The 288358-nt window shown below is 43.8% G+C and overlaps 3 protein-coding genes across 17 annotated transcripts; 1 reads left to right on the top strand and 2 right to left on the bottom strand.

Moving 5' to 3' along the window:
• Positions 1-22095: 22095 nt before the first annotated feature.
• On the top strand, positions 22096-24631 carry ID2 (inhibitor of DNA binding 2). The gene is made up of 3 exons (XM_007098215.2): positions 22096-22563; positions 22910-22973; positions 23805-24631. The coding sequence occupies exons 1-2, from the start codon at positions 22216-22218 to the stop codon at positions 22964-22966; spliced, it is 405 nt and encodes a 134-aa protein (XP_007098277.1). The 5' UTR covers positions 22096-22215; the 3' UTR covers positions 22967-22973; positions 23805-24631.
• Positions 24632-52939: 28308 nt separating this feature from the next.
• KIDINS220 (kinase D interacting substrate 220) lies at positions 52940-148203 on the bottom strand. Of its 7 annotated transcripts, none has more exons than XM_042982549.1 (30): positions 148117-148203; positions 141186-141329; positions 134193-134291; positions 133141-133239; positions 128149-128247; positions 127132-127233; positions 124541-124639; positions 122637-122834; positions 120295-120393; positions 118595-118693; positions 117206-117304; positions 113790-113967; positions 109996-110160; positions 108562-108741; positions 107568-107733; positions 105472-105623; positions 105002-105291; positions 103653-103793; positions 102743-102986; positions 102489-102577; positions 100900-101044; positions 96577-96739; positions 77529-77707; positions 75991-76217; positions 73494-73607; positions 66956-66988; positions 62197-62328; positions 59833-59931; positions 58594-58830; positions 52940-55961 (listed from the first exon to the last, which is right to left on the bottom strand). In XM_042982549.1, the coding sequence occupies exons 2-30, from the start codon at positions 141291-141293 to the stop codon at positions 54699-54701; spliced, it is 5298 nt and encodes a 1765-aa protein (XP_042838483.1). In that variant the 5' UTR covers positions 141294-141329; positions 148117-148203; the 3' UTR covers positions 52940-54698. The 7 variants fall into 7 exon arrangements, with proteins under 7 accessions (XP_042838483.1, XP_042838484.1, XP_042838485.1 ...); XM_042982550.1 differs by having other exon boundaries at positions 127132-127230; XM_042982551.1 differs by lacking the exon at positions 66956-66988.
• A 13323-nt stretch (positions 148204-161526) lies between these two features.
• MBOAT2 (membrane bound O-acyltransferase domain containing 2) lies at positions 161527-286941 on the bottom strand. Of its 9 annotated transcripts, none has more exons than XM_042982540.1 (13): positions 286622-286941; positions 236827-236972; positions 231506-231583; positions 202264-202359; positions 190119-190174; positions 188515-188569; positions 182514-182697; positions 177735-177927; positions 177262-177365; positions 173567-173631; positions 171791-171923; positions 169476-169627; positions 161527-167498 (listed from the first exon to the last, which is right to left on the bottom strand). In XM_042982540.1, exons 1-13 carry the CDS (start codon positions 286835-286837, stop codon positions 167273-167275), a joined length of 1704 nt encoding a protein of 567 aa, XP_042838474.1. In that variant the 5' UTR covers positions 286838-286941; the 3' UTR covers positions 161527-167272. The 9 variants fall into 9 exon arrangements, with proteins under 9 accessions (XP_042838474.1, XP_042838476.1, XP_042838482.1 ...); XM_042982542.1 differs by lacking the exon at positions 286622-286941 and adding an exon at positions 285829-285983; XM_042982548.1 differs by lacking the exon at positions 286622-286941 and adding an exon at positions 258236-258253.
• Between the last annotated feature and the right edge of the window lie 1417 nt (positions 286942-288358).

Genomic DNA, 288358 nt, shown 5'->3' with positions numbered 1-288358 from the left:
TCTGTGCAGAACAAGTGATGGGCAAGCTGACACCTTTCATAATCCTTGATAATGTTTCTCCATCACTCCTGACCTTTCCCCCAATTAAATAACCTCAATTCTTCACCTTCAAAAGGATCATTAACTTAGCAACAGGAGAGAAGTGTCTGGAACACGGAGAAGGCGAGCAGGGAGCCGGCTTGGTCCTGACTTCGAGAAAGATCCAGGAGGATTTGTGAGCAGTGTTGTTTTATAGGGGAAGGGAGGAGCCAAACACGAAGATTTGGTGCCAATGTCATTTTAGTGCAAGTGTCAGTGGCACCCTCCCTCCGGGGCAAGTTCCCAACTTCCTGATCAGTCATGGACTAGCTCTGAAAATGTTGCTTTTCATTAGGAGAGAAATCGGAAATTTCAGGGCATCCACGGAGTGCTCCCTGGGAATAAACTTCTAAAGGAGGGACATTAAAACGAACAAAAAAGGAAATGTGTTTTCTCCCTCCCTTTGGAAATGGTAGTGATAACATTCAAAATTTAAAGAGATTTCCAGGGGTGGCTCAGTCGGGGAAGCGTCCAACTTCGGCTCAGGTCATGATCTCACGGTTCATGGGTTCAAGCCCCGCATCGGGCTCACTGCTGACAGCTCAGAGCCTGGAGCCTGCTGTGGATTCTGTGTCTCCCTCTCTCTCTCTCTCTCTCTGCCCCTCCCCTGCTCAAACTCTCTCTCTCTCAAAAATAAGTAAGCATTTAAAAACATTTTTTTTTACAGAGGTTTCCAAAAGCGTTGGGAAGTTTGGCCAATAAGACAGGACGAGACTGCACTGGCTGCAGCAGCCAGGTCACCCAGCAGCTCACCGAGGCAGCTTCCCTGCCTGACTCCCCCGTTGCCTTGTCTGGGGAAATGAGTTAAGTCAAGAGCCATAATGGCAGGCTAACTTCCACGCCCTGCAGTGTCATAAAGTCAATTGATTAAAGCAACAAAGTACCAGCCGACGTCTACACTTCTGTCTCCCTGCTTTCCGGGCACCACAAATCCAGAGAGGCCACAAAAAGTCTCCCCACTCGGGCCCTCCTACAGCCCAAAGGTACCACGGGGCCAGCAGGCCTGGTGGCTGGGCTCTGGACGTCTCAAGGCTCAGGTGGAGTATTCCAGAGGTAAAAGACTTGTGTCAATTAGTCGATCAACATGTGACATCACTCTTCATTCTAGAGAAAGAAGTATATGCATCTGGGTCTTTTTGCTTCTTATGATGGATACCTGTGAACTGGGGATGTGTCTTATATTCATTATCATTTTCCTTCTGCTGAGAATAAAATAAATCATTCGTCCATTCAGTGAATGTTAATTGAGGACATTCACGTGCCTGGCTGGTGCTAGGTGTTGGGGGAACAACAGTGAACAAGAAACAGAGGGTCTGGAAGGAGCTAACTGGGGAAGCAGACGTACCAACACCTGCGTGTCACATGCTCATCCAGAAGGCTCTTCGTGCCTTGCAGGGACTCTACGCAGGGCAGGGTGGGACCTTGATGCGGAAATGGCCTCTTCTAAGTGAAGGCTTAGGCCACAAAAGATTTTGCAGATCTGAGTCTTAAATGAGAGATCTTCCCGCTAGGCCGGAAAGTGGCCGAGAGCAGGGCTGCGGGTATCTGGAACGGCCGATGGGCTCCGGCAGGCAGTGGGTTGCTGTGCTGAAGGCTGGGTTTTCTGTCCCCTGTGGGCACCGCTCAGCAGGGATCTACTCAACTCCAGTGGCAGCTGGAGAAGGGGGATGGGTTCTTTAATCAGGAGAATGTGTGTAAGCGGCCCTTCCCCTCTGACAAAACCGCCTGTGTGCCCCCGAACAGGTCGCTTCATCCCAGGTGAACACACCATCCCCGGGGATCCCTTCTGACTCTGCGATTCCTTACTGTCCCTACTCCCCGACCCTGGAAGACACTCGAGTGGAAGGATCTCCTTTCCTGGAGATATGTAGGAAGAGACAAGTTAACCAGTTCAGCAGCTAATCTCGAAGCTTCTAGTCTGTGATGGTCACAGCGGGGGACAGGGGATGAACAAGAAACGCATCTAACTCTCTGCGGGCCAGCCTGGTGGATGAGGCCCCCTGACCGCTGGAGGAATAGGAACAAAAGAGTCTGCTGCCCCTGCCTGGGGGCGCCCAGGGAGGCCTTTTAGAAGAGGGGGTTTGAGAACCAGTTTCCAAGGCCTCTGGCGGCGAACGGGTAGGAAAGAGGCATGCTGGGACCTGTGAACATAGGTGCAGGGGGAGGGGGCGGGAGGGCCCAGAACCAAGTGACAGCAGAGTGGGGGCTTCCAGAGGAAGTCCTGCCTCTTCCTGTCAGCCATGAGGAGCTGTTGAGAGGCTTGGAGCAGGACAACCGCAGGATCCCAGTTTTGCTAGAAAATTGCTCTGGCCTCACTTGTGTGGGAGAGACTGACTGGGAGGAAACCAGAAGGTCCCCAGGACTCAAACTGAGAACGCACCGCGTCCTCACATAGCTGACTCCCACCCTCCATGCCAGGCTGTCCTTTATGCCTAATTCCACTTACCGTTTAACCCAGGGCCTTGGAAGTCACTCTTTCTGGTGCCCGTAGATCATGGTGAGACCGCCAACGTTCTAGAACAATTGTGTGTTGTGTTTTTGCTTATGAAATCCTTCATACCTACCCTCAACCAGTTCATAGATGGGTGACCACACTGTATACTTGCCCGGGACAGCGGGCGGCCTGCACACCTGCTTAGGTTAGCAGGCTGCTAATGGTACCCCCTGTAGCTCTCACTAATGTCCCGCTTTAGAGACTCTATTACGTATGTGGTCATCCTAGTCCCGACACCATCACCGGGAGATCCGGAGCTTGGGTTTGTTGGGGGGACAAGGGAGTGCGTGTGTTAGGCCTGTTTGTCCCCACTGTGGTCTTGTTTGTGAGCTTTGGGGAGAAGAGAAAGCCCAGGCCCCACTCAGCTCCTGCTTTCTCGGCACGGCACGTGCTAGTGAGCGTAGACATTGCAAATGTCCCCTTTGCCTACGCACTGGGCAAAGATTGAAGAAAAAAGGGAGCTATGTACCTGAACTTCTCAGAAAGCCTCCAACAATTAGGGTGGACCTGCCTGGAGGAACACCCCAGCCCCTGGCAGAGATGCAGAAAAAGGGGCAGGTGGGGGCGGTGAAGCCCCCGCTCCCGGCTCTGCTCTGTGAGGGTCTCTGCCAGAGGCCAGGGCTCCAGACCCTGCTCCTGCCCTCCGCCAGACATACGCTGAGGCTGCTGAGGGGCTCCAGACCTCTGCTGCTCAGCTGTAACTTGAAAAACGGCACAGAGGGACCTTTCAGGGATCTTTTTTGCCAAGACCATTTTGCGAGTCCGTGAACATAACAATTAAATGTCCAGGCCTGATAAGACAACAACCACCACCTCAAGAACTGGGGCCTTGGACTTTTCACCTGGTGCTTCTAGCTGCTTTCCTTCCCCCAGCCAGATCCTTGTTAACACCGTCTCCTAATCCAACCCGGGGTGCCTGGCTGGAAGTCCCAGTGGGCCTGGCCCCCGTGGGCCCTCAGCTGGAAACACCGGTGGGGGCTCTGCTCCCTTTCTTCCAAGGTCTGGTCCAGCCTGGTCCCCAGCGGGTTTGTTGATACTTGGTTTTCAGCTATGGGTGACAAACTCTATTTCCTGCGCGTGGGCCTGCGGGACGCGGATGTCACCAGCCGGCGGCTTGCACACGCCCATGTTCAAATCTGAGCACGCCGGGGAGGCTGGCAAAGGAGCAGCAATGTCTCTTCGTCACCGTTCTCTGCTCCAGCCCAGTGGTCCTCACTCTTGGCGAGCGTCAGAATCCCCTGGAGGGCTGGTCGGAACCGACCTCTGGGCCCGCTCCCCAGAACCGCCCCGTTTGAACACCTCCAGAATTGATTCAGCAGGCCTGCGGTGAGGCCCGAGAATTTGCAATCCTGCCAAGTCCCCAGTGATGCCGCGGTCATGGCCACACGGAGAGCGGCTGCCCCACTGCATGGAGACAACGGGTAGCTCTGGCCTCTGGACGCTGCCCCGTCTGCCCCCCGCAGGCGCTCTGCTAAGGAAGGGGGCTCCCGGAACACTCCCAGCCCAGCCCTCTCTGTGCGGGCGAGGCTTTTAGGTGGAAGGTCCACCTTGGGGGCCGGGAAAGATTTTAGAGCAAGTGGTATCTGAGGCTGAAGGACAAGAAAGCTCAGGCCATGAAAGGGGGCGATGAAGGGAATCCCTTGTAAGCAAACCCCCGCCCAGCGCCCATGAGAATGTGGTGTCCTGGGGGCAGCACACACAGTGTCGGTAGGAGCAGGTAGTAACAGCTGGGCTGGAAAGCGGATCAGGGCAGAACCGGCGGGGCCTTCGGGCCAGCCAGAGTCTGTACACGGTTCAGAAGGCTGGGGGTGCTGGGAGGGATCAGAGGGGCCGGGCTGACAGCTGGACTGAGGCCAGGACAGCAGTGACTTCCCAGAGGGAGCACTCCTCAGAGAGGTCGGCCCCGGGGATCCAGGGTTGAGACAGGGCGGGTGGTCCATAATTGGGGGGCGGGGGGGGGACGTGCTATAACAACATACCATACACTGGGTGGCTTAAAAGACAAACATTCATTCCTCGCAGTTCTGGAGGCTGGACGTCCAAGATCAAGGCACCGGCAGCTTCAGTGTCTGGTGAGAGCCCTCTGGCTGGTCTGCAGCACAAGGGGTGGGCGGAGTGAGCTCTCTGGACTCACTTCTTATCAGGACACTAATCTCATCCTGGGGCAACAGCCTCAGGACCGCATCTAACCCTAATCACCTCCCAAAGACCCACCTCAAATACTATCCACCGGCAGATTAGGGAGGGTTTCAACATCGGAATCTGGGAGGACACAAACATTGAGTCTTTCGCAGGAGAGGAGGGAGAAAACTCAGAGCTGGCACTTAACTTCATTTCCAAAGGAAAACACTGTTACTTGAGAAAACTCATGACATCTACGAGAAGTCCTGCGCTGTCTTTCCCCATCCATCGATGATGCTGTTTCTGGTAAGTCACAGATCACCTCTGAATACGATTTTCTCTCCAGAGGCAAAAATTCACAGGAGGTGCTGTAAGTTAAAAATTAAACAACAAAACGAAACTCAGACCGTGTGAGTGTCCTACCTTTTTAAAAAGCGATCGATGACTGGTTTTTCTCTTGATCTCTACAAGATCAAATAACATTTGGTATCACTCCCTGATGGTCAAAATCCACTCTTCAACCTTTCTTTTCACTTGGGATTCCTTGCTCAGCCACACATCTCCCAATACACACTTGGCCCTCATCATGTCCCTTTCCCTCTCATGTGGGGACAACTACAGCCACTGATCTCTTATTTTAAAATGAGAATCGCTGGGGCACCTGGGGGGCTCAGTCCGTTAAGCGTCCGACTTTGGCTCAGGTCATGATCTCACAGTTCATGGGTTCGAGCCCCGCATCGGGCTCTGCGCTGACAGCTCGGAGCCTGGAGCCCGCTTTGGATTCTGGGTCTCCCTCTCTCTCTGCCCCTCCCCCATTCATGCTCTGTCTCCCTCTCTCAAAAATAAATAAACGTTAAAAAAATTTGTTTTAAATGAGAATCCCCGAACAGACTTGGACGCAGAGAATGTTCACGACAGCCACCTCTTCATGCCCATCTTCAAGGATTCGTCCGCGAGCATCGTGCCGTGCACATTGTAGGTAGCGGGGACAGGGCGCGAACGACGAATGAGACCCTTCTCTCCCAGCACTTTTTAGAGAACATTCCCAGGGTGTGGGTGCTGTACGGAAAACCGAAACAGGTTGGCAGGAGAGAGAACGAGAGTGTGAAGGCCACCTTCCCCGTCTGCCTCAGTGTAGCCCCGGGCCCGACCCCGAATCTCCCATGCCACCCCTGAGCTCAGGTCAGGCGCCCCCCCCAACCCCCCCCCACCCCACGGGCAGACCTGTTGCTCTCCTTCCTTACTCCCACACCCTGCAAACATCCAGCATGCAGGCAAGACTTTAAAACAAAAAAACCAAAAAAACCCTTCCCCAGTCTTCAAGCTCCACTTTATGACCTAAAAAGCAAAATCTTTCTGAAGCACAACAAGCCACTTCAGCTGAAAAAAAAAAAAAAACCCTGCAAACTTTAAAAGGCGAGGAATCCAGCGTAGTTCTGTGTCACGTGAGCCCAAATACCGAGAAACCATCCCGGGACGAGGAGGCCGGCCCAAACCAGCTGCTTCAAAGGGGCTGTTCTTTAACCGAAGGCTTAACACGGATGACCCCAGAAACGCCGAGGGGAAACAGGCAGCGAGCTCCCACCGGCTTCCCGAGAAGGAATGCCAGCAGGGCCCTGGTCACAGGGTCCGCAGCATTAAAATCCCATTTGTAGAGACGGCCCCATGTCAGGGGCCGCGATGTCCTTTTTAGCCCTACTTTCCAGGCCGCTTGAAAAGATAAAGGAAAGAAGCGAAAGGTTTGCTACAGCTTAAAAATCTGGAATAACCTGTACCTTTCCTCTCATGTCAGCCCCTCTCTGGGGACACGGTGACACAGTGGCCCCCTGTCACTGCTTCTCGGCTCTCCGGGTGACCTCTGAGCCGCGGCTCCCCGCTCGGGCCTCAGGGAAACGGGGCTTCTGTGCTGCACCCTCTGAATCCTTGAGCTACTGCTCCGGTCCGTGTGTGTGGGAAGACCTGGGCCTTGTTTTTTTTTTTCCCCTGGTGTGTTTGCTTTACTGTGATTTTGCTGAACAGGGTGGCTGCTTACCCTGTATTGGCCGTGCTGTAAACTAGCCTGGCTCCCGTAAAAAGTCGGGTCCGCGGAGTCACGCCGAGCGCTCCCCCCCTCAGAAATCCATCAGTGCCACGGCCCGCCTTCCCGGAGCCGTGGAGGCACGGTCAGCAGGGCCGTGAGAGTCAGGCCAAGATCCCACAAACAGCTCTTACAGAGCAGCAAATACTGTCTCTACTCGGCACTCTGTTCGCAGAGAGTATCGGTGAGAAGCACTGAAGACACTGGTGGGTAGAAATGAGAGGAAAGAAAAACGAAAAGCAGAACGTCGTCACCATCCAAACACAAAGATCACTAAGATTTCGACTTTTAAAAATTTGCCGTTTGATCTCTCGAGGGCTGTGTGGTTTACATTCAAAAGTGAAAGAACCACTTCGTTTTGATTAGAAATAATCGTGTTTTTCACCGGGACGTGGGTGACCGTGGGAGATGATTTCCTATCGTGCCCTCCGTGTCCCCAGACATCAGAACCTTCCCTCCATGATCAAATGGCCGCTGCTAATCACCAACTGGTTCGAACGGTCGCCTGGGGGATCATACAGGATGCATACAAGGATCATACAAGATGCAGGTCCTGGAGTCACATCTCCACCTCCGCTAAGAAGCAGGGGTCTGGGGAGTGTTTCTTCAGGTAAGACCCTGGGGTTGCCTAGGAATCTTGTGAAAAAACTTAAAGGCCTGGCCTTATTCCTCATCCCACTCCCAGATTCTTATAGAAGAGCTAGGGATGGGAGAGTCTACAAATACCGTGTTTTCCAGAAGCTTCTAGATCATTCTAGTCAAGTTTTGGCTGGCAGTGCTTTCAAGAACAAAATGGCAAGGTCCCATCACTGCCTGCACTCAATTCCTGAGCAGACTTGGAAATGTTGCCTGGGGGCTCTGTTACTCTCCTGTACTTGAGGATAATTTTTCTCACTATTTGACCGAAAGAAGCAGAGAGAGCGTATCTGTCACCCCCAGCTTTGCTCCCTGATCCCAACACTCAGTGGCTCTGTGACCTCACAGTTGGTATTTATCCTCTCTGAGTCCCAGCTTCTTACATTAAAATGGAGTCCCTAAAGCTGGAGCTGCTTACGTTAGGATGTAGTTAGAACTAGGCCAACACCTTGGTTTTGTTCCCTGATGGTTCCTAAGTTCCTAAAGGAGTATCTGGAGCGTAGTAGGTGTTCAGAAAACATGTATCGTAGGGGCAGATGGACAGACGGATGCCTTTGAGCTCTGTTTCCTCTGTGCTACCATTCACACTGGCTGCAGTTTCTGAGCTTGGAAAACCTGTCCTCTTTTCCAGCCTGAGGTCAGATCGGATGGCTCACATCCTTCTTTAAAACCAACCTGGTTGTTTTATTACTGACGTGTTTTCATCAGATCTGTTTGCGTGTTCATTAACTCATGTAAACGTTAATAAAGGAATTATGAAAACACCTTCCTACATGTTTCCTCTTGCTTTCTTTCAAGTATAAATTAAATAAACACACAATATGCCGCCGACGGAACAATTCTCTCTACAGGGCTTCCAAATGACGGTTCTTCTCCCTGACAAGACACCCAAATACCTGACTTGCACGTTTCCCTTTCTACCCCCAAGTCTGCTCTGCCTTCTGCATAACTCAAGGGACCTCCGGTAAGACAAAGCCATCAAAGCCCCTCCCTGAGACATGGCTGCGGGCCATATCCGTTCCCACTCTGGGGCAGCCTGGGAACACAGTCAGGTGCGTAAAAGTGTTTGTGAATCCTAAGGGGATGTTCCGAAGTGGACATTTCCTCCTTTGCTGCACCTTCTCTCAAACATCCACCTCTTCATAAATACTCAGTGATGCCCAACACAGTGGTGGCGTTTGGATTCTCTTCATCTGACCCAAGTCCGAAATGCTGGTCTCTCCAATTCCTGCATCTGCCACCCCCCTGCGCGCCCTCCCCCCACCCCCCCTTGAAGGGAACAGCTCTGCGGCAGCCTGTGTGCCCACCGCAGGAAAGGCACCGGCTCTCTAAAGGTCATTGCGAAAGAGGCAGGCTGGTAGGCTCCAAACCAGTTTATTTTCTTCCTGATCACACGAGCAGACCAGGTCTCCCAGCCTCCCCGGAGTTAGGCGTGGCCAGCGTGGCCGTGCAACTGAGTTCCAACCCCCAGGTTCTCAGCCAGGGCGATTTTGTCCCCCCCACCCCCACCCCCGGGGCCTCTGAGCAATGGTTGTCACAACCGGAGGAGGGAGCAGAGGCCAGGGAACGTCCCGCTCAGGACAGACCCTCATCAGCTGGAAAGCCTGAGAAACCCTCTCTAACCAACAGAATGTGAGTGCACGTGTTGTGAGCCAGCTCCGGGCCTGAACCAGAAAAACCACCCAAGGGGTTCTGCACGGGCTTCTCCACGCCCCCTCCCGTCCTCGGGCAGGAACCCAGACACCCTGGAAGCACAGGGCCAACGTGGTGGACCCGCGTGCATGGAAAGAGCCTGTGTCCCCGAGTCCTCACTTGGAGCAGAGTGGCCTGCCGGCCGCTAACACCCACCCTGGCCTGGGAGTGAGAAACGAACTTCCTGCGCGTGGAAGCGATTCCACATCTCAGGGCTCGTTTGTTGTAGCCGCTGGCATTGCCTGAACTCACTCAATCACTGACACGTTTCCACGGATTCTTCCATACGGTCTCCAACGGTGTGGTGCTGTGCTCCAGTCAGCCCTAGATCAGTGGATGTTCCCTGGGGCATTTCTGGAGGAGCAAGTCTCTTCACGTGGGAGAGGGGCCTCGGGGGGTGCATTTCCCCGGAAAGGAATTACTTTTTTAATTTTTTTAAACATTTATTTATTTTTGAGAGAGAGAGAAAGACAGAGCGTGAGCAGGGGAGGGGGAGAGAGAGAGACAAACACAGACACAGAATCCGAAGCAGGGTCCAGGCTACGAGCTGTCAGCACAGAGCCCAACGCAGGGCTTGAACCCATGAACCGTGAGATCACGACCTGAGCCAAAGTCAGACGCTTAACTGACTGAGCCACCCAGGCATCCCTGGAAATCACTTTATAATTGACACCACGAGCTAGCATGTGCAGAGAGGTGGGGTGCCTGTGGACCCATGCGAGTCTATGAGGGACTCCTGAAGTTGGGACTGCTAAATAAGATCTCTAGGGCACCTGGGTGACTCACTGGGTTAAGCATCTGACTCTGGATTTTGGCTCAGGTCACGATCTCATGGTTCACGAGAGCCCACGTCGGACTCCACATTAACAGCAAGGATCCTGCTTGCGATCCTCTCTCCTTCCCTCTCTCTGCCTCTCCCCCTCTCGCCCTCTCGTTCTCCCTCTCTCTCTCTCTCTCAAATAAATAAGTAAACATTAAAAAATAATAATAAATAAATAAGCCCTCTAACGGTCACACACCACGTTTTGCAAGCGTAGTTAAAAATGTTTTTTCTCGGTCAGTTAGCTTGACGGCTCAAAACTTCATAAAAAATAAATGCAAATCCCTATTTTTTTTTTTTAACAAATTCCTTAGCTCTGTCATGAGGTGTGGTTGCTGCTGTCATAGTGATCATTCATGAAATACAAGGATGTATACCAAAAAAGTACCATCATTTATGTGAAATTTCAATTTAAATGGACGCCCCGTACTTTCCCTCGCAACCTTGTTCACCGAGCACTTACGTTCTTTCAGGTATTGAGTGGGGCATGCGCTGAATGTCCAAAATATCATTTGGAGGGAGGTGGCGTTCAGTCACGTTTTCAAACAGGGAAATGGATCAGGAGGGCCAGGCGCTTTGCCACCACATGCAGTGGCCACAGAGGCGGGGGCTTCCTGCTCAGAACACTGCTGCACGGGGCGAGCTCAGGGACCTTCTGCCTTCAGTATCGTTCCTTCAGTCCCCACAGACAGCATGACCTTCTTCCCCCACCCCCCCAAGGGCAAACACCAGAGCAGAGAATCCCATAAGAGAGCCTGAAGACACTGTGACGATGGCAGTTAGGAATGTTTTATTTCAGGGGCGCCTGGGCGGCTCAGTTGGTTAAGCGTCCGACTCTAGGTCGTGATCTCACGGTTCGTGGGTTCAAGCCCCGCGTCGGGCTCTGTGCTGACAGCTCGGAGCCTGGAGCTGCTTCGGATTCTGTGTCTCCCTCGCTCTCTGCCCCTCCCCTGCTCACGCTCTGTCTCTGTCTCTCTCAAAAATAAACATTTAATTTTTTTTTTTAAAAGAACATTTTATTTCAAAATGTCATGTTTCAAACTATCATAAAACATCCATGGTAAATGTTTTCTTTTTTAAAGCAAGCCTTTCTCCCAGAGGTAATTACATGGACTTGACACCTTTTCAGAAAGCCTCAGGAAGGAACTCAGCACAAAGATTAGACACTTAAGTTAGACGGGTGTGGGTCGAGATACTAGACCCCCATCTCCTGGCTGTGTGGACGCACAGGTCACGTGACAGTGTCCTGGTGTATAAGCAGGGAAAGCCAGGGGGCCCCACCTCTGAGGGTCTTACGTGGGTTCAGCAAGATCGGGCCATACAAGCACTTAGCCCACAGAGAAGAGCGCCCCAGGACGCAGACCAGGACGTGCGGTCGAGGCCCTCGGTGGGAGTCCCAACCCGGCAATTCCCAGGCCCTGCGCTGTCAGCCAGGCCCCCCCCACCCCACCCCCACCCCGGCATCCGCGGGGGTGAACTGGCACCAACAGCCCTGTTAGCAGCGGGGGCACCACCCGCGACACCCAGGCTTGCTCCCCGTTCGAGGCCCCTCACCTGCTCTTCCTCCGCAGGCCCTCCCTGGGCCGCCCTGGGGCGACCGCGATGGGAAAAGCGCCCTGAGCTTCAACCCTGACTCCCAGGTGAGCCCTGGGCCACGCGGCTATGGGCTCCCGTCTGCACTCGGTCACTTTGTCCGCAAAATGGGAATGAGGCCACCTGCCCTAGTGGTCAGTGTGAGAGCCAGAGGGCAACATTGACAAGTCGGCTGTGTGATCCAGGTGCAAGGTGCTGCTCAGAAAAGACGCCGTTTTAGAGGTGGCCGCATGAGCATTTGTGCTGGCTGGCTCTTTCCACGGCCTTGGCTGCCACGTCGGCTCCCTGAGTCTCAGGCTTTGCTGGGCAGGGACCACCCAGACTCCTGTGAAAACGCGGGTTCTAATTCATAGGTCTGGGCTGCAGCCTGAGACTCTGCATGTTGGTTTTTTGGTTTTTTTTTTTTTTTTTTAATGTTTATTTATTTTTGAGAGAGAAAGAGAGAGTGTGTGCGCATGGGTAGAGAGAGCAGGGGAGACACAGAATCCGAAGCAGGCTGCAGGCTCCAGGCTCTGAGCTGTCAGCACAGAGCCCCACGCGGGGCTCGAACCCACAAACCGTGAGGTCATGACCTGAGCTGAAATCCAGCACATAACTGACTGAGCCGCCCAGGCGCCCCCAGACTGCATCTCTCAGTATGCCCATGCCGGGGCTCCCAGAGCACATTTGGAGGGGTACAGTTCAGAGCTGAAATGCTCCTGTCCAGTCTGCTGTCGGATTTAAACCCCAGCACACTGGTGGAGGAGCCCCGGCCTCCCAGGAGCTCACCTGAGGGCACACTGCAGGCAGCTGTACAGACACTCGGGGAGCATAAAGAAATTAGCCACCCCCTCAGGGCCAAGGGCTCAGGCTCAGGGAGGGGTGAGTGATAGGAGCCCTCAGAGCCCTCAGCTCCCCCTCAGCCTCCCTGTGGGTGCTCCCCTAACACACACACACACACACACACACACACACACACACACACAGCAGCAGCAGCAGCAGCCGCCGCTGGAAGAATCTAAACATCGTACTCTGAGCGAGCATCTTACTCTTCTGCATCTCCACAGTGGCTCCTCCCTGGGAATATGGGCTCCTGACTTCAAAGCAGGACTTAATGAATCGTAATTGCATCGACCCACTCCTGACTCCTTTCTCAGGATCAAAAATGGCCACACTGGGATAGCGTCACAGGGGAGGACGGAAGCCTTTGGGCAGCCGCCAACAGCGACTGCCTGCGGGGCTCCCAGCCCCCTTCTTGGTACAGGCTTTGGAGTCTTGGTGCCAGTGGTGTCTTCGGAAGGGTAAACAGTGTCCCAGGGGTCCCTGGAGGTTAAATCAACAAGGCAGTGGGACAAAGAGGCTGGTCCTAACTGGGAAGCATGATCCCTCCACACTCAGCGTCTTCATGTGGTGTGAAGAAAAAAATGTCAAAATCTTGAAATCTTGGTGATGAGGAGTGATACTTCTGAGACTCTTCTATAACACGGTTTCTGGAATGTCTGGAGGCGCCAGATTCTTACGCCCTCAGTAGGGATGCTGTGGGTCACTTCCAGCCACCCTCCCCGCCCGCTCAGCTCTCCCCCCCTCTCCGGGGCCCTAGAGTCAGGCCACTTATCCTACTCAGTCTGGGACCAAAATACATAGTTAGCACATGTGATTATAAAGTCTATACCTGAGGGGGGAGTTGGGAGGGATTCTGATCGGTTAAAAAAAAAGACTCACACTACATTCCTGAGTGTATACGGGGCACTGCATTTCAGGGCACCCGGGTGGCTCTGTCAGTTAGGCGTCCGACTTCAGCTCAGGTCATGATCTTGGGAGTTTGTAGGTTCGAGCCCCACGTCAGGCTATGTGCTGACAGCTCGGATTCTATGTGTCTCTCTCTCTGCCCCTCCCCTGTTTGTGCTCTGTCTCTCTCTCTTTCTCTCTCAAAAATAAACAAACATTAAAAAAACAAAGACACCATGCATTTCTTTTAAAATTAAGATACTTTTGGGGCGCCTGGGTGACTCAGTCGGTTGGGCGTCCGACTTCGGCTCAGGTCATGATCTCACGGTCTGTGGGTTCAAGCCCCGCGTCAGGCTCTGTGCTGACAGCTCAAAGACTGGAGCCTGTTTCCGATCCTGTGTCTCCCTCTCTCTCTGCCCCTCCCCCACTCTCACTTTGTCTCACTCTGTCTCTCAAAAATAAATAAATATATAAAAAAAATTTTTTTAATAAAATAAAATAAAATTAAGATACTTTTTTTGGGTGTGGGGATATTTTATTTTATGCACTATACATAATTTGTTGTTATAAAACTTTCAGGGCAGGGGGAATGCCCAGTTATAAGCAATTACAATTATAATGCATATGCAAAATTATATTTAGAAACTCTGATCCCCGCCCCCACCCCCACCCTGACTGGCCCAATTTCTCTTTTGGTAGCGATTTAGTTATCAATGTATTAAACCACTCCAAAATTTAGTGGCTTCAGGTGACAACTTCTTCTCTCATAATCTCCTTGGGCTCCAGTGAGCAGTCTCACTCGGGGTTTCCAGCATGGATGCAGTTAGTTAATGGTTGGGGTAGGGTCATCTCAAGGCCTTTCTGAGCCATCCAAAAAGTCTTTCAATGAGCAATTATGAACATGATCCCAAAAAGTGGGGGGGTGGGGGAGAGAAAAAGAAAATCTCAGCAAAGAAATACAAGACGTAGGGGCGCCTGGGTGGCTCAGTCGGTTGATTGATTCTTGTTGTGACTCAAATGGTGATCTTGCTGTCATGGGATCCGGCCCCACAATGGGCTCCACGTTGAGCACAGCCTGCTTGGGATTCTCTCTCTCCCTCTTTCTCTGCCCTTCCCCTGCTCACACACATGCACATTCTCCTTCTCTCTCTCAAACTAAATAAACTGGAAAAAAAAAAATAAAGAAATAGAAGATATAAAGAAGAACCAAATGGACACTCTAGAGCTGAAAAATACAACAGCCAAAGCAAAAACTCACTGAATGAGCAATAGACAGAACAGAAGAAAGAATCAATACATTTGAAAATAAAACAGTAGAAACCACCCGATCAGAACAACAGAGAGAAAGTAGACAAAAAAAAAAAAAAAATTAAAAAACAAAACAAAACAAAAAAACGGTACAGTCTTATAGACCCCGGATGGACTATAACAGAAGACCTAACATTTATGTCATCAGGATCTCAGGAAACTGGGGCTGAAAAAAATATCTGAAGAAATAATGGCTAAAATGTTTCCAAATTTGGCAGAAGATTTAAACTTACAGATTCAAGAAACTGAGAGAACCCCAAACTGGAAAACCACAAAGAAATCCAAGCCAAGATACATCATAAGCACACTTCTGGAAACTAAGGACAAAGGAAACAGAGACAAATACCGCCTTATTTACAGAAGAAAAAGCAAGTTGAACAACAGCGGATTTCTCATCAGAAACCCTCACAGCCAGAAAGAAGGAGCACTTGGCAAATGCTGAAAAACAAGAACTATCCACCCAGAAGTTTAGATACAACCAAAATATCCTCTAGGAACCAAAGGGCAAGCAAGACCTCTCAGATGCAGGAAGTCTAAGAGCACTTGTCACCAACAGACTTACCCTGAAAAAAATGTCTACAGGACACTCTTGAAACAGAAAAGAACTGATGAGAGAAAGAATATTGGAACATCAAGAAGGAAGAAAGCACAAAGTAAACAAGTAAAAACGTGGGTAAATGTGACAGACTTTCTTGTCCTCTGGAGTTTTCTGAAACTCGACATCCTCAAGATGTCCAAGATGGCTCACTCTTGCCTAGTAGGCAAACTTCACTAACCATGGGGTTGACTTGAGAGGCTGTTGTTTACCAGAAGCTTCTCAGAATGCACTACATACAGTAAGGTTTGAAAAGTCCTCATGACAATGGAACACTACGTGGCAATGAGAAAGAATGAAATCTGGCCTTTTGTAGCACCGTGGATGGAACTGGAGAATGTTACGCTAAGTGAAATAAGTCCTACAGAGAAAGATAGATACCATAGGTTTTCGCTCTTATGTGGATCCTGAGAAACTTAACAGAAGACCAAGGGGGAGGGGAAGGAAAAAAAAAAAAGGTTAGAGAGGGAGGGAGGCAAAACATAAGAGACTCTTAAAAACTGAGAACTGAGGGTTGATGGGGGGTGGGAGGGAGGGGAAAGTGGGTGATGGGTATTGAGGAGGGCACCTGTTGGCATGAGCACTGGGTGTTGAATCTGACAATAAATTTCATATTAAAAAAAAAAAGAAAAAAAAAGGAAAAGTCCTCATCAGTTGTTAATAAAGGGTCGAGCTCGGTCTCTCAGAGTAAATTTCTCAGAAAGGCCTGAGAACAAAGTGTTTTTTACAAATTCCTAGCTGTGGGCACCCGATCGTCCAGGACTGCGACAACATTCAAGGTAAAAAAAGTAATCAATATCCCACCTGGGGTCAAGGTCACACACCTCTGCCTTGTCACAGGGTGATGTCCTGGGAGTGTGGGCCCACATCGGCCATTCATCTGTGCCTCGGTTTCTTCCTCTGTAAAACGGACACCTGCCTTTCCTAACTCACAGGCTGGAGATAAAGAGCAAAATAGGTGAGCTGGGCTAGTAAAGGATTAGCTATTTTTCCCCAATGTGAATGTTTAACCTCCCCTCAAAGAGGGCCATTGTGTGGTCCTTTTTTTCTCTGAAATGGAATGTCTCTGTGTTCCTCAGCCTCGGAGAAAAGCAGGCATGCTTACATAAAATGTAGGACTTAATTCACCCTCCTTCCAGGGTCCGCAGAACGGCCAACCCCAGCCCTGAAACGGCCGAGGCCCCTGGCGCCTGGGTCGGTGGTGCTGGGAAGACGGGTGGACCCCCAAGAGCTGACGAGGAGGGCCCAGGGGTCGCTCCTCGGAGTCTGCAGGTCCCCGCCCCCCTCGGGTCCCCAGCACTCACCTCCCAGAGGATGTAGCCCTATCCTGTGGCCTCCCCGCAGCCAGTGGCAGTGTTGGGGGGCTTGGAAACCCTTTGCTAGAGGTCAGTCCAACCAAAAAGGAGGAGGTCTGTAAATGGACCTGCGGGGTGGGGTGTCGGAAGCAGAATCTGGGAGTGAAAGCCACAGGGACTTGGGTGGGCAGGGAAGAGAAGGGCGAGCTAGTTTACAAACACAAGTCTCTCCACCAGCAACCCGAGAGGGCAGTGACCAGAACCACCCGAGCTGGCGCCTTCTGGAGGCCACCAGGGCCTCAGGGGATGGACAGCACGGGCCTCCCGGGTCGCGAAGGGCCTGCGCCTGGCCCCCGCCCCGGCCCCCGGCGGCGGCGGCGGCGGCGGCGGCGGCGGCGGCGGCGGCGGGCCGGGACCTCCGGGCGCAGCGGGGAGGCGGCGGGAGGGGGACGCGCACGTGGTGCGGGGCGGACGGGTTCCTCCCCACTGAAGTCATGGACTTGGCGCGCAGACGTGGCTTCGGCCAACAAGGGGGTGGGGTGGGGGTAGGGAGCGCACAATGTGTTTCTTGTTAGGGACCCGCAAGCCGGGGCTCGGGTGTTGCCTTTGGTGCCGTATTATAATATTAAGTTGTTGCTCGGTTCCGGACAAGCCCGCCCTTGTCGCTGGCTGGAGAGGGCCGCGGCGGGTTCCCACGGACGCCGCTGCGCTCGGGCGCGCGGAGGAGGCGCGGCGGCCGGGGATCCCCGCGGTGACCCGGCCTCCCCGCGGGGGCCGGGCCCCGCGACGCGCGCCTCGGGGTGGCGCAGACTCGGCGACGCCAGCCCCGCGCCCGCCGGCTCGCGGGCAGCCCGGGATTGTTTTCTAAGACCTTATCTCTTGCTCGAGTTAATTTTCTTTTTTAATTTGGTGACCGGAACAAAAAGCCACAGGACAGTCCTTTGTGAAGGCCGAACGCAGCCACACATCGGGGTACTTCACAGCATTTGTAACTAAATAGGTAGCTAAATAGGTCCCTCCGCCAAATTGCCCAAACTCTGCTTTTTTTTTTTTTTTTTTTTAACGGAGCTGAAAGGTGATCTCCCTACCAGGAGATCAGACGGTGGAAAGCAATTGGATTTAGCACGGCGTTTTTCCTGGTGCTCTCGGGCTCTCTGGGCCGACAGGACCGCGCGCCGGATCCTAGAAGGAATTATTAGGGCCGGAATCGCGGCGGGCGGGGGTGACTGTTAAAGCCATCGTGGTAGCCGAAGCGCTTTGTTAATGCAATTCATTAGCCGTGAGCGACAAGGAGGAGAAGAGGCTAGGCGAGTCTTCAAAAATACCCAAAGAGAGAAAAATAAACATCCTCTTGTTTGCTTTTTGTGGCTTTACTCCTTTTCCTCCCCTCCCGTGGCCCCCCTCATGTAAGGCTGTCTTAAACCCAAATTCGGTTATCTGGTTTCAGGGTAAGGGCTCCCTCTTGCCAAGGTATTAAATAAACAAGTAAAGCAAAAACTTGAATCCTTATGTAATCCAAATGCTGTTTCCTCGAAAACCACAACAAACTCTGCTACACCAGATAACACGCTGGGAACGGTCGTGCCCCCACCCCAGCCCGTTTCAGGGCCAGCAGAGGACATCCTTGCCCAGGAGCTCCTCTCCAGGACAGACGATAAATAATTGCTACTAACACTGAACTGCAGATGAGCCCCCTTGAGGGATCCGGATGCCGTAAACTGTCCCGGAATGTTGGCATCTGGCTCTTAAAATGGAACTTTCCCTAGAGATAAAGCCGGGACCGAGCGGGCGTCTGCGTCCGCGGGCTGGCTTGGAAGTTTCTGGCCTCTAGACGCTCCCAGTTGAAAACGCAGCTTTGGAAAGAGGCTCAGTCGGCCCCGCTTTGTAGTGGTAATGAGGGCGCGGACGCGGGTCCGCTGGCGCGCGCGGCTCGGAGCCGCGGACCCCGGGGCGGAGGGTTGGGGGGTGCTGTTCTGGAAAAATCTGACGGCTCCTAGCGCAGCCTCCAAGGGCTCCGAGGAGGAAAGCAGGGGCGGCGGGGGGCGGGGAGACAGCGGGGGCGGGGAGGGGGTCATTCCAAGGTATTTTTAGGAGTCCAGCATCAAAGTCATCCCCGCGAAGATCCAAAGGAATAAATAAATCTCGCCGTCCGCTGAGACCGTCACCTTCTCCCCATCCGCTCCTCCCTCGCGCCAGCCCCACCCCGAACGCCTCGGTTGCAAAAACAAATAAAATGAAGCAAAACCTCTTGCTTTGGCAACCTCTAAGCCACGCTCTGCCTCTTTCGGCAAAAGGAAGATTTCTTTCTTCTCCCTCTCCCGGCTTTTTTTTTTTTTTTTTTTTTTTTCCTTCTTCTTCTCCCCCGACTCCCACCCCCGCCCCCGCCCCTTCCTGTTCTCCTCGGTCCCCTCGCCTTCCCCCAAATCGCTCGAAACTTAAGACGTGCGGCGGCTGCAGGTGCGCGCGGGCCGGGCGGCCCGGCCGGGGCGAGCCTGGGACGGCCGGGCCTCGCAGGCATTGATCAGCTGGGCGCGCGCGCTGAGTGACGGCGCGGTTGCCATGGCAGCCGCCTGAGCGGCGCCGCGAGGACAAGGCTGCAGGGCGGCGTGAATGGGCGGCGTCACGCGCCTGGCGCCAGAGAGTCTGCTCCGGGGCTCCGGCTCCGGCCCCGCCGCGGCCTGGCCCGCGCGCCGCCGCCGCCGCCGCCGCCGCCGCCAATTCATCACCTGTCAGGGATCACTCGGGGGGTCACGGGCGGAATGGACACAGCTGTGAGAACAAAACCGGGGGGAAGAAAGGCGAGCGCTCCCAATTGCGCCAGATGTGCAGGGAGGGCCCTGCCCCCCCCCTCCGCCCCCCGCAGGCTCCTCCCGCCCCCCGTTGCATCACGCGGGGATTGCAAAGGCGGCCCGGAGGCCCGGCGCGCCCGGCCCGGAGCTGCTTCCGATTACGGCGAGGGGCCGGACGCGCTGGGAGCCGCCGGCCGGGCCGGGATGGAGACGGAGTGAGTTGAGCGCTGGAGCCCGGTCAGGGGAGCCTCCAGGGTGGGCGTGTGGCTTTAAACGGGGGGGGGGGGGGGGGGGGCGTCCCAGCGCGTGAGCCGAGGGGACGGTGTCTCCACCCCCACCGGAAGCCCTTCGCACCTTCCCGCCACCCACGGATCGAGCAAGTCCAGGGCCCTTTCTGCAGCTGGGACCATTTGAACTTCAGAGGCCTCCCGTGCAAACCCGCAGAGACGCCAATTGACAGATTTTTTTCAGTGCCTTGTCACCCACCCCGAAAACGCTCCCACACCCCTTCTTCCCCACGGAAACATCATTTTAAAGGTAACTTCGCATTGGGCTTGCTGAGACCGACGTACGAGGAACTCGGGCCTCTTTTTTTTTTTTTTTTTTTTTAATCATTAACTTCTTCAGCCTCGTCATCCCCTTAAAATGGTCTTTCAGTGGACGTGGAACCGGGTGGCGTGCCGAATTCAACACGATCGGGCCGACTGGACGCTGACATGGCAGCGGAAGAAAGAAAGCACAAAACTTTCACCGTATTCAGCAGTTTTGCTACATCAGGGTAGAGAAATGATCGCGGGAGAAGACCCTGCCTTCATCCACTCGGCGAGTGCGGAAAGTAACACCGCGCAACGCTCGTTACGAACCAGCCCGGAGCCTGGCTGTTGGGATAATGAGGCTGGCACGGATGTTACCATACGGTGTCCTTGGAAAAAGCTAGGAATGCGTCAGTATCGCAGAGCCGCAATGTCCAAGAATCACAAGTAATAATTTGAGAATCCCAAAGATGTTTGTTTACATTGGCTATTATTGTAAAATAGTCAAAGTATAACATCATGAACCAAAATAGTGTCAAAACAAAATCTGTTCCACTGTGGCACGTATGTGACAGAAACACAGGCACACAAAGTACATCAAAAGGCTCGCACCGTGGGGGGGCTCGGCATTAAATCACTTCCAGACTGAATATGGGAGGAGAGGTGGTCAAGCGAACGCTGTCCGGAGCACAGTCGTAGGCAGCTCTCGGGGCCAGGCCCTCAGCAGATTTCTCGGCGGGTTCGGGAAAGCGTCCCCCTCCATGCCCCGAAACAAAGTGACTTGGTTTTCTGAAAGCGACATCCACCTCAGCACCCACCACCAGACCGCCTGGCCGAAGGGATACCCTGGGGCAGGCACATGGCTCGGGCGGGCGTCCAAGAGACAGGCTGGCCCACCAGCCGAGAAATTAATGATTAACTGAAGGGGAAAACGCAGGTTCCCCACGACTAAGCTTTGCTTCTCTTCTGATCTGCCCCCTTCCTTTTTCTTAAACGCAAAGAAGGTGAAGATTGAGGGGAAAAGTAAACAGGGTACTTACAAATATTACCTTTTTCTCGGGTTCTCTACAGCCTTGTATTCTTAGGGAAATGGGATTTTCAAAACACAGCCGATTTACTGTAGTCCTCAGTTAAATCAGAACTATGTGTGAATTAACCGGAAGGTATTTAAATAAGCTGCAAACTTTAGACTGCAGGAAGAACTTCCTAAAGATTTACAGAGGGAAAAAAAAGGAAAAAAAAAAAAAAACCCAAAAACCTGAAGCTGCATCCAGTACTAGGGCTGAAAGGATTTCAAACCTCACACATAACAATTTTTTTAAGTGGGAAGACTTCGGTCAACGGCTAGAGCCACCTCCCTTTCGCAAAACTTAAAAAATACTATCAGTGCTGGAATGTGGCACGAGAAATCAGGATTTGTGCATAATTAATCACGTTACTTTGCCACCCACACTGCAAGGCACAGACCGGCAGCCTCTCAAGGGCAGTGTATGTAAATACAGCTTCGCTATGCAAATGTTCCTAATGATTTCCGATTAATGGGATCATTATAATAGCCCTGCCTGTTCTAGAAAAGGAACCCCGAAAGTGTCCAGCCTCTCAGAGCTCCATAGCGATCGGCACGGTTTCCAAGAAGTACTCATTTTACTGAGTTGACAATAGTGCCTCCCGTGTTGCTCCCAGTTGCACGATCCCACACTAAACCTGTCGTGGAGGGGGCGCGTGGGTGCTTTTTGTTTTGCTTTGCTTTGCTTTGTTTTGTTTTGACATAGCTTAGCCTCATCTGGAGACCGAACTCTACGCACGTCTCTCGTCAATGGCAAACTTATTTGCGTTTTCACTTTCTTCAGCAATGCTTTCTATCCGATGACATTCCGCGGGTCGCAGTGAACGGTGACTTTCCCTCTGCTGTGCAGAGCCTGCCGGTGTCGCCGTGGTTTTAGGGCTGCTGAAACCTCCAGGGTGTGGAAGGCTCCGTCAAGGGACACCCTAGAGCGAGGGTACTGCCTCACCCCTGGAATTAGAATAAAGATGCACATTTGGACTCCTGGGGTCCCCCCTTCCCCTCCTCCCCCTGGCCTCCTCCGGCCTCCCCTCCTCCGCGGCCCTCTGCTCCCCTCCTGCCCCGCGCTTACTGTACTCTATTTACCACCCCAGCTGGGCTCGCGCCCGCCCCGCCCCGCCCACACCGCGGGGATTGGCTGCGAACGCGGAAGGACCGAGCGCTCGCCCCGCGCCCGCGCCCGCCAATGGGGGCGCCCGCGCGGCCTGATGGACGCGCCGGCTTCCACCAATGGGAACGCAAGGAACCCGGATCGTGTGCCCCCGGCGAGTGCCGATAAAAGCCGCCCCGCCAGGCTCCCGGCTTCATTCTGAGCCGAGCCCGGTGCCCAGCGCAGGAAGCTCCGCAGGCGGCGGCGGCCTGAGCTCCTGGGCAGCCCGCTCCCTCCCGGTCTCTCCTTCCCCGCGCGGTCAGCATGAAAGCCTTCAGTCCGGTGAGGTCCGTTAGGAAAAACAGCCTTTCGGACCACAGCCTGGGCATCTCCCGGAGCAAAACCCCGGTGGACGACCCGATGAGCCTGCTGTACAACATGAACGACTGCTACTCCAAGCTCAAGGAGCTGGTGCCCAGCATCCCGCAGAACAAGAAGGTGAGCAAGATGGAAATCCTGCAGCACGTCATCGACTACATCTTGGACCTGCAGATCGCCCTGGACTCGCACCCCACTATTGTCAGCCTGCACCACCAGCGACCTGGACAGAGCCAGGCGTCCAGGACGCCGCTGACCACCCTCAACACGGACATCAGCATCCTGTCCTTGCAGGTAAGACCTGCTCCCGGTGCCCCCGCCCGCTGCCGCGCACCCCAGTCATCGCCTGGGCTGCGGCTCGCAGACCCATTGTCGAGACGGCCGCAGTCCGTGACTTACCGATGAGCTAATTAACTAAAAAAAAAAAAAAAAAAAAAAAAAGCAAATCTGCTATAGATCGAGCGGTGCGTGAAATTGCTGATAAGTTCTGACACGTTAATGCATCTGTCTTTGATTCGGATTGTAGCATAAAACGTGCTTAATGAAACTTGCTGTTCTATGGATTACTTTAAAAAAAAAAAAAAAAGCCCTTTCTCCTTCAGATTGTCTAACATCGCCGTTTATCCCCTTTCTCTCGCAGGCGTCTGAATTCCCGTCTGAGTTAATGTCAAATGACAGCAAAGCGCTCTGTGGCTGAATAAACGGTGAGTGTTAGCTTGTGCCTCCCGTCCGGACACCGCCTCTTGGAGAGAGAGAGAGAGAGAGAGAGAGAGAGAGAGAGAGAGAGAGAGAGAGAGAGAGAGAGTTTTCATTTGTGTATCTGCAAAATTGGGGATTTTGTAAATGAATGTGTACTTCAGTCGTCTTGCACGTAGCACACTGCCTGTGCCTACGAGCTATGAAGGGGCTCCTAGCTCTCATTACTCCAGATCACAGAACATTTTCCTTTTAAACGCAAAACACAAAACAAAATACCAGTAACTTAAGTGTGAAGGCGGCTGGGGAAAATGCGTGTTGGCCTCTGCCACACACGGAACGCCTGGCTCTCCCGTGCTGGTGCTCTGGTACTATGAGGTACTACCCTGCACGTAATTAATCTTATCACCACAAATTCCGTAGAGATCCTCCTTCCCTAAAACTTCGGCCCTCCTGAGACTCGGCCAGCCCAGCACTGCCTGCCTGCGCCTCAGACCCTGTGATGTGGGATCCTGACTTCCCTATCTGCTAACTAAAGGGCTGTTTTCAATCAAATAATCGTTACAAGAAGCAGACTGGCGCCCGCGAGCACCGCTGTTGGAGATCCAACTAGGAGACTGCGTTGGGAAGTTTCTCCCCGGAGTCTCTGCTGTTTTACTGTTTAATTTTCGCCGTGGAGGCCGAGTGTGTGTGTTGCATCTGGACGCCAGGGTTTGCCCAATCTTTGAGTGTTTGGTGGTTAAATGTTCAAACTGCGGCTTCCTCGTGGCGCCAGTCTGCCCGCCTCTGCCCTTAGGTTCCGTTCTCCTAAAACACGCCTCTCCCCCAATCTTTTGCAGGTGGTCATGACTTTTCTTTTCTTTGCACAACAACAACAAGTCCACAGGATCTTTTAACGCGCTGAACTTATTTTTCAACCATTTCACGAGGAGAACAACAAGTTGAATGGACCTTTTTAAAAAATGGAAGGAAAACTAAGAATGATCATCTTCCCCAGGGTGTTCTCTGACCTGGACTGTGATATTAGTTATTTATGAAAAAGACTTTTAAATGCCCTTTCTGCAGTTGGAAGGTTTTCTTTATATACTATTCCCACCATGGGGAGCGAAAACGTTTAAAATCACAAGGAATTTCCCAATTTAAGCAGACTTTGCCTTTTTTCAAAGGTGGAGCGTGAATACCAGAAGGATCCAGTATTCAGTTACTTAAATGAAGTCTTTTGGTCAGAAATTACCTTTTTGACGCAAGCCTACTGAATGCTGTGTATATATTTATATATAAATATATATATATATTGAGTGAAACCTTGTGAACTCTTTAATTAGAGTTTTCTTGTATAGTGGCAGAGATGTATATTTCTGCATACAAAGTGTAATGATGTACTTATTCATGCTAAACTTTTTATAAAAGTTTAGTTGTAAACTTAACCCTTTTATACAAAATAAATCGTGTGTTTATTGAATGGTGATTGCCTGCTTTATTTCAGAGGACCAGTGCTTCGATTTTTATTATGCTATGTTATAACTGAACCCAAATAAATACAAGTTCAAATTTATGTAGACTGTATAAGATGATAATAAACATGTCTGAAGTCAATACCTGAATTCTGAATGGTTTTTAAGATCTCCCTCTCTGTCTCCACTCGATTTCACCATCACTGCCACCACCCCCAAGCCTTGGGACTTGTATGCAGAAGAAACTCCTTATCAGATGTGTGGTCCAGTGCGAGCACTTTGGGGGCAAAGCGCTAATGTGCTTTAAGACAGCTGACCGGGCTGGGGAAACAGAAGTCTTAGTCCTGCAAGGAACTAGTAGTTCTGTGCCTTGGGGCTGAGTTTCAAACCAAGGAGCTGCTGTGGCAGTGACTCCTAGGAGTTAGAGCATTCACACTAAATGAGTCTGGAAGGACTGCTTGGCTGAGTAGGTGTTCAGACACTTTTGGAGTATCTGAAACTGCTTGTAGTTCAGGACATGACTTAAAAGAGTTAGGGGAAGGGCGAAAAGACCCCTGGGTGCTAACTGCTTGCTCCCAGCGACTGTTTGCCTGCAGGAATTCAAGCCGCAGCGTGGCCCCGGGCGCTCCCGGCCTCCCCAAGCTTCCCCTGTACCTTCTCCACCTGGAGCTCGCCCAGGCTCCTGGAGACTGGGCCTGGGCGGAGCCCACTTTCCAAGACAGGTGGCCGTTAAATCGCCCTTCACCCTTGACTGCACCCCTGGACCGCCCTGCGAAGGAAAAGAGGGAGGGAGGGGAGAAAGGCCTTCTAAGTCACAGAAAAAGTACCAGCGCGCTGTTTCCATGTAGCCCTCACCTGGCAGCTCTTGGCTCCTGCTTTAAAACAGGTAGCTGACGCGGACAGATACTTAAAATTCGTACGTATGCAAGAATTCCCAAACTGGAAGGAAGACACTTCCTTAGGTGTGTGAGGGTGGGGTGGGAGGTTCTGGAAGGCCGGCCCGAGGTGGACGGGGAGCGGAGAAGGAAGGTGGGGAGGACGGGCGGGTGGGGATGGGTGTCTCACCTGGGGCCACTTTCTCAGGCCCAGCCCAGCAGGTGTTTGGGTGGCGCCACCTTGTCTGCGCTGGCGGCGGTGGCGTTTCCGGCCCTGACCTGGAATCCGTCACGGAGAGCGCGGGGCCAGGTGCGGAGGGGCGGCCTCGGGCTCTCGGCCCAACTTCGCCCTCGCCCGGCTCCCGCGTCCTCTGCGGCGGTCGCGCCCGACCCCGCTTCCTCCCGGGGGCGGGGGGGGGGGGGGGCGGCGCCGGGGACCCGGGCGGGGCAGCCTCCGACGCCACCCGCGCCCCGCCCGGCGTCCGCGCCGCAGGTGAGCACGTGCTTTGACCGGGGCCGTCGTTGTTGTTGATAATCGTACCCAGGGGGACGCCGGCTCTGCCCGCCACACCTGGGCGGGGCGGGGCGTGCCGGCGCAGGCCGCCCTTCGGACCTGCCACCTGATGTCCGGCCACCTGTCGCCGGCCCGCCCAGCGCCCCGCGCGACGAGCCGCTCCGCTCCGGGCAGGGGCGGGAAGCACGAGGACGGGTCGCTGCCCCCCCCCCGCTCCCGCCCCCACCCCATCCTGTCCTCCGGGGACGACAGGGTGGGGGCGCGGACGCCGGCTCCCGGTCGCCCCCAGCCTCTCGTGGTCCGCTCGGACCGGCGAGAGGATCAGACCCGGACGGCAGGTCCCGTGCAAGGGCTCGCCGGCTTTCCAGAGGAAGCCGTGCGGCCGGGGTGGGGCTCTCGAGCACCTGCGCGGTCCCTGGAAGCCGGGGACCGTTTGCAACGTTTGGACGACGACCCAGAGTAGCAGCACCGTCCAGGAAAAGCGGCACCTTTCGGAGGAGGCTTTCGGCGGCGGAGCTCCGGCCACTCGTCCGGGTCCGGCCGGTGGAGGTCGGGCGCCACCTGCTGGCCGGCGCCAGGAAGGCGGCTCGCGAGCTGGGTTTTCGGGGCGCTGGGAGGCCGAGGGGCGATAGCTGGAGCTTCAGGGGGGGAAACGGCACGGAGAAACTGCCTTTTGAAAACGGGTTATCAGGAAAGAGAGCCTCTCTAGCATGTGTACAGTCGTTTCCACTGTGTTTTCTTCTTATTTCGTCTTCTTACCTACTTCGTAACTTAGGATCCCCTTTTGCAGATTAGTATCCGCTGCCACTAGGTGCTGTCTTGGATGTTAATAAAAGTATCAGACTTGACCCCCCCGGGAGCAGAGAGACTACAACTGGATTGTGGAGAAAAGTGAGTTGTGAAGTCGAATGAAAGCCAGCGTGTTTTCGCTTCTTTTCCTTAAATCTTTCAATGTGTTTTTATTTTTTCTGAATAACCTCAACCACGACCTCCAATATTGCGTTAAAGGACTAGGAGGTGAGAGGGAGCGTCCTTGTTTTATTCCAGATCTTAATGAAAACAAGTCAGACTTTCTCCATGATGCATGACCCGGCTCTAGGATTTTGTGATGTTATGTAGTCTTGATCAATTTTAGGAAGAACCCTTTAATTGTTAGCTGTTTTTTGTTTTGTTTTGGGGGGATTTTGATTCACAATTCGGGAATGAATTTGGTAAAATATATGTATTCTATTTATTGATACTGTTTTCCTTTAGAGTCTTAACACTGATTTTTCTGATGTGAATCGGCCTTGCATTTATTCTGTAATAAATCCTACTTGAACATGACGTATGATTACTTCTTACACACACTGTCGGATTCTGTTAGCCAGTATTTTACTTGGAATGTTCTAGAATACAATGGAGCCTGTGGTTTCTTTTCTTGTGCTGTCCTTATCTGGTTTTGGAATCGAGGTCACACTAACCTCAAACGATAAATGTGTGGGTCAGTTTACATTTTAGTTCTCAAAGCCACGGATAAATCTTCGAAGTTAGGCAAACATGTGGTCTCTCCATTCTACAGAAGCTGTCCTCAGAGACACCAAGGGAGTGACCAAGGGCATGTGGCAGTCAGTGGACAGACTCGGTCCAGTGTTTTACTCAAATGGGGAAGACTTCTGAGGACAACGATGTAGACGTTACCAGGGAATAGTAACCTATAGTCACTAAACACCTGTTTCCTGGAGCTTTTTTGTTGTTGTTCAAGGATAATTATTTATGGGGTTTCCACGCTGTGGGTGCACAGCTCCAGGGCAATCCAAATCCGTGTCAGCCTGACTCACCACACGCCCTTCTGATTCCTAATGCCTTCTGCTACCGGAAGGGAGTCTCCAGGCTCTGTCTTTCCCGGGTGATGGTTCTGCGAAGGTCCCAAACGTCTATTTCCTCATAAAGGTGATCTGAGACCGAGGCAAGATTTGTCCAGAAGCCCAACAGGTATTTGGTTTAGTGCTGACCATGGGAGTAGTCACTTGGAGGAGAACCGCCCCTCACTGCCCCCCGACGGCAAGAACCGGGGGAAGTCTGCAGAGACGTGTGGACAGAGAGCTGAACACTGGCGCGTTTGGCTTGTTTCCAATCATTTGCTATTAAAAATCAGGCCACGTCCGGTGGCAGTTCCTGAGTGGGGGTACCAAGCCCGGCACGGGGGCACTGACCCAACAGGAATCGGAGGCGAGGTTTCACTCCCACGGGAAGCAGGACATTGGCAGGGAAACCACTCTTGAAGGCCTGCCATGTCAGTGTGTAGACTAAATTACTCATCCTGGACGATCTTGGGGAAGCCTGTCAGCCTGAGGTCAGGAGGGGAAAGAAACATCTCCCTTGAAAATTTAGAGCCAGGGGTCTGCCCTCGCAGGGAGTGGAGATTTAAATCCATGGGACCCAGACAGTCTGCAAAATTCTAATGCTGATAAATTAACGTAAAAATGGTTCCTGGCTGGTGATGCCCCTGGGGTGTTTGGCAGGAGTAAGGGCAAAAGTTCTCCAGAGAGAGAAGCCCTCAAGACTAACCACCCAAAATCCTACTGTTTAATGGCTTGCTGAAAGTAAGTTTACAATTAAAAACTTTAGATGCTACTGAAAACCAATTTTCAGTGAAAGAAAGATTCAGTAGATACAATGAAGAGAAAGATTAGAAACCAAAGAATTATATAGGCTCAAAGGTGAGGATAACTAAAATGATTCGAGAAAAAGAAATAGAAGAACGAATTAAAAACATAAGAAAATCGCAAGGTACAGTTAACCGAAATTGAAAACTCAGTGGAAGGTTAAAACCCAGATTAAAAACTACTGGAGCTTTTCTACATGCTAACAATGAACAATCTGAAAAGGAAATTAAGAAAACAATTCCATTTACAATAGCATCAAAATGAATAAAATGCCTAGGAATTAATTTAGCCAAGGATGCGGAAGACTTGCACAATGAAAACTATAAAACACGGCAAAAAGAAATTAAAGAAGACGTGTATAAGCGAAAAGGCATCCCACGCTCAATGAAATGGAGGCTTGAATATTGTTAACATTTCAATACCACCCAAACTACAGATTCAGGGCAATCCCCGTGAAGACTTCAGTGATATCTTTTACAGAAATAGAAAAATCCATCCCACAATTTAGATGGAATCTTAAGGGACCCTGAACAGCAAAAGCTTTCTTGAGAAAGAAGAACAAAGTTGGAGAACTTACAGTTCCTGGTTTCAAAACTTATTACAAAGCTACAGCAGTCAAAACAGTGTGGTACTGGTAGAGGGACAAACGTATTGACCAATGGAACAGACTAGAGAACCCAGAAATAAACCCTCACATACATGGTCAAAGGATTTTCGACAAGGATGCCAAGACCCCACCATAGAGAAGGGCTGGTCTTTTCAACAAACTGGACATCCACATGCAAAAGAGCAAAGCTGGACCCTTCTCTAACACCATAGACAAAAGCTAACTCAAAATGCATCCAAGACCTCCACGTAATGGCTAAAACTATAAAAGTCTTAGAAGAAAACATATGGCATAAGCCTCACAACTTTGGAATTGGCAATGATTTTTTGGGTAGGACACCAAAGGCACAGGCAACAAAAATAAAAGTAGGCAAATTGGACTTTGTGAAAATTTACAACCGTGCCTCACTGGACGCCATCAAGAGAGTGAAAAGGCAACCTACAGAATGGGAGAAAATCTCTGCAAATCATACGTTGGATAAGGGATTAATAGCCAGCATATACGGAGGACTCCTAAAACTCAACAACATAAAGAGAAACAATGCAAAAATAGGCAAAAGAGTTGAAAAGCATATCTCCAAAGAAGATCTAGTATGGCCAGTAAAACACGAGAAGATGCCCCACATCCCTAATCATCAGGGAAATGCAAATCAGAACCATAATGACATCTCATACCCATTAGGATGGCTACTATCACCAAGAGAAAAAAAAAGCTGAAAATAGCAAGTGCTGGGAGGATGTGGAGAAGCTGGAACTCTTGTACACCGTTCGTGAGAATGTAAAATAATACAGCCACTGTGGAAAACAGTAAGCATGGCGTCGCCTCAAGAAAATTGAAAAATAGATTTCCCATATGTTCCGGCGGCTCCACTTCTGGGTATGTACCCAAAAGAATTGAGGCAGGGTCTCGAGGAGACTTTTTGTGTCCGTTTTCATGGCTGCATTATTCACGGTAGTTAAAACACGGAAGCAACCCACGTGTCCGTCAGCAGACTGAGTGGATAAGCCGCATGTGGTGTCTACATACAGTGAAACACTAGCCTCAAGAAGAAAGGAAATTCCAACATCTGCTCTAAGATGAACCTTGAGGATATTATGCTAAGTGAAATAAGCCAGTCGCAGAAAGACAAATGCTATGTGATTCCATTTATATGCGGTACTTAGAGTGTCAAAATCACAGAGACAGAAAGTAGAGGGGTGACTGCCAGGGGCTGGGGGAGGGGAGAAGGAAGGAGGAGCTTTGCAGGATGAGAGGGTTCTGGAGACAGATGGCCGTGATGGTTACACAACAGTGCGAATGTACTTAATACCTCTGGACGACACGCTGAAAAACAATTACGATGGCAACTTTTACGTTATGTGTGTTTTTACCACACACACAAAAATGTGTAAGCTACTAGAGAGAGAATTCATGAACTCAGAGATGGAGCTGAGGAAATAACCCAGAGCACAGCACTGAGAGATAGAGATCTCAAAGAGATGAAATCAAGGACGGGATGGAAAAGTCCAACACATAAGGCAGTCTCTACCGAAGGTCACGGCAATGGAAGGGTGTGCATCACAGCCAGCAGGCAACTCGAACTTGAACATTAGACATGTCTAAGCATCACACAAGCCTTTAGTCAAGCCAATGGGCCACACACACATATGTCCTAAATCTGAAAAACAAGAAGTCCTTCAACACAAGGGAAAGAGTTCACAGGTGATACAGTGGCCTTTACACATACAAATAGATGGTCCGTTCCATTCGTAGGGAGATAACAGCAAGTGCAAAGACACCGCATGAGATACCAGTTCTCACCCAGCAGATGGACGAAAGTGCAAAAATGAGCATGCACTCTGTTAAGACCGGGGGTGAGGGGAACGGTCTTGTCCATCGTTCACGATAAAATGTGCAGGGGAACTGGACACCAGCCCGCGAGATTCTGCGTGCATGGACAGTTTCACCCAGCTGTCCCACCCAAGGGATCTATCCCGAAGTTACACTTGCAGAATAGGAACTAGTTTGTGCCTCAAGTTAACACATGTGGCATTATTATTTTTTTTAATTTTTTTAATACTTATTTGTTTTTGAGAGAGAGAGCGTGAGCAGGGGAGGGGCAGAGAGAGAGAGAGAGGGGGAGACACAGAATCCGAAGCAGGCTCCAGGCTCGGAGCCGTCAGCACAGAGCCCGACTTGGGGCTCGACCCCACAAACCGTGAGGTCATGACCTGAGCCGAAGTCCGCCGCTTAACCGACCGAGCCACCCAGGGGCCCCTGGCATTTTTTTTTTTAATAGTAAATGATTGGAAACAAACGCCCACCAGTAGGGGGCTGGCTGGCAATTCTACAGCACATTCATGAGCAGCGTCGTGACGGGGAGAGCTGTGTGCTTTCCAGGGTATAACGCCCAGTGGAGAGAGCATCACACAGAGCCATGTGCGGAACGGGCTGTTGTGGCAGAAGAAAAGCATACTATACACGTAGAGATTCGTGTTTGTTTACATTTGTAGAGAAACAGAAGATAAACCAAAAACCAATTGAAATGGCTATTGATGGAGGAGGGGGGAGAAATGTGATGTTTCTAAATGTATCTTGTCGTATAGTTTTGATTGTAATGTAAATGTTTTTAATCAAAGAAAAGAGCAATATACACAACTTTAAAAGTAGAACAGGTGTACCTAGTCATATCTCAGGTTGGTGGTATATCCATATCAAGAAAAGAATTATCCCAGCTGACTTTAGGACACAGAAGTTTTACTCGACATGCCCAGTGGAGATGTTCTAAGGACAGAAAGAGCTGCAAAGAGGGGGCTCCCGGGTGGCTCAGTCGGTTGAGAGTCCAACTCTTGATTTCGGCTCAGATCATGATCCCAGGGCCGTGGGATCGAGCCCCATGTGGGACTCCACACTGGGAGTGGACCCTGCTTGGGATTCCCTCTCTCCCTCTGCCCCTCTCCTCTGCTCGAACTCTCTCTCTCTCTCTCAAGTAAATATTTTTTTTAAAAAGAGCTGCAAAGAAACCATAAAGTTCACTTAGTTGTCATATTGTTAGTAATAATCTTGATATTGTTATCTTTAAACTGGTAAATATATAAGATAAGCAAAGAAGTAATTATACTTAATCTCTTTCAGTGTCAGAGAGATTAGACACAAATAAAAGTTAAAGAAGTAAAAGCCCAGAACTCTTATATTTGAACTGGCAATATCAGTTGAAACTCACTTCTCTTAAAAAATATTTTTCTAGCATTCCACTGAAAATGCCTAGAAGCAATGGTAACTTGGCAGTAATAAGCACCCCCTTAAAATCAGTTTGTGTTCTCCGATACCATTAACCACAAGAAGTAAGCAACATTCCTTGGAGAAAGGACTGATGCCCAGTCCGGGACAGGAAGTAAAAATGATAAAGATAGACAAAAATAAAGAGATGACAAAAGTAGAATAAAACTCTTTGGGTCCCAATGGAAGATTCTAGGGCACCAACTCATTTTAAAAATTGATAATTAAAGGGAAATTAAAAAGCGTTCACCCTGCCTTCCCAGTACGAATCGTATGTCAGAAAACTGTAAAAGACAAAATTAGCAAACCATTTTGCAGCCCCCAAGTCCCAGGGAACGCAAGGACCGTGACGTGTCACATAGTTGCTGATTCAGGCAACGGTCATCAATGGTGAGCGGAATCATTAGGTGAAAGATTGATGGGGGATTTGATAATGAAATGATCCGGCTGTTTGTAAGGAAATGATTGCTTGAACCCCTGGGTCAGTCACTAAAAATCCAGACGAGGGACCAGGAGATGCTTCCTGGCGTGCAGTCAGAGGGACACAGCATCACTCGCGAAACATTTGTAGGAAAACATTTATTTCTAATAACCCAATCTGAAGTAATACAAAGCCTTCAGATCTAACCTTCTTGTCTATGGAAACGGGGGTGGGGGGGGCGGGGAGCAAGTGAAATTATATCACAAGGAAGCGGGCAGAAGCCCAGAATGGGGACTTCCTCAGGACGACGGACCCGGCTTTGTCTACACGGCAATGATATTAAAGCAGAGCTCGTGGGGAGGACGGGGGAAGAGCTGTCCTCAAGGAAGACGACATAGGAAATGGAACAGCCGAGTGCAATGAGTGAATCTCGTTCAGCTTCCTCGACTCTCAACAGGCAACAGTTTCAGACAATCGGAGAAATGCGAATGAACGCGGGGCATCGGATGATGTTAACGGATTGGTTGGGTCGGTGTGAAATAGAATGACCCTGTCCTTTAAGATGCGTCCTGACGTATTTACACGTGAGGTGTCTCGTATTTGCTTTCAAATAGTCCAGGCAAAGGAAAGGGGAGTGAGGCACACGACACAGGCACGGCCAAATGCCGCTGGCGTCCCCGCTGAGCGATGGGCACAGGACTGTCCTCTGTGTTTGGAAATGCTCTGGAAATGTCTGGAAATGTCCTCTGTGTTTGGAGCCGCGGGTCAGAGAGACTCCGTGCTATGCTTACTCTGGCACAGGGCCCTTCCCTTCTCCAAAGTCTCTGCCCTCCTGCCACGTGGCCCGACTTCCGTGTTCCCTCCCTCGAGATCTACCTTGGCCTGTAGCGCAAATGAACTCTCCTCCGTCACCTGGCTCAGCTGCCGTTCAGAGACACCGCTCTGCGTGCAGGACACCTGTCATGAGTGTCACCGACAGGCGGCAAAGAAAAAGTCCACGAGGCCCAGAAATGCCCCGGGGACCTGTCTCTCCTCCCCACAGTCATGAGCAGAGGAGAACAGTATGTGTATTTCCGCATGTGTGATTACGCCTTCCTTGTAGAATATGGTCCTGGTTTTAAGTAAGTTTCCACCTAGAAACAATGCTGTAAGGTGTGTTTTAAACATACAGTCTTCTAAATAAGTTCCATCGGTTCCGGAAGAAAGTTCTTAAAAACTCACGCATTCCTTCAAACTTTTATGTCTCGGAAAGTCCTCCGGAAGCTCTATCAAGAAAGGAAAAGGGAAAGGCCCTTCTTAAGGTTCTAATTTTACCGGAATTTGCCAAAGCCTACCAGGGGAAGAGAATATTCCAAAAACGCTTAACTGAAACTCTGAGCCCCTAAAGTGAAATATTTGAAGGAGCAAAAAACCTCAAATTTAAAGGTAATCCATACTGGTTGAGTCAATCCAATTTAAAAATGTCTTGACTGGGAAAGCAATTTCTGAACAAGCGTGTGAGGCCCCGGTTTTGCAGCTGACGGTGACTTCTGAGAATCATCCCGAAGTACGTATGAGCCCTGGAGGGCTGCCCCCGAGAATTCCATCTGATGAGGAAGCAACCCCAAACCACACAGGGACAGGGCTACGCAGCAGGACACGTCGTGCTCATTTTCATCCAGGGCTCTACGGTCTGTGAGGACCACACCGCGTCTTGCCAACACAGGAGACGCTTCTTTCCGGGGAACGATCTCCGATGTGCCAAAGGGGTTACGTTCACTAACTCAGTTATTGCGCATTTATCGAGTGCCGCCTGTGTGCCAGACATCGTTCTAAGTGCCGCGGACCCAGCAGACCAGACAGACGGGGACCCCTGGCCCGAGTTCCAGCAGTGAGACACGGACCATATACAGGTAAATTCCGTCATATGAGAGGGAGGTAAGTGCTAGGAAGAGAAATCAAGCAAGGAAAGGCTGCAAGGTGAGCCAGGGTTGAAGTTACTGTCCCTGGGCTCCGAGCCCGCCCCACCAGGCTCAGCTTTGGGGGTTCCGTTGCTCTGCGGCGCGGCGGCCTCTGGGTGGCCAGTAGGGGTGGGAAAAGGCACCTGCAGGCGGGAAGGGGACGAGAGAGGGCACCCGCAGGTGTGGGCGGCGGGACTCGCGGAAGCCACGCCCAGCACTCAGCCTTCCCGCAGCACCTGGAGGCCCTTTGCAGCTTTTCAACACCTGGAGAGCTGGCCGACCCCCCCCCCACCCCTGCCCTCCCCGCACTGATTCCAGCCCCAGCGAGCAGCACCTGGTCCTCAGGGGATCTGGGGGCCAGGCCCAGGGCACCCTCCTCCAGCTCAGAGGCCCCCGCACCAGTGAGGGTCACCCCCTTCTTAGAGCTTCTGAGGGTTAATTCCAGCCGCCTGCTTTGTGTCCTCGGCCCAAGCCTGGAGATGCTTCCTGCGGTGACCACCTCGGTGATGCCTGACTGTTCTTTGCTTTTGCTTTTTTCGGTTACTGAGTTAGTACTTTATACCTAGTTAACAGTTTTATTCTTTCCGCTAAAGTTCGGGACTGGACCCTGACGGGTGCACTGGGCTCTGGCACCCCATGGCCTCTCCTGTACGACTCGAAATCCACACCGCTCAGAGGAGAGACACCGCGGGCTCTCACCAAGTCTTGGATTTAAAATAGAATTTTAGGGGCGCCTGGGTGGTTCAGTCGGTTAAGCATCCAACTTCGGCTGTGAGGTCATGATCGCACAGTTCCTGGATCCAACCCCACGTTGGGCTCTATGCTAACAGCTCAGAGCCTGGAGTCTGCTTCAGATTCTGTGTCTTCCTCTCTCGATCTGCCCCCACCCCCACCCCCACTCACACTGTCTCTCTCTCTCTCTCTCTCAAAAATAAACATTAAAAAAAATTTTCTTAAAGAAGTGATAAAATAGAACTTCAGTTATGTGTTAGTCCTACACTGCTGTATAACAAAGTACCCCCAAACTTAGTAGCTTAAGACAACAAATGTGTAGGACCTTGCACGGTTTCTGAGGGTGAGGAATCAGGAATGGCTCACTTGGGTGGCTCTGACTCAAAGTTTCTCACCTCAAGGCTTGCCCACGTTGGGGAATCAGCTTCGGACTCGCTCACGTGGTTGCTGCTGGCCTCTGTTCCTCACCAGCTGTTGGCCGAAGGTCTTAAGTTCCTTGACACATGGGCTTCTCCAGAGGGGTGCTCACAGCATGTCGGCCAGCTTCCCCCAGAGTGAGACGGAGAGAGAGTGTCCAGGGCAAAAGCTCAGAAGTGACATAGCACCACGGTGGGTCATTCAGACCAACCCTGGTACAATGGGAGGGACCACGAGGGCGTGGGGTGTGGGGTGTGGGCACCGGGAGTGGGCGATTGCTGAGGCCATCTTGGAAGTTGGCGACACAAGCTCTTTCCATTAGACACTTGGGGCTTTGGGGTGGGGCGGGATCGGAGCCAGCCTGGGTGTCCCGAGTCCGGTGCAAATCAAGAGACTTCAAAACCTGAGCAGAAGCTATAATCCTCCGTAGGTCCTACAAGTGGGAAATGGCTAACTCCTTACCGCAGGCACCATTTTAGAAGCTCTTTGGAAACATTTGGTGGAAATGGCAGGGATAATTTTGGCTGTGTGACTCCTCCAGGCATATCTTGCTTTGTCACTAAAACTCTCAATTTAGGAATTATGCTGGCATTTTCTCCAGCTGCTGAGATGTCTAGATGTCAATGGTTTATATGTGTCTTTCTTAGTTATAGCCAATATATTTCAAACTTATTAACCAGACCGCAATTAACTTGGCTTCTTAACCAAAGGAAAAAAAAAGCATATTAAGTAACCACACATCATAGAACATCATCCCTCGTTAGATCGTTTCCCTTTTCCCAACTATTACTCCCAGCTGATTGAACACCCAGTCCGAAATAGAACCTTGGGCCAACGAGGTAAATAATATCTCCACTTCCACAATGGCAGAGAGAATTTTGGCATATCTGAAAGATTAGGTAAATAGATCTAAAACCATACTGCTAAATCGCTTTGGACTTGAAATGATGATTCTAACAACTCACGGAATGGCGAGGTGTCATCGCCGAGGATAAAATTGAGAAGCGCTTCCCCCACCCGGCTATACTACGGACGCAGCTTGTCTAGGAGGAAATATTTTAATTACCGGAAACACACACAATGGATAGCGTTCTCCAGTCCCATCATAGAAAGTGACACCCTTCAAGTAGTTAAGCAGAGAAAGAGATCAAAGTTCTGGAAGTGTTGAAAGCGGCTCTTGGGCCATTTCCACCCATTTATACATAGGAAGGTGGTAGTTCTGATGTGGCCTCTACACAGATAAAGATAGGCGACTTGAATCCTAAATGTTATGTTGATATGCAATCTGAAAATAGTATATATATTGAAGATTTTTTATACACTTCCACATTTTCAGTGTAAGGCCTTTACATTCTTAGTTATAGGCAAGGGCCCAAGTTTTCTGAGATTCCATAGCCAAATCATCAGTGAAATAGAAGGAAGGAAAAAAAAACACACACACACACACACACACAAACCTCTTGCTGGAAGCCATATGCAAGAGAAAGATGGTGACAGTGTCTGAAAAGAAAGCCATTTCTATTTTTTACATCTTTTTTTCACTATAGTGAGGGTGTAAATTTTAACTGACATGTTCCAACCAAGTGAAAATCATTCCGGGGGGACAAATGGACGCGATCCCACACGGAAAGTACGCTGAAGGCTTCAATGTTGAAGGAGAATATCTACTTGACTTCAAATAGTTTCACCCAAGACAGGTTCCGGCCCCACGCTACCCTCACGGGAGCCTCGAGGAACACAGAGCTGAGGTCGAGGCCATGGAAGAGCGGCAGGAGGCGGGGTTCACCCGGTGCCTCCACTCCCCGGGAGGTACAGGCGGGTCCCTGCACTAAGTGGCCATCAGCGTCACCAGAAGCAAAGCGACGGATCCGTTGAGCTCCAGCACGCGATCTAGAATCCTCCCGCCCTGGAGGAAGATCAGTTCCCTAAAATCAGGCTACGGTGCACCCAGCGCAGTTGTTCTTCCGTCCGTCTTCCGCCATGATGGTGTCGTAGGACAGTATTTGTCTTCCTGGTCCCCATAGTGATCTGTGTGGCACTCTGTTCTGCGAATGGCTGCAAAAATATTCTGGTCCCACGTGCTCTTCTAGAATCTTGCCACTCCAGCGACAAGGGGTGGGGTCCGTCTTCTGCCCTTGAACCTGGGCTGGAGTTTGTGAACGCAAAAGAAGAGAAGCTCTGTGAATTGCAAGGCTCATTCACGGCTCGTTCACAGAAGGTCATACAACTCCGGCCTGGTTCTCTGTCTCTGTCTCTGTCTCTGTCTCTGTCTCTCTCTCCCATCCTCTCTCAGTCTCAGGACATTCACCCTTGGAATGTACCTGCCATTTTGTGAAGAAGCCCAAGCAGCGGAGGGAGACCAGGCGTAGGTATTGCCATCCTGGTAGTGACTGCCATCCCAGCTGACGTGACATCTGTCACCCACCAGACATGTGAGAAACCCTGTGAGATGCCTCCAGACCCCGCCACCATCTGACCACAACTGCATCCAAGACCCTGAGTAAGGACACCTGACTGAGCCCAGCAACCCCGCAACAGTAAGAAGAATGTCATATATATATATATATATATATATATATATATATATATATGATATAACATATAAATACTGTTTGTGGCATTCAGTTTGGGGTGATTTCCTACTTAGCAATTGGTAACCTGCACATGGGCTGACAAGGTAAGACATCATGCTGTTTAAGAATTATAAGAAGCTTCGGGGCACCTGGGTGGTTCAGTCAGGCATCCAACTCTTGATTTCAGCTGTCATGATCTCGTGGTTCGTGGGTTCGAGCCCCACGTCGGGCTGTGCACTGACGGTGCAGAGCCTGCTTAGAATTCTCTTTCCCTCTCTCTCTGCCTCTCCCCTGCTCTCTCTCTCTCTCTCAAAAAATAAACTGAAAAAAAATTTTTTAAAGAAAATAAGCTTCAAATAATCTCCTTCAAGGACTTTGAAAAATCATATATCTGCCCACATTTTTTTAAGTTGGCATCTAAAATTTTTGTTGTGTGTTCAAATGGCTGTAAAATAAAATTTCACACAAAATTATTTCATTATTCTCTTAAGTACATCCATCCACTGGAATATCAACACGGTTTGACAGCCATGATCACACGTGTTTAAATACAAGACGAGCTCTTCTTCAGGAGTCAAAATTCTCGCGTTGTTTCTTTTTCTCCTTGGACTAGTGTCTCTATTCCACTTCCCCCCAAAGTTTTATCCTAATATACGTTTGCATTTGAAAATCATTTCTCACCCTATTATGCCTTCCTGCAAAAAAAATGTATGTATGCACTTACATATTGCAATTCTAAGTGTTTTTGTTTCCAGTTATTACAAAAACATTCCTCAATGCTTTAAAAATCTTTATAAACATTTAAGATAATATTTTACAGAAAATATATCTCTAAACACGATGGATAAAACCAGTTTTCAGTTAGTTTAAGTCTGCACAGATGAATATTACTATTGTATAGAACAAGACAGAGTTCAACATGAATTTTAATCCCTGTTTGTATTTGTATAGATTTAAGTGCCAAGAAACCTCACTCACATAAATAAGTAGATAGAATTGGAAGCGGTTTTGATAGAGCAATGTCACTGATTCTTTCAACCTCTTCCAAGTTCAATGCTAGAAATTGCATAGCAATTCACTCTCAAACTTTATTTTTAGTATTCTATACCATGACAACCCGGTTACATCTAGCTTCCATTTTATTGGTAGCAAAGAATTGGAAATCACTTAGCTTGAACATTTCCCAGGAAAATATTCTGGAGATTGAAAGAAGGAGGGGAGGGCTTTCAATGGTGACGGGAAGACGGTCAGCCAGCCTTCTGCTTTGCATCCACTTTCAACCTCCACCTCTAGGGGGCGACCCTGGGCTTTGAGGACTTGGGAGCACCTTTTACCCTCCCCTTCCATGCCCCCCCCCCCCGCCGCCCCCCACACACACACCAGCTCTCTTCTCTGGGATACAGCTTGTCTCTCTGCTTTCGAGACTTCAGTATGTGTTGAATTCACTCACTGCGTCACCCCCGCCCCCCCTTTCTGGGCTCCTGTCCTTGCAGGCTGACATGTCAGGATACAGAGGAGGAAAAGCTGCCTGTGATCATTCTGTTCTTATCTGGTATCGAAGGACTAGACTCACCCAAACACATGTCTTATGCTCTAAAGACGAGCCTTGGGTGGAAATCATTTCCACGGGAACAGCATAATTTTTTGAATAGGCTCAGTGACAGATTTGCTTTATTGAAATTTCCAAAAGTCATTTGCAGAAAAGGCCTCAATTAAGCAAGGCTCTTTATGGGATGTTCTGTAGAGTACTGTCCTGCGCCCTCCTTGAGGGAAAAAGAGTTTGGGGCAGGATATAGTTGGAAGAGATTGCACACCATTCCCTCTCCAGAAGTTTCCAAATATACGTTGCAAGTTTTAATAAATTATGGAACAAAGGAACCTATTTGATTGGATTTTCGAAACGCATCGGACCACAAATCCAGTTTTTTGTGTGATACTTGCTAATACCCTCACATAACCAGCCTTCCACAAACATCCAGGGAAAGGCTAAAGTCAGAGAAATTTGGTGACAGACTTTGGTAAGAAACTGTCCAGCTGGGTCCTGTGTGTAGCGAAGCCAACAGATCGTGTTGAACTCTCCGCTTTGTGAAGCATCCCGCCGACCCTCAGTGTGTGTGTGTGTGTGTGTGTGTGTGTGTGTGTGTCGGGATGGATGGACTGTTGACCTCCGGTTTGAACCATCCCACGGATGGCAGAGAGACAAAGCAACGTGCTCTTTCTTTGCGATTTGACATGTGTACTTCGGGGGGATATCGGGAATGTTGTAATTTTCCAGTGCAAACTTTGACATTTTGTTTCTGGGTCATGGAGAAAACACCATCTCTCATCACCAATTACTGTTTTCCTCAAATCCATGCTATTTTTGTCCCGTTTCCTTTGAAAGACCAGAACAAATGCTAAGCCCTTGCTTTCTCCTGTCATTCAAATGCATGGCACAGATTTTTTTAAAAGTCTTACCTTGTGTTCAAGTTGTCCTTCAGAACATGTGACTTGCTCTCAGAAGTTAACTCCTCTCCCAGCACGTGTCCCCCGGGCTAGAATCATAGCCCTTACCTCTGTCGTGACCATGTCACGGACTGACTGTTCACTTGGGTGGTCATTGACATCATCTATACCTGGTTTAATTTTCAGGGTCACACTCTCGCTTTTGATGTCATTTATGCCCAATCAGATCTCTTTTTATGTATTTACACTTTACATGAAAAATTGACTTCACATGTTCGTTGATTTTCTTCACTCCAACTAATAGCCCCTTCTTTTTAGGCCAATGCATTGTAATGAATTCCTCTATGTGTTAAGCCCACTAGGACAAGATTAGTTTAGACAATGTTGAGATTAATGCTGCTGCAAGTCAAAACAAGTCCCCACGCGCTGGAATACACGCCGAGTCTGATTTTTTAATCTACAAAGTAACGGTGTTAGACTTAAATCTTTTCAGCTCTTTGGAGAGCTTTATGCTTCTGTATGTGGCTAAGCTCAGCACTCATCTGAGTCATCTATCATTCATTAAATTTATCAAAAATTTTTGAGATTCAATCATTTTTCCATTTATTGCAGCTCCTTCAGTAATAAACTCTGTTAACTTGCTAAACGCCAAGTTGCGAGTTTGACGCTTGTCCCAGCGCCTGGCCTATGGTCGTGGCCGCATGCACGATGGCACAAATGAACATGCCCTTGGGTTGTGAAAAGTGTCTAAGCTTCAGGGGAAACCCCAGACAATTGCACTTCAGTAGAAGATATTGTGTCGAGAAGGTAGGGCATTTTGGCATGTGAGGAAGAAAAGAGGAGGCACCTGAACATGGGATGAAGAGAGAGAGAGGACAAACCCACAAAAATAAGGACCGTCTGTGAATTTAGTTTCGTGAAGATCTTTGCGATACTCAGGAAAACCCAGGAAAGTGGCCAACTCTTAGCTTACAGACTGATTTGCACAGGAGTAGCACGGGGCCATATTTTGAAGGGCCTTGAGCGTTCATGGAAGCTCACCGGAACTGGATATTTGGCATGGCGGGAGAGGCATCGCCACTGTTGGGCAGGAAACGATGAACTCTGTGTTTTCGGAGGCTCCATTGGTACTTGTGTGCAGACTGTAATGACGAAGGTAAGGTGTGGGAAGCAGGGGATGGTGGGGGCTAGAGTCAAGGTGAAGGGACCCTAAAGGGACAGTCTGGAGAGCCACTACAGAGAACAGCTAAGAGCTTGGTGACGGATGGGGTGAGGGAGTGGGAGAGACAGGAGGCAAAGATAACTCAATTTCTGAGCCCGAGTAAGGGGATAATTATGGCACCAATGACAAGGAGGAAAACACTGCAGGGAGAGTTGGTTTGGGGGCCAGTTCCGAGTTCTGTGTTAGCCCGCCTGCACGGGAGGGGACCGGCCACATGTGGGTGCACTGTTCCTCTGATGCTGGGGGACGTGGAGGTCTGGCATTGCGGGGCTTGTGGGGCACACACACGTTCTCCCGGTCACACCTATCACAAGGACAACGACTTGGCTCACAGCTATTTTCCCCTTGCATTATTCCAAGAGGAAAGGTCCCAGTGTTGGTCTGTTTCCAAACAGCAGGTTCTTGTGCTGTCACTCACTGTCATTTGCTCTCAGCTCCTGATATCCTTGTTAAGATTTCCTGATCGTCACTAGTCTAGACATAGACTTACCCCGGGGAGGTTTAGAGATATAATAAACCCAGAAGAGTCTTTTCTGTTTGCAGTAATTTCTGATCACAAAAATACATGTGTTTTTTTTAATAACCCAAACACAGAAATTTGCACATAAAAAGCCCAGACTCTTGCATGTGTATAGCAGGAGACGTGTAAAACGCATTTGCACAAACATCGCAATAAAAACTGGAAACAATCCAATATCCAATAAGATAATTAGGTAAGTTATAAGTATTTATGTAATAGAATACTGTTCTTTAACAACAATTAGTGAATTATAACTATGGACAGCAGTAGGGATAAACCCCACAGTGTTCAATGAAGAAAGCAAGTCAAGGGTAAATACCAATGATGATTTTATTAATAGGAGATCAAAATAGTCATACATAAGCAAGTCACATACATAAATACTATGCGTGATTTTATGTCTTCAAAAAAAATTTTTTTAACATTTATTTATTTTGGAGAGACAGAGCACAAGTAGGGGAGGGGCAGAGAGAGAGGGAGACGCAGAAGCCAAAGCAGGCTCTGGGCTGTCAGCACAGAGCCCGACACGGGGCTCGAACCCACAGACTGAGAGATCAAGACCTGAGCTGAAGTCGGACACGTAACCGACTGAGCCACCCACGCGCCCCTGCATGATTTTAGTTCTATGAGATCAAAAGCAGGTAATATTGTCCCACGAGACATATGTAAGTGGTAAAGCAAGGAGAGGATACTTCAAGCAAAGGAATAGTACTTTTGGGGTACTTCCAGAAGAGACACACAAAAAACTTCAAAGATATTGGCAGTTTCTATTTCTTAGAAATTGTGGTTACATTGATATTTGCTTCATTTATGATGAGAAATATATATATGTGATCTTTGACCCAGGTTCCTGACAGAGATTGTAAGTCCCCCGGAATTTCCCCGGGGGAGAGGAGCATCTTGTGCTAATGAGGTGACTTTCCGTAGGCTCCCGGATGGCTTCCGAATGGGGCTGGTCACCAGGAAGACCAAGCCATGATTGGAAGCAGGGAACTTTCAGCCCCATCCCCCAGCCTCCTGGGAGGCACGAGGGGTTGGAGATCTACTTCTGGAAGATACACTGGCTGCTTTGAAGCTGGAATAGTGCCTACAGGTCCCGGAGGAAAGATCACCTTGTTTCCAGCAATGAGGGGCCAGCTGCAGGAGGGATCCTGATGGGTGAGCGGGTCCAGACTGAGCCATTTTCCTGACTTAATGGTAAAGCCAAGTCTGGCTGCAGCCCACACCCCTGGGACCACGCTTCTTCCCTCCGGGGGTGGCAGGTAGACCCATTAGCCCGGACAGAAAGGCTGACCTTCCGTTGCAGGTGCAGAGGCGTGGTGCTTGGCTCCCCTAGCAGCAGAGATAGCACCAGCATTTCCAGCACACAGGAAGTCGGTAGGACCTGAGTAGCAGGAAGCTGGGAGCTTCTACTCGTGGTGAACACTGGTTAGCACTTAAGAGGGCTAACGACAAAAAGTGGGCTCCGTTAGCCAGAAGACGATCCAGAGGAAGATTTTACGAACGGAACGCGTCCCCTCGAGACCCATATGATGGGATCTGTGCCCTCATAAAAGTCACGAGAGGTCGTTTCCTCCCGACTGTCTACCATAAGAGGATACCAAGCGCCGTCAGCATCTGCAGGCCGGAAGAGGGTTCTACCAGAACCTGACCGGGCTGGCACCGTGATCTTGGACTTCAGCCTCAGAAGGGACATACAAATTTCTGTTGTTTGTAAGCCACCCAGTCTTTGGAGCTTGGGGATAGCAGCTGAGCTAAGACAGAGATAAACGAAGCTGAAAGTGAATGCAAGCAAACCATTCTGCGCAGAACAGAAATGCTTGTAATGATACGACCGCTGTATAATTTCCCCATCAGTAAACGCAAGGGGGCTGGACTAAACGACCATAGCGTTTGCACCCTGTGTGCCGAATGTCTGCAACTTGCCTGCACGCACATCCTTGGACAGGCGGAGGGATGGCCGGGGTACATGCATCGGCTTTGGTGTCAGACCAGAGCTCCAATTTCTGCTCTCACGTGTCACAAGACGCCGCGCAAGGTTTTTAACTTCTCTCAGCTTTAGTTCCCGTTTGTAACATAGGGAAAATATCCGTCCCTCGATATTGCAAAGATCAGAGAACTAATGTTTGCAAGTGACCAACACATAATAAGCTCTGGGGAGGTGGCACCAGTTAACAAAGGGAAGAAGTCCTCTTTCCTCCACCATTTATACTTTTGGTAGATGAAGCAACTAAGGCGGACAAGTAAATGGCCATCTGATAACTAAGTAGCAGAGGCAGGCCCGTAATTCAAGTCTTGCGACTCAGCTCTGTTTCTTCACCTGTGATGGATTGTCCAACCAACCCACCAGTTCAGCAATGGGCATGATCAAACCAGCTATCCTGCAAGGCAGAATTTTAATACAAGCACACGTGTGTGCTCGGATGTGTGTGGCTGCTCTCACACACGCACAGAACAATTTTAAATAGTGCACGCTGGTTGTTCATGCTAAATGGACAGCGTTCAGCTCAGGAGATCCCGTCAGTGAGGGCGGTGTGGCCAGATGGGGGGATGCGTGCCGAGTCACGCGAGGGTCGCAAGGTCCGGGGTGGCCTGCAGATCTGGAGCACGTGACTGCCTAGCACCCAGGCTGCCGTGGTTCCAGGAACGGTAGGGCGGAAGGACACAGAGCTTCTGTGGAAAACCTGGGGTTAGTTCAGCTGAGCGTGAAGACTCAGACACGTTTACTCCTCTCCACTACCATTTTCTACGACGAGGGAGTATGGACAACGGAAACATCACAGACCCACGCGGGGCACAGTGATGGGCACTGGGGGAAGAGAAGCAGGCAGTGTGGTGTGTGACGGGAAAATCACCAGATGTGTCAGAAAAGCAGGGTTGGTGTTTTCTGTTTACTTGCCGGGTGACCCTGGGGGTGGGTCTCAAACCCCCAAATCTTCAGTTTTCTCAAAAACAAAGATAGGGGCGCCTGGGTGGCTCAGTCGGCTAAGCGGCCGACTTCGGCTCAGGTCATGATCTCGCGGTCCGTGAGTTCGAGCCCCGCGTCGGGCTCTGTGCTGACAGCTCAGAGCCTGGAGCCTGCTTCCGATTCTGTGTCTCCCTCTCTCTGACCCTCCCCCGTTCATGCTCTGTCTCTCTCTGTCTCAAAAATAAATAAACGTTAAAAAAAATAATTTAAAAAAACAAAGATAATAATAATGCCAGTGTATTAAGGAAGGAACTGTTATAAAAATATAATGCACATAAGTTTATGTAAAAGTGATAACTTCCTGCATTTTGGTCTCCATGTTTGTAAACTAGGGATAATAATAGTATCTAGTCCATCAGCAGGTTAGAACTTAAGGAGATGGCCCACGGGAAGTACTTTTAACAGTATCTGGCTCAAGGAAGTGCTCAAATTATTAGGCAGTTATCCACAACTGGATTGTCACCTGACCACCACCTCAAACCACTGCCCGCCCAACATTACTGGCGTGTCTATTGGTTTCTTGCCTCGTCTCATGACTCATTGATATCATGAAGCACAAAGAGCCCAGCATTGCCTATTTTCCTTTCTTCTCTTCTTAGGAGGCGGTGACCAGGGGCGCCTGGGTGGCTCAGCAGGTTAAGCATCCGACTTCAGTGGAGGTCATGATCTTATGGTTTATGAATCTGAGCCCTGGGTCAGCCCTGGGTCAGCCCTGGGATTCTCTCTCTCCATCTCTCCACCCCTCCCCGCGTGTACCCTCTTTCTCAAAAATAATTAATTAAAAAAAAAAAAGGAGGCAGTGACCAGAATCATTAAAAAACTCTACTGCAGTAATAATGATTTTAAGTAGATATATATTACTTATCTATTAACATTTATTAAGCATTAATTCTGTTCAATAATAGGATATAAAGAAAAATACATATTGCAGTATTTAGGATATAATCTGATACAGAATACTGACAGTAGACATATAGAAGAGCAAGTATAAGAAAGCCAAATAACAGTAAGACTGCAAAGAAAATGAATTATTTTCAACATTATGTGCAAACTTTAATGTAGTGGTCTAATCCGTCAATAATACTGGAATAAAAGATGTTTTTAAAGTCAATAAATTTTTAACCAAAACTCCGACATTGTTCCAAAATCATTAGTAGGAACAAAGGTGTCTGATGTTAAAAATTTTTTTCTCTATAAATGTAATTTACAGGACTATAGACTATTTTTAGATCTCTTTCTAAAACAAAACAGAGAGACCCCCAAACCCTATTTTAAAAACAAATAGACAATGATGATGGTGCAGCAAATAAAGCTAAAATTAAGATCTCTCTTGAAAAATGTAAGAATTGACCCATCCCGAACCAGCTAAAGAACAATAAAATAAACGTAGCATGAAGCATGGGCATTCTAGAACCACCTTGCCGGGGCTTGGAACCTGACCCCATCACTTCACTGCTATGTGACCGTCGTCTCTCTGTCACTCAGTTTCTCATTTGCAAATTGAGGATAATAGTAATTACTTTATGAAGTCGTTGTGAGGATGAAATCAGTTCATACGTATAAGGCTCTTAGAACATTGTCAGGCGCATAATGTGTGTTCAATAACTGGAAGTTATTTTATTATAATAAATGCATAACAATACTTTAAGTATCCAAAATGAATACAGGATGAGTAATGACTGATAACACAAATATTCAACATAAAATGGTGACTTTCGGACATCGGTGACATACAAATCATCACCGGCTCATTGCTATTGCTTAAAGTGCAGTTCAACGTGACCGTGCCATACATTAAAATAATATCATGTCTGATCAACCAAACAAGACCTCATCCACTGGAGGAGGTGTCGTTACCTTAGGAAATGTTAAGGAGCGATGCTGCCATTGATGCTGTTGGTTGTGAAGATGTTTCGGAAAGGTCACACCGTGAAAAAAAAGTGCATCTTAGAATCGATGAAATACTGATGGGAAAAAACTGGAAAGTGGTCAAGAGAGTTAGACTACAGAAGAGTTTAAGAACAAAATTATGGGCCTAAAGTCTAATTTTCCACTGACTTCTAAGGGTGGGAGCTCTATTTCCCCAATTAGGAGTGGTCGCTAACAGGGGTCTAGCTTCTTGCAACTACCAGGCCCCACCCCGGGGATGGGGGCGGGAGCCTCCCAGCACCACATCCTTCCACGTCTCAAGTACAAGGAAAAGCAGCCAGGGGGTGCTGTTGGCTCTGTGCCAGGAGGAAGAAAGTTCAAAGAACACAGCAACAGAAAGTTGGGCAGATTCTGGATGATCCGAGAGTCTTTGGATAGAAAAGAATTCTAGGGAAGGTGAAACATCATTCCTTTCCCATTTGTAACCTTGCTTAATTCTCCCTGCAATTTCCTCCATGTTAGAAATCTGTTAAATTTCTTGGATGCACAGAAAGAACTGGCTAACTGAAAACCAACCTCCCCTAAAATCCTTCTAGGTGAGGTGTTATAATTTTAACAGACTTCTCTACCAGAAGGAAAACCACATACAAAGTAAAATTTAAAAGAGATGTCAACAAAAAGAACTAACTGCTGTTAACGTTGAAAACAAGATGAGTCACAGTATTTAATCTGCCACAGATAATCCACATCAAGTACCGAAGTAGAAAAGACTCCTACGTGCTCACCAAAATGTTGGCTCTTTGTGCAGAGCAGAAACAGTTCACCTAACTCCCAGCCTCCCTTGTGGCTGAGCGCTACCACAGGACTTAGGAAGGCCAATGGAAGTGCATCTACATCACCTCCTGGCCTGGATGGAGCTCACTGCTGGTGTGCGGTCCTCCTCCCTCTCTGCTCTCGTGTGTCCAAGGAACGTGGGAGATGGACAGGGGACTCTGAAGCCTTGGAACCTGGTGACGCCACAGATGAAGGGGCGTGAGTCTCCGAGGCTCTATGCCAACTTAGATGACAGGGAACTGTCACAGGAGTAAGAAGAAATAAACCTCAACAGTATTGAGTCAATGAGATTTGGGGCTTGTTTTTGCGGTTAGCCTATTTCCTGAAGAAATCTTCAAACACATGATGGCCGGCTCGTGTATAAAGTATTCAGGATAGAATCCCAGAATAACATGCCCATTGTTGGTCACACTTAGGCCCACCCGAGACAGAGACACGGCAGAGAGCGATGACGGGTGGCCAGGGAACATAGTAAAGAATCCTCCCGAAAGAAAGGCTGGAAGACCAAGCTGTAGTGGGTAAGATGGCTCTCAGAGGAAGGTCCTCGTTATAATGATGTGGTCCCACGGGGTTCAGAGAAAACATGTGCGTGCTAAGTTACACCTGAAAACATTTCCAACGTCCTAAAGCAAAATGTAGAATGAAGCATTTTAATCTGACTCCACAATTATGTTAATTTATACGATGGGCATCTCCACCAAGGGCTAAACAAAGGGATTGAGAGGATTAAAAACACATCCACATGGAACCTGCAGCCTAGCACCGTAAAGGGGTGGCGCTTATCAAGATGGGCTGTGGAGATCCTTCCCTGGGAGTCTTTAACAGAGCCTGGTGAAAATGTCCTGGCAGACTCCCAGAGTCACAAACAGAAAAGCTTAGGGGCCAGACGGGTAGCGGGCGGCATAAAGTGAGGGGAGAGTGGGTGGGGGCTGCAAGGACCGCAGCACAAGCCACGGCATAAAAGCATCCCAATTCAGTTTTTTAATTATTTTTTTATGTTTATTTATTTGGGGGGGGGGAGGAGCGGAGAGAGGGAGACAGAGGATCCGAAGCAGGCTCTGTGCTGACAGCACAGAGCCCGACGCGGGGCTCAAACTCACGAACCGTAAGATCATGACCTGAGCCGAAAGTCGGACACTTAACCAACTAAGCCACCCAGGTGCCCCCCAATTCAGTATTTTTAAGACACAGTGTAGGATGGACGTGTGGGCACTCTCCCAGTTTACGGTAGACTTTATTCACTCACTTCACAAGTGCTGACTGAATGTCCGCTGGCTGTCTGAAATCCAAGGCTTGGTCTAAAAGGTAATGAGGGTCTTTCCCGATCTGCTGCCCTAAGGAACGCTTTATGGTAAAATAGGATGAATATAGAACAATGTAAACACAACAGCAACGACAACAAAGATGACTTAAGACCAAAAAAAAAGAGTGAAAAGAACTCAGGTAAAAAGTAGAGGAAGAAAAACACAAAGAACTCAAAAAGAAAATAATTTTTTAAGAAACACAAAGAGTTTAATACGCATTAACCGTAACAACATGCTGCGTGTGAATTCTCAGAAACATAGCTAAAAAGGTACTAGTGTCAGAGCTATAATTTTGAAAATAACAATCTAACTTTTACTAGCTACTTGACCAAGAGGATGCTACGAGACATGAAATGTTAGGTTATGTTGAATCCATTCGCATGCTTTTTGCTATACGTTTGGGCTTTTATCTAAAATTGCATAAATGGAACACTTCATTGAAACGAATTCAAATTTTACAACTGCTAGCCACAAAGAAAACTGGTGGAGGTGAGCCAGTCTCTCTTCTCCAGCGAGCGGGTAGCAGGATTACTGAGTGGTAATCGGTAGTGTCTTCGTTACCCCTTACGTTTGGCGAGGAGCCGACTGTGAGAAGCTACCCGAATTGCCACGAGATAGGGTCTACGGGCAGGACACTTAAGATCTAGAGCCCCTGTTGCCTTGAAAGAAAACAAGGTAAATCAGTACAAATTCCATGTTAGGATTAGAAAATGATAGCGGGTAATCAAGGCGATCTTACCTACTTCAAACAGGTTCTGGATTTGAATATGGAGCACACAGTGCCATATTCTTTTTTAGAAGTAAATTTTCATTTATTCCAGTTTCAATTATTCAGTCGAAGTATTATTTCATGTTTTGTTAAATCTCGGCAAAACTGAGAAAGGACTCCTGATGTCGGTCGCTAGCGTAAAGGGCACTACAAAAACTAGATTTAGCCTCCGAAAATGCAGGACGTAAGTGTGTTCTTGGTAAACAAATGACCGCTGATCATACTCCACAGGCACATTAAGAACAGTTTGTGTGCTTTAAAGCAATCGCACTGCCTTTAGCGTACAATATTATGTAATTCATGTTTTTTCCAACTTTTGTCTTCACTCCAGTGAGATCAAATCATTGACATTTTTACTGACTTCTGATACAAGTCTGGAAATGATCTCCTCCTTTTCCATGCATCCTTTTATTCTTATAAATTCTTTGTTTTCTTAATGCCTCACTGTAACTGGAAATTCAGGATGGAGCTAATCATATCAGCCACCCAAGTTCCATTCAGGAAGTCCTCTCCACCCAAGTGAGACCAGGGCCGTGTTAATGAGATCTTTCAGCCACCACGTGAACCTGGGCACAGCACACTCATGATGGTGTAAACCAAGGCTGTGCTTTACTAGGAGTTTTGCTTTAAAAAGCTTTGGCCTCGTAGGGGACAGCGGATGCTTTCCAGCGATGGCTTTAAATGTGTCTTACTTAACTCAGTTTCTTAAAGCAGGAAGAATATAAATTCTCTAACTGGTGACAATTGTTTGCAACTGCTGGCTTAAAACCAGTTGAATTTGAAAACTAATTTTTTACATACCTTAGTTTAAATTGGATCCTCTGAAGATGTATCTATCTCAAGGGCAGCGTTTTCTTCCTAGACATGAAAGGGTTTAAAATCATGTAAGATTTTAGCTTCTCTTTCTAGTTAATCGGTCTCAACCAAGGATTCTCAACCTTTCTGAAGTGATGAACCATTAAAAGGTCATCCAGTGTGGGCTCACTGTTACATATAAATTTCTACTTTTCAATTAATTTGCACTATGATGGCCTATGCTTGAAATTATGGGGTAGGGAAACGTAGGGGGCACCACAACCTGGAAATTAAAAATGCAATCATTTCAAATAGCCCACCCCAGGTTAGCCAGCCCTCAGCCCTACCCCAGGCAAGAAAGTTTCCCCGTTTCTCCCCTCCTGCCAGATGTCAGCAGACGTGTAGAAGGGCAGGTGGGAAGTAAAGGAGCGGAGATGTTCAGTCCCAAGTGTTTGCCAAAGAAGTTGATTTTATCGCACCTTCCCTCTCACCCGCTTTTCCCTCAGTGTCACTCGTCCATAAAGTAAAGGGAAACAGTGCTCTCCAGTTCTCTCTTTTCTGGGTAGGTCTGTTGATTACCTCAAGAGTGAGCCAGGAATTCAGAGATTTTAAAATTGTAAGATACTTCTAAATAGGCTGAGAATTCCTGGTGTAACCAAAAACTATGAAGTCTTAAAACCTTTTAAATTTAGTATTTTAGCCAGAAAAATAATTTCATTCAAACAATATTTCCTAATGGTTAGTATTTGTAAGAAAAAAAAATCATGATTACAAATATATTTTACTGCAGCACTGCGACATGCAAATGATCTAAAAGAGTTCTCAAGTTGAGAATTTTAGCAAATAAATTTCTAAAATTATTTGGCTAGTCCACTAAAAGTATTGACTGCTGTCTAAAACTCACATAAGTAAAAGAGAACACAAAAACAGATTTTCCTGTCAATTTTGGAAATGCTGGTTCAGTTCCAAACGCTTCAATCTCCCAGAATCTGGGAGCTGACCCTTAAACACTCAGCACTGCAAGAAGTATATTGAGGGAAAGCAATAGTTTGCTTCCATTTCCAGTCTCCTGTGGAAGGGCTATGCCCCTGCATACCACTCCATACGTCCAAGGTGAATGGTCTGCCTTCACGTTCTGCTACGTGAACAGAACTATCTGTGGCTTAAAGTGAAGGTAGAGTGGTTTATAAAATATGGTAAAACTCTAAATGATGCAGAATCGAAGGGACGAGCAAGATCACAACACCAATTTTCTTATCATTTTCCACCCAGCTTAAAGCAGAGCTTCACATTTGTGAGAATCAGACTGAGCTGTATCTTATAAATAGATACACACACACACACACACACACACACACACACACACACACACACAGACACACACACAGAGACACAGATTCAAAGGAATGATGGTATGACTCAATAACCCATCTGGTTTGTCAATTTCTGTTAGGAATATGAAAAAGAAAACTTTTCCATAATGTTCACAGAACAATGAAATTGACATCTTCCCAGGATCTGGACAACCTAGTTCTTCCAGCTACAGAAACGGACAGTACAGAGTTGTGCTACTGGGCAGCAATGCTTCAGTAAAGCACCGTTCAGGCACAGGGACCTAGGAGCCCCGCTCTCTCCAGAAGACTCGTGGGGAGCTCAGAAGGTGTCTGCCACATGTGCGACTGCTCCATGAACCTGAACGCCTTTCACAAACTTCGCACACATACGACAAAACAGACACACAAATTACTCTTTCATTTGTAATCAAAATGTGAATCATCACTGTAGTGAATAAAAATTCATGAGTCAGAATAACATGCAATTTTTTTTATTGTTTTCTAAATCTAGTGGTACACTTAACACTCTAGTAGTAACTTCACAAACAGCGTAAAGAACGTACTACAGTGATCTTAGGCTGCATTTACTCACCGGAAAAAGAACAAAATGTTGCCTCTGAAATAATTACGAATTATACAATATTGCAAACCAATAAGCACTATTAATACTAAAATGTTAACATTTCAATATGTAATGTCAATAACATCCTGCCTTTTTAAAACTGGTTAAAAACATTTGTTAAAGTCATGCGAAATAAACACCTTAAGAAAATGTTAGGTTATACTTCAACATCAAGGCCATAAAACCCCAAAACAGCAACTATTTAGTGCAGTGACTGGTCAACTAAGTAATTTATTCAGTATATTAATAAAAATCTATTCAGTGAAAACCATCACAAATGCAACACTAAATCTGGGCAATTGCACACCTACGATCTATGATCTTATCTGTGACTGCGGATATACTGCCAAAATTAATTCTACATAAATAAGCTATGTTAAAACAACAACAAAAATACTCAATGCATGATGACAAGGTCCATTTCTTGTACGATACTTAAAGGTGATCATTCTCTTAACCCCGCTAACAATAAATGGAAAATCTCACCAGTTTTATCTGCTTTTTACCCTTGCTTTGTTACGTTTTTAAACTTTTTAAAGAAGTGTATCCTTTCTTCTGGTCCTCCCCCTGCTCCCCGGGATTAGCATGCTAGTTTAGGAATAGATGAAGTAGATACTTAGTCTACACTCTGCCTGGAGAGAAGGCAATAATTTAGTTTTACCTAATTAAATATTTCCTTGTCATCTGTCAAGTGACACTGACCTTTCTGACATAAGTATTTCCTCATTCTCTCGTTCCATGAATATTTATTAGTGCCTCTATATTACCCATGCCTCCCTGATTCTCCAGAGAAAGAATTCATGTTTCTCCCTCTCACCGCCAGGCTACGAAAAATTGGGCACACAACTGAAGAGTCACAGAAAAGACCAGCATGAGTCCTCAAGCAGGTGGATGGTGCTTGTAGCCAGGTCTGGGATTTGGAGGAGAGGGTCCAGGTCCTAGGGAGGTTCCTGGCCCCTCCCCGCAGGCCACTCTCCTAGGAGCTCATAAAGGTCTCGTCACTGGGGCTCCATTTTGAGCACTGTTCATCATCTTCTTATTAATTTTTAAAGCCCTTGTTAAACCATTTATCTATCATATAGAACACCGGTTCTCAATTTACAGAGCATTTACCTTTAGTCTCTGGGCTACTCCATAACCTATAAATTCTTGTCTCTTACCCTCTAAGAGCAAAATTTGCTTCTGGTTCATCTAACGTCATGTCTTCCTTTGAATGTGTGATAAGGGGATGCTGTAGAAAAGGAGTCTCTGGCTTTCATTTTCTTTGGCAAACCACACCCTTTGTGTCTAATAAAACATTTCCGACCTATCTCTATACTTAGATCTTGTCACAAGAAATTTTATGGGGCTGTGTGCCAATGAAGGGTTCAATATCAATGGTGGGCTTTTAAGCTTCTAATCACAAAGACAGTGGAGGGTGAGTGATGAACCACCCTTCCTTACACTTTCCTCTGGGGTACAGTGTATGTTTCTTTTACCAAAGACCCTCCCATGCGTTAATTATTTGTGAGTGAAACGTACAAAGATGACATACACGGATGGACTCACTATAAAAACGGGTCAACTTTGTCACAGGGGTACAGGAATACTACTCTGCTTTCACTTGTTTTGCTTAAAGAATGCTTTCTCTTTCCTCTCCAAAGCCTGTGGTATCAGAGGAGGCCACTGCGTGGAGCTCTGAAGAATCCTTGGAGAGTCTTGTGTAACTTGAACGCTGGCTTCGCTTATGCGTCACGCTTTTTAGGTTTTCATTCTGAATAGCAGTCGGGTTGGAACTAGAACCAGGCCTCAGAATGACTTGGGAAGTCTCCCTCATTCCTTCCATTTCATCAAAACTCTGATTAGATCTGTTAGCTGGTGCACTGTTGTTGTTCAGAGTGACAGTACTGGGTGTTCGGTTCAGATTGTAGGGTTTCTGACATGCTGGCCAGTTTTCTTCAGGGCTGCTGGCTATCAAGCTACATTCGGAAGGGCTTTTCTTGTCTTCGGAACAAATGGACATCCGAGCTATGATTGGATCTTGCAGGCCACTCAAGCTGTGCGGTATTCCCCGTTTTCCACTGTGGCTGTCATCTTCAAGCTCGATGAGATTCGCCTTTTCAAGCTGGGAATCATCAGCCCCTTCGTTGTGAAGAGAGTGATTGGGAGAACTTTCACTGGATCTGACTCCTGAATCGGACGAGTCCTTCTTGTCAAGGAGAGCATCTGACAGATATTCTTTCGCTTTAATGAAGGTTCTAATCGGCTCTGCAGTGTGTTCTGGAGACTTTGATACTCTCTCTACCTTCCCTTCAACTTTTTTATCTTTATCATCTTTGAGCAATGGAGTATTATCTGATTCTTCTGTCCCAGATTCATCTTCATCACTTGGAAGTTTCTGGTAGCGCAGTCCACCTCCCTTAAGCTTCAGATCTGTCTGGAAGAGACTTGACCTTTCTGAGGACTTCTTGCCTGGGAGAAGCTTACTGCCAGACTGGTCAGATTTCTCATCTTCTTCAGTGATAGGATCCAGGGGTGAGGCATCATTGGTGGAAACCCCTGATGAAGAATAATCTATAACATCTCCCCTCTTCATTAAAAATGACTTCCTTCCATCATCTTGCTTTGGTTCACTATCCTTCCCTTTTTCTGGTTCTAGATTAGAATGAATGGAGCCCCCTGATGAGCTCTGACCCAGATAATATGTGCTATGTGGAGAAGATCTGCCACTAATTGTTGTAGAACCTGTACCCCCTTCTAACTGAGACATCTGAGCAATATATTCTCTATAGGCATCTCTATACTCGGCCTGCACCTTATCAGTAAGCTTTGAAATTTCAATACTGGAATCCTGGGAATTGAGACTCGAAAGACTTGGGGTTCTGCGAGTTTGTGACTGTGAAGACAGAAAAAAATAAATTTAAGAATTCAAGTAAGCAAAAAAAAAATAAATAAATAAAAAGGCATAAATATCAACTTAGGAAATATATATGTACACGCAGAATTTTTAGTGTCCTCAAAATACCAAATTCCTTTAAAAGAATTGTACATAACACAGTTTAATAAAAGCTGGGAACTTATGGATAATTTTACTGTTATTAGAAAGCTTTATATAATTTTAATAAAATTAGTTTATTATTAATCTTCTAAAGTATAATTAAAGGTTATATTAGCAAATAATCTTAGCATTTGTTTTTAGAACATCAAACTTTTAACTTTTATTTAAGGCAAAAATCACCTTCATTGATATAACATAAAAATTCCTCTTAGGAAAGACAAAGAAGATTAGGGTTAACATATATCTCAAGAACAAAATACTCAAGTCTTCAATGTATCTTAAAAAGAAACTTTCTCTGATGGGCACCGAGTGTTGTATGAAAGTGTTGAGTCACTGTATTGTACACCTGTAACTAATATTACACTGAATGCTAGCTAACTGGAATTAAAAAAAATTTTTAATAGGAAAAAAAGAATTATTTGCTAAATATCCTTGAAATGAAAAAAAAAGAACCTTTACCTAATTTGTATGACATAAAGTTACTGCCAAATTTCAATTAAGAAAATGTACTGTAAATACCAAACAATAACAATAATAATTTAAAAGGATTAAAGCATAGAGTGCAATAGAAAAGACAAATACAGGATCCAAATGAACAGAAATGGAAGCCATGAGGCCAACAGTCAGATCCTAGTAAACAGAGAAATGAGGTATTTTTAAAAGTTTGATTTCCAATGTGAAGTTTTAGGATTAGAATTGCTTTAGATCTCCGAAAAGCTAATAAATGAGGACTAAAGACTACAGATTAGGAAAAAGAGGAGGGAAATTGAAGAAAAAGAATCAAGGAAGTCTTAGAAGGGACAAGAGCAAAGGCTGGAGCCATGAAGCAGAAATAAGGAGAGGAGTCTTCCACAGGGAGAAAATGACCCATCTCCTTGAGAAGGGCCCCTGCCAGTGGATTGAGACCATAAGGAGAGCACCCTTCTCCGCTCTCACGTGCACTGTGTCCACAAGGCTTCAGGAATCCATGAGGTCTACACAATTCCCAAAAGAACGTCCTATGACGATGCCAGCTGTCTCTCACTCTCAGTCCCACAACAGTGTCCAGCGGGCCTTGCAGAGGCTCCATGACACGTGAGGCCACAAGAGATTTAATGCAGAAGCAGATATGGGGGTCTGGTTGCCTTCTGCTGAGCCAGGCATTAAAGAGATTTGCAAAACAATCCCATTTTCACTAAAGTTTGCTTTGTTTGGGAAATATTGTCATTTCTCATGAAAATGTTATTTATGTTAACATGTAATGTGTTTATTTTTAAATAAATTCATAAATATTTCTAAAGTTTCTCCGTTTTTATTTCTAAGATGGTAAATACTGACAGATACAAGTCACATAAACAAAAGCTATTCGGGGTCTCGGGTGATTTTGAAAAGCGCAAAGCGACTCTGAGATTATGGCAAAGTTTGAGAGCCGCTGCATTAATGGGAAGGCCATGGGTTTCCAGGTCACGGTAGGAAATGCCAAGTATGGAAAAGCAGAGAATGAGGATTTCTTAAGGAATGCTAAAAGGAATTCCAGGGAAAAGAAAGGAAGCACTGTTGGCAGAAACACAGGGACAAAAGGGTCAAGTGTGAACACATCTTCTCATAAAAGAAGGGAATTTTTATCTCAGTCAGTACCCGATTATAAGATGGTTTTCCAACATAAAGAAAAAGGTTCCTGGTATATACTAAAAGGTAACAGCAGCAGCAGCAGCAGCAACAACAACAACAACAAAATGTGTTTACTACCAAACTAAACCAAACCCTCTTAAAAATGGCAGACCTACCAGGTACCGCTTTTCCTAAATACCCCTCACTCCCTCTCAGAACGGTTTCTTGTGGTGGCTGTTTACTGCTTTTCCTCCCTGGCCTGTCCTCTCTTCTGCATCCTGCTCTGTTTTCCTCTGGTTTCTTTTTCTTATCTTCTCCTCACTCCATCTCAAGTGTCTCTCACCGTCCTCTTTATTCCTGATTCTCACCTGGCCTCTCTCTGCTAAGAACACCAGAAAGTGGAACGCACCCCTTGCTCACCTCAGATGATAAAAGAAAATGAGGATCCCTACACACTGGGCATATGTACTGAAAACCAAATTATGCTGTTCAAAGGGGTAATATGTGGCAACTTTCCAATAAAGATGTATCTTAGCCCCTGACTACTGACTTTCACAGGAAAATAGCAAGTGAAGCCTGAACTCTATCGACCAGCCCAACCAAAGTAGCCCGCTTCCCATTCACTCTCTATGCTGTTACTCTAGTGCACTGTTTTAACAGTTCTTACCCATTTCCAAAATGATCTCATTTTTTCTTTATTTTACTGACTGTCCCCTTCAGAAAAGTACAGTTTCTTGAAAATAGGGAGCCCTCGGTCTTGTTCACTGAGGTACTCATTAAGTATTTTCCGAATGACTACATCAACGCACCAAGATATTCTCAGTGAATTAAATACCGCCCTCCTTCTTCAGTAATGTGAAAAATGACATTTAATAAATACCTGCCAACTTAGATTACTGTGACGTGGGGCACCTTCGTCTAGGCCAAGGGTATTCAGTTCCTCAAAGCTGAAGTTCAGTGTGTAGGGGGTCTGACTGGAGAGCTCAGTATGAGGCAGTTCGTTGTGGGAGGAGCGCCGAGCAGACTCGCCGTGGGGAACCGGGCCGCTGCTGTTCTCACTAAGTAAATGCGAGTCTTCGGGGACCGCTTGGTTTTCTGCACTTCTCATTTCTAGTACCTTAACGGAAGGAAAAAGAACATCAATATCCACACTGACAAATCGCAGTTTAGAAGCTTTAAAAATTATTTAAAAAAATAAAACACTATAAAGTTACTATAATGAAAATGAAAAAGCAGACTTCTTGTGAGTTTCTAATGGATTTGAACTATATCTGCTTATCTTTCACTTCAATTACACTAAAAGAAGTAGTGACAAAATCATCATGTGTACATCATACGCTAATCTGGCCACTGTGTTATTATTACTTTAGTGTAAAATTTAACTTGACTCTGATGTTATTATTACTTTAGTTCAAAATTCAGTTTATATTTTGTTAACATTTAACCAAACAGAATGCAACTGTAGTGTGTCAAAGAGAACCAGAGCCAGAGAGTAGCTGATATGGTGAAAGCAGATTCTAATCAGCAACTATTGCAACTGGGGAAAAGAGAGCTCAAGACAGCACTGAGCCCAACCCAGAAAGCAGTGTGGACAAGCGAGGAGTGGGGTGGGGGTCGGTGGGTGGAAAATCTCTAAGAGGAAACATCAAGGTCAAGGGAATTCTGGCCAAACTAACTTGACAGGATTCTCTGAAAGGCAGGCCAGGGTGATCAGATATCATCTAGGGGGTGATGGGGAACGAGGGGTTTGATCGGGTACCAAAGGCTATCAGATAGCGCGGGTGGGAGTCCTTTCTAAACTGACTTCACGTGATCCTTGCTAAAACTGGGCGCTGCAGGGCCTGGCAAGGACAGACACCGAGGCTGAGGCCTAGAGGCACAGAGAGCCCGGCTAGAGGCAGGTCAAAGAAAAAAGGCTTCGTCAGTGAAAGCGTGGAGAATTGGCAGGTTGCCTCTTCCCCAAATTTCCAAGTGAAATGTCCAAAAGACAAAGGTTACCACACACTGCTGTGGATATTCTGCCTACGAGAATACAGAAAAACAGCAGTTTAGGCCAGTGCTGATCAGCGCTTGCCTTATACACTATTGTAAGTAATTCCATAAATATAAGGTATCTTACCGTGCTTCTAAAAAGATGCCAGTCCCCAAAATTCATATTCATCTCTTTCTTCAGCTCATCAATGTTACACTGAGCTAACACACGGCCATTTATGTTTGCCTGAATGAAAACAAATGCAAGTAGAAAAACAAAGAAAATATGAGATATTCTGAAACAGTAGCGATTAAAAAGTACCTTTCCATCAGCACTAAAAAAAGTCATTACAGACTAGAAAACACTGACCTAAAAAAGGTTACTAGCCTATGTGATAATACAATACACAAGCTGACTTTGATCAATATCTACCACTCCGTATTTTTTCCAAGTGTCTTAGCATGCAAGTAATACAAATCACTCTTCAGGGACCAACCCAAGATCTAACCCTCCCAACTATTTCCCAAACTACCTACACCCTGTCATGAGCAATAAACACAACTGTTAGTTCGTCTCTTCTTATCTTGTAACATATGAACACGAACCGAAGCTTCTGGGAGGGGCAGCGTCATCTGTCCTTGTTAGTGTGTCAGTCACAGACTAAGTTCCAAGTGAGGTAAGTTCTGACAAACTTGTTTATCAGCTATGTTAGGTAACTTCAGCCATGAAGAATGTCCACCCACTAATTTCCCAATTTATTGAATTCACGAAAAATGACTGTATCACATTGGGTCTCTGTAATTCTAGTTTCCCCCAAAGAACGGATGAGATTTTCTTTATTAATAATAGGTACCTTGGCTGATTTTACAAAATACAAAGCCTGGTTTTATTAACTGTGGTAAAATTACGGCGTACTTGCGTTTAAAACCGATAGAATGAGGGCGCCTGGGTGACGCAGTCACTTGAGCGTCTGACTCCTGATCTCAGCTCAGGTCGTGATCTCACGGTTCGTGGGATTGAGCCCAGCATGGGGCTCTGGGCTGACGGTGCAGAGCCTGCTTGGGATCCTCTCTCCCTCTCTCTGCCCCTCCTCTGCTCACTCAAGTTAATTGTGAAGACAAGTGCACAGAGCAAGCCCACGACAGAGGTCCTGCTGCAGAAATGCAAAGCGGTTCGCAGCACTTAACAAACCAGGGCCAAGATGGGCCTCAGAAGCCAGGGCTGTCAGTAAAGAGCTGAGTGGGAAGAAAATGCTGTCAAGATGGAAACAAAATTGCCCACGATTCAAGTTGGAGGCCTCATCCTTTCCTGATACTCTACCCAAGTGGCCCAGAGGAGAGAGTCAGGTTTGTACCTTGGAAAGGCAATGCTTGATGCTTTTGCAAACAGGGATCAGCACTAACTAGATCTGTAAGGAAACTGACATTATCTGAAACCTTTCCGACTAAAGGTAAGTTAAGATTAGTAAAATGGTATCTCATTTTACATGCTCATCGTTCTTTACAAAAACTTTTTTAGATGCCATTCTTTAAAGTAGAGGCTTGTAACTAATGTTCTACTCTACTGTAGTAAAAGAAAAAGCATAACTTAGTGCAAATATCCACTCTAACAGGGACGCGGGCTTGTATAATGTGGGAAGCCGCCTCCCCCGAATCCCAGACGTCACTGTCTACCTTTGCGGTGGCCGGGAGAGTAGGAAGAACAGGACATAGGAGGAATAAACTTCCTCATGCATGTGAGCCTCGCACACCAAACCTATGAGGGTTCATCAAATGGGACATACTCCTAAGTCCTATTAACACATAAAAGGGAGAACTTGGGGAAAATGAAGCAAGTGTGGTTTACTCTGATAATTATTAAGTCACAAATAATACAAAGAAAATATAACAGAAAAAGCCTTTAAATGTTCTGTGTTGCATATTGGAGACATGAGTTACTGTTTATCTAAATGTGAAGTTCCTCAGAGCTTTGTATTTCTCATCAAGGCATTTTTACTTATATTCGATCGTTTAAAAAATAACATTGTGGGGCGCCTGGGTGGCTCAGCTGGTTAAGCATCTGACTTCAAATCAGGTCATGATCTCACAGTTTGTGCATTCGAACCCCACATCAGGCTCTGTGCTGACAGCTCGGAGCCTGGAGCCTGCTTCGGAGTCTGTGTCTCCCTCTCTCTGCCCCTCCCCTGCTTGTGCGCTGTCGCTGTCTCTCTCTCTCTCTCTCTCTCTCTCTCTCTCTCTCTCTCTCTCTCTCTCTCTCTTAAAAATAAACATTAAAAAAAATTAAAACAATAACACTGTAATACAGCTACTGTCTTCTATCCACCTATAAACTAAGGAACAGTAGGGCAATTTTAGGATACAAAAGAGCGAGAATCACGTTTCCATTTGGAGCTTTCCCACTGCAACAGAAAATCCATCCTTGAGCTGCTGGAACTGAAGCGTTCATTGTCCACAGAGCCCGTCCCCACACCCTCCGTCCTGCTTCGAGTCGGCAGGCCGGTGTGCACATCACCTTTTTGATCGTTGCACAATACTGAGGCAGCATACTCTGGTCCAGCCCCTCTATTTGCTTCAGTTTCTCACATACCGCATCCACATTCATCGAATTCAGTGATACCACTGCTCCTGAGGCTGGGCCTGACCCCTAGATAAGCCATGGAAAAATACACGTGTGAATAGCATTTCATGCCAGATGCATGTAGCACATGACAGAGAAACTCTCACGAAGTTACACTATGAAGTACTCCGATTAATAACAAATTTCCAAACGAAGGTTAAAAACAACAAATGTGTGTAGTATGGGAAAATGCCATTAGGGAACAGATTTAGCTACTGTTCTTCTTTAATGAGCGGCCTGTATTCTAGCAAATACAGCCTGATCAAAACGACTTTTCTATGAAGATAGAGCATTCCATGAATGAAGCCTAAGCCAACTTCTCAAATGTTTATAGCCTGACCGCAGAAAAGTAGGGTACAGCCCTTAATCACAGGAAGGACAGGGGGTTAAAAAAAAGGAAAGAAAAAAAAAGGAGCAAAGAGGGAAAATTCAGATGACTGTATTATAAAAATACAAAAGGTAAATCTATGAAATAATTTTTTAAATGCCTATACTGAACAGCTTTAAATGTCTCTACATACTAGCTTGATAGTCTATGAGAGCTGAAGTTTTCACACCTTGATCAGATTTTATATCCAAGGAATTTAAAACTTCCCTTTAAGAATCTATACAATAAGCACGTAAATATAAAACAGAAATATTCCTTCTAAACCCAGGTAAAAGTAAATACAATCCATTAAAATGTGGTTTCATTTAAAAGAAAAATCACAATAATAAATAATTCTAGTACTTACTTAGAAGAAAAACAACTTCTGAATGTGGGGACGTACTAAAGAGGTGTTTGCCCTATGGTCAATTATATATGGATCTCCTCAATGATAGGTGTGGACATTGAGGTCTAAACAGGTTAAGTTTTGACTTCAAAGTCACAGAACAAATAGCTAGTTAGTAGCAGATTTGTACCAGAACCCTAACTTATCAGGTCTTACAACTTCCTATTTCCCTTGTTGCAACGGACTATTTTTGAAGAATTTAAAGAAACTAGGGGGCACCTGGGTGGCTCAGTCGGTTTAGCGTCCGACTTCAGCTCAGGTCATGATCTCTCAGTTTGAGAGTCCAAGCCCCGAGTCGGGCTCTGTACTGACAGCTCAGAGCCTGGAGCCTGCTTCGCATTCTGTGTCTCCTCCTGTCTCTGACCCTCCTATGCTCATGCTCTGTCCCTCTCTCTCTCTGTCTCTTGACAGTAAATAAACATTTAAAAAATTTTAAAAAAGAAAAAAATTTAAAGAAACTATAACCACAATAAAGAAAAGACAAACCAACTAGTATAGCAGATAAAGACAACGTTCAAATGATCTGCCCTGTATACCACTCAATCTAATTTAATAATATCCTATCCTCAAGGATGTGTAAACATATGTTCTACTGCCTCTTTTACCATTATCAGGACAAAAATACATGATAACACAGCCAAAACTGCCTATTAACCGGTTGCTAAACGTTATTTGTAATGTGAGAGCACATACACACAAACAGCATATACACAGCACATATCTTTATTACATATAAACATAGCTAGGGAATGAGACCGTATTGAACAGGGAGTTGGAGTATTAATTTTATGACAGTTAGGGAATCTCTGCAAGTTAACAAGTATGAGACGGACCCATAAAAGTTTGGAAGTTAATGACTTGGAATATACTGCACCAAACATGTTTACTCAGAGTTTGTTTTTAATTAAATGTAAATTTGAAACATGCATATATTATACGGTCCGAGGTACAACTGCTTCAAAAAATACTAACAGTAAAACACTAGTATTTCCATAATTTGGTTTTCCTATCTCTATACATAGTTCTATTTTCTGCCTGGATGAGTATAGCCAATATTCAACATGCTAATTATCCAGTATCTACTATAGAAATTTAAAGTGCTTTTTATGAATTCTTAATAACCATATTTGTTTTATCTTCCTTTCCTTTTAAACAGCTTTATCGAGATATAATTCACATACCCTACCATTCTCCCTTTAAAAGTGGATGATTCAGTGGTTTTTAGTATACTTGCATAGTTGTAAAACCATTACCACAATCCATTTTGCGACATTTTCATATCCCTAAAAAGAAATCCCTGTACCCGTTAGTAGTCATTCTCCACCCTTCAACATCCATTCCCAACCCCTGTCAACTACTAATCTTTCTGTCTCTAGACCTGCCTATCCGGGACTTTTTATATAAATGGAGCCACACAACATGTGACCCTTTGTGTCTGGCTTCCTTCAGTTAGGATCATGTTTTCAAGGTTCATCCGTGTCACGGCGTGCGTAGGCACTTCTTTGTTTTTACTGGTGAATGATATTCATCTTTTAAATGGTCTTCATTGCTGCCTTCCAAACATTTTTATTCCTCAACCTGTCTCTTGTCTCTGGATGCATTTATGCTTTACATATTCTTGGTTCAAAAGTCACAGTTTGATCAACAAAATAATTATCATAATGGATTATAACTTATTCTGTATAGAATGAGTCCATACTGCTATAAAAGAACTGAATAAGTGAAATAATTAAGTGAAAATAAGTAACTGAATAGATAATTGAGGAATAAAAAGACAGCTTTTCCTAATAGAATTGAATCAATAATTGTAGAAGAAAGAAACAGAAAGTTACCATTAAGAAACCAGCACAACAAGAGTGGTTGTATCTAAGATGCATCCACGTGTACTAAACTTAACGGGCAAAAGTATAAGTAGAAACGGATATTTGCGGAGTATCAAAGTATCTCTCCCAAGATATTTATTCGTTAAAAAGGGGAAAATACAACTTTACAGTGTTGAGACCTGGCAGAGGCCACCTTACCCAAGCGATTAAGGTTAGCATTAGCAGCAGTAAGACTCCGGCCCAGCACAGACCCTCTAACAGGATGCGCTGAGAAGGGCGTGGCACCACCCCTGTGGGTCTCTTACCAGAGACATATAACCTCCAGCTGACAAACCCAAATAGGGGGACAGTCTGTAAAATACCTGACCGGTATTCTTCAGAAGCGATAATCAAGGTCATGAAAGACAAGGAAGGACCAAGGAACTGTCACAGATCAGAGAACTCTAAGGAGAAATATAAACAAACACAACTAGATTGGCTCTTGGGCCAGAACAACGACATTAGTGGAAAACCGGTGAAATTCAAAGTCTGTAGGTAGTTAACAGTATCGTACCGATTTTAACTTTTGCTCTTAAACAGTATGCTACAGTCATGAAAGATGTTAACACGGAGGGAATACTATTTTTATACCTTTTCTTTAAGTCTAAAATTATTTTAAAGTAAAGAGGTTTTTTTAATCCCCCCAAAACTCTATTTCTGACTATGCTAAAAAGGAAAAGTATCATAGACATGGAACAAATTAACTCTGTCAGCTCGGGGGGAAACGTAAACTTTTAGAGTATCTTATTTCCACAGAGAATCTGGGAGCTCAGCGATAGAGCAATGCTGATAGATACCACTGTTGTCCTTCGAAAAAACAAAGTCCCACATAATTTTACTTTTATGCACCTTTAAAACGTTTGCATTTTATCAATTATTTTAAAACATAATTTCTGTATCACTGGGGATGATGCAGAAAATATATACTCTCTGAATGACTTTTAGAAGCTTTATAAGAAAAGATAAACACACACATGATCATAAGATCCCAAAGCCAGAGTCTGACTCCTGGTTATATGTAGGTAGGACTTTTTCAAGATGAGGAGTAAATTATCAATAAATTAAAATATGTTACATTGGAGAAATGGTAATTACCTGCCAGGTCTTTTCTAAAATAATCACATATAGGGGCGTGTGGGTGCTCAGTCAGTTGAGGATCCAACCCTTAATTTCCGCTCAGGTCGTGATCTCACAGGTTTGTGAGATCGAGCCCCATGTGGGGCTCCACGCTAACCGTGCAGAGCGTGCTTGAGATTCTCTCTTTCCCTCTCTCTCTGACCCTCCCCGCCGCACAGGTACAGGCATATGTACTCTCTCTCCAAATAGATAAACATACATTTAAAATAATCACATATAATACAATTATTTTGAAACCAAATGAGTCTTAGTAATCAAAATAATGATTTTTGGATGGAAACCTCATAAAAGGACAAAGAGTACCAAAGTGATAAGGAAAAAGAGTACTTAATAATTCAACAGGTAAATTAATAGAAAACTAATTATATTACTTTGACAAAATACAGAATGGTAATATTCTAAAGTTCATCATGCATTCTTATTTGAAATATATCAGCTATCACTCTAGAACAGATCATTTCAACATATATCACAATTTATTTTTAAAAATTTTCTAATGCAGATATTTGAATACAAAAGATGTTAGTTTGTTTAAACTGTTAAATATAAACTTCAAAATGCACACAAGTCAGAATTTCTTTAGGGAAAAGTAAAGCTAACAAAACAGACTGAAATTGCCTTGATGCAACTATATTATCTTATATTGTAAGTAGATTAAAACTACACTCTGAAACACTATCGTTTTGGTAAATTTATTAAATAAGCTTAGAAGTGATTAGCCAGAATGAGTGCCATGCCAAGGCTAAAAGCGGCTATTAAAATAAACTCGGGCACTGAAATAAGCACAGATGTATCAACAGCCCAGCGTGAGGGTGCCAATGGTTGCTTCTAATAGTCTAATAAGAAAAGTGAGTAAGAAGATTTCACTGAAAGTTTCTGTACCTGTCTTTGTTTGTTAAACCCAGAGTCACACGGCTTTAAGGAAGGAATAAAACAGAATGAAGGACACGAGCTTAAGTAAAACATCAAATAGGCACATGTAATAAACACAGGCAGCACGCTTGTCACCCCTCAGACACCTCTGCAGCAGCACCAGGCAAGGAACACACATGCGCAGTTGCACACACACGCACACACGCACACACACAGGTTAGTGTGATGTCATTCACATGCTCTTGGTAACATTAAAACTGTACTCTCAGAACATATAGTCTTTCTATTAAAAGAATAAATCATGGGCCATACATTCAACAGGAGAACCAGGTAAATAAAATTTGCTGTGAAAAGTCAATATTCCTACCACCTACCAGTATAAAATTAATATTTAGATATTCTAATTAAAAACTGCAACTGAAGAGAACCACTTTACTAATAAGATTTAAGCCCTTGGAATTCACGTGAGCACCTCATAAAATGAAATATTATCTAGCCACACTATGCTTAATGTTCAGAAATCTACTTTTCAGATTTGGGGTTTGTTTCACTGGGCATCTGGCACATGATCGATGCACTAAAATACCATTTGAAAAGAAAGCCTTAAGAGCCTTATGGCTCAAGAAATCCTAAACGTAAGGCAGAAAGTATCTGCATACTGTGATTAACAGAACGATTTCAGCGATGTGGATTTTTTAAAACTTCCATTGAGAGCCGATGCCACTGTTACTGATTGTTCTTCTATACCCACTAGGGTGGTGGTAAAAATTGTTAAATAGCGAAAATAATCTACAGATGACTGACAATACTGATTCAAAGTTAACTTACAACATTGTTTTAATAAAGGGCAGGGCCCTGCTAGCCTGATGTCAATGTTGTCCTTTTAACACATTCAGTATCTGCAACACCTAATGGGAATCTTTTCTTCTAATTTACATATCCACCTTATAAACAGGATTTTCAGAAAGTTACTATATATGTTAATTATATATAAATGTATTATATATTTATTATATAACATATGTGTGTGTGTATATGTTATATATTATATAACATGTGTGTGTGTATACACACACACACACACACACATATATATATATACATGGAGACTTGAAAAAAGGAATGCTAATGAAATTACAGCTCAGTATAAGATACCCAAAACACAAAAGAAAGCTGTTGTTGACCTAGCTGGAAAATATAACTCACTCTTCAGATTGCATGAGAAATAATGAGGTCAAAGTTGACAGATAAGGCTTAACACTACATTTTAAGGGCAGCCTTTTAAAAAAAGTACCAAAAACTGCAATGAACACGATTTCATGTTTTAACTTCTAACCGTACACCAGAGTTTCAAGGATATCATTACTGCAGCATATTTCTGTGGAAATACCTCCACCAATTTTGCAGCAGTTTATTAATCACTTAGGGAAAGAAAGTTTTCTAGGGTTGAAGTCTGGCACAAAGACTTTCGAGCCTGAGGTGAATGCAATTTCTCACTATATTATTAAAGGAAAAATAAGTGAATACTTTTCCACACTGGAACAGAATAAAAATGCACTTCTAAATCACTTTACAAAGCAGGAATGACCCCGACAGAAGCCACTGAGAGGTGACAGGTGCCTGCACTCTACATAAAACCTAAAACATGCCCGCTCCTTACCCACGGCGTCTTTAGCTTTCTTGTCCAAGTCTGCTCCTGAACAATGAGAGACAGCTTGATTTGGACATATACTTGTTTGAAAACAGGTTTAAGTTCTAAGCCAGTGGTGGAAATAAAAATTATCTACTGTCAAGCCCCATCTTTTTTTACTTTTTACTGAGTTACTCCAACTGGATCCAGTTTAATGAAAACCAAGACCTTCATTTTTAATGCCTGTATTAATTCCACCATTTTCATCAACCTCTAACGGCACGCTGGAAATAAGAGTACTGTTCTCGACACTGCCTTTGCAGTTCTGAAGCTCTTCACAATTATACTTTGTACTATTTATCTTCATGCCTTTTCAATGTGGTAGAAAAGTGATCTAAATAAAGCTGTCTAAAGGTATCGAGTAAACCCTGTGGCAGAGAAGGCTGAGAAGGAATGACCTCAGAGTCCTGATAGTTCCTGCAGCAGCCTTCAAACCTAGAAGCTCGATGCGGGTAGGAGTTCCATCAGTTTTCTTCACTGCTGCATCCCACTAGAATAGTGCCTGGGAGATGCTCAAGTTTGTGCAGCCAGTGAGTGATCACACAGGCATTGGTAGTAGTCCGTGCTAAATAATTCAAGGAAGGATTAAAGGGTAAAGAGAGGCTGTACCATTCCTTCTTTCGAAGGACTGCTTTTCAGTGAAATACAGCTTCCACCACGAGCAGCATGCCTTAAATAAAAAGACTGAATACTCCTCTGAGCAACCTGAAATACCGCAACAAAATGCCCCGAGGAGGCCTGGCATGAGATAAGCCCTCCCCTGTTGGGTCCTTCCCTTCATGGTCCCAGGATGCTCGGATGCCACTACTTCCTAGCGGGAATCGGACTGAGAGAAAGTAAAGGCACCGAGTAAATTCCCTAGAAGGCTGTCAAAATCTAAAAGTATTCAGAGCGCTCAACCCAGAAATCCTTCTAAATTCTAAGAAAACAAACTGATGGACACCTTTCGGGCCACAGAAGCATCAACAGGTAAAAGACTGAGTTAATCTACACTGAATGGTGTATTTGCACACTGCTCCCACTATTGAGACACACGCAGGTCATTTAACTTAACATGGAACAGTTTTACTTTCTGAGTCTTTAAAGCTCCATGAAATTTGCCTTTGGTGTAGTAATAATAATCACTAAGTACTTAAAGTATGCTAAGGCTGAGTAATCCTTAAGTCAGACCTATGGGGTAGGCCTGCATTTCCCAGATGAGGAAGTTGGGTATCCAAGATGTTAAGCAGTTTGGCCAAGGCAAAGAGCTAACCACCAGGGTCTATTTGACTTAAGATCAAATACCTGGCTAAGTCCTGCTTAGTATTAACAGGAGCAAAGAAGGCAGCATGTCTGAGGACTGGGTTGTGACACAGGCCACATGGGTCCTCGTCATACATCTATCTGGCGCTCCCCTCCAGTAAACCTCAGGGAAATCTCCCAGACCCAGTCTGGAACGTTCTTCTGTACCACGAAGCCAAACGAGGCCACAGGTACCAGAGTTCCTGAGGATCCTCAAGAGGCAGGGTAAGTCCAAGGTGGGGACCAGAGTTCTGCTTTTACTGGTTTTAGGAACCAGAGTCCTGATTAATATTTCATTTCTGAAAAGAACTTCTCTGCCTTAAAAGCTCCTTTCTAGCTGTGATATTCTGGGGAACATATATCTTGGGTCCAATGTTAATTTTTGCCCAGTTTTATAAGATTTGGCATATATTTTTCTAGTATAAAATTATTTTTTAAAGTTAGCATAGAGTCTTGTATTTTACATCTTCACTTTTGTGAAACACTTGGACATACCAATAACCTGCCTGGTAAGTCCTTGGCTGTCCTTCGCAAGCAAGCTATAATCATTACAGTGTTCCTTTCATGTGAGAAAACCCAATTGTTTTCATAAGGCTCTGCTTTATAAAGGTTTATCAAAATTCCTTACGGTAAAAAAAGATGGGACCGCTTATACTGAAAATCCCAGTTGGTTAACTCTTTACAGTCTTGCTTCATTGGTGGTATTCTATATTCATTTTTACTCATCATTCTGTGTCCGTCATGACAAGACAATTTGTCCCAAGATGTTTGTGTAGCTCCTGACTCATCTTTAAGCGCCTCTTGTCATCACCTCCTGCATACAGGGGGACAGCTGAATGAGCAGACGGGCTCAATCCACAGGCCTGTTATCTCAGAAATCTAACATTTTCTACTACAGGACTGGAAAGCCATATGAGCCATGAAGAGCTAGCTATTTTTTACATTAACTACTGCTATGTTGATTCAGCTCTAAAGATCCCAGACAAGGTTCCCATGTACAGATACTTCTCCACATTTCCACCACTGCTTTTGATTTGGCTTTGAACTACGTGTCTACTTTTACTAGTCTTCTACCAAACAAATTTTACATGCTATTGTCATTGTTAATTTCTTAAAAGCAAAAAAAGCGTGATAAGCATTTATTATTCACTAGGCCAATCACAAAACTACCTTTTAATGTTAAAAGAACAGCAAATAGTATGGTTATTTTACTAAACAAAGGCACTAATGTAGGCAGAGCACCTTTCTGCTTTGTTATTGGGTTTCTAAACACATCGCAAGAATTGCATTATTTCCCCTTCCCCAAAAACTCATTTCCAATTTGCTTGATGCTCCTTCACTGGTCCCTGAAAGAAACTACAGATATCTTTTAATTATAAATCTTTGTCCCCACGCTCAAGCATGGGAATAGCGACTATTTCAGCATGTCTGTGTCGTTAAGACCATCAAATTCTTCACAGTATCTGATTTTCATCAAAAGTTTGCTAAGGAATTTTAGCTTAGAGAATTGCATTACATGCATGAAGGTATGTATGAAAGGCTCTCTGACTAAACTAAAAGTCATTCTTGCATACAGTGGCAATGATCCACGGATAAAAGATTCCCCCAACACCCAAATAGAATTATAGTGGTTTATTGTGTCTATTATTCCTGGATAATTGGAGTCACTCAAACACTTCAGCTGCAACATTAATGACTTAAAAAGAATCATCAGCTCCTCAGTGAAAACACCAAGATGGTTCTTCCTCTTAGAGAAACTCCAAGAAACTCAAAGTTTCTCAAAAGAAAAACTCAGAGAAAATTAAAGTTAAAGAACTATTGCCTACCCAAATGCATGTTTTAAGTTAAAAATTGTGGGTGAGCTCAGGATGTAGTATTTCCCCACATTAATTCTAACTGTCATGCCGCATTTTAGCAGAGCTCTAGATTAAACTGATCATGTTTACGCGGGCATAACATTCTGTAAATTAATCAGTAGACATTAAAATACAGAGTGGGTTCCTAAATTCCACACTGAGTAAATGAAGATTTTCAGGCTCACCACATTAAACAAATCTCTTATTAAATACAAAGTCTTGAATGAATGATAAATATATGAAATGATTTCCTACACAGTTTTTTAAAAGAAACTCACTTTAAGGCGTTAGCCAAAAAAAGGTTTAAAAAATTCCAGTTATATAATGAACCACCTGCTTATCTAAAAATTTTATTTTAATAAATATACAGATAAAGAAAAATGGTACATTCACGCTAAGGTTTCACAAACTGTGGACACCTAGATTAAGAATGAGGCACTACAGATCGTTTTGGTCTACACCATCTAGCTGATAATGTGCTTTTGTGCCCTCAAGGGGGATCTGGGAAACTTTGAAGTTGAACTACGTAGTTCAACATGGATCAGAAGTGTTCCATGCGTGCAGTACCAACTGCAGGCCAAAGAACACCACCAGTCAAAGGTGAAAACAGCTCAATACCAAGGAACAAATACCACCAACTGACCGCTCCTGGTGGCTGCTGTAAAAAACAAAGCCCATCCCGGTGTCATTGAAAAAGGGGAAAAAGAGTTGAGTAAATAGAGGGTAAAGTTAAGCATTAGCTTTTAAATGAATCCGTGAGCTTCATTATTAGTATTCAGCTACTCTACAGGAGCAGCCATCACAGCACAGAGGCAGAGTTAGGGAACTGCTGTCACCACAACTAAGACAGTCGTTCCTGCTGCAGAAGCGATGACAGGCCCGTGTTCCCAGCACAAGGCTACGCCGTTACCCTCAAGGAGTCTGTGGGTGAAGGAAGCCCCTCAGCAGCATCCTCCTTGATAACCTCCTAACAACACAAAACAAGAGTGTGGGTGAAAGGTGAGGGGGGCCGAGCCGTAGGGTGATGAATGAACATGGCACTAACACGACCACAGACAACACGGAAACCTGCGCGTGATTGGAGCGTCCCTCGGCGACACTTAAATTTTAAATAAACAGTTGAAGTTCTACGGCTTTTATCTTCTCACTTATAAAAATACGTTCACGGGAAATCTCTTTTTTTTTTTTCCATTGTTAAACTGACCATTAGGAACACCTGGTAATTTACAATGTATTTTGTTCTGGATTGGATTCAATCACACATTTGAATAATTCCCTATCCTATTTAATTTCTGCCATTAGATTAAAATGCTCCTCCAATAGATCCTTGAACTTTTATACCACGGGGCTAGCATATATACGTGTACATGTGCATATATATACAGATACCATGCATGTATGTTTTCTTAAAAAGATATTAGAAATGAGCAGATGTAAAGGTTTAGTTTTTAAAGTTTTGGTAACAAACACTGCATTATAAGCCAGAAACTCTGGTTGTAAACAACTCAACATTTATTCCCTGAGGCTGCTAGTCATTTTCCTTCCATAGACATTTACCAGAAATAAAAACAAAACACATTTTATGTTAGTAATAGCTTATGTGTCTTAACGCTATTTATTAAGTTGCATTCTTTTGCTACAGAAAGGAAATAACCAAACTACTAGTGCTGTCTATGTGTCTTATTAGATTAATACTTTAGTTACCCTTTTTTATACTTACTAGGCCATTGCTTTGATCTCTGGGCAAATTCGTTTTTACTGATGGACGTGAGATGAGGTGTTGGGAGCCGCCAGGGTAATACCTTGGCGTGTAAAGGTAGGGGGCAAAGAATGGCTATGGAAAAAACACGTAACAAAAGAAGGGGATAAACAATTACAGAAATCAAAGTGTGATGAGATTTATCAAATGAAACTAACCAACAAAACACAACTCCAAATTTTGAATAATGCAAGTGACAAAACAAAAGAAAAAGTACCTTACTCACAGTCTGTCAGATATTAAACCCAAAGTTAAGACCAGTATTTAAAATTTCATATTGTTGATTTAATATAAGGTTTGTAAGCAACTGAAGTTTTGCACCTTACAATCTGACACAAGAGTCTCTTTTTAACATTTTTACGGGCTTACCATATGTCAGTTTCTAAGTGATTTACAAATATTAACTCACAATCTCTTTAAAAAAGCAGAATGGACTTTTAATAGAATACTGTTCTTTACAAAAAAAGATGAGCTTTAAGTAAGACCAAAAAAAAGTCTCAACGTATACAAGAACACCTAGCATGGATTCCAAGAATATTACTCCTAGAGCTTACTTTATATCCTACAGTTTAGAGTTTATCTCTTAAATGAGGTGTATTTATTAATGGGGAATCCATTGTTTAGTGAGATTTGTAACTACTGCCTTTATTTGTAGCCAACTTCACATAAACAGGAGACAGCAAATTATATGGGCTAAACATAAAGATTAAAACTCATTAAGCTTCATTACACTGAAATAACATCCTCCCCTACCTTTTAACTGCTGCCATTTAAGAAAATTGTTCTCTTTTAACTTTTAGACTGGAAACCTCAGATAACTAGAACAAATAACAACTAGATTTAAAAACATGAGAAAATTTTAAGTGTTTTTAAAATGATAAAATGCTATTAAAGCATCACATCAGCCTAGATGGTACGGTAAATTAAAATAAATAAATTTCTTGGTTTCAAAACCTCAACTGTCATCGACCGATCAATGAGCCATTTTGTGTGAAACTACAGCAGATTTTAAGACTGCTAAATAAAAAACCTGCATTTCAACACTGCTACCCCACAGTTAACTTTTATAAGTATGGACTACATTATAAAATGCTACTGATCTACCTTTTTCTCCCTGTCTGAATGAAAGAGTAGAATAACATTATTCACAGGACCTCTGTGAATAGTGCCCCTAATTACAGTTGAGCTTGAACAACACAGGGGTTAGGAGTGCTGACCCCTCCGAGGAGTCAAAAGTCTATGCATAACTTTTGACTTCCCCAAAACTTAACTACTAATAGCCTACTGGTGACCAGAACAATCAAGTAACACATATTTTGCATGTTGTATGCATTATATACTGTTTTCTTATAATAAAGGAAGCTAGAGAAAAAAGTCATAAGGAAGAGAAGATACATTTACAGTACTGTGCTGTATTTATCAAAAAACAAAACAAAACAAAACACCAAAAACCCTCTTGGTGTAAGTGGATTCACACAGCTCAAACCCGTGTTGTTCAAGGGTCAACTGTACTTAGATGGCCAACATTTTTCAAAAACTGAAATTTTAATTTAAATTCTGGAACTCCTTCTTTGCCACATTGGTTCTAAACTTCACTGTCTTCCTAGCTCACGTGAAATTTATTTAGGCATGCAGTTGTTGGCTCCTAGTATTCCTATGAATACTAGCCTCTATGTTTTTCTCAAATTAAACTAAAGAGGGAGACAACAAAAATAAGAAACTGTAAGGGACCTTAGAGTATGGTTCCAGAAAGTACACAAGGAGGGTTCAATACTCCATTTTCCAGTAGGAACTATTAGTATTTAAGATCATTAAGGTGGGTGTAGCTTGGGCTACTAACCTTGACAGGGTCTGTACACCACTGATACCCGTGCTTTCATCTTTTCAAGTAGAAAATTATCATATTTATACTAAGTAAACAATTATACATGACTGCCAAAACTTGAAATATAACTTTAGAAATGGGCCACCGGGCTGTTATTTGGCAATAACATCTGAATCCTACAAGCAGCATCTGCCATCATTATCTCATGCTTAAAAGCTGTAACACACATTAAATATGGGTTTACTAAACTACTGTGGAAATTCAAGTTCACCATTGTTTTTAAATGCCAATGTAATTACACAAAACATAACAAATGCAACATTTCTTTATGAACAAATAGAGAAACAGCTCCCTTCGTAGCACAGGACAGTCACTGATGACCCTGTGGAGTTCACTTTCTTATAAAAACAAAAAGCATCTCTAACATTCAGACTCCATTGAGATCTAGAACCCGTCCAAGTGAAAAATTCTTTCGATTTTTAAAAAATCATGTCCTTTAAATTCCACCTTAACATTTTTCCTATTTTAAAGCTGAGGTGCCATTTCAAAACAATAATAGAATCCACAGCAGAAAACTTCTGATATTTCCCCCAAACAAGTTCTTAAAATTGAGGATTCCCAGCACTCTCTTACCCTGTTGTAGAATGGATGTTGGGGTCCCGTCATCCCACTGTAATAGCTGCTGTGAGGCTGTGGAGACACGACCCCACCTGCAAACGGTCCGTTGAAGGACGTAGAAGAAGAACAGACAGACGGAGGCTGACTGTAGCCTGACGGTGGCCTTGGAGGAGCTTCGTGTAAAGGCAGCGGGGGGTATGCAAGTCCGCCGATATTAATCTGGTCCCTCGCAGCACGAACATCTGAAAGATTAAATGATACCCCAGAAGGCAAAAGAAAACGGGACTTTAGTGATTAGTCCAACTATCACCTCCTTCTTCGGTTACCAGAGACATGCTTTTTTCACTTGCCAAGAATTCCAACTGGCTTAAAGGAGACAGGAAATCTTGGCTGGGAAAACCTTGTCCATAGTCATTCCAGAGAGGAAAAACCCAACTAGTTTGCATTAAAGCTTTTGTCACCATTTGAAAAGTCACCATCTGGATCCTTCTCTTCAGTTACCAGAGCAATAATTTTTTCTTTGACTTTTTAAGGTACTTGTGCTATTCTAACAATTGTTTATGATCCATTAAGTGTTACTATTAATAATTCACACCTGTCTGATATTAATGAATACAATGATCGCTAAGCTGTGGGCTTGCAAAGCATAGGACTCATCCATCTCTGAACAACCACAACCAATTCCATGGCCACACAACACACCTTGACATCAGCCTTATAACTAGTACCTAAAAAGAGAATGTACAAGTAGTCTCAGGCTCTCTCTTCACAACTCCCGGAAAACGCAAAGGCGGGTCAGCAGTGCCACACCAAAGATAATGTGTCTCGATAAAGATTTTGTGTGTGTGCATGTGCATGTAGCGGTGCCTCAACGACAAGTGAAATGATTCCAAAACTTCAACGTCACTATCCTCAATTTCCAGTCCACAAATTTAAGTTAAAATTTAGATAACCATATTTTGCCCCCTCGGATAAACACTCCTATATTAAGCCTGGTCACAGAAAAATTACAGTGGGCTGACATCTTAATTTTTTTTTTTTTTTACATTTATTTATTTTTAGAGACAGAGAGAAACAGAGCACAAGTGGGGGAGGGGCAGAGAGAGAAGAAGACACGGAATCCGAAGCAGGCTCCAGGCTCTGAGCCGTCAGCACAGAGCCTGACGCAGGGCTCGAACTCACCAACCGTGAGATCGTGCCCTGAGTCGAAGTTGGATGCCTAACCGACTGAGCCACCCAGGCACCCCATAATGGGCTGACATCTTAAAATGGTGACTATATCTCAAAATCTGACTCTAAAGCAGTTAAGTCAGGTGTGTGGGTTCTCATGAAAACTATTCGAATAAAGTGAATTCAATAAATAACATTACTTAACATTTTCTAAGGAACGTCAAGATTCTTAATCCTCAATTGCACAAATTCTCCTGTGTAGTGCTTGGTTCAGCATTTCCTGGTATCTCATGGAGCAAGAGAAACCTACATCGCTAAGTTAGAAATGGGAAACATTTTGAGGACTTCAGATAAGAAAAATTAAACTTACTACCAATGCCCACCTGCAATAATTTCCCGTAGTTTGGGGTCTAGGTTTACAGTGCATGGCAAAAAGGTTTTTACGTCTCGAGCCACAAGAACCGGGGTCCTTGAAGACAAGAACACTTCAAAGTTTCTTATATCTCCATCTATTTCAAGCAGTGGCTCAACATCTTTAGTTGTTGGAATATTCTTTGATATCCTTCAACAAGAAACAAATGGAAAAGGTCATTAATGTCACTATTAGAAAGGACAATTCTACATGTAACTTAAAATCTATTCATAAAAATAAATAACACATTACACATCATAAAAAAATTTTAAGGACAAAAAAATCTGCAGTTACAAAATGACTAAGATAACAAGCGTGAGGTCAGAATTAGAACGCCTTTGGCCACAGGCAGGACTCGGGCTAGGGAACAGGAAAGAAAGCAGGTTTTTCAGGCTCTTCACATGTGGATGAGGACCTTTTGGTGAAGGTTAAAGGAGTTACCATTTTACACACAGCAGAGCAAGCCTCAGACAAATGAGCCAGCCTGCCCAAAGCCACGCAACTGGGCAAGAGAAGTTGACCAGCTCTCGACCCCACATTTATTATGGAATCCCACCGTCCTTAGCTTGCAAAGAAAAGAAGTAAATGATAATTTTTAAAGAAATTACATACACATACACTAGAAAAAAGTTAGTACAGGTTTTTCCTGTTTCAAAAAAGGTTTTATTTTCTATTTCTTTACTGCTCAGACCCAATCCTGGGCTAGTAGCCAAATATTAAAAGCCATCCGAGGGAAAGCCCAGGGAACAAAATTAGCAAACAAGAAAAGACAGGGTGCTGGGGAGGACACAAGGACAAGGATTTTGTGTTAATGAGCCTCAGGGAGTCCCTTGCACGGACTCACGCACACCTGCACAAAACAGAAGAACCCTCTGATGGGATTACTTTTTAATAAATTAAAATGGCATTCAAACTGATCAGCGATATATTTTAAATGAAATGAAAAACCTAGGAGAATGGTTACAAAGACTCATTTGCAGAAGTGGCCAAGATCTCAGAGTTTAAACAGTTAAAAAGGTAGTTCATCTGTTTCAGGAGTGGAACATAAAATACTAAGAAGGGAAGCTAGAAAGATTTAGATAAAAACACACAGCTGACAAGTCACATGAAACAAATTAACTGAATTTTAATGCCAGCTCTGCTTAAACTTGAATGTGAACAGTGTTCTCAATATGATGAACAATACTGCTGTTCACAAGCCAACAGTCTACTGCTGGTTTCCAGATTGAAGTCTCGATTCTAACCTTTTGAGCTCAATACATTAAACTCTTCCACTGAAAGAGATATTTATGTAAATGATAATCTTTTGGCAATGGGCCACTAAAATCATATGTGTCTTTATTTTTCAGATATTTTTCCAAAGGTTAGTATTTAAAGAATTTAAGTAACTTCACTTTTCAATTAAGAGTGAATTTGAATTTCCAGTATTATGAATCATGGGAATTAAAGTTGCCAGCAGTTAAATGGCCCACAGAAAGCATTACAAAGCCTCAGGCATCAATGAGCTCCTAGTAAGTTTAAATGCAATTTCTTTCTATGCTACCAATCTAGCAATACTTGTTAATGCCAACGGCAATGTAAGTTAAAGGCATTTTGATTACAAATGACAGTGGTTTATAGAAAGTCCGTATTAATTCCCTGGCAGAAATTACATAAGCCATTCAAATCACTTGCATTCAAAATGAGGTCTTAAATTACATGGGGGAAAAATTTCTATTTTAAATCAAAATATAAACAGGTTCTAAAAGCATAATTTATGAAGAAGGCATGATTTGTCACACTTTATCTAAAAGTAGCTGCCTGATAATGTCATTATTTAATCCTAGAAGGTTAAAAAGAAGACAAAATTCCTTCAAAAACTTAGAGAACACTCTTAACTGCCTCACAATTTTATTACCTTAAGACAAATTCAACCCCTACTGGGCTCAAATACATTCGATCAGTGAATGCCCATTTATTAAATAACGCTCTATGCACAGAGCACTTTTGAGATTCCGGGATGGAGATGGAACACAGACAGAAAACAGCTCCTCAGCACCGCCGCCAATGGGTGTGAAACAAAAGACGGAAGTGAAGTCCACATGTGTGGAAAGACCACTGAAAACCCAGAACGCCTCAGGAGCTAACTACGCTCTCTTGTTCGGTCTTGACCCCGCGAATTCCTACTCCCCCTTTGTCTCGACCCAACTCCCCGCCTCTTCAAGCAAGTCTTTCCCAAGAGCAGACCCTCGTAGCACATTTACTTTCCTGCACACCACATATCCCAACCGGAATTTGATAATCATTAGTGGAATTATTTTGTTGATGTCTATTCCCCCTCTAGACCGTAAGTTCCTTTAAAGCTTGGAAGAGGTTCAGTTTTGTTCACTATTGTATCTCCAGGGCCTAGAGCAGAATACTGTCACATCACTTTTGCTTAATAAATATTTGTAGAACGAATACAAAGAAAAAATGCATTGTTCCCAAAGAGCTCTATTCTTCTGTAATAATTTTCACTGTAATTACACTTTCTGATATTGAAAAGAGATTTACGCTTGGAAAAGAGTAGGTTGATCCACTTAAGAGTTCATTTTCATACGTGGTGTGAAATGTGGGTCCAACTTCATTCTTTGGCACGTAGAGATCTAGTCGTCCCAGCACCATTTGTGGAAGAAACCATTCTTTCCCCCATGAAATGGGCTTGGCACCCTCGTCAAAGCTCAAGCAGCCCACAGATGTATCAGTTTATTTCTGAATGTTCAATTCTGTTTCATTGGTCTATCTCCCCATTCCTAGGCCAGTGCCTCATTGTTTTGATCACCGTAGGTCTGTAGTAAGTTTTGAAATTGAGAAGTGTGAGTCCTCCAACTTTCTTCTTTTTCAAGAAGAATCTTTTCAAGATTGTCTTGGCTATTTGGGATGCTTTGCAATTTCATGTGAATCTGAGAATCAGGTTTCCATTTCTGCAAAACAAGGCTATTTTGGTAGGGATTGTATTAAATCTGTAGATCACTTTGGGTAGTTCTGACATCTTAATAGTCAGTCTTCCCATTGATGAACATGAGATATATTTCCATTTAGATTTTTTTAGATCTTCTTTAATTTAGCAATTCATAGTTTTCATTGTACACGCCTTTAACCTTGTTGGCTAAATTTATTCCTGGGGGTGGGGGGCAGGGGCGCCTGGGTGGCTCAGTTGGTTAAGTGTCCAACTCTGGCTCAGGTCATGATCTGGCGGTTCGTGAGCTCAAGCCCCGCGACGGGCTCTGTGCTGACAGCTCAGAGCCTGGAGCCTGCTTCAGATTCCGTGTCTCCCTCTCTCTCTGCCCCTCCCCTGCTCATGCTCTCTCTCTGTCTCTCAAAAATAAATAAACATTAAAAATATTTTTCTTAATTATTTCTGGGTATTTTATTCTTTTAGATGCAATGGTAAATTTAATTGCTTTCTTCTTCTTCTTCTTCTGCTTCTGCTTCTTTTTCAGTAGGCTCCCCACCCAGTGTGGTGTCCAACACAGGGCTTGAACTCACAGACCCTGAGACCAAGACCTGAGCTGAGATCAAGAGTTGGATGCTTAACCAAGTGAGCCCCCAGGCACCCCTAGAATTGCTTTGTTAATTTCCTTTCAGATAGTTCACTGCCGAGGTACAGAAACACAAATGATATTGTGTTGATCTGTAGCCTGCAACTTTGTTGAACTTATTAGCTCTAGCAGCTTTCTTGTGGATTCCTTGAGATTTTCTATATACAGGATCACATCATTTGCGATTGCAGATAGTGTTATTTCTTCCTTTCCAATTTGGATCCTTTTCCTCCTGCTTTTTGTCCAATTGCACTCACTAGATCTTCCAGTATAATAGTGAACAGTGGTAGTGAAAGTGGGTGTCTGAGTGAGCTACAGGCTGCTATACCAAAATATCATAGACTGGGTGATTTAAAAAACATTTATTTCTTACAGTTCTTGGAGTATGGAAGTCTGAGATCATGGTGCCAGCACAGTCAGGTTCTGATGAGAACCCTCTCCCTGGTTTGCAGCTAACTGTCTCTTCTTGTAAGGACACTAATCCCAGGACTCTACCCTCATGACCTCATCTGAACCTATTTACCTCCCAGAGCCCCCACCTCCAATATGATCACATTGAGGAACAGGGTTTCAACATATGAACTTGGGAGAGACACATGCAGCCCACAGCAGCAGGGGTCCTTATCACGTTCTGTCTTAGTGGGGAAACTTGCAGTGTTTCGCCATGGAGAATGAGGTTAGCAGTGGGTTTTTTTACAAACGCCTTTTCATGTTGAGTAAGCTCCTTTGTATTCCCAGTTTTCTATGTGTTTCTATTGTGAAAGGATGCTGGATTTTGTCAAATGCCTTTTCTGCACCTACTGAATATTCTCTTGCAATTCTTTTTATTCTTGTATGATTGGTGGTAATACCGTCACTTTCTGATTTTAGTTATTTGTGTGTTCTTTTTTCCTTTGCCAGTGTAGTAGAAGGTTTGTCAATTCTGTCGATCTTTTTCAAAGAAACAACTTTTGGTTTGGTCAATTCTATAGTTATTCTAATCTTTTGTTTATCTCGGCTCTAATCTTTATTTTTTCATTCCTTCTGCTAGCTTTGAAACCTTAAAAATGTGTTCTTTTTTTCCTAGGTAATCAAGGTATAAAGTTAAGCCATGAAGGTCTTTCTTCCTCCTTAACATCGGCATTTACGGCTATACATTTCCCTCTGAGGTACTGCCTTTGCCGCATCGCTTAAACGTCAATCACTCCTACGATTCTTACAAAAGTACCATGATAACAATTCCAGGAGTCACCTTTCATATCATATTGGAAAGGCCACTAGCCTAGGGCGTCTATAGCTAAAGTAACAAAAGTAACAAAGTAACAGGAACTACAACTGCCCACAAGCACAAGGCTGTGTCGAGCCCAGCACACGCAGTGGAGCAAAGGGAAAAGGGGCGCCTGCATGCAGTGGTCAGAGCCCATTCTCAAAACAACAGCGCGGTGTCCAATGTTCTCATTAGCACCTACTTTTCAAAGCTTACAAAAGTAATGCTGCATTTTCAAGGCTTCCTATTCAGTAACCGCACTAGAAAACAACAAAGCACTTGTGTATGTGGCGCGGTGAATACATAATCATGCCAAGCCTTCAGGTTTGTTAGTTTCTGGTTTCAAGCATTTAATGTGTTTGACTTATGTGTTTAAGGACGATCCAATTAGGATTATATAATGCTAACCGTGAAAGTACTTGTCTAAATTTCCAAATAAATCACTGGGAGAGCTAAACAATGTTACTCTTTTGCTTAGCAGAACAGCTTCCTCTACATTTTAAAAAGATTATGTCCCACCGAAGGCGTATATACTTTCAAGACAGTGTGTATTTCCTATCTGGTCAGAATATTAAGGCCCAAGATTACTTTTTTACACTGGAAGAAACATGTAGTAATGTAATTTAAAAAAAATTTTAGGGGCGCCTGAGTGGCTCAGTCGGCTGAGCATCCGACTTCGGCTCAGGTTGTGATCTCATGGTTCATGAGTTCGAGTCCCGCGTCGGGCTCCGTGCTGACAGCTCAGGGCCTGGATGGAGCCCGCTTCGGATTCTGTGTCTCCCTCTGTCTGCCCCTCCGCCGCTTGCACTCTGTCTCTCGCATTGTCTCAAAAATAAATAAACATTAAAAAAAAAATTTTTTAAGTGCTCAATATGCGAACTCAGTAGACTATCATTAAGACCGCAATTTGCATAACTGCAGCTGGACTTCAGCTAGGACTCACATGGACAGCACAAGACATGACCTTGGTGGCAGAGATGCCACCACACCCAGGACCTCATGTGACACAGCTCTCCCTTATCCAAGTTACTTCTTTACAAGTCGGTGCTGCTGGCCACGTCTTGTTCATATGTTGCGGCCATCCTTGCTTCTTTCTTTGAGCTTGAATAGCAAATGTAGTCAGAAACTGAAAAATGAACTAGGACTAGAAATAAAGGAAAATTTTATGACCATAAAAATATCCTTGGGATAAGGGCACACTTATGAGCACTGAGAGGTGTGGAATCACTAACTTGTACACCTGCGGCTAATGTAACACTATACATTAATTATAGTGGAATTTAAAAAATCTCCTTATCCCTTTTTTTTTTAAAGCATTGAATTATTTTGACACAGAAGCATTTACACTCGAAAAGAAACGCAGCTTAATACTCTCCAGCGAGGATTCCATTCGATCCAGTGATGAACAGCAGTGCGTTCAACAGCCAAGGAAATAGCGTAACCAACGTCTGGGGTAAAAGTCTCCCTTTGAAGCTATTGTATAAACTTACTACCTATTTACGTGTTAGATGCTTTCCATTACAGGCTGTCATTTCTGGGAATACAGACCTACACTGCACCCCGGCTGGGCTCTGAAAGGACAGAACAGGGTACTTACTGTGGCAGCTTTCCTTAAATCCAGACTTCACCAGCTCAGGTTAAGTCAGAATAAGGCTATAATGTTTGACAAGTAAAAGTAACGAGAAGAACTATTTAAAAGGTGTAACAAAATTAACTTAAGCGACCCCTGGGTGGCTCAGTCGGTTGAGCGTCTGACTTCGGCTCAGGTCATGACCTCCTGGTTCGTGAATTCGAGCCCCGTGTCGGGCTCTGTGCTGACGGCTCAGAGCCTAGAGCCTGCTTTGGATTCTGTGTCTCCCTCTGTGTCTGCCCCTCCTCCGCTCATGCTCTGTTGCTCTCTGTCTCTCTCTCTTACACTAAGATAAATATTAAAAAAAAATTTTTTTTAATTTACTTGAAAGGCTGGGTCACTGGGTAACTGTGTGATTTGGGCCAAGTCCTGTAACCTCTCTCAATTCCAGTTTCCTTATTTCGAGGGCTGAAGTGGCTCTCTTCCATCTTGTGGACGGCCCTGTGGATGCCTCCCACACCCACCACGTGGGAGATGTTCTCTCTCTCAAAGTAATGAAGGAAAGCCCTGGCCTATGCCGTCCCTTCCACATCCGAGCTCCCTTGGTTTTGGTGTAAAAATGACACCGGAAGCATAACTTAACTTGGCTTTAAGGTTGCAAGTTTGGTAACGACAGGGATGAGAAAGGATCGACAAACAGGAAGCGTAAAATACAAAAGCTCGAAGAGGTATCTGCGCGGGCTCATGGACATTACAGATAAGGCACCGCCTTCATTTCTGTGTGTTGTGTAAGATGCTGTGAAGAACACACATGTAAATGACGTGTGTTCTTACATGTAATCTGACAGCAAAAATATATTCGGAGGTTATAAGGAATTGAGAAGAAAACGTTTTAAAGTACTAGTATTTGTACACGAACATCTACAGCCTGCCATTCTCTGAGCCAGGTGTTTTATCTAGTTTACCTAATTTCCATCTCCCAAACATTCCGTGAGGTACCATTTCAACTTTTAACATGAGGAAACCGAGGCTCAGAGATGTGAAGCAACTGGCCTGACGTCACCTCCGATGTAAGTGGCAGAGCTGGTGCCCATCCGGCCTGATTCAAAAGCCTGTGCCCCGCTCCCTGCACTGGCTCAAACTGGGGGCCACAGACAGGGTTCAGAGTTCTTAAGTAATGATTTACATATTTTTAACTCCTTAAAATATAATAAGATAGAACACTGTTACATATTAAATTTTAATGCATTGAAGAAGACCGACATATAAGCCTCAGGTCATCCTGATTTTTTGTTTTAATTTTTTGCAGACTTTGAAATAAGGTTTCTCCTCCATTTTCAGGTGCAGATATAAATTCCTTTTTTTTTTTAATTTTTTTTATTTTTTAATTAATCCAGTCCAGCACCTTCCTCTTCATGAAGTTAGGCAAGCAAGTGCACTACTCCACCTGATGTGCCCAAGTCAGAGCGTAATAAACAGTTCAGAAATCAGTGCTAGTTTATGACATGACTCAGGTGACAGGACCTTGTCAGAGAAGCAGCACCCAGCACTTCAACCAATTAGAAGAAATGCGAGCAGCTGTCACATAAGCCTGGTGACCGACCGATGAAGCCAAATTAATTGAAAACATCCTGCCACTGCAAAGCACGTTTAAAAATTGGTAACATTCGGGGCGCCTGGGTGGCTCAGTCGGTTAAGCAGCCCACTTCGGCTCAGGTCGTGATCTTGGGGTCCATGAGTTCGAGCCCCGCGTCAGGCTCTGTGCTCACAGCTCAGAGCCTGGAGCCTGTTTCGGATTCTGAGTCTCCCTCTCTCTGACCCTCCCCCGTTCATGCTCTGTCTCTCTGTCTCAAAAATAAATAAACGCTAAAAAAAAAATTTTTAAAAATAAAATAAAAATTGGTAACATTTGAATCTACTTAGGATTCAGAATTTTCTTGATATTATATTACCAAAACTAAGTACAGAAACAAAGAGAGGTTTATGCCAAGGTAAGCATGCAGGGATCATCCACATGTTTCAATTAAAAAAAAATTTTTTTAATGTTTACTTATTTTGACAGAGAGAGAGAGAGACAGAGCATGAGCAGGGGAGGGGCAGAGAGAGAGGGAGACACAGAATCTGAAGCAGGCTCCAGGCTCTGACCTGTCAGCACAGAGCCTGACGTGGGGCCCGAACTCACAGACCGCGAGATCATGACCTAAGCCAAAGTCGGACGCTCAACCGACTGAGCCACCCAGGCGCCCCTACATGTTTCAATTTTAGTATGTTCTTCAGAACAGCTCATTTTTCTAACTGAATTTATTAGGAAATATTCTAATTTGAGTCAATTAATTTATATTCATTCTGCTTTATTTACTGGGGTTGTGCATAAGATTTAATTTGCAAAAAGGTTTCCACCGGGGGGGAGGGGGGAAGCCTGAGAAACCATGTACTACAGCCCAATGCCTACCCAGTTGCTGCCACGCAAGTGATCAGATAATACCAATTCAGATGATAAAACAATAGTTTCAAGCTAGGGTAATAACAGAAGACTTCGGTAAAGAGGTTAACAGAGGCAAAATAATTGCAACTGACTCAATATGAAAATACTACCTATCATAAAAATGTAAAGCCCATTGTTCCATATCAAGAGTTTGTACTAAGATGTATTAAAAAAATATTCTGATAAAAGTAAATGAGATCCGATTTTCATGGCTGCTTGAGGAACACTACTAATATTGGGAGGTGCTACCAAACAGTAAGAGATGTTCCTATTATTGTTTCCTTTTGGAATTCTTAAAGATTCTTCCATTAACCATCTAGAGGAAGCAAATGTTTTGAAATAAAACTCTGAAAAGGAGGTATACAGAATGAAGGTTCTGAAATCAAAGCTTGTCTATGAATATGCCTCAGATTAAAACAAAACCTTTAGGGGCGCCTGGGTGGCTCAGTCGGTTAAGCGGCCGACTTCGGCTCAGGTCACGATCTCGCCGTCCGTGAGTTCGAGCCCCACGTTGGGCTCTGTGCTGACAGCTCAGAGCCTGGAGCCTGTTTCAGATTCTGTGTCTCCCTCTCTCTGACCCTCCCCTGTTCATACTCTGTCTCTTCCTGTCTCAAAAATAAATAAAACGTTAAAAAAAATTAAAAAAAAAAAACCTTTATTAGATAAGCTATCTTAAAGATTTAATGTTTAATAAGAATAGAACCCAAGTTCTACAATGTTTAGAATTTAACACTTTTAATCTAATACAAATCTTTAGTATTTGTATTAGATTTATTTTATTTTATTTTATTTATTTATATCTTTCAAATACTCCCCTTTTTTCATACCCACCCTTTTCCCAAAAGCTCATGTAAAAGAATTTGAGGAGGAAAAGGTAGTACTAAACTTAATAAAGACTATGCCATAAAATCAGATAACCACTCATTTGCCTATGATCAAGAGTCTCGGTACTTACGAACGTCCTGTGAAGCCACTTTTAAAAAACAGGCATGGAAATTAAACTTTAAAGTGTCAGATATTCATATTTAAACTTAAGTGCTTTCCTTGTTTTCCTGCTCTGGAAAGGGAAGAGCAAAATGAAGTAGGGCTTGTTTCTTGGCTGAACATGCTAATAATGTCTCTAGTGAAATACTCCCACCTTGTGGACTTCCCGGATATTGCTACCAGGAGCTGCTGGCGGCAGAGCTCTACAGCGGCCACTCCCTTTACCTGTTTCGGTTACCCAGCGCTTTTGTTGTTTATTCTCCTATTTCAGAGTCTTAAAAATATTTTGACTCGAAATTCTGAAATCATAAATGTCTGTTGAAAAAAATAACTTCATATAGATGATAGACAGACAAATAGTCTGGTGGCAAATGTGAATCCTTCAGTAATCAGACTTGGGTTTTTTTAAATGTAAATGTGCATAATACTCGTACCGTATTATAAAATAAACTGTAAACCTGCATAGGTAATATTTTTGTTTTACATATCAAAACATATACTTTAGAGAAGTTGAGTTTTTTATTTCAGATTTCAAACAACCTTAGTTAATATACTTTTTTCATGTTGGAGTTAGAAACGCACAACTTTGGAACATTTAAAATTCTTTCTTTGTTCTTTTTATTTTTATTTTATTTCCATAAAATTGCTTAACATGGCATCATGAGTTTAAATGAGAAAATATTTTTAAAATCAATTTTATCCTATTTAAAGCAAATGAAAAGCTACCTAAAAAAATTACAGCCACCTAATGCATATAAAAATGATATAAAGGCTTAAAAAAACAGATGTACCAGCTGTTTAAGTGTCAAATATCACAATTGATTTTTTTAAGCATTCCCTACAGAACCTATTGCAGTTACTAGACACAATTAGAACTGAATAAAGCATTTATTTGGGGTTTTACATAAGTTGGTAAGAGTCCGCATTTTTTTAATACAGCAGAAATTCAATCCTCTGGAAAATTTCCTATCTGCCCGTTGATACATAATAATATTCCCATTGATATATAATAAATAATTCTAAATACTCATTTGAAAATGAATAAAATATATCTGGAAATAAAAATAAAATTAGTATAGTTCTGTATTTGTAATTATCTCAGATCTGCTGCCTTGCTATGTAGTTACAGATCATCTCCTGGCTTCCAGAAATAGGTCTGGGGAAGCTCCAGCGGTAGTAGCTGTGTGATCCCAAGTAACTCCCACTCTTCGCCTCCCAGAGTTAGCATTAAATTAAAAAATCCATGCCAACTGCTTAATCCAACGTGTGGCATATACTGAAGACTCAAGTAATACTAAGCAGTACTTTTATTAGCATATGCCCAATACATAAAAGACTCTAGAAATATTTGTCAATGAATGAACCTGATCAAAATGTTTAGCATAACAAAAATGGGAGTCCAGCTAACTCCTAAGGCCTTTTTAACAATACTGACAACAGCCTGTTGGTAGGAGCTGAAGTGGGAGGGGCCTGTCTAAAGGTGGGCCAATATGAAGTAATTCCAAACCATGGCATTCATAAAAGGATTATAAATGCAAGAAACCTTAGAAATGTGGTGAACTCACAGTTACAAGGAAATGACTATGAAATACATTGTTTTGATTCTGTTGTATCACCCAACAAAAGGTGGAAACTACTAGGTGCTGACTGAAATATGTAATTACCATTCAATTGCTATGTACTGAGAACTTACTATGTGCCTAACCCAGGGAACTACTAGTATAATAACAAAGGAAACATTTTACCCACATTTAGAACCAAAGATCAGGTGTCTTTATGAATAGTATTCTCTTCAAGATAAAATGTGGCTTCTCATTTACCACCTTCCCCTAATCCATACTTTGCTCGATCCAAATGTCATCATCATATTTCTTTATTCTCTCAGAAATAATCACTACTGCCTACTCCATACCAAGAACGTCTAAAGCGAGGAATTCAGCAAGGTTTAAGGAAGTTACAGTCGTGGAGTTAACAGTCTAGTTCAGGAAACAAATATTAAGGAGAAATGCAAATATTTATAGAAAGGTAACCATGTTAAGTGCTATGAAGGAACATACCAGTATATATGGAACACATCTAGTAAAATCTTGGGGAATGGGGTATGCCGGTCACAAAAGGATTCTTGAGGCTGTGGCATTTAAGAGGTGACCAGAAGAATAAGGTGGGGGAGGAAGGATGGGCCACAGAGAAGTGCAGGTGGAAAGGTAAAAAGCAAGAGGGATAAAGCATGAGAATGGGCTGGAGAGCCAGGCTAGGCCTGTTCAGAACTCCAGATAAACTTGATGCTTGTACATTGAATTTTGACCAATTATTTTTCTTTATCCGTAGAGCCCAAGTTGACACGCAATGACCATCATTTCCATCTTATAGTACTCATAAGTCAAATTAATATTACTGTACAAGCAACTCATTAGTTGCCCTCTACACCACTGACCTATCAGCCAATGCTACAGAAACCACCTTTCATTCACTCTCAACCAGGGGCTTAAATGTGGGGGTTGGGGGACAAACCATGCAGCTGGCAAGTCCAAGGGAAAGAAGGTAATTTAAAAAATGATCCAAAAAGTAGGCTTCTAAATCCAACATTTTACTAGAAAATAAAGAATAAAATCATCGTAAGAAACAAGAAATTATTACAACAGGAAAGACATACAGGGAAATTAGTCATAAATTAATGGAGATGTTTAGAAATAACCAGTTTTCTTCACTACACTGCAACAGACTGTCTACACATGTTGTTCATTTCTTAGCTTTCTCATTTTCATGGCGCGCTGTTAAGTGCCATTCTCTATCATTCATTTCATCTTTACTGTGGGATCCCCACCTACTCTGCACAACTTTTCATTTACCCTAGTGTTCCCACCAAGATCCACTCCCATCCCCTTCGCAACACAGGATTCTCAAAATACGCTCCCTTAGGTCAATAGGATTCCCTAACTTATGCCAGGTTACACTGATACAGCCAAATAATAGGCACCTTAGAGCATACAGGGTACGGATACAATTTTTTCAAACCCCTGCAATGAATCTCCATTTTACTTAGGGTAAAAGCCAAAACCTTTACAACGATCTTCCATGTTCCACACCTTCCTGACCTCACCTCCCACCCCGTCGCTTTACTGAATCCTCTCTAGCCACACCAAATCCCTTGTCCTTGCTGTTACGGAAACATTCCAGGTACTCTCTGGTCTTACAACCTTTGTCCACACTGTTCCTTCTGCCCAGAAATGCTTTCCCCAGATATCTAGTTGGCTAATTCTCCTGCTTCCTTCAAGTCTTTGCTCAGCTTTCCCTTCTCAACAAGAACTACCCTGAATAAAGTATTTACGTGATACATATTCAGGGAAAGTGTGTTTTGAGAAAAAAGATGGAAACAAAAATTATACACAAGACAGTAATTTAATAAATGTTGAATGGTGACAACATCAACACATGGAGAGAAGTCACATCATATCAAAAAGATAGAATTTCATTAAGATTCTACACTATATACAAAAAGCACCAAAAGTGCCATGCATGAAACAGTGTTTGGCATAAATATTCCTAGTATCTCAAAATCAAAATTAGGAGAAATATCACCAGCACAAAGGATATACTTTGTACTACAAAGGAGATGAGACAACTTCTTCACAAATCTAAACTATCATCCAGTTTTTCATGCTATTGAAATTCACGACTTAAATCCACATGCGACGGAAATAGACGGGTGCATAATCTGGGTCACATGATGGAGGAGGGACAACAAATAATATAAAAGAAAGAGGAAGGAGGTCAGGGAGAGCTAAGGGAGGCAGGAGATAACCAGAAATGAGCAAGTTAAACTTAGGAAAATTTTGGCTGAGTATCAGGTATGAACATCCTAAGATATGAGATTTTATTATGAAAAATGCCAAGTACAGAAATACCACTACCTGAATAATTTAAAGATGCTGAATTGAGCATAAAGGTATAAGTTAGATGCGTACAGTGCCTATTCAGCAAATAGCTATTCCAAGGAATGGAACATGGCTACCATTCTAAGGCTCTCTCAAAACTTGTTTTAAATAATTAAGAGTATGGCATTATCCTTATCACAAAACTATTCTGACCATATCATCCTGAGTAAAAGATTGCGTGAGTAGTGTCAAAACAAAAATTTAAAACATTATCTTCATGAAAACTACTTAAATTGATCTTTTAAAAACTTCTATCATTGCTTAAAATGCTTACTGAAAAACACCAGAAATAAAGTTTTATACGAACATATTTCAATGGTTGTCTAAAACGTTGTAATAAAAAGTAGACAGAAAATCTTTATCTATAGTTTTTATTTTACTCCCTTTCTTCTTCCTAAATGTATGTTAACAAAAAAAACCCTCAAATGATCTAGACAAAAGCTTTTAGCTCAACACATAATTGCAAGAAAATTACAATAATTGTACCAATTAAAATAATCTTGAATGAACAGTATGTCATCTTAATGTTCCAATGGTTTATAGAGGGATCTACTTAATTAGCTGAAATTGCTTTCTAGTGTTAGTATCAAATGTCATTTGTTAAAAGTTGAACAATTTAGAAAATAATTTAACAAAGCAATTTTACCAAACACCAAGAACCAACATTTTCTTTTTCAGCTGAATAAAGCAAGCAGATGTGTCATCAAATTGCTATAAAAATAAATGAGGCTTTTTATGGATTAAAAAATAAATTTTACTACTAGCGTTAAAAATACTATTTTCTGATTGTTTTTATCAAATCAGATTTCTTTAATAAAATAAATGAATATCAATTATATACTGCTGCTTTTGTCTGCTGTAAATAAAACTTTTTATTATTCAAATGACAAGCAATGGAATCAAAGAACTCAACTATGGGTAACTAGAAATAGTCAGCTAAATTATTCTAACATATTCCAATATATGATCTTTCAATATGTTAATCAAATTGTCTTCCTATAGTTTTTCATTCCAAATCATCTTAAAGTCAATTATTAAGTCAACTCCTTAATGAAGTCTCGAAGATTCTTACTACATTGTCTTTTTCTCTTTTCCTTAGACTAGCTACAAAATATTCTTTGTGTTTGTAGGCATATAAAACACACTTTTTTCTAAAAAAAAAAAAAAAAAAAAATCTAAAAATCCCCCTGAATCCAACCCATTAATGGATGCCAGGCCCACCTAGTGCTGAAGTCTAAAATAATGGATTAATTTAATAGCAAAACAAACTTCTAATTATCTCATTACATCTCCAATATAGAATTGGAGATATATATTTACTTGAACAAAATATTCCCCCTACAAAAACTCACTCCGAGTTATTTTTATTATATGATGAAAAATACTCCATCAAAAACATTTCTTTGTGGGAATGCAAGCTGGTGCGGCCACTCTGGAAAACAGTATGGAGGTTCTTCAAAAAACTAAAAATAGAACTACCCTACGACCCAGCAACTGCACTACTAGGCATTCATCCACGGGATACAGGTGTGCTGTTTCGAAGGGACACATGCACCCCCGTGTTTATAGCAGCACTATCAACAATAGCCAAAGGATGGAAAGAGCCCAAATGTCCACTGATGGATGAATGGATAAAGAAGATATGGTATATATATGCAATGGAGTATTACTCGGCAATCAAAAAGAATAAAACCTTGCCATTTGCAACTACGTGGATGGACCTGGAGGGTATTATGCTAAGCGAAATGAGTCAGAGAAAGACAAAAATCCTATGACTTCACTCATATGAGGACTTTAAGAGACAAAACAGATGAACATAAGGGAAGGGAAACAAAAATAATATAAAAACAGGGAGGGGGACAAAACAGAAGAGACTCATAAATATGGAGAACAAACTGAGGGTAACGGGAGGGGTTGTGGGAGGGGGGATGGGATAAACGGGTAAGGGGCACTTATCCCTCTTTTCTTATACAAACAGTATCATGTTGTACACTCTTACACACTTTGCTATTTTCACTTACTATATCCTAGAAATTCCTCCATGTAAATCACAGAGTTTTTCTTCATTCTTTCCTACGGTTACAAAATACCCTATCATGGTGCTTCAACCAATGTTCTTATGTAAATGTTTATTTATTTATTTTTGAGAGAAAGAGGGGGTAAAAAAAACACAAGTGGGGGAAGGGCAGAGAGAGAGAGGGAGACACAGAATCCAAAGCAGTCTCGAGGCTCTGGCTGTCAGCACAGAGCCCGACATGGGGCTCGAACTCACAAAGCGTGAGATCATGACCTGAGCTGAAGTCGGACGCTTAACCGACTGAGCCACCGAGGGGCCCCCCCAATGTTCTTATATAAATGCACACTTAAGTTGCACAACTTCTTGTTTGTGGGGGTGTACATTCAGAGTAAATGACTGCTGGATTGAAAGTAAACATACGGGTACTTGTTCACAACTGTACCTCCAGCATCCAGAAGCAGGACCCACAAATAATAAACACTTAATATATTTTTGTTGGATTGAACCGAAAGATAAATTTCTGAGGGCTTTAAAGACCTTTTATTCATTTGCACAACCCTCGTGCTTCCGTCTCCCGGGGACCCAGACTTTAACCACTCCCTACCTCCGTCACAGGACACGCAGAGGACCCAGTGGCTGGGGGCTTCAAGCCCGCAGCCCTTCAAATGTGAAAACTTGATCAGTGTTTCTGTAATCCTGAGATACAGTGTACTTCGAAGCAATATACTCAACTAAAGGAAGACAAAGAGACTGACTTGAGTCCTCTTCTGTACCCAAGCCAAAAACTGACATGAACTATATTTACTCTTTTACTGGGGGTGGGGTGCTGAAAAATCTAACAGCTGTTTTTACGAAGGTAAAGGAAACTTGTAGAAAAAAAATAACGTATTACAGCAATGCCTGCTTAATAGATCCGTTGTCACTGCAGTAAATGAGACGATCTGTATCAACCATCTTATGTGTTAAATAGAATATTCGTATCTTGTGAAATTCTAGAGAGAAATGGAGAACACAGAAATGTAACAACTTGAGACACTTCATCCTCATCGTAAGATGCCAGTGCCTTACATACTCCAGACAACTCTACAGCTGAAGAAAACACAGCTGACCCTACCGTGCTGTGCGGGGCAGTACCCTTCGCACGTGGCTCTGGAGCCAGGGACCCGGCTCTACCACTCAGTGGCTGTGAGACATTCGCTACGTGACTTGCCTTCTCTGGGCTTCAATTTTCTCATGTGTAAAACACGAACAATAACACTACTCCACAGACTGCAAGAATAAAAGGTGTCAAAACGCAAAGTGTTTAGAACAGTGGCGGGCACAGAAGCGATCTGTGGACTCTGAGACACCTGGACTGAAATACCTCTGCTACTCACGAGCTAAGCGACTTTGGGACGTTAAACTTTCCGAACCACAATCTTCCCTGTTGAGGACGTGGAGCCGCCCGGCCACCTGAGCTTCACAGAGCTTCGCGAGCACTGAGGCTCCTGGCGGAGAAGCCGGCACTTGAGGAAGGAAGGCTGGAGACACAGACACCAAAAGGAGAAAATGCTCACGATGAGCAGTCTCTCCTCCTTCCATGAGGGCCCTGTGACACGAGCAGCTCTCCTGCGGCCACAAGTTCAAACTTCCCGAAACCAAATACATGCTCCAGGAACAATACCAATTCAGACAGGCTCTAAGAACCCTGTTTCTAGTCCCTGAATGAAGGCTTATTCTTTCCTCAGACATATTTTTATTGACACACAAATAATCACCATTGCTCAAGGATAAGACGAAGTCCCAAAGGACTACCTGTCCATGCTAACTGGCGCTTTGGGTGAAAAATACACCATGTGACAAATAAACCCCATTACATCGGGATGAGTTGTTAGTAAGAAGTTAGAGTTTCCAAAGTTAAATTGTAATTGTTTAACAATAACTGTGCTCATCTAGCAAACGCTCATTACACATTACACGACACCTGTTACGATGCAAAACTTACGAAATAAAACAACGTTTTACTGCACAACCAAGGGAAAAGCCAATCTTGTGTCTCACGGGAAGAAGAGACTCTCTCAGATACCAGAGAGCAGATACGATTCCATGCCACTTCTCCACAGCCGGCAGTGATTATGTGTCACTGCCACCTACTGGAACACCTACTTGATATAGCACACGGTTTACACAACTACTTGAATTTAGTGTAAATTAAACAGCAAAAGCAGGAAGACCTCAAATCTGTACACTAACACTACAGCCATCCTCCGTAAGCCTAAAGCTAGTTATTTACCTCAGAAAACATGACATAAAATATCTACATGAACAATGGGGATGAACAACAAAGGAAAACTGCATGCTGACGATACTTCAAGAAAAATTTTTTGTAATCTTCAAAGTTTTAATATATGAACTATACACTAAACGCTTTGTTAGTGTTTCAATTATATTTAAAATAATCGTTTCAGTTATACCAAGATTTGTGAAATTGTATAGTTTCTTTCTACCACCTTTTTTCTAACAGATAGCTTACTCGAGCAGCTCTTGGAAACTCTGAAGGTATGTTCTGGTGAACAAAAAGGATTACAACTTCATTTGCGAATCTGACAAGAAACTGTCAACTCTTATAACTTTACATGCCTGACATTTCACTGAGCCTAAACTTCACGTCTTTCAAGAAAAAATTAATCAATTTCTTATCAGAAGTAAAAACTTCAGAAGTACTTCAAATGACTGACTATAAAGGAACAATAAATTGCTTTATTGTTTAACTCAAAGAATGTTTTCCAACCCGTATTCACAGTTTCAAAAACTCTCCAGACCCAAAACTGAAAATACCTGCACTAATGATTTGAAAATGGAACCTCCTTAATATTCAATGAAGACTCTTAGAATAAAAAATAAAATGGAAACAAATAATAACATTTCACAGTTTGCATTTCATATGTATAAATACATAAAACTAATAGGACTATTAATTCAACTTTTTTTACTGTGTAAGTTACACTGCAAAGGGAAGAATATACTCAACTACCTAAGTTATAAATTTTACATGAGATATATACCTGTGCTAATACAACTCCAAAATTATAATGCAATTAATGAGAATGGTTAGTTGAATCCAGAAGTACACATTTCATGTATATTATTTTGTATTCATTTTGCTTTATTTGCATTAACATTTTTCTGAAAAGTCAAGTTAATCTAAGATAAAGTGAAACATAAAGAGGTCGGACAACGTACCTTTCATAGATGGTTTTCAGTGTCATTTGATCTGGAATCCCTTCAGTCTCTTCCAAATATAATATGAGCCATGAAGTTCGGTATGGCCACTGCTCAGTAAGATTGATCCAGCTAGCAAGCCTGTCCCAGTTGAAACTAATCTGATTGGCTCTCAGTAATCGCCCTTTAAAAAGTATGAAAACAGTTTTTTAAATTCATAGATGTGTAATATTATACTAAGCAAAACATTTAGCATATTCACAAATAATTTGAATCTTTAAACATTGCAATTTAATTTACACCACAAATTTCAACCTAGTATTTATATGGCTTCTGTAATCCAAAGAGCTGTACTGGAAAACTCCTAGGGATTAAACACAATTCTGTTTAATCCTAAAGTAATTTTTGCTGTGTCATTTGCCACCAGTGCTATATACTGCTTTGACCACATACCTGTAGGCAAAACCTTTCAGAACTATGTGTCAGTCTCAACAATCAGACAACAGAACATCAATGAACCCATGATGGACCTCATCCTCTAAAGAACCGTCTAAGTTGGTAGGTATATGATATAGTGTATTAAAAGGTGATCGGTTCTATGGGGTAAATTAATAAAGCAAGGAGTGTCAAAGAAAGAAGTGTAATTTTATCTAAGACAAAAAAGGAAGGTCTCGTTGAAAAGCTGACATTTAAGCAAAGAGTTAAGACAAGACGAGAAAGCCCGTGATGCATCTCTCCAAAGAAAGATCATTACAGGCAGAAGCAGAAGCCCTTAGGCAGGAGCATGCCTGACATTTTCAGGGAACGGCAAAGAGGTCTGTTAGGGATGGAACAGGAGAGTAGAAGATAAGGTCAGAGGTCGGAAAAGAGGTGGAGAGAGAGAGATCAAGAGGGCCTTGTAAGAAACTGTAAGGACTTAAGATTTTTATTTTCAACAAAATGGAAACATAATAGAGTTCTTAGCAGAGAAACAAGATGATTGGTTTCTATTTCAAAAGGTCACTGTGGCCGCCACATGGAGAACAGACCACAGAGGAAAAAGTAGCAGCAGGGAGATGAGTTAGGCCACTGCTACAATTAATACAGATGAGACATAATGATGCGTTGGATAAGGGTAGTATGTTACAAATGGTGAGAAGTGGTCAGATTCTGGATTTAGTATGAAAATAGAGCTAAAGAACATACTACAGATTGGAGGTGGCATCTAGAAAAAGCATATCAAGGGGTTTTTTTGCCCAAGGAACTGGAAAAAGAGTTGGATTAACTGAGATGGGAGTCTATGGGCAGATTAAGTTTGGGGCAGATGATCAAAAGTTCAATTTTGGACATATTAAGTATCAGACGAATATAAGACACCACTAGATATCAAGTAGGCAACTGGAAAGCAACAAGGATGAAGATATACGTTTGAGAATCATATGTACATGGTATATAAACCTTTGGGACTCCATGAGATCACCAAAGGAACTGGTTTAGATTGAAAAGCAAAGAAGCAATGACTGCACCAGGGGTATTCCAAAGCTAAATGGTAAGGGAAGATGAGGTTTTTATGGCACTTATTGTTACGTGACTTTTTATATCTTTCTGTCTTCGCCAATACGTCAAGAACTTTACCTTGTTTGCTGCTTACCTCCATAATACCCAGGCCAGTATCTGGCATATCTAGACACTCACCGTATATTTGTTAAATAAGTACATAAATATTATCGATAATACACTAGAACATTTCCACTGTAGAACATAATCAATAAGGTTTGAGACCTCACTTAAAGGGATTTAATTACCAAAATTCTTGTACATATACTAGACACAATCTCACTTGCAATTTAGTTCAGAGCATGTACCCCAACCTTCTTAGCATAAAAGCAAATTCCAGTGTAATGATCGTAACAGAGTGAACACTAGCCAATATTACCAAGTACTATTCAATGTCATGCCAAGAAAGAAATACATACTTACAAACTAAATTATAAGTATTTACATTTACATGTAAGCATTAACATGGTGAAGAGCAGAATTCTTTGCAAAGAATTCAGTCACAGGGCAATAATCTTCAATTTTATTTTCAATATTTAAATATTTTCAATAATTAAATAAAAAATCTTCAATATTTTTTATTTAAAATATCACTTGGGGGCACCTGGGTGGCTCATCAGTTAGGCGTCTGACTCTTGATTTTGGCTTAGGTCATGATCTCACAGCTCGTGGGACGGAGCTCCACATCAGGCTCTGTACTGACAGCATGGAACCTGCTTGGGATTCTCTCTCCCTCTCTCTCTCTGCCCCTCTCCCACTTGCATGTGTACATGCACATTCTCTCTCTCTCTCTCTCTCAAAATAAATAAACATTTAAAATAAAATGGCATTTGAAAACTAAAACAATAGACACATGTAAAATCTGAATTTCAACATTTTAAATTATAATTAAGACATCCCATGTTCATGGATTGGAAGACTTAATTTTGTTAAAATAGCAACATTACCCAAAGTCATCTACAGATTCAATGCAATCGCTGTCAAAACTCCAATGACTTTTTTTTTGCAGAAATAGAAAAATCCATCCTAAAATTCATATGGAATCTCAAGAGACACTGTAGAACCAAAACAATCCTTAAAATAAGAAATATGAAACTGGAGGACTCACACTTCCTTATTTCAAATCTTACTACAAAGCTACAGTAATGAAAACAATGTGGACTGGCATAAAGACAGGCATACAGACCAGTAGAATTGAATAGAATAGCCCAGAAATAAATCCTCATATGTATGGTCAAGTGATTTTTGACAAGGGTGCCAAGACCATTAGGTGGGGAAAGGACAGTCTTTTCAATAAATGGTGCTATGAAAACATGCAAAAGAATGAAGTTGAACCCTCTACCTAACACCATATATAAAAATTAACTCAAAAGGGATCAATGTCACTTAAAACAATAAAACACTTAGAAGAAAACATAGGTCAAAAACTTCTCAACACTGGATTTGGCAGTGATTTCTTGAATATGACACCAAAGGCATGCAAACAAAAAGCAGACAAACTGATCTTCATGAAAATTTTTAAATTTTGTACGTGAAAGGATGCTATCCACAGAGGAAAAATACAACCCACAGAATGGAAGAAAATAATTAAAAAACACATATCTGATAAGGGATCAATAGATCAATATCTACAATATACAGAGAACTCCTAAAACTCAACAATAAAAAACCCAAACAACCCAATTCAAAATGGACAAAGGGCTTGAATAAACATTTCTCTGAAGAAGATATAGGAATGGCCAACAAGCATATGCAAAAATGTTCAACATTGTTAATTAGGGAAATGCAAATCCAAACTACAATGAGATACTACTTCTCATGTATTAGGATGGCTACTATCAAAAAAAAAAAAAAATAGAAAGAAACAAGTGCTAGCAAGGATGTAGAAAAATTGGAACCTTTGTGCACTGTTGGTGGAAATGTAAAATGGCAAAGCCATGGAAAACAGAACGAAGGTTCCTCAAAAAATTAAACTTAGAAATACCATGTGACCCAGCGATTCTACTTCTGGGTATATATCCAAAAGAACTGAAGGCAGGGTCTCAAAAAATATTAAGATATATTCATGTTCATAAGAGCATTATTCACAATAGCTAAAACATGGAAACATGGAAGCAACCTACATGTCCATCAACAGGTGAATGGATACGCCAAAATGTGGTACGGACATACAATGGAATATTATTCAGTCTTAAAAAGGACTCTACGTGCTACATGTGACAACATGGTGAATCTTAAAGGCGTTGTATTAAGTGAAATAAGCCAATCACAAAAAGACAAATACTGTATGATTTGTCTGAATGAAATGAAAACAATTACGAAGATGGATGGAGGTGATGGCTGCCCAAAAACATGAGTGTATGTACCACCACCAAAGTGTACCCACAAAAATGGTCAGGACAGTAAATTGTTATATGTATTATAGTTAACACAATAAAGAAGAAAATAGCATTGAAAATAAAACAGAAGAGCAGCATACAAAATCTGAATGTCAACATTTAAATTATAAGTTGATTATGCTCAGTCATACAAATCAGCATAAAATTACCTTCGTACAAAGAGAAAAATTAAACCTGAGGTGAAATAAAAAATTTTTTAAATCAAGTTTTAAAAAAACAGTGCACAACTGATGATTGATTTTCACTGTCAACGTTAACATAGGTTTCATTAGGTACACTCAATGCAAACCAAAGTGCTATACAACGGTGTGGACGTATGAACACGGCACACCCTTCTGTCTCTGAAACTGCATTGCTCTGCTGATGTGTTAAAGTGTATCACCCACCATAAGACAGTAAGAAAAGTTACCTGTCACAGAAACAATATTAAGCAATCTTCTCATAGTCTGAGGACTTATATCACTGAACCAGTCCTCAGTAACCAGCAGTTTCGTAAGATCGAAGGACATCTGCCGAGTGATGGTCCTCTGCATCTGCCTTCTTCGGTAAGTATCCTGAAGGAGTATATCACGAGCAGAATGAACCGACACTTCTCTGAGAACTTAAGGCCTTTTGAGAAGTTAGTATATGTTTAGGATGACGACAGAAATAATCCAAAGGGGAAGCTTGTACAGTAATAATAGGCATTATTATTATTAGTCTGAGGCCGAATCTTCACAGAACAGTTATAAAGTAATAGCAGCAGCAAGTGCATCAAATGCTGTGTGTTAGCTTCAGATGTATTTTGATTTATGGTTGTACGGTTACAGAAAATCAAATGCCTTGAAGATTGCAATAAGCAGAATTATGTGAAGAGGATTCAATCAAACTCTTACAGAAGTTCCATCTTATTCAGAGTTCCTGTAGGAACCCGGAAATAATAAAGCAGACAACCTTCTGTCTAGTTTTAAGGATTCAGCATTTTCATGGCGAGGTAATGTTTAAATGTGTGACAACTACCTTCACATCTGCGTAAGAATTAAAGGCACCAAGGTGGGCAGAGTGGGGTAGAGAATCCCTTCGAATCCGAGGAGGAACGGGCACAACAGAAGCGAGCCCTCCTCTGAGGTCAGGAAACGAGGCAATGGTGGATGCGAGCACACGGAGCCCGGATGGCCAGACTCCCAGGAGACAAATTCAAAATGCTGAACTATACCCTCCTCTTAATTTGGTGCCATCCGTTGTCATTCGTGCTAATTTTGTATTCATACTTGTGTAGGGTAGAGACATGAAATCAAAACATCAAAATACCACTGAAGACACATTTTTTCTATAAAATGTCCCAAACTGTGGATTTGGATTTTTCTCTTCAGAAAAAGAAAACGGTGCCGGTGCCAGCCCAACTCAGCCGTCCTTCAGCGGCACTATCGCTGTAAGTTACTGCAAGCGGACATCTTCCTGTGATACTCCCTCGATCTGTACAAAAGAGGGTTCTAGAAATGGGGCAGGACAGGGAAAACAAGAGCGTTCGAGGAGAAACCCAAGGTGGCCGGGCAGGACACAAAATCACTACGTGGGTGGAAAGAAAGGGTCACACGTCACAGACGCTTGGGAAGGAGGAAGGCCAAGAGGAGGAGCACGGGGCGCTTCCTCCCGGACAGCGACGGTGGCAACAAGCACCCGGGACGGACACAGCCTGACGTGGAACGAAACCCTGGAGGAGGTCATCTGGGGAGCTTTCCAATCTCACTGAGAGATCCCGATTCCGCGGGCCGGAGGTCCGGAAGGGCAGCTGGGGACAGGTTAGGAGAGGACAGGGGCTGCTGCACACTGCACAGCTGTGATGGGCTCCAGGGTCAGGCATTTCCTCAAAAACACCTGAAGCCGAAAGGAAACTCAATAATCAAATGTATCTGCTGAGCTGAATGCACCGTCTACAGAAGATAATTGAAGCAGCATCACCCTAGTTCCATTTGAACGGCAGTACAAACATTTGGCTCAAAACAAATGGCATCTTACCCGTCTATTGAGGGCTGTCTTGCTACCAAGTTTAGTCATCTCTCCAAGGCTGTTTTGTGAAACTCTTCTGTCAGCATCTTCCTGTATCCCTTAAAGAATTTGTCGAGAGAGCATCATTTGTACCAAAATTCTGTCGTACGCGATATTCAAAGAGAAGTGAAATACTAACAATACTTTTCAAGGTAAAAGGCGAGTCACCACAAAAACCACGTAACTACTTCAAACCCGAAGTACCTGAGGAACTTGATCTTTACCTGCAGTATCTGGGCACGGAATGTCCCCATTTGTTGTTGAGGTTACAAGAAATTTTCTTGCATTGCTCAGTCCACGACTATTAAGGAAAACGGGTAAATGAACTATATTGCGCATATAGTCGTGTCCATTTATGTTTGAGTCACGAAGCACGCTATTCAGGTTCTGGTTAATTGCTTTTATAATAATATGTGGATCACTTGCAAAAATGGCAATGAATGGGCCTTTTGAAAACAGAACTCGGACCTGTGGTAGAAGACATGTGTATTTATGACATAAATTTCATACTATCCAAAGTAACAAAAAGTCTCTTCCACATCTATCCTTTGGTGACTATATTTTTAAATACTAATTTTTATTAAAATATTATTCCATATGAAAACAAATTTCACTGAAGTCTTAATGTGATTTTTTCCCATCTGACAATTTCTCACCATCTGACCGTGAGAAAACCTTCAAAGAAAATAATTAACCCTGTCCTATTTTAAAATATTTATGGTCTACATAAAAGGAAAGATCAACATACAAGAGAAACAGTTGTGAAAACACAGGAGGTGCTGGCCACACTGGGCTCTTTCCACAGTCATGCACCTCACAGAGCCACCGATGTGCCCTACTTGAACACAAACTACAAGTTCTGCGGGCTCCCTACTGTTGTCTCTGAGTCTAACCACAACTGGAGTCACACCATGGACTCTACAGCTACTCTCTTCATCGTCTCACACAGCCATTAGGCCAACATTGTTTCAATCTGTTTGTGACGAAACACTGACTGGCTATGCTTCTACACTAAAAAAAAAGGCTGTTTCTACAAAAGAAAAAGTACTACTCCAATTCCATTTGAGAAATTCACGAAGTCATTCAGCTGCTACGTATGTGACAATCAGGAGTCTCAAGATGACCACGACATACAGTATCTAGCATCTGGAGCACTTTGTCCTGCTCACAGGCATCTAGTCCGTCGATGATGACCACCAGCCTCGTCTGGTTCTGAGTGAAGCTGTCGATGGTCTTCGCCATCCTGGCCATCAATTCCACTTCACACTTAAGGACCTGCAGGAAAGAAAGGATAGAAGCACTGAAGGCATGAGAAATTGAAGCACATTTCTTAAAGACACTGAGAGAAACTCAGGTGACAGGAAGAAAAGAAATCCGAGGTCCTCGCTGCCCGTTGTGGCTCCGCTGAAACTGCAGCGAGTGCCTCACCATTCATCAAGTGCCTACGTAAATTAGAGCATTTCACTCTTACGAGGGACATGGTCACATCCACTTTCAAAGGACAAACTGGGTCGAGCGACTTACTTGCCGAGATCACATGCTCTGAAAGTCAGAAGGCTAGGAACTGAATGCAAATTCAAAGGATTCACACTACACTTGGCTCCTGATAGCAAGCGACCTTCATGACAGGAAGGGGCTACAGATATTGTACAAAGTCCCTTTTGGTTCTAAAAGTATGGTCCTATTTTACTTAATTTTTTTATTAAAAGAATTTTTTTTTAATCAGGGAACCTGGGTGGCTCAGTCGGTTGAGCGTCCGACTTCGGCTCAGGCCACGATCTCACAGTTTGTGGGTTCGAGCCCCGCGTGGGGCTCTGTGCCGACAGCTCGGAGCCCGGAGCCTGTTTCAGATTCTGTGTCTCCCTCTCTCTCTGCCCCTCCCCGACTGGTGCATGCACACATTCTCCCTCAAAAATAAATAAATAAATACATACATACGTGAATTTTTTTTTTAATTTCTTTTTAAGAGAGAGAATTCGTGCAAGCACATGAGCCAGGGAGGGGCAGAGAGAGGCAGGGGACAGAGGATCCCAAGCACGCTCTGCGCTGACAGCACAGAGCCCAGTGTGGGGCTTGAACTCATGAACCATGAGATCGTGACCTAAGCTGAAGTCAGACACTGAACTGACTGAGCCACCCAGGCGCCCCTTTATTTTCTATGTTTTAGTGGTGCCTGCTTCCTCTACCGGGCTCTGGGGAGCCCGTATCATCAGGCAGGACACTTGTCACTATTAGGCAGGTGACCTGTAGAGCAATCTCCTAACTCCTAGGAGTATCTTATAAAAGTCTATTTTATAAAAATCTGTATTGTTTTCATTTTTCCCACTTTAAATGTACACTTCCAAAGGGCAAATCAGGAATAACACTAAAAACAAGGGCACCACCGTGACCCTTAGAGAGCCCACTCCCTAAAGCCCCACCATCATGGTTAGGGGAGCACACTCGCACTACAATTACCTTCTGATGACCCATGAGTGCTTTACCTTCATGAATCCTTCGCTTTTCAGCTTGTGCAGTTTGGAGGCGGCATTATGGAGGCGTTTCCTTTGAGAATTCAGGAGAGAGTCCAGCACCTGCCACCACGTGCGACAGTTCAGCACGAGGGCCAACCCCACTATCGACGCAATAGATATGAGGACGGCATTCACTGTCAGATGTTTTGGGTCAACTCTGAAGATAGCCAGGAGAGTAATTCCAGCAATAATGCAGCCAAAGATAAAAAGGAAGATGACAAAAGATGGGAGGCAACACGTTTTTTTCCATTTCTTTTTGCCTGTAAGACAACAGACGGTTTTAACAATTATTTACACACCGAGTGTCTAGAAAGTCCTAACCATTGCAGTCATGGCACAGGGATTTCTGATGTCCCTTCATGTTTTCACGGAAATGCCCTGAACGCTCATCCCATCCTCAACCCCGACACACACACAAAGACGCAGGAGGGACGTCCTACCCTGTGTATCTTCAGTCTTGAATACTCGAAAGAGCCTGGTTGCCAAAAAGCCAAACTCTCTCTCACAAGCATCCGACAGAGTCGCGATCATTTCAGCCATCGATGTTTCTCCGCCTACACTGGACAGCCTGTTGTAATCTGTAAACAAAAACCTTGGGGGAAAAGGGGAATAAACTGTTACTCAGGTATCTAAAGAAACAAATAATTTCCACATACATCATCTCTCTATCACTTACCCTACATTTTCTTAATGTCCCTTTTAAAATACTGTGTTTAAAATTCTGAGGAGGGGGGCGCCTGGGTGGCTCAGTCGGTTAAGCGTCCGACTTCGGCTCAGGTCATGACCTCCTGGTTCATGAGTTCGAGCCCCACGTCCGGCTCTGTGCTGACAGCTCGGAGCCTGGAGCCTGTTTCGGATTCTGTGTCTCCCTCTCTCTCTCTGCCCCTCCCCCGTTCTCACTCTGTCTCTCTCTCTCTCTCTCTCTCTCTCTCTATTCTCTCTCAAAAATAAATAAAAAATAAACATTACAAAAAAATTTTTTAATAAAATAAAGTTCTGAGGAGGAAAAAGGACTTGTAATTAGGGATCGACCACTTCTAACATCTTACATACTTGTCCCAGGAAAAGGCAATAACCAAAGCTAAACGTAGCAGAGTTATAGGACGTTAATTCTCACTGAAAGCAGCAGGGTAGCAAGAGGCGACAGAGTTCCGACAAAGCATCAGACGTCTGTCTCAACAGGTCTCGGGCACGCTGACTGAAAAGGACGCAGCCAAAAGAGCTGCCCAAACAAAGTGTGCTAAGTGCCAACAGAGAGATCAGAAAGTGGAGAGAATCCTACAGTTGTTAAGAATTAAATGCCATTTCGAAACTCAAGTTTTAGAATGTTTTATTTACAGCTTAAACGTTTACCAGGGATTTAAAAATAAGTTGTAAAATATGCTTTTCACAGTTGTTCTTTGAAATAACTGAGTTGTCTGCCTCCTGACCCTCTGGGTGGATATGATTTCTGTATCTGTTCCTTTCTCCCCTGCCATCCCTAATTAAATGTCCATCTCAACACAGTAGATACGCAGTACTTTCAAATACAATCTAAGACCCCACTGTACCATACTGTGCGACCTTGTGCGACCTTGTGCGACCTTGTTTTATGCTATTTTAATTGTTCAGACTTTAAAAAAAAAATACCATCTCATTAATTTAAAATATATTTTCTGTAAAAATGTTTCCCCCAATTATTTCATTCTACTCTGTATGTTTTCTTAACTTTTTAATTTTACCTTTTCATCTATAAATCCTTCTCCTAACACCTGATCATATATGCTAATTACACATAAGTTTTTGTCTTTATTTTTGTCTCTTATATTCATAGCTTTAATGTTTCATCTGGGTTGGCCTAATTATTTTCCTCTTAGATTACACATTTTATCTTAAAATAATTTTAAAATTCTTAATCATTTCATATACATTTAAATATTCTGCCAATTCCTATTGGATTCCTTTGGCTTTCAATTCTGTACTTTGTTTTTCACTTGACGTTCCCCTGGAGCCTTCCACTTTTCCTTTATTCTTGACATACGTGTTTTCCACCATTTCTGAACTGTTTTCTCATGCATTTCCTATTTGATAGTAATAACTTCAGACAAGCAAGTCAATATATTTCCACAGGCGAGAAAAGAGCTGCTCAGAGAGCATGCTGGGTTGCCAAGGTTACGTGCTAAAGCAAGGGGATGCCAGGACCCATCCTAGGTCCTGCACTCTCTTCAAAGTGTCCCCAAAGGATGGAAAAGGGGTCATAAACGATGGGGGGGGGGGTAGGGGAAAGGTTTATGCTCTGATAAAATTTGCGAAATCAAAGTTAACCAGCTTTTTTTAGGATAAAAGGTCTCCGATCCTTTTATGTACAAGAGGAAGGTACAACATGAAGTGTCCCTCAAACCCACTCAACCAGGACGTGTTGTTTTGTTTCTCACATAAAAAATTCACGAAACCAATGTTTTTTGGAACGTACACCGAGAAATGAGGCATTTTTGCTCAAAAACTTCATTTTTGCTTCATCTTATCCAAAGCTGCCTTCATCACGGGACCAACTCACCTGACAGGCAAGGCTCTGGTGGTTTGCTCCGGCAGCTCAGGCGGGTTCACAAACATCAACTTGAGGAGCAGCTGCAAGTAGCCGATGTGTCTCGCCAGTCTGGTGCTGAGGACCCAGGCCCAATTCCAACTCTCTCCTTCCCTCCGGCCACCAAAGTAAATGACAACTAAAGAGTAAACGATTAAAAAATTAGTTGACAGCCGTTACCCAAGCAGCCTCTTTTCTCAAACTGTCAAATATCAAGCAACGGGAGGTAGGCGTACACGACTGTCCCCGGTGCCAGGCTATCTCCTAGCCTCCTCGAAGGAGTCCTCGACCGAACAACCGACATAGAGAAGGTACGTGGAAAACGGAAAAGTAAACTAACTCAAATATGACATACGAAACACAATCAGAAAGATAATGCCTTAAACAGAAACATATCACTCAGTTCAGACTCAAATGTACGTACGTGACTTGGGGTTTATCATTTTTTTACACCACCAGCTCCTCTGACAGGGAATCTGTTCCCTCTTTTACAACTGATGATATCCCCCAAGAACAGGACTACGTTCTATTTACTTTGTTTTCAGATAAAATAAAGATCATAGTCATGATCAAAATGCCCGAGAGCATGCCAGTGACGGCTATGAAGACTTACTCTCAAAAAAGACTTAAATACAGTAATTCATTAACGTATTAAAAAGCGAGTATAACAAATTACAGTTCTGCTTCAATACTGACAAGCACCCCACCAGCATTTACAGCCACTCCAGCCAGGTGGTGGACAATGTTCCTCTAGGCCAACTTCTAAAATAGCAAAAAGATCCCTTTTCTCACTTAATTATGAAAATCACTTAGGGGAGGGATATGGATAATATTTAAGAACTACAGATAATATTTTATATTTTATAAATATAGATATATTTAAGAGATATAGATACTCTTTTAAATAAAACAATGAGTCTTGACATTGTCTCTATTTTTGGAAAAAAAACAAAAAGCAAAAACTTACTAAAAAATATATATAAGAGAGCCAAGAAGCTCAATGATATTGCTATTCCAAGATTCAGGTCAACTGTAAAAGCAAACAGTAAACCAAGCCCTCCACAGAGCAGCAAAGTCAGAAATACTATAAGCCAGGAAAACTGAAAAAGAGGTTCAATCTGTTGTCCGGCAAAAGTCTTCATTTCATCTGAAAGAGAAATAAGAAAGCCTCAGTCCTGTTTTGTTTAAGAAACGCAACTTTTTTTTCCTCCAGGTTTTTATTTAAATCCAGTTAGTCAACATGCAGTGTGATATTAGCTTCAGGTGTAGTTTTTTTCTTTCCCTCCAAGTTTTTTAAGAAATACAATTTCAAACTGAACTTGAAATGTTCACGTTTTCAGTATAGACATATATCGGGCACTTACTAAACCCCTATATAGAGTGCTGCTACTTAACCATTTTAGCCAAAGTTCTCCTCAGATAAGCCTCCAAGCCTCCTTCCCTAGGGGCACACCCACCCTGGTCTCACCTGCTCTCCTGCTGCACACTGAGGGTGCACACATCCTTTCATATATTCCCATTTGTCAAGATTCTGTTGATATTTATTTTTTGTGGTTTGTATTACATAAGCAACAAGGTATTGTTTCCACGCCCAAAACTGAAAAACATTACTTTGCTATGTGTCTTCAAACTACACATCATGACCCTTCCTCTCTCCTCCTCACCCCTTCTCCCTCCAATCACATTTAAGAATCACTGCTCTTCAAGGTGTGTGCGGAGCCCAAATGAGCCCTAAACAAGTCACTCCTTCCACAAAACCTGGTAAAAAATTTATAGGCAATACTGAAACCTACCCTTGAGGAATGAGTAAGATTTTGCCAATCAAAAGGCTGGGGTGGGGGCGGTTGTCTATGAAGCTCCTAACAGAGGGAACAACCCAGGAAAAGTGTCTAGGCTGTTCTTGCAAGAGCAACAGCCCTTGTGACTGTGCCCACAGCACGGGGACCCACGAGAGGCAGTGCTGGTGGGTGTGCCATGCTAACCGACAAGTTTAAGAGGGGCACTGAATAGGACGGTTATAAATATCACATGCAGGGACGCCTGCCTGGCTGGCTCAGTGGGGGAAACAGGCAACTCTTGATCTCGGGGTCGTGAGTTCAAGCCCCAAGTGGGGCATGGAGCTTACTTAATAATAATAAAAATAAAAATAATAATAAATAGCATATGCAGAAAATCCGCTACCAAGGGGTCTTAAGCGTATCATAACACAACCGGATTTTGTTTTAGGAAGAGAAATCAAATGATCGTGTGCAGGATCAACTGGAGGGCAATAAAACGTTCAGTGTAGTAAACTGTGCGACACACATACCCATACATAAAAATCTATTTTGTCTTTACTTCAGAAAAAACACCAAAGGAAACCTCACTATACATACAGACTTTGTACAAACATGCCCTTTACCTTCTAGTTTCTTGAGTAAGAAGGATTTGCCACTTCCCCACTGTGCATACAGCCCCACACAGATGGGCGGCTGCATGGTAGGCTCACTGAGAATGTCTGCCAGGGCACTGCTATACAAGTCGTAACCGAGCATGTCACCGTCGGTCTCAGTAGGAGACAAGTGTCCTGTAATTATAAACACACCATTTCCTTACATTAAAAACAGACACTACCACTAGAAAGGAACATCAAGTCTCATTTATCGATTATTGATTTCATTAGGAAAAAAGCCTTATTAAATGGTTAGGCCTGCGTAAAAATAGGTTCAAAGGTATTAAATCTTAAATACCATATTTCATTGAACTTAAGATACCTACCTGCTTACTGTAAGATGCATCATCTGAGGGTTGATGGGGGGTGGGAGGGAGGAGAGGGTGGGTGATGGGTATTGAGGAGGGTGCCTTTTGGGATGAGCACTGGGTGTTGTATGGAAACCAATTTGACAATAAATTTCATATATTGAAAAAAAAGATGCATCATTATCATGTACAACTAAGAAAGAAAAACGTGTTGCCAAATTATGACACAATGCTCTCTCATCCATCAATTGTAAGACACATTTCAATTTCAGAGATGTTAAAATGGGGAACAATGTACATTTTAGAATCAATAAAATGATTAAAACACAAACTAGCACATAGGAAGAAATTTAATATGTGCAATACCTATAGAAAGAAGCTATTAAAAGTCACTGAAGAATACAGTAATCCGAGAAAGAGAGACATCGTATGGCTCCAGGCAGAAAGGTTCGATGACTTCAAGACAGCAATTCTCACCAAATTAATTTATCACTTTGAGACAATTCCAGTCAAAATCCCACAGAAATTTTTGAAAAATTGAAAAGTCAGAACACGTAAGTACAGCTAAGAAAAAATATTAAAAGACTACCAGAGAAAGAGTAGTTGTTTCTGGAGAATAAAAAATACACGACAAAGCTATAACAATTAGAGCACTGTAGAGCTAAGTGGCATTTCAAACCAGTGGACAAGGGAGGAATTAGCAAGTGATGCTGGGAGAGGCGAACCATCTATTTTTTATTTATTTTTACTTTTTTATATAATTTATTGTCAAATTGGCTTCCATACAACACCCAGCGCTCATCCTAACAAGTGCCCTCCTCCACGCCCATCACCCACTTTCCCCTCTCCCCCACCCCCCACCCACCCTCAGTTTGTTCTCAGTATTTAAGAGTCTCTTATGGTTTGCCTCCCTCCCTCTCTGTTTGTAACTTTTTCCCCCTTCCTTCCCCCATGGTCTTAAGTTTCTCAAGTTCCACATGAGTGAAAACATATGGGATCTGTCTTTCTCTGCCTGACTTATTTCACTCAGCATAATACCCTCTAGTTCCATCCACGTTGCTGCAAAAGGCAGGATTTCATTCTTTCTCGTTGCCAAGTAGTATTCCATTGTATACATAAACCACATCTTCTGTATCCATTCGTCAGTTGATGGACATTTAGGCTCTTTCCATAATTTGGCTATTGTTGAAAGTGCTGCTATAAACATTGGGGTACAAGTGCCCCTCTGCATCAGCACTCCTGTATCCCTTGGGTAAATTCCTAGCAGTGCTATTGCTGGGTCGTAGGGTAGATCTATTTTTAATTTTTTGAAGAACCTCCACACTGTTTTCCAGAGCGGCTGCGCCAGTTTGCATTCAAACCAACAGTGCATGAGCCATCTATTTTTTAAAAAATAAAATGAAAACTCTATACATCCCATACCTCATAAAAGTAAGTTTTTAAAATATTAAAATATTAAATGCAAAAGGTAAAACCATAAAAATGCTAGAAGAAAACATAGGGTAAAAATGTTCGGTGCATGGAAAAGGCCTTTCTCAATATAATACTAAGGCCAGAACTGCAGGAAAAGACTGACAAATACACTACAAAACTGCGTAACTGTTAGATGAGGAATAAAAACCCCATCACTATAAACGAGGAAGAAGCTGGGAGAGGGGTGCAACATAGAGGATGGACCCAGGGTCAATATCTATATCATACAAAGACACTTAAAACCAATTTTTAGAAACTATCAAAAACTCAAGAGGAAAGTAGGCAAAGGATACAAAGAGGAAAATGGCAAAACTACGAATGGCCTATGAACATAAGAAAAGATCTCAATCTCACTAATAATTTTATAATGCAAATTACAGGAGATTTTTTTTTCTCTTATTGATCTGATTAGCAGAGATTAAGGAGGCTGGAGATATCTAGCATTCGCAAGCTTATGGGGAACTGCACGACATGGCCTGAGGCAGAAGAAGTTGTTAGAACCATATGAAAAGTCTACCAACACTGTGAGCCTCCGCTGACTTGCCAATTCTACTTCTGGGCATTTATTCTAAGAAAATAATCCTAAAAATAAAAGTTAATAGATATGTGTACAAAGATGTTTACTGTAGCTTTTAATATATATACATTAGCTTTTAAATATAGTTAATTATTTAAAACTTTTATAATATGGTATGACCCAATTATTACTTTTTAAGGCTGTATATGTAGCATAAAACATTTTTAGAAATGTACAGAAAATCCTGTTAAGTTATTCAAACAGTTATGAATTAAGAGATAGGGGACAAAGGGAAATTTATACTTTCTACTATATTTGTATCTTTATTCTGGAAATTTAATGTGTGTGCATTATTAGAATTAGAAAACAATATTTTAGGGGCGCCTGGGTGGCTTAGTCAGTTAAGCGTCTGACTTCACTCATGTCATGATCTCATGGTCCGTGGGCTCAAGCCCCGCGTTGGGCTCTGTGCTGACAGCTCAGACCCTGGAGCCTGCTTCAGATTCTCTGTCTCTCTCTCTGCCCCTCACCGTTTGTGTTCTGTCTCTCTCTCTCTCTCTCTCTCTCTCTCTCAAAATAAAAATATTTTTTTTTAAAGTATTTTAAAATAAAAGAACTCAATAATACAATAGAATCATACGTAAAAATAGTATCTAAGTAAGAAGCTCAACTACAAGGTGGTGGGATTCTACTATCTCCCGCTTGTTTCTCTTAATTCTAGTAGAAAATTGTTCCATATTTCAAAACACCACATATGAATGATTATATGTGCATGTACATTCTTTTCAATCAAAAACTATTTTAGTACAATATTCAAAGCATTATGCTAGATGTTACAGAGGACATAAAGATAAGAAGAGATAGTTCCTATCCTGAAGAACTTGGAATCTGAAGGGAGAAAATTCTAATAAAAAAAAGGCCAGGTATAATAAGTATTAAAAAAAGGAAACATAAAAATGCTTAAGTATTCAAACTAGGAAAAACTTTGCCTGGTGAGGCAGATCAGTTAAAACGTCACTGAGAAGGGGACAAATGACAGGAGCCTTGGAGAAAGAAGACTGACAGGTAAGGGACGTTCCTGGGAATGGAGAGGACAGACCTGTGGCAGGCAGAACACGAGCAAACACGGGGAAGTCTAAGCGGTCAGGCTGCACGGAAAACAGGGCATGTTTTGGTAAAAACACGAAGTGCGCCTAGGGGAACAGGGAGATTTTTAGAAAAGCAGGCTAGACTTTCAATGGTCTTAAACGTTGACTGCTGACTCTGGATGTACTCGATGTAGACACTGCAGGACAATGCAGAAGGGCTTTAGGCAGGAAGGAGTATTTTTCCACAGCAAAATAACAGCTTCCTCAACTTTCACAATCTCCAGTGAAGTGGTAAATGCCAAACTGCTATGGGCCCCTTAACTTTCATGTAACATTCATTTTTTCAAAGCTCAGTCAGGAACAAAACCCAATACTTACTGGCTCCGAATATCTGAGTTAAAATACTTTTTTGATGGCTACAGTCAATGTTGTAGGGAGTCTCGCCTGCTTTGTTGGGCCTATAAAGTAACCTTCCGTCTTTGGGATTTCTTAAAAGAAGCTCTGCCAGTTTGCGACTCCTCCCACGGATAGCAATATGCAAAGGCGTGTCTCCTTTCTGTAAAATAGGCAGGAAGCTTGAACTTTCATGTATTTTACATGTAACACATACAGAGTAACAATTTTCATGTTTTGTAAAATAATGAAACATTTGAACTTCTCCTGTTTTTCAGACAGAGTGAATAAATCTGAATTTTTATCTCCCTTCTCTGTACTTTCTTTCTCTAGCTCCCTACCTAGCTCTTCTTGGCTATTCTTTCTCCCACAGTCCTGGAGAACGAAGTCATTCTTCTCCCCCCCCCCCCCAACCCACTGAGAGAGAAGCAACAGGCTCTCTTCGCCGATCCGCTGCCATCGGAACATCCGAACATCTATTTGTCCACAACGTCCATCACTTTCCTCAACTAGTTTCTACCCTATCGCACAACTTTCTCCTGCATTTGTCTAGAAAGCTTCACGGCCTATACTGATACCCCATCTAACACGAGTGATCTCACCTGCTCCCATGCCCTTTGCCAACCAGCCTCCGTCATGTTAAGCCCTCAACTCTGTCCTGCAGTTCTCTCCCTTGGAGCCCTGCCACACTCTGTGCGCCCTTCTCCGGCCAGTGCAACCTCTCCTGCTCTCCTCCCTACATCCGCCCATCAACCTACCTTCTTCCCGTAGTAGAATCTCTAATCACATGAGTATTCACATCCAACACTCATGAAAACGTGTAAAAACAAACAAAACAAAACAAAAACCTTAGGTCTGTGATGTGTTCTCCCACTTTTTACTTCACAAACACCATCTCTTAAAGACGTTGATCCAGTTAACAAATGACATTCTCAGTTCTCGTCAACCCTGATCTCTCTAGAAACACCAAATGAAAATGACCTGCAGTATTCTTCCTATAGCTTCTATGGCACCACCTTGTCTTGATTTTGACTTTCATCTTCTGCTTTTGGTCTCCTTCTTCCATTTCTAGATTCTCTTTCTACATCCTAAACACATGGCACAATAACTATGTTCTGAACTCACTCCATGTAAGTAAGGCACCAGCTGGGCACCTGGGGGGTTGGAAGACAAAACAGTCCCTGACCTTAAACAGCTGACAACGTAACAGGAAAAATCAGATAAATATCCAAACTATAAAACTAAGTAGGATGTGACACGCTCCGTAAGTAAAGTTTTGACCTCAGCTTTGATCTTTCTTCCCATTGATGACCTTAGTCACACCCATGCAATTCTTATCTCTTGGTAACTAACTGCCAAATTCTGACCACTAGTCTTGATTTCTTGCCCAAATTCTAGTCCCATACTTCCCAATGCCTACTGGTCATGGCCTCCTGAATGTCTTATCAGCCCTCAAACCAAACACATCTGCATCAGATTTCATCATTTTATTTCCCCACCTGAACCCCATTTCTTATCCCCGAATCTGTGAGAAGGTAGAAATATCATTTGTGTCACTTCTGCCAGACACAAGGTTTCTGAAAATTCAGGGAAGACAGGGAAGATATTAACACCCGCAGCCAATGTGCAGAAGAAACACTGAGCTCTCTGATAGGCTAGGTGGAAATAGCATTAGTCTTCATTCTTAGTGTATCTTTATGAAATCCTCTACGAAGAGCCAGGATCAAGACTTTTACAGGTTTGTATTCCAAATTCTAGCACAACACCACCTTACCCATCCTCAGTAAGTGTGTGCTGAATGAGTGAACAACCGCCCCAAGTATCACGTGTGCCTGTCACAAGTGTGTGCTGACTCGAGGCAGGGCACACACACAGGGATGTCGAGACCGAGAACTTCAGGAAATCTATTAATGAGTATGCAACGAATATTTATAAATGGCATGTTACAGAATTAATGAGGCCATGTGGAATCTTAAAGGGCACTTAATCCAGTGGGTTCCTTATTGTAAATTAGGGAATCAGAGCCAGAAACAAGTAACAGCAGAATGAGAAAAACAGCCAATACAGGAAGTTTTCTATAAACCTAAATATATTCAGTTTCAAAATCTCTTCTTTGACTTTCTGTCATTCCTAATTTTCAATATTAAAGTTTCCTTCCTTTTATATGACATTATATAAATGTGGTAATGATGGGTGAGAAGATTTTTTGTTATGTTTTTCCTTAAACAGTGGTGTTTTCTTGATAAAATACTAACACATATTGATTCTGTGGGGTTTTTTTTGTTTAATTGTCTCATAAATAATAGGAAGATAAACTTCAGTCTATTATGGATTAGGAGAGCCCAAATCATATCATACATTTAGATGGAAAAAATTTATAATATCTCTTACTTTGTACAGAAATCAATTCACTCGTTTTATGGGAGGAAATCAGTTGAAAGCAGAAAAGAACTCCATTTAAAATGAAAACAAACTCAAACTGGGGATTAATTCTATATAAAGTATTAAGCAATTTCAAGTTAAATTTACTACGGGGGCACCTGGGGGGCTCAGTCGGTGAAGCATCCGACTTCAGCTCAGGTCATGAACTTGCGGTTCATGAGTTCAAGCTCCGCATCGGGCGCGGCACTGACAGCTCAGAGCCTGGAGCCTGCTTTGGATCCTCTGTCTCCCTCTTTCTCTGTTCCTTCCCTACTCGCACTCTGTCTCTCCCTCTCTCTCTCTCTCTCTCTCTCTCAAAAATAAGTAAAGATTAAAAAGAAACAAACTATGGGGGCGCCTGGATGGCTTAGTCAGTTAAGTGTCTGACTCTTGATTTCGGCTCAGGTCATGATCTCACGGTTTGTGGAATTGAGCCCCGCATCGGGCTCTGTGCTGACAGTGTGGAGCCTGCTTGGCATTCTCTCTCTCCCTCTCTCTCTGCCTCTCACTCTCTCAAAATAAATAAATAAACTTTAAAAAACCATGAACATTTCTCTAAAAGAATTATGGTGAGGACGCAGCAGCACCTGTTACCTCCTGTTAGTGGACACAAATGCCAGCCTGCTCTGAGCCTATTTTCTCCAGCCCCTTAAATTCTTTCCTCCTGTTTATCTGCAAGCAGGCTCTACATCGGATGACGTCCTCCTCGGATGGTGGTCGACGCGGCTCACCAGCACCGGCACGAGCAACGGAAGGAAAACCTGAAGCGGCCTCTTTAACAGCACATTAGGTCTGCCCACTCCGCAGCACGCTATCAGAACAGCCAAGAAGAGATCACGGCACCAAAACCCCAAAGAGATGTCCCTAGCAAGTAACCTCTCCCTCCGCAAAATGAAACCAGCCCCCCTCTAAGTCCAGCAACTATTTAGGTCAGGCTAGCAACAGCCTTCCAAAGAGCGTTCTCTGCGCACATGTCTTACCTTATCCACGGCCGATACTTTAGCTCCTTTATCTAGCAACAGCTCCACTACCTCGATATTTCTCATCTTGGTGGCCTTTATAAGCGGTGTTTCACCATCCTGCAGGCACAGATAAGAAGTTTTGCCAGATTAACAGCGTTACTCCTACGTGTTTAAAGTCATGTAAATGCACATGTAAGAATTCAACTGTCTGACTGTGGTACCAGACCATATCGCCAATGCCCTCAAAAAAACGTAGCCATAGAAACTAGTAAGAAAACTGCCTTTCACCACCAATCATTTGTATCGAAATCATCTTGTGTCACTCAGCCGAGAATGGGAATATGGCCCAGCGACTCGTCAGCCATTTCTGGCGACAATGCCCCGCCCCTCGCTGATGTGGCCGTACCCCAGGCTCCACCACTGACATCCGGGCAGCACCGCCAGAGACTACGTCCCGTTCTCACCATCTTCCCAACTGACCCACAGCTCAGCCAGTGTCCAGGCCTGCCAGTGTCTAGATTTTCCAGAAATCTTTACCAGCGTCACTTCAGATCTCTATGCACCTAAGGACCCGTGTGTAACAGGGATAACAATTTGATACAAACAGCATGCATCTGGAAAACCTCAAAAAAGTTCATGATTTTTTTCAAAATCAAGTTAAGGGAAATAAGAAGAGACCATACACAGCTCAGCGTTGAATTAGGAAAGACAGAAGCTTGGTCAGAACCCACATAGGTCACAGTGGTTGTCATATAGGTCCAAAAAAATAAATAAATAAAAAAAGATTATCTAGGAGCCACCCATAAATCAAAAGGTAACCCAGGAAACTTTCTGTCCTAGGGCACTGATGTTACCATCATCAGGACAGAAAGAGGCTGGTCCCAATCCGCAGCAGATAAAATAGAAGTGTAAGGGTAGTAACTCCAAAGTGTGTTTATTCACTAGGAAGGCCTGCCACCTCAATCCAGAATTCCAGATATATTTCCCCATGGAAAACTATTACACATAAAACCAAATACAGTCACTAAAGTCTTATCAAGTTTTATATTGTTCACATGATTTAAGTAAAATAGACCAAAGCAACTGGTTTGGGGAACCAAGAACCACCCACCTTGGTCTTTTAAAATGAAATATGATCTGCATTCCAAACAAGAGCATAAAAGGATTGAGGAAATGACCTGTCTGCAATTTGTGAATAGCTGATATTGTATTTTCTGAAAGTGTTTAATTAAAAAGTAACGAATTACACACTGTATTTTCCTGTGAATACACAACTTCCGAAAGGATACAAAATTACTGCCTAATTTGATATAGACTATTGCCAGTAAAATCAGCATAATTCTAACATCAAACACCAATGACTGAAAAAAATCAGCAGCACGGACATTCTGCACTGGGTCTTAATACCTTTGTGCATATTTCAGTGTCAGGATTGCACTGTAAGATATCTCTCACCATCGTCGCATTTCCTTTCTCTACAGCCCAGTATAAAGCAGTTTTGTTGTCCTGCAAAATAGAAAAAAATCATCACTTCATATAAGATACAATATTGGGAAACTGCTACTTGTAAACATAAAACATCATTTTTAACATTTCTGCCAGAAAGCACGAATAGATCTTACCAACAAACAGGAAAGAATATCAACCCTTATCTGTTCAGCAGCTAAGAAGCAGTCTTTCACTTGCTCATTTTCTTGAATTTTCTCATCCTATTATTCCACTGTCCTTGCCTGAAATACCAGTCTTCCTTTTCTCTGCCTATCTAAATCCAACCCATCTTTCAAATCTGACTCAAATTCTACCTGCTCTCAAAAGCCTTAATGCCCTCTTTCCCCAACTCAAGACTCTTACACTTGAACCTTTCATTAAGCAATCAATCATGTACCATCTTCTATCAAAAGGCATCACTTTATATGTTTATGCAAAACACAAAAACATAAACAAAACAAAGTAAAACCTCCCTAAAATACGGTGTTTCTTACAGCCAAGGATTCCATGTTAAGTCCCTCACAGCATTTGGCATAATATTTATTAGTTTGATTTAAAAATGGAGGGGCGCTTGGGTGGCTCAGTTAAGGGTCTGACTTCGGCTCAGGTCATGATCTCACAGTTTGTGGGTTCAAGCCCCACATTGGGCTCTGTGCTGACAGCTCAGAGCCTGGAGCCTGCCTCGGATTCTGTGTTTCCCTCTCTCTCTCTGCCTCTCCCCCACTCCTGCTCTGTCTCTCAAAAATAAATGTTAAAAAAAATTTTTAATGGATTTGGGGGCACCCAGGTGGCTCAGTTGGTTAAGCGTCAGACTCTTGATTTCAGCTCAGATCATGATCTCACGGTTCGAGAGATCAAGCTCCAAGTCAGGCTCTGTGTTGACAGTGTGGAGCCTGCTTAGGATCCTCTCTCTCTCTCTCTCTCTCTCTCTCCCTCCCTCCCTCCCTCCCTCCCTCCCTCTCAAAATAAGTAAATAAATAAACATGTTTTTAATGGATTTGGATACAAGGAAAAACTGAGCAGAAGTGTAGACTATCCAACAACAAAGTGGGTTAAGTACAGATTTTTTTAACCTAAATCTCTTAAAATATTGGACAAATTCACAACTTTAGGGGAGCTTTTACCTAGCATTAGTAATTTGTAATTTGTAGCTCTGTGAGCTATGGCTTAAGCAAAGTCCACAGGCACTATCAAGTGGTTCTAGGAAAGGCAAACAGAACAGGAAGGAGAAGACGAAACAGCAAGAAGAACATATGGAGGGAAAAGGCAGAACAGAGGGAAAGTACTAAACAGAATAAATAAATTACATGCATTCAAAGTACCAGCAACTGTCTCGTAAAGTACTAATTTCAGGATTGAATATATTTACACATTAATAAAAGAGGCGTGTTTGAAAAATATGAGCTTCTAACATGCTCTAATGTCATCTAATATGACGTTAATGGAGAAATTCTGTAAGAATGGCAGTGAAACTTAATATAGGCATCCATTAAATATCGTAGGGTCTAGATGTTTATCCTCATAGAAAAATTAGAAGAATGACATTAGGATCAGTCGACACGTACAACTGATTATGCTCAGAGGTAGCAGCAAACACACACACACACACACACACACACCTGTCCTCTAATGTCTATATCAGCATATTTCTGGAGAAGTGCTCGAACGATTTCTACATGACCACCTCTGACAGCACCAATCAACACGGTATCTCCACTCTGAAAAGACAAAAAAAAAAGGCAAACTGACAAGAACAAATAAACACTGCTTTGAAGTTAAGGTTCATCGTATACTAACAGATATTGCTCTGAAAATTTCTTGGATAAAAGAGTAACTCAAGAGAAACATTTTAGTTAACTAATATTAACACCTAACATTAAGGGCCCTGAGAGCAAGAGAAGGTTATACCTCAAAATGAGGACTCTGAAATTCCAGGACAAAAGTTGAGAAAGACAAGTCACCCAGAACGATAAGCCATTCTCTTTGAAGAAGACCTCCCGTTCTAAGTGTAAATTAAATAAAATGACACCATAGCTGTCAACGAACCGAATGAACATTTAGAAATGACATAATACAAAATTGTTGGAGTAATTCTATGTGGCAAAAGTCATGGGTTGTAAAAAAGGGATTTGTAGGGCGAGGGCCATCAGTGGGTCTATAACCGACCACATTTAATTAAGGGAGAGGCCGGTTCCCAGACCAGTATCTACATTCTAGGCAATCTGGCATTACAGGCTAACAGTGCCTAAGACTGACTCATTCCCCATGATGAGGCTTAGATGAAGTTCATTACCTCATAAAGACATCTCTTTGCCCTGAAATTCTATTCACCAAGCAATGATCAGTATTAATCATATCCTTCTACTACTTCAAATGTAAAATGGCTATTTTGGCAATGGGCAGGATTTTTTTTTTTTTTTACTCTAAATTACGTATCAGTTGCAGGGATTTGAGTTGGGTGAGTCTATGGGCTGTGGCTCATCTCAATCCTTAGTGGGCCTCGATGGGCGATAAATCAAGATGCAGGTCCTTGAGGATTACCGACCTTGGCGCCCTGTGTAGTAGTATCTTTACAACATTAAAAGCAGAAACAAACCCAAGGCAAACCAACTTTAGTTGAGAATTCCAGACTAGTAAATTAATAAAACGTTGTAAATATTTCATTGCTTACTGTGTGCCATGTACTGTTCTAGGTACTGGGAAACAAGACAAACAAGGTCCCAGCTCTAGAAGAACTGGCAGGCTAGAGGAGACAAACAGACAACAGACAATACACACAAACAAACAAACAATCAGACAAATGCCATGCAAATAAATTAAAATAACAGTGATATGATAGAAAGTGACTGGACAGCTACTTTGGATTGGGTCACTGGAGAAGATCTTTCTGAGGAACTCATAGTTAAGCTGAGGTCGGAATGACAAGGAGGAGGCAGCTACACAGTGATCATGATGATCAGCATTCCCAACAGAGCATAGCTGGTGCAGAGGTCCCAGAGCAACAACAAGATCGCGTGTTCAAGAAAGGGAAGAACGTTAATATGCCTGCAACCTATTAAAACAGGGTTAAAGTGTTGCGAAACGAGGGCAGAGAGTCAGGCAAGGACAATGTCTTACGGTGTTCACAAACCAAAGAAGTAACATTTATCCTAAGTGCAAGAGAAGCCGTGGATGGCTTTAAATAAAGGAGTACACATGAGACTTGTTGCTTTAGAGGTCACTGAGCACAGCACGGAGAATACATTAGACACAAAAGAGAACCCGGTTAAGGTGCTGTTGCTGTAACAAGGGAAGACGGTGGCTGAGACTCGGGAGGTACTAGGGGAAATGAAAGGAAGCTGACACGTACAGGATGCGCTCTGGAGGTAGAACCAAGGGGACTCGCAGAAGAATCAGATGTGGCAGGTGAGGAAGAGAAGCCAAGGCTACTGTGGAGAACTTGGGGCTTTAACAACAGGGTGAGTGGGGACACCATTTCCTGAGCTGGAGGCAGGAGGAAAAGCAGGCTTGGGATGAACCAAACAAGCCATCTGCTTTGCCGTAAGTCTTAAAAGCCCAGCAGACATTCAAGCAGAGTTCAAGCAGAGTTGGATATACAAGTGTAGAGTTCTGAGAAGAGGGTAGAGCAAGAGTACAATTTTGAAAATTCTAAGTGTAAAGGTGGTACCCGAACACTTGGGGACGTGAGTAACGCCAGCCACGAACAACACGACAGTAATGTACATCAAGGACAGTTACCGTGCATGTGATATTTTCAGTAACGATATTATTTGACAAAGATCAAAAAGAACACCTTCCACAAAGATTGAATAGTTGTTAACTTCTCAGTTCTAAAGGCAGAAATAAAATTTATCTTAAAACAAATGCATGACATACATGAAGAATCCTGAAAGGTGTGACAAGCGAAGGTAATCTTCCATCACGTTACCACTGGACGACCAATCTGAAATAGGTAACCTACCCGATCAGGTATGTTCACGTATGTTCCAGCATCGAGCAGATCCTGTACAATCTCCGTATGACCCTCCTTTGATGCAATCATCAAAGCTGTATTTCCATCCTTATCTGTTAAATTTACATTTGGGTTTCTTTTCAAAATTTCCTTCACTGACTGAGTGTAGCCTCCTTTTACTGCCACGATCAGTGCAGTCATTGAATTCTACAACAAAATAAAAACAAGCCCAAGAAATCAGTACATTCTAGAAAACATAACTTATGCAATAATCATAAAACTGGTATTTTCAAAAAGATAGTCTATCATTAACAGTTATTTCTGATAATAAAATGCCAATATAAATAACCAATCACATACCAAAATTGGTCAGGAAGCATATTTTCTGTTTTTGAAGATACATTAATTCTCTTGAGTCAAGAGGACTGTTATGACATTCAATTCTTCAAATGATAATCTGACATTGGATTTGCTGACAATGAACAGACCCTCTCACTATATAATGAGATGAGATGGGATGATTCAAAATTAAGCACATTCTAAATTAAATAATCCAAAATAAGGTTAATTGGGCTTCAAACAAAGAATTGTTTATAATAAAACCTATACGAAAAACTGAAGTGAAATTCATTGAAAACAATGAACTGATAGCTACAGGATATTTCAATAAAGTGTAATACATTCTCCTTTCACAGTGACCTAGAAACCACATTTTTCAAAAATGGTCTTATTGTTAGTGGTTCTTTTAAAAGCTGCACGTATAGTTTATAACAATAAATCACCTGATAGAAGAAACTGACCCGTTACCAAAAGTATTAAAATTGTTTCTTGAGACATTGATCTATATTGAGACGTCATGTAATCTCCTTATAGAAATATTTCAGTTATTAGACCAGCCCCTAAAACTAAGTCATAGTTCTTTCACATATTAAAATAGAATAGCCTTTTAAAATTCTTTAAGTCAAAAATCATAGAAATAGCCACTCTTCCACTTGATAAACTGTGCAGAAAAAAGGAGAGTGAAAGGTATGAATTTCATGTAAGAATCCCACTCTTTCCTGACACAGCACTAAAAAGATCAGCAAGTAGTAGCTTCTGCCAATCTGGAAGATAGGAGCAACCGGCTGATATCACGTCAAGAAGTCAAGTGTGATACAGAGTTCACTTTTGTTACACTGCAGCCAGAGATTTGGTGATATGTCTCCTCAGAGTACTCCATGATCCATCTCACATAATACTTCATTTTGCAGATAATAGTCTGTATTGATCATTTCTTACGCATAAATATAATTTCCTTTAACTATAGTCTCAAAATTTCAAGGGAAAAGAAATTTGTCAGGCCTCTCCAGTATCTCCAGCACATTTGGCACAGGGCTGCACGCACAGCAGGTGCTCAATAGGGAATTAATCCCTGCTAGTCGGAATAATGTACTGAACCAGCTTTTAGGCGTTCCAGGTTTTGACCACCAATTTCTGACATTTTTAAATCTACTGGAGAAGAAAAACAAGCCACAGCTCAAAACTATCCAAAAACTTACAATATTATTTTAGATTTTTAAGGAAAAGGTGTTTTAACAGAACATAACTTTTTTCCACAATTAATAGTATTTCAAACTATTTGACTTAAAGAGTATTTCAATATGAATTCAATCAAGAGTAAGATTACTGAAAGATGTTCTTTAGAGTTTTGGCCTCCCAAAATTTACATGCATTAGCAATGGTTCCTTAAGGGCATATATTTATAACATATCATATCTACAATACATTTGTCAGGATAATAGAAAAAAATGCTTGTTTGTCTACATATTATTTAAGAACTGTAGGGAAAATTTTCTAGGCATATACTTAGAAAAAATATTCTCTCCCTTCAAACTAAAAACACACACGAGGGACTAAACAGAAAAGATACTTACAGCTCCTTCTTGATCAACATCAGCTCCCATGGCCAATAAATGTTTTACACATTCTAAATGACCCTTCCGTGCAGCCCAAACCAGAGGAGTAGTTCCATACTAAAATAATAATAATAATAATAAATTTAAAATTATTATCAGATCTGTAGTAAAAGAGACAAATTCTCAACATGAATTTTGATACAAATCATACTTTGAATAATCTTAAATTACTGTTTATAGAAATTATAATTTTAATCCTAGATAAATCTTATTTTTCCCACTTTCTCTCTCCTGAAGAGATGATTAACCACTGTATGAAATTTCTTTTACCCAACTTTAACTTTCATAATTAGTGACAATTTTTCCACCATAATGTCATACAGCCTCTAATTTTCAACAAGCTTTCAGTGCTTCCTGTATCTTGTGAAATACAATTTAAAGTTCAACAGTATGACTACAGGCAAAAATAGTAACAACCAAATGACAAACAATTCTAAGTACTTCTGAGGCCCAGAGAAGTTTTGGCTTAAAGTCACAAAGCTACTAAGAGGTACAGTAAGATGCAGGACCCAAACAAGCTTGGCTTCAGTCCGTGCTCTAAGCCACCAATCCCAAATCAGCCTCTGAACTTGATAAAATAAATTCTAGCCTAGAAACTGCACTTATTAAAAGCACCTTCTGCTGGAATGTGATTCAAAAGACATCAGAGAATATATATTATGCATAAAAACAATGCTATATCTTTGGGGAGGCTGCCAATCAAGAGACACATGAATATCCACAGTGATCTTTAACTACATGAGACCAGAGATTAAAATAAACATGTAATAAATGCCTGTTTTCTATAACAGCTCTGTCCAAAACTTTCTGTGCTGATGGAAATGCTCTATAATTCTGCACTGGCCAATACAGTAGCCACTAGTCTCATATGGCTATTGAGCACTTGAAATGTAGCAAATATGACTGAGGAACTTTGTTTTTATATTTTCTGTGTTTAGTACATATATAGGGCACTGCACACAGTAGGTACTAAACATTTTCTCAAAATGTTAGACTGACAGACTAGGTAGCATAATACCTGATTTTGGAGGGGCTTTGAATGCCAGGTCCCATAAAGCATTTTCAATAGGTCAGAAGGAGAAATTAAAGCTTTCACCATCACATTAAAGTGTCAATCAGAAAACATCAATAGGGGCGCCTGGGTGGCTCAATCGGTTGAGTGTCCAACTTCGGCTCAGGTCATGATCTCGCAGTTTGTGGGTTTGAGCCCCATGTCAGGCTCTGTGCCAGCAGCTCAGAGCCTGGAACCTACTTCCGATTCTGTCTCCCTCTCTCTCTCTGCCCACCCCCCCCTCCTCATGTTCTGTCTCTCAAAAATAAACAAGCACACAAGCGGGGTAAGGGGCAGAGAGAGGAGAGGCACAGAATCCAAAGCAGACTCCAGGCTCTGAGCTGTCAGTACAGGGCCCAACACAGGGCTCGAACCCACAAACCATGAGATCATGCCCCAAGCCAAAGTTGGATGCTTAACCGAATGAGCCACCCAGGCACACCCCAAATACAAGATTTTTAAGTGCCATATTATAAGTATTTGCCATAGTCTCTTTACGGTCCTTGTTAAGCTATAATTTTAGATAATACTTTTTAAAAAATGAGCACAACCTGCATAAAGTGTATAAAATACATCAATCTTAAATTGTACTACTTGATGATTTTTTTTTACATACGTGTGCACCCAAACAAGTACCATCCAGATTAAGAAAAGGGCAATTTCTGACATTCCCCTCAGGTTAAGCAATACTATCTGACTTAAATTTATGCTCAAAATGTATTCCAATTATCAAAAATGTCTGATTAATACTATTTTCCTGTATTTCACTGAACTGTTATTAATTTGAAAAGAATACGGTTAGCCACAATGTATCAAGTTCTAATTAAATAAATACTTGTTAAATGTTTGTGATGACTATTAAGGATTTAAAAAATGAACAGAACAAAATTCTGGGAAGCTTTCTGAAGTGCATGGCAAATGAGCAGATGTGAAGGATGAACAGAAAGTAAAGCACAAGAGGAGAGGGCTCCCCACGCTCAAAGGGCACATGCAAAGGCATGGAAGGACCAAGAACACATGAACTGAGGCACCCACATCCTTTGGCCACGTGCAGGAAAGGCAGCTATAGGGCTCAGAGGGCAGAGAGAGGACAAGGCCTATCTTCCCACATCACACCAGGGATCGGTGTCTTCAGCATTTTAAGCATGACGAGAGAGAAAACTAAACCCGACTTTTAGAAAAACCACTCTGGCAACAACACGGAAGCAGACAGAACTGAAGTCACAACAGAAAATTTCAAATAATGGAAACAGGGAATCGTCCCTATGTATTTTCCAGAGAATGATGAATGTGATGTAAAAAAATCAACGGAGGGACACTCAAGGTGGTAGTCACAAGGGATCTGCCTGTGACATACCTAACTATATAAAACACATTCATAAACACAATGAGAAGATTCATCAGCGCAACCTCATGCGATCATATAAAGAAACCTATACTCAGACATGCTGCGTGGACATAACGCGGACTGGAACCTGGAAAGGTCTTGCTGACCTACCTTATCCGAGCAGTTGACTTTAGCGCCATTTTGCAGTAAAAGATGCACTATATCCGCATGGCCTCTCCCTGCTGCCCAAATAATGGGGTAAACACTGTACTGCTGGGAGACAGGTAGGTGGGGATGTAAGTAGACAGAAAAAAAGATGAGGAGGGAGCGGGCAGGGGAGGGGGGGAAAGAAAAATCTTTTAGGTGGATATTTACAACACACATTTGCTAAGAAAAGTAAATAACAAAGGGAGTGATACAAAGTAATAATTTAAAAAAATCAAGTTACAGATCATTCTCTACTTAAAAAACAGTCATAAAACATAATCATCAAATAAAATGCGCTCAACCTTAAATACATACATATTATGAACATATTTATTTTTACAGATTAATACATTTAATGTGATTTCTAGCCAACAGGCAAGACTAGTAAGAGAAATGTGAAACTATTCTTATATAATCCTTCCATTAACTTGAATAAGTTTCTCTTTTTTTCAGCTTTATTCAGGTATAATTGACAAAATCACAAGATAGTTAAAGTGTACATGATGTGACATACATGTATAGTACAAAATATAGACAATTTCTCAATCTGCAGTCTGAGACCCAGTCTCAAGTAGAGTAGTGATGCATGTATTACCATTTAAAGAAATGTATAGAAAAATGGTATGGAGATAGACGCACACACACACACATACACACACATATATAAACACCCCTTTCCTTTAAATAAGTTTAGATTAAGAATGCATACCCACAGAAAACAGGTAAGATGACTTAAGGATTTTGAAATCCTAAATTAACATTTAAGCTCTAAGAGTTGCCTTTTTGTTGATAAGAACTGAGAGACAAGCTTAGCTTGAGAAAAAAATTCTCACTGTGCTTTGCAATCACATCCTGCATTATTATCTTTAGTAAGATCTAGATCATTTCCATCGAATATGAAGTCTAAAACGTAATCGGTCTTAAGTGTTCCCTAAGAGAACTTCCCACTTTTGTCACAGTGACGTTTTTGCTAATGCTCACCAAACCAGTGACGCTCGGATTGGCGCCATGAGAAAGCAGCAAGTCGACCACTTCGGTGCGGCCTTTGTAACACGCCCACATGAGAGCGGTCCATCCTCCCTAAGGGAAAAAAAGGGGGGAAGCGGGTGGAAAGAAAACGTTCGTGATCACTTCCAGGCACAAAAACGGCATTAATGAAGTGCCTCCTTTGAATATTTTTCCCTAAAACCATTGTTTTACGAAGGCACTACTATGTAGTTTGAAATTCCCAAGCTCCCCAGAGAAATATACAATAGTATCAGAAATAAGTCAAATCTCTTAATTCCAGAAATTATTACTCCAATTTTTGACTCTATCATGGAAACTGAAATAGAGAATATTCATGTTGAATTCTTTCAAATTTCCAAGTTTTGTTTTGGCTCCTTAAAAATTTTTCTTCAGAACACTTTATATGTCCCTATATATTCTCCTTGTAGGAGCCTAGAGTTTTTCTAGAGAGGAATTCCAGCAATCATATTTGGCTCCTGCATTTAAACACATACTAGAGGGGCACCTGGGTGGCTCAGTCAGTTGAGTGTCTGACTCTTGATTTCAGCTCAGGTCATGATCTCATGGTTCATGAAATCGAGCCCCACATCAGACTCTATGCTGACAGTGTGGAGCCTGCTTGGAATTCTCTCTCTCCCTCTCTCTCTGCTCCTCCTCTGCTCGTGTGCACGCAAACACTCACTCTCTCGCTCGCTCTCTCAGAATAAATAAAAACTTAACAATAAACACAACCTATAAATCCCAGATCATTACGGCACCTCTTCCTAAAAAAGACAGGACGCTAAGGTAATGATCTGTAGATCATGATATCCAGGGGCGAAGTCATCAAGTATGAATTACCAGCATGATAACTTTCTATTTCCTAAACTACAGGAGCAATTTTCTTTTCTACTGTTTTTTTATTTTAAGCAATTTTCTCTTCAGCTAGAACACAATTCAGTAAAAGAGACCAATGTAATCAAATTATACTAAGAAATGAACGTTTTGTCTTTGAACCGGCATTTAAAGCCACATTTGGTTTTGAGAATATAAATCACTTAATCCTTCTCTGATTCTCTTTCATCATCACTAAAAAGGAGATTAAAAAAAATACTTGCCCTAATCTAGAAAAGGCACAATTGTAGAAAGGGAAAACAGATCAGCAGTGGCCAGGGGCTGAGGAGGGGGTGGAGGGGAATTATAAAGGGGCAGCATGGGGGTACTGTTAGCGGTGAAACGGCTCTGTTTAAAATGTGGCGGCAGACGTACACATGATGCACTTGTCCAGACCCGCAGAACTGTACAGCACAAGAGGGAATTGTACTGTGTGCAAATTTTTCAAAAATCAACCAGAACGTGGAGAGAAAAAATAGAATACAGACTGGGCCAAATGAATAATCACATAACTACTTAGAAGCTAACCGTAGGTAACTTTGGAAAGCAATGTTTTGACTGAATACTGTAATGTTAAAGACAGAAAGAACTGGGGCGCCTGGGTGGCTCGGTCGGTTGGGCGTCCGACTTCGGCTCAGGTCATGATCTCACGGTCCGTGGGTTCGAGCCCCGCGTCAGGCTCTGTGCTGACCGCTCAGAGCCTGGAGCCTGTTTCAGATTCTGTGTCTCCCTCTCTCTCTGCCCCTCCCCTGTTCATGCTCTGTCTCTCTCTGTCTCAAAAATAAATAAACGTTAAAAAAAAAAAAAAAGACAGAAAGAACTATGCACAGACACTGTACTAAGTAGGTAAACCTCTTTCTCTCAGAGTATCAATTAGAAATTCTGTAGCTACTTTAATTTGTATCCTAGAGTTGAACAAATAAGTGAATACATTGTGCAGATAATAGGGCCAGATTTCTCATTATCAGAGAAGGGTTACAAATTAAGGAAAGGGAAAAGTCTATAATGAATTTGGTTGGCAGTATTAACCTGGTCTCTTTAAAAAAAAGATACATCCCCCCCACACCCAAATACATATAGAAATAGATGCATGTATATGCAAGAATTAGCATAAAGACATCTATCTTCTATGTCTATCCATTGAGAAGGACTATAAGCAGTGACACCCCAGCAATAACAAGCATACCTAACACCAAGATATTGGTTTCTCAATACCATTTTCCAATAAAAGAAAACAGGCTTCCATGGAAAACTGATTGATTCCAGGGCTAATAATCAGGAGAATAAGCCAGGAAAAATACAAGATGAACCTGAGCCTGAAGCATCTTGTGATGCCGGAAAATAAGGACAGCACATGTTAAAAGGGTATAGAAGCTTCCATGGCCAAAGTTGGAACAACCTGAGCAGAAAAACAGGTACAGAACCGAATTATAAACCGAAGAACAAAATAAATATTCATCAGGGGCGCCTGGGTTGCTCAGTCGGTTAGGCGCGTCCAGCTCTTGATTTCAGCTCAGCTCACGATCTCAGTCTGTGGGTTCGAGCCCCCTTGGGATTCTCTCTCTCGTCTCCTCCCCAGCTTGCGCTCTCTCTCTTTCAAAATAAATAAACACTTAAAAATAAATAAATAAATAAATATTCATCAGACCATATATATCCACAGATATGCAACTACATACAGATACGTGGGGGGTGGGGGGGCGGGGTGTGCAGGGGAGAGAAATGACTCTTCCTTACGGAAGAATTCCAATTGATCAATGTACAGAGAATGAGGGGAGTAGGAAAATCACCATTATAACACCACATTAATAACTGCTGCATGCAAGATATACTGATAGATGTTAAAACAAATGAGTGAAAGTTTAATCAAAAGCAGTATCTTCTCCAACATATTTAGCAATTACAAAGGGGAAAATAGTAACCTTACAATGAAGAAATCTGGCAGACACTACCTTAACCAAGAGACCAAGGTCAACCTCACCAGTGACAAACTCTGCTAGCATGTACCTAGATGCGCAGAGAAGGGAATATCGTCTCTATGGTATCCTTCCCCAGCAAAGTATAATCTCAACCTAATCATGAGAACCATCAGACAAATCTAAATTGAGAGAGATTCTAAAGATGCCAGAGGAGTGATCTTCCAAAGTGTCAAGGTCATAAAAGACAAGGAAAGGCTGACAATTTAGCTCAAATTATAGAGCTGAATATTTTAGTCAAGTTTCACATATACCAATATTTCAATCTTTAAAATGCCTTCCCAGAACTGTTTGAATATCAGGCTCTCATTTTAATTTGTATAATGTCACCCTACGCAAGCATCTAGGAGATTAACATTTAATCCTGAGAGACCGATACCCAAATTTGCAAATGAAAAGATCAGAACCGAATACCTACAGCAGTAGCTGTAGCTCAAGGCCCACAAAGGTCCTCTCAAGGAAAAACCCTCACTAGATTCCCAGACGTTACACCCCGGAGTTCTTCCTGAACCCCAGCAGCGCCTGGCGGTCGCCCTCCTCTCCTTACACAAGTCCCAAGGACTCTGCCTTCCCTCATGGCTCAGCTACTGCCACCCACCCGATCCTGCGAGGTTTCGGTCCCTCGATACTAACTACTCAGGGAGACACGGTCCTCAGTTTTCCCAACTTTTGGCATTTGAAAGCCAAACGCAAAGACCCTTTAGATCTGTTAAAACAAGTTGTGGTGATTACTTAGGGGAAATAAAAAATATGGAGAACTAAAAAAGCTTAAGATAATTTTGTGCAATCTTGCTAAGTTTGACACATTCAATAACACGTACTCTATAGTTCCTCACTCCCTGCTAATAAACAGGGGAGCAGCGATAGAGGAGAAAGCCTTTGGAGTAAGGCAGACCTGGGTTCAAACCTCGGCCTGACTGCTTTGGGCACGGGGCACTTCTTCCAGTTTCAATTTCCTGAACTACATCCATTGAGAACAAAAGGAATTCCCAGCCCATGGGATTGTTCTGAGAAGTCAACTCACCACAGAGAAGCTAACGCGTATAAAGGGACCAGGCACAGAATGGGAACCTAATATTAATCCATGTGATAAACAGGTTTGGTGCCTTTAACAAGATATTGAGAACTAGGAAACTCCATGAGTTTCCCTTCTACTTTATATGTCAGTAAGATGAGAAGACCACACTTTATTCCCGCCTGCCATACCCATTCTCTGCCTGGGTTACTGACATCATGGAATTCTCTCCCTAAACTTTTAGAGCAATATACTTCAACTCCTTTTCAGAAATAAGCAGGATAAAAATGGTTCTGTATCTTTATATAAAAATAAGTATCCCACCCACTTCATTAAGCGTGAGAATACAGCTAAGCTTACGGAAATAAACACACCACGTAGATTATCATAGTAAGCGTGAGACAGCAGAATGCTGCGGTTTCTTGAAAGCTCAGACCACCTGCACTTCACATTATCAGCAAAGTAATGTACGTTTTAGACACCACGGCAGATCAATTCCTTCCTCTCTTCCACTACTAAAGCTAACTTTGGAAAAGACTTAACATTTTGCAGGATAAATAGGCTAGAAACGATCTCTTTCTTCATCTTTATGCTTTAAGCAGATGCCACGATCCAGCAAGAGCTCAGACAATAAAGAATCACATCTTGTTGAACTTGTAATGTGTACAGATGGCATGGCCGAACACAATTATATTTTTAAAATAAATTTATAAATATTATTCTGGAAATTATCACTTTGAACTGAAAATATTTATAAGACTATACTGTCCCTCTTGAAGTTCCTCTTTAAAGGAAACAATTCTTTCACATTTGTTTCAAAACATTGTCACGTTGAAAGTCAATGAGTTGTTTTCAATAATATTTCAGAATTTTAAACTCTGAAATAAACCAAGAATAACAATAACTAAGAATACTCTAAAAGAGGTTCATTGTATCACCTGGGCTTTAACACATTCCTGAGAGTCATTTCAGTGCCCAGCCCCAGACCCTAAGAACGGTATTATAATAGCACCTCCTGCATGAGAAGCCAAGGTCCCAGACATATCTACTACTGTTAACAAGGCTCCGGCTAATGAAACGTACCACAGCCCTCATACGTACCATGTCGCGGTGCTCCAAGTTGACCCCACATTTCAGCAGTTCCTCCACAACGTGCACGTGCCCTTCCTTTGATGCCGAGATCAGTGCTGTCCAGTTATCCTGGAACGCACAGTCACAAACGTTACCATTTCAAAACCAAAAAACAAAAATCCAAAGTGAGGAAAAATAAGTTCGACTTTACATACCAAATGATCATACCAAACTGACATGATTTGACCCCACTGTGAACTAGTCTAAAATAACACCGCAGCATAAGCTCTGTCAAGAAGTTATCCGTCTGCCCGCGTGACCGCAGTGTGTCAAGCGCTCTCACAGCTGCTTGGTCTTGTCACTGGCCTTCTAACCACACTCTGAGGTTTCGTGGAAAAAGGAAAGATGACTATCAAAACTTCACAGCTAATCCTTGTGGCTAGCAACCATTGCTATAAATTGAAATTAAAGAGCTTGTCATCAGATTTAAGAGCACATTCACAGGCTATTAAACTAACGCAACCCCATATGATGGATTTAGAAACTATGTGATAAAGAACTACTGTCCTTTCTTTCTTTTTTTTTTTTTTTTTTCAACGTTTTTTATTTATTTTGGGACAGAGAGAGACAGAGCATGAACGGGGGAGGGTCAGAGAGAGAGGGAGACACAGAATCGGAAACAGGCTCCAGGCTCCGAGCCATCAGCCCAGAGCCTGACGCGGGGCTCGAACTCACGGACCGCGAGATCGTGACCTGGCTGAAGTCGGAGGCTTAACCGACTGCACCACCCAGGCGCCCCTCCTTTCTTTTTAAATAAAGGCTACAAGTGCCCAGGTGTATGTGCTCCCTATTCAGCCAGTGCCAGCTGGGTATAAAAAACAGGAAGTGCTGAGACCTTTCACTGAAAATAAAAATTCCTCTCCCGTATCACCCCTTTAAAAAGCAGACTTGGTAGAGGAGGCAAAGTTAAGACAGATCTGAAAGCACAACTGTAACCTACTAATTTTGAATCCCTTCTCAAAAACAAAGAGCAAAGTTATGGAGAAGACAAGAACAACAAAGTAGATTATTTTAATATATACCAAATCTTCCAGATTGCAATTAGCTCCATTCTTAATTAATTCTTTCACTATTTCCAGGTTGCCTTGTTCAGCAGCTATCATCAGTGGAGTCTGGCCACACTAGAGAATATAAAAGACACAGAGAGCTTTTCAAGATGCTGTACTGTAACTGAAATGCCACAGTTAAGTACACCCTGCTTATCACAATGGATGTCAAACATTGTTTACAGAATTTCTTAAGTTTACAAACACCTTTGAAATCTTAAGTTTTCAGTTGACTAATAATATAAAAGTCAAAGAGAAAACAAAACGGTTTTTTTTACTACAGCATTAGTAGTCTACTTGGATGCTAAATTTCATTCAAAATAAATAAACATGAGGGGAACCTGGGTGGCTCAGTCGGTTAAGCGTCTGACCTTGGCTCAGATCATGATCCCATGGTTCGTGAGTTCGAGCCCCACAGTGGGCTCCGCACTGACAGTGGAGCCTGCTTGGGATTCTTTCTCTCTCTGTCTCTGTCTCTCTGTCGCTTTCTCTCTTCCTCTCTCTCTCTCTCTGCCCCTCCTCACTTGTGCTTTCTCTCTCAAAATAAATAAACTTAAAAAACAAATAAGTCAACATGAATAATACTAGGCTCTGAAAAGTAATCACCACAATGTATATAAAAATCTTAGCATTCGGGGCACATGAGTGGCTCAATTAGTCAAGCATCCAACTCTGGCCTGGGTCATGATCTCACCATTCCCGAGTTCGAGCCCTGTGTCGGGCTCTGTGCTGACAGCTCAGCACCTGGACCCTATTTCAGATTCTGTGTCTCCCTCTCTTTCTCTGCCCCTCCCTCACGCGCGCGCTCGCTCTCTCTCTCTCTCTCTCTCTCTCTCTCTCTCAAAAATAAACATTTTTTAAAAAACTCTTAGCATATTTATGGTAACCAAATTCTCTAACTATAGCAGATAGAATATGATACAGAATGTGGTTTTAATATATTTAAGATGTCTGTCAAGGGCAAAGGGGAGGAAAGTAAAATAAAAAATAAAAACAATCTAGGTGCTATATATATAATATACATAAACAGTTGTTTTAAGACCTCCTTCTAATCTTAATTCCTTAAACTAAAGCTTCTGTTCATGACACCACAGTTGCCCAGCCTGTGTGCCTAGAATCAGACACGGTAATAAGAGACAGTACTTCCTGAGCCCTGAGACAGCGTGGCAGGGCCCGGGCAGCCAGATCCTGGGATGGGTTCGCCTCCAGCAGCAAGGCTCACCTGCAGCAGGGGCAACGCACACACTGTCGCCTTCCGTGAGGGCCACGGTGTGAAACAGGTTAGCGGCTCTGGGCTAACGGTGACGGCACTAAAGGTGTTACCACATACTTAAGGTATACGAGAAAAGATTTACACCGAAAATTAAGTTCGATTAGATAAATATTTATCGAAGCATCTATTTACCATGTGTATATCAGTGGGGGGTGGGGGAATAGCCGTGATTTTTAAAATGCTAATATGACATCATTTCTCTGCTTAAAATCCTCAGTGGTTTCCTGTTGCTCTTTTGGATCAGAACCAAAATACTGACAGTGGCTGTGGCGGGACCACCTCAAAACCTATTCTGGGCCATTCCCTCCTCACCAACAAACCCGTAAGCTCTTTCCCACCTCTGGACCCTCACACAAACTTTTCCCTCTGTCCCACCCAATTAACTACCAAGAATAAAGTCGCGGCTGTTTCTAAGTTACTCTCTCCACAACTGTAGTTAGAAGATTGGTTAAGCAAGAACTAATAGAATAAACAAATGTTTTGTTATAAGGCCCAGCTTATAAGGTCACATCAGCTCTTGGGTCAAACATCAACTCCTCAGGGAAGCCTTACCAACTCCTCTAGTTTTCCTTTACTATACTAATCCTTGTTTGTAATTACTTACATTTGTGGGATTAACACCTGATTATTATCCTTTCTCTTAAAGGCTCTAAACTCCACGAGAGTAAGAAGCACGTCTGTTCTTTTATTTAATACTATATCCCCCCTCCCCCCAAAAAAAGAGAGGCAAACCAGGAAACAGACTCTTAACTATAGACAACAATCTGATAGTTACAGGAGTGGAGGGGATGGGGGATGGGTCAGGCGGATGATTGGGGGGACGCGCCTGGGTGATTGGGGGGGGCGCCTGGGTGACTGGGGGGGCGCCTGGGTGATTGGGGAGTGCCTGGGTGATCGGGGGCGCCTGGGTGATTGGGGAGTGCCTGGGTGATTGGGGGGCGCCTGTGTGACTGGGGGGGGCGCCTGGGTGATTGGGGGGGTGCCTGGGTGACTGGGGGGTGGCACCTGGGTGATTGGGGGGCGCCTGGGTGATTGGCAGACACCTGAGTGGCTCAGTCAGCTAGGCATTTGACTCCTGGTTTTGGCTCAAGTCACAATCTCACGGTTCCATGAGTTCCAGCCCACATTGGGCTCTGTGCTGGCGGTGCGGAGCCTGCTTAGGATTGTCTCCCTCTCTGTCTCTGCCCCTCCCCTGCTTGTTCTCTCCCTCTCTCTCTCTCTCTCTCAAACATTTTTTTAAAAAACAAGCGAATAATTATAATAATTGGCAAAAATACAACAGATACTATTATAATAACATAGGAGTTAAACACAAATATTGGTTTAAACAAAGCACACACCTAAAGTGCATTAAACACAGACATTCTTACAGAACAACGGATACTAAATTACATGTCATTCAACCAAAGTCATTAGGGAATGAGGTATTATCCACAAATAGATTTTCCAGGTGAAAAAGTTTATCCTTTAAACATTAAATTTGATTATATATTGCATGGTAGCCATTAATTTATAAAGCAATGCACACATTACTTACTACTTATTAAACAGATTACCTTTACACATCATGTTTACAATTCTGAGTCATAACTACAGACCCCAATTATCACACCCAGCTTGCCTCTGTCAGCTCTAACCTCTTTGACCAACTTTCTGCAGCACCCTTCTCCCTTCTAGTCAACCAGGATAAAAAGTGAGACAACAAAGTCATTGGTATAATATATAAATTAAAGCCAATTAACCCTGAATCTATAGCCCTAAGGATATGTGAATTTTACATCAGAATTTTCAGATTAGTAACTCCAGAGACTCAGACGTTTTTTGTTTACTTTTGGGGGTCACAGTCACGTCAGACAGTTCACAGAGACAGGTGCTTCTAGCATATGAGGGGAAAAAATAACATAGATGTGTAAAAATACCTATAACACAAACACAAAAGATGATATAAATGTGATTAACTAGAAACATGCCAGACGAAAGACTTGAATAGTCGTTCGTTTCTCTTGCAGAAACTATTAGTTGTCTCCCAATATCGAGTGACGGGATTGTGTTAGAGGCGGCAATGTGCTCAGCTTAAAAACAAAACCAAAAACAAAATCCCCACGTAGTTCAGCCTGGCTTGCAGCCGGAATGATCCCAGGACACTGCCCCGGCTAAGTGGCCCAGGCCGCCCGGGAACCGGACGAGCTCGGCCGGCCTGTCTCTGGGCTTCTTGCCTCACGAGACACAATGCCGGCGTTGTGACGGCCAACGCGCAGTGACCAGCACACAGCGAGGAGTGGACAGAAGGGCAGAAGGAGCCTGGGAAGATCTCCTGAAGCCGTCACATCAACCTTGGAACGGTTCCTCCGGCTTATCAGCGCGTGAGAAAAATAAGACCTTAAGTTGATGGAGACATGGTTGTAGGAGCTGTCGCACGCAGTCCAAAGCGATCCTTAACTGATACACCTTTGACAACTACACCACTCAAAAAGATAAATAATTTACCAAAAAGGTTGCCATGAAGTTATTACATTCTAAAAGATAGAAGAAAAGTGACCTTATAAGCTGGGCCTTATAACAAAACATTTGTTTATTCTATTAGTTCTTGCTTAACCAATCTTCTAACTACAGTTGTGGAGAGAGAGTAACTTAAAACAGCCGTGACTTTATCCTTCCATTTTAAAATGAATCACTAAAGGCCCTTTCCATACCTAATCCCACGCATCCCAGTAAACCCCAAGCCCACTGCTTTCCAAACTACACAGGATCACCTGTTCACATAACCCTTACTCCACTTACGATGACCTCAAGCCGGAACACATTAGAACAGAACGCTGCACCAAGGGACGTTCCCCCGACAGGTCACCATACTTTATCTCAGCTCCCCAGAAGACTACAGTGCAAAAACACTTCCTACTCAGGATCCCTTTTTGTTCTTCCCAAATCCTAGGTAGTCCTACTTGAATTTATTTAGGTGTACTAGACCTCAATAACCAGTGCCCTTTAAAGCAGATCTTGGGAGAATATATACTTCTTCCAATAACTGTAGTGAAATTAAAACATTTTTAAATTCTCCTTTGAAATTTGCCTCAGAGCCTATTTCTATGCACATAACAAAATCCACTCCTTGAATTGACAGTCCCACTTCATTTTCTTGGAGAATACTGTCCCATCTCAGCGCTAAAATCTTATACCAAGAAGACCTCAGAGAAACTTTCTGTTCTTTTCTAAAAATAAAAGCCCATCACTACTTTACAAAGGGCGAAGACCTGCCATCATTGAGAATATTCACAGGCTGAGATTTATCTAGTTTACAAATAAAGCAGAGAGAAAAGGTGGCAGGAAATTAGCATTTACTGGTGGCAGCCAATTGTATGCTAAATACAGAAATTTCCCCCACATTACTTTATTTTATTTTAAGGTTTATTTATTGGGGGGGGGGGAGGGAGAGGAGAGAGACAGACAGACAGAATCCCAAGCAGGCTCCACGCCATCAGCACAGAGCCCAACACTGGGCTTCAACTCACGAACCACAAGATCATGACCTGAGCCAAAATCAGGAGGCAGATGCTTAACCGACTGAGCCGCCCAGGCATCCCACAGGCTAAGTTCTTCTTGCTTTTTGTTTTTAAAGTAGGTTCTACAACCCAGTATGGAGCCCAACATGGGGCTAGAACTCATGACCTTGAGATCAAGACCTGAACTGAGATCAAGAGCCAGTCGCTTAACTGTATTTTATTGATTTGAGACCTTTTCAAAACTGATAACCAAAACACATTAACATAAGGTAATTACATACTTTTAGGGGCAACAAAGAAGAGAGGAAATCCACACAACTTTATAGAATTCTATAAAATTTAAATTTTATAAACACTTGTAGAAGCAAAATGCAATAAAAAGACTTGAGAAAGCTACTTTGTCCCATCACTCACACTGAGCCATAGTTTAATAATCCAGGTTGTTTCAAATCATTATTTTAAAACTCAAATTTGAATGGATACAATACTACACTAGATATAAATACTATTAATATCAGTTAAATGCTACCTCATGCATGATGTCAACTTAAGCTCTACACCAAATATGCTTAATTCTTTACACGAATGAGATTAATAAAATTTTGTGCTCATTGATGTGCTGTATTTGTCCTTGCATGTGAGGCTATTTTTTCAGTATTCCCACAGAAAATGTCTATGAAGTGATACTTAATATTTTTAAACTATAATCATTTTATTATTCCAAGTGTGTTAATACATACTAATTAAAGTGACCACTTTTGTAAGTAATTCTTTTTATTTTTTAAATATATTTTTAAGTTTGTTTATTTATTTTGAGAGAGAGACAAGAGTGAGCGAGGGGCAGAGGGAGAGGCAGAGAGAGAGATCCCAAGAGGGCTCTGCACGCTCAGTGTGAAGCCCAACGTGGGGCTCAAACCCACGAACTGCGAGATCATGACCTGAACCAAAATCAAGAGTTGGACGCTTAACCGACTGAGCCACCCAGGTGCCCCTAAGTAATTCTTTCATAACAGTGAACAATCTCCAATTATAAATTTTCTCTTATCTGTTTAGAACAATTATTGACAATGCACAATCACAGAGGAGTTACCTACCCAAAACATACTGTGTTCAATATAGAAACACTGAATATATCAGTACATCATTGGATGAACTTATTCTGAAAACTCAAAGAATGGCAACAGAGTATAAACAGATTATGATCTGAAATCAAATAGAACAGAGTTCAAATTTGGGTTCTAACAGGTAATATCTTGGATAGGAAACTGGGGGATTAAGTCCTTTACCTGTAAATCAAGATAAGTATCAGCATTATTCTTTTATTTATTATTATTTTGCAATGTTTATTTATTTTTGAGAGAGGGACAGAGACAGAGCACAAGCAGGGGAGGGACAGAGAGGGGGACACAAAATCTGAAACAGGCTCCAGGCTCTAAGATATCAGCACAGAACCCAACATGGGGCTCGAACTCACAAACTTCAAGATCATGACCTGAGCCAAAGTCGGACACTTAATCAACTGAGCTACCCAGGTGCCCCTCAGCATGAGCTGATTCAATAAAAACACTAACTATCACAAGGTTATTGCAATAACAAATTTTTTTGTTAAGATTTCCTTATGAGAACTAACATTTAATGAAATTTAGGTACCCTATGTCAAAAATAATCATAGTCATAAACTAGTAACAGTTGATTCAACAGCTTTAAAAACATTTATAATATTTGCATATTCATGTTCATAGCAGCGCTATTTAGGCAACAGCCAGGAGGAAGAAAAATCCCAAAAGTCCATCAGTACATAAATGCATAAACAAAATGTGGTATATACGTACAACTGAATGTTACTCGGCTTTAAAAAGGAAAGAAATGTTGTCACACGCTACAACACGATTGCACCTTAAGGATATTATGCTAAGTGAAATAAGCCAGTCACAAAAAGACAAATTCTGTATGATTCCACTTATATGAGGTACAAAGAGCAGTCAAGTTCCTAGAAACAGAAAGTAGAGGAGCAGCCGCCAGGGGCTGGGGAGAGAAAGAAATAGGGAGTTGGAGCTTCAAGTACTGTTAACAATCTTACCAAAGTTAAGAACTTCCTGTTTCTTACATTTTTTCTTGGCCCAACGCCTTGTACACAGCAGTCGGTAGTCAACCAATGTTTGTTCAAGGATTTTAATTTCAGAAACTTGGTCTTACCTCGTTTCTCTCATCTACATCTTTGCATTTTTCTAGAAGAGCTTTCAGGGCAGGAATGTTTTCCTCTTCTACATAATTTATTACACTCTGTGATATCAGAACTGACATTTTCACGAAAAGCTGTAGTTCTCTTTATTGCAAAACCTGTCAAAAGCAGATCAGATAAAACACACATATTGATTAGGAAAGCACAGATGTGATTGAGGGGGAAAAAAACCCAAATTTACTACTGACTATATTATCATTCTTCACCTTACATTTGTACAAGCAGACCTCCACCCGCAGGAGTGAAGGCCCCACAGCCCAGCTGTCAAAACGCCCACCCCTCCCTTGCCAAGACTCACACACGACTCAGCCTTAACTCATCCAAGTCCCAAACTCCACACGCATCCCCCCAGCCGTCCTCATCACCTCCCCTACACAAAAGGAAGTGCTCCACTTCTCCTCCACCTCAGGAAATGGCAGCTCCAGCTCTGTTCCTCCATGGAATTCTCTCTGCCTCGTCTCACCCTCTCCACTCCACATTCAATCTGTTAGCAAAGCCTTTTGGCTCTACCTATAAAACATATCTCACATCCAACCACTACTCACCACCTCCATCACAACCACCCTGGTCCAAGCCACTGTGACTTCTCATCTAGATCCTAACTGTTCTCCTTCCTTCCGTTCGCCTTCCTCACGATCGATCCTCCGCGAGGCAACCACGGCGATCTTCTGAAAACGTAAGTCTGACCAGAGCTTCTTAACGCATAACATGCATCGGCATCACCTAGACAGCCTGTAAAACACAGATGCCTGGGCCTCGCCCCCAGAGTCTGACTTGGTAGGTGTGGGTGCAGCCCCTGAGTCTGCATCTTTAACAAGGTCCCGGCAGCCGCCGCTGCTGACTGAAGAACCACACCTGGCAGAGCACTGAGTCAGATTACATCCTTCTTTGCTCAAAGCCTTCCAATGGCTTCGCCAGGAACTCAAATCACGGGTGTTACCCTGGTCTCCATGACTCTAAGCGACCTCATCTCCCACCACTCTCCCTTATCCATTTCATTGCCTGAAGAGGTCAAGGGCTGTGCCACCCCAGGGATTCTGTCTGCCTAAATCTCTTCCACCGAAATGCACATGGCTCCCTCCCTCACTTCCTTCAATCACCTTGTTAGGAAAGTCTAATCTGACCATGTGATGTGAAATAGTAACAACCTCACACATACTCCACAGGGGTCCCCACATTCCCACCTCCTTGCCCTCCTTTATTTCTCAGTGGCCCTTACCACCATTGGAAATACGACATATTGTGTGTTTATTGTCCATCTACCATTACTAGAATGTAAATGCAAAAAAAGTAGGCATGATGTTGTATCCAGTTGGACATCCAAATACAAATAAACAAATCTCAACCCGTACCTTACACAAAATGCATATACTAAAATTGACCTAAATATCTAAAAAACACAAAACTTCTAGAAGATAATATAGACTATTCTGGATTAAACAAAGATTTCTTTGATATAACACTAAAAGCATGGTTCTCAAAAAAAGAAAATCGATAAATCAGTTCACCGAAATTAAAAACTTTTTCTCTAAGAGAATATCATTACCTGGGACTAGTGATGTCTTTTTTCCTTCCATTTCCCCCCCCTCTTGAACAATGTCAATTACTGGTATTCCACGCTTGTCCCCTCATCATACTTTATACCTCCTGACTTCTCGAGTTTCACACGTTCACAGACGGACAGCAATCATGCCCCAGGATGGCTCTACCCCGAGCTTTACTCATACCTGATTTCTATGATGAGATTTAGAACCTGAGAGCTGAAATTCAAATGAGTTTTGGGACTCTGAGTTAAAGCTGAACTGAGACTTTGGGGGCCCTTGGGATAGGTTGATGTGTTTTGCATGTGGGATGGAAGTCTATCTTTGGGGACCAGAAGACAAACTATTCCACTATATGATTCCATTTATATGACATTCTGAAAAAGGAAAACTATATGGACAGAAAATAGAACAGAGGTTGTCAGACTCTAAGGGGGGAGAATGAGGTGACTACATTGGGGTACAAGAGCATTTGGGGAGTTCTTGGACTATTCTATATTCTGATTATGGTGGTAGTCACATGACTATATGCATGTGTCAAAATTCAAAACTGGACACTAAAAAGGTAAATAATATTGGTGTAAATTGTACCTCAATAATACCTTATTTTTTTAAAAATCCTCAAACTTAAGTAATTTCACTCCTCAGAATCAATTCTAAAAACACAAAAAACATGGACAAAGATTTTAAATACAACACAATTTTATTCATAAGAACAAAAACTCAGATATGGGAGATTACATAAATTATGATATGGTCACACAGTGGAATCAGATAGAGTTGTCGACATGTTTCCAAAAAAATATACTAACGAAAAAAAATGTTCGTGATATATTTAGTGGCAGAAAAAAAACTACAACAAAAAACCAAAAAAACTATACAACATCTCAACTATTTTAAATATATACATTTTAAAGTACTGAAATGAAACAGATCAAATGGTGATGGCATTAATGTAAATTTTATTTTCTTTAGAAACTTTATTTCCTAATACTTATCCCCTCTCCAGGAAGTATAATTGACATACAATATCCTATTAGTTTCAAGTGTACATTGTTATCTCCATCTGTCACTACACAAAGTTATTACAATACTATCGGCTCTACTGACTGTACTCCCCAGGCCGTACATTACATCCCCTAGAATATGATACTTTTATCACTGCAAACCAGTGAGAGAAATTTTTTGAAGTCATCACCAATATCCAACGCCTCCATTTGTTCTCACATCTTCTAGGATCAAGGCTGAAACCCCACTCAACCCCATTGCCCAGCCAAGCTGAAGCACTCAGAGCTGCCCCCACCTGCGTCCTGCTCCACACACCCCTCCCTTCTGCTCAACTTACTCCCTCCATTTGGAACACTATCCTCACATCCACCCTTTCAAAGCACTGACTGCTCTCTTCAGCGTGCAACAGTTACCACTTTCAGTCTAATGTACTTCCCAACATCTGAGATGGGCCAACCCCACTCTCAGTGCCCTAGTTCAGGGCCTTCACCATATACGCTAATCAAGACTCCCGAGGGTACAAGAGACAAATTTAACCCAGCTTCAGCCAAACAGGGGATTTATTTTAAGGATACTGATTTATTTCCCATAAGCACACTGTGGGAAAGGTGGGTGTCCCTGGACCTCAAATGCCAGGAGAATTCTCATTCTCTATTATAGACCAACTTTTTCTACACAAGTGGAAAAATGGCTGCCAAGAGTTATCTAGGCCCAAATCGGGTTCTCAAATCGGAGAAAGCAAATCATGGTTTGTTCCCAGATTCAAAAGTCCCAGCTTGGATCAAGTGCCAACCAGAACCAATTAACTATGGTCACAGGGTTGGGAGGGGGTTACAAGGTCACATAGTATTGGCACTGTTTTCAGAAAAGAGAAAACTGTTATAATCTAGGCACTTGTCCCAAAAATTCCTACTGCACCATCTCTCACCTGGATCAATGTGATAGTCCCCCAACTTAGGAAGTCTCCTGTCTCCAGTCTTCCCCTACCTCGATCAAACTGCCACAGCGAAGCAAGAGGGATCTAAATAACTTCCTTTTTAAAATCCTTCTGTTAGTTTCCCATAAATTCATGCCGGGAGAACAAAAGATGGTGGTTTTATTACTCACGAGTCATTCAAGGAATGGAAGCCCCTGAAGCCTTTAAACGCCATTGTAAACATTCACTATTCAATTCTACGATTCCTATGGAAAACTCTGCTCTGTGCAGAGCAGTGAGAACTCATACACGCATTCCTGGATTATGATGGTGAAGACAGGTAGATCCTTCACGGTCTGGCCACATCTGACCATTCCAGCCGCGCCTCTGTCTTCCCTTCCAGACCCATCCCTCCCACCCTCTACCCAAACCTGCTTCCCCACTCCCAGGTCCAGGCAGACTAATCTACTAATCTGACCGCCCCACACTTTCTTTTTGCTGGGCCTCCGCACCCATATCCCCCTGAGTTTAGAAAGCCCATCCTCCACAGATATGCCCAGACAGTTTCTACTCGTCTTCTGGACGTGGCTCTAACATTATCTTTTTCTGGAAGCCTCCGCTGGCTGGCTGCTTCCTCTGAGCTGGGCCAGTGCCCTGACTCTCCGACTCCACACTCTGTGCACACACCTAAACTTAGACTGCTTGTACACCATTTTGCTCATCCTTGTCCACAGCTCTAAACTCCAAGTTCTTGCAAGAACCACCTGATATCCAACACAATGCCCATAAAATCGGGGCCGAGAAAGAGAAAAGCAGCCCCTGGCTGTCAGGAACTGGCCTGGCACGCACAGCCTGACCCTGGTACTGTCATGTGAAGATAAACACAGACAGCCAAGTGACTGTGCAGTGTATACCCAAGAAACAATGAATAGCATGGGGGCGGGGGGGGGGGGGAGTTTTAAGTAAAAGTGAGAGCTAAGACTGGAAAGTGAGGGTGGCTGGTTAGATCCTAACTTCTTCAAAGATGAGGGCTGTCTGTCCTTCGTTCTCATCTCCCCAGAACCTACCACAGGAGCAGTGCAGGTAGAAACATCCCAGATAGCTGTCAAACTGGATAAATGCACAGGTATACCAAACGTGTCTCCTCCCTAGGTCTTTGCTGCCCACAGGCCCTGCTTCCCTCAACAGCCCCGTTTTCTACCATCAACATAACCAAGGATGGGCACGTGATCTGGGACCTGCGAATGCTCAAAAACATAAGCCTGGCCAACGAGATTCCTCCCTTGAGAACTGGGAATTAGAGACAAAGACTCAGTTATTATGGGCCATTTTCAAAACGATACAGTTTTGAGACAGCCAGTCAGCAGAGAGAGAACCGAACAGGTAAGAACAGAGAAAACGACTCCTCATAAGGAAGAAAACAAACCTGGCCCCCGGGGAGAGGGGCAGAAGGTGAAGCTGCCTTGGATGCTGACTTCTTGCTGATTCCCATTAAGTCCCATAAATCTCCTCTTCCCTGAGGTAGAAGAGTAAGTCTCCAGCCCTTGCCTTCAAAACAGCCCTAAATAGTGGCAGATAAAGCTGAGAAACTGACAGTTTTTGAGCAAAGGCAGGAAGAGGGGGATGGCACGCTGGCATGGTCCTGGGGAAGGTAATCTCCCAGCGGTGTACGTGGCCCCGACTAGAAAAACACAAAGAATGAGAACTCCCCAGCCAGGGAACCACCAAAACAACCCACGGGAGAGAGGACGGGCGGTGGGGATGACGAAGAAAGGACAGAGACGAGCTTGAACAACGTAAGATCCTCCATATTTGACCTTTTCACCTACCAAAATATCGAGAAGAGAGATGCGGGATGTAAGATCAAAGAAACCATGTGACTGGAGATTTTCTTTTTGAAATCTTTGAAAACTCAAAGATGATTAGCTGCCAAGCATAGGTGGCTGGAGGAGGGTGCAGCCATTAACAAAAAGAGGGAAGAGGGAACTCCGAAGTTGGGGGGGGGGGTGGAGTCAGGAGTTCTCTCTGCAGGGTAATGCCCCCCTCCCTCCTCACCAGTCCCGCCCTGGGGTGCCTTGGCAGGCTGAATTTGAGGTGCTCCAAGAACAGCTGGGTTGGATAGTCCACCCGGCACTGGGAAAAACAGATCTGGAAATCATTCACACAAAGAATGCAGAACAAGGATTCTCATCCTTGCGTCCACGGAGTGACTTGGTAAGCGGGCCAGATACACGTATTCCTTGGCTTCTCCCCCAGAGAATCCCATTGGGTAGATGTGGGGTGGGCCCAGAACCGACATTTTAACAAGCACCCCAGAATGATTTTCATGAGGTGTCCGCGCTACTAAAGCTCGAGAACAAAGAACGCAATCTTGCCGGCAGAATTTATCAACCTTGACTCTCCATCAACTCCCCTAAGGTGCTTTAATTTTTTAGACGTTTGGTCCTCCGTGTTGCCCAAGTATGGGCAATGCCAAGACGTCAGAATCACCCCCGCCCCCCATAATCGGAAGGGGTGATTCCGGAGCCACACCCCAGGCCAGCGGCAAGGCTAGGGAAACCACATTTTTAGCCAGCGCCCCTAGCGGCGGGCAGAGACGGCTCCTTAAACGGTTATTAATAAGAAAACACTGCTCATCGGTTTAAACCCCTGTGTCAACAACGACTTGAAAGAACAATAACCCAATATTGCTGGCTGACAAGGAAATCGCTTCCCTATAAATAAATCCTAGACGCGTCGCAATCAATGGCTTGCTGGTATTTTGCCAGGCAGGTAAAGGCCCACACAGGACCATGGAGCAATGAAGCCCGGTAAGAAAGCAAGGGAAGAAAACCAACCACCCCGCCCTTGGAAGCCCGGGGAGACAAATCTGGAACGCCTGCCGTAACGGTACCAGCGACGGCGGGTCCCCAAGTGGAGGCCGTGCCAGCTGGACAAAAGAAAAACAATGGTTTCACCCAGGTTCCCCGCCCCCAGCCAAGCGCCTCTCCGCGGGCCGGCGGACTGACCACCGCAGACACCGAGTCCCAGACCTTCCCGGCGCTCCAGCTAGCCGGACCCCGAGCCCCCCCCCCCGCCCCCGCCCCACCCCCCCCCCGGCTCCCAGCCGCGACCCCCCACCCCCGGCCCGGCCCTCTCCCCGCCCGGCCGCGGCCCTTCCTCACAGGGCCTCCCCCCTCCCCCCCTCCCCCCACGCCCGGCCGCGGGCCCTCCGCGCTCGGCCTCGCCCCCTCCCCACCCACCTCCCTCCTCACCCGGCCGCGGGCCCCTCCACACCCGGCCTCGCCCCCTCCTCACCGGGCCGCGGGCCCTCCGCACACGGCGTCGCCCGGCGAGACACCCGGCCTCGCCCCCTCCCCGCTGGGCCTCGCCCCCACCTGCTCGCCCCAGTCGTCCCGCGAAGCCGACCACCAAACTGACCGTCTCATAACGCGGCCCGAGGACCGCGCCTACAGCTCGAACGGAAAGGACGCGCTTTGCCGCGGGCGCTGTCAGAGGACGGGAAAGGGAGAGACGGCGGCTTTCAGCGCTTCGCCCTCAACAAACCCGGCGGCCATTTTCCTCCATCTCCGCGAACTGACAGATCACGTGGCCGCGGGTGACGGGGCGGAAGGTGGCCACGCCCCCCGGCGGGCGGGGGCCAGCCCCGAAGGCTGCGGGGCGCGCGCGGGCGGGTGGGTGTGGTGCAGGGTCAGCGAATCACCGCGCTCAGCGGCCCTCCGCCCCCTCCCTCTGGCCTGCAAAGGGGTGCAATTTGACAAGCGCCGCGGGCAATATTTTCTTCCTCGTCAGTGTCACTCTTCGGATTATCGGTCACTCACTCCTAATCCCTATTCACCATTGTAATCAAATTGTACGCAGAGTAATTTAAACCCAATTATAATTGCAGAAGACATCTCTAAGGCTTTGCAAACGAAGGCCTGCTCAAGCCCCTTCCTCGGGAACCCACAGGAGAGGTGTCAGCCCCGTTGAGCGCCTGTGGGATCTGCACTCCTGGTCTTCCAGAGAGCCCACCGCCTCCCTCCCCAGCTCCCCAGACCCCTGGCCAGCCCGGGCCGTCCACCCAGTCTCTGCTGAAGGTACCTCGGTCTTTCCCGAGGCCAGAGCGATTGACAGCTTTCAACTCACTTCTCACTGTTTCACTCGGTTCCGGACTCCTTCCTGGAGATGTTCCCCTCTCTGGGCTTCTATGACTCTCATTCTGCTAGTTTTCCTCCCATTCCTCTGGCTGCACCTGTCAGATTCGACCTCCCTTAAATTGCTGGTGTTTCCAGAGTTCAGCGCAAAGCTGGACTCTTCACCGTCCCCACCCAGTGTGATCCTCCTCCTGGACTGCTCCTGTCTGGGGACCTGGCTCCTGTCGCCCAGCCACCGAGACCGAGACCGGAATTGGGAAGTCTTTTTATAACCTCTCCCTCCCCTTCCCAATGACATCCCATCAGCCTCTTTATCAACCCCCATCAGTCTAAAGGCTGCTGAAGCTCCCCTCCAGGGCTAACCCCAGAGCCCCCAACCCTCTCCCTGCCTCTGCTGGTGCCCTGCTAACTGGTTCTCCAGCAGATTGCTCCCTCAGGTCACTGCTTTGCCTAAACTCCTCAGCAGCCTTCCATTTCCATAAAATAGATTCCCAAAAAGTGCTTAACATGCAAGACTCCTGGGGGGGGGGGCGGGCCCCTGACCCACTTCTAACCCCTGCTCCATCCTCTAGTTTCAGCCTATCCTGCCCCCACCCCCAGGCTGGCAAGTAGTTACAGTTCCTGGAACAATGGGCCTGACTCTTCCTCATTTCCATTCTTTTCCCTGCACGTTCTTCCCTGCCTCCTGCCCAGCTGCTTCCAAGAGATGAATTCCTTTTTCTAAGATACAATTTAAGTAGTCCCCAGTTTTGTTTTGTTTTTTTAATTTTTTTTCAACGTCTTTTATTTATTTTTGGGACAGAGAGAGACAGAGCATGAACGGGGGAGGGGCAGAGAGAGAGGGAGACACAGAATCGGAAGCAGGCTCCAGGCTCCGAGCCGTCAGCCCAGAGCCCGACGCGGGGCTCGAACTCACAGACCGCGAGATCGTGACCTGGCTGAAGTCAGACGCCTAACCGACTGCGCCACCCAGGCGCCCCAGTAGTCCCCAGTTTTGTATAGCTTCCTGGAAGACTTCAAGCAGAGCTGGCCGGTCCATCTTCGGTATCCATAGGGCCTAGTAGGTACTCAGCATGTGTTAAAGCATTTTTAACCTGTTTACCTGTCTTCTCCCACTATAAGGTTCAGTCCATCCTTATTCCGCACCAACTCCCCTACCCTGTTTGGAACAGTGTCTGGCCTTAACAAACCACTGAGGAAGAAACCACACTATCTACAACGCTGTCAAATTGTTTGGGGGTGCTCCCTCCTGGTCTCATGCATGTCACAGCAATATCTGATGGAGCCATACTCCTTGTTGGCTTTTTCTAGAAGTTGCCAGCTTGATCCACGGAGAAATGTTTTCAATGGTTCCCAGCCTTGGCACATCAGACCCATCCGTGGACCTTCTTAAAAACCAAGAGCACACTCGGGGATTTAAAAAGCATCTCCCCAGCTGCTCCTAATGACATACCATTCTCAGACTTGGGTTTGAGTCCCATCGTGTCCAAATCAGTGATTTCAATATGAACATACTGTTTTAATGTCAAGTAATTTTCTGAAGGCCTACACAGGATAGCAGGTGACATTTTCGTAACCCCTGATTGTGACAGTGACATGGGAATAGGAATTTGTGGTTTGACAAGAATCGGTAGCCCCAGAAAGGTAGCCTGGGCTCGAAACACAATGAATTGAGTAGTCAGCCAGGCATTTGACAGATGTTCTGGAGGAGTTTGCGCACACAAAGAGAAAATGTGGCTTACATATCAGGAAACGGGCCAAGAGGCACTGAAGATCTCACCGAAGTGTCGGCCAGGGAGATGATGACTCAGGAAGGCAGGGTTCTTGAATCCTCATGCGCCTTCCCCGAGGAGCTCCCCCGCCTGTGGTAATCCCCACGGCACCACCACGCGCCCCAGCCCCTTCACCCCGTAATTTCTGGAAGCGCAACGGGCCTGCCCGGTTAGCACAACCACCCCTTCCAACAAGCTGGCGTTAGACAGGCCTCAGCTTCTGTATCAGCTGAGCTCTGCCCACCCAGCAGGTGTCAGCCGGGCTGAGTGCCAGTGAACCGCCACACCAGAACAGCTCTCTGGGGGATACTGGAATATACAACAGCAAGCAAGGTACGGGAGGTGGGGCAGGAAGCTCTGGTCCTCCAGCTTCGGTGGTCCCAAGCACCCATGCACTGCTGTGGGGATTTCTCAGTTCAGAGCCTGGCAAATCCCACTCTAGAAGCGCGACGTTCAGTCCCAGACGCCAGAAAGACAACTGCCGATGCTACCTGAATGTCCTCCCTTCCGCTTTCACCCGGCCCCCCAAAAAAACCCTGAAGATACTCAGTGTGCAAGTGGCTCTTTTAGGAATTGTTTTTAAAACAGTCCACATCATAGCCTGGAAAGAAGCTACTGGAAACAGGCTTTACTCCAGCCCAAATTTTAGTGGAGGATGAGAGGAAGGTCAGATGACAGCAAGGAAAGCAGAGAGGGAGAAGAGAGAAGCACTGAGGGAAATGAAAGATCTTGCCAGCTCGAACTCCTCCTCCCTTGCAGATCTTACCTGGGGAAGGGAGAACCTTAAATTCAGGAGTTTTAGTATTATCCGGGCCATGCACTTAATTACCAAAATGAGAATCTCTAAACCAAAAGTGAACAGATAGTTTTATGATCTAAGAGGGAGGAGAAAATTATTTTTTTTAAAAGTTCATTTATTTATTTTGAGAGCGAGCGAGAGAGAGAACGCATATGGGCGCATAGCAGGGGAGGGGCAGAGAGAGAAGAAGAGAGAATCCCAAGCGGGCCCCACACTGTCAGCATAGAGCCCAGTGCAGGGCTCCAACTCTTGAACTGTTAGATCATGACCTGAGCCAAAATCAGGAGTCAGACGCTTAACCAACTGAGCCACCCAAGCGCCCCAAGGAGGAAAATTGTTAAGTGATGAGCCCTACTGGATATTTCATCCGCTCCCAGGGGTGGGGAGCGAGGCGTAGCTGTGCAGAGTCTGTGCGTAGAGTTCGTGCAGGTGCGGTTCTGAGGAAAAGAGAGTTATTTTATAATCCCGCCATATCCCATTCTCCTCTATCAACACAATGGTTACATTTAGGAAATTACATCTGTTTTGATAATAAATATGCCCTATAACTCATGCCAAATGTCGTTTATTCCTTTCATGCTTAAGGATTCTAATACTCCCACCTTGCTACAATGTAACTATTGCAAAATAGAACTGAAATTCCTTCTCCTCCGTTTTCTTTCCAGCCTCTCTCTTTTTCCACTTTCCTTGATCTTTTTGCAGTTTATACAGCTTGCCTAAATCTTTCTGGCAAACCCATCCGAAGGCTTTCCTGCTTCGGCAGAAACACGTCAATCACTCTGAGAGTCTGGCCTCTCTACGTGTCCTGTGCCATTACGTGCAAGGAAAACTATGAGGTATCGTTCCACCCCTCACCACCCTCCCCATCAACACTGTAATTTTAATCACCCTTCCATCGTTTTTCACAGTATCAGCATATCGGGATGAGGATCTCAGCAGCCCAATCTCCTTACATGGCTTCAGTTTCATTTTAGATCATATTTTCCATAGAAATCTTAAGAAGTTATACACACTCTGTTGCTTTTAAAACGGCCTTCCTTTGGGGTGCCTCTTGGTTTCAGCTCAGGTCATGATCTCATGGTTTGTGAGTTCAAGCCCCACGCCTAGGCCCTGCACTGACAGCTTTGCAGGCTGCTTGGGATTCTGTCTCCCTCTCTCTCTGTCCCTCCCCCACCCTTTCAAAAGAAATAAATAAACATCTCAGACTGCTTTCTAGGGGTGCCTGGGTGGCTCAGTTGGTTAAGTGTCCGACTTCAGCTCAAATCATGATCTCACGGTTCGTGGGTTCAAGCCCCTGTGCTGACAGCTCAGAGCCTGGAGCCTGCTTCAGATTCTATGTGTCCCTCTCTCTGTGCCCCTCCCCTGCTTGCGCTTTATCTCTCTCTCTCTCAAAAATGAATAAACGTAAAAAAAAATTTTTTTTTAATTTTTTTAACTGCTTTCCTTTGATTCTAAAAGGAGCATGTGTTCATTATGAAGAATTTGGAAAATGCAAAAAACCTGAAGAGGTATCTCTCCTAATCTCACCACAGAGAGTTCTTTAACTTTCTAAATAGATTTGAAACAAAAACTTTATTGACCAAAGTTATTACCTGTTTTTTTGTAAGTTATCATTTATTTTGAGAGAAAGAGAGAAAGAGCACACACACAAGCAGAGGGGCAGAGAGAATCCCAAGCAGGCTCCATGCTGTTAGCACAGAGCCCAACGTGGGGCTCGATCCCATGAACCATGAGATCATGACCTGAGCTGAAATCAAGAGTTGGACACTCAACCAACTGAGCCACCCAGGTGCCCCAACCAAAGTTGTTGCTTTAAACATCCATTACTGAAAAGGAGAGGGGATAACAGGGATGTTGTTGAGATGTCATTTTTTTTTTTGCCTTAATTAATGATGGTGTCACTGTCACTTCCCTTAGTATCTTTGCCAGCTTCCTCCCTAATTAGTATGTTCCCTCTACATTAAAACACACACACACACACACACACACACACACACACACACACACACAGAAGGAAGTCTCTTTCACCCTCAGATGCACCAGAAAGAAAAGGAATACTCTGGAACACAGCATTAAGAACAGAAATGAGAGGCAGTGCTGAGGGGCAAACGTAAAACCCTGTGTACAGATGGAGTGGGGACAGAGGGAGAGACAGACAGAAAGAGGGACAGAACTGGAAGAAAGAAAGTTATAACAGAGTTCATTATCAGTTCATATGAAAAAGACTTTGAGTTTTAGTTGTTTGCAGGGCAACTAAAGTCAAACAAGAAAATTAGCAACTCAGGAAACAATAAATGTTGGTGAGGATGCAGAGAAAGGGGAATCCCTTTGCAGTGCTGGTGGGAATGCAAACTGGAAAACAGTATGGAGCTTCCTCAAAAAATTAAAAATGGAGCTACCCTACAACCCAGCAATCGCACTCCTAGGTATTTATACAAACGATACAAAAATACTGATTCGAAGGGGCACGTGCACCCCAATGTTTACAGCAGCACTTTCAACAATAGCCAAAGTATAGAAAGAGTCCAAATGTCCATCGACCAATGAATGGATAAAGAAGATGCGGTATATATATTCGATGGAATATTACTCAGTGATAAAAAAAAAAAAAAGAAATCTTGCCATTTGCTACAATGTGGATGCAACTAGAGATATATTACGCCAAGTGAAATCAATCAGTCTGAGAAAGATAAATATCACATGATTTCCCTCAGGTGTGGAATTTAAGAAACAAAACAGATGAAATAGGGGAAAGGAAGGGAAAAATAAGATAAAAAGGGAGAGGGAGGCAAACCATCAGAGTCTCTTAAATACAGAGAACAAACTGAAGGTTTCTGGAAAGGTGTTGGGTAGGAGGATGGGCTAAATGGGCAAGGGGCATTAAGGAGGGCACTTTTGGGATGAGCATTGGGTGTTATATGTAAGTGATGAATCCCTAAATTCTATTCCTGAAACCATTACTACACTATAGGTTAACTAACTTGGATTTAAATAAAATTTAAAAATTATAAAAAAATAAAAATAAAGCCAAACTAGGCTACCAGCAGGGCACATTTTCATGTTACCAATCTAACAAGTTTACTTAAAGGGACAACAGGAAGAAGAGAAGAGAGAATTCAAGGATGTGGTTAATCTGCAGATCAAATAAGCCGTACGTTCACTGAAACCCACTCCAGCCCATAAAAACAGAAAAGAAGTGGTCAAATTACATTTATCAGTGTACTTGAAGCAGTAAGAGAGTGAGTCACTGTACTTTTCTTCTATACTGGTGCACAGTCTTTTCCTGAAAGTAATTTTCCTCCAGGGGCACAGGTAGGCCATAAACATATGAAATTAATTAAAACTTTTATTAGCTTTGGTCAAGAATAACAGAAAAGTAGACAATAGAATGATTCAAAATACCTCCAATATAAGGAAACGGCCCAAATGACTATCATCTGACATTCTGAATCAGTTTGCTCAAAGAGAAACTGACTAATAATGAAGAACTATGGAATTTTATTCCAATAATCATGTGCTCCTGACATTTTATTCCATTAGGAATTTCGACCCATAAACCACAATGTGAGTAGGTATTTTTGGTGGTGCTTTTTGGTGGAAATTCCTGTACAAATGGCTAAACAATCCAAACTTCATGCTGCCACAGTGATTGCCTGGAAGTTTCTCTCATCTAGAAGATGGTGTTTCAGTATATTTATGTTTACCAAATCATCTCTGTTTTCATCAGTATTGGAAGAGGAAAACTTGCTATCCCCTTGCCGCTCTGTACTGCCTCTCTTCCACTCCCTCCCTCCTCCCCCGAAACTGCACTGTCCCGGAATTTATGGCACATTGTTAGTAAAATATCCCCTATTTCCTCAATTGCTTCCCTTCGACATTTGCTCTAATGAAAACCCTTCTCTCTCTTGAGATCATACCTATCCTTGCAGACATCTTGTTAGCTGGTTTCCCTCTCTCATCACTGACCCTGGAGATGAGGAAGGTGCCCTCCTTCCTCCTCATTGTCACCTGCAAAAAATTGTCTCTGCTTCCTTCCTAAAACCCTAGGGTTTAGAAGCTCATGCCATCCCTCCTTGCTGCTGACACCTACAGACTCCCCTGGGTCACTCCCTGCTGAAAAAAATTAGAACCTGATTATTGTCACTCTCTCCACCACATGATCCTCCATGATTTCAATATCCTTACAGAAGAACCTGCCCACACTCTGGCTTCCCAGGTCCCTGGCCTGCCTTCCAACAAAGATCTTGTCGGCCGTTCTAAGTCAGGCCGCCAGGGGGCGTGCTTCGGAGCCTGTTACTCCCCCAGGTATACAGGTTCCATCTGTTCTGACACCACCTTGCACTTTTTCCATGACCTTAGCCCACGTTCTTACTTCTGGTCTGTAATCAGTACTGGAGCATTGCTACAGTTAAAGTACTGTCCTAAAAGCACAGAGATTTTGATGAATTTTATGTTGTATGATCCAGAAAAAAAAAAAATTCTAGTGCATGATAGTGCCTTGGTAACTCTATGCTAAATCACTGAGAAACTCTAAATCTCAGTGATTTAGCATAGAGTTACCAATGCACTATTACACACACACACACACACACACACACACACACACACACACACGTGTGTGTGTACGTACATATAAGCTTTTATTTTAGAATAGTTTTTTTTTTCAAGTTTTAATTAATTTACTTAAGTAATCTCTACCCGCAACATGGGGCTCACACCCACGACCCTGAGATTGAGTCCCCACATACCCCACATGCTTCCCCAACTGTTAACATCTTATCTTAGTACATTTGTCATAACTATAAACCAATGCTGACACATTATCATTAACTAAAGCCCACACTTGATTCAGATTTCCTTAGCCTTTCTTTTATCCTGATGTCCTTTTCTGTCCCAGAATCCCACGCAGGATATGTGACATTTAGTCGTCGTGTCTCCTTAGGCTCTCTTGACCGTGACAGTTTCTTAGACCTTTCTTATTGTTGATGACCTTGGCAGTTTTGAAGAATACTGGTCTGGTAGTTCATAGAATGTCTCTCCACTACGATGTGCCTGCTGTTTTTCTCTTGAATAAATTTTGACCGGAGAGAACTTCCTTTTTGACCAGGTGTAGATCTTCCGCTTACAATTTTACATGTCTAAGGATGGGAAGAACATTTCAAATACTAGCACGGCAAGCCGGGAATGCTGGCTTCAGGCGGCTCCCCGGGTCATGCCTCGGCCCAGAGAGAAGTGGCTCATGTCTGAACGCTTAGTCCTCATCATTCTGTCTGGCACGTAATATTAGCTTATTGAACATTTCCTGACTGACTAGTGACGACGAGGCTGTATCCTGATGATGAAACCAGAGTTAGCTAGGCAGCACAGGTCGGGGCGGTGTGGTATGAAGGGGAATCCTGGGTAAAGGGAACAGCAGGTACACAGGCTAGGAGGCAGGAGAGAGAGATTGGAGGAAGTATAATTATCCAACAAGGCTGAAGCATAACAAAGGTGAGTGTCTTAGTCGATGGGGCTTTTAACAAAATACCGTAGACCGGGTGGCTTATAAGCAACAGGAACTTCCTCCTCATAGTTCTGTAGGTTGGAAGTTTAAGATCAGGATGCCAGTGAGGTCAAGTTCCGGCGAGAGGCCCTCCTGCATGTTGCAGTCTGCTGACTTTTCACTGTGTCCTCCACGATGGAAGGGGCCAGGGAGCTCTCTGGGGTCTCTTTAATAAGGGCACTGATCCCATTTTGAGGACCCCACCCTCATGACCTAAGGCCCCACCTCCTAACACCATCACCTCGGGGTTAGGATTTCAACATAAATCTCATGGGGGTCACCTTCAGTCCATGGCAGTATGTGTGTATCGGGAGGGGCGTGAATCAGGAGAGAAAAGCACAGCGCAGGGTAAGCGGGGGTTGGATCGTAGAATGTATGCCATACTTAAGAGTCTGAATTTATCATAAAGGTTTCGGGGAACAGTTTCCTTTTCGAGGAACATAAAACATGTGTTGATGTTACAAAGACGGCCCAAGGCTGCGCTTTAGAGGGCGGATTGGAGGAAGGCCTGCCTGGACGGTGCAAGATCAGCAAGGTTACCACCTAGGTGGGAAATGGGGAGGCTGGGGCCACGGGGAGTCAACTGCGCAGGAGGTAGCACACGCGGAAGTTGCAGACATGTGGCGGTGGGTAAGGAAGGCTACGGGTTGTGCACGCGTTCCTGACTTGGGTAGCCAGGGAAATGTCTGTGATAGTGAACGGGACAGGCATTACGAGAGGAATCACAAGTCTCGGGTGATGAAACTGGGTGATGGGTTTGGAGGTCCTAAATTTGAGGTGCCTGTGATCTTGAGGTGGGAGTTGCATGCATATTGGCCAGATGCGGGAGAAGGAGGGAGGGAGAGGAAGCTGGGCGACAGACCTGCCCAGGAGGCGGGACAGGCACTGAGGAACTAGAGTAAACAAGGGTGTAAACGGGGGAACAGGGTGTGGTATCTCAGCAGACAGCCATCAGCCAGAGGCAGAAGCAAGACGATAGGAGGTGAGAGATCTTGGGGCGCCTGGGTAGCTCAGTGGGGTAAGCGTCTGACTCTTGGTTTCAGCTCAGGTCATGATCTCACAGTGCATGAGTTCAAGCCCTGTGTTGAGCTCTGGGCTGACAGTGTGGAGCCTGCGTGGGATTCTCTCTCCCCCCGCCAGAAAATAAATAATAAACTTAAAAAAAAAACAAAACAAAAAAAAAACGCAAGAGATCTCAAGAAGAGACTGGTCAACGGAGCCCAATGCTGCAAAGATCATGTGATACAAAAATGGAAAACCAACTACCACAGTCAGCAACAGAGATCAAAAATGACCCTCACATGGTGTTCAGCAGAGGGTTGGGAACGAGTGAGGAAACACAGGTCCTATGTTGACTGCTCTTTTAAGCTTTATTGTAAAGGCTGTGGATTATAGGATGGTTTTCCAGTACTTGTGCGTTTTTTTTTGTTTTCGGCAGGGATGGGAGCAGCAGCTCAATCCTGAGGCAATGTGTTTATAACATTCTTCCTGAGAGCAGGCGACTCATGCATTTAAAAGGTGTGGGGTGACAAACAGGAACTCAGCTTTCCTGAGGGGCTGGTGGTCCAGTTGGCCAGCAGGAGGGGCCTCGTGGTCTCAGGAGGCCTCGGTCTCCAGGCGGGGGGCGGTGGCCTTCCCCACTGACGGTAGCTCAGATCTCAGGCTCGTCTCGTCACAGTACTCTCTTACCCACCCCACAAAAAAGGACGGCAGCCAGTGAATGGCATCCCTCTCCTGGGCACAGTGCACCCCGCTCAGCCCTGGCCGGCAGATCTGGGCCTGCCCTCGGCCGGTGGTGAGTCCCAGCTTATGCTAATGGATGCCACCAGAATTGCTCTGCAGGACGTGAGCACAAAAAACGAACACAAGCACAAAACAAAGCACATTTGAAAAAGAAATGTAGTAAGAAAATAGAAAAGAGCTTACCGGTAAAGAGAAATGCAGTATTTTAATGACATTAACAATCTGAGCCGACATCTGCCTATAGCAACAAGCTTGAATGAACCAACACCACCGTCTTGCTATAGACACCTAGAAAAGCATACAAAATGAAACGTAAAATTTTTTTTTAGTATTTTCATGTTTATTATTTTTGAGAGAGACAGAGACAACATGAGAGGGAGATGGGGAGAGAGGGAGAGCAAGGAGCCCAACGCAGGGCTTGAACCCACGAGACCGTGAGATCACGACCTGAGCCGAAACCAAAGGGCAGGACACCTCCCCGACTGAGTCACCCAGGCGTCCTGAACATAAAAATGTTTTTAAAGCCATGTAGCTAGGTTTACAAGAAAGAAAGGCAACCAAAAAGCTGACAAAAAGAGGCTCATACTGACATAGCTGTTACTTCTAAAGGAGGGAGAAGAGAAAGGTATGTTGGCCTTATGTGCAATGTGCTTTTTATTTAAGAAAAAAAGAAAAAAAAAAAAAGGTTGGGACGCCTGGGTAGCTCAGTTAAGTGTCTGAGTTTTTAGAAGTGTTTTTCAATGTTTGTCCATTTTTGAGAGACAGGGACAGGGCACAAGTGGGGGAGGGGCAGAGAAAGAGGGAGACACAGAATCCAAAGCAGGCTCCAAGTTCTAAGTTCTCAGCACAGGACCGGAGGTGGGGCTCGAACTCAGCAACTGCAAGATCATGGCCTGGGCCAAAGTCAGACGCTTAACCGACTGGGCCACCCAGGTGCCCCAGCATCTGACTCTTACTTTCAGGTCAGATCACGGTCTCACGGTTCATGAGCTGGAGCCCCACGTTGGGCTCTGCAGCCGGCAGTGTGGAGTCTGCTTGTGATTCTCTCTCTCTCTCTCTCTCTCTCTCTCTGCCCCCAGCCCCACTTGCACTGTCTCTCAAAGTAAATACACTTAAAAACTTTTTTAAAAAAGATAAATTTTGAACCTAATGTGGCAAAGCAAAAACATTCGTTCAACATCAGCAGTGGGCACATGAGTGTCTATTAATTGTGTTCTGTAGTGAACTATATGCTTGAAATATTTCATAAGGTCTTATTTTTTTTATTTTTAAAAAATGGTCTAAACTCCATGTCTTCCTATTATTCCTTTCCTAATTGGGGGAAGACAAGTTAGTGTTGGATAGTTGGCACATAGCGGATTTAACCTTGTTCGTTTTCGTCTGTGGGTGTGTAATACTAGAAAATTCTCCACATATGCTTTTTTTCTTCCTCTAGTTATTGCCCCTCCCACATCTTTCTCCACCAGTAAAACATTTCCTCACAAACCCTGTGCACAGCTGTCCCAGACTCTTCCCAAGCTCCCCCCTCCCCCTGGTCCCAGAGGCCCCTTTGTGCATGCCTATAATAAAGCTCTTCCTGTATTATATGGTAATCACTTACTAGCTTCTTGAAGCCAAGGGCCATGGTTTAGTTTTCAGTTGCCCCGCAAGTGGTAGGAACTCATGAATCATGGAATGGATAGTTCAAAGAACGAATACAAAATACATTATTACAATATTCATCCATATAAAACAGGAGCCCTTCCACGGGCCTTCCTTCCCGCGAAGCACGTTACCCAAGCTGTTGTGTTTGGGAGGGATGTGCTGGGCTGGCAGGCAACTCCAGGAGCGGTGCCCCTACCACTTGTGGTCGTGGCCCAATGTCAGCACAGCCCTGAATCTCAAAAGGGAGTCATTAAACCTGCCATCACAGTCTAAGGCCTTCCCAGTGAGCAAGTACCAGGACGGGCTTACTTGGGGGCGTCCAGCCTGGCATCTTCGTACGAGGGTTAGCGGAAGACGTTTTTCCCATGGTGGTTCACGACAGAGTCTAGAGGGGCCTCTGGACGCACAGTTCCCTGGAGTTTGAAATCAAGGCACAGAAACCCAGTGGGAGCCCAGGTGCTCTCACTTGAGAGGTCTGTGTTTTGAGGTCTCACTTGAGAGGCACACTCACTTGAGGGGTTTGGTTTTTGAAGTAAGCTCCATGCCCGACGTGGGGCTTGAACTCACAAGCCCGAGATCAAGAGTCGCATGCTCTACTGAGACAGCCAGGCGCCCCTAACTTAAGGTTGTTTTAATTGCCTTCCAAAGTGTTTAAGTATTTTTCTTTTCAAATTTTTATTTAAATTCCAGTTAGTTAATATACAAGTGCACCGTTTCAGGAGAATTCAGTGATTGATCACTTACATTAACACCCCGTGCTCATCCCAAGTGCCCTCCTTAATGCCCATCACCCATTTAGCCCCTGCCCCCCACCTCCCTCCAGCAACCCTGTTTGTTCTCCATCCTTAAGCCTCTCATGGTTTGTTTCCATTTTCCCCCTCCCATATGTTCATCTGTTTTGTCTCTTAAATTCCACACGAGTGACATCATATGGTATTTGTCTCTGACTTATTTCGCTCTGCATAATACACTCACTCTAGCTCCATCCACGTCCTTGCAATGTTTTAAGTCATTTGTAAGCGATTAAAGAGTTAATGACTCCTTAGAATATACTCATCATGTTGAAGAATCCCCTAGTAAACGAAAGACCATGATCTCTCCTGAGGTGAAAGGCCTGGAGTTCACTTCTATAGATGGAATTTAAAGCCTCAGAAATTAGCAAACACACACACATATTTTTAAACTACCGTTTAATCAGTTTTAAAGACACAGAAATTAGAAAAAAAACATTTATACGCAAGTTAAAAACATCTGTAAAACCCAGCAATAAGCCAGCAGCGCCAGGGACACGGACTGGAAAGGAGGGGTTATGAAATCATCACGTCACAGTGTAACCGACACAGCGGGAGTTCAAACTGAGAACCATACAACAAGAAATAGTTTACGGATCTGTTGAAAAATAACCCTTCTTTAAAAAAATATTTTGGAGTAACAAAAACAAAAAAGCACAGAACGCCACATTCTAGTCTCACCCGGGGAAGGCAGACGACAAAAACCGGCTGTTACAGCTGGGGCCCCCTCCCCATGTTCGGGCGACGATGTCCGACCACTCCTAGGCACAGGTCAAGATACGACTCTTCAAGGGAGGCAGGAATGAGCTCATACGGTCTCCCTCTGCACGTAGAAGGGTTTCTCTCGTTCCACCTGAATTATCTTTAGTGTCATTCCTACTGGTTCATGCGGTGCCTTTCTGGTTCCGAGAGGCGGTCGTGCATAGGTGACAGACGAAGCTTGGCTTGGAACATGTCTGTGTGGGGTGTTTGATTCCTTTCCCCTTGTGACACAAAGTCAGGAGCAAAGGTACTTTGTTGACCAATCTGCACATACAGAACCAAAAATACTTAAAACTGGGAGGGAGGCAGATGTTGAAGTCTGTCAAACTCTTCACGGGTGTCCTTTAGCGGTGAAGGACAAAAAAGCGATATTACCAAGTTAATTTCTCAGAGAAGTTACCCCAAAATAGAGACTGGCCAGGGCACAGTCATTTACGACTCCAGGAAAAGGTAGCTAGTTACTCTTTCCACTTGAAACACGTTATTAAGAAAATGGCTAGTCATTCTGTTGGGTGTTGCTCTGTATCTTTTGGTTTTTCATTTTATTTCCATTTCTTTCTGCGGCAGCAAAATCTGACGAAACGTGAGCGGAGAGATGGCCGTGCATCACCGACTTCAGCTTTAGACAGTGATTCCGCATGGATCTTTCTTTATGTTGTTATTTCTAGGACATAGAGTCTTGGGGTCATTTTGGTTTGGTTTTGCTTTATAAAAGGTTTTCTAAAAGAAGACAGGTATCATTAATTCTAAAGGCGAGACAAATCAGTCGGCATAAAAATGTGTCTTCAGGCGCCATTTCAGAAAGTCTTCCCAATCAATAAACTATAGAGCTTGTCAGTTGTTTACTGGGATTTCCATGTTAAAAATCTATTAAAATAAATATTATTTTAAAACATATAAAAACATTAATAAGCAGCCCACTGATTAAAATGTAACTGGCTGCATCCTCTATACAATGAGAGCCTCAAAAAGCAGCCTAGTCATTGATTATAAGAGCATTCCTATAAAACACCAACATGGAAAATTTCATTGTAAATTCTCTTCGGTGACGAGAGTCACTATACATAGATTTGACTACACGGTGCTGCAGAAACACACTGTGGAGACCCTCTACTCTCTGATCTTTCCAATCCCAATTTCAGGTACAGTTTAGCCAATCTTTTCCTTCAGCATTAGGAGCGTGCACTGATACGAACCCACTCTTACGAGGACGGCTGCAGAAGGAACTTTCTGCATCTAAGGTACTCGTATAAATGATCAGCCATTCCTTAAATGTACACTTGGTTCAGAGGAAGAGTTTAATAAGGTACTTGAGGGCAGTTAAGATTACATTTCACAGTGTTACATAGAATTCCGCACCTATGTGAAATCCGATGTACTCAATTTCAGCCAGGACAGACCACCAGTGGGTGAACGAAACTCCATCAAATACCGGTTTAGATGTAAAACTCCGGACAAGTCCTCCATTGACGCAACAGCAGGCACCATTCTGAAACAACTATTCTCTCAAGTAATTTTTTTTTTCTTTCAGTTTTAGCGGAGAACCCTTAACATCAAGTAACTAATGATTTTGAAGTTTATAATAAGGAAGCAAAAAAGTGTAAGTGCCCAAGTGGTTTGTGAATATACAAGCTAAAATTTACAGGGTATGAATTTTAAATAGGAAAGACTTTTTTCGTCCTAAACACAATCTAGTCCTTGAATAAAAGTATAAACTTTGTCGTCATTTTCACGGCCGAGTTTTAACATGTCTTCTGTAGTTTAAAGTGGTAAACCCTGTCCAGTAAACTTGGTGGGTTGCACTGACATATTCTAGGACAGATCACCTTCAATTTCACACGGCACAAATGAACGAACAAGCAGAGAAAGCAAAAGGAAGATCTGTTTCCTTCACTAGAGACTATTTCATGATCAAGGATTCATGTGAAGGGCTATATTCAGTGGAAAGGTTATGCTGCCACGCCTTCTGATTTAAGGGACTGAAAGATTTTCCTCGGTTGCCAAGAAAACCTTTAGAAAAGTCTGGGCTTGGAGCTGCTCAAGTAGTAAAAGTAAATGACCATGACAGTAGTTCTGATTGTGAATCTGCCTTTGTCCGTGACTGCTACACGTCTTGCTAATGGCTTCCATTCACTACAAATCGACAGGTCATAAACTTTTAGAACCGATCCTTCAATTTCTTATTAAGAAACTCTGATCCAGAGGACAGGCAACTTGCCCGGATCCTAAGGTTCCTTAATAACAGAGCCAGATGAACATCCAGATCTCCCAGGACAATCAGTGTTTCCATGTGCCTTACCTCACTCTTTAAAGAAGAACCACTCTTTGTACCGCAAAGTTTCCCGAAAACCGTTATCTGTGGAAATCCTGCATATGCCTGTCACACACGGCAGGGGTCAATAACAAAAATACTTCTTAACCAAAAGTGTGGTGGTGGCGTAAGTGGTGGCTGGACATCGTTGAAGCCAAAGAAACCTCCTCGACTATATGCTGGATGTTTTAGAAGCTGCCTACATTTCTCCAATTACCCTGAGTTCCAATAAAAATGCTCATTTTTAAAACTGAGATTAAGCTACTTGCAAAATGGTGATCACTGAGATACATCAAATTCACTGTTACTGTTTCAAGAACATGAAATTGAGGGAAGAATAATGTTTTTGTTCCCTTTTTTTTTTTTTTTTTTTTTTCCCTGAGTAGCATAATGATGATGTTCACCGACCATCTCTGGAGTAGTTTCATGACAACTGAAGAGTGGAGAAATGATATAAATATGGACTGAATCTTACTGTGTTGATTAAAAAAGAAGCAAGCACATAGTACAATGAATCCCTTTATACTTAACAGTAGTAGAGACAGACCAGTTTCCACTTCAAGTAGAAGTATTAATCCTTACAACACTCCAAGTAGATATAGTCATTTCACACAGCACAAAGTGTTTCTTCTTGAGAACAAAAGTCGAGAATTAGATTTCTTTAGTTTTTCTAGATTACATACCTACGAGAATTTCTACAAAAGTAGAGAAAAGCTGTCCTAAAACCATTTCATACAAAAACCAAAAAACTAGTTGATCCAAAGGGATGAAAATCAGTCAATCTGTGTAGATAATGCATCATCTTCAAAGTAATTGGAAAATTATTCAATCATCTCGCTTCCTGGATGGCAACACCACGAGGACATTCATTGAACAAGAAACAGGTAACAGTGATTTTAGGTTTACAGGCAGAGAAATGACATAGGTGATAAAAATAAACAGTTCTTATTTATTAATGGCTAGAGGTGGGCTGAAAAGAAGTTTTATTAAGCTTTCTTATTTTCATTTATGACATGCCTAGACTTGTCCTTTAAACCCTGAATTTGTTTACTTTTGAAAAATAGTGATCAGATTCTCTGCGGCAGTAATTAGACTAAGGAGACCTTTCGGGGGCAGATATTTTCCATGATTATTCTTTTCCATCGCCTCACGTTACACAGCTAGCTTAATCTCAATGCATGGGAAAACGGAGAAAATTTATTTAGCTATCTGTCCTTTCCTGGGAAGTAAGTAGCAGGGTATGGCTGACCTCAGCAGGTGGAAAAATTTTACCTTTAGAAAAATAACCACATTTGCTATAAACAAAGACCGGGATATCTCTAAAGCTCTAAAAAGATACGCCGATGTTTTTGCTGACTGAGACCTCACCAGTTCCAAGTATGCTTGCTGTTTCTCTTTAAATGAAACACTGCGCCGCTCAAGCCAGATAGGAGTTCTGCTTTAACTTCATGTACAAACTTACCGACGACAAAAATAAAAGACACACCACACCTAACCAATTTGCACTGCATTAAAAATGTAAGGCAGAAAGGAAACGAACTGGTCAAATAAAGGTGAAGTCAAATCAAAGACTGGTCAAATAAAGGTGAAGTCAGAAGGCCGTGTCCCCCGCTCTTCTCTCAAACCCCATGATCCCGTGATTCACTACCTGTGGCTGAAGCCCTACACTCCAGGATGGCCTCGCAGTCCCCTCCTCTGCTTTCAGCTTCCCACGCCCGTCACCAGACTGTGGCATTAAAGGAGACATCTAGTGATTCAAGGTGAGATCAATTATGGGGAAAATGGCCTGTAAGGTAAAAGCGTACTCTTCTACTTACAGAACCTAAAACTCATTAAAAAGAGTGAAGAGCAACATTTTCATGTAAGAATTTAAGAGTCTGGAAACGGATTTATTTTATTTTCTAAAAATGTGGGCCAGACCCCACGACTTTAAGCTTTCATCTCCCTAAAACTTTCCCCAATAGGAAGTAAGCTGTTAAGGGTAAGAAAGGGACTAGACAGTCACCTTACTCAGTGATTTCTCTTCCATAACCCTCACACAATCCACCACTATTGTTTTCATGATACCTCTAACAATTCTAGATAATTTATGCTTGATAAATTCCATTTCAAAGTCCACCACGTTAAAAAGTTATTCCATTTCGATGTCTTACATAATCACAAAGAACTCAGATAAGTAAAGGTGAAAAGCACGTCTGCGGAGCACGTGGTACCTACACTGTGCACCTGTGCCCCATCCCAGCAGGCTCTACGCCAGTCCTCGTGGGGCCTCCTTCATTCATGCCTTCCTTCCTTCCCTTGTCATCTTCTCTTGCTTTTTTTTTTTTTTAAGAAAATAAACTTAAAATATCCCATTACCCACCTTTAATTGTGTTGAAGAAATTCTTCCTTGACGGGCTCTGACTGACACAAAGTAATTAAATTCTCCAGGAAAATAAGCTACGTATAATTTGGCATCCGGTCCTGTTTGCGGTTTCGCTACGTACTGCAGTCATCTGAGATACTTTAAGAAAACCCTTCCAATACTGAGATGTTTATTGCATTTTTAAAGTATATCCACATCTTAAATATCCTGTTTCAAAATTCCTCCAGAATTCCTTTACAGCATATAACATCAAATATTGAAATAGTGTTCTCACAATATTACACTTGAAAATACCATTTAGGAACGATATTTCAGGAAATAGAGGGTTTAAGGCAAGACATTCATTTGGAAAAGTTAATTTCTCTCAATCATCCAGATTGACACAATTACCTGTCCACCTCTTCGGTGCCTTGGGATACGCAACATACATTCAGCAACAGGGCACACATATGACCGTGTGGACATATGCTGAGGTCCTGAGTGCCCATTGAGATAATGGAAATATTTTTATATAAGGCGTGGCCCACAGGGACATGGCCTGGGAGGGGTTATTCACTCCGTTTCCAATCTGCTCTACAGGAAATTCCCTACCTAGATCTGTCAGATGTCCCCCCACTTAATCTCTTTTCAAACAAACACAAATCCCTTGAAAAGGTGCTAAGAGTGGTTTCTGTTAACATAGAAAAAATAGCCGTCAGCATATTTTCCCCTTCACTGTTTTAATGATGAATGTCTAGAGGCTATTTCTTGATTCTGATTGCAAACATTGTTTGTTGTGGAAAAACTATTCTGTCCCAAAGAATTTTCTCTTTCATCAAACTTTTTGGATCGTGCCAGCTGAACATTTTCCTGTGTATTCTTTCCTCTTTGACTTTTTTTCACCGGCAACAACAATAATACTAAGATACCAGCAATGTGCAGGCCGTAAAACCAGGAGCTGGAAGAAAAAAAACAGAATTTACTTCATTAGATTTTGATCACGGATGCTTAGCAACTGCACACTCGTCAGAATGTCCTAGGCCCCACTCAGGATGTGTGCATTCACCACATCTCTTGCGTTCCTGTTCCACCCCTGCCCCATGACAGGCAGCTCTAAGGCATATGCTAGTGGGTTTTTAGAAAGCAGCATATAAGCCCAGACCACTTCGGAGCATGACACTAGGTATCACATTACACTCCTCTGTAAGGGTCATAAGTGCATGGCTACACAGAGCAAAAACAAAAAGGTACTTATTAGCAGCTGCAGCGACCTAAGAATAATCTCGCAAATCCACAGAATCGAACACTGAGTGAATAGAGAGAAGGCAGAGATGATAAAGGCCTTAAATGCTCTGGCCTCCTCTGCTGTTTACGGCCCCTGATTAAGTTACAAATATTCCAGTGATGTGAGTAATAGATAATACCGCCTCTTGATGGTCACTGTCATATAATAAAGGAAAGTCACATTATTAAGAATATTATTAGAGGCATTATTCCTGAAATTAAGTATAAATCAAGTGCGACCGAGGCCACTTTTTTTAGCTGTAAGTTCAAGCGATCATGAACAAAGTACCTGGGATAGAAAATCTAACCAACAGCTCGATCGCATTCAAAAACAAGTAATCATTCTGTGAAAAGGGGACATTTTAGTGGAGTTCCTTAATGTCTGTCCGTATGTGTCGCCATATTCCATTCAACAATTTTTGACCACGCCTTCTGTGTTGCCGTTTCTAAACACTGGGGTAATGAGGACTTTATGAAAGATGAAGTGTCTGATGTCAAAGACCTTGCTAACACAGCGAGAGCGGAATTTGGTGGGTGAGGGAGGCAATAAAGAGATAAAACATGGAATTTAAGACAAGAGTTTCCATAACACAGAGAAGACAAAGTACCCGTGAAACATAAAAGAGTAAGAAGGGAACAAATTCATGAAATACAAGTAATTTATTTCCTTTTGACTAAAGCGATGAAAAGGATTAACAATCCCTTGTTGAGAACAAACTACATTTTAAAACTGCTCTGTCCTAGTTTTGATTGTTCATCTTATTTCAAGTTCGCCTATCCTCTCCTTTTTGGAGTTAACAGTCTGACAACCCGAACTCTTGGTGCACAGACTCAACCAATACGTACTCGTGATTATCTGGAAGATATTATTTTGCTTCCACTCCCAGAATATCCCGAGAGACACAAAAGCCTTTGCTTCAGCTTATAAACTCCTAGCCCTTGACCCCAGGGCAGGGGTGAGCAAACTCCAGCCCACGGGCCACATCTAGCCGGATGCTGCTTCTTTTATTTGGTTAAGTGAGGTACAACTGACCTAATACGTTACAGTAGCCTCAGGTGTACAACATAATGATTCGATACGTGTACACATCGTGAAAGGGTTCCCACGGTGAGTCCAGTTAACATCCAGGTGTAAAAAGAACAGCTACATTTTCTAGTTAAACCTCTGCGAGACCTGAGGCAGCGGCTGCCCAGCTGGCACATCTCTTAAGTCATATTCATCTCAGGGTTAAGTGGTGTGAATCATTCCATAAAAATCTTGGGACTGCTTGGTTTAAGATGAAAAAGCTAACTACAGAAAGTAAGGCTAGGGCATGATTTCTTTACACTACCCAAGAGCAAAGAGCTTGCTCTTAAAAATAAAGTTATTCCCGGGCGCCTGGGTGGCCCAGTCGGTTAAGCCCAGTCTGACTTTGGCTCAGGTCATGATCTCGCGGTTTGTGAGTTCCAGCCTCGCGTCGGGCTCTGTGCTGACAGCTCGGAGCCTGGAGCCTGCTTCGGATTCTGCGTCTCCTCCTCTCTGTGCCCCTCCCCTGCTCATGCTCATGCTCTGTCTCTCAATAATAAATAAGCATTAAAATAATAAGAAGAATAATAAGAATAATAATAATAAAGTTATTCCCACTGGTATATTTTTAAGAGGGACACTTACCTGTAAAACATGAATGACGGTTTTACAGATAGAAGTACAAATGGCACAACTGTGTAACTTATTGCTACTTGAGTCACTATCCACGTTATAACATCATACAATAATTTAAGCTGGGGAGGTTTGATGAAATAATGTCTAAAGTTATTTCTCATCTGAAATAAAGAAACAAAAATATGTGCTTTATCTTCAATGTTGCTACAGAATCACACTGACTACATCCACTGCTTCAAGAACGTGCAGTGGCTGACATTCCCACGCGTTGCTGGTGCAAGTCTAAGGTGGCGCTGCCATTACGGGAAAAGTTGGTTTGGCAAAAACGAATACATGTATCTGTGAAAAATATGGAGAGAGCAAAATGCGGGAGTGTGGGTAAAAGGCATGTAGGAGTTCTTTGCCACTCTTCTGGAGATTTGAAGTTGTATTAAAATTAAAAGTTTCCCGGGGCGCCTGGGTGGCTCCGTCGGTTAAGCGGCCCACTTCGGCTCAGGTCATGATCTCGCGGTCCGTGAGTTCGAGCCCCGCGTCGGGCTCTGGGCTGACGGCTCAGAGCCTGGAGCCTGCTTCAGATTCTGTGTCTCCCTCGCTCTCTGCCCTTCCCCCACTCACGTTCTCTGTCTCTCAAAAAATGAAATGAATAAACGTTAAAAAAAATTTTTTTTTAAATCTCCCCCAAAGTTAAAAATAACACTGCCTAGAGCTCTTTATATCATATTTGGTATAATATATAAATAAAGTTCTGTCTGTTTTCAATGTTTTCTACTATGACTTAATGAGACATCCTTCCTCTTGAAGCCCTGGGTTTGTGAAATACAAGTGAAGATCATACACTGAGCTCAGGCCAAACACACTTAGAATAAATGGCAACGACACACATTCTCAAAATAGGTGTTTCCTAATAACCACTATTCAAACATTTTTTTTTAGCTTCCAAAAAAGTCAAAACATTTCAGTTTTGAAATGTGCGAACTTAACCAAACATTATTTCCTCTTTTCTACGATCATCTTCCTTGCTTTTCTTGTCTAGTATGTTCAGAGGTGAAACACGGCCCCTTGAGGACACCACCGAGTTTCTCAGAAGTGACCTGGTGTGTGGCTAATGGCTCTCCCTACAGCGAGACCATCGTTCGTAGTGGCCAGAACGAGTCCCGACACCTACATGTTGCCTGGTTCCCCGTGCAGCACCTACCCACCCTCCCCGCCCCCGTCTACCAGGGGCAGATCCACTCTCCTGAAGCACGGCTTTCCACTGGTCATCTCCCTCCTTGAAGACCTTCCCGGACTCCCCGGGCTGCAGGTGGAATGAGGGTTGGTCCCTCTCCTCGTCTGTCAAGTCCTTCTATTATGCCCTCCTCCCTCCGCCCCCTGCACTCCTTTCCCCTTCCAGAATTATCCACTATTTAGGGATTCACAAAGTCTCTGCTTCAACCAGATTTACTTTTCGTTTCCAAACACACTGGGCACTTCCAAACTTGGTTTTGAGAATGTCATCTCCTGGCCTACAATGTCACGTTCTACCCCCACCAAACTTGGCTCACTTTTAAAACGACCTTCATCTTTCAAAGCCCTAATCCAACCACGCTTCCCTAATGAGGCCACCTCTGGTCAACCCAACCAAAAGGGATTTCTTTCACCTCTAAACAACTACGTTACTTACTATCTATAAAGCCCACAGGATCTATCATATATGCCTCGTGCTGTACATATGCACATATGTACCCCCACCTGAAAATTGACTAAATCTCTGCTAGTTTGTTAAATGAGGCCTCCTCACCTGTACTTGCTGGAAGAAGCCTGTTCGAGCGCTGTTTTGGCCACGTCACTTTCAAGGACTCACACTGAACTGTCCTTCCTTGCCCACCCATGTCACCAACCTGATTTCTCAACTGTTTCCCAAAGTATGACTCCAGGTTCCAACCAAGCCAACACTCTGAAGAACTGTGCCCTGTCTCTAACGTTGGCACCCGCCACCCGGGGATGGCCCACCGGCTCTGTCCATGGTCTTCATGCTCCCCTCCTCACCTACAGGAGGATTCATCGGGGACAGCTCTCGGGAAACGTTTGTGAAATGAACCCATCTTTATTTAACGCAGGTTTTAGCTCTCGTTCAGAAAACCGCGCAAAGACAACCAACGCTGTGCAGGTCCCTCCCGCAGGAGCGCTGGACAAACACGCCAGACGCCCCCCTCGCTTCTAACCAGAGCACGGCTCCATCTGCGGCCACACGAACGAGGCCTTCGGGGAGAGGGTGAGCTCGGCCTCCTCCTCCCACTCACGTGGACTCCCCTCGAGGACGACGTGGGGTTCTAGATACTCACGGCTCGTGCTGCCAGTGTCATCACCACTCCCGTGAGAAACGTCAGGTAATACCCTGGGTAAACCCCGTGCCAGATGGCGGACAGAACGAACGTCTGGATGGTTGGACTCAAGGAGGCTCGTTCGTAACACACCCTGGAAACCATGAACACCACACTGAGTGGTTAGAGTTCACACAGCCCACAGCGATCATTCTTTTCTCAGCCGACAGGGCCCAGGGCAACCAGGAAAACCACCGCAACTTAGCGTCGGCCACAACTTGACCTGTGACCTCAGGGAGGTGAAGGCTATTAGCTATTCCTATTGATCTAGGAAAACAAATTTGATTTTCATCTTTTTATGGTACCTGTGATAGCTAAAATGATCATTAGTAGTGTCTAGAAATCTATACTATTTACCAAAAAACTTCAACGTGCTTAGTCTAAAATTTCCCTGTAACATGGTAGAGAACTCAAATGAAAATAAGATTTTCTAAAGGTGTCTTATTTATTTACTTATTTATTTATTTAGTAAGTAAGTAAGTAAGTAATCTTTACTCCCAATGCGGGGCTTGAACTCACGACCGTGAGATCAAGAGTCACATGCTCCATTGACTGAGCAAGCCAGGTGCCCCCAAAAGTTATCAAATTTAAAATACAACAAAGGGGTGCCTGGGTGGCTCAGTCAGTTAAGCCTCCAACTTCGGCTCAGGTCATGATCTCATGGTTTGTGGTTCAAGCCCCGCATCAGGCTCTGTGCTGACAGCGCTGAGCCAGGGGCCTGTTTCAGATTCTGGGCTCCCTCTCTGCCCCTCCCCCACTTATGCTCTGTTTCTCTCTCTCAAAAATAAAGAAATAAACATTTTAAAAAATAATAAAATAAAATACAGCAACAACAACCACACAACAGATTAGTTCAGAAAATATGTAGCCACTGGGGAGACTGCAATGTAGCACAAAGCGACAATGTCATATGGTGGGTATCTCAAGGCAGAAAGATATGCAACTTGCCATGAAATAAAGGACACTCCCAAAAAAGGCTGCTTTACACAGTGCTTAGAGCCATAACGTTTCATAAAATAAACTCGAGATACAGCAACGTATCTCACTGGGAACAAGGAGACAGAGTCCCTGGGAGTTTCTGTGCAACACCCTAACTTCATCTTTTACAAATGTTGCCCCACTCGGGCTGCCTGTGGCTCCCCCTCAGCCGTGTGACAAATTCCTCGTCACGGATCCTGGCACCAGCACTTCCTCTCCCCCTGTGCCTCGCTGCTCCTGCTCTCTCTCTCCGCTCTTCCTCGCTACAGGGAACGTGCAGGTGACCCTGTGTTTTTAACAAGATCGTGAATTCTTTGACTGCAGATGTTGGGTCTTTCTGTCCTACTCATCGTTGTGTCCTGTGCCAAACATACAGAAAGATCTGTCAAATTGAAATATGCTTGCAACTGGAACTGCTGTGGACAATCTAGGGCATCTGGACAGTGGTTGTACAGTTACTCTGTTTTATTTAACCAAATCTCCAACCAATGACAGTAGGAGGACGCTGGCGATCTCGGAAAGATGCCTGGGAAGGCGGACTGAGAAGCCCGTGATCGAAACATTCACCACTCAGGCCAACACAGTTCTCAGATTCGATAGACTCTTGCGTTGGAAGACGTTAACAGTATTTCCTGGTTAACACCAAGGTCAGTGTCACTCAACACACTGTTATTTAATCAAGAATCTGAACTCAGTGAAACTCGGCCTCAGGTATTAGACACCATAGCACAGCTAAAGACTGTTCTTGAAGGAACATACCTTTTGAGCCAAAGAGCTGTCTGAATATTCCAATTATCAAGAAACATCTTGAAACTTGTTGACATCTGAAAAACAAAAGAACCTTTTTCTTTGGCCAACAAAATAATGAAGGTTTAGATACAAGCAATAACATGGTGTTGTGCTAAAAATCAAGTACTTGATGCTGACAGTGGTGTACTGATTTATTTCCTTCATATTTGCTTTTCTAATACAGTAATGTGCTTGTATAAATAAAACTTGCTTCTCAGAGGGGACAACTACGAGATGATCCCCATTTTCTCCTGCGTGTTAACATTTACAGGCGTTGTCATGGAATTATCCCAAAGACATTCCTGATATGTAAATGACCTTTCCATGACCCTTCCATGACGCTTTCACTGGGGACTGGACGTCCCATCGAGCCACAGCCTCTCCATTCCGTCACCCCCACACCTCTTCAGCCACCACTTGTGGCTGCTCGGAACCTTGGCCTCACCCGAACTACTGCCATCTATCCACGTTCCCAGCCTCTCCACTCGAGCCTCTCCCAATAAAAGCTTCCCCCTTGACCTCAGAAGGACCCTCTGGTCTCCCAACTCTACTTCTTCCCTAAGCAAGTGTCTCCTCCTATGTCTTCACTTCCTTCTCACCATTCAGACTGGTGCAGTATTTATTACGCTCTTCAAAATTCTTGATGTGTTTGTTTCTTCTTCCTTTTAATTCATCTGCTTATCAAACTCCGAGTCCCAGATCAACCATACTTTCCGTCCTCTCTACTTATAACCTGAATCCAAGTGCAGAATATCATATAACACTTGAGACTTGTCTTAAATCCATACTTTTTTTTTATTTGAGAGAGTACACATGCACGTGCACACAAGCCCACATGCGAGCATGGGAGGGGCAGAAAGAGACAGAGAAAATCCCAAGCAGGATCCACACTCAGCCTAGAGCCCAACGCAGGGCTTGATCCCATGAACCATAAGATCAGGACCTGAGCCAAAACCAAGAGTCAAGACACTTCACTGACTGAGCCACCCAGGCACCCCTCCATCTCTCCGTTTTAAAACAAAATTAAACAAAACTCTCGCCTTCACCTGTTCCCCTCAGCTATGACCTTATCTCTACCCTCCTTCCTTGTACAGCTAAAAAATGCCTAAGAGTTGTATCATCTGGCTTTTATAGCTTATCCCTCCCATGAAACCGTTACCAAAATCATCACTCAACCCCCAGGTGTTACAGCTGCTGGCATTTGAGTCCTGCTCTTACTGCCCGTATCTCAGTCGCATCCAACCCTGATCACCCTCCCCTCCTTCAGGAAACTGGCTCCTTCTTCTTTATTTTTTCTCTAAAAAAAATTCTTTTAATGTTTATTTATTTCTGAGAGAAAGAGAGAGAGAGAGAGAGAGAGCACACACAAGGGAGGGGCAGAGAGAGAGGGAGAGAGAGGATCTGAGGTGGACTTTGCGCTGACAGCAGAGAGCCCGATGTGGGGCTCGAACTCAAGAACCGCGAGATCACGACCTGAGCCTAAGTCGGATGCTTAACTGACTGAGCCATCCAGGCGGCCCCTTCTTTACTTTTTCTTAGACCATGCATTCTCACCAAGGGCGATATTGCCCCCAAGAGGATGAAAACTGGTTCTTGGCAAAAAAGGCTTACTCGTTTTATGTATAAAAGCATATGTGTATATACATGATATATAAACGGACATACAGTGTATGCAGTATTAAAGTTCACGGGCTGGGGGGGGGGTTGATGAGGTGACACATGTCTCAAAACCTCCTCAGGGTGGCGATAATGAACAGAAAGTTAGAAACACTGCCATACATACATTCATCACTCAATTTCCACACTTTACGCTTTTCCTTCCCCTTCCCCATTTTCATTACTGACATCGTAGGAAAATTTCAAGGCAAGCATCAGACATCTTATGTCACCTGTACATAGTTCAGAATTTACTGGACTTTCAAAAAACCAAGATCGGACCTAACAAAACTAAGTATTAACTCCTTAATATCATTTAATGCTCATTTTGTGGCCAAATATCCCGACTGTTTAAAAACATGGTTTTCCAGTTGGTCTTTTCAGAGGGTGCAGACAAGGTGCAATGATGTGTTTGGCTCTGCTCTCTGAATCTGTAGCGGCCCCTCCCTGCCCCCCACTCTTCTGTGGCATTTACTTGTGGGGAAAATTGGGTCCTTTGTCCTGTAGATTTCCCGCTTCTGGATCCAGCATTTAACTTACTTCTCTATACTGCACACTCCCTCTACATTCAGAAAGATTTAGAGACCTAACCACGCTTAACTGTATTGGCAAAGTACTTGAAAGACGGTGCTGTGTTTCCTATGGCATCACCTCCACAGGCGCTTAATGACTGACTGTCCCACTTTTCGTGATGAACGTTCAGTGACGGTAAGGCTCAGCGGCGGGTCCAGCCTGACCCGTTCATTATCAAGTTGTCGGTCAACTTTTCACCTTAGGTTTTGGTAATTGCTACTGCTGGAATAATTCTCTCAGGCTTGCAAAGCAATGTCTCCTTTTGCTTTTCCTCTCCTTTCTCTGGCTCCTTCTCCTGACCTGCCTTCCTCTGCCCAGCCAAGGGCACAGGGGCTCCTTGGGGGTTCACATCCCTTCTCGGTCTCTCGCTGCTCTCTCATGGCTACTCTCGTGGTTTCCCCCCAAAACCTGAAATGCTACACGCTTCTAGTTCCCCAATTAGGATCTCCAGCTCAGATGCTGCAGCTAGTGTCTGGTCATTGGTTCGTCTGCCGGACAACTTAGTTAAGTCTGAAATCTGAACACACAGTCTCTTCCCCTTCAAACCTGTACCTGTTCTTTGTTCCTTCTCCCAGGGAAAGGCATCGCCATAAAACTGGTTTAAGCCAGATATCTGGTCCCAATTTATAACTCATTCTCTCTTGCTGATGCCAGCATATCACCGGGTTCTGCTGAATCTCTGGAACAGTGCTCCAAGGTGCTTATGTCTTTCCGGCCCCACTGTCCCTACTCTAGCTTAGGTCACCATCACCTTGGATTAACACAACACCCTCCTAACAGACCACTCTGTTCCACGAGGGCAACTCATTCTACCTAACATAGCCAGACCCTTCTAAACCACAGCTGTGACCACCTCACTTGCATAAAACCCATCCACCACACTCCATCGCTCTTAGGAGAGCTCAAAACTCTTAATACGGCCTCTGAAAATATCTCGGCTTGGCTTCTGTGTCTCCAGTCTCCACTGGAGTCACAGTCACCACTCCCTCTGTTATGACCCAACATGAGCCACAAATCCTTTCTCAGGTTGATCACCCTCTACTTGGAGTGCCTGGCAACCTCCTCCTTATCATTTAGGACTCAGCTTAAGACTATTTCCTTCAGGACCCTCCCTGAGCTACCTCATCTGAGTTGGACCTTATCTTGTAGCCCACACACACCCTATATCCCTCTGACCCCAATCTTCCCTTCTGTAGCACCCACTAGATTAAAGCCCCACGATCGAAGGGCCCAGGTCACACCAATCTTACCCGCTAGATCCCCAGCGCCTGGGGCACATGATTGACAACCCACAAATATTGGTTGAATGGAAAAATAAGTTATTATTGTTAAAAAGCCTTCAACATCACTCTTGGGACATCGCGTCATGACCTGTAAAAGCAAAGTGGGGTACGTAAAGGATCATAGGGTAACTGACTTGTTAATGATTTACTAACCTCTATTTGCTGAATTCTCAAGTTGGAAATTAAGTCCCAACGAGCCGTTCCATTTTCATCATATCCTCTGAAACCAAAGCCCGCAGCATTATTAATAGCATCCGCTGCAATAAACAAAGTGAAAAAGAAGGTATGAAAAACCTATGTAACAATCTGCCACGTTCTCTCAGAAGGTACGTGTTTATCATATACTAGGATCTTTTATTCTTAAACAGTAAAAGTAGATTTATCCTCATTTTTATCTGATATTATAATAAAATGGGCCTTGAGCCAGTTTTTAGGCCATCCTAACAGTTTGTAGGATATATCCTTGTATTTAGGATACGAGCTGCAAGGTTTGTGTCTTCTAATAGATGACTAATGTTTCTAATTGGTCTTTAACTGTATCTCCTCAAGAGGGCACTCTGCTGGCTGGCCATTGGGTAAGATACACTTCAGCACATGAACAGTGAGGTCTACCACATGTCACTTACCTAATGTCCACGCAAAATAGTATTTGGGTCGGGCAGCCAGAAGAGAGACGTAGAGATAGATGACTTTTGTTGGCCATGAAGCGGTAGCTTGAAAATTCTCATCGATGTTATACTCCACAGGTAAGGTGTTAGAGATGGTCAAGTGAAATAGTAAGGAAAGTCCACAGACTAAGAGCTTCTGAATAACTGCAACCTGACAGAACGAGACAAGACTTCATAAACTTAATCCATTTCCCTTTTCATTCGTTCTACCCACTACTGCTGGATTCATCTTCCCAAACGCAGCATTAATTCTAGAACTTCCCCGGTGAAAAATCATCAGCTACGCTGTGCTCGGCATTTGAAGCCTTCATGGTCTCACAGTAGGACCGTTTCCAGCCTTCTCTCCAACTAACGCCTCCGGAGTATGGCTCAAATCACTAGAAATATCAATTTGTATTTTCAAAGCTTTCGGTTAAAAAAAAAATCTGAGAGCAAACACAGGCGTGTAGGTGTGAGTACACGAAAATAGTCACGTTAAAAACTTTTGGTGGTGGATTGTACATTTAATATACACACTCATACGCAGTTGATTACTCCATGGTGCTTTTACCCTGTATTTCCCAAACGCTACGCATCTTATGAACATTATTTCTGCAATAAACAACTCATACATCTCTTTAAATCTGAAAGTTCTTGGATGCAATTTTGTTCACAAAACTAAAAGAACCACACGCCCGAGAAAACAAAAAAGATCTGCACAGAAGACTCTGATGGGGAAAAGAAAGAAAAAAAGCCATTCTTTACTGTATCCTGGAAAGGTGAAATCACCGTCAGAGAACCCAATTCGTGGTGTTTTTGGATTATTAGTAGGCCGGAATATTTCAATCCGACTCGGTGTAAGGGAGGTGACGGCCCCTGCCGAGGGAGGGAAGCAGGTGGAAGAAAGGAAGGGCTGGCTGTATCCAGGTCACGGGAGGTAACAAAATACTTGCATTGTGAGTGTCCTGCTCAGCAACCTAATAATATTCAAATTAACTAACCTGCAAATGAACGTTCATATGTGAACACTTTCTGTAACACTGCCCAAAGAAACGGCTCAGAGGCAGGAGTCAAAGCACATGCCCGGCTCACTGCACTGCTGGAAGAGCGTTATTTGTTCTGGGGCCGGCCTGGCGAGGAGGTACTGAGTGGTCAAGGGCTCCTCGCTGCAGCTCGTATTCTTATTTCCTCCATGTCTTTGAAAGCCTCCTCCAGTACGGAAAAGGCTACCTTTTCTTCACCTCTTCCCAAAATATCTAACCTATACATTTGAGAAGAGATTTAAAGCAGGTAATTAGAGAGAAATTATAATTACAAATGAGGTGAGCTGGAGAAAATGGCCTGACACATTAACCTAAAAAGTGGGTGCGTCATCTCAGGGACACAGTGAGAAAGGCTGCGGCCTTCCGACTACGTGTGCAAGTTTCCAGGTCTCAGTCTCAAAACAAAACTTCAAGTAGCACACGTCTGATCGCAACCAGCGATAGGCACACTCGCCCATGAGACTCCCCAAAAAGGCTGAGGCAAAGCGAGATCGGGGAGCCGGGGAGGCGGGGGTGGGGGCCTGGGAAGCCGGGTACAGGCCCTGGGTGTCAGAGTCTCCTGCTCAATAAGGTGGCACCTTCCACCTTTCCAGCAGGGGGGCCAGACGTGAGCTCTCAGAGAAGCTGAGCCAGAGAAGATCAGGCTTAGGGGCACAGGTCCAGGGTGGGGGGCGGGGTAAGTGCTGGGATGGAAATGTAGAGACTCTGGAGGAAGTCTGCATCCTGAGAGGTGAAATCCTCAGCCCCCTTGACCAGGCCAGCTCCAGAAGCCAGCAGTCAACTTTGTATCTACCTCGTGAGACTGCCGAAGGCCAGAGGATCCTCCACTAAGAAACTAAGCAGCCTCAGAGAAAAGTCCTACAGACGTCATGGCGGAGGCAGACAGGTGCTCCCCGGAAGCCACCCTCCCCTTCTTGCGCAACAATGGAATGTTTACTTGGGGGCACTGAACTCTAGCTGAAGACCACACAGCACAGTCCGCTTCGCAGCTGAGTGTAGCCACGAGGTCCGCGTGATGTCGGCACAAGTAACGTGGACAGCTCCCGCGGTGAGCCAGCTTAAACCGTGTAGATGAGGGCAACGCCCCAAGGATGGCAAACACAGGGGAGAGCTTAGATCCCCCACCCCCAGGGCCTCCACATTAGCCACAGACCACTGACACCAGATGTCCTACCTTTTTAAGCTGCTGTTATTTTGGCCCTCGTTTTAGTACCCAAACCCGTATCTTACCTAGATAAAGACAGTTGGGCCACTGGCTACCTGACCGCCCTACTTTGGATCCCAAGAGTCTACCCACACCACTGATGCACAGAGAGCTTCCAAATACCTTTGAGTGATCTGTAAATCACTACCACCTCCGACTGTGTAAATTTTATGCCTCTGGAATTTCAATTCCAAATACATTAAGACAGTGAGATCATACATTAAGAGTGTTTGCCATTGCCAACAACCTCTGGTCTATGATGTCTATAACCCAAAAAAGGAAAGGGACATTTTATGAGAGTGCATCCCATAAAAATTCAGAGTGAGGTGACAGAAGGAATGAATACACGTGTATTATTCTTTGTTGGGTGTGATTTACTACTACGCACATGTTTGAAGCGCTTGCAATTTTTCTAGTATTACATAACATTATGTCCAGTGTCTTGAATCCTAGCGTTTCATACTCTTTCTACTACTCCAGGGTAAGATTCTGGAATATCAGAGCTATCTGTAATTATCCTTCCTTTCTCTGATGGCAGTGAGACTGCTGAAGGGTCAAGTGGCCAGCCTGGAGACACGAAACAATCAATGGAAGAGACTTGAACGTACTCCATGTCAAGCCTGAAATTCGATCCCGCTTGATACGACGTTTATCAATTAATATGTAACCAGTAATAGAAAGTGGGAAGACAAAGGCACCTTTTGGTATAAAACACAATAGGTCACATGGCAGAGAAGAGACTGGGTGTGCTTTTCTTCATTCACGCTTCAGCTTACAGAAACTCAAAGGAGGGTGATCCTTTGCTCCAAGCCCCACATTCAGAAAAATCATACTGGCTCCCTTTTTTGTCTCGGACTTTTTTGACTGGACTATTTCTCATGGGACTTTTAGATTCTACCAGATCAGCGGCGCCTGGGGGGCTCAGTCGGTTAAGCGTCCGACTTTGGTTCAGGTCATGAGCTCACGGTTCATGGGTTCGAGCCCACGTTGGGCTCTGTGCTGACAGCTGAGCCTGGAGCCTGCTTAGGATTCTCTCTCTCTGCCTCTCCCCAGCTTGTGCTCTGTCTCTCTCTCTCAAAACCAAATAAACATTAAAAAGATTTTTTTTCTAGGACCAAAACAAAAACAGGCAGCTGAGTGCATTTGGCCCATGGGCCATAGTTAGTTTGCCTACCTCTTGTTATAATAACGTCATTCTTTTCTTTGAAGCCAACATTAAAAAGGAAGTCACTTTTAATAAAGACAAAAATGGTGCCTGGATGGCTCAGTCGGTTAAGTATCCGACTTCGGCTCAGGTCATGATCAGGTTTGTGAGTTTGAGCCCCACATCAGGCTCTGTGCTGACAGCTCAGAGCCTGGAGCCTGCTTCGGATTCTGTGTCTCCTCCCCCTCTCTCTGCCTCTCCCCAGCTCATGCTGTCTCTATCTCTCAAAAAAAAAAAAAAAAAGTAAACATTAAAAAAATTTTTTTAAAAGCCACAAAAGATCCTACCAGATCAAATCCAGAAACTCAGCTGGCACAAAGCCTGAGAGCCCTTCTTGATAAAGGAGCATCATTCCCAGCAGTTCAGAGGAAATAAAGTTTATGCTCCGCTGTGAGGCAACTCAGCACGGACTTCATAGTCAGACTGCCTGGGTTTGACCCCGAGTTCTCCCACAGCCAACCTGGGCAATCCTGGTCAAATGACGTGGGCCTGGTTTCCTCGTCCATTCGGTGGTGAGAGTAACAGCACCTGCCTTGTGCTGTGGGGGCTGAGAGAGCAACCGTGAAGTGTCCACGGCAGGACTTGGCACATGGGAAATGCTATCAGAGTGTCAGCTACCATTAACTCTTTTAAAAAGTTTATTTACCTATTTTGAGAGAGAGAGAGGGACAGAGAGAGGGGGAGAGAGAGGATCCCAAGCAGGCTCCACACTGTCAGCACAGAGCCTGACTCGGGGCTCAAACTCACAAAGCGTGAGGTCGTGACCTGAGCTGAAATCAAGAGTCAGAGGCTTAGCTGAATGAACCACCCAGACGCTCCACTATTAACTTTTTTACTGTGGGAATCAGGAAAAGTTTTACGGAAAAGGTGGTATTTGATGTAGGCTTTTAAAGAGGAGTAAGATGTCAACTAGCGATGATCAGGAAGAGGACAGGGAAGGCAGGGGAGGAGAACAGGGGAATTAGGGGAACATGACATACAGGTAAGGAAAGAGCCTAGAAAATTAGGTTGCGTCAGTTGCAGGCAAACGGCTCTCGTGGAAAACATCCCCCCCGTAACTATAAAGCATCACTCTCACTAAGGATCTCAGCATAGCTTGTAAAGTAACCTTCGTTTTGTTCTTTGATCATGACTGTACTTCTACTGGGCATCATCACTAGGTACAGTGTGAGGGGTCATTTATCTTAGAAAAATATTTTCAAAGAAACAGATGGGTAAGTTGAAAACTTGAAAACAGTAGAATCTTTAAACAAACAACATTAGTCAATACAAGCTATCAAGGCTCCAGATAAACCTCATGACCTTACATTTGGAGATGGCTCTGCTCTCTCGTTCTGTATTTCTTCTTTTCCGTTTTCGCCTGACCGTGTCATGTGGTACGATCTGCCTTCGATGAAAGTAATGTAGTCTTTGTAGGAGCAGAGTGGGCCTGCCAGGATGCCCATGAAGTTACAGTTGTAACTTAAGTACTCCAGGAGGCTTGGCATGCGTCTGTAAATGGAAAACGCGCAGCTTGTGAGATGTGACGTAAGCGTTCAGAAAATCTGATAGGAATAATCATCTTCTTCCTCACTGCCCTTACCATTTCCAAAATAAAACAAGCTTCGATTTTCAGTTGCATTCATACAATAAGAATTTTTTAAAATCTTGATTTATTTTTGAGAGGGCGAGAGAGAGGGCAAGCGGGGGGAGGGGCAGAGAGAGGGGAACAGAGGATCCCAAGCGGGTCCCGTGCTGACGGCAGACAGCCCAAGGCGGGGCTCAAACTCACGAACCGTGAGATCATATCACTTGAGCCGAAGTCGGACATTCAACTGACTGAGCTACCCGGGTGTCCCCAAATAGTAAGAATATAAAAGACCAGGATGCAGTGATGCTCAATGGTGTTTCTGGGAAAGGGAGCCTCAATACAGGCCTTTATGACCAACTACGACAGGTTCCTACTTAATTTCTTCACTATAAAACAAACCTAAGACGGACAAGACGTGGCATAAAGAATCATCCCTGACTGGCTAACCATTCAAGCACTCGACAAATCTTATGTGTGCACCGAGTATATGCCCACCTGCTCTAGGGTCTAGAGATACTGCAGTGAACAAAATAGAGACATATTCTGCATTCACATAGAAGATGCAAAAAACAGATACTTTAAAAACATGTATGGGGGCGCCTGGGTGGCGCAGTCGGTTAAGCGTCCGACTTCAGCCAGGTCACGATCTCGCGGTCTGTGAGTTCGAGCCCCGCGTCAGGCTCTGGGCTGATGGCTCGGAGCCTGGAGCCTGTTTCAGATTCTGTGTCTCCCTCTCTCTCTGCCCGTCCCCCGTTCATGCTCTGTCTGTCTCTCTCTGTCCCAAAAATAAATAAAAAAAAAAACGTTGAAAAAAAAAAAAAAAAAAAACATGTATGAAGTATTTTCAGAGATGCTACGTACTACAAAGAGAAAGGTTTCTATTATTACTTTTACTATTACTATTACATGAACCAGTCAAAGAAGGCCTCTCTCACAAGACAACATCTGGGCAGAGCCCGGAAGGAAGTGAGATGGGGAGTCCTGTGAGCATCTGCGACAAGGATCAGGGCAGAGGGAACAGTGTGTGCAAAATCACTGAGATGGAGCGTGCCCCGCAGCAGGGAGGCTGCTGTTGCCAGAAGGGGCTGAACCAGGGAAAGAGACGTGGAGAAAGTCCGAGAGAACCGAGGGGAGATCATATAGGGCTTGCCTTCTAAGCCATGGTAGGAACTTTCGGACTTTATTCTGAATGCGATGAAACACTACAGGAGGGTTTTTAAAAGACCTATGCTGCAAAAGAAGCCTGTAGCCCCTGAGGGTGGGCAGGACACGAGTGGAAGCCAGAAGACCAGCCAGGAGGCCACTGGGATCTCTAGGCAGGAGAGGACAGTGGCTGGGAGGCAGCATTGGCGTATATTCTGGCAGGACAACCTAAGGGTTTGCTGATACACTGCATGTGGATGTGAGAAAGCAATGAGGGATGCCTTGCAACATTTTCCATTCAAATGCTCTGAGGTCTGTGCAAATGGCACGTGGTATCTAAAGTTTACAGAGCATTCTAGTTCTTACTGCAGGTAACTGGGTAAAAAATACACACATTATCATACAGGTGACTTAGCAGTCTGCATTTTATTGATTTTCTTTTTTCTTTTTTAAGTTTATTTCTTTATTTTGAGAGAGAAAGCAAGCACATGCACACACGTGGCACAAAGAGAGGGAGCTCCTAGCAGGCTCTGAGCTGTCAGCGTGGAGCCCGACACGGGGCTCGAACTCACGAACCATGAGATCGTGACCTGAGCCGAAACCAAGAGTCGGAGACTCAACTTACTGAGCCACCCAGGCTCCCCTTATTGATTTCCTAAAAGCAGCTCCATTTATCAAGTCTGCTGTCCACTGACAATCATAAACTACCATAAATAAAAGAACAGCTGGGGCACCCGGGTGGCTCAGTCAGTTAAGCGTCCAACTCTTGATTTCGGCTCAGGTCACGACCTCATGGTTCATGAGTTCGAGCCCCACCTTGGGCTCTGCTCTAGCAGTGCTGAGCCTGCTTAGGACTCTCTCTCTCTCTCTCCCCTTCCCCCACTTGTGCTCAGTCTCTCTCTCAAAATAAATAAACTTTAAAAAGAGAGAGATTTTTAAAAGAACAGCTACACCTGGGGACAGGAAGCAGGCTTCTGGAAGATGTTACCATCCTTCCTTCCTCTCTAAATGTGAGAAGTGCTTTCCTTAAAAAAGCACACTCTTTGTGGCCAAGAGAAGTTGACAGAACCCCCCTCATATGTGTCTTTATTAAAAAAAAAGCATAAAAAAGAAAACTGTGCTTCCTGTCCATCTGATACTAGCTAGATCACCACAGAGCCAAACTCCTTTTTAGATTCTTCCAGAATTATTTTTCCACATTTAAAATTGTTTTGAGCTTTACGTCTTTTCTATTGAAGTCTCAAAATTGAGGCGAGAAACATGCTGCTGGCAGATTTTCTCTTGTATTTCTTCCCGTAATGCTGAAAGAGAATGCCTTCTCACTGCCTCAAACAAGGGTGCGTGCCCCGCAATCACGAAGTGACGAACTTCCTGTGCTCCCCCAAAACAGCTCCATTTCAACACTGAGTATTTCAAGCCCCGAAACAATGCCAGGTTATCAAGGCGTGCAGCTCAGTCCTCCCAAGTCAAAATGTGTGTCACAATTTGCAAGGACAGGAGATAACTCTGAACCATGACATTTGCTGAAGTTGTCCTGGCTGAACTGTCATAACAAATGACAAGTCATTTTACGTCCTGAGTAGCTAATTATAATATTTGCTACTTAAAATGAGAAGTATTTGCTACTTAAAATGAGACGCATGTCCTTTATGACATGAAATGACAGAATCATTTTTCGTTCCATAGGCGTTTATTTGGGGTCAACTCCACTGGGTCCTCAGTTCGAGCCTCTCAATCTCAGCATTACGGGCTTTCTTGGACAATAACTCTTTGTTGCAGGGGGCTGCCCTGCGCATTGGAGGGTGTTTAGCGGCATCCTGGCCTCCACCCGCTAGATGTCAGTAGCGTCACCCCTCTCCACTGTGACAACGAAAACTGTCTCCAGACATTGTCTGATGTCCCCGGGGAGGGCGCACAAGCACCCAGGGGTGAGCTGCTATCTCGGCGATGAGGATATGATCATAAACGAGCTCAACTTCTCTCTGCACACAGCTGTTTCACTAAGGGGGCAGAAAGAGGGACAATCGAAAATAAATCTATACTATCAGACAATAACATATATTGTGAAGAAAAACAAAGGAGGGCCAAGGGACAGAGAGTGATGGCAGGGAAGGGGGGGTTTCTGACAAGGGGGTCTGTGTAGAACTAGTGGCCCTTGTCGGGCCCCGTACCTGGCAGTCCTAAGTGTGTTAGTCCACCCCCAGTTAATTCCATGAGGAGCCGCTGTGGGCTTTTCCTCAGAAGAGAGGAATAGTCTGATCCAACGCATGTCGGAAGGACCTGTGGCTGCTGAGTGAAATGCAGACTGTGGAGGGAAAAAAGGGAGAAAACTGAGCCCTGCTGGGGAGGCTTTTCCAGTAGGCCAGGTAGAGGGCGAGGTCCGGCTGGGGCAATCTCAGTGGGAATGGTGAGAAGCCAGTCTGATCAGGGACGGTCAGATGTCATGGTCAGATGAGAAACAGGTCTCCAAGGAAGAGGTTAACTTGCCAGAGAAGTGGATTTGCAGTAAGAAAGCATGAGTCTGCCCCGGTTTTTGCCCTAAGGGGCTCGTTTCAAATGGTACTGCTGTTAACTAAGCAGGTAGTGGGCCGGGGAGAGGGAAGGAGGAGACGGAAATCAGGGACTCTTTTTGGAACTTGTCCCATTTGAGACACCTGCTCAGATCCACGCCAGGATGTCGAAATGGCAGATGAGGGTGAGGCTGGAACTCAGAAGAGAGGTGCCGCGGGAAGACAGTGACAAGACTTCAAATCGGTGGACGGCACGTGATCCCCAGAGAAGACGGAGGAGTCCAAGGATGGCCTCGGAGCCCACGAGTCTTTAGTGGTGAGCCTCAGAGGGGGAGGATTCAGCAAAGAAGACAGACGGAAACAGCCAGGGAGGTGGGAAGAACACAGGAGGGTGGCCTCCCGGAAGGCAAGTGAGGAATGTAGTTCAAGGACTGACGGATCGGCTGGCTCAGATGGTGCTGGGAGGCTGACAATCACGTCTGCCGAGGGCAAGGCCACCTGCAAAAGCGCTATCAGACCAGTAGTGGGGACACACCCGAGCGCCGTGGGCTGAGGAGAGCAGGGGGGTGGGGAAGGGGAGACGGCGACGCAAATCTCTCACAGAGGCTTGCTCTACAAGGCTGCAGAGTACTGGGGAGGCAGCTCGCAGGGAAAGTGAGGTAAAGGTGTTTCTCCTTTCAGTGCGAAAAGACAGGGAGAAATCATGAGTGACAGTGCCCGGGCCGGGGCGAGAAGCAAGATCCTGGAGTTAAAAGCAGCTGGACTCAGGGAGAAGGGAGAAGTTGGCCTTGGGCTGGACTATGGGCAGCGCTTGGGACGGGACAGAAGTGGAGCATGGCGTTACAGACACAGGCAGCTTGGCAGCTTTAGTGGTTGCAGAATGAAGTAACTTTGCTGCCACCCTGAGTTGGGGGAGGGTGTGCGGGGCGTCTGAGGAAGGAGAGCGCGCTCACGGGAGCGGACCGGAAGACGCACCGCGGCCACTGGCCACGCTAAGGCCCTAATGTTAAATGTGGGGCCACCCCGTGAAAACAAGTGCAGTCAACGGGGATGAACGTTCTTCCAGTCTGCTCCCTTCCGCTGTCTGGGTAGGCGGAGAGTTGAATTTAATAGCGTTTGGGGTTTTGCTAGGTAGGTGTGTGGGGAGAGGGCAAGGCGGAACTGGGAGCTGAGTGTCTATTAACGAGAGGTGGCAGGGATGGGCCGAGGACTCCTAAAGACCCCAGAATCCAGATCAAAGTGCCTGCTCATCAACTGTCTGTTCAAGTGTGTGTCTACTGATATGTAAATACGGACTACGGAGAATATCAAAATGGAGTAATTTTAAAGGTGGGGAAAATGTAAGAAGATTCCCAAGATATGCTGCCAAGAGGGAAGCCTCAGGGTAGGGTCTATCCACTATCACAAACTTAACCTCATTCTTCTGACAGCCAGGCACCTGTTAGTTTTTGATTTACAGAAAGCAAGGGGCTTCCAAGGAATTTTTCCTTTAGGTAAAATGAGTTTTTGATGTCTAATTGTATTAAGATAGACCCTATCCAAGAAATTAAGCTATTCCTTAGATAAGACAACAGAGTACTATAATAAAGGAAGTAGAAACCAACCCAGAATGAATTCCTCAAGGAATATTGAGAATATTTTACTGGTTCTTTGTTGTTTCAAAACACGGCATCTATGTGCTATATTAACATATCTTAACTCAGTACCTGCTACTGAGTTATTGGTCTGTAAATGGAAGTGGAGATTATCACTCGTTACTATATGGCAGACACGAAGACTATATGATCTTGCTGTCTTCAGGAACTCAGAAAGTCACAGGAGAGACAGAAAATTTGGTGATACCCTCAGGTACACAGGAGGCACATACTATGTGATGATACATCCAAGGTGCTATGTGAGCCTTAGAAGGGATGTGTAGCCTCACCCAGCCAGATTTGGTGGAGGGAGGTGTGCGGAGGGAGGAAGGTTTGGTTTTCACGAAGTCGGTACCTCTAGGAGGACAAGGCAGCCTTAGCCATGAGAGTCGAGTATATCCCAGGTAGAGACAGCGTGAGCCATGGCGGGACACCACGGAAGGGCACGTACCTTACAGCCAGACCTCTCTGTGATGCAGTCAGTTCTTCATCCTTTCGGAACATCCCTGGGAAATAAAAACAGGTACTTTTGTCAACTGTGATTTCCCCCAAGAATGGCGTTTTCCCCCATTCACACTTCTACCATTTTCTCAGTGGAAATTCATGCTATAATCCCAGCTTTTGGTGTAACTGGTTCCTTTCTTTCTCACTGTCACATTGGTTCAGTCACGTCAAAGGACCACCATGGAACCCAACATGTCTAGGCCTGTGTAAGATAAATAATACACATCAAGGCACAAATCTGAGACTTCTCTAGAGGAATTATTAACTTAAAAATTCCATGGGTGTTATATGCAAGTGCTGAGTCACTGGATTCTACTCCTGAAGCCAAGACTACACTGTATATTAACTAATTTGAGAATAATAAAAAAAATTCTAAAATGCTAGCATATTTTATAATAAACACTCTGCCTTTCAAAAGGCGGCATTTAAGGGGCACTTGGGTGGCTCAGTCAGTTGAGCATCTGACTTCGGCTCAGGTCATGGTCTCATGGTTTGTGGGTTCAAGCCCCATGTTGGGCTCTGTGCTGACAGCTCAGAGCCCGGAGCCTGCTTTGGATTCTATGTCTCTGTCTCTGTCCCTCCTCGGCTGACGCTCTCTGCCCCCTCTCAAAATAAATAAGTAAACATTGAAAAAAACAGAAGGGGGCATCAAAATGTTTCTACTGTTAGATGATTGACTAACATCAGTATTACGAACCAGAAGCTCAACATAAAGCAAGAAATGATTTCCCTACCTCTCTCTGACTCTAATGAATGAAAACTGTGTACCTACATCATCTTTACCTTCTCTCCCCAAAGAGGAGGCCAGGACTTACGATTACACATCAACTTACTAGATTCTAAGCCCAATTTAAAGACCAAAGGAGAACTAAATTAAGAAGCAAACAATATACTGAAAACATATCTGTAGGTGTTCCTTAGCAGATGGCACAGGATGGGTGCTCTACGCAGTGGGGCTAAAAACCCCACGTAAAAAGCTCTGTGGGCCACTACGGATGACCAGTCTGATGGGGATGTCCCTCCAGGATGGGAAGAAACCAGAGCCTAACTCATGACTCACAGCCCAGAGTGTTAGCATTTCCTATGGCAAGGTGTCCATTCACTGAAGATTGAAAATATGAATATATAAATACTTAATGCTAAAAATACATGGAATTGTGTGTGCGTGTATTGTATATATAAGGGATAAGGGATGGGGGAAAAGCATTCAAATACTAATTAATAAAAATGTAACAAAGATGAAGCAGGGACCAATAAAACTTGATTGAGACCAAATGTCTATTTCTTTTATATTTTATACTGCCACTAATGTTGGTCATATGACGGACCCCACTCTTACTGTTTTTGTCACTAAATCAGGTGTGAAATTAAGATGAAAAACTGCAAAAAAAAAAAAAATAGTAAATAAACACACTTTAATGAACCTAAGCAGAGTTGAATATTCCTGTCTCTTACCTCCTCTAATGCAGAAAGTTAGGGTCTTATCTCAAGTGAAAGTATATTTGAATAGGATTTCTTTCGGTGATGAAAAGTTAATTTCTAAATTCTTACCATCATGAATTTCATAAGCCAAACTAGTGATCTTCTGGGTAATTATCATCATTGGGCTGTAATAGAATAAAAAAAATAAATATTTAAAAGGAGAAATTTAAAATAATACTGATGACGTATTAGAGAAGATGTGGTTTATATATACAATGGAATATTACTTGGCAATGAGAAAGAATGAAACCCTGCCGTTTGCAGCAACGTGGATGAACTGTAGGGTATTATGCTAAGTGAAATAAGTCAGGCAGAGAAAGACAGATCCCATATGTTTTCACTCATATGTGGATCCTAAGAAACTTAACAGAAGACCATGGGGGAAAAAAAGTTACAAACAGAGAGGGAGGGAGGCAAACCATAAGAGACTCTTAAATACAGAGAACAACCTAAGGGTTGATGGGGGGGGGGGGAACTGGGTGATGGGCAGGGAGGAGGGCACTTGTTGGGATGAGCACCTGGTGTTGTATGGAAACCAAGTTGACAATAAATTATATTTCTTTAAAAAAAGAAAAAAGAGTTTATTCCACTTATGCAATCACAAAATCCTGACACTTTTTAACATTAAAAAAAAAAAAAGACCTCCAAGGGATTTCAAAGAGAGAATTCAAGGGCTGCTATGTTTGGGGAAGGTATAGGGGCTAAGGGAGTTAGGGCTTCTCCCTTGCTTTAAAAGGCAGGCAGGCAGGCAGGCAGGCAGGCAGGAAGGAAGGAAGGAAGGAAGGAAACAGGGCAGGGAGGGAAGGAAGAGAGAGAGTGAAGAAACGAAAAGGGAAAGAGACAGGCAGAGAGAGAAAAAGAGAAAAGAAAGGAGGAAGGGAAGAAAGAAGGGAGGCAAGGAGGAAAGGAGGAAGCAAGGGAGGGAAAGAGAAACGCATGCTCATCCCCCGCGAGGCCCTGCGTGAGCATCACCACCCGCCTCCTCCCTCACGCACTAGGAGCACTGGGACGTGGGGCCAGAGGGAGGCGAAGGCAGGCATCAGGCTGGGCCCTGGCTTCCCGATCTTGACTTTTCAACAGCCACACTGCTGCCCTCTGGCTCGGCTGACTTAAAGGTGAAAAATGAGTTGGGAAAAGGGGAATAGGTAGAAAATTAAGGTAGACTGGGTGAGAAACGTAGAACAAAACAGAAGAGATGGGGCACGAAGAAACAGGACAAGGTCCACCTCACTGGTCTAGGGCCCAGGGACCAAGGGTCTGGGAGAGCCACCCCCGAGATAGCACCTAACGTGCACGTTACGGAGGGCTTTAAGTCGTGTTACAACTAAGAAAACGGCAATATTTTCCCCCTGTTTTGTAATCTCTAATTGAATGGATACCTTGGAAAGGAAAAATAAATAAATCCATGTTAAAAAAAAAAACCACCGGGATACATCTTTATCCTTTATTACGGTAGCTTACTGACGTTTGTATCAAAGAACAATTAATCACAAGTTATTTATTTATAGTTTTGGAATATTCCACTAAAACCAGAAAATCGCGTTTTGCCGAGAGGCAGAGGGTGAGCTCAGGCTCGGAGGTGTGTGCAGCCAAGGAAAGGCCTTCAGGAAGGCCAGCCCCACAGCCCACATGCGGCAGGAGGCGGCTCAGACTCCGCCACAGAGACCCCGTGCCTTCCACCTGTCCCCACTGCTCAGAGCACGAGACCGGTCAGCATCACCTCTACCCGTGGCCGAACACGAGCATCCTTCAACACCTAAAAAAAGGAGAATGCCTTCAGGCATTCAGGGGCAATGCGACACACAGACCCAGATCCCTGAGGACTTACAGCTCATTCTCCTCACCTAACAGGCAAGATCTCAGAAGAGAAAAACCTGTCAGATGGCAGGTGCTCTCAAAGTGCAGAAGGGAGGAGATTCCCCGTGGGCTCCCTTAAAAGTCAGCTCCTATGTGAACGCAACTCACTCTCAGGAAATGATCCCTCAGCCAGCCTATCCCCAGGCTTCTCTGAACACCCAGCTGCCGTTTTAGCTTTCGGGATGTTTTATGTGCCTCCCAGGATTGCAAAAATAATGATTTCCACTTCCTTGGGGGAAAAGAATCATTTTTCTCATCCTGCCTAAGTTCTCTTCATAATATAGCTCAGCAAAGAATTATATAATACTCTTCAGTTCTAAATGCTAATTCCCATTTCACCTCAAGTCATAATAAAAACCACTGATAAAATAATTATTAAATTTATCAACTCAGTGACGGGGTGCCTGGATGGCTCAGTTGGCTAAGCATCTGACGCTTGAACTCAGTTCAGGTCTTGATCTCAGGGTCCTGAGTTCAAGCCCCACGCTTGGCTCCACGCCGGGCGTGAAGCTTACTTAAAAAAAAAAAAAAAATCAACTCAATGACAAACTGCTAGGTGTGTATATATAAGATGTTCCAAAAATGCAAATATGTGCTTTGTGAGTGCATGCCCTCCTTGTGCCCTGGCCACCTGGCCTCCCATGCAAGTCCTGTGCTATGTGCCGTGCAGGCTGCAGGATGGCTCGTGAAAGCCCTCATGGTGGTGAATGTGACAGGGCTGAATGCCCCAGGATCTTTCCAAATGCTGCTCCCTCCACTTAGTCCCTTCCTGAACTGTTTTTGCAAGGACGGCTGAGGAATCACTTTGCCCAAGAGGCCCGTGGACAGCTCTACCTCAAGCCCCTCTGCCACAATGCCCACACTCGCCCGTCACTTAACCTCAGCTTCTCGTTTTCCTCCTCCAAGATATTTTCACGTTCGTGGCTGTTTCATTGTTGGTTTAAAATCTGTCTTTCCTCTCCAGAAAGTCCACGAGGTAAGGAACCAACAGTCTTTTTCACCACTGAACCCACAGTGCCTAGCACAAGAGAGGTGCTGAGTAAATGTTTTAGAAACACTAAATAAACGGACTCCTCTAAGCGTCTGGTCAAGATCTCTTACTCCTTGTACAGGTTGGTCGGACTCCCTCTAGCCTGTCCATTCTCATCTGTGCTTGAAAGCATTTACCGTACTGTTTGTCATTTTTCTGTTTGCTTTCCTGTCACCACAAAAAATCCTGGGCCACTGAACACCAGGAACGCCGACTTATTTATCTCTGCACCTGGGGCACTAGACATATACACGGGTTCAAAGGACCGACTGGTTTGCAAAAACGTCTCGGCATCTTTTTGTTCCCTTTACTGGTGATGGTTAGCCCCGACTATTCCCTTTGGTTTTAAACGGGTGGCAGTTCCAATGTCTCTGGTCCAACCTGTCACGGGGTGGGGCCAGGGGGTGGTGAATGTGACAGTAAAATGCTAGAAGGCAGAAGTAGCACAGAGAGACTCAAAAGGAGTGGGTTATAAGTGAAAGTAAGCCAGTACTACAGTGAAAGTTCAGCAAGGCATGAACAGATCACTGAGAGCTGAGAAAAGTAAACCAGAGGGGGAAATGGACACATGAGGCCAACACGGGCCATGTGCCTGACCAGGAAGCCGACCAGAGCAGGACCAACTTTACCTCGTTACAGCAGAACCCAGGGTGTGGAGAAAACACTTGTAAATGAAAACAACTCCACTGTTCTCAGAGAGTACCTGCTGTGGGTCTTCTTGAGAGGGCACTCTGTTCACAAATACCTGTTTCAGTGACTCACACATGATTTCACTTAGACCTTTACTGACATTTTAACTACTTGCTGACTTCGCATCTACTGGGGTCTCCAAATGCTAATCGCTTCCAGGGTCCTAGGAAGTCTGAGATCACCTGACACGAATCAGAAAGACCCTCTGAGGGGCGCCTGGGTGGCTCAGTCAGTTGAGCGTCCGACTTCGGCTCAGGTCACGATCTCACGGTTCACGGGTTCAAGACCCATGTCGGGCTCTGTGCCGACAGCTCGGAGCCTGGAGCCTGCTTCGGATTCTGTGTGTCTCCTCTCTCTGCCCCTTCCTCGCTCATGCTCTGTCTCAAAAATAATACATAAACGTTAAACAAAAATTTTTTAAAAATATATATAAAAAATTTCAAAAGAGACCCTCTGCCTTCCCTGTGGCAGAGTCAGGGATGGAGGAGGGAGGGGGTGGACGGCCTCAGGATCTCCAACAGGGGAGCTCAGGGCTGCAGACAGAGGTACCTGTACCTTCTACATGATGACATCACTGTATTTAGGTGGAAGTACACAGATTTACTCCCCGTGGCACTCGGCTAGGAATGTGCGGAAACGTGGAATCTAACGTTTCAGGAGGAATACTTCAGCCGACGAGACAGTTTCAGGTAATATTAAACAAGGAAAACAAAACCCTACCTGCTACAAGAACTAAAAGCTCTACACTTCTTGAAATTTAAAAAACAAAAGGATACAAAAATTTAAAAAACACTTACATACATTTTTTTGTCTCTACAGATAATGAGAATAGTTGGTTTATAGTTCATACTCCAACAGCTCGGAGCCCGGAGCCTGCTTTGGATTCTGTGTCTCCCTCTCTCTCTGCCCCTCCCCCACTCATGCTCTGTCTCTCTCTCTCTCTCTCTCTCTCTCTCAAAAACAAATAAACATTAAAAAAATTAAAAATAAATAAAAAAGAAACCGAATGCCGAAAAGAACAGTCGCTGCCTCAATTGCCCATTACCTCCAGGAGAGGCTATCTCTAGCGCCATCTACATACACGGATGCGACAAAGCAACCGCAAGCACCTGCCGGGTCAAAGGTCAGCTTGCCACTGGGTGCAAGTCACCTGACAACAGAGCCCAACTGTCAGCTCTCCAGTGTGGTCCTCTCTTTCCTCCACAAACAGCAAAACCCACCGAGGCCAAAATAAGCCCCACATACCGAATGCCAAAGAAAACGCAGTGAGTCATCACGGAGAGGGCCACGGGTTTCTGAGCCTCGTTCATTCGTTCACTTTACTCCCTCGTTCAGAAACAGGTATCTAACAAGCACCTACAAGAAACCAGATGCTGGAGACACAACCGTGCACAAGGTGAAGTTCTCGGTGCCGCGGACCTCACGGTGCATCGGACAGAAAGAGATAATGAAGCAGTCAACAGGTGAACGCATCCTACGCCAGATGCTGCCAAGTGCTGAGCGCAGGCACAAAGCAGGGTGGGGGGAGGAGGGAGGAGACCTGGCCTCACCCTGAAGGTGACATTTCAAGTGAGAACAAGGCAGAGAGCAGCCTGAAGGGGTAAGAATGTTCAGGAAGGAGGAAAGCAGTTCAACAGCAGTTCAACAGAAGCGTGACTAGCACGTGGGGAGACAGAAGGCCACTGGTGGGATGAGAGGAGGTGCAGAGGGAGGATGGGGACATGCAGGGGCAGCGGTCAGGGTCAGACCCAGCAGGCTCTGGAGCTGAGTGACCCACGCAAGGGAGGGTTTCCGCACGGAAGCAGCTTGGTGTTAAATGGGTGAATTCTAGAGGCTCCTGGGAGGCTCAGTCGGTTGAACTTCTGACTTCAGCTCAGGTCGTGATCTCACGGTCCATGGGTTCAAGCCCCGCGTCAGGCTCTGTGCTGACCGCTCAGAGCCTGGAGCCTGCTTTGGATTCTGTGTCTCCCCCTCTCTCTGCTCCTCCCCCGTTCATGCTCTGTCTCACTCTGTCTCAAAAATAAATAAACATTTAAAAAAAATTTTAAAAAATGGGTGAATTCTGACTCTGGGCTGAAAAGACTGAGGAGGGGTGCCTGGGTGGCTCTGTCAGTTGAGCGTCAGACTCTTGGTTTCGGTTTAAGTCATGATCTCACAGTTCATGAGTTCAAGCCCCCATGTCAGGCTCTGCACGGACAGCATGGAGGCTGCCTGGGATTCTCTCTCTCTCTCTCTCTCTCTCTCTGCCCCTCCCCTGCTCACACCCTCTCTCTCTCTCAAAATAAATACACTTAAAATGAAAAAACCAAACTTCTTAAAAAAAGACTGAGGAGCCGCAGGGGGATAAGTGGGCAGGAGAGGGTGGTGGCTCAGACCAGGGTGATAACACGTGTGGTCTGATATGGAGCCTGGCCATCATGTGACTGTAAAGACGACAGGATCGGCCGGCGGTCTGACAATGGATACGAGGCAGGGCTTGAGCCCCGATGCTGCCAAGGTTTTTGACCAGAGCAACCACGCAGAAGGACGGAGGCAAGGGAGAAGGATCACAGGAGGGGCAGAGAGGGCATCGGGGAGTCTGTTTCAGGCGTGTCCAGTGCGAGCTGCCTCCTGGACACTCGGGTGGAGATGTGGGCAGTGAACAGGCAGCGGGACAAGAGTCAGAAAACCCCACTTAAATCCTGACCCCACCACTGATCAATTTGGAAGACTGGGAAGCTATGTCAGCCCCCCTCCAAGTTATTATCTAAAAAACGATAAAAGTAACACTGGGTGGATTAAACAATGCAGCAGTATAACAAATACCTCGAACAGTATCTGAGAGACAGCAAATGTTTGATAAAACCTTCTTTACTAAACAGTGGATTTGCTACTAAAGCACAAGGCCCTGGAGGGACACGGTAATTAGCTGTAAAGTGCAGTCTCTAATGAGGCTTTCTCACTAAAACAGGAGATGAACAGGTATGTGAATAACTATATAAAAAAGTGTCATGAGCCAAACGAGACATCCGAAGAAAGGCGTGCAGGGACGACAGAAAATTCAAACCCAGGGGAAAACCTCGAATTGGAGTCCTGTCATCTGGGCCCGTAAGATTAGCTGTGGTGGACAGGCACCGATGGCTGGACAGGAAGGGCGCCCTGAGCACAGGGAACGGACTGGGCGCAAAGGCAAATGTACTGACAGGAGAGCAGGGCCGTGGGCATCAGACGACTGAGGAAGGCAGCCGGGACGGGGGTGCGGGGCAGAGCCGGGCACACACCGTGAGGGCTCAGAGTCCTAAGAAAACCGAAGACTTCTGATAAATCTCATTAAAGCACGCTGCTCTGTGAACGGATGTAACGGTAGAAAAGGCCTGCGGAGGGCAGAAACCAGACAAATCAAGCCACAGATTAGCCCGTCTACTCTTGGTAACTCGACCTACGTTAGTAGTGGCCAGACAGAATGTTTCCTCCAAACAAATGTAGGTCAAGGTGTGGGAGATGCTCCCACGGGACGAAACAGGGTCAATGGAACACTGCCGTTTAGCGGTCGGGCTGAATAATTTACATCCATCCCACTTGCAACACAGTTACCGGGCACAGCGTGAGAGGAGGGAGATGAGAGCGAGAGGCCTTCCAGAGCTCGGCACGCGGCACAGAGAATCCACAATCAGACTCAAACGAGGCTTTCTAGGAGTGCGTGCGACAATCGCACCTGTAGCTCTTAGACCAAACGGTCTGTCCCTTATGCTGGACAGGACTGTCACTTACAAAAGTACTGAGCACCTCGCAAAAGGTAGAGCGTGTGCTCCATAAATCGTAGCTGAACGAACACACAGGAGTAAGCAGTGATGAAACGTCTGCTGAGCATCTGATACCACGTGGTTAGCTCTAAAACACAGCCTTAATTTGAATGGAAAATTATGTCCTGTACATCTCTTTTGGTGGCTGTATTCAGCTACCCCTTCAAAAGTCAACATACTCCAATCAGAACTCATTACCTTTCTGCAACACAACTTTGCTCTTAACTTCCGTCTACAAGTTCTTTACCTACATAGAAGGAAAGCAGTCACCTTCCTTTTGTCTCAACACCATTTACTTAATAATCGAGAAGGGCTTTCCCCACGGATCTATTCTCCCACCGTTTCTATTCCGTCCCTGTATTTCTTGGATCAATGGGTCTGCTTCTCTCCTCTGGCTTCACTGTGTTATCTACTCCCATGTCAGTCCTGTAACAGTTAAATGACGGCTACTTTACAAACAGGAGTGTGTTTTGTACTGAAATTGCTACTCTCGAGCATTTCTACTTCTAGAGGAACTTTTCAATTCATCTAATTTCCCTCAAAACCCCACCTTGAACTGCATTACAACTACAGATTAACTTGAGAGGAATTCCCATCTTTATAATATTGAATTTTACCGTCTGAATAACAAGATATTTCTCCCGTTAGGGTTCTTTTATATCCTACAGTAAAGTTTTGCAGTTTTCTACACTGAGGTCCTGTGCATTTCTTCTTACGTGTATTCTCAGATAGACATCGTCATGGTTTTCATTGCTTGTGAAGCTAGGATCCTTTATTATACTTGCTGACTGGTTATTGCTAATCTAAAGGGAAGTTATTTAATTATTTTAATGTCTCCTCTATTTTCTAAGGCTACCACGAAAGTCAAGACTACAGTGGTTTTCGACCTTTCTGCAAAAAGAAACTTCTGTTAAGAAACGAGTCCCTTTAATCTGATCAACATTTCAAATGTATCTTGAACTCATGTCCAACTCCCCACCCCAAACACACAGATGTTCACACTCATATACATGCACAATATCAGTTTCCTGTGCCTCAGGCAAGAAAGACTGCCCCGGACGGAAGAGTTCCCATGCGGTTCCTCAGCAAGAGCCTGGTTCCACCTCCTGTGCTGCCAGCTTCAAGGCAACAGCACAGTTCAGGACAAAGGATGGCCACTTTATTCAACTCTACCTTCTTCAGACGCCCAACATGTTGGATATTTACTCTAATTTGGTTCAAGTTAGGATCTTTTCTGCTTGTATTATAACACACTCAAGGCTTCTAAACGCCTAAATATTTCATTAAGGGGAAAGTCTGCCTCTAGATGGCTTCTTCTCTGTCCTGTGTCCAATAAGAAAAAAAGCCCTTCAGCTTCATTCTCCCAGAAGGCCTCTTTCAGCTAATTTGTCTCTGCCTAATCTTTATCAGTTTACTGATGATGATCAAATGTCTCCTCCTAATGGATAAAAATTACACATTAAACTAGGAGTTTTATATCAGGTTTATGTTTAAAATGCTATGTTGTTTTTCTTCCACATACTTAAACATTTGTAAATTATATTTAAGTATTTAAGTGAAATTTTAGGGGCGCCTGGGTGGCTCAGTTGGTTGAGCATCTGACTTTGGCTCAGGTCACATCTCATGGTTCAAGAGTTCGAGCCCCGCGTTGGGCTCTGTGCTGACAGCTCGGAGCCTGGAGCCTGCTTCGGATTTTGTCTCCCTCTCTCTCTGCTCCTACCCTACTCATGCTCTGTCTCTCTCAAAAATGAATAAACATTAAAAAAATTTTTTTAAATGAAATTTTACATTTCAGCAAAATAAAGCCACACCATATAAAGCTATTTTTAAACACGCATTTTGCTCTTACTGCAAACTACCCTCTAATTTGTGGGCCACATAAGCAGTCTTTTCCAATCAGGGGTGAGCAGCAGTGGTGAGGAAGCATGCTCTCCCTTTGCTCCCCAATAGCGTCTCCATCAGCATAATCAAGAGAATTCCAGGGGCACCTGGGGGCTCAGGTGGTTTAGCTTCCAACTTAGGCTCAGGGCGTGATCTCATGGGTCGTGGGTTCAAGCCCTGCATGGGGCTCTGTGCTGACAGCTCAGAGCCTGGAGCCTGCTTCGGATTCTGTGTCTCCCTCTCTCCCTGCCCGTCCCCTACTTGTGCGCTCTCTCTCTCTAAAATACACATTAAAAATAATCCTTTTAATAAAAAAAAGGATTCCAGAGATGCTGACGGAGGTGAAGCCCTAAGAAAGAAGCTTCCCTAAATGACTGTGTGAAGCAAAGGCTCCCTATTCAGTGGACCATCAAGGTGGCTGAGAAATAAACACGTATTATGTTAAGCCACTGAAATTATGCTGTTTTAACAGTGTTAGCCTATCTCCAGCTAGACAGTAACAAGTTTAGAATGTCAGGTTTGAGAAATCAGAAAGGTGATGACTAGATCAACCAAAAGAGCAGTTGTGAGGGCCCAGTAAACACTGTGTCACGCAAATCTGTACTCACAAGAACCGCATCAATGAACTCAATTTGGCTATGTTAGACTGTTTTTTAAATCTGGCAGTTTAGGGGCGCCTGGGTGGCTCAGTCGGTTAAGCGTCCGACTTCAGCTCAGGTCGTGATCTCACAGTTCGTGGGTTCAAGCCCTGCGTCGGGCTCTGTGCTGACAGTGCAGAGCCTGGAGCCTGTTTCAGATTCTGTGTCTCCCTCTCTCTCTGCCCCATCCCTGTTCACATTCTGTCTCTGTCTCAAGAATAAATAAACACTAAAAAAAAAAAAAATTAAAAAAAAATAAATAAAAATCTGGCAGTTTAAAAATATAAGCAGCACAATATTTGTTAAATGAAATATATGTGGAATCTCAAAATATAAGCTAGAAAAACAGAGCAGTTGTGGCTGAAGTGAGACTAGAGGGGACAGCCTCACCTGCTTAGCGTCCCTGGAACGTGGCTACAGTGTCCTAGCACTGAAGAAGGCCATTTGAAAATTCGTGATTTTACAGTATTAACTTCTAGCTGCTAATGTTCACATTTCTGTTATCTACATGCATAAACTAAATTAGTCAAGAGTATTCTTTTTGTTTCTATTTCGTACTAAAGGCTTAATTCATTCATTCTTCATTCACTGTAACACAAGCACTAACGCTCTGAATTTTTTTTTTTAATGTTTATTTTTGAAAGAGAAAGAGAGAGACAGAGTGTGAGCAGAGGAGGGGCAGAGAGAGACAGAGAGAGAGACAGAATCTGAGGCAGGCTCCAGACTCTGAGCTGTCAGCACAAGGCCCAACGCGGGGCTCGAACCCACGAACCACGAGATCGTGACTTGAGCTGACGTCGGATGCTGAACCACTGAGCCACCCAAGGTGCCCCAGTAAGCTCTGAACTTATCTTGGATAGCACAGCTTTGCCTGCACTGCTCAGGTTTTCTACTCTGTGTTTGTTGTTTTCCCCCATTTTTCTCACTGTATTTTCTACTTTCCTCTTAACTGAGGTATTATTATTATTGATCCAGTAAGGGTTTATTCAATGTCACCATGTGGTAAACACTACGGATACCGCGATGAACAGTAGGGTAACTGTTCCCAGGAAGATTAAACTGTCTAAGTGATCTTGACTCTTGTAAACATTCACAACTAGGTCCTACTCTCATACCCTAATGACAACGTGTGACCGGGCTTACACCTTCAAGTTCGTGAAGATTTTCAGTGCCCAATATGTTTACTGATTCCATCCATTAGCTCTTTTTGTCCAAGAATATCTATTATTTATAAGCTAGACCGCCAGCTTCTATTCTCCTTTTCTGAATTCCGGGTATATTTCTCTATTCTACCCAATATATTGCTAATTTAACTAGTTTGTAAAGTGTATTTAATCAGTGTGTTTCGGCTTGATTTGTTTGTTCTTTTGCATGCGATCTCCTTTCATCCAAATCTATTTTTTTAATCTGTTTTAAAAAAGTAAAATCTACTTGAATCCCATTAAGGAGAAAAAGAAAATTTCAACTTCTAAAATTCTCTTGTTTCATAGCAGTAATTTTTCTCTAAGCTCATACAACTTTGGTCCATTTCTAATGTTGAGTAACTTTTTTTCAGAGATGCCATGACATACTTTGTTTTTTCGACTTTGCTTATCCTTAGCAGAGGTCCCTTTGTGAGGATGGTAAGCAAGTTAGTCCTTAAGGATCGGCCTGTGTTTATTTTGGAATAGACATTTCATCAGCTCGTTGCAGGACAAAGAGTACCATGGAGCAACTAGACCACGACCCCTTTGAAGGAACAAAAAAGCCAGAAGTTCTTTCCACTACTCAGTCGAGCGCAGACATAAGAAAGCAGAACGTTCCATGAAAGTGAAAATGCACGCAACCAAAATACATATTCAAATGCCTGCTCTAGAAAATTCAGAGGACCTCTGGCCCCAAGAAAAGTGTCAGGGGCTGTTAAGAAGCAGAAGCGACCAGATCTTACAGAGAAGCTGGTGAATGACGGTACAAAAGGGATTCGCTCAAGAGATCAAAGAAAGAGACTCAAGGATACAGGCTGAAGGGGGATGGTTTTCAATAGTTATAACTGATGGCAGACATTTCTGTAAAATTAGGAAATGCTTTCAAGATCAGAATGCCATACGACAAATTCAATTGCTACACATTCGGAGATTTTATAGAAGTCAACTTAAAAGGACAGGTTATTTTTGTGACTTATAAGCACTACAAAAGGCCACTTTACATGAAGAAAACGTCTCAGCTCATAGAGGAATTTTCAACAAAAACGTGTGTCAATAGCTTTTCATTAGAACTACTAAATGCAACCATAGGCTGTCCTTCCACCAACGTGACAGTAGATAAAACAGGCTACTGAATCAAAGTTTTACTCTTACCCTGAAAAATCAGCAGAATATTGTCCATAATCAAAGATATAGACTCTAGTAATTTGGCACACTGTGAGGTATCCCAAAGCAAACACAAAACAATATCTGGAAAACAGAAACAAACTAGATTAGTGAAAATAAAAGATTCATTTTATTAGAGAATACATTTGAAAATACTTTATTAACCATATGATATGGTTCAAAAGTTAAATATTTCTAGATCTACTCCACAAATAGCTTTCTTCAATAAATTGTAAAAACTCTTTACTAGTACCTAGTTCACTTGACTTTTGTACCACCTTCAATGGTAAATCCATTTAATCAATGCTTTCATTATTTTTTTCCTTCTGAAAGACGTCCATAACCCAAATGACAGATTTGAAAGTCATGTTCACAAGTATAAAACTGTGAGTATTGGTAATTTTTCTATTTATTCCTCCTTTTTAGAAAACACAATTTGGCACAAAAATATGTGGCTAGATCATACATTAAATAAATTCTTGTTCTCAGCAGTTTAAAATCATACATCTTTAGTGTGGATCAGGCAGCATTTACTCACATATTACAAGCATGAACATTTAGTGATTTTCACATCTCAAGGTGCTTAGGACAGTTACAATATTTAAACACACAGTATGGAAAATAATTTACATATCAATAGAAGAGAGCAGAAACAGATTCTAGAACACTTAACATTGCATAGATAAAGGCTGCAATGCAAATTAGCAGGGCCGGATTATCATCTAAATAGTTAACAAGATAATTCCAGATGAACTAAAGAATTAGATAATTCCAGATGAACTAAAGAATTACGGTACGGTACGACATTAAGGGGCGCCTGAGTGGCTCAGCTGGTTAAGCGTCCAACTTCAGCTCTGGTCATGATTTCGTGGTCCGTGGGCTTGAGCCCCAAACTGGGCTCTGTGCTGACAGCTCAGGGCCTGGAGCCTGTTTCAGAGTCTGTGTCTCCCCTACCCCACTTGAACTCACTCTCTCTCTCAAAAATAAATAAACAGTTAAAAAATTAAAAAAAAAGAATTACTGCACAACATTAAAACCAAAACACACAGGAAATGTGGATAAATATTCAAATGTTCTCAAATTGGGGACATACTTTCTAAAACATTGATAATATAGAAGGAACCGATAGGGTAAAAAACAATATATTTGGTTAACTTAAAATCTTAAGTTTCTTGTGTAGGCAATTTAGGTAGTTTTATGAAAGAGATCTTTTAAACTTTAGACAAATAGGTAATTTGATCTATTTGAATTATTCCTGAGGTGGGGGGGGGGGGGGAAGGAGGATAGAGGATAGCTTGCTAATTGAAATGTTTTACAAAGCTAATATACTCCCAATAGCTGTAACTGACAAAATAGCACACACACATACTCATGCACACAGAGTCCACAAATCACAATTTCTAAAAATCATGTGATTGATTGACATCTGGCTCCAATATCTCTCATTTCATATGGTCTTCTACAACCTGACCTTTTGCCCCTCCCCCCGTTAAGAACAAGAGTCTACTTCTCTACCCACTTTGAACCCGGATGGCCTTCCACTCCTCTGACCAGTAGATTACGGCAGTAACACTGTGCTAGTTCCGAGGACAGCCTGCAATTGGCCTGGCACTTTCTACTTCTTGCCTCTTGGAAGCTGGTGGTCAGGAAAGAAGGGTGACTATGGGGAGATCACCACATGAAGAAGTTCTGGAGGATGAGACACCACGTAGGAGAGAGAGTGAGACAGACACCACGTTGTGAGATGTGTGGGTGACGACGCGGACGCCCTATCAAAAAGAGACGATCTATCCCGTTGAACCTTTCCAGAATTCCTGACCCACAATATCATTAGCAAAATAATATACCTACTTGTTTGAGGCCACTGCAGTTTGGTAGAGTGGTATAATCAGAAGAGAAATCGGTAAGTGAAAACGGGGTGCTACCATAATAAAAACCTGGAGCACACAGTACGGGCTTTGGGATGGGGTGGCAGGTGGAAGCAGTAAAGGCCTGAAGGGAATTGCTAGGGAACATGTAGAGCAGTCAGGAAATTGTAATCGGAAGCTACAGAAACACTGCTGCTCACTCTGATGTGGAAAATAGAAAACATACCTTCCAGAAGCGCTAACGGGTTCCTTTTAGGCGCGTACGACAAAGTATGGATACAGAGCAATGAACTAAAAAAGAGAAGTGTTCAGGTGTTCAGCGGAATTTAGAGAGAGAGAAAAAAAAAAGAAAGAGCCCAGGACAATCTTTCCGGTCACAAAATATTCTTCAAGCAATCACAGTGAAGATGAGTCGAGAGGTACTGTTCCACATGGCACCTCAGGGAGACATAAGGGCACACCTTTAGAGAACCTCTCAGAAAAAAACAACAGTTGCCACGAATCTCAAGGTTATGCCTCTTAGACACTCTGCTAGACAAGAACCTGGAGGGTGCTGTCCCACAGCACTTTCAGACCAAAGAAAAGGGAGACTGTCTGAAAGAGGTCTGTGGGTGTGGCTTCGGTCAAATGCAGGAGATTTCTAGTTGGACACACAGGAAGCCCGCATCAGTTTTCAAGAGAGTTACACAAGACTGGACTCGAAGGGAGAAACAGTTCAAAACGAAGAGATTTCCACGTCCCCAGTTATCTACTGGTAGGTAGTGGGCTGAGAAAGTTATTCAACGGCAAAATCTGGCTACCTCTTGTATAAAAAGGAAGGACAGCTCAGGGTGTGGATAAAGAGCCACTGAGACCAACTCACAGGGACTAGATGGGGGCACCACTCAAGGCACGGGTAACAGGTGTCCATCTGGATCCCACAGTTACTATGGACCAGAGATTGCTAAGCGACTTGCATTCTTCTCCTTTTTTTTTAACAGAAGGATCTACTACAAGTACCCTATCACTGTTCACCACTATATACTGGGTACTGGGAGGAGGGGTGCAAAAACCGCCCCCATTAGCGCCCTGGTCCTCACATGGCCAAGAGCTGTCCCTGAGGAACCACACTGAAGAAGCCTCATCCATAGCAGCCCTGACTTAGACGACGAGATGCAGGGGTCACGCCAGATGCCGTAAGGAGGTGACACTCTGGGGGTCTTGAGAGGAAGTGAGAATACTGTTTATGCAGGATGCACTGTAAACTGCGCAGGCCAGAGTACAGGTCGCTGCCCCCAGTAAAAACCCTACTGCACATGCAGCTCTGAACATGAGCTGGAATAGAATTCTCTTCCCCTAGAATCCGGGCTGGACTTAGTAACTTGGTTTACCAAATAGAACATAACGGAAATGACTTCCTGAAACTTCAAGGCCCGGTCAGAAGAAGCTTGCAGCGTTCTCCATCTCAAATGCTTGTCCTTCGCACTCTGAGCCCCACCACCCATGTGAGCAGATGGCACCCGCGTGGAGAAGTAACAATCCCCGCTGATCTCCCGGCCCACAGCCAACATCAACCGCCAGCCGCGGAAGGAAACCACCTTGGATGTCGAGTAGTTAAGCTTTCAAATGTTCCAGCCAACAGTTAACAGCAACCACGTAAGAACTCAAGCAAAAACTGTCCCGCCGAATCTAGCCAACACATAGAACCATGAATAATAATAAGAGGGGCATCTGGGTGGCTCAGTCGGTTAAGCGTCTGGCTCTTGCTTTTGGCGCAGGTCATGATCTCACGGTTGTGAGATCAAGCCCCACACTGAGCTCTGTGCTGACAGTGTGGAGCTGCTTGGGATTCTCTCTCTCCCTCTCTCTCTGCCCCTCCCTGACTTGTGCATGCATGCTCTCTCTCGCCACTCTCTCAAAAATAAATAAACATTAAAAAAAAAAATCTTAAAAAAAAAATCTACCAAAACACTAAGTATTCTGTTAGCCTGAGACACTACGGATTCCTGGGAGAAAGGATATGGAAGTTTTTGAAGTAGGAAAGGAACGGTGTATGTGTTACTATAGATTAACTTAATTTTAGACTTATTTTGAAAATTCCATTAACATAAAGCCCATTCTTCTGAAATTAATCTCTAAATTTAACATCACAATCCCAATCAAAATCCTAACAATACTTTGGGTGGGACCTGACCAGCTGACTTTCAAGGACTTCTGGAACACTGAGTAAACACGCGGTGAGGAGGACGCGCCGGATCCCAGCAGACAAAAGAGCACGTCACAGTGATTTATGAAGGAGTATTGTTTCATAAATAGATCAAAAGATTAACCAAACAGAGAAGTTCGAAAAAAGACTCATCCAACTAGAAGTTTCTGTTTATGACTATAAAGCTGGCATCAGAAATGAGTGGGAGAAGGAGGAATGAGGTAAAAGAGGTTAGAAAGTTAGCTCTCCTTTCGGAAATAAAAAGAAAACCGTTTCCTGGTTCACACTACACGCACACGTACAAAAATCCAGATTATGAACAGATCTCACTTAAGAAATCAGATTTCACTTAAGAAATGAAGTGAAAATGGATGAGAATGTGAGTGAGTAAATTACAGAGTTAAAAAAAATTATAAGGCCAGTCCATTTAGAAAAATAAGTGAGGGGTGCCTGGCTGGCTCAGTTGTTGGAGTGTGCGACTCTTGATCTCAGGGTTGTGGGTTCAAGCCCCATGTTGGATAGAGAGATTACTAAAAAAAAAAATGCACTTAAAAAAAAAAGAAATGTGATTCAAGATAAAGAATGATCAGGAATTCATAGGAATAATCCAGAAATGCATATTAGAATACTACTTGCCCAACATCACTGCCAAAAGTTTAAAAATAGGCAATACCCAGTTTGGGTAGGGAAAACAGGCACTCTTAGATGTCGTTGGTGGGACAAAATTTTAAACAGCCCTTTTATTGGCAAGTGATTTTGCAGTACACCTCAGAATCTGTACATGCTCCCTGAACTACCAATTTCACTTTCTGGAGTCTGTCCTAAAAAATAAAAATACTTACATATATTCACAAGGATATACACATAGATATTCACTAAAGTACTACAAGTAATATGAAATTTATACTTCATATAAATATATAAAAATAGAAAACCAACTAAATGTCTCCAATTCAATATTAGTTAAAATAAATGGAAATAATAAATAGAAAACCACACTATGGAATTCGGTAATAGTGATTAGAGACACCTATATGTACACATAATGAAAGTCACTTAAGCAGAAAAAGTGAACTAAAGAATAATCCCACTTGAGGTACCAGAACCCCCATGCAGATGTCCATATATACACACACTTGTGTGTATATAAACATATACTGATAATATCATGGAAAATGTTCTAGAACAAAACTGAAGTAGACATTCTAGGCTGATTTACTCCATGTGTATTTCCATCTCCATCGTCCCCTGCTTTCCTCTACTATAGAGGCCCAAAGGCTAAATATCCAATCCCCAGCCTCTCTTGCAGCTAGAGTGGCAGGACACACAGATCTTGTCTGTGAGACACGTGCAGAAGTCGGATGAGGCTCCTGGAAAAGTCCGGGATCTGTGCTGCCCAATATGGCAGCCACTGTCCTAGATTGGGCTCATGCCAGCTCCGAAAGGCCGTCAGTTTAAGAATTTTTGTAAACTGGTTGCTAAACACAGCCATCATTAAAAATGAAGTGATAGAACATAAAACTAAATAAACAGTATTACAAAGGCATTAAATATTCAAAACTCGTCACTTCTCAGTTCCATTTTATCATTTGCTATTTTCTGTGCTCTTGAGGCTATTTACATCTCCTGCATCTGCACGACAAAAATACTATCTAATGGTGAGCTACGGAGCATTTCTTCCCAGTCCCACATTCAAGGACTCCAAGTTAGTCACTTTAAAGCTACCATGGTGAAGCATTTACACTACAAAAACTGGCAAATGATATAAATCTTCCTGATCATTGAAACCAAGGATCAACAAGCTAAAGGCTGTAGACCAAACTTGGCTCACTGCCTGCTTTGTAAATAAAATTTTGTATTTGGCCACACCCATGCCCATTTGTTTACATGTGTCTAGGGCTGCTTTCACCCTATAACAGTACAGCTAAACAGCTGTAACAGCAACTGTAATGGTCCTTAAAGCCTAACAAATTTATGGGCAGGTTTACTGACCCAAATTAGAATTAAAATGCTGAACAAAATGATGAAGGAAATGCCCATTAATCTCTTAGAAGGGTGCCATGACTATAGCCATTGTATTGTAACTAACAAAGAAAGAGGAAATACTCTTCCATTATGCAAAACCTATTATTCAATGCAGCAAAAGAAGTTGCTCACATACGGACAGATGAGTGAAATTCCAACATTCATCTTCATGGTCTCATTTTCATCTTATTTGTTAATATAAACAGAAATAGCAAGCAACATTCCTGGTAGAACGACATTCGTTTGTCCGCGACATAAGCAACTTCTTTACTGAACTGGTCGGTAACCAAACATTTATTTGTAATCTGATTACGTCATATCATGATTGAACTGCAACCAGAGGTGGTGAGTTATAACTTTGGCAAAAATCAACGAAAGAATTCTATGACAATCAACTGGCTCTATGAAATTTACAATAAAGAGTATTGTGTATTTTATTATTTGTAAGTTATGGACTATATATCCATTATATTAGCAGCATTTATAGTTAACTTGTGCATGTGTATTTATGCATCTGGCTTCCCTAGAAAGCCAGTTAGTTGCCAGCATTTCCTAGTGTACCACTGACCAGCCACATGTGGTTACGGAGCACTTGAAACGTGGCTGGTCTAAATTGAGATGTTCTGTAGCTGTAAAATACACTTTGCTTTTTGAGGCCTTAAAAAAGAACTTCAGACACACTGTTAATAATTTTTACACTGACTATATTTTGAAATGATTATATTTTGGATATACTGGGTAAAATAAAATATATCATTAAAATTAATACATTTCTTTTTTACTTTTTCAACTGTGTATATTGGAAAATTTAGAATTACATCTGTGGCTCACAATGTGTTTCTTTTTATAAAAATTTTTTAGTGTTTATTTATTTATTTTTTGGGGGGGGAGACAGAAGCAGCACAAGTGGGAGACAGGCAGAGAGAGAGGGAGACACAGAATCCAAAGCAGGCTCCAGGCTCCAAGCACAGAGCCCGACGCAGGGCTCGAACTCATGAACTGCGAGATCATGACCTGAGCCAAAGTCGGCGCCACCCAACTGAGCCACCCAGGCGCCCCACAATGTATTTCTAATGTACAGTCCTAGATAGCTTTCCTGAAAGCAGAAAAGGGGACAGACACAGCTGATGTGGCTTTTCACACTTTTGAATTCTTTCTGCCTAGAAAATGGATGTGATGGCTGTCGTAGCAACCCTCCTGCATCCTGTGAGGTGGCAAACAGGCTAAGACAGCATGAAAGAACAAGAGAAGAAACCTGCTTCCTCAATGACACGTTGACCTGCTGCATTGATTCTGAATAGCCTAATATCCAGAAAGAATCCTAGGTGGTGAATTCTTTTTCCCTATTATCTGCAACTGAAATGCATTCCTAACTGATGGAAAAGCACGGCCAACTTTTGTTGTTTTCTTTTGAGTCAGATCACACAGGGCAAGGTGCTGGGGCAAGCCTTTGACTTTGCACACTCACACAGCAGCAGAGGAAAAGCAGACAGGCCAATACGTGTGTGTGCAGTGTTGTCGTAAGTGCTATGCTCAAGGTAAGAATTTCGTTGAGTGTCTTCAAACAGAAACATATACAAGCAAATACACTCCGGACACAACTGATCTAGATGTAAATGATGGCTCCGTCACTTTTTATTACATCCTGTGTGATGGTAAGAGAGTTACCTTACTTCTGACCCCTCCTTCTCTCCCTTATAAAAGGCAGACACAGGGATCCTGAGGACTCTAACTCAATCAACTGCAATCTTGTCTTCCCTGCTGGTTTATGGGTAGGCATACGGCTTAGGTCTGGTCAGTGAAACCTGACCCGGTGCTTTTAGAAAGGCTTCTGTCTATGGCCATACCACCCTGAACGCGCCCGATCTCGTCCGATCTCGGAAGCTAAGCAGGGTCGGGCCTGGTTAGTACTTGGATGGGAGAAAGAAAGGCTTCTCTCCTTCTTTAAGTATGACACTTGCCACTGTCATATCTGTAAGTGCAGCAGCCACCTTTCACCTGTAAAAGCAGCTAGCCGAAGGACAAATCAATACGCAAGGAAGGCAGAATAAAAAAGTTAAGTAGAACAAAAAGTAGAACTTTTTGATGCCCTCGTTGAGACTGAGTTGCTGAACTAATCAAAGAGAGCTGCCTTGCCTCACGACTTCTTGCTCCGGGAGGTAAATCTTTCTATACTGTTTACACCATTGTGTACCAGGAGTTGGGATTTCTGCTCTTTGCAGCCCAAAGCATCCTGATACGATTATTACTCGTATCAAATCAACCGCATGGGGAGAGTTATAGAACAGAACATTTTCTTCTTTTTAGAAATATACATGTTGAATCACTGCCTCATTTCAAAAAGAGAAATCACATCTAAAATAGCTATTCATTTAGGTATCAGATAGAGCGTGGAGACTGTTCAGGAAAAACCCAGAACTCAGGGACTATGGGATTAATGAACCAGAAGTGCTGAGGGGAAATGAAAAAGAATTCTTCCGAAAGGAGGAAAAGAGGTAACATCATCACCAAAAGGTTCAAAATTCCTGTCGGGAATAAAGACAAAAAATCTAACAAATGAGTAATTGTTTTCATGTGCTGAAATCAAATTAAACCGTTCACTTTCCCAGATGTGTGAGCTCAGATGACCTGAGGCTTAGCTTCAGGGAAAGGCTCGCGTATCTGAACACTAACTGACTGTCTTCTTATTCTGCCTCCTCCTCTGCTTATACTCAGTCTTGAAGTCAGGCACTTACACTGGGTTGTGAAACCTCGAAATGTGCTCCTCTCTTTCAAACACACTGTTGGCTAATCTGTAGCCTTTGCATTTCTATGCAATTTTTGAGACAGCTTTAAAAACACAGGGGACGCTAGAAAACAAAAACCATACGACCAAACAGGGTCTTGGAAAGTATACGCAGAGGGGGAGGGCAAAATAAGAAGAAAGTCCGTATTCTGATGTGTGAGTCTTGGGTAAGGTTAGTCACATGGGCCAATGAGCAGAATAGTCTGGAAATAAAGCCACAACATACAGGGTGAGTCGCAATCCAATACAGAGAAGATGGTATCTGCAGTTAACAATGCTGGGACAAGTGGATCTACATACAGAAAAAAGTTAATTTCAACCTTTAACTCATAACACACACAACAATGAACTCAGAATGGATCAGTGATCTAAGCCTAAACAATACAACTATAAAACTTCTACAAGAAAAGGTTCACATATTAGGGCAGATGAAGATTTCCTAGAAAAGACACAAAAAGCTCTGAGCTATGAAACAAAAATTTGATAAACAGACTTCAAAATTTCAAAGTTCTATGGGGCACCTGGGTGGCTCAGTTGGTTAAGCGGCCAACTTCGGCTCAGGTCATGATCTCATGGTTTGTGGGTTCAAGTCCCGCGTCAGGCTCTGTGCTGACAGCTTGGAGCCTGGAGCCTGGATTCTGTGCCCCTCCCCCACTCACACTCTGTCTCTCTGTCTCTCTGTCTCTCTCTCTCTCAAAAATAAATAAACTAGAGGGGCACCTGGGTGGCTCAGTGGGTTGAGCATCCGACCTTGGCTCAGGTCATGATCTCACCGTCCGTGGGTTCAAGCCCCACGTCAGGCTCTGTGCTGATAGCTCAGAGCCTGAAGCCTGCTTCAGATTCTGTGTCTCCCTCTCTCTGACCCTCCCCTGTTCATGCTCTGTCTCTCTCTGTCTCAAAAATAAATAAACATTAAAAAAAAATTTTTTTTTAAATAAATAAACTAGAAAAAGAAATTCAAAGTTCTGTTCTTTAAAAATCACCACTGGGGTACACTTATCATGATGAGCACTGACTAATGCATGGAGGTGTTGAATCACTACATTGCACACCTGAAACATATTAATATAACACTGTTAACTACACTGGAATTAAAATTAAAAGCGTAATTAAAACAAATCACCACTAAGAAAATGAAAAGGCAAGTCACATATTAGGAGAAAATACTCCTAATTCATAAAACTGACAAAAGGCTTCATCCTTTGAATTATAAAATGATAATAAAGTTCAAGTCAAGAGATTTGAACAGACACATCCCAAAATAAGGTGTACAACTGGTCAATAAACACAAGAAAGATGCTTGACATCATCAATCAAGAGAAATCTAAATTAAAATCATAGTGAGATACCACTACGCGTCCACTAGAACGACTAAAATTGAAAAGAATGATAAAACCAAATGCTGGTGAGACTGTAAAAGCAACAGGTTCATATATCACCACTTTGGAAAAGGTTGGCCGTTTATTATATAATTAAATATATTTTACCCTGTGCCCCAGAAATCCCTCTTCTGCTGCACAACATGCAGGAGAAATGAAAACATATGTTCATAAAAAGACTCGTGCAAAAATGTTTTAGAAGTTGTATTCATAATAGCCCCAATTTTGAAACATCTCCAATGTCCATTAATAAGTAGGACAAAGGATACATAAATTGTAGTACACATATTCTATACAATGGAAAGCCACTCAACAATAAAAGGAACAATCTGGTAGGTTGTGATCTGATTTTTTTCTTTAAAAAATTACAGTATCTAAGGACCACTTTTGCTTCCATCATGGAATCCTTAATAATTGAGCAGACAGACTCTTTCCATCTGGTGTTCCTTTTTACTTCTAAAAGATAAGGGGCGCCTGGGTGGCTCAGTCGGTTAAGCATCCGACTTCGGCTCAGGTCACGATCTCGCGGTCCGTGAGTTCGAGCCCCGCGTCGGGCTCTGGGCTGATGGCTCAGAGTCTGGAGCCTGTTTCAGATTCTGTGTCTCCCTCTCTCTGACCCTTCCCCGTTCATGCTCTGTCTCTGTCTCAAAAATGAATAAACGTTAAAAAAATTTTTTTTTTAAAAAGATAAATTATAATTGTTATACTTTGGGGCTCCTGGGTGGCTCGGTGTTTAAAGTGTCCGACTCTCGATTTCGGCTCAAGACATGATCTCACAGTCATGAGATCGAGCTCCGCATCGGGCTCTGTGCTGAGCATGGAGCCTGGTTGGGATTCTCTCTCCCGCTCTGTCCCTCCCCCACTTGCACACTCTCTCTCAAAATAAACAAACCCTTAAAAATAATAATTGCTACGCTTTGGATCTTTTAAATGCAATTAAAAGTCATTAAAACACATATACCACGTAATACTTCAGATTGAGTCATATCATAAGATTGCATTTTGCTACAGGTTATATAAGAAAATTATATAGGAGTGTCTGGGTGGCACAGTCAGTTAAGCGTCCGACTTTGGCTCAGGTCATCATCTCATGGTTCATGAGTTCAAGCCCCACATCAGGCTCTGTGCTGACAGCTCAGAGCCTGGAGCCTGCTTCAGATTCTGTGTCTCCCTCTCTCTCCGCCCTTCCCCCACTCACACGCATGTTCTCTCTGTCTCTCGCTCTCCAAAATAAATAAACATTTCAAAACAATTTTTTTAAAAAGAAAATTATATATATTTATATATTATCTGTGTGTGCACATACAGAGAAATAGACTGATAGATATGGATCATAAATATATATACATATATAAAATATAAACACATACATACAATTGTATCTATATATACAAATACAGGCACATGTACATACACATATACACACTGATATATTCTAAGACAATTATGCCCATGATCATAGTACATATTTTAATATATAAATATATTTTAAGTTCATTTTAAGTAAAAACCTAATTAAGATATTCACAGAGTCAGACTTTCTATTAAAAAATAAAGTACAGGGGCACCTGGGTGGCTTAGTCGGTTAACCGTCTGACTCTTGATTTTGGCTCAGGTCATAATCTCACAGTTTGAGGGTTTGAGCCCCATGTCAGTCTCTGTGCTGACAGCATGAGCCTAGTTGGGATTCTCCTATTCTCTCTCTCTCTCTCTCTCTCTCTCTCTCTCTCTCTCTCTCTCTCTCTCTCTCCACCCCCCCCCCGCCCTTTGCCCCACACACATGCTTCTCTCTCAAAAATAAATACAAATAAACACTTATAAATAAACAAATAAAGTTACAAAATGAATTTCTTGTTGGTAAATTTCTGTGTAAACAGAAACATTTCCTATGTAAATGTCTTAGAGTGTGCTTTGTCTCCAGTTTCTAAGTCTCATTAAAATTAAGTAACAATTTCTTTTTTAAAAAAGGAACAATCTGTTGATAAACACAATTGACACAGGAATTTTAAAACATTAAACTGAGTTTAAAAAAAGGAGGGGGCAGACACAAAAGATTACTTACTATATAGTTCCATGTATACAAAATTCTACAACAGGCAAAACTCATCTCTAGTGACAGAAAACAGATCACTGGCTGCAGGAACAGAGACGGACTGATCACACAGGGAGAGGAAGAAACTTTGGGGATGAGTAAAATGTTCTCTAACTTGATTTGGACAGCAGTTACAGTTTATTTGTTTGTCTAAACCCACTGAACTGGTGGTTTTGTTTTAGGTAAATTATACCTAAAGTTGATTGAAAAGTATTTTGGAAATAAACACATTTTATACAATCTCCTTTGCATATTCCTTCTCAGCCTGGGGACCCAGGGCTTGGTTTTCTTCTCCGGTTACTGATTTCCAAGAGGATGTCACGCTGCCCCTGATTTTATATACCCATTATGTACTGACAGCTCCCAGATTCTCAATTTCCAGCCTCGCTATGCGTCCTCCTCTCCAAAGTCAAACAACCAACAAGCTACCTAACATCTCTAGGTGTTGCCTGGAAAGCATCTGGAACTTAACACGTTCCAAGTAGAAATCCTGATCCCACCAAAACCACCTTTTCTCGAGTTTTCTTGATCACTGTAAATGGCACCATCTTTCAGCTTTGCCAAAAAACCGGAAGTCATTTTTGATATATGTTTATGACTCACACCCCATATCCCAAATCTCCAAATCGATCTTCATATCGTACATCAGATGACTCATATCCATGCCCAAATCTATCTACAAAATAGACACTGGATTGGGGTGCCTGGTGGCTCAGTTGGTTAAGCGTCTGACTCGACTTCGGTCAGGTCATGATTTCACAGTTTATGAGTTCAAGCCCCACATCAGGCTCTGCACTATCAGTGCAGAAATCCCTGCTTGGGATTTTCTCTTTCTCCCTCTCTCTCTGCCTCTCCCGTTCATGCTCTCTCTCTCTCTCTCTCTCTCAAAACAAAATAAATAAATAAATAAGTACACACACACACACACACACACACACACACACCCCTGAGTAATGCCCACTGGGAAAAGGTCTCAAGTGGGACCAGCTCCCAGTGGGCATTACTCAAGACTCCCCAACAGCTACCCACCACACCTAGAACAAAGTCCACGTTTCTTCAAGAACATCCACTGATGGAGGAGTTAATTAAAAGCAGAACAAAACAAAAACCTCTTTGGTTCTACGGGATGAATGGCATGAATGATACACATTTACTAGACCTCTATTTTGATTACAACCATGGAATAAGAATTATTTTAATTTTTTTTAATGTTTATTATTTTTGAGACAGAGAGAGAGACAGACAGAGAGCAAGCAGAGAAGGGACAGGGAGAGAGGAAGACACAGAATCGGAAGCAGGCTCCAGACTCTGAGCTGTCACACAGAGCCCGACGTGGGGCTCGAACTCACAGACTGTGAGATGGTGACCTGAGCTGAAGTTGGACGCTTAACTGACTGAGCCACCCGGGCGCCCCTGGAATAAGAATTATTAAAGACTCACAGCATCAGGACATGACTGAGCTTCAAGAAACCTGGCAACATCCAAAGCTCTCATCACGTGTACACGGGCAGATCACAGAAATTCCAGCAATTCAGGGCAAGGACAAGTTAGTTACCATCAGTGTTGCCTTAAGTTGGTCATGATTTTCCACTGGTGCTACTTTCACATTAATTACTTTGGTGAGATAGGGCTCTATTTCACTTTAAGGATAATTTTGTTCTTATGTAATAGTGTGTTGCTAAACCATCCGTCTGGATGGTTCTCACCCTCCGTTTCTCTCCCTCCGTTTCCTTGGCACCGCTGGGAGGGACACAAAGCTGAATGCAGTAAGCTCAGGTTAAAACTGCCAGTGGGTCACAAAAGCCTTTAAGTCAGGGAGCAAGTTTTATTCAAACTGGTACCTGCAAACCCGACCTCTACTCTCCTCGTTGGCAAATTATACTGAAGCCCATAGGATATCGCTGTAATTTTGCAGAGAGACTCTACTCAAACACCTATAAGTAAATAATTCTCCAAACCTACATTTCAAATCAATTTTCTCAAAATCTATCTGAAAGTTTCTATCCACAATTGCATACTTCCATTTCTAGAATATATCATTTCACATTAAATAATCAAAACTACAATTTGCCCAGTCTGCCTAGTCTCTTCTTTTTAAATCTAGTTCAGTAGGAATAAACATAAGCCAAGAACTAAAAATTAAATATTGGCAGGGGGCACTAGATTTAACTCTAAAGAGGGCACTAAAAGAAATATAGTCTGAAAAGTACTCAATAAATAATTGACTTTGATAACAGGTAACTGGAAGAATGGTGCAGTACTTACAAAATTAACTAACCAGAGACACAATTTCCCAAAATGCTCAATATGTATATATGTGAAGTTTTTCACGAAAACCACAACAGTCCTGTAAATACATTATAAATTATTAGGCATAATAATCTATTCACCTAGGAATGAATGAAATGAACAAAACAAACTGCATGTTCTATTTCTGAGTATATTTCAAACGAGATCTGAAGTCTAATAAAGTCAGCAGAGACTTGGAAAGATCACTGCTTAAAAATTCTTCATATTTCTTACTTTAAACATTTATGATTAAGCAAGTTTTTCCGTTTTCATTTAGTGGTTTTTAAGTGGAAGGCAGCCTGAAGAATCATTTTTCTATGCGACAGCATCTGAAAGCGGCCCCGGGAATGGCATGCTGATAATTCCCAGGTCAACATCCCACAGGGAGCTCGCCTCGACTTTCGTCCCCATTTATATGAAAGTCATACATGCGCAGAGTTTCGATGGCAAAAGGTATGACATGGCTCATGATGACAGAGCCACGTGCAGTCCCAGAATGACCCCTGCCCGGGCAGGACAGCTGGGCCCCGAGAGCACCATCCTCTCTGCAGGTGCTTCAGGCATCTCCAATTCTCCATCTCTGACTTCATAGCTCTGACATTTTACTCCCGTTTCAGTGGAGTTTCAGGTAAATGTTGGTGTTAAATCTGCTACAAACAACTGGCAGTCTCGAAATGGAGTCTTAAAACCATCGTCAAAACGTCAGGCTTCTAAAATCTATTTGAGGGGCACCTAGGTGGCTCAGTCGGTTGAGCGTCTGACTTCAGTTCAGGTCACGATCTCACAGTCCGTGACTTCAAGCCCCGTGTCGGGCTCTGTGCTGACAGCTCAGAGCCTGGAGCCTGTTTCGGATTCTGTGTCTCCTCTCTCTCTGCCCCTCCCCTGCTCATGCTCTGTCTCTCTCTGTCTCAAAAATTAAAACAAAATAAATTAAAAATAAATAAATAAATACATAAAATAAAATCTATTTGAGAATTTCCTGAGTTTTATTCTAAGAATCCAGTTATAAATGTAGTGGACTCTTAACAAATGTGATACTGTTCTCATTCTTTTTACTGTGTGTGCAGTAATACGTGCTAAGATACAGTGTTTCTGTGGAAGTATTACAATTAACAGTTTAATCTATCCTCAAATAACCAATATGTGATCAATCAACCATCTAGCCACATGGTCTCTCCAAACCAAGTTTAAAAGCTCCTTCCCCTAATGGGGCGCCCGGGTGGCTCAGTCGGTTAAGCATCTGACTCTTGATTTCAGCTCAGGTCATGATCTCACAGTTCATGAGACTGAGCCCTGTGTGGGGCTGCACTGACACTGAAGAGCCTCCCGGGATTCTCTCTCTCTCCTTGCTCTCTGCCCCTCCCCCGCTCTCTCTCTCTCAAGATAAGTAAATATTAAAAAAAAAAAAAAGACAAAAGCTCCTTCCACTATTACATTTATAAGCACACCCTCTTAAAGACACACAATAGCCATTCTTCACATTTTAAGATCACGTGTCTTATGTTTTCCTAGAGTTGGTTGTTAAAGATGTCATTTTGATTCAATACACTTGCCTTTTACAGAGCAACAGAAAGAACAGAAAGATACAACTTCTCCAGTTCAACAACCTGCCGTCAAGTCAGGGATGTTGTCACAATGTCTGACAGCCAATCGCTGAGCAACAGTGTCGGGTTTTGCAGGATTAGCTCTAACTGCCAGTCCTCCTATCCCAAGAGATCCATGGATCTCCTCTCAGAATGGCTTTCCCACCCTTTGTAAAAACGGGTTTCTCGGATGTCCACATCCTCCACCCCACCGAGCTCCTCGAGGACCTCAGCCATCCAACTCCCTCAGTGCGTAGCACCGAGCTTGACCAAGAGAAGGCGTCCCGTACGGTCCTGTTGTGCGGGACGTGTGCACGCGAGTGAACGGTACCAAGAGGATGAATACGGGGCACAACCGACTTGGTGTGAAAAGACCACCACGGGCCAGAAAGGACTAACAGCTCCCAGGATGACAATGCGGACACAGGCCCCAAACACAGAACAAGGGTGACACAGAGAGGATGGTGCTTCCCAGCTGAGCTGATGTGTACAGCCAAGAGTCAGTACGTCATGCTGTGGCCAGAATGGCACCCACCTAGCAACAACTGGGAAAGACAACAGGAAATACTCTGACTTGGTAAAAACAGGGTTCAAAGTATTCTGAAGGGCATGAATTTCTTGAATGAGTATTTTGGTCATTTTTCTGCGGGGATTCAAAGGTTTCTGCGCCACGAAGTAATAGGATGAAATAGTTATTCAGATCATAATTAAGACTAATTGATGTACATGATGGATTATAAGAGAAGGGTCTGGAAGTCACACGAATAGTTAAATAGTACGAGGAAATAAGCCCCGGCTCAGGTAGAGAATGTGAAAGAAAGTGCTAAGGATTTCCAAGGAAAAGTAAAAAACAAAACAAAACTCCAACTTTTTATAACATATGATCCATAGAAACTGAGAAGGAAAGGTCAAGTTTTTAAATTAGGGTGTCTCAAGAAAACACAGAAGCTGATTCCGGAGTAAAGAGTGATACCGGTTGGAACACTGGCTTGACCTCTTACTGGCTGTGACTTGGGACAAGTTCAAAGGAAGCCTCAGTCTTCTTTTATGAACAATGTCCCCCCCTGCATGATTACATTTAATTCTAAGGCTCAAGAGCCTTCCCTCCGATCGGCAGGCCCATCTGACTGCCAGCCGGACACTGCCATCTCAACCGGCCTCTGCTTCTCCTCCATCTCATAAATACCACCACCCCGCCAGCGGCTCAAGCCACAAGCCAAGTCCTCCCTTTTCTTCATGCCCCACAGCCAATCCTCAATCCGGTCCTTAGTCTTGCCTCTAAAGTCCACCCCTATGTGTCCGCCTCTCTCTCCACAGTCCCCTCCTGGGCCAAAGCTACCAACATGTGTTGTCTGGTGGGGTCTCCCGCTCCCTCTGACCTCTGCTCCTGCTACACATACCCTCCCAACAACCCCAGCTACACGGCTTCGGAACCACAGTCTGATGAAGTATGTCCCCTGACGGGCTCCCACGGCACCTACAACTACAGTCCGCCCAGCCTGTCCCTCTGACTTCATCTCACACCACTGGCGATCTCGCTCACAGGCACCAGCCAGACGGGGCCTCTTTCGGGTGTCCGGCCACACCGGATGCTCCTGAGAGCCGGGCACGGGCCGCTCCCTCCTGCCCACGGGCTCTCCCCCTGGTTCACGTGCATCATCAGCTCTCAGCTCTCTCCAGTGGCACCCATGTTATTTCACTCCTATCTCTCTCTGAAATAATTTCACTTCCGTATTTGTTTACCGGCCTATTGTCTGCCTCCCCCCTGCCCCTCTTTACCATGAACTCCAGGATGGCAGGCACATCACGGATCTTTGTTTAGAGCAGACTACGGCACTAGCAGGTACGTGGATGTTGAGTGTATTTGTTGACTGTAGCCCCATACTACTGATTTCTAAATTGGGTTGTCTTAGTATTGAGCTGTAAGAGTTCTTTATATACTCTGGATGCAAGTCCTGAATCACATATATGCTTTGCAAGTATCTCCCAGTGACTTGCCTGTTTATTGTTTTGGAAGTGTCTTTTGAAGAGAAAAAGGTTTTCATTCTGATGAAGGACAATTAGTGAATTTTCTGGGTGGGCCATTCTTTGGGTGTCATAGGTAAGAAGCCTTTGCCTAACCCAGAGTCATAAAAAGCTCCCATATTTTCTTCTGAAGTTTTATAGTTTCCAGTATCACAGTGAGGTCTAGGATACATTCTGAGTGACGTTTTATGTATGGTGTGAGGGAAAGGTCTATGCCTACCTCTTCACATTTCAATTGTCCCAAAACCATGCGCTGCAAAGACCATCCTCTCCCAACTGAATGGCCATGGCGCTTTTGCTGAAAACCAACTGACCATAAATATGTAAAGGGTTTGTTTCTAGACTCTCAATTTTGACTTATATGACCACCCTTACGCCATTTTCACAGCATCTTTATGACTGTACCATAGCGTCCATCCAACTTTTGTTGTGCCTTTTCAAAAAATTTTTTTGTTATTCAAGGTCCTTTGTATTTTCATATAAATTTTATAATCAGCTTGTCAATTTCTTTTTTTAATTTTTTAAATACTTATTTTAGAGAGAGACAGAGCACGAGTGGGGAAAGGGGCAGAGAGAGAGGGAGACACAGAATCGGAAGCAGGTTCCAGGCTCTGAGCTGTCAGCACAGAGCCGGACATGGAACTTGAACTCGGGAACAGCAAGATCATGACCTGAGCCGAAGTCCGATGCCTAACAGACTTGTCAATTTCTATTTTAAAAGCTTTCTGAAATTTTTGTGAGAGATTGCATTAAATCTGTGTATCAGTTTGGGGAAAACCACCATCTTAACAGTGGAAGTTTTCCATCCCATGAAGATGAAATACCTCTCCATCTATGTATGTGTGTACGTATGTATGTATGATGTATTTATGTATGTATATATTATGTATGTATGATGCACTTATGCATGCGTGTGTGATGTACTTATGCATGTATGGTGTACTTATGCATGCATGTATGATGCATTTATGCATGTATGTACTATGTATTTATGCATGTATTACGTATTTATGTATACATGTATTATGCATTTATGCATGCATGATGTATTTACACACGTATGTATTATGTATTTATGTATTATGTATGCATTTATGCATGCGTGTATGATGTACTTATGTATGTATGATGTATTTATGCATGTATTATGCATTTATGCATGCATGCTGTATTTATGCATGTACGTATGATGTATTTATGTATTATGTATGCATTTATGCATGTACATATGATGTATTTATGATGTATTTATGTACGTATGATGCATTTATGTATTTATGCATGTACGTATGATGTATTTATGTACATATGATGTATTTATGCATGTACGTATGATGTATTTATGCATGTATGTATGATGCACTTATGCATGATGTATTTATGTATGTATTATACATTTATGCATGCACGTATGATGTATTTATGCATGTATGTATTATGTATTTATGCATTGTGTATGATGTATTTATGTATTATGCATTTATGCATGATGTATTTATGCATGTGTGCATGATGTGTTTATGCATGTATGATGTGTTTATGCATGTATTATGCATTTGTGCATGCATGCATGATGTATTTATGCATGTACATATTATGTATTTATATATGGATTTATGCATGTATGCATGATGTATTTATGTACGTATGATGTATTTACGTATGTATTATGTATTTGTGTATGTATGTATGTATTTGTTTCTTTGAGTATGCTCTACACCCAACATGGGGCTTGAACTCACAACCCCGAGATCAAGAGTCACACGCTCTCTGGATGGAGCTGGCCAGGCGCTCCCATTTAATCTCCTTTAATTTCTCTCAGAGGTGTTCTGTGGTTTTCAAGTGTTACTGCAGTTCTTTTGTTAAATTTATTCCAAAATATTTTATTCTTTTTGATGTACCTCCCTTGTTGGACTATTTGGTATACATGGTGTTACCCCACAGGACTCAGAAGCTGTTTTTCTTCAGTATGTTTTACGTCAGTGCTACAGGCTGGCTATTATCTATCGATCCATCTCTAAGTTTACGGACCCTTTGGCCATCGCAAAGCACTGTGTAGCACATCTAGTAAGTTTCTTCATTTCAGTTATTAACTTTTCGACTCGGTTCAATCCGGTTCTTATTAATACTTTCTATCTTGTTAGTGATATTCCCTATTTGTTGACTCATGGTCATCATATCTTCTGTTATGTCTTTGAACGGATCCGTAACAGCTGCTTCGAAGTCTTTGGTAAATGCAACATCTGCATCTATTTACAGACAGTTTCATTTGACTGCCTTTCCCTTGTCTGTCCTAAGTTTCTGTTTAAAACTGGCCATATTAGGGGCGCCTGGGTGGCGCAGTCGGTTAAGCGTCTGACTTCAGCTCAGGTCACGATCTCGCGGTCCGTGAGTTCGAGCCCCGCGTCGGGCTCTGGGCTGATGGCTCAGAGCCTGAAGCCTGCTTCCGATTCTGTGTCTCCCTCTCTCTCTGCCCCTCCCCCATTCATGCTCTGTTTCTCTCTGTCTCAAAAATAAATAAACATTAAAAAAAAATTTCAAAAAACAAAAAAAACCAAAAAACTGGCCATATTAAATAATATAGTAACTCAATTTTGATTGCCTTCTTTCCTTGAGCATTGCTGTCATGCTGTTTTTGGTTTTTTTGCCAGGACTTAATCTGCTGAATCTTTCTCACCCATGGCACGTAGCAGCTGATGTCTCTGCTCAGTTTTTCAAAGACTTGGGTTTTATTTTTCAGCCTCGCTCTAGGGGTCACCCCTCTGTCCGCATAGCTCAGTGGTCAGCCAGGGCTTAATAAGAGCTTATGTCCAAATACCTTCAGCCAGCAGGGCACTGCCCTCTGCCTATGTATCTACATGTGGGTTAGAGAGCTCATGCAGCCGTCCAGCACTTGTGAAGTCGGCCTCAGCTTTTACTCTCCCCCAGGCCCTCTCGGGCCTCCCCACAGCCAGCATCGCGTGGAAATCTTCTCAAGTCCCCTGATGGCTCTCTTATTTCCAGGATCTCTCTATTCAATGCATGCCCCACATCCGCAGGATAGCAGGGCTGGAGGAACAGCCACTGTGCGGGGTTTCTGCCCTCCACTCCAAATCCAGTCAGCTGCCTCTGGCCAGCCCTGCACCAGCGGAGTTACTTTGCCAAGGAGCGAGGAGTGGAGGGAACCTCAGACAAGAATAGCACAGATTCCCACTATGCTGACTCCAAGTTTAGCAGTTTCTTTCAGTGGATAAATGCTTCTCAAAATGTTGTTTGTTTTGTTAAATTTCCAGAGCCCTAAAATGGTTTTGGTAAGTCTGTCCCGTCTTCTAACCGTTTTGGGGAGGGAAAAATTTGCCAACCTCTCTGTTCCTCCATAGCTGGAAGCTCTGTCAGTCAGGACGGGGTTTGGGGAGGCTGGCACAGAAACGCTGTATGTGCGGGAGGTAAATCAAATCAAACTTCCAACACAGACCCAGACAAGAAGAAACCTCCCCATACCTGGCGAAGTCTTCATGGCAAGAGCAGATTGCCAGACCTCCCTGAGGACAGTGAACTGAGTTCTGTGCACGGGAGATCATCTCCAGATCTGCCACTCTAAGAGAAAAGTTGTGAAACACCAAAAACCCCACCTGCTTTACCCGCAAAGGGCAGCCGTGCCACGTTCACACAGGATTCAGAGGTAGTGGGCACTTCAGATGCTGCTGTCCTCCCGAGGGTAGAGTAACCACCTCTTCAGGATCACCCCGCTAAGGGACACCAGGTTCTGGTGTCTGGTGACCAGGAGACACTCTTGAGTCCTCCCTAGAGACGTGCAGGCACTCTTATGTTCCTTGAGAAAACTTCACCATCCCTTGGGAAGTCCGGCCTTGCTGGGTGATCTCCCTGCTTTCCTGACCAGGTGTTCTCTCGGCCACAACAAAGAGATCTCACTGAGCTACAAATGTAATAAAAGTCATGAGGGATTTGGGGTGTTCTTTTACAGAGCCTTATTCATGAGAAACTGGAAAGGAGCTTAGCTGTATTCACTGGACCAGATACAAATAGTGACACTGATATATGAAGTCACCCAGTTCTTTCCTGTCCTCACACTGTTTACAGAAGACTGAAATGAACCAAACCACCCCACTGTTGGTTTGTAAAATCCAAATTTTGCTCCCACACCTGGCTCAGTAACATAATGAAAGTCACTTAATTGTTCTCCAAGTTGACTCAAATATACAAGTAAAATTGGGTTTTGGCTGCTGGCATTAAGCAAGATTCTCTCATCTTTCAAAATGTAGACTTTTATAGTTTACGTCAAGATTTAAGGCCTTTGGGGGCTAAGTCGGTTGAGTGTCCGGATCTTGATTTCAGTTCAGGTCACGATCTGACGGTTCGTGGGATCGGGCGCCACATCAGGTTCAATGCTGACAGCACAGAGCCTGCTTGGGATTCTCTCTCCCCCTCTGTCTGCCTCCCTCCCCCACTCACACTCTCTCTCTCAAGAATAAATAAATATTTTTTAAAAAGATTTGAAACCTTCGGATTCTAGTTCAGAATATTATCTGATTAGTAGTCCCAACTCAGCCTGTCCCAGTAAGTCAATAATTATGCATAAACTTAAAGCTTTCAATAACAGCAAGAACTACATCTGGCAAACAATGGAATGACAGAATCTTGGGAGCAACTGAGAAAGACAATTATCTACAAAAAACGCATCCAGATTTCAGTCTGTTCTCGTTGCTACTACAACCAGGACTCTGAAAAAAAGAATGCTTGGAAAAGGCTTCACATCACCCCTCCCAGTCCCCAATTCAAAGATCTTGGGCCTCTACCAAGCAGAAGATTAGGAATCTGTCACTCTCTGTCCATCAGGGGCTGCATTTTAACACCGGGTCCCGACCCTCCCCTTCCCACCAACACAAAAGACCACGCATCTTTTTTCTATTACACTTTAGGGTGAAAAAATTTATAGGAGAAAAGCAGGAAAAGGAAAACAAGTGATTCAATTAATTCTTCAAAGCTCTTAAAAGCAAAAGAGAGACTGTGAATTACAGTTTTCCATAATCCACATTTTGGCTCAGAATGCCAAAGATCCAAGAAGTGGGAACAGGAAGAAGGCACCACGAGAGCCGAGCCAGAGCTGAGCCGGCCAGGACTTCTCACAAGTGGGGACCTGGAAGGAGAAGTACAGACTTCAGCCTGCCCTCTGGTTGTAGGTTCGAGAAATCGGTCAGCTCGTGCCCAGAGCCCACTCGGCCGTGTTCAAGTACACATTTGGCTCGCTAATCTCTGGCGAGATTCTGAGGTTACAAATCGAATGCGGCTCAGTCCCCGTGTTCTCAGGTTCCAAGTCTAGCACGGGAGGCAGACACGCACCGGCCACCACGTGCCCGCCACTCGCCCAGCAAGCCGCAGGGGCTCTGCAAACTGTACCTCACTGAATCTGATACGCCTGCATTTTCACGTTTAACGTCTGTGAAATCAAGAATGCTCTCCCAACCGGCAGCAAGTAATCTTCTTTAGTGATACATAATATAACGGTATAATGGCATCCTGTATTTAATGAAATACTGTATACCTCATTCAGTCTCTGCTACGGTCCTATGAGGTACGAATTATTATTGCTCCTAAGGTACAAATGAGGAAAGTGAGGGTAGAGACGGGCTAAGTAACCCAGATGGTGCGACCAAGCTGCCGAGCGGGTGAGGACAGGGTGGGGTGGCTCTATAGCCGGGACCTCAACCACAGCGTGACCCTGCCTGTGAACAGATCTGTACAGCACAGCACCACATGCGACCTCACAGGGGCCGTTCAAGGTGAAGGGGGCCTAATTCTGGCAGGAGGGGGGAAAGACGAAAAGGGGAAAGGGCTTCGGCCCAGAGCTCACACGCTGTCTGACCGTCAGGAACGCATGCTGCGGTGGGGGCTCCCGGCAAACAGAAAGGAACCGAGCGTAAGACGGCAGAATGTGTGCTCCAACTACGAATGGCTCATCACGTCTGGGCCCGTCCGGGTCGGGGAGCGAGAGCCGTGACCCAGAGCGGGCAGGAAGGCAGGGCAAAGGCACAGAGGTGCTGCCAAGCGGCCCAGCTGCAGAGAGCCAAGGGAGAAGCACTCCGCAAGGTCACTGGCACCTGAAGCCGCTCCATCATTCAAATGCCAAAGTCAGAGTCCAAAGGCTCGACTGCGTCACACTGCTTCTAACACCGTGAAGACAATGCTCACACGTGTCAACACATGTATGGTAGAAACGCACCACAGGCGGTTCATCAGTTAGCAAGCCCTGATTTTCCAAAACCACTTCCCCATTTCTTACCTAAAAGTGAAAAAACAAACAACCCGGTCTCAAAAGCTTTCATCCTCACAAAACCTCAACAAGGACCACCTCTTTTATGTAAGTTGCATGTGTTATGACGCATAACTGAATGAGTTTGCTCACCATTCTAATACATGGTTATGTGAGCTTTTTAATGTTTCTTTCAACATTCTGGCAAGGATTAAGATCTTAATGTAAAAGTAAAGTTAGTTTTTATATTGGGAGGGGGACAAAACAGAAGAGACTCCTAAATATGGAGAACAAACTGAGGGTTACAGGAGGGAGTGTGGGAGCGGGGAGGGGGCTAAATGGGTAAGGGGCACTCAGGAATCTACTGAAATCATTGTTGCACTATATGCAATTTGGATGTAAATTTAAAAAAATTAAAAATGAAATAAAAAAAATAATTAAAAAAAAGTAACATTAGTCTCCAGAAGTACCCAAAACCAGAAGATGAGTCCTTACACTTTGCCAATGAAAAGCACTCTTATTTTTAATTACGATAATTTTCTAGTTATTTTTAATAATACAAGAATTATTGTTTTAAAAAGAAGAATATATTCACCTAATTGGATAATATCTCCAAAACTTTTGTTTTTTAATGGATTAATTTGGAATAAGATATTAATCTGACATTTTAGACAGACGTGATGTGGCAGAACCTCATTGAACAAGAAATCTGTGCGCATTTCTCTTTATTCTAACACATTCAGATGAAGAGCACCACCCAAAGTAACACCTTTATTTACTAAGGGAGGTGTATTAGTCTCATTAGCATCCCTACATTGATGTAATCCCCCTACTTTATATAAAAACCCTGCGTAAGCCTAAGAAAAAAAAAAAAGCTTCCCTTACTTGCTCAAGGATGACTGAACCATCTTAACAGAGAGATCCAGTTTACGATTAGAAATAAACTTGGACTTCAAATACCTCCAAAAGAGACTGTATTGGTGAAATGGTATAAAGGGATCTGAATCACAGCCTTTCCTGAGTGCAGGATTTTATGGAACGATGCTATGTCCTCAAGATTCTTCAGAAATCCGACAGAACCTGGACATCCTATTACCCATCACCAAGTAATAGTTTTTCCTCCCTGTGAGAACTGAGCATACTTAAAATCCTTAGACCCTAAGCACAATATGCCACAAGGCCACTGCACCTTTGTAGATAAAGATACCTGCGTCTGTGTTCTACAGAAGAGTAACACACAAAACTCACCCTTTGCTGGGGACCCTCTCCCTGTTGGCTCTCACTACTTTTCCTCAATCAACTTAGGGTATTTCTTTTCTAATGATGCATCCTCATGATCATAATGCTTAGAAGCAAAAAGTTTGAGTCCCCGGTGCAATCAGACCCACCCACCTAGTTCTAATCCCAGATCCATCACTTACTAACCTCTGTTTCCCTGTGAAACAGATCTGACACAGTACCTCCAAAGGCTTAAGTGCGGGTGCATGTGCTTTGCACAGTGACGAATACACAATAATTACTGAAGCATTACCTATTATAAACATAAGATAACATAAAAAACCAATTTTGGGGCGCCTGGGTGGCTCCATCGGTCAAGCGTCCGACTTCGGCTCAGGTCATGATCTCGTGGTTCGTGAGTTCGAGCCCCACGTCGGGCTCTGTGCTGACAGCTCAGAGCCTGGAGCCTGCTTCGGATTCTCTGTCTCCCCGTCTCTCGGCCCCTCCCCTGATCATGCTCTGTCTCTCTCTGTCTCTCAATAATAAATAAATGTTAAAAAAAATTTTTTTAATAAAAAATAAATCAATTTTAGAATTACTTATGGTTTTACAACTGAAATTCAACTTCTAGCCCAGCAATACCAAAAGAGCCTGTATCTTTATCCCAAACCACTACAAGGCTTCCAAACATGGTCCACAGAGAGCATAAAAGAAAACATCTAAGAGTCCAGTTTCCTTCCTGCCACATGTTATTCCCTCTCCTGGGAGGATAAGATTGTCCTCAGTGAAGTTAATATTTTCCCCAGAGTTCCTGCTGAGCCACGAACCACTGCTAATTAACTTCATGAGGACAAATTTTCAAGTGACTTGAGGTTTCTGCCTGCCAGATGCCATTTCCGAGATCATCATTCCTTCCTCATAGAGTTGGGGCAGTTCCTAACGACATTTTTATCTAGGAATCCATACCGCAGGAGTCTTGTTAGTACTGGCAGGTAACAGGTGGAAACAAACCTGGACGATCTGCTCTTTGGGGTCCTCCTGGACTGAGATAATGGCCAGAGCAGCTCTAACTGCCTCTTCTTTCCTTAACCCCACCCTGACCCCCGGGGGCTGCTGCTCTACAAGAGCCTAAGGGGCAGAAGAACACGGAGGAAGGGGGCAGGAACCAGGAAGAGAGCTGTAAGTCAAGCCATGGAGTGCTGTAGCAGGAACGAATATAATCTGTCTGGAAATACGAAACCAAAAGCAGATGAAAAAAATACTCAAAAGCAAGAGTCACAAAATACTTATTCAACAGAACAGAAAAGATAACCTCACCTACCGAGAGCTTCTATCATCTATATGCTCAACAATGGGACCAAAAAATAAGTAAAAGATCCCCACCGAGTTCATTTTCTGGGAAGAAGACAGGATGAATTCCAACGCACAGCACTCAGCGTGATGGCATTGAGCGCTTACAGCAAGCTCTGACATGGTATCAGGAGGAAAAATCCCCAGCAGAGTATCTGTAACTAAGAATGACCTCTGAGAGCAGATCGTCCGGAATGTGAACAACTCTTCCTCCTGGCCGAACCCTGTATGCAAACAAAAGCTCACCTGGATGCCCAGAGTATGAAGCAGGTAGGCACGTGCTCTTTAGCTGAGTCACCGGTTTAATCTCATTTAGACCCCAAAAAGTGAAGTGACTTGGCCAAGGTCCCAAACCAAAGAGTCTGAATTCAAACCCATATTCCAAACCAGTGCTCATCCGGTCAACCACTAAGGCCATCCAGTGCAAGAGTCCGAATTGGGTCTCTGCTCATGACCTAGCCTGCTGTTTGTCATCATCCATAAAGGAGGCAGCTGAGGAAAGTATTTGTCAATACGTCTCAAGTCTTAAAAATACACTTTCGCATAATTTCTACTTAGCACCAAATATCTGTACTGTTTCCAACTGTTTCATTCTACTGAACATGTAGTGAATGGGTGACGCACACACGGTCTGGGTTTGACTACTTTCCAAGCCAGGCGCTCCCTCCTTTATGCTTCCCCAGCCCTGAGTACATTCTTCTTTTCTAACACTCATCGCAATGCGATTGGGAGTGTGACAGTAAGCATCTCGCTGAGACAGAGCACGTCCTCGTGTGCAGCACTGGGTCCCAGCACGAGCAAACAAGTATCTGTTGTGCGACTGTCTTAACGTCTCTAACCCAACGTGCATTTCACAGGGTTAAGGACCCTATCTCCATTATCCGTAAGTTTCTGGAAACACCGAGGCAAACAAGATATGTTTGTTCAAGTCGGTGGAGGAGGTGGGGCGATATAACGGTAAATTTAAAACTACTTTCCTACACCTCTTACGATATAATCCCGTCCACAGCTTGGCAACCCGTCAGACAGGTACAAGTTTACTGTATACATCTACACCTTTTACGTTTTTTTCTCTAGACCATTTGTTTTGTTGAAAATTACATGCCAAGTTATAATGAAAATACTTCAGGTGAACTTCTCTCAGTTAACGGGCTTTTCTACTCTTCCTGTTGTAATCATCCCACATTTCTGCTCTTTGTATTTAAATAATGGCAGTCCCTTTGTGCTGTGTTCCAGAAGTCTGAGAATTTTCAGAACTCAAAATAAGTTTTCCCATAGAAAACTTAGAAAACAAAAAACTAACACGAAGGGCGCTTAGGTTCCCACGCCTGTCCACAAAGGCTTATTTAGCACATCAGAATAGCACAGAGCCCAGCCACACAGTGCGGCCTTCTCCGGGAAAACGCCTCCCTAATTCCAGGCGGGTATGCCCGAAACACACTTCTACTGCCCTTCCTCTTCTAAGGCCTACACCCACTCCCCCATTCCCATCCATTGTGCTTCCCTCCTCCCGTTCCGCAAACCCCCCCCCCCCCCGCCCCGGGGACAGAGATGGAAGGGAAGTCCAGCACCTACGTCCAGGTTCAAGAATGAGATCCGGGACTTTGCTGCAGGTAGCACAGGAGACAGAGCTACTAGGCTGGCAGCCCCGAGGTGGAGGTCAGGGCTCTACAGGAGGCAGAGGCTGCAGCCCAGCAGTAAGGGCTCGAGGAGACTACCGGGAAAGAGCTTGCTGTCATGCAGAAGTCATGGTATCATTCATTCATGCATTCATTCATTCATTCGATAAATGCTTACTGAGAACATACAACCTCCTAGGTGCTGCACTACATTCAGAAAACAAAACAGACAGCGTGTGCCTGCTGTTTTGCCTCCCAAGGGACATTTGAAACTATCTGGGAACATTCATGGGTGTCCCAACTCGAGGGGGAAGGTGGTACCAGCACCTAGTGGGTGGGGGCCAGGGATGCTACTCAACAGCCTGCTGTGCTGTCCCCATGTCAGCGTTACCCAGCCTGAGGTGGCAGCAGGGTGGAGGCTGCCGGCTTTAAGCAATTTAGGACAGCTCCTCTTGAGAAAATTATCACAGTTTAGAAGGATTTTTAATGTAACAGAACTGAACTGTGATCTGATTCTATCAGAGTGAAATGAGCATTGATATGTACAAAGAGGGACACTTACTTGTGCATGTTCTCCACTCCTATGATGATCATGATACAGTAGGAAATTCCACTTTGTACGAGAAAATGTAAGGCATACCTATAAAAATAAGAGCACCGTTAGAAGAGGGACACCCATCCGCAGACATCAAGCTGGAGCCATTTAGGCTACAAGGTGCTTCTGTTTAACACGAAACAGCCCCAGATAAAGAATAAGGAGTCTCACTTCCACGGCCTAAAATTCTGTGAATACCTTAGAGGGAGTCCCACATCACAAGCCCCAGAAGAGCTGGGAAAATTAAACGAAACCCCATAAAGGCGCACTCAGTGCCCTGGCATGCCGCGTTTCCTAGCTACATGAAAGCACTGTAGGGTTATGTGGCTCAAGGATTACAGCTTTTTCCATAACTCAAGGCACAATGACGAAAAGGTAATAAATCTGGATTTCAGAACAGTCCCGACAGAACATTAGTTATTTGTTTTCCCAAATACCTAAACTGCTTCTCCTAAAGCAACAAAGAGTACCAAATGGTAGTATTTACTACAAACCAGGTACCCCCAAATCTATTTATTCTGAAAACACGATGGCTCTAATCAAATAATCTTCTAATCCTTAACCTGCAGTCACCTACCCATAAAAAAATTCTGGCTAACGTGACACAGAAGTTCCTAGTGTTCTAATGTAGAGATCCACCACTGAATGAGAAAACTAACTTATCCATTCATTTCACAACATTCAGGCAAAACATGATGAACATCTCGGTTTCAAACTCAATCCAAGCCATCCCTGAGATCACGCATATATGGACACACACACAAACTTACAATTTTCTTTCCCCATCGATGGCATGAATAATTTATGAAAAAAATTTTCATACCCTTGTATACAAGTTACAATATAAACAAGGATCTTAACCTATGATTAAAATTATTTTTTAACCTAATCATTATGGAGTCACAGGCATCACCAATGTGGAAAAGTTACTTAAATTTTTGAATAAATTTTTCCATAGATATATTATGAGAAGTAGGCGCCACGTCAGGGCCACAGAAGAAACATATTTTATCCTCTATACAGAGTATGCCAGTCTGTCTGTCTCCGCTTCCATCTAACACACACACACACACACACACACACACACACACACACACACGAAAATGACATCGGCCTGGAATACCACTCTAACCAGAAAGTCGTAAGAAAGCAGAAAAACACGTATGAATATAAACTGAAACAGAAGGACGCTTTAAAAACATCAAAACACACACTTTCCTATTTCTAATTAATTATCCACCTCCTATTTGTGGCCAGCATTGACAATTCACTGACACATCTAATGTGGAAATGCTGAAGAGGACTGCTAGACACATTAAGGGCTTTATTAACTGAGAGTAGAACTCAGTAAAGACATTCGTCTTGGGGTGACTGGGTGGGTCGGTTGGTTGAGCGTCCGGCTCTTTCGGGTCAGGTTACGATCTCACGGTTCATGAGTTCAAGCCCCACATCGGGCTCTCTGCTGACGGTGCAGAGCCTGCTTGGGATTCTCTCTCTTCCTCTCTCTCTCGCTCTCTCAAAATAGATAAACTTTAAAAAAAAAAAAGACACTCATCTTAAAAAAATGTTTTGAGGACTCTTGGGGAAATACGTATTTTTTTCCTTTTCTACGAGTAAATTTCCTTAGAGCACAGGGATAGACAACAACTTTAGAAGCTAAGGGTTTCATTTCTCAAACAGCACCATGGTTCCTTATAGCACCTTCAGATGCCCCGTCCCCTGGCATCACTGTTCAGAAAATGTGCTTGGCGATCCTTTGGGGTGCAACATAACGCTCTGCCAGCCTCCTGTTGTACAAGCTTTTATTACTGTGACAGTTCAAGTTCATCCATATGAAGCAATCTGCCGTCGCCTCTGTTCCATCCACCTGCACGACAAGCGTCAAGGTGCTTTTCCGCTCGCATATAAGGCACTGGTGGACTTCTTCACAAGCACCCACATGCGCTCACCCCACTTGCTCTCCTTAGTAAACTGAGAATAAATACGGAGCGGCCACTGAGTATTTTTCAGGCTTAGGAGGTAATAATGAAAGGCGTTGACTGGGGAATCTGGCACACAATAAGCACTCAACTCTTAAGTATTAATTAGTAAAGTAGAAATTCCAGATAGGAGGTATCTTAAAAGTCTATTATAATCTAACCCTCATCATTTTAGAGCTGAGGAAACTAAGTCCTAAAGTCACATACCTAGTTAATACCCTAACTGATGGTAAAACTCAAGTTGTTTCTTCCTGGGCAACTCACCCACTGGCTGACTCTTCAAGGGGCCGGGCGGGAGGGAACCCACACACTTGGCCACGTAGTCTCTCAAGCTGCCCGAGGGCTTGGAAAACAAAGGGATCCTTTATCTCAAAACTTCAGTTTGTTTTTAGATCTCACATCTTACTCATTTTGAATTTCAAATCACACACAGGTATAAATTTTACTTCTAGCAAAAAAGGACACAAGTTGAAAAAAGGTTGAGAAACACCTCTCCCGATTGTTCAACTGATCTGTACTGAGCATGTGTACTTTCTGACAGGCACCGTCCAGGGCACTAGGAATACAGACTCAATAGGACACAGCCTCTGTCCACGGAGAGCTTCCAGTATGGAGAGGAAGACGGGCAACTAACAGACGATGTGATAAATAACATACTGTGTGGTAAACACTAAAAAAGAGATTAGAAAACCTAAAATTTCCAATCTGGGCCGCCAACTGCACGATGAGAATGACAGATGGTAACTATGGTGACGGCCTTGACCCTGGGTGATTCTCCAGGTTCACAACGAGCTGGCTACTGGGCTAATAAGCTCCTCTCTGTAGTATTACACCTTCGGCGTCTCATAATAATCACGGATTCCCTTTCACAGATAAGGAAATGAAGCCAAAAGGGTTTGAGTAGCATGTCCAAAGTAAAGGGCTCCCGGCAGAACCCAGGTGTGACTTCAAAGTCTCAGCTCTGTTCCACTACCCTTCACGGTTATCAGAGAGGGTTAAATAAAGTGTAAGCAAATTCTCAACTTGCAGATGATGGTTTAAAAAAAAAAGCTGAGACAAAACAGAAGTAGGTAAAATAGCCAATGATATTTACAAAGTACTAACGTATGTCTTCCGAAGGGGAAGCCGTCAAAATCAATAGCAGCTACGATTACCGTTGAGCCTAAAAACACAGGGTGCTGAACTGCAAAATGAAAGGACACTCGACTACTTCCCTCACATTCCAATTAGCATACAGTTATGTGAGCCGGGTGCAGAGACTACAAAAACTTCTCTTGGGGCGCCTGGGTGGCTCAGTCGGTGGAGCAGCCGACTCTCGATTTTGGCTCAGGTCACGATCTCATGGTTCTTGAGATCGAGCCCCACATCAGGCTCTGCACTGACAGCACGGAGCCTGCTTGGGATTCTCTCCCTCTCCCTCTCTCTCTGCCCCTGCCCTGCTCACTCTCTGTCTCTCCTGAAATAAATAAGCAAAATAAATAAATTAATTAAATAAATAAATAAATAAATTAGTTAAAAGAATTTCTCTTCCCAAAGAAAGGAATATAAAACATTTTTTCCTGCGAGAAAAAAAAAGAAACAGAGAACTCTATTTTTAAAAATCCTGGTTATCACATGTAATTTGAAATACTAAAGAGTATAAATAAAGTCAGGCTCCTCGTGGCCCAGTGTGTGAAGCATCTGAGAAGGCAAGAAAATACCTGCTCGGTCCAGACCTCGAACGAAAGAGAGCATGCTTCCCTTGGTGGCGCTGTGTGTCGTAGGGCCCCAAAAGATGTTACTTACATTTCAATTTTCTAGTCTGTTTACACTGACCACAACATGAATGGTGTCCTTGGACTTGGCCGCTCCGAACTACAAGCCTTCCCCAGCCCCTCTCTAAAATGTGTCACCCAAGCACTGAAGCATTGATGGGTGAAATATGTAGACTGGGATATAATTTTAATTTATCCAGAAAAATAAGTCGGGGAATAAATGAGAATGGAGGAATTTTCAAAAACCGCTGAAGCCGGGTGAGGGGTATACAAGGGCTCATTATTCTCTGTGCGTCTGTACTTGAAAAGTTTCACAACAAAATTTTAAAATAAAATATACGGAAATACTACCCCCATGGCACGATTTAAGAGAAATTTAAATTGAACCCCCTGAGAAACGAGGAAAACTTTGATGATATGTATTTGATGGCGTCGAGGAAGTGGAAAAGGCCATGGGGGGGAATTCAGAGACCATCTCTATACCTCAAGACTCCACGCAAGTGGCGGTGCCTAGCAGAGGACTGGCCACATGGCCGTAAGGTAGAGACTGAACAAATGATGCCTGCCTGATTTGTCATTAGTTTCTAGGACACATCTGCAATTGCCAGAGGCAAAAATCAGATCAAGAGATACCAGTATCTTCCAACCCTCACCAGCATCAGAATCCACATCCCAGCACAAAGGGCCACGGATTGCACGCCCCACAACAGAGACTACAGAGCACACGGTGAGTGGGTCCTGCCCTCTCAGGGAATTTCTATCTCCAACAAGCGTCTGCAGAAGAGAGAGCCCGAGAGCCTCCTCCGTGAGCGTGTTAACCGTGCGGCAAACGCACAAGCAGCGCAAAGCTCTCGCTTAAAAAGGAAAATCCAGATGAGATCGCCAAGAAGCCCTTCCGCAGAGAGTCTCTGCTGCCTCGCCAAGACTGTGTCTCTCCTCCCGATTTTTTCCATCACACGACCAGTCACTTGTGACACACGGGAAGTATGGTGTTTCCGTACTTAAGGCTCTCAGGGAAGCCCCGACAGCTAAGAAGGGAGCGGACTGAAGGGAACCCACACATCTGACAGGGCAGAAGTAAAAGCTTTCCATTGTACAGAACTCTTCCCCGTCAGACACAAACAAAATAAATGTCTTTTTTACTAAGGGCAGAATCATCTAAAAAATGGTAACAGAGTTCTATCAGTGGGTTTTTCCGGACTCTTCAAAGCCACTTGCCCAGAAAGAAAAAACTATTTTAAATGGTTTGTTTGTCTTGGCCTAAAAGATGTGCAGAATAGGTGAAAAGAACGACTCGTGACAGAAAAATGTGTCTGTATGTCTTTTTCCTTCGTCTGTCCTATGTCATACATTATAAATAGCAAATTGCCCTCCGAGCCCAAACTGAAGACAGAGAGCCCATTCTCCACTCTCTGTTTTTTCTATGAAACATACAAATATAAAACCTGACCTGTAACATATAAGAACAGAACCCCACATGATGTATCTCTGTGCACACTCAATTCACAACGCTCTCCCAAGTCTTCATTTAAAGACCATCAAAATAATGACTTACCATCCAAAGCAAAAAAGTGCAAGATAAAGGCCCAAAAGGGTAGCAACGACATGTCTTATAAAACAGCTAGTTTTGCTTGAATGGAGGTAAGTTCGAAACCAAACGGCTGCTAGCAAGGCGAAGAGCTGGCACACGACAAAGTTGACCTGCAAAGAAAAATTAAAATTTCGTATTAGCAACACGGACTTGAATTCTTCACTCGCCACCACGCTTAAAGTCTCAGGCCCAGATCTTCTAGAGTTTACAAAAGAAACGAAACCAAAAGCAAGAACCGGGGCCTTCTTAGAGAGGACAGCCTCAAGGGCAAAGAATGGGCCCGCGTGCACCTGCCTGTGCTCCAGGGCCAGGTGGCGTCCGGGGTGGAAAGGCCTGGGGTTGGGTGGGGGGGGGGCACCTAGAAGAATCTAGAAGATGTGGGGGTGCAGACACAGAAAGAACACAGGGTACGCCCTGTGGTTTAAGGGAAAGAGAATCTGGTCTTCATGACACAGGCAAGTTTCTCCCAATATGCCCTGGGTCAAGAACTGGTCAAGGCCCCTGAGGGTCTGGTGGAGTGCATCTTCTTCCACGTGGAGCTCCACCACTGAGGAACGCTGGGAACCAAGAGCCTCAGCTCTGGGGGACCTCAGGGACGGGTTCAGAAGGCGGATGGATGGACGGAAACGGAGAAAGGAGCCTTCAGAAAGCACCAAGAAAAACACGGACCCTCAAGTCCACCAGCATCAGATTTTTGCTTCGTGACTCGCAGTGATGCTGCTTTTGACAGTGGGAACAAAGTGCAGGTGGCAACGTCATCCATCACACGCCTGCCCTGGCCAAACAGGGCAGAAAAGGCTAAGGAGAAGAATCTCTCACGTTATTTAAAGACTCAAGGGGCACCTGGGTGGCTCAGTCGGTTAAGCGGCCAGCTTCCGCTCAGGTCACGATGTCAGTTCACAAGTTCGAGCCCCACGTCGGGCTCTGTGCCGACAGCTCGGAGCCCGGAGCCTGCTTCGGATTCTGTGTCTCCCCCGCTCTCTGCCCCTCCCCCGCACACACTTTGCTTCTCTCTCAAAAAATAAACGTAAAAAAATTTTTTAAAAAAAGACTCAAGAAAAAAAATCTCCATTTTTTTCTTATGAAAGATATTCTGAGAGACTGTTGAGGAAAATAGGTCTTTGAAAATCCATCTGACATTAGGAACTTGCAAAAAACACAAAACAACAACGAAATCACTGTTTCGGGCCCCTCAACCAGGAACAAATCACACTATCTACATGTAGATGCTGCTATAGATCCATAGAGATGTCTCTGCCTAAAGACACAGACAACTATGCGCTCTTTCTTGCATTACAAGGAGAAAAACAGTTGAACATTGTTGTACTTTGTCTAAGAGACCATTGTTCTTTGAAACAGTTAGACTCAATACAAGCAAATTGTCATTCCAACAGGTTCTAAGCACTTTTTCCCTCCTAAAAGGTTCTAACAATAATTTCTTAATTAAGCAAAACGTAAATGCATCAGAAAAATGAATATTTTTGGAGGCGCCTGGGTGGCTCATTTGCTTAAGCATCCAGCATCAACTCAGATCATGATCTCACGGTTCATGAGTTCAAGCCCCGCATTGGGATCACTGCTGTCAGCTCAAATCCCGCTTTGGATCCTCTGTCTCCCTCTTTTCTCTCTCAAAAATAAATAAATATCGGGGCATCTGGGTGGCCCAGCTGGTTAAGGTCATGAGTCCAACTTCGGCTCGGGTCATGATCTCGCGGTTTGTGAGTTCAAGCCCCGCGTCAGGCTCTGTGCTGACAGCTCAGAGCCTGGAGCCTGTTTCGGATTCTGTGTCTCCTTCTCTCTCTGCCCCTCCCCTGCTCACCCTCTGTTTCTCTCACTCTCAAAAATAAATAAACCTTAAAAAATAAGTAAATAAGTAAACATTAAAAAAAAAGACAAATATTTTTGATATAAAAAACTAGTCATATCTGCAAAGCTTCTCACAGTTTAAAATTTTTATTTCAAACATCCTTTAATTCAACAAAAATTTATAAAGCATCTACCATGGGCAAAGCATAGGAAAATCAAAAATGTGCAATTCCTAGTGCTAGCCTGGATAAATTCAGAATCTAATGGGAAAAGCAAATCGGTACACAAGGAACTTCACCCCAATGATTAAAAAATCTTTTTAAAGGTTATACAGAAAGTGCTTTAAGAACACCCCACCAAAGGAAGGAGAATGAAGGGAGCACGAAGGAGCATGAAGGCAGGTGACATGAGTTCCTAATCATAGCTGATATCCACAGCCACATGAGCCATTGATCCCTGTGTCCCTACTTCCTTCTCTCTCCCCTCCCTTTCTGTCTTCATTTGCGTCTAATATAAAACAAAGCATGATAAGTATCACAGAAGCATCCTAGAGCCACTGACATACAGAGTGTTGTATCTTTGTAAATATCCCTTTCAACATTGTCATCTTACAGATAAAGAAAATGAGATCCGGTCTCACTCTAGACACTGAATCAAAATCTATGGGGGTAAACCCAAAAGTTGATATAAAAAACAAAAGACAACCCACATGTCTTGATAATCCTCAAGGTGTAAGAACCAACAGTGTTGGAAAATAGGGAAAGGGCACGTTAAAGAAACAAACACCCAAACAAACAAACAAACAAACAAAAACAATGTGAAGAAACCAGTGAGAAATGGAAGTGAACACAATGTGGAATCCTGGGAGAGGGGGGTCTAAAGGGAGAGGGGGGTTGGAAAGCGAGGGCTTTGCACATCACGCTGAGGCATTTACAGGGGAGCCCAAAAGTACGGAAAAAAACACTGAAATTTTTTAAAATAACAAAAGGGATGTGGTCCTGCAAAGGCAGGAACAGAATAAGGACAGGAGGCTACACATCCAGATGTCCAAATACCTGTCTTGAAAGGTCTTAAAGGTAAAACTTTCCCAAACTGAAACTGTATCTTAGTCATTCTTTCACGGGTGGGGAAAGGCTGGGGAGACCAGTGATTACTGGAAAGGGAGAGACAGCAAGAAAGAAGGAACAGAACCACAGTGTCTGAAGATCATCATGCCCTGGGTACTTGAAACTGATTGTCTCATTTAATCCCCAGAACAAGGTGCCACTTCCCATTTTACTCGACCGACTCAACGTCATTTATAATAACAGGTGGTACCCCACACTCAAATCCAAGTCTGACTAGTTCTAGGCTGTATAATGGGCTGCCTCTCCACTTCCAGGGAAAGTCTGAAGGTTAAGCTTGATCGCCACAGGCGAGACTTTCAGACACGATGCTGTCTGCAAAATACCGCCATCCTACTTAACAAAACCTCTACCACGGGCCACTTCCCATAGCTGATAAACTCAATGAAAAAGATCCTATGTGGAGTTCACAGCCATTTGTTTTGACTTGTTACAAGTCAACCCTTTATACAAGCTTTCTTCTAGATGGAAAGAAAGACAAAAGATTTTATGTTCTTTTCTCGAAACTATTTTATTGAAATATACACACATGACCTGATGTGTCCTCAAAGAAACTGGCCCCAGTTATTTGGGAGTTGGGGGGCGGGGGGTAGGGGTGGGAAGGCAGGCAGGATACAGGAAGAGAGAAGGAAGCCAAGATGGATAACCTTAGCTAACTTAAGACTTACTGGTCACATACCTCACTGGATACAAAAGAAGCCTTTTTTGAAAAGTTGCACAAAAAAAGCCCTCATAAAAGCAATAGCTGCAAACCTTCCCAAGGATGCTCTTTAAGGAGTGTGTTTTACACTGGTGACAGGAGTATTTTCTTCAACACCAAATGACGTGGCTTGACCTCACAATTAAGTTAGCGTCTAGGTGCTCAGCTGGAAAGCCCACTGCTCATTTATGCCACTCCAACGTAACAGCTACAAGAGTAACTTATTTCTTAAGGACATCCAAAGAAATGCTTAATATCCCCAAATAAATCTGCAAACACGTTTAGGGAGAAGGGCCCGAGACGGGGATGTAGGGGGCTCCTGGGCTCGCCTCCTCCCGCCTGACACACGGCCCCTCAGAATCTACCGCTACACTCAGAGCGATTTATAACTGTGTGAGGTACTGGATGGTAACTTCCAAGGGTGATCATTTCACAACGTGCCTACACACCAAATCATGTTGTACACCTTAAACTCATACAATCTCAGGTACTCATATCTCGATAAAACTGGGGAGACAAGTAGGTCATTTAAAAGCTGTTTCAAAGATACAGGTGCTACGAAAGAAAAGACTGGTAGATTTTACCATCTAAAGATTGTTAAACTATGTATGGCAAAATGCAGAAAAAAAACCAAAACAAAACTCAAAAGATAAAGGAAAAGTGCGAAAATATTTGCAGAACACGGGATAGAAAAAAAAAAAGAGTCATTTACCTAATATACAAAGAACTTCTCCATATCCACAAGAAAACTGAACTACTTAACAGCAAATTAAGCAAAAAGCATGAACATTTACAAATGTCAATGTCCAGTAAAGATCTGAAAACTCTTCTCTCAACTCCAGGTAAGGCCATGCAAACGAAGGCAGGCAAGGAGGTATGGAGCCCTGAGCCGGCTAAGGGACCAGGGCAGTGGGCAGCCGTCACCGCGGGCACACTGCGAGCTCCTGAAAGGAAGTTTAACGGCTATCATCAAAACTGAAAACGCACTACTCTTTCCTCAGAAAGCCACAACGTGACCCCAGACAAAGGGCACACACCAGAGGGTTCACTGCAGCACCGTTCAAAACAGACACGAACCGTGTCCGTCTACAGGAGGCTGCGTGTTAAACAAACGGTGTATTTCCCATCTATGGAAAAGAAGCATCTCCTGTCAGTAGAAAGCAAGCTAGACTATTCAGTGAACGTAACTGGGGGAAAGGACTCTTCTTCGGGAAAAACTAAAGGCACACCCCCTTCATCAACTCTGCTGGTAACACCGGGCTGCGTGTCTAGTGCGACACTGCTCAGGTCTCCACCTGACTTGACGGTCCTCGTGCGCTAACCCATCGCAGGGCAGGGCCTGCCAGGGCTGCTCCCGGGGGCGGGGGGTGGGGGGGAGCAGGTGGCAGCAAAATGAAGGCAGGCTTTCGTTTTAGGACACAGGGGACGGGCTTTGCAGACCCCGCCACAAACACAGACCCGAAGGCTCCCCCACCTTCTCCCGGGCCCCTCGCTTTCTGTCCCAATACTTCCCCAGGCAGATCTCCTCTAACTGCTCCCCAGCATCTGCTCCGTGGGGACCCAAACGGACACAGCCATTCTAGGCAATTTACAATTACCTACCTGATCCTCACGTAAACCCTCTAAGATGGGCTCTACGGTCTATCTTCGAGATGAAGAAACAAGAAACCAATGTGCTGCCTTCCACATTTAACAAATTCCCAGGCACCTGGGTGGCTCAGTGGGTTAAGCTTCCCACTCTCGGTTTCGACTCAGGTCACGATTTCACAGCTTTGTGAGTTTGAGCCCTGCGCCAGGCTCTGCACTGACAGTGCGGAGCCTGCTTGGGATTCTCTCTCTCCCTCTCTGCTTCCCCCCTGCTCACTCGCGATCTCTCTCTCTCTCTCAAAATAAATGAATGAGCATTAAAAAAAAAAAGTTCCCGAACGAATGAATGCTCAACTGTGGTGGTCATTAATGCTATTCACCTACCTCTGCTCATCTCCTTCTGAGCACATGAAGACTGAGTGTCCTGACTCCCTGTCATGACCAGCCATGGCCAGTGAGTTGTGAGCACAGTGACGTGTGTCACTTCTTAATTACCAGAACAAAAACCTTCCAAGTTATCTCTCCATCTGCAATGTTCCAGAAACGATGAGCAAAGCCCCCCTGCCAACTCATAATTAGACAAGTGGCAAGACAGACCTTTGTTGTTCTAAGCCCGTGCGATTTAGAGACGGTTTGTCAGCCCAGCATCATCTACTTCATCCTGACTGCTAGGATTACTAAAACTGTGTATGTCCTAGACAAGAACGCGAGAGATTATGTAAGCTTCTTATGCAATAGAAATAACGTAACAAATAACATTAATTTTACATGAGATTTGCTACACAAAAATTAAAAACTTCTACATAATAAAGGAAGACTAAAAGAGTATCATAAGTAACAATCTGGAAGAAAAAAAATATGCACATGAGATACATAACAAAGGGCTTTAATACTCAAAATGTAGGGGCACCTGGGTGGCTCAGTCGGTTAAGACTCCGACTTTGGCTCAGGTCATGATCTCGCAGTTCGTGGGTTTGAGCCCCGCATCGGGCTCTGTACGGATGGCTCAGAGCCTGGAGCCTGCTGCGGATTCTGTGTCTCCCTCTTTCTCTGCCCCTCCTCGGCTCATACTCTGTCTGTCTGTCTCTCTCTCTCAAAAATAAATAAACATTTTTTTGAAGTTTAAATTTTTTTGAAGTTCAAAATGTACAAAGAACTAAAAGTCAATAGGAAAAAAAAACATAATTAAAAACTGGGAAAAGAAATAAACCATTCTCAGAAAGAAACTAAAAGTTAAATTGGATTTTTTAAATGTGGTTAAAAGAATTGCATAGATGTCTTTTTGATCTAAGTTTTGATGTGGAAGATCCCCAAGATATACTAGTAAGTGAGAAGCGCAGGCTGCAGAACAGGAGAAAAATCCAAACTACTTATGTATGCGTTCATTAATTTTATATGTACATAAACACAAACACACTATATAGTTACAATGTATATTTACATTAATTAATTCTATATTTATTTATTTCCTGTACTAATTATGAGCCTGCGAGGCACCCATGATGTGCCAGACATCAGCATGGTCTCCATGTAATCTATTTAAGAATGCCACACTTCACTAATTGTAGGTGCTCAACAAACACCAGCTGCGCTCCAGGCACAGGCCATGTGAGTCGTAGGCCGACCTCATATAACTGTCAGGACCATCTCGTGGAAGCAGGCACCTTGACCTCCAGAGCCCATGCTCCTCGCCACACGCTGCTCTGCTTTCCTGTGCGCGTGCACAGAACTTGGCATCCAACTGTGGGACTGGTTACCCCCGAGAAGGAGATTAACGGAGAAGAGCTGGATTTGAAATACCCCAGGGTTGCCAATGCTGCGCGTACAGTAAAGCCCCCTGTGCAAAGCCCTCTTTCTGACTGTACTCCTCCGTGTCCCCTGCCAAGAATAAACTACCGGCCTTAAGCTGTAGCTCTCATGAGTATTTTCCTACGTCTACCACCCGTGTAATTTACATATTGTATTGCTTTGGACATTTTGAATTTTATAAAATGGTAAAAGACTCAAAGGATCTGCATTTTTCTTGCACTTAAGATCACACTACTGATGGGGGGCGGGGGGGAGGCGCCTGGGTGGCCTAGTCGGTCGAGCGTCCGACTCCTGGTTTCAGCTCTGGTCGTGATCTCACGGTTCGTGGGTTTAAGCCCCATGTTGGGCTCTGTGCTGTGGGTACGGAGCCTGCTTGGGATTCTCTCCCTTTCTCTCTCTGCCCCTCCTTGCTCTAGCTCCCTTAAGTAAACTTTAAAAACAAAGATGACACTACCACCATTCTGGTCCCGCTGCCCCATATTCTCGACGATAGTGGCTACTGTCAGACTTGTACTTTTTGCCAAGCTAATGGATGTAAAATGTTATCTCATTGTTTCATTTGGCTTTCCCCTGATCACCAGTAATCGGTAAAAATAAAATTGCATTTTTCATGTTTATTGGACATGCAGTTCCTTCTTTATATCCTTTGCTCATTTTTCAAATCGGGTTGTTTTCTCAATGACTGTTTTAGAGACTTACGTATTTGAAGCTGATCTTTGCAAATAACTTCTCTTGGCCTACGTACGGCTTGCCTTTTATCTTTGTTTGTGGTGTCTTTTTCAATAGGAATTTTTTTTTATGATTTGTGTGGTCTTCAGTTTGGGGTTTTTGTTTTTGTTTTTTTTTTAGTATGGTTGGCATACAGTGTTATATTAGTTTTAGGTGTTCAACACTGATTCCACAAGTTTATTCAATAGGCTACATTCACAAGTGTTGGCTACCATTTGTCAGCACACAGTGCATTACAATTTCACTGACTATTAAATTCCCTGTGCTGTGCCTTTTGTTCCTGTGGCTTATTCATTCCATAACTGGAAGCCTGTATCTCCCACGCCCCTTCACCCGTTTCGCCCATCTTCCCACCCACCTTTAGCTTTTGTTTTCTGCACTACACATACAACCGTATTTGTTACATGAATACACAGACACGTATCTATCAATTTGTGGGGTCGATATTTTTAAACAATGGAAAATAAGTTCGAGTGTGATAGTATCACTGAATTAGACCAAACCCAGAATTCTGAATTCCCTACTGAAAGGCGTTCCAACATTTATCTGTGTCTACCTCCTACAAACACCTCCATGCTCCCAGCACTAACGTTTTCTGATTCTATCAAATAAATGTTGTCACGTTTCACAAAACTTAAGTTATCCTCACAGTCTTACCGTGAGATACATGTTCTCTACCTTAAAGGAAATAGCAAGCATGGAAGATTAGGAATCCAGACTTCTTGGCTGTGTCGCATGCCTTTTTGTTTCGTCCCAAAGTTGAACCCGATCCTACCATCTTCCCATTTTTACTAAGGGCGTCTACACTTCAACTAATGCACAGCTAAGAAAATGTTATGCTTTAAGTTTCCTCCCTTCCCAGAACATGACGAGGGAATTTCAGAGGTGTTTAAATGCATGTCAAGGGGTGCCTGGGTGGCTCAGTTAGTTAAGCGTCCGACTCTTGATTTCGGCTCAGGTCGTGATCTCGCGGTTGGTGAGTTCGAGCCCGGCATCGGGCTCTGCACTGACAGTGCTGAGCCTCCTTGGAATTCTCTCTCCCTCTCTCTCTGCCCCTCCCCCGCTTGTGTACTTGTGCTCTCTCTCTCTCCCAAAATAAACTTTAAAAAATATTTAAAAAAATAAAACATATGTCAAGTTATACACTTATCATCGTGCAATTTTCTGGACAAATCTGTGCTGTCCAATAGATCATCAGCTACATGTGACTATGAGCACTTACATTGTCTACTCAAAACTGAGATCTCAAATACTCACCAGACTTCAATGACATAGTATAAAAAGGAATATAAAACACCTCATTAAGAATTTTGCTTGTTTTTTAGTGAAAGAGAGAGACAGTGTGTGTGCAAGGGTGGGGGGAGGGGGAAGAGACAGAGAGAGAGAGAGAGACAGAGAGACAGAATCTTAAGCAGGCTCCACACAGCATGGAGCCCAACGTGGGGCTCAATCCCACAACCCTGGGATCATGACCTGAGCCAAAATCAAGAGTTAGAAGCTCAACTGACTGAGCCACCCAGGCGTCCCTCGGTAATAATTTTTATACTGATTACAAATCGAGATATTTTTAACACGGGGATTAAATTAAATACATTATGAGCATTAATTTCACCTGTTCCTTTTTACTTTTTTAATGTGTCTACTAGAAAATTTTAAATTATCTATATGGTTGGCATTTGTGGATCACATTGTATACTTATTACACAGCCACTGGCAAAGCTGATATACTGCACTTTTTTATTGTAATTCCAGTACAGTTAACACACAGCGTGATATTAGTTTCAGGGGTACGAGACAGTGAGTCAACAATTCTATACATTGCTCAGCGCTCACAAATAAGAAACGTTCTCTCTGCCCCCTTCACCGATTTCACCCATCCCCCCACCCACCTTCCCTCTGGTGACCACCAGTGTGTTCTCTGTAGTCAAGAGTCTGTTTTCTGGCGTGTACTTCTCTTTGTTCGTTTGTTTTGTTTCTTCGGTTCCACATGAGTGAAATCATACGGTATCGGTTTTTCTCTGACTTATAAATAAATAATGAAAAACCTTACGTTTAGAGTAAAAAAACCTAAATCTCGAGGCGATTCAAGAGGAGTACAATCCTCAACATATTAACAAAAGTGGCCCAAAATATCAACCACTACCTCCGTATCTCTTATCGATGGGATACAAAATATGCTTTGATGTTACTTTTCTATAGTGTAAGTGGCTTCTGGGTAGCGTGTTTACATCCTCCGCCAGTGGCTTACAAGGCAAACGGCCAGCCTTTGGGAGACCCGTAGCGGTGGGGGGGGACAGGGCCACACGGGCTGTGGTCAAGGAACAAAGGTCCTCCAGGCTCCACAGACGGAACGACCCTTAGCATGTTCGGTGCTGTGCTCGAATCTACCTGTGTAAGTCCAGCTGTACAACCCTCACCCAGACAGCCAGTTAGAAGTGGATTCTTGGATACTGGCCCCAGAAATTTTATTCCCCTAGTCTAAACCAGAACCTTGAATTTTTTCTTTTTTTTTTTAAATTTTTCCCCAGGTAAAACTTGTGTGCAGCTATGTTTGGGAAACATGTCCTCAGCAACCAACCTCAAATTCAAGTAGCTACGATGGGCCCCAAAGGCAAGACAAAAAAACACTTTTTAAATCTTCAGGAGATAATACAAATTAAACCCATATAAAATACCATTAGAGGGGCACTTGGGTGGCTCAGTCGGTTAAGCGTCTGACTTTGGCTCAGGTCATGATCTCACAGTTCATGGGTTCAAGCCCCACATCGGGCTCTGTGCTGACAGCTCGGAACCTGGAGCCTGCTTCGGATTCTGTGTCTCCTTCTCTCTCTGCCCCTCTCCCACTTGCACTCTGTCTCCCTCTCTCTCTCAAAAATAAACGTTAAAAAAAAATTTTTTTTCTTAAATATCATTAGATACCCATCAGATTGCCAAAGTTTTAAGACTGACAATACTAAGCGTAGACTACAATGTGGACAATGGGAACTCATACACTGCCAACACACAACTACTCTGGAAAACAGCCTGCATTTTCTGACGGGACTGTTTCTGAAGATATTCCTACCCTACAACTCAGCCACTTCCCTACTTACAGGTATAATATGGGAATCAGGAGACGTGTACAAGAATATTTGAAACAGTGTTGTTCACTATAGCCAAATGCTAGAAAAAACCCAACGCCCATGAACAATAAAATGGCTAAATACACTGTGGTATATTCACACAATAGGAGGCTACGCAGAACAATGAAAATGAAAGAATTACAGATTTTTTTTCACAACATATGGATTAAACTCAACACGCAATGTTGTATGAAAGAAGCCACACATCTTTTGAATCCACTTAGAGGAATACACACAACATAAAAACATATATTCACAGAAAGTTCCCCCAAACAAGCAACAAACCGCATTGTTTTGGGGAAGCCTGCATGAGTGGCAAAGCTATAAACAGCATGAAGTGACTATCACTGGAGCCACGAAAGTGATCACGATGGAGGGAGGGATCCGGTCACAAGGAGGAACGTACAGGGTGGTAATATTCTATTTCTTGCCCACGGTGGTTACAAAGATAACGATTTTTAGTTTTTTGTTAAACTTTATGTATTAGCTATGACAGCATTAGGTGCCGTAATAAAGAGGCACACAAAAATGAGGTTCAGGTAACAGTCCAAAGCAGACATTCCTGGCCAGCGGGCAGCCCTCCTAGGCAGGCGGCATAGGGGTCCTTGCTTCCTCCTTGCTGGGGTGCCATCATCCAGAACCTCATCGTTGCTTCACCCAGCCGTGGGAAGGGAAATACGAGAGCATCAAAAAGGCACACTTCTTTCTCGAGAGCCCCAGCCTGCAAATGGGGCACAGATCGCTGTGGGCAGAGCCGGTGGTGGACCCTACCACAGTGCGAGGCCGCCAGGGCCCCGTGGCCGGGCCGTGTGCCAGGACAGGGAGACACCGACTTCTGCTGGAGAGCCAGCCGTCTCCACCCCCCTGTCACTATGTCTCATCTACTTTCCCATGTGGATATGACATTTCGCAATTAAAAGAGTAAAATGAAACACTAGCTGTATCTGCCCAAGTAGTCATGAGTCTGCCCCAAGAAATAAATTCAAAATGTCACTTTACACACACAATTAAATTAGGAGGCCAAGGCATGAAACTGATAGTATTAAATTGTTATGCATGTATCTATGCCTTTAGTTTACTATGAATGTTTAAACCTATAAATCTTAATGTTAGAAGTGTCCTAAAAGACCAACTGGTCCAGCCCTCAGTCCATATAGTGTTTCCCTCAGAGGCCGCCTGTAGATAGATGGTCAATCATCCATCCTGTGACTCCAGAGACAGGACAGGACGCTCACTACTTCACACGCCAACTGTTCCATTGTGGGAAACCACTAACTTTTCCAAAATGCTTCCCGACAGAGACCTGAACTCTTCCTCCAAGAAGTCCTCCTTGCCGTCTGTCTGGCCTCTGTCCCCACCCAGGCCAAGTCAAGCGTCCCTCGATGGTCCCACGGCACCTACACACACTCAGCGTGCTCGTCTATCGTGTGCCCTTCCCCACGTACACCTCTACGCTCCTCAGTGGGGCACAGAATCTGGTATAAGACACACAAACTTTCTTTTTTTTTTTTTTTTTTTAAGGAATTGGCCCTATCTGTGTCTTCTAGAAAGACACACAATAAGCCTAACTATCTTTCCACGAGGATGACTCCTTTGACGATGTGCCAGCTTCTTTCCACAGTAAGCCACAGCAGCTCATCAAATGCTATTTGGAGAAGAGCATTCCAGACTTTTGACCAACTTTGTCCAATTCATGTACACACTACTCAAATACAGAAAAACAGGTATTTCCCTGCTTTTGATATAACAATTTCTGAATCCTACAACACCAACATACAGCTTTCTTAAAGTCACAATTAGATACTTCGTTAACTGTATTTTAGATGACAAAAAACTGCTTAGGAATTTATTACTTGCTCTGACACCCACCAGGAACATTAAAAATCATGAAAAAGAATTCCAGATAAAAAGTTCTAAGGAAATATAAGTGGGGGAAAAAAAAAGACTTAAAAAGCATAAAGTTTAGCTTAGTTAAATATTTTCTTTGGAGAACAGGTTAAGAAGAGAGTTCAGTCCTTGTTTCAAATGCATCCATTCTCAGGGAGTGGGGAAATAGAACTTTCTATATACTCTCAACACTAATGGCTTTTTTTTAATGTTTTATTGATTTTTTAAGAGACAGAGACAGAGCACGAGCAGGGGAGGGACAGAGAGACAGGAAGACACAGAATCTGAAGCAGGCACCAGGCTCTGAGCTGTCAGAACAGGGCCTGACACTGGGCTCGAACCTATGAACCAGGAGATCATGACCTGAGCCAAAGTCAGATGCTTAACTGACTGAGCCACCCAGGCATCCAACACTAATGGCTTTTAAATGTTCAAATTAAAGTCAAGAATTACATAATATCTCCATAGTAAAGAGATAGAGAACACCTCAAACTATATATATAAATTTTTTAAATGTTTTTTTAATTTATTTTTGAGAGAGTGCAAGTGGGTGGCGGGGGGGCAGAGAGGGACAGAGGATCTGAATCAGGCCCCGACAGCATCAGCGAGATCGATATGGTGCTTGAACTCACAAACCATGAGATCACGACCGGAGTCAAAGTCGGACGCTCAACCAACTGAGCCACCCAGGTGCCCCCTCAAAACAAACTTTAATAGATTGCTCTTTTTCTTTATAAACCTTAGTTAATTAATGATCTTATTAATCCTAAATATTAAACACCATTCCTGCTCACAAATGATTGTGCTCAGATGGAAAAACTATCACATAAACCCAATTTCCCAAATTGTGAACCGAAATAGTCTATCAGAAAACAAAAACTTGATGGCTTTTTGTGTAGCAACTAAGCATCAGGTCCAGTGTCACTTGGCAGAATATATCATGACTATACAAATAAATTAAGAGGAGAGAAGACTTCAATATAGACTCAGGAGCAAAACATCACCCTCAACTAAAAATACCTAGAGTTTTCTAATGACTAGGGGAACAGGAATTAAAAACAACTGCCCAACAGAAGTTTTTTGCTTGAGATTTAAATGTCATCCTGAATACACCAATATAATTCCCATTTGTAGCATGGGTGGTTTTAATGCTTTGGAGGTTCTGAAGAGCTAAGCAGAACAACAGAACCCAAATAGAGCAAGGGTAGGAAGATGATAAGGCAAGAGAGAGTCAAGTAGCTTAACAGGCTTTGGAGTCCAACTGCTAACTAGCAGTATGCTCTTGGACGATCTGCTTAACAACTCTTAACTTCATCTTAAAAACCATCTTCATAGAGACAAACAACAACCAGCTAGAAGATATAATGGAAGGAAAAAAGCCCACATACAACAGCATCCAGAAACACTAAGTCCCTAAAAATAATCTTAAAAAGAAATGGACAATGTCTACATGAAGCAAATTTTAAAATGCCATACAGAGGAAGAGATCCAAAAACCACTTGACTAGAAAGGGCAGCCATTCTCAGAGAGAAAGACTCCAGCATCATAAAAAATGTTCATTGCTCCCTACGTCAATCAGTAAATGTAAGTCTAACACAACAAAAATGTCAATAGCCTTTTTAGAAAAGAAGATGATCTTAAAATTAATACAGAAATATAAACAAGTAAAATAGCCAGGAAATTATTTATAATGAGAGTGGACTTCCCCTGTCAGAGAGTAAAGCAAATTTAAAAGCTAGAATGAGGACCAGATAAAGAGACAGATCAATGAGACAGAAATGGAAGTCTAGAGACAGATTCAAACACATCACGGGCATGCAGAATATGATAAAGGTAACGTTTTAAAGTGTTCTGAAGCAAAACCAATAAAAAAAATTAGATGCAATTCTGGTACATAAATATAAATATAAAAATTTCCCTAACTGTCAAACACTATAAGCAAAGTAAAAAGATAAACAACAAACTGGAAAGGAATACTTACAAATCATACCATAAAAAGCTACTTTCCTCAATATATATAAAGCTCCTACAAATCGATAATAAAGAGAACAAAATAATAGAAAAATGGGCATATATATGTATATACATGGTCAGTTCTCCTTCATATGAAAAGATGCCCAAACTCTAAAATAAGGTAAATGGGAATTAAAATCAGAATAAGGTAACGTGTCACCTATCTAATTGGGAAAAATAAACTTCAAGAGCACTCTGCATTGTCACATGTATGAGGAAACATTGCTGGTGGCAGTGTATACTCACAGAATCCTGATGGAGAACAATTTGGCAATGTGGGAGAGGATATATTTAATGTTATGTATATGTATGGCAGCATTCTATAATGGGAAAAATTGGAAAAGACAGAGACTGGTTAAAGTATGGTACATTAAGTCAATAAAATGCTAAACAGCCATCAAAAAGAATAAGGCAGCCCCATAAGTACTGAGATGAAATGATCTAGATTTCCTGTAGCAGCAGACCGCTGTCCCTGCCAAGAACACCCTGATTTGGTTCAGTTACCAGGCAGCCACTTGCCTCAAGAAAAACTAGACCCTTTCCTAGTGCCATGGGGTGAGCAGTGACTGATCTCAGACAATCACTGCCAACAACTAATTCAGGACATGTACATGTGCCGCAGTTCTGGTCCATGAGAAATGAAGCCGAGGGTTCTTGGGAAAGTCTTCCTTACACGTAAAAACGACACGACATAGATATATGGGCTTTGCCTGGGGCCTCTGCAATTTACATGAGACCCGCTGAATGGGAAAGGCGCCTGGAAGTTAGTTGGGACGCTGCCTAAGAGAAATAAAGAGGACAGCAGAAGAGAAAGACCGAGGAAGTAGGCTTTGATAACATCATTAAGCTGCTGAGTTAACCGATTCTGGAACATGCTACCCCTGGGCTTTCACAAGATCACAGACATCCCCTGGGGGGTACCTCTGGAAAGATACCCCCGGAAATGGTAACACTGGTTGCCCTTCAGGGTAGAAGACCGGGGTAAAAGGAGACTCTTCTCATCGTATATCCCTGTCTACCTTCTTATTTTGCACCATGGGCATTTATTGTCTGTCCCCAAATAATTACATTTTTGTAAAGTGACACATGCTTGTTTTCGAATTTCCAAACATAAAAATTGGGCACCAAGATTTAAGATAATTATCTCATCTCCCTACACTGCCTCTGCGTCGCGAGTTTCATCCCACAAATGTCACGTCATGGCAGCCAGGTCTCAAAGGATATAAGCATTTTCAAATGGGATTAGGTCACTGCTATATACAAACAACCCTCTCATCAGGCATAAAGTGACTTAAACTCCACTATGGTCAGAACCAACTTTAGTAAGGTAATACAAAGCTCTTCAATTGGGGAACTACAACCTCCTCATACAGAGTAAAAATAAATTCAAACCAAAAATCTGGAAAATTGGCTTTTATAAACCACCATAAAAATCTACAGATTGCCCAGTAAGAGTAACATTCACGGGGCATCTGGGTGGCTCAGTCAGTTGAGCGTCTGACTTCGGCTCAGGTCATCTCACACTTCGTGGGTTCTCAAGCCCCACATCGGGTTCTGTGCTGACAGCTCAGAGCCTCGGAGTCTGCTTCAGATTCTGCGTCTCCCTCTCTGTCTGTCCCTCCCCCACTAGCACTATGTCTGTCTGTCTCTCTCTCTCAAAAATGAACATTAAAAGATGTTAGAAGAAAGAATAATATTCTTCACAAAACTCAAATTGGACGCGTAAAGTGAATTCTTTACTGTACCCTCTTCGGCCTCATCATTCTGCCAAACCTGCCCCTTCCCTCTTGGGGCCCCATCTTAATTAACGGGATCACTTCCACCCAGCTCCTCAACTAGAAACTATGGAACATTTACTCATATTTTGGGGCTCCCAAAACTTTTTAAACCATTCCTACACAGGGGCACCTGAGTGACTCAGTCGGTTAAGCATCTGACTTCGGCTCAGGTCGTGATCTCACGGCTCTTGAGTTCGAGCCCCGTGTCAGGCTCTGTGCTGACAGCTCAGATTCTCTGTCTCCCTCTCTCTCTGCCCCTCCCCTGCTCACGCTCTGTCTCTCTCTCTCTCTTTCTCTCTCAAAAATAAACATTAAATCATTCCTATACAGCACTTGTCACTTGTCTGACTTCCCTTGAGACTGTGAGCTTCTCAAGGCTTGAGAGTAAATTCTGTTCATCTACGCATTCCCGCCTGTCCCCGAGTGAAGTGTCTGGATCCATTTGTGCTGCTAGGTCACTGAAAGAAAAAGTAGAGGGTGGGGGGGGGGGGGAGGGGGAGTCATGCCTCAGAGTTTGCTTAAAATCCAGGAGAGCAGACCATTAAGAATATAACCGTTCATATTTATCTTCCATCCCTCTTAGGGGCGTAAAGCTCTTCCTAGTAAGTGCTACCGCGAGAAACTTCATAACCAGAAACTTAAGAATAAACCTAGAAGCATAAAGATGACTTCTATTCCACATTCAACAAACACTGTTCAGGTACAATGACCAACGCAGACATGCTGGTTCCTGCACTCACACAATCTACAGGCAGCACAAAGACAAATGAAGAATGGTGACGGTTGCAAAGAAGGGTGGTAGGTCGAAGAGTGATGTCATGAGAACACAAAGTAAAGGGACTTACGTGGCGTGCGTCTCTGGACTATATCCTATCTCCCGAATTATATGGCAACTGCCTGAATTATATGGCAACTCCCACATAAACAAACACACTGGGCTTAGGTAGCAAAGCACCCTGCTCTACTGGGACAGGCACACACCTAGATACGACATTCTTTCCTCTATCATTGCCAGGCAAGGGCACACAGAACAGTAAGGCAAGAGCCAGACCTCCCACATCCTCCTACTCCACAGTGAAATCCAACATCATTAAAAACAGCCAGACTCCCAGGGGTTTATTAACTGACAGATCCTGAAGCATAGTCTCAGATCATCCACAGAAATCAAAAAGCAGTAAGCCTTTCCAAATGCACAGAAGCAGAAAGCAAGTGATTTAATCAAGACCTCAAAGAGGTTAAAAGTACCCGTCTTCTACCTACCAGGTTAAGGTGAGCTTATGTCCTTTAATTTAACTCTTAACCATCCATGTAAAACTCCTGGTAACTAGTTAAAAGGAATTTATTTATATTTGCCTATGAAATCAAAAGGTGCTAGATTAACGCATCCACAGCTGCTAGATTACAAAGCTCAAGTAAAGGCAATCTGCTGAAACAAATTTAATACAGATAAAAATAAATAAACTCACCACACACACATCCCAAAATATCACATGAGCACAGACACAAAGAAAGGGTTAGTCTGCTTAACATCTACAACACTTGTCAAACTTACTCTGACATATGACTAACAAGTTGCTCATCCCTGAAGAGAAAGGGGATAAGTACAAGAACAAGGAGCTACTACCCCCTTTTATTAAGAGGGTTTAGAAAGTGTGTATCTGTGTGTGTGTGTGTGTGCGTGCGTGTGTGTGTGTGTGTGTGTGTGTGTGTGTGTACCCCTTAGTATCTGTCTCTTCTATGGTCACAAATAATATTAGCAAATCGAATATTTGTGACGGGAAAAAGTAAGAGTCTAAATTCACAACGACTGGATAAACAAATCGTACTGTATCCTACAATAGAATGTTACTTAGCAATAAAAAGGAATGAACTATTATGACACACACAACAACATGGATAAATCTCAAAATAATTATATTGAGAAAAAAACCAATGAGGACCATGTGCGGTACAATTCTATTCATATAAATTTCTGGAATAGGCAAACCATTCTACAATGACGAAAAGCAGATCAGGGGGTGCTTGGAGATGCAGGTCAGGGGGAAGCAACAGGGAGGTGTGACTAAGGGGCACTTCAGGAGTGATGGGTATGTGCATTATCTTTATTGTGGTGAGTTGCTACGGATGGGTACTTGTGTCAAAACATCCACTTTTACATGTTAAATATGCACAGTCTACTACCTGTCAATTATACCTCTCAAAGGCTGTTTAAAATTTTTTAAATAGGGGCACCTGGGTGGCTTGGCTGGTTAAGCGTTCAACTCTCAGTTTCAGCTCAGGTCATGATCTCACCGGTTCATGAGCTCGAGCCCCACATCGGGCTCTGTGCTGGGATTTTTCTCTCTCTCCCTCTCTCTGACCCTCCTGTGTGTGTGCGCGCACGCGCTCTCTCTCTCTCTCTCTCTCAAAATCAATAAACTTTAAAAAAATAAAATTTTTAAAATAAAAATCAACTCACGTTGACCATCCTGGGGGTTTAAGTGAGAACGTGGTCGTGCGATTGAGATTACCTTTACTTTTAGAAGGCTATTTCATTTATTTCACTTATATATCATGCTTGTGGACAAGCAGTTGACAATATTGGAATGAATACAGATAGGGAACACCTACAGGCTTGTATTTCCTCCCTGTTCATCACTGTCATGATCCAAAAAGCTAGACACATTTTAGTGAAAATTCTTCAAGTTTCTCAGAGAGTCTCTGTGACTCAATAAATGTCTGGTCTTCAGAAAGAATGGAGCTTAAAGATCATCCAGTCCAACTTCCTCAGTTTACAGACGTAAACTGAACATTCCATCCACTCCTGGGGAGTTCACCTCCATGTTCCCGACACTTCCCTTTTTAGTCATTTTAGTCTGGACCTCTCCGTTAGGCTTCTGACTCATTTAATCGACTGCCCACTAAACCACCTCACCTCAATATCTAATAACTCTCTAAAACCGGCTGTGGTCCAAATGGGAACTCTTGATCCCACCCCCGACCCCAACCACCAACTTCTTACTCCCAAACTGACACATCTCAGCAAACGCACCATCACAAAATCAGACGTTCAATCAGAAGCCTCGCAATGAACCCCTGAAGACTACTTATTTGTCCCCTTTCACACTGAATCCAGTCCTAAATCCTTGCAGCTCTCTCTCCAAGTTATACCAGCCACGCATGTCCTAGCTCCTTCTCCGCTGCCGCCCATGCCTCTCGCCTGAACACCTACAGGTCCCCTTGTTTCCGCTCTCGCCTCTCCAAGTCAGCCACCGCACGCAGCCAGTCGTGTGACCACATCAGTCCCCAGCTTCAAATAAGCTAGGCGACTGCCCATCATAATTCAAATAAGCCTTTTCTCTGCCCTCCAAGAACCAGGCCCCCGTCTCTAGCCTCGTCTACCACTACTTCTCTCACTGATCATCTCTAAGCCATACTCATCTCCAACACAGCAAACTCATTTCCACCTCAAGGGCACAGTCCCCCACCCTAAACCCACACCTGGAACGCACAAAACACAGATACTTCACCAGTGACATCTAAACTCAAACATCACCTTCCAGAGCTTCGCAGACCTCACAAGCTAAAGCAGCATCCCCAGTTGGCTGGGATCATGTATCTCATTTGATTCACTTTAGGGTACGTTATCACTGAAATTATCTCCTAAATTTGATTGCTTATTTATATTTGCTAATAAAATTTATTTATTAACGTATTCACTCCTGCTATCTATCAGAAGCGTTAGCCCAAATAAGAATAGTGGTCCTTTCCCAATTTAACTTGAAAGCACTCATATCCAGGGACGTACGCACTACTGGGTAAAAAGCACCCACCCTAAAAAAAAAAAAAAAAGTCAATTTCAATACTATTAATTTTATACAGCTTCGAATCATGCAAAAAACTCACTGGTTCCCCTGGGCTGCCTCATTAGCATCAGATTTCACGTCAATACAGTATCAGCTTACACATATGTTGATTTGATTTTGAAATTATACTGCCAACCACCAAAATCAGTATACTTTTCATTAAGGGTCATGTCAATATTAAAAGTATTAACTTTTCATGATTAGCTTGAGCTCTCAGATGCTGCCTTTGGAATACTCAGCCGTTAAGCACTTATATAATACATTATCCAAATGAGCCAAGATAAGCATTTTTAATTCCTCACTTTTTTTTAAAGAACTTTTAAAGGTTTCAGACATTGCTATCAAAAAAATATCACAAGTGATCTGTAGGTCTCTCAATGTCATACACTGTACATTACTCTACAGTAAATCTTTAAAAATAACCCCAGAATATGGGGCGCCTGGGTGGCTCAGTCGGCTGAGCGTCTGACTTCGGCTCAGGTCACGATCTTGTGGTTTGTGAGTTCGAACCCCGCGTCGGGCTCTGTGCCGAAAGCTCAGAGCCTGGAGCCTGCTTTGGATCCTGTGTCTCCCTCTCTCTCTGCCCCTCCCCTGCTCATGCTCTGTCTCTCCCTCTCTCTCAAAAATAAATAAACATAAAAAAATTTTTAGAAATTAAAAAAAAATAATAATCCCCAGAATGCACATTTCATGAGAACAGGGGTTTTTGTCTATTTTGTTTACTGTAACCCTTAGCACCTATTCCTGGTATATGAGCAGCACTGAACAAATATGTGTTGTTAAATATTTGCACACTACTCACATTTGGTCTTACTGTAATCAGATCACCATATCATTCCAAATGTATGTATAAGCTCTTATTCCTATTGCTTGATATAATTTTAATGTTAAGCATGCACTGAAAAGTAACTCTTTGATGCAATCACAACAAAAATGGACTTCCAAATTATGTGGTGATGTCTGGAGAACTGACCGCAAGGGACTGACATCTGTCCTCGTCACATAGGGTACGCAGAGGAGGCAAGACTCCACACAGTAGTGATACACGGTCTCTGCCACCAAACTCCTAACACGAGTTTCCGCTCTCGGGCCGGGGAGGAAACACAGCTGGAAGACCATCTGTACATCCCAAATTATCAAATATTTACACCAACTCCGAGGTGAACGTTAAGCAGCTCCACACAGCTGATAAAGAAAGTCAACACAATTAAGTAGTTAAAGGCAGCAATTATGAGCCATAGGAAAGTTGCTCAGTTTCAAGGTGTGTCACTAGTAATTTATTACTAATGAAAGTTAAAATAGTCCCTCAAAGTTGCAAACAACGTACTTTAATAAAGGTTATCCCCAAAGCATTACTCTTGCCCTCCCATTTTGAAGAAAACAGCAGCAGAGATGCAACCGGTTTGCCGGGAACTATATGTGACACACGGAAATGGGAATGTGTCTCATGTGAATGTCACCCAGCATATCATAGCGGGCTGACAACTGTGGATCTAAAGAAAGCAGCACATTACTACCTAATAAACTATAAATACAAATCCTTGCTCCAGCCATAACCAAGTAACCTCTGGCATTTCTAACCTCTTTATGTCATGTTTCTTAATAGGAAGATAAGAATAACCTCTATCTACAGTTGTGGATTATGAAATTTACAAAGAAAAACACACAGACATTACACACAGTTCCGATCCTTTACCGAACACGGTCTGCCTGCCTGGCCAGCTGAACTGAGTCACAGCAGATTCAGAACCCACTAGGGGAGCTCCACTTATAGGAGGCATCTGGAATAGTCCAATTCACAGAAACAGAAAGTAGAGTAGTAGTTACCAGGGGCTGGGAGAGGGGGAGATGGAGAGTTGTTGTTTAAGAGGTATACGTCCCCATTTCACGAGATGAGAACATTCTGGAGATGTGCTGCACAACAATGTGAACACACTTCCCACTACCGAACCATACAGTTAAAAATGATTAAGGTGGTACATTTTACGTATTTACATATGCTATATGTCATCATAATGTTAAAAATTTTAGTTATTTCAAGAAATAATCAAGAGCTTCATCAAAAGACAGCATAAAGAAAATGGAAACTCAGACTACAAACTGGAAGAAGATATTTTACAACACATATAATGGACAAAGAATTCAAATCTAAAACAGAGAGAACCCCGAAAAACATTAGGAAGAAGACAAACTACCCAAGTTTTAAAAAGTCAAAAGAATGAGCATTTCACAGAAGAAAAATACAAGTGGCCAGGAGCTAAAAATACTAATTTTCTTGTGTTCAGAAAAAAAATGAAAGTAAAAATCACAAAATATCTTTTCATACCCAAAAGAATGGCCGAAATGTATCAGTCTGCTAACACTATGTGCTAGGTGATGGTGAGGATGTGGAACAGAATTTTAATACACTGTTGATGGGGGGTTTATACTGGTATAACCACTGTGGAAAACAGTTTGGCATTGTCTAATATAGTTGAAGATACATTCCCCATGACCATTAATTACACCCTAGGTAGATAAACCTTAGAGAAACTCTTGCATGTGTGACAGGCAGACAGGAACAAGAACTTCACTACAGCCTTATTTATAAATAGTAAACAACTGGAAACCACCCAAATGGCCTTGGTCAGGAGAACACAAATAAGTTATAGCATATTCACACTGGACAGAAGTAGGAACAAAAGAACTGCAGCTATGGCTAGCAAAAGAAATCTATCTGGCAACCATAATATTGATTTAAAAAGCAAGACTCAGAAGAAAACATACAGTATAAATCATTTAAATAAAGGTCAAAAGTCAACACTGAGCAAAACTAAACACCATGCTGTTTAAAGATACATACACTTATAGTTACCACTATGAAAAGGAAATGATGAACCCCAAATTCGAGAAGGCACTCCTCTCTTGGATGAGCTCTGAGGGGCACCCAGGGAGCTCGAAAAGGTCTCCCTGAAACTTGGAAGTGTGGGTGAGGATTTCAAAATCAACTCCCCAGAAAAGGGAGGATATACGAGGACAAAAGTCTCTAAAAATAAGTGAAGAACTGTGGGGGATGGAAGGGAAAAGGAGAGAACTAGAAATCCCCCAATATTATTAACTTTTATTTTCTAAGTAATAACAAACCAACTTCTAGATAGCAACTTAAACTTGACATCACCTGTAGCACGAGTCAAATCTGCTGTAATTTTAATGTGCTAACGGCCAAATGTCAGTTTTAGCTTTTAAAATTCCTATTATGGCACCAAATAGTATAAATCCTTCAGCCTCCCTATTAGTCATTATCACAAAGAGAGACATCAAGACAGGAACGCCAGTCGCCGCCCCCCTGGTCACAGAAGGAAGAGCAGAGCAGGAGCGGAAGAGCAGGGAGAGGCTCCTGTAGACACGCCGCCCGGAGAAGATGGAAAGGCCGGCAGCTACGTGAAAATGCAGCTTGCTCAGACCCCTCCCACTCCTGACCGGTGTCCCTCTAAGAAAAAAAAATGTAATACACTGGCAGACTGTCCTCGAGGCTCCAAATATATGGACACATATATTTTTCCTCGGGGAAAAAACCCAACATTTCCTATTTCTTTTCCTGATAGCTTATAACATCCAAATCAAATTCTGAGTTCTCCACTGCTCAACTAGCTGTATTAGCTGGGACCTGAGGTCAGACACACGGAGCCACTGATGCTGACTGAGAGATCACCTGTTTTCTTCTTTTTATTCACAGTGCTCTCAGAAAGGATGTACTTGTTTGATTTTAGTTTTTCTCGTCATTCTAATCAAATTACCACAGGCTCTTTATTCTGTCAAGCCAAATTCTTAGTCTGAACGCACAATGGAATTCTTTAACTGAATCCTGAGCCCTCCCCTGTACTCTGAACTCCAGCCTCACAGTCAATGGTCTGCTCAACATTTCTACTTCAAAGTCTAGCAGACCTCTCAAACTCAACGCAGCCAAAGGAAAATCCTTCATGTCCGTCCTTTCCCACGCTCCAAAGCCACTCTCTTCCCTCCTCCCATCATTTGCCCAGATGCTCAGGCCAAAAACAGGAGCAGGCGTCATCCCCCCTCTTCTCTCCTGTGCATTTTAGATCCATTGGCAAGCACGCGGCCGGCCACGCCCCCCAGCACAGGCCAGCCCCGCCCCTCCAGTACCGGACACCGCCGGCCCCACCCCCCGGTGCAGGTCCCGCCCCTCCAGCAAACCACCGGCCCCGCCCCTCGGCACAGGCCAACCCATTTACCCCCTCTCTCCCCTCCCAGCTCCCCCTCTCCGCCAGCACACTGCACCCCTGCAGCCCACCCTCGTGTGCGGGCTGCTCAGAATGACTTCTTCCAATGAGCATAATGTGGAAAGTGGGGTAAAAAAGAAAACTCAGTGGCGAACCCGGACAAACACTGCCTAGCCTGTGATCAAAATTACACCAAAGGTGATAAGTCAAGTTGAAAGCAGGCACCTTGATAAGAAGTGATGAAAACAACACTGCACCTCGGTGCCCTTCCAAACACCCACAGCCCAGGCTGACTGATCATGAGGAAAACATCAGACAAATCCCACTTGAGCATGCTACAAAACGACCAATACTCCCCAAAGCTGTCAGGTCATCCAAACCACAGGAAGTCTGGGAAACTGTCCCCATCTAGAGGGATGTAAGGAAACACGACAACTAAATGTAACATGGGAAACTCTACATAGGATCCTGGATCACAAGAGGAACTTCTTATGAGCTGTCATCTGCCAGCCGGGAAGAGAGGCCTCACCAAATCCCCACCAATGCTGGCACTCTGACCTCAGACTTCAGCCTCCAGAACAGTCTGTCGTTCAAACCATTCAGTCTGTGGTATTTTGTTATGGCAGACCAAGGTAATATACACCTTAAGTAAAAACCAAGGAAATCCAAATAAAGTATGGAATTTAGTTAATAATAACATACCAATATTGGTTCACTAGTTGTGATAAAGGTTCACACTAATATACCATATTAACAACAGGAAAAAGTAGATGTGAATTATACGGGAACTTTCTGTACTATCATCACAACTCTCTATAAATTTAGAACTGTCCTAAAATGAAATTTATTTAAGAAAAAAAAATTGAAATGGCTTCCTATCCTATTTAGATTAGAGCCATATTCCCGCCAATCTCTTTCAACTCATGACCTAACACTCTGGTCTACCAAGTTCACTTTCATGAGGGTTAGTTGCCTGGGATATAGGTCACCTAAGTGTATATGCATTTGTCAAATTAGTTGCCTGGGATATAGGTCACCTAAGTGTATATGCATTTGTCAAATCAGATCAAACTATATACACTTTGGATCTGTTCATTTCACTGTATGTCAGTTATACTTCGATAAACTTTAAAAAAAAAAAAAACACGTGATTGACAGAATGAGAAATTTGACAACATAAAAACTACCCCTAAACTTGGTAGCTTAAAAGCAACAACATTTCTTTTGCTCTTGAATCTGCAATGTGAGCAGAGCTGAACAAGGAGAGCTCATCCCTGCTCTGCCTGACATCAGCCAAGGACGGAAATTATCTAAAGGCTCACTCACTCATGTCAGATCCTTGGTGCCTGCCATCTGAGACCTCAGCCGGGGCTGTAGGTCAAAACACCTACACCTGGCTTCTGTGTGCCCGAGGCTTCCTCACGACATGGTGGCTGGGTTCCATGGACAAGCCCTCTGAGAGAGAGAGAAATAAAGACAGAAACAGAACCACACATACTGAAAGAAGTTGTAGCCTTTTAATGAACTAATCCTGGAAGTGAACTCTATTCCAGTGGAATATATTGGAAGCGACGCTTCTAACATATTCTGTTACTGCTGGAGCAGTAATAATAGACCTGTCCAGGTTCAAGGGGAAAGGAACTAAACTCCATCCTTGATAGGTAGTGACAATACTGGAAACAGTGCTGTGACCATTTTTGGAAAATAAAAATTACCACAGACTGAAATATAAAATTAAAGGAAGTCTCCAAAAGACACAGATAGCAAGAGAGAATATCTAGACTTAAATCATCCAAGATGTCAATATTTAACCAGTAAGAGTTCCAGAAAGAAAGAAAAAATAGAGAGAGAGAAGAAGGAGGAGGAGGAGGAAGAGGAGAAGAAGTTGTTATCTTCGAAACAATTCCACAGGATTTCCCAGAGTTAAAGAATATGAGTCCTTGGGGCACCTGGGCGGCTCATCAGGTTGGGCGACCGACTTCGGCTCAAGTCATGATCTCCCAGCGGGAGAGCTCGAGTCCTGTGTCAGGCTCTAGGCTGACAGCTCAGGGCCTGGAGCCTGCTTCGGATTCTGTGTCTCCCTCTCTCTCTGCCCCTGCCCTGCTCATGGTCCGTCTGTCTCTCCCTCTTTCAAAAAGGAATAAACATTAAAAAAAAAATTAAAAAAAAAAAAAGAATATGAGTCCTCAAATTGGAACAACTTACCAACAATCCACACTGAGATAATGTGAAATTTAAGAACATGAAGAAAAACAGAAAATCCTACAAATCTCCAAGGGAAAAAAAATCAGGTCAACTACACAGATAAGAGAACCAGACTAGCATCAGACTTTTCATCGGCAATACTGTATGCTGCAAAATAACAGCACAATGCCTTAGGGGTTATGAGGGAAAGTTATTTTCAACCTAAAGTTCTATGAAGATATTTTTAAATATGTAAAGACTCAGAAAGCTGACTTCCCATGTACTCTTTCTTAGGAAGTCAGTTGGAAATGCGCTTCAGCAAAATAAAAGTCTAAACCAAGAAAGATGGCACAGGATTAAAGAAATAATGAATCTGGCTCATCTATGTGGTCAGAAAAGCTGCAGAGTGACAACTGTGCATCAGGCCAATAGAGCCATCAACCCAGATTGGAGGTGGAAAGTGGAAGGCTCCAGAAGACAATTATCCAAGGAAAGTAAAATAAATTCTCAAAGTGTAGATGTTATTCCTAAGGATTTGGAATTCAAAATTTAAGTCAGCAACACTCTTTCCAAATTTCCACAATGGGCAAGTATTATTCATTTTAATAATAAAAAAATTATACAAAAATTTTCTTAAATCACCAATGTAAAGGACAGAAAGCTACTAAGAAAAAAAGGCTTTTAATTTTTAACTTCAAATTGACTTCCCCTGCCTAAAATGAAGTCTTTGAAAGTTTTTTTTCTCCCAAAAGTGAAATAATGACCATTAAAATCTTACGCTCCCCAACTCGCAAAGTCACTTTCTGTTTAGCTGCCAAGGAAAATTTCCAGTTTTTAATGGTTCCATCCTGTGTCCTAGAAGAAGCAATTTACAAAACGTACATAATTCTAAAAAAAAGTGAGATTTTATTGCTTTCTAGCTGGTACATCCACACAAAAGCCATTTCCATCACGTGTTGACGCTCATTTTAGAAGTAACCACCTGTCAAAAGCACTTATGTGTCCACGTGCTCACGGAAGGGAGAACCACTCAGTACAACCGTCCTTGGATCGGAGTTCTCCAGCCCCACTGCGCACCAGCTGGGACGGCCTGGAGGCATATGGACGGGGGACAGCTGCACCAACACACCCCAACACAAGTGAGCTTTGTGGTGCTGTTGGGAGGAGCGAGGGGGAGACCTGAGAAGAACGAGCCTATCTCAACACAGAATGCACGCTCACTAAGGGGAAGAAGCCATTTCACACAATTTGCTCATATTCTGAAAGGACCATCAGTGGTGACTGCCGTTTGTTGGGCAGCTACAACGTACTGAGGCGTCTCATAGCCGCCGTGACGGGAATAATAACCTCAGTAACCTGGAAAACAGTTAGGAATAACCACATTTTGAAAATGAGGAAACGGAAGCTCAGAAAATGCAAGTAATGTGCCAAAGTCCGAGAGCAGGGGAGCCAGATTTGAAACTGGGCCCAAAAGGAAAGATCACCCTCAGTCCACTCCCCCCCCAATTCGCATATGGCTAATTTACAACAGTTTGGGGAAAGAATGATGAAAAAACATCAACATTTTCCAACATACAAATGCTAATTCTGGACTATGAGATTTAAACTGCCAGTAGATTATAGGCCTCATGACCCAGGGCCCCCCCTCACCCAGTAAAGCAGGAGGATCTCTGGGCTGGTATCCCTTTCCCACGGCCATCAGGATCTCAAGGCCACACCTGATTTTGAGACTCCGTCTTGACTGTCTGCCAGATGACATTTTAGTGTGCAAGGGACATCACGACTGGAAAAGACCGGAAGGGAAGCTCCAGGGTGAACAAGGATTGCCTCTGCCCGAGTTATAATAAGTAATATTCTCCACACTGGAAGGGAGTGCCAACATCATTACAACTTTTGCCTTGTCACCACGCACATTCAGAACAATACGTGACAAGGTTGACAGGTGCAGAAACTGTGAAAATGGAAGCAACGCTGAAGACAACAGTGAGTTTAGAGATTCGAGGCAGAGAAGACAGATGAGATTAATGACTATCTATTAATGATTCCTGCCACTGACCAGAACTTACTGTCTTCTTAAATTTTATCACCATATATACATTTTTCCACACAGTATTTACTGACTGTTCACGTTAATGACATATATCCAAAAAGACCTCACTGTATTTTTTCAGTGTTAATTTCTCCTACTTTGTCTTTACTTTTTAATTAGAAAACATATTCTAATAATAATATGTATCCATCACTCTGCAGGAACTTAACTTCTTTACCACTACCTATTGATGAGAAGAAAAGAAACACTGTAAAGCCTAGGTAAGATGAAAAATTCAGGGTCTGTGTTACTTCACTTAGCTAGGTTCTTTGGTGAAATGGAAATTGTTTTAACTACTATTGTTAAAACGTATATCTATCTATCTATCTCCACTTTCCTTTCTTGGTGTTTTTTTTTCCTCTCTCCTCCTTGGTTTAAAAAGAATTTAAAGCAGATTCCTTTTTTTCTGACTCCAAAACCCATGGGCTTTCACTATGCCACTGTTCTCAAATCAGTATCTAGTCACTGACTGCTACAAACCAACACGAACTCGTCTAGCACTGGAGATTCAAGAGGTAATGAACAGTTCTTCCACCAGGAGCTTACAATCTAGTCTAGTAAATAAACAGAAAAAAAAAAAAAGAAAAGAAAACAAGATTACAGTCCAGTATGATAACTGCCATGAGTCATGATATACACAGGTGCTGTAACAATAATAATGGCTAAAAGTTACTCAGCACTTACTATATTCCAAACTCTACACAGAGAAAAGATCGGACAAAAGTCCTCACCATAGGATCGCCTGGGTGGCTGTTGGTTAAGCATCCAACTTGGGCTCAGGTCATGATCTCACAGCTTGTGAGTTCAAGCCCCGCGTCGGGCTCTGTGCTGACAGCTCAGAGCCTGGAGCCTGCTTCAGATTCTGTGTCTCCCTCTCTCTCTGCCCCTCCTCCGCTCGTCCTCTGTCTCTCTCTGTCTCTGTCTCTCTCTCTCTCTCAAAAATAAATAAAAACATTAAAAAAAAAGTCTTCACCACAATATATCCTACTTGTTAGGGGGACCCTCAGTTCCCCGGGTGTCCTATTTCTCCTAGTAATGCTCTGGCCCCACTCCCCCTACTCCTTCCCATTGGGGGAGGATCGATTTCACTCAACCTTCTGGGCTGAAAGCCAGCCTACAACCTGCTTCACTCTGTGGGAAGTTTACTGGGGAGCAGTGTTTCTTCTGGGGGAAACCTGTAGGCTCCCGGCTCTGCCTGCGTTGGGGGAGTTGAGTCGACCCCCAAGCAGCAGGGCTCTGGGAACTCCACATGGCGGCACATCTAAGTCAAGGCCTCCAATCCAGCTTCCGCAGAAGGGCTGACAATCCAGCCCACTTTGGTCTGACTCTTGTATCTCTCTTTCTCTCTCTCTCTCTCTCTCTCTCTCTCTGTCTCTGTCTCTGTCTCTTGGCCAGGTATAAATTTGGCAGGAGGGGTTATTAGTGACTAAATCCTCAAACTCCAACACTACCATGATCTTTTTGACATACAAGGGAACCAGGACTTGTCCCACCTAGAGGTTAAAGGACTACTGGCAAGTTTCCCACCTAAAAAGCAGCACTGTCCCCATTTTACACCACTGCCTCTCAGCAAGAAAAAAAATTCATTTCTGAACTGGTGATGCATTACTCTTAAGGGAGAATGACAAAAAGGAAGTAGAAGTTAAGGCTAAGAAAGGTCATCTGTTCTATCGTTTGCTGCTGATAAATTATATTCAGTTAGCTTTAGGAAACAAAATCTAAAAAATACATATAATTATCAGGTTCATAGTTCATTATTACAATAGACAAATATTTACTGAGCACCTGCTACGTATGTGCCAGGCCCTGTCCCAGGCACTAGCGAAAAAACAAAACAAAACAAAATGTCTGCTCTCATGGATATTACATAGTGAGAAAAACAGACAATAAAGAAATGAATATATAATGTCAAAATGTATCAAATATATTTTTAAAAGTGCGACAGAAGAAAATGTCAGGAGGTTTTATTTTCAGATGGGGAGATCGGAGAAGGCCTCCTTTAGAAGGCCTTGAGCAGAAAGCTACTTTAAGTAGAGAGTAAGCCATACAGACATCTTGAGCACGAATATGAGGTGCAAAGGCCCTGAGGCGGGAACATGCCTCAAATAGTCAAAGAACTATGAGAAGGCCAGTGTAGATGAAATAGGAGAAAAAAAAAATCATAAGAAATGGGGCTAGAGAGGCTGGTGGGGCCCAATCATGGCAGGAGTTGGGATGCTAGTCTCGGGCAGAAGAGAAGTCCCCGTGGGGCTCTGAGCAGGGATAGGACCTATGACTTGCACTAAATGTCTATCTTCAAATGTTATCCTCCTTTACATTTCCTATGGTAAAATGACAATTTTTTGTTTGTCCTTCATGTACGGGTAGAGAATCAAGGAAGAGTGGTCCCTATTATTCTCAGAAACATGAGGCAGGACTGACTAAAAGAAGGACGAAGGAAAACTCCAAGTGTCTGCTCAATTAACCATGACACCTCATTAGAGGTGGCTCAGGATGACAGGTGAGCACAAGGCAGGAAGATACCCAGCCTCCAGCGTCCCTCACCCCTACCATCCAAGCCACAAGTGGTATGTGGTTCCAAATGTTGGAACATTATATAGGTTTTGGAAAGCAATTTAATAAAATTGGAAATGACTCTCAAAATGATAAGTAAACATAAAAGGTTACAAAAATTTAACATTCCAGAATGCACCCAACTTTATTTAAATGCATACATATATGTGTACACACACAACACATACATGAGTTAGCAAAAGTAGTCTGAGTTGAAAAATAAGGGGTGATATTTTAATTTTCATCTTTATACTCTGTATTCTATAAATTTTACACAATGAATTACGTGTTACGTTTTAAATCAGATAGACAATACACAAACTAAATTCAGTTCCCTATTAGAGAACATAATACGTCATCGGTAAAAATACAAATGAAATAAAAAATGCGCAAACGTCAAACATATTTACAGGTAATATAAGAAGCAGCAGCTCCCAAAGAGCAAAAGAAATTTGAGATGCCTTATTTCACCCACTTTTTAAGTTACAGATGAACTGAAGTGTGGTTCTGCTCTGTCATCCAGCCCAAAGCCACTGTTCTGCTTTGGTTTGGGTCTTGGCCTGTTAAAGGTCAAAAGTCCTGCTGCCTATTTCCTGGTCATTTCTCGCAACCTTGAACTTCCCATTTACCTCAATTTCGTCTCGAGAGAGCCTAACCCATCATTATTTCCGACGAGCAAAGTTGCACCAATTATACAAGGAGAGTATGTCGTTCACGTTTATTCTTCACGACTATTAACCTTCCAATATATAGACAAGCATTGTCCATTAACCTCGGAGAAATTCACCCTATAGGATTTATGTATTACTATTCTATCAGGTAAAATAGAAGTACAGGTTTCTTATCGCAAGAGTAAAGTGCTGTTATAATGAATGAGTATGAAAACTATTAGCTATCTGGTTCCATTTAAGTCATGAAAAATGACCTTTTTTTTTTTAATGAAAATGCTCTATTTAGGAATTCTACACATCTTGTGAGGATGAGTTAAAACCAGAATAATCAGCTTTGCCATCTCAATTTCACAAGCAGAAAAAACTCGAAACTCACACACAGTAATAACCACAATGAATCATACATACACAATAAAAGTATATCAGGACTATGAAAAAAAGGGAGGCGTGAAAAAGAACTGGGGTATCCAAAACATGTTTTGTTCTCACTAATTAAACCTGAAGTCAACAGTCTTCATAAGAATGTTTAAGAAAAGAATTCCTATTGCTTTGAATCCACAGACGGAAACAAGTGTTTGCAGAAATAATTAGAAGACACTGTCAATCATTTTCAGGAATTGAAGACAAATTCTTGAGATTTGCCTGGATAATATTCAGCTTGGACCCAATGTTGATTTTAACCATTCAGCCGTTAGACATTTGACCAAAAATGTGATCTGACTGACCCCCATTTAAACACAATCTTAGATGACACACCTCCAGCATTTCATCCATGTTTTTCAGGTACACTCTTTTTTTCACACCTGAATACACAGTTGGCCAGCTGTGTACAATGAGTCTGCTGAGTCTCAACAAGTGACATCCGGGGCATGCCCAGTGGTTTCTATCATTGTCACAAAAGTATCACTTATGTGAACATGCTCCATTACTCAATCAGTAATTTTTCTTAATTTTTAAAAATATTTTATTTATTTTTGAGAGAGAGCCAAGACAGTGCGTGAGCAGTGGAGGGGCAGAGAGAGAGGGAGACAGAGAATCCGAAGCAGGATCCAGGCTCCGAGCTATCAGCACAGAGCCAGACATGGGACTCGAACTCACAAACCGCAAGATCATGACCACAGCCAAAGTCGGATGCTTAACCGACTAAGCCACCCGGGGGCCCCAATCAGTAATTTTTTTTCTTTTTTTAGTATGTATTAGTAAATAATAGAAGCAGAAAGCAGTAAATCTTCAAACAAGTATGCCAACAATGCAATACCCTAAAAAGGGCAACACTGGAAAATGTGGAACTTCCAGATGTGTGGCATCCATCCCAGGAGAGCTAGAAGTGTTCACACATAAACCCATGAATTCCACAGAAGATTTAGGGGTACTGATACCTAACTTACTGAAGCGTAGTTGTTCACAAGCCAACCATGTAAAGAATGAATGGAATGTCCCCAACGACCTAAAAGGTGACCATGAAGAAATGGGCTTCTTCAGAGCACTTCTGGATTATTTCAGAAAGTTGGTGGGCCCCAGGATGACAAACTCTCTCGCAACTACACTTATCCAGAAATGGAACTCACTGCCCAAATAGAGGGAGCAAACTCTCCATCCAGAAGCTTTAGAAGAGTAGAAGCCAGAAGAAGCCTGAAGAAGCACAGAAGAGTAGAAGCCAGAGGGCCGCTCACCAGAGACTTCCCAGCGAAGATCCGATTTCACACGAGCAGCGCTCACCAAAGGCGCAACAGAGGCGACCGTTCATGGGGTGCCTGCTCTGTGGTACAGGGACAGCGAGGCTCAAGCGACTCACGTGGCTTGTGACGCTTCGTGGCAGAACCGCAACTTGACTCCAGGCTGACTGCTGCACCTATGATCTTAACCACTGGAATCTTGATGCACGAAGCACGTTTGCTTTTTAAATAGCTACGCCATCAGACCCTGCCCGTCTACTCTAATCTCTGCCATCCGAGGCCTCGCACCAAAGCCCGGCCAGCATTTACTGAAGGACTCGGTCGGCCCTGCTTCCCTTTGCGAAGTTTCCTCGACCGCAGGCTGCACAGCCTCCCTGTGATGCCAGGAAAATTCATCCTTCAAGATTCTGTCTCAAACGTTACCTTGCATGACCAATCCAACCCCAAGTTATGGCTGTTTTTCCCTGGATGATTCCAGACTGTGACGGAGCCTGTCCTGTTCTCCCGCAGTAAGAGAACCGTAGCTGGACGGGGCTGCCCACGGAGGCGCTACTTACCAGCCCCCATCCGCACCCCCAACCAGCTCCTTGCTGTGACCTGCGGCCACGTGACGAAGCTCCAGCAGAAGGAATGTGAGTCACAGTGATATGTACGTGCCACTCGGGGCCAACAACTGCCACCACAGGGGTTCTTTCTCCTCTTCTGCTGGAAAGACTGGAGGACTGGAACCTTCCGAGTTCTCAAAGTATGGTCGCCAGGGCCGCGGCAGGAACATCACCTGTGAACCCACTACACGTGCAAACTATCAGGCCCCAACCCAGACCTCCTGGATGAGAAACCCTGCCCACAGGGCCCAGCAGTCTGGGCCTTTCTTCAACAAGCACAGCAGGGGATTCCCAGGTGACCTCAAGCTGATGGACCGCTGTCCTGGGCGAACTAGCCTCAACCCGGCTGACGATGGGGCGCCAGGAGCAGAACAATGTGTTGAAAGGAACACAGGTCTTTGTACGACCAGGTGGTGCACAGCTCTCCCCCAGTCCGGACCAGCTGCATCGAAACTGCTTCCTGAGGAAAACAAACCACTATCTTTAAGTCACTGACTTATTGTTGGGATTCTCTGTTGGAGCAGCCTTTTCCGAGCCAATTCCAACATCTCTCCTCCGACACTCACTTGCGTGCTGTAAATATTTGTCCGTCTTTCTCTCGCTGCTACACGAGAAGCTCAGGAGCCAGAACCCTTCTGTCCCATCTTCCCATCCAGGACCCGATACCCCCCGGCCCATACATACCCCCTATTCAGGACACCGTGCTGTGTACCTACCTCTGTACTTCCTGTCCTACCGAAACAGTGATTCCTAACATCTGAAGTGATACCATAACCCAGCTTTCATAAAACCCAACTTTTATAAAAATGTTCTAGGGGTTCCTGGGTGGCTCAGTCGGCTGGGCACCCAACTCTTGATTTCGGCTCGGGTCGTGGTCTCGCGATCTGGGAGCCTGAGCCCCGCATCAGACTCACAGACATTGCGGAGCCCGCTTGGGATTCTCTCTCTCTCCCCCCTGCGCTCCTCTCTCCCCCTCAAAGTAAAATAAACTTAAAAAATGATTTATTAAAAAGAAAATGTTCTGAAAGTACCAACATTCACTGCAGACTACAACCCTGCAACTATCTCCAAATTTCCACAATCATTCTCAGAACGATGCCAATTTGTCAAAGGTTTGTCTTCTACAAGCCGACTACTTAGTTGACTTCATTCCCAGTTTCAGAGATAGCTCTGGATTTTGGTCACAGTCCACCTGCCCAGGATAGGACTTACAGTAATAGGGCAACACATGTGACTTTCCTTGGCTGCGCCTGACCCTGCTGCACTCTGCTGTCCAACAGGGACGGTTAATTCACTTGCTAACCCCTGTCACCAACCTGGCCAAGGCACACTGACCTATAGGGCCTTTCTTCAATTTACAACAGCTAAAACCTCAATATCATACATTTACCAAATCTAGAATTAGGGACAAAAGAGGGAAATGAAGTTTAATAGTTTCATTATTTTCCAGAGGTCCTTGCTTTCAATCAAATCAATACAGAAAGGAAAATAATCCAAGACCAGCCTTGGGCACTATTCCAATTTATTTTGTCTGCTGAAACAGTCCCAACATCCTCTTGTCTTTAATATTCTGGGGACTTTTTTTTTTTTTAAATCGACTCAAGTGTTGGCTACCAAAGTTACTTGATAAATTACTTTATAGTCCTATGTGGTAAACTCTGAGTCTGTGCCAAACACCTTCTTGGGGCAGCGTATTTCTCCATTAATTTCTATTTCCTATACTTACAAAAGAAACTTCTTTAGAATGGAATCCTTCCAATCCATATCGGAAATTGTAACAAATACGCAGCTTGACGATATCCACAATTCTCTTCAATTTTAACCAGTTTATTAGAATTTCCATTCAAATCTAGCGGAAGGCTGAGGCTCACCGTCATGATGCCAAACATACTAAGACTTTACTATGTGACTTTAAAAATACCCTACAAGAGCAAAAGGAAAAGACACACTAGTCTGACACTACAGGGAAGGTACAGGAGCCAGCTCAGGTGGGAGCATCATCTTGGGCTAAGAACCCCTGAACCACCTCCGAAGACACAAAGCACTAATAAGGGTAGCTTCACCCTGCCCTCTACCTTCATCAGCTTGGCTCTACTCAGACACCAAAAGTCTTCGTCATTTCTATTCTTGGTAAGTAGCTAACATGAGCAGCTGTGCTGGTCCTGGTATTAGAAACGGCACGCTAACACTCACAGTGAAGCATACTGTAGAGTAAGCTTCAACTCCAAAGCCTAAACAGTTATCGCAAGACAGAATACTCTGGCCAAAATTCAACGTACACTCTAAAAAAAACCTAAAAACCTGATAGGGGCTTATAAAGCAATCAAGCCCTTTCCAAGTATTACTTTATTCTCTACTAGCTAGATCTTTTTTTAAAAATGTCACACCCCATAAAATAGCCTTGACAACTTAGATCAACTAATAATTGTAATGCTGGATCTGCAAAAAGGAATGAAACGATAGTAATGTGAGATTCCCACGTTCCCACCAAAAAGGGATATTAACTCTCAAGATTATTTCCAAAGATGTGACCCACTCCAAAGGAAAGGAACTAGTCAGGTGAAATTTATTTATTTATTTTTTAACGTTTATTTATTTTTGAGACAGAGAGAGACAGAGCATGAACGGGGGAGGGTCAGAGAGAGGGAGACACAGAATCTGAAACAGGCTCCAGGCTCTGAGCTGTCAGCACAGAGCCCGACGCAGGGCTCGAACTCACGGACCGTGAGATCATGACCTGAGCCGAAGTCAGCCGCTTAACCGACTGAGCCACCCAGGCGCCCCAAGTCAGGTGAAATTTAATTTGAAATTCTGCCGGCAAATTTAAGGATGAAGTTACCAAGTGATGAATGTAAGAATTACATCTTCAACTACTGCATGGCAGGCTTTGCAAGCCTTCTCTACCGCTGACTGCCTGCTACAGTTATTATCTGGTCTGGTATAGTTATTACACTATGCCAGGGCAATATACTCCAGAGTGGACTGACCACCATCAACTATAATAGAAACTGCTATCTACTTCTTAACGGCCAATAAGCTAAATCTGTCCTACATGTGTTGCTCGAGCTCAAAAAAAGAAAACTTCAGAAAATTTTAGCCAAAATTAAAAAAATCATATTTTCACAAACAATCCAGCATTCCAGCTGCCCTTGAAAAATCAGCCTTGGGAGGGCGCCTGGGTGGCTCAGTCGGTTAAGCATCCAACTTTGGCTCAGGTCATGATCTCATGGTTCATGGGTTCAAGCCCCACATGGGGCTCTGCGCTGACAGCTCAGAGCCTGGAGCCTGCTTTGGATTCTGTGTCTCCCTCTCTCTCTGCCCCTCCCCTGCTCAAGCTCTCTCTCTCTCAAAAAACAAATAAGTATTTTTTTAAAAATTAAAAGAAAAAGAAAAAGAAAAAGAAAAATCAGCTTTGGTAACCATCAGCAAGAGTGAGTGAAGGCTTTCCTTTTAGACTGGGCATAGGCTTTCCAGATGGCCAGGCTGTCCATGCCTCAGAAGATGGCTGAGTCTACATTTACATTTATTTACCTTCCTTGCCTCGTGCCCTCTAGACATCTGAATTTGGAAATACGCTGGCATTGCTATTTCACCTAACCCGTGGCCTGATCAGCTGTACGGCGACCTGGTCAGCTGAACGGCACCTTCCAATAAACAAAAACTCCCAGGGGTTTACTCGTAAACCTGAATGCTGCTCTCCGGCAATTCTCCTTTTATACAATCAATTTCTAGAACTTCACTGAAGGTCTTTACACTGATCTTTGAAGTTTAATACTGTTAACTTAGATGCATTCAATTCAGTCACTATTTACTAAGCACCCACAAGACGAGTGGTTTTGAAACTAGTGGTTTTGCAAAAAGGCAAAGCCTCTCTCCATTCAGTGTTAACAAGTATCACCTAAATGTCTTCCATGTGCACAGATCTACCTAAAATTTAGTGTCAAAAAAGAGAAGGATTCAGAGGTTTTTGTTTGTATAAGCAGGGAGCTCTTTATTTTATTTTAATATGCATGTAGCTGAGTAACTTAAACATGTCCAAAATTAGATATTATCTGTAAGCCTGACCTTCCATAAACACCTAGTTTGGCACAGAAACCCTCTAAAAACTAAGAAAGCTTCTAAGGGATTACGGATTAGCACAGAAAGTATGTTACATTTTTGTCCACTGCCTAGACAGGAGCAAGGCAAGCTGGTCAGAGGCCTGGGCCTTCGCAGAAGAGTGAGGTCCCCCTGGTTGGCAGCTGGCGTGGGGGGTTGGGGGGCCTTGGCCTCCTCTCTCCACAGGGACACTGGCTGCCCAGAAAGGATCCAGTGATGACACCTGCTGCTGGCAGAAAGCCAGGCTTCCTGGGATTGGCTTGGGGGAGGTGGGGGAATATCCCAAAGGAGCCTTCTGGAGGGCCCAAATGAAAGGGGAGAGGGCGTGGCACCACAAGCTGCGGCCCTTTGTTCTTTGTGAATAAAGACAATTATGCACTTGGAAGGCTTCGTTTTTCTGAATCTCTTGATAACAGTGCTGATAAAGCTTCTCTTTTCAATCACCCCTAATCACCCCTCATCACCAGACACTGTAATCATTTAGCTGAGAATACTGGGACCTCTCCTGGTTATCTTCATTTCCCTTTGAATAATCATCACAGTCCTCCAAAATTCTTGGGTGCTTTGCTAGTCTCCTTTTAAGTCACCATCTAGAAGAAAATAAAAGTTGGCCCAAAGCGTTGATGTAGCTTCCTTCTGACCTCCTAGCTTCCTTCTGAAATGCTGTACGGTCTTTGGTCAGCCTCACAACACAGGCCCATGACGCTCAAGGCTATGCACCTGCTAAGAGGCACCACGGACCGGCAGGAGACCAAATCCCAGGGGGACCTGAACCCAATTTGGGGAGCTTACCCAGCTGGGCTGCAAACACAAGAAAGCACCTCATCCACTGAGGTCACCACTGATCTCCAGGTCCCATGATCCGCCCTGTAGCTGGGGAGGGTGTGAGTGGCAAGGACAGGGTGAAAAAGTGAAGTGGTCGCAGGACAAAGAGCCCTGAGAACCGGGGCACAACTGCACAGGCCCTCTGCCCGCTCACTCAGCATCGGGCCTGTGTGACCCCCTCGGCCAGGACCCTCCACCCCCGCCTGGTCAGCTGCTCCTACTCGTGGCTGTTCTGAAACAGTCCTAAAACCACAGCATCAGCCTGCAGCCGCTTTCTGCGTTGTATCCCGCACGTCTAGCGCGCGGTCAGGTGTACGATGGGCACTCGGACACTTGCAAAGAGCGTGGCTGAAAACGCACTGACGGACAGACGGACCAGCCTCAGGGATGGGCTGAACCCCCGCACAACACCGCGTCCTCCACAAGCCCTGCGAAAGGACCTCGGTAGTCATTCACACCCAACCCTGAGCTGCCCTTTCTCAAGGCCAACCACACCCCCTGGGGCGGCCCCCCACCCACCCCACCTGACAGAGCAGGACACCGCTGCTTACAAAAGATCAGCGAATGCTAAAACCACAGCAGCTAATAAATGGCGATCGTTGGTGCCAATCTGTGCTTTTCACCACACCAGTTCCGCTTCCTCCGAGCAGGGTCTAAGCCAATGCTGGTCCTCAGCATGAAGGACAAGAGCAGGAGTAAGAGGAGGCCACTATTCCTTTTTTGCTGTTAATTTTTTTTAATGTCTATTTATTTCTGAGAGAGAGTAAGAGCGTGAGCGGGCGAGGGGCAGAGAGGGAAGGAAACACAGGATCCGAAGCAGGCTCCAGGCTCGGAGCTGTCAGCACAGAGCCCAATGCGGGTTCGAACCCACAAACCACGAAATCATGACCTGAGCCAAAGTTGGATGCTTAACCGACTGTGCCACCCGAGGCCCCTATTCTAACTCCCAGCAGGGAGAGTTGTAAAATAAGCAGATAAAATAATTTTTTTTTAAAAAGTGCTGCAGGTGCTATCAGAGCGAGTTAAAGCAGGAGGGGGCATGAGGCCGTTGCTTGGGACGCCCTCATCAACAAGGGGGGGCAGATCACCCGGAAACCAAAGGTGGATTCTCCTACCGCTGCTTTCTAGAGTTGGAAGGATACTCACATTTGAGAAGCAGCCAGTGGAAAGGGGCAAGACCCCACGATGCACCCATTAACTCCTTCCTAAGAAAGAAAGATCTGGATAAGAATGGGCTTTTGCTCTGAAGACAGGGAGGGGCCAGTGGGAGTCCAGAGCCTAGGAGAGAGGTTGAGCGGGCCCACTTCAGGCAGAGGAAACAGCTTAATCAAAGGCAGGGAGTTAAAAGACAGGAGAAAGCACGGAGGGAGCGGGGCAGTCTTAGTAACTGAGTACAAAGTACTTGTAGCAGCAGCAGACAAGGATTTAAATTCCAAATCTAAACGCATGGCCTTTGGTAATATAGTGCTCCGGTCTGGGGGTGGGGTGGGGGGCTCTGAATAATAAAAAAGGAGCTGGCATCACAACACAGAGATTCTAAGCCTACCCTTCAGGGGCCAATGGTTCGCAAAGGTTAGCAGATGGTAGGAACCAGGGCGAGCATCGCCTCTCACAGGAAGGCCTCCCGTTCAGGGAAGACCCCGCCCCGCGTTCAGACTCCTCACACTGTCTACACCAGAAGTTATACACACAGTCACTGGGCATAAATGACAGGACTGAAAGGACACGTGTACATCAGTCAACAAAACACGTGTTCCATTTCAGGGCCATACCTTCTAGAGTACATTACGAATTGTATTTCTCCAAATCTTGTGATCATATTGCCAACAGCACCATTACACTGCATTCTATTTCGAGCTTACATGTTAAAGGATTAAACACAAACATGTAAAGAGTACATCATAGGGTGCCTGGGTGGCTCAGTTGGTTAAGCGTCCGACTCTTGGTTTCGGCTCAGGTCATGAGCTCACAGTTTCGTGGGATCGAGGCCCACGTCAGACTCTGCACGGGCAGCACAGAGCCTGCTTGGGATTATCTCTCTGCCTCTCTCTCAGCCCTTCCCCAACTTGTGCTGTCTCTGTCTCTTTCAAAATAAATAAATAAACTTTAAAAAGTAAAAAAATACATCACATTTTTATAGCCCTTTAGTAATATGGAGAGCCTTAAAAAGCTCTTTAACTCTGATGGTGGTTAGGGTAGGAGACTGGTCACAAACACAGGTTCCCTGGCCCTCATTCAGGAGGTCTGGGGAGACACTGAAAATATCTATTTTTAACAACAAACCCAAGTGACTTCTGATACAAGTGGCCTCAGAGCCACACTTTCAAAAGCACTGCACAGGCAAGCGTGGACGCTGTGAGGAGTTAGGCAGGGAAATAACCGGGCATTTCTCGAAGTCTGCCGCTGGATGTGGCTGTTAGTGTTGGAGGCAGAAGCCTGATGGCAATGGTTGCAAGAGCGAATAGGAATTGGGAAATGGAAGCACCAAGCATCAACTGTTCTTTCAAAACGTGCGACTGAGAAGAGACAGAATGACAATGTGCTGTATGGGGTGTGCCCAAAGGTTTTTACTTGTAGAGAAACGAGTAATACCGCACAGGGCTTATTAGTAACCATATTGTTCTGGATATTTAAATGCCGTCCAGGTCCACCTGTGCCCCCGAAGCATCAACTTGCCCTGTGGAGGGGACACCGGCAGGAGATGGGAGGATGAGAAGGACGTAGGGGTATTCGTCCCTCCCAACCCCCTCCCTCAAGCTCACCGCCACAGGGAGCAGCCCCTAGGGCTCCCCCCTTGGGGTCTTCTCCTTCCTCCCCCTGGCCTCTCTAGCCCTAGCGGAGCTGGTACTGGGGGACTGTCCCATTCCTTGTTGATTTCCCTAAACCTGCACTGATCCTAGTAAATAGTTCTTAAAGGTCTCCCCGGTTACCTAGTTCAATCCGGCTCCCAGCAGACCCTGACGGATGCGCAGATCACTAAGCAGAGTAAGTGCCGGAACAGCACCGAACCCAAAACGCTTTTGTGGTTCGAGTAAGGAATCAGTCACAGTGAGATGGGATTCAGAAACAGACTGACACGCACGGTGTACTGGAGGCAGAATTGGAAGAACGGTCAGGATGTTGGCAGCAGAGGAAGAGGAAGGGGCACGTCGTTAGCACCGGTTCATTCCTCCTGAGTCCCGGTTCTACCTTTTCACACATTAGCTACCCCTCCCTCTTTTCCACGCTCTACACATTGACCAAAGCATGACTTCAGGCTTCGCCCGTGTCATTCATAAAATCTTTAAGTGATCTCTTCTGAGGACTGTGTTTATTTTATTTTAAAATGAAATAAAATCGTGTGTGTTTTCTTTTGAAGAAATCTTGTCAAGTTCTAGCACTGGGGAATCCCGCCTGTTAACTGAGTGCAGGCAAAGGCTGTGTGTGAGTTGTTTTGATTATTTCCCTGGAAAGTCAGCCCCGACGGGCCACAATAAACAGAGACTAGGGTTATGTGTACCTATCGAGGTAGTACCGAACACACGAAGTTTTAAAGCAGGGGGACAAAGAACTCTTGAAGCATTAAGAAGCAGAAAAACCACTTCTGATTCCAAACTCAAAACTGGATTTTAATCCTAATTTAATCACTGTGTGGGCATATGACTGAACCTGAACCTCCTATTTCCCTTCCTGAAAAAGAAGTCCTAAAGATTAAAAATGGAATACATATGAACAGATGTTAACTCACATGTACTCCATAGTTTGCGGAGGAAAGGCGTATCAAACGTGTGCTGGGAGCCAGGCACTTTACCCAGACTACGTGTTTTCGTCTTCACCAACATCTACAAATAGGTTATTATTTATTTTACATTTTACAGCTGAAGAGACTGGGGCTTAAAGAAAAAGACGGTAATTTGCCAAACAGCACAGGGCTGGCAGAGTCTGGCTGCAGACCCAGTCGTGCCTGTTCCGCTCTACACCACACTGTGACTTCCTACAGACCAAGGGTCAGAAAACCGGGAAACCAGTCTGAACTGCAATTGTCAGGGCATGTGGCATTTTGCTTAGCTGCCTCAGATTAAACAGAAAGGCAATTTCGAGTCTTACTGTTAAAAACTTCTTCAAAATGTATTAGTCCATTCTCCTCCCTTGAGTTTTTATTTATATTCCCTCCAACTCTGGCCAAAAAGAATTTGGGGCAGCTTCCTCAGTTAATGAAACAAACACAGGATCATGGAATTTTAAAACTAAGCACAACACACATTTTACACAGAAGGAAACTCATTTATGTAAAGTGACATATCTAAAATTAGTTAACTGACAGGGCCTAAAATACAGATTCAAGATTCCTAGTCCCATATGCCTTCCTTATTAAAAGGAATCTTCCACGGCAGATTGTCTCAGGATTTTCTGGGTTCTCGTGATGAAGACTGATGCTCATTACGGGTGTAAAAGTAGACAGGACAGACAAATGAGTTAAATATTTATGTCCTAAACCTAAAGCATTCAAGTGGCGGCTTTAAAATAAAATTAATCCTTGCTTTGCTTGTTTCACTGCCACTCACCTTCTTCCCCTTAAAAATCTTCTTAAAAAGGCTCAGTACTGAAAACTCTGCTGATTTCTTCATCTATAAAATGGGGTTCACCATAGCACAGAACCCTAGGAGGATTAAGTAAGTCAATGTTTTAAACTACTCTTCCCCTGAACACATTCCTTCATTTCATTGGTTGCCTACATCTTACAGGGCGAGAATATACAGAAAAGGTCAATCAACAAACCAACCGACCCCAAAGGAAACAGGATTTTATAAGCCTCCACACTTCCCTCTCTCTCTCTCTCTCTCTCTCTCTCTCTCACACACACACACACACACACACACACACACACACACACACACACGGTTTTCCCCTATTCCAACCACTACCACCAGCCTCCAGTGTTTGGGAAGTTCTTTATCTCCATTCTCTCCTCCAAAAATCTACTGGCAATCCGTATCTACAACAGTGATGTTAAGACTTTAAATTAAAATTGACCTTTTACTCAAATGCTTAATACCATATCTATATATACATAACACATATATAATATATATACACATAGCATATCACATATATGATATGTATACATATACCTAAAATACATCAGACCTTGAATCTCAACTGATTTCACAAGGTACTGAGAGGACAATTAAATAATACAACGCTGTGAAAAGAGGTCTGTAAACTGTAACGTGTTATCCACTATAATTATTGCCTAACTTCGCAGGATTAGCTACAGACAGGTCATATGCCATTCCCCACCCATCCTTTTCTCCCTCCTTCCAAACCTTTCAAAATATCTTGAGCCTCCTTCTTGCCCTCTCCCCCCCCCCAAACAGTTTAGTCCATCATCTCTGAAACACTAATCCTGTCCCCAAACAGGACTGTCTTGATGAGGCCAACTGGCTGCCAGGAAGGCCAACCTGGATACCACGTCGCTAGGGAAATTTACTCAAGTTTCACGGTATTACAGCATCATGGGAAATAAGGACAGAAAATGGTAAAAGGGAAAGAAAAGAGAGTAAAGGGAGGGAGGAGAGAGAGGGCAAGAGAGCAGCCTCAGTCTAGTAACTCAGAGAGGTAAATCAAATGGAATAGAACATACATACGATGAGATTTACACACACACACACACACACACACACACACACACTCTCTCTCTCTCTCTCTCTCTCTCTCTCTCTAAAAAACAGGTTGATTTGGGACATGTAATTATTCTCTCTTGCTTGTTACTCCTCACTTCGGGGTCTTTTAAAAATTCACCGCACCAGCAACTAATCCAGAACATAATTATATTCAACGACATCTGGTGCCTTCTCCACAGCACTTTTGGCCCTTGTCTCGGTACAGCTCTCCCTGCGTCCAAATCCTCCTCAAAACCCACTCTCCGTCTATCCCCTGCAGGATAACCACCCAATAAAGTCACCTGGAATGCAAGGCCTAGAAAGGTGAAACCCCACAGGCTTACAGCATCATTTACCCTCACTTCATAGCGGAGTTAGTATTTTCATTTAAACTTAAGGCACACTTGGGGTGCCTGGGTGGTTCAGGCGGTTGAGCATCTGGCTTCAGCTTGGGTCATGATCTCAGAGTTCGTGAGTTTGAGCCCCAAGTGGGCTCTGTGCTGACAGCTCAGAGCCTGGAGCCTGCTTCAGAGTCTGTGTCTCCCTCTCTGCCCCTCCCCTACGTGCACTCTCTCTCTCTCTCGAAAATAAATAAGCATTAAAAAATTTTTTTTTAAATTTAGGCACACTAAACAAATACTATGGTTACCTCAAGGTCACTCTGCAATTCTCAGGAAAGATTAAACGGCCCAGGAGTCTAAGACAAGATCTGTTCCTTTTCCTTGCCTGGTCTTACTACAAAATATTTCTCTTTTCTCTCTTAACTTACCCTGCAATGCACATTTGTATATTCCATACAGGCCAGTATTTTCTATTGTTTCAAAAATTCTACTCACTCTAGTACAAGAGATGAACTAGTTCTCTGGCCCTACGGTTCTGTTTTTCCTCTGACATTAAACAACTGCTTTTAGGGGCGCCTGAGTGGCTCACTCAGTTAAGCGCCTGACTTCAGCTCAGGTCATGATCTCACAGTTCGTGGGTTCAAGCCCCATGTCCGGCTCTGTGCTGACAGCTCAGAACCTGGAGCCTGCTTTGGATTCTGTGTCTCCCTCTTGCTCTCTGCCCCTCCCCTGCTCGCACTCTGTCTCTGTCTCTCTCTCTCTCTTTCAAAAATAAATAAACATTTAAAAAAAACAACTGCTTTTATAATTTCCTAAATTTTCAAAACATTTTTAATTAGCACATACCAAATTAACAAACTAACAAGTTATATTTTTACACTTTTCATTTCCTGATTTGTCTTTTTCCTGTTGAATCACACTATTTGATTACAAGTAATTCTTAGGCTTCCTCTCAACTTGAACTCAATTATTTACATGTTATAAAAATTAATTTCTATTTCAAAATTATGATTAAATCACTCTTTATTCATCCAATTTACAGTAAGAGTTTGTAGTTATTCCAAGAGTTTTATCAGCAAAAAAGTTAATTCTTCACTGCTTCAAAGAAATAGTTTATCATCACCATAAAAAGTTAAGACATGTATGGTTAGTAATCCAATCTTAAGATGTGCTTAGAAAAGAGGAAACAATTCAAAATACAAATGGCTGCAAAAATTCAGAGCAGTCCCAAGAGAAGGAAGGTTGTCCAAGATAACAAATCAAGACCTACAGATAATAAAGAAGGAAAGCCAAAATCTCAAGTCCTGTCACCTTCCCTTGAGTTTCCTGCTTATTTCAGTACCGAAAAGAACTTGCTCTGGATTGCTGAGATGTTTAAATGATTTCATTAATATCAAATCACTTTAAAAAGTTATTAAGCATTACATAAACTAAAAGAGGGGTGCCTGGGTGGCTCAGTTGGTTGAGCGTCCGGCTCTTGACTTCAACTGAGGTCACGATCTCACACTTCGTGGGGTGGAGCCTCACATCGGGGTCCATGCTGGCAGTGTGTAGCCTGCTTGGGAGGGGTGCCTGACTGGCTCAGCTGGTTAAGCTTCCAACTATGGATTTTAGCTCAGGTCATGATCTCACAGTTAGTGGGATCAAGCCCCACAGGCTCCGTGCTGACAGCTGCTTGAGGCTGCTTGAAATTCTCTCTCCCTCTCTCTCTGCCCCTCCCCCGCTCACATGAGTGCACAAAGGCTCTCTAATAAATAAATAAACATTTTTTTAAAATAAAAGGTATTAGCACAGGAAAAAAATATATTTCATCATGGTAAGCAGAGAAAGAAAGAATACACCTGTTCCCTAAAATTAACGAAAGGTTACATGGTGACAGATGGTAACTACACTTATCTGGTGAGCACTGTGTAATGTACAGAATTGTCCGATCACTGTGCTGTATACCTGAAACTAATATAATACTATAAATCGACTACAATTAAAAAAAAAAAAAGTTCGAGGCCTATCTCCCTTGCTCCTCATCATCAAAAAAAATCTTAAACGGATACCCACCCTGCATCTGCCGATACCCTGGCAGCAACCTACTTAAGTCACGGGTGTAAAAACACTAAAAGGTCACACAGTGTAGTTCAGTTTGGAAAAGTGAGAATCCTCCACAGGGCTGAGAAGATTAAAAAAAAAACCCCAAAACCCTAAGTTCTGAAAAGTTTATTAATAAACAGAGGAAACTACTTTCTTATAGTACATGATTAATTTCACCGCTGGCACTTTATTAGCATGACCTACAACTGTTGCTCAAGATTTGTGGGGGATGGGCATTTTACCATGAACCAAAAATTATGACTGAAATAGAAGTAAGGGATTCAGATGTGAACAGAGGTAGAATTTTTTATATAGTCGTACACACACCAGTCCTTAAATTAAAAAAAAAAAAAAGAAAAAACAGTAAAGCACAAAGTAAGTTAATGTCCTAGTACCAGGCACAGGAGTGGTTTCCCATCTGGCTGCTATGAAACCCAGTCTGGATACAGAGGAATCCTATCTTATAAATGAAATCCCTGATGACATCAAAGGACAGCAGCACTCTCAAGAAAACGGCAGTGAACCAGGATCCTTGTAAAGCCCAAACACTTCTACATCACAGTACAACTGAAATAATTGCAAGCAAAATTTTCAGTTGATCTAGCCTGGGGCTACAGCAATTATCTATCTCCGCCCTCCCCCCCTCCGCCCCACTTCCCCAACAATGACCCTAAATGTCACTATCCTAAATGTCACTCTGAGAAAATACTTCCAAACTTTTTCTGAATAAAAATGGCGCTGCTTTTCCCATCACACTACTGTTTATTTCTCAAAAACCCTTAGGCCTTTCACACAAGCTCAACTGGCCTCCTTTAAACACCTCCCTTCCCCAAACAGTGTCATATGGGGTTTTTTTTTGTTTGTTTTGTTTTTTGTTTTTGAGGGGTGTGGAAGAGAGGGGTAGGGTGGCTTCTTCCAACCACAAGGTTGCAACTTTCTCAGCTAGAAATCCTGGGATTATTATCTGACTTTGACTTTTCTTCATAACCTCTGCCTTCCCCGCAAACTGTTGCCTCTCTGTTCAATAAGCCACACTTCAATGCAAACTGTCCCAAGGTGCAGGTCGCGGAGCCCTAAGCTGGCCACCCCCGCGCCACGCTCGCGGGTCTAGTGCACTCTCCGCTGAGGTCCATCCATCCTGCTTCCCCGTGGGGCATTCGGTGCCACGCGCGCAGGGCACAGACACCAAAGCACAGCCTTTCTACACCGTCTACACCCGTGCCCACACGCACTGCGAGTGGCTTCGGGACTCCGGATCGCCGAGTGCCCGGCGCACACACGACCCGGCTCGGGGCGCTGCTGTGGCGGGCAGCAGGGCCAAGCATGCACGCGCGCACGTCGGTGCCCGGAGCCCCCCCGGGCTGCACGGGCACGGCCGGGATGGGGGCTGGGTGGGCACGCCGGGGAGGGGCGGCTGGCGCGAGATGGCGTGCGGACAATAACAGGCGGGTCGCCCCCTCCCCTCAAGGGGCGGCCCCCGCCGCAGCCCGTGCCCGGGGTCCCGGCTCCCGCGCGGATGGCACACCGCCGGGGAGGGGGCGGCGAGGGCGCGACGCCAGCAGGGCCTCCTCGGGTACCTGGTCGATGGGCAGCTGCACGGCGTTGCTGAGGGGCTGCAGCAGGGTGGAGCCCGTGGTGCTGGTGGTGGCCATGGCCGGCCTGGCGCTCCGCCTGCCGCGCTCCGGCCGCCCGCGCCGCTCGCCCGCGCGCCGTGCCGGGCGACGCCGAGGATGGGGATGCAGCCGGCGCGCCTGCCCCCTGGCCGCCCGCGGTGTGAGCGGCGCGGGGCGGGGCCAGGGAGGGGCCGGGGGCGGTGACCGGCTCGGCCCTCCCCCGGTGCCCCCGCCCGCGCCCGCGCGCCCGCGTTCCCGCTCGCGCCCGCGCCCGCGCCCCCGGCCTCCCGCCCGCGTCCGCGCCCGCTCCCGCGCCCGCCCCGCCCCCTGACTTCCAGCAGCTTCCAGCGCCCCCTCCCCACCTTGCGCGCCCTCGCGCCAGACAGCCCCGCCGCCCAATCGCGGTGCGGCGCCTCGACGCCCGCAGCCAATCAGAGGGCGCTGGCCGCGCCGCGCCCCGCCCCCATCTCAGGCCTCGGTGAGGGGCCGAGGGGCGGTCGCGGCCGAGGGCCGATCGCAGGCGGCCTTGCGCGGTGCGGACGTGGCGGGGTTTTGCCCGGTCACCCTTTTCGTCGTCCTTCCCGACAGTCGGCGGACAGCCACCCTTCGCTAGGAGGAACCGTGGACAACAAAGGGGAACGGGGTGGCCGCCAGACAAAGGGAACGACGTGAGGGTCGTCGTTGAGCCAGGACTGGGGGAAGTTGGGGACAAAACCAGGAGGCTGGGAAGAGGAGGGCGACAAACCAAAAAAGTGACCTGGATAAGATGTCCCTTTGTCTTCAGGAGTGCGGTGGACAAGCCCAAACTTGAAGCCAGTTTCAGTTGTGTGTGCCCCTCAGTGACCCCCGCCAGCCCCGGGCCCTCGAGGGGCAAGAGACCCCGGTGCAGCTGGACGCGCGACCCCGGGCTGGAGGCCGTTCTCACCTGAACTGCTTGCTCTTGGTGGGTGGCCAGCAGCTGCTCCCGGGGCATCTCTGCACCCCTCGGTCACCTCCCCCCAGTCCCCACTGCTGTTGCTTTTGCCGCACGATGTGTGTGGTGGTTATTGTGTGTGATGTGTATATCGAATCTATTGGCCCAGACTTAGTAAAAAAGGGAACCATTTGAGTTCCTTGAAAATGCAAGTATCTGTTTAGAAGACTTTTTCAAAAGGACTCCTGGAGGTGCATATCAGGAAAGCTCAAAATTCAACGGTCTGAAATTTTTGGTAGAAACAGCTAATGGTTCCTGAGCCTTCAACCACGGGTTAAATGCTAATTTGAATGCTTTAAAGGTATCGATCGGCCAACCACGTGACATAAGTACAATTTCCCCCCCCAAAGAAACGGAGGCACAGAGCAGTTTGGTAAATTGCCAAAAGAGCACAGCTAATAGGGAGCAGAGAAAGGATTGAGAGCCAAGGATTATACCTTTAGAGTTTATCTCTTGAACGCTAGGCCCTCTTCTTCCTCGCACTGAAACCCAGTCCAGAAGTTCTCATCAGCCAGCAGGTGTTCCCTTTATTACATTCCTACTGGAGAGTCTTGGATGCTGAGACAGCGCAGATACAAATACACGGACCGCTGTAAATTCCCTGGACCTCAGTTGTCTCTCTGAAAAGGAGGCAGCTGAATTACTAGGTTCAATCTCCTGCTGCATAACGTTCTTTGGTTGTCGGGTTAACTTAATCCTAACAACCAAACTGATTATAAAGGACAGAAGGAAATGCCAAGGCCTTCGTTCTGCCTTGGGGTAGTGGTGTTCCAGTGGGAGTTGTAATCAATTAGAGAGGAAACCTGTTCAATGGGCTGCTCATTAAAACATACCAATAATGTGGAACTCTCTATTAATATAATGTTAGAAAATGTTATTCTTTTCCTCTTCTCCACTTGGGGGAATCGTAGAGAAAGCATACAGGTGTCTGAGCATAAAACTGAAGGAGGAATTGAAATACCATTTAAAAAACTTAAAAGGTGGGTGTTGGGAACATATTGCAAGCTAAATAAGGTAGCGTAAAGATACAGTCTCAGGTCTAGAACAAATAATGTCTACAAAAAAAGAGTTTCCTTAGATTGAATTTTTATCTTAGTAGAACATGAAACACCTCTAATTGGGTGCAAGTATCTGAAATAGGGAGGGTTTTAGCCATCCGGAAATTTGCGTCAGAGTTGTAAAGCTATAGGTAAAATATAGTGTAATATCAATACTCAGATTTTGAAGTCAGATCTAGATTTTCGGCTGTCTCTGCCTTTGATTCACTGCAAAACCTTGGGCTACTCAAACTTTCTAAGCCTCAGTTTCCTCGTGTATAAAAATGAGCATAATAATAGCACCCAAGCCATGAGTTATAACGTTAGAAAGCTTACCTAAATGAAGAGCTCAGAGCTGTGCTGGGTACATGGTAAAACTTAAAACAATATATTACCATCCAAGAAATGTAATTCTGAAAATGAAACTATTTTTCTCATATTAAAAATACTACATTTTCATGTTTTTAGTGAAGAAACTGAGGCC

This window comes from Panthera tigris, chromosome A3 (genome assembly GCF_018350195.1).
Source record: "Panthera tigris isolate Pti1 chromosome A3, P.tigris_Pti1_mat1.1, whole genome shotgun sequence".
Classification (NCBI taxonomy): domain Eukaryota; kingdom Metazoa; phylum Chordata; class Mammalia; order Carnivora; family Felidae; genus Panthera; species Panthera tigris.
Note: the sequence above shows the minus strand (reverse complement) of the source record. Positions and strands in the feature narration are given on the sequence as shown.

Bases quoted from the DNA above. Each gene is read 5' to 3' on its own strand.
- ID2 (XM_007098215.2), top strand. From the start codon at position 22,216: ATGAAAGCCTTCAGTCCGGTGAGGTCCGTTAGGAAAAACAGCCTTTCG. The intron at 22,564-22,909 runs GTAAGACCTGCT...TTTCTCTCGCAG, and splicing joins TCAGCATCCTGTCCTTGCAG to GCGTCTGAATTCCCGTCTGA.
- KIDINS220 (XM_042982549.1), bottom strand. From the start codon at position 141,293: ATGTCAGTTCTGATATCACAGAGTGTAATAAATTATGTAGAAGAGGAA. The intron at 103,794-105,001 runs GTAAAGCACTCA...TCTTTCCTGCAG, and splicing joins AAAGCGAAGGATTCATGAAG to GTCCTTAAGTGTGAAGTGGA. The intron at 96,740-100,899 runs GTAACTTTTCTT...TACTTTTTAAAG, and splicing joins TAATATTGTTTCTGTGACAG to GGCGATTACTGAGAGCCAAT.
- MBOAT2 (XM_042982540.1), bottom strand. From the start codon at position 286,837: ATGCCCCGGGAGCAGCTGCTGGCCACCCACCAAGAGCAAGCAGTTCAG. The intron at 202,360-231,505 runs GTAAGTGTCCCT...TCTGTTTTCCAG, and splicing joins GGAGTGGAGAACATGCACAA to ATATTGTTTTGTGTTTGCTT. The intron at 177,366-177,734 runs GTAAGTGACATG...TGTTTATTGCAG, and splicing joins CTATTTTGCGTGGACATTAG to CGGATGCTATTAATAATGCT.